The sequence below is a fragment of the Miniopterus natalensis genome, chromosome 8 (assembly GCF_054644295.1).
Source record: "Miniopterus natalensis isolate mMinNat1 chromosome 8, mMinNat1.hap1, whole genome shotgun sequence".
In the NCBI taxonomy this organism is placed as follows: Eukaryota; Metazoa; Chordata; class Mammalia; order Chiroptera; family Miniopteridae; genus Miniopterus; species Miniopterus natalensis.
The window spans coordinates 11,513,157-11,731,602 of record NC_142088.1 but is presented as its reverse complement, the minus strand read 5'-3'; the positions used below and the strand labels follow the sequence as shown (position 1 = coordinate 11,731,602).

General features: G+C 49.3%; 9 protein-coding genes across 14 annotated transcripts; 2 read left to right on the top strand and 7 right to left on the bottom strand.

Moving 5' to 3' along the window:
• The first annotated feature begins 21,857 nt into the window (after positions 1-21,857).
• On the top strand, positions 21,858-22,967 carry CDK5R2 (cyclin dependent kinase 5 regulatory subunit 2). Its single transcript, XM_087819379.1, has one exon. The coding sequence runs from the start codon at positions 21,858-21,860 to the stop codon at positions 22,965-22,967; it is 1,110 nt and encodes a 369-aa protein (XP_087675505.1).
• A 16,365-nt stretch (positions 22,968-39,332) lies between these two features.
• On the bottom strand, positions 39,333-42,914 carry FEV (FEV transcription factor, ETS family member). Of its 2 annotated transcripts, XM_087819377.1 has the most exons (4): positions 42,673-42,724; positions 41,869-41,943; positions 39,615-39,916; positions 39,333-39,575 (listed from the first exon to the last, which is right to left on the bottom strand). In XM_087819377.1, exons 1-4 carry the CDS (start codon positions 42,722-42,724, stop codon positions 39,333-39,335), a joined length of 672 nt encoding a protein of 223 aa, XP_087675503.1. The 2 variants fall into 2 exon arrangements, with proteins under 2 accessions (XP_087675503.1, XP_087675504.1); XM_087819378.1 differs by having other exon boundaries at positions 39,333-39,916; positions 42,673-42,914.
• A 4,354-nt stretch (positions 42,915-47,268) lies between these two features.
• Positions 47,269-50,225, bottom strand: CRYBA2 (crystallin beta A2). The gene is given in 5 exon segments (XM_016196878.2): positions 47,269-47,416; positions 47,901-48,043; positions 49,169-49,298; positions 50,069-50,108; positions 50,111-50,225. Coding segments are annotated over 5 exon segments (576 nt in total).
• Positions 50,226-60,046: 9,821 nt separating this feature from the next.
• Positions 60,047-98,359, bottom strand: CFAP65 (cilia and flagella associated protein 65). The gene is made up of 33 exons (XM_087819972.1): positions 98,245-98,359; positions 88,216-88,379; positions 86,151-86,335; positions 85,642-85,744; positions 84,977-85,143; positions 84,589-84,788; positions 84,155-84,300; positions 83,425-83,647; positions 82,785-83,050; positions 82,169-82,369; positions 81,601-81,960; positions 80,359-80,496; positions 78,799-79,044; positions 77,992-78,216; positions 76,912-77,070; positions 76,551-76,701; positions 75,986-76,114; positions 74,723-74,936; positions 74,294-74,422; positions 69,259-69,435; positions 68,886-68,952; positions 68,630-68,740; positions 66,897-67,088; positions 66,644-66,802; positions 65,300-65,443; positions 64,963-65,076; positions 64,689-64,796; positions 63,152-63,196; positions 62,716-62,918; positions 62,123-62,251; positions 61,105-61,587; positions 60,295-60,432; positions 60,047-60,179 (listed from the first exon to the last, which is right to left on the bottom strand). The coding sequence occupies exons 1-33, from the start codon at positions 98,357-98,359 to the stop codon at positions 60,047-60,049; spliced, it is 5,724 nt and encodes a 1,907-aa protein (XP_087676098.1).
• A 959-nt stretch (positions 98,360-99,318) lies between these two features.
• On the bottom strand, positions 99,319-106,628 carry IHH (Indian hedgehog signaling molecule). Its single transcript, XM_016196906.2, has 3 exons — positions 106,317-106,628; positions 103,731-103,992; positions 99,319-102,072 (listed from the first exon to the last, which is right to left on the bottom strand). Exons 1-3 carry the CDS (start codon positions 106,626-106,628, stop codon positions 101,414-101,416), a joined length of 1,233 nt encoding a protein of 410 aa, XP_016052392.2. The 3' UTR covers positions 99,319-101,413.
• Positions 106,629-113,245: 6,617 nt separating this feature from the next.
• On the bottom strand, positions 113,246-190,809 carry NHEJ1 (non-homologous end joining factor 1). Of its 3 annotated transcripts, none has more exons than XM_016196822.2 (8): positions 190,739-190,809; positions 188,070-188,350; positions 187,470-187,682; positions 181,096-181,234; positions 180,467-180,525; positions 121,058-121,175; positions 120,365-120,483; positions 113,246-119,896 (listed from the first exon to the last, which is right to left on the bottom strand). In XM_016196822.2, the coding sequence occupies exons 2-8, from the start codon at positions 188,244-188,246 to the stop codon at positions 119,822-119,824; spliced, it is 900 nt and encodes a 299-aa protein (XP_016052308.1). In that variant the 5' UTR covers positions 188,247-188,350; positions 190,739-190,809; the 3' UTR covers positions 113,246-119,821. The 3 variants fall into 3 exon arrangements, with proteins under 3 accessions (XP_016052308.1, XP_016052310.1, XP_016052309.1); XM_016196824.2 differs by having other exon boundaries at positions 187,539-187,682; XM_016196823.2 differs by having other exon boundaries at positions 188,070-188,246; positions 190,739-190,803.
• A 1,473-nt stretch (positions 190,810-192,282) lies between these two features.
• SLC23A3 (solute carrier family 23 member 3) lies at positions 192,283-198,543 on the bottom strand. Of its 3 annotated transcripts, none has more exons than XM_087819584.1 (12): positions 198,171-198,543; positions 197,877-198,034; positions 197,632-197,753; positions 197,315-197,388; positions 196,949-197,130; positions 196,503-196,626; positions 196,236-196,344; positions 194,991-195,244; positions 194,420-194,525; positions 193,968-194,135; positions 192,768-192,863; positions 192,283-192,672 (listed from the first exon to the last, which is right to left on the bottom strand). In XM_087819584.1, exons 1-12 carry the CDS (start codon positions 198,333-198,335, stop codon positions 192,380-192,382), a joined length of 1,851 nt encoding a protein of 616 aa, XP_087675710.1. In that variant the 5' UTR covers positions 198,336-198,543; the 3' UTR covers positions 192,283-192,379. The 3 variants fall into 3 exon arrangements, with proteins under 3 accessions (XP_087675710.1, XP_016052393.2, XP_016052394.1); XM_016196907.2 differs by having other exon boundaries at positions 197,656-197,753; XM_016196908.2 differs by lacking the exon at positions 194,991-195,244 and having other exon boundaries at positions 196,236-196,281; positions 196,503-196,595; positions 197,656-197,753.
• Positions 198,544-199,878: 1,335 nt separating this feature from the next.
• On the bottom strand, positions 199,879-204,763 carry CNPPD1 (cyclin Pas1/PHO80 domain containing 1). Its single transcript, XM_016196825.2, has 9 exons — positions 204,676-204,763; positions 204,324-204,411; positions 203,767-203,875; positions 202,916-202,997; positions 202,630-202,750; positions 202,419-202,547; positions 201,789-201,850; positions 201,310-201,427; positions 199,879-201,114 (listed from the first exon to the last, which is right to left on the bottom strand). The coding sequence occupies exons 2-9, from the start codon at positions 204,390-204,392 to the stop codon at positions 200,578-200,580; spliced, it is 1,227 nt and encodes a 408-aa protein (XP_016052311.1). The 5' UTR covers positions 204,393-204,411; positions 204,676-204,763; the 3' UTR covers positions 199,879-200,577.
• Positions 204,764-206,022: 1,259 nt separating this feature from the next.
• On the top strand, positions 206,023-211,142 carry RETREG2 (reticulophagy regulator family member 2). Its single transcript, XM_087819583.1, has 9 exons — positions 206,023-206,303; positions 206,588-206,694; positions 207,409-207,439; positions 207,786-207,921; positions 208,304-208,388; positions 208,691-208,834; positions 208,981-209,075; positions 209,233-209,368; positions 209,624-211,142. The coding sequence occupies exons 1-9, from the start codon at positions 206,023-206,025 to the stop codon at positions 210,259-210,261; spliced, it is 1,653 nt and encodes a 550-aa protein (XP_087675709.1). The 3' UTR covers positions 210,262-211,142.
• The last annotated feature ends 7,304 nt before the right edge of the window (positions 211,143-218,446 follow it).

The window sequence follows — 218,446 nt, the reverse complement described above, 5'->3', positions numbered from 1 at the left end:
TTGTTCAGAAAGGCAGGCAGGCTAGAGACAATTTTACTCCCTCTTGAAGCTTTAGATATAATTCTCAATCCTCCCTATTCAGTAAATAATAACTGCTCTTCTAGCTATTCTTGCTGAAGACTTTGGAGTGACTGCACTCCTTTATATTTCTGATACCTCATATCTAAACCATCAGCAGATCCTGTTGGTTCTCGTTCAGTTTCTATCTAGAATCTGGCACATGTCACCTCCTCCATCATTGCCATCCTGGTCCATGCCTCCAGGTCTCTTGCTTTGAATGACAGAGTTGTCTCCTAGTTAGTCTCTGCTTCTGCCCCCACCCCCATCCCCAGTCTATTCTATACACAGCAGCCAGGGTGATGCTCTTAAAGTGTTAGTCATATAGCATGCCTCCTCTGCTCAAAACTCTCCAAAGCCTTCCTTTCTCACTCAGAACAAGGGCCAAATTATTTGCAATGACTGACAAGGCCCTAAATATCTGGCTCCAATGAGCACATTCATTCCACCTTCTTCTACTCTCGCCCTCATCCATGTTGCTTCAACACATTGGCCTCTTGGCAGCTCTTTGAACAAACCAAATTGTTCTGCCTCAGGGCCTTCACATTCATTTTTCTCTCTGCTTGAAACAGGTTTCTCTCAGATAACCACATGGATGCTGCCTCTCTTCATTCAGGACTTTGCTCAAATATGTCCTTACAAGAGGGGCCTTCATGATCAACCTGTCTAAAATAGCCAGCCACCTCTTACCCTTACCTTGCTTTATTTTTCTTCATAGTACACATCACATATTTGATATATTTGTGTATTTGTTTACCATCTGTCTCCACACTCTATAATGGCAACTCCATAACAGCTGAGACTCTTTTTTGATTTTTTTTGCTGTATTTCTATGGCAAGAAGGGCACTGGGTATATAAGTAAGTACTCAATATATATAAGTGAATGAGTCTTTGGGAATGACTACCAATCTGTCCTTAGGCCTAGCCTTCCTTCCTAGGATCTTTCTTGAAGTTCTGTCTGCCAGCTAGACATGTCTTGCTATGTGTCTGTGACTCCACAAACTAAAGCTTTATTAAGGCAGTTTCCTTATCTCATGTATGTATTTGTCAATGGAAGGACTTAGACTTTGTTTTGTTACTGTTGTTTTCTCACTGTCTAGAACAGTGGCTGGCATAGAGCAGACATTTGATATTTGTTGAACAAATGAATGGATGATTTCCCCCTCCGAACTAGTTCTCCCTGACTTGCTAGTTTCTCTTTGTAACATCATCATTCTAGTTACTAAGGCTCAAAACTTGGACTTTCCCTTCTTTTCTTTGTTCTATATTCAATCAGTGGCCCAAACCTGGCCATTCTCCTACTTCACCTGCACCACCATATTATAGTTTATCACATACCCCAAATGTCACAACGGCCTCCAACTGGCTTCTGTCACTCCCATTTTCCCCTCTTCAATCCATCTTTATCAGATTTTTTTCTACTTTTCTCTCCCATAAAGTGCTCTGATCATGTTATTTCCTCCGGCTGAAGCTTTCAATGGGTCTTTGTACCAATCAAGGTTCTTAATTGCAAACAACATAAATGGACTCTGGTTCACTTAAGTAGAAGAGGAATTTACTGGAATGATATCAGACAGTTGCAGAATTGACAGGAAGCCTCAAGAACCAGGGTCAGGAAGTAAGCAGGAACCAAGAGAAGCTAAGCAGCCAGAACTTCAGCCAGGTCTTGCCCCAGGAGCAGCCTGATTAGGGGGCTGCTGCCCCTGGGCTCTGGGGGCTGTCTCTCACACAGCCATCATCACCCTGAGATCTGGCTGTTGCTGCCTCTAGGATGAATTATAAACAGTCCTTGGTTTCTTTGGGTCACTCACTGAAGATTCATAGTCCTGAGTGGGATCATTGATTGGGCACACTTTTGAAGTCATAGTTCTGTGACCTTCCTGCCAGGGGTCAAGGGAGCAAGTATCTGACTTGCCACTAAGATTTCCATTAAGGAGGGTTCTCCAATACAGGAAGGAGACTCAGATGCCGGGCAGCTGATGACCCTAGTATGTAGCCACATACATATGCATGTCACTGGAGCCCTTCACGACCTGCCACAAATGATCATTTCCAGATTTCTCCCTTGCACACCACACTGCACTAAAACAGGACTACATGCAGTGCCCTTAGTTGATCCTTCCTGCCTCAGCTCCTTGTAGCAGCTTATCTCCAAAGATCATTGAACCAAACTTCCTGATATTCACACCCATGTATTGTCTACTCCCTTTGAATCTGGGCTGGGCCTGTGATTCATTTTCACTCATAGTATGCTGTGGAAGTGATGCTGCATGACACTGCATGAATTCCAAAGTCAGACAGGATGTACAAGGTCTGTCTACCCTGAGACCACCTAAGCATGAGGTCATCTCATGCTATGAGGAAACCTAAGCAAGCCCCATGTGTGGAGAGAGAAATGTCTGGCCAGTCCCCATCTATTTCAGCCAATTCAGATGAGGTGCCAAACATGTGATTTTAGAAAGCCACCTTGGCCCTAACTGGTGTGGCTAAATGGTTAAAGCGTTGGCCCACCCACTGAGGGGTTGCAGGTTCGATTCTCCCCAGCCTCGGTTGGAGGTGATTGCAGGAGGCAACCAATGGATGTATTTCTCTCACATTCATGTTTCTCTCTCTCCCCCTCCCTCCCTTCCACTCTATCTAAGAGCAATGGAAAAACATCCTTGGGTGAGGATTAACAAAACAAACAAAAAAGTCATCTTGGACATTCAGCCCATTGCCCTTCAGATGACTCCAGCCCCACCCTCCATCTAACCCTAAGTGAGAGCTGCCAAGCTGAGTGTAGTCAACCCATAGGACTGTGAGAGATGATAATAAATTGTTATTTTAAGCAACTACACTTTGGAGTGGTTTGTTACACAGTAACAAAACCGAAACAGCGCCTTTGTGGTATGTTTTGCTCTCTCTGAAAAGTTTCCCCCTCTGTCCTATCCTACCCACGGACCCACTCATATCTTGTCAAAATTCTGTTTAGTGCAGCACAGGGTAGAGGAAAAAGGGAGGCTTTGGGGTCAAACTGTGGGATGGAAGGGGTTGAATCCTAGTTTAGCCTCTCGTTATCTTTGTGACCTTGGGCAACACAATTTCCCTGGACCTCAGCTTCTGCATCTGCCATATGGAAATAAAACACCTATCTCCTAGCGTTGTTTTGAGGAGTAGATATAAAATATGTAAAATAGCTATGCATCTGGTCCATTTTAGTCTCTTTAGGAGATACCCAGCCTTCTACACCTGCATTAAATGGCACTCCAAGGTCTAATTCTTATCATTTATGAACTATATGTTTTTGGATAAAGCCCTTAAACATCTGAGCCTTAGCAAGGGTTTGTTGACAGTATCTGTGTAATGGGGCTTCTTGACAGGACTAAGGATTGGGCTGCCTCACGATGTTAGGCAACACTGCCCCCTTGAGGCAGAGTGCCCAGAACCCTTAAACCTGCACGCATGGGGAATCTTTTGGAAGAGGGTGCAAAAACCATGCCCATGATTGGAGTCTGGGCATGAACAGACCCGTCTAGTGGGGCAGGGGACTGTGGTGGATGCTAAACTGCAGGAAGGAACAGTGGAGCGTTCATCACCCTGAGTGAGAAAGAGTTTTTCACGGAAGGGGGAGGGGTACACAGAACAGAGCAGAGGGAAGAGTGTTATCTGGAATGGTGTGAGGCTGGGTATGACCATCTTGTGGCTCAGGATCCCCACCCCCTACTCTGCCAAGGGCCTTATTTCTCTCTTCATTCATTCGCTCACTCACTCATTTATGGTTTATAACAGCACCTCCTACACATTGAACACTGTACAACATGTACAGGGATAAAAAGAGTAGCAGCAGCTTCCATTTATTGGGCGTCTATTTTGGAGTAGGCACTGAACACACATCCAACGCTCACAATGATCCCATGAAGTATTATTAGCCCCATCCGTCAGTTGAAGAGTCTCAGAAAGGTTAAGGAAGTTGCTCAAGGTCACACAACATAGAAAATGTCTGCATTTTCATTTGAACCTGAGTCTCTGAACGCAAAGCTGGAACTCTTTTCACTGAACTACACTGTCCTCTAGGAATCTAGGGATTGGAGGGATCCGTTAACAAACTGATCTACAAAAAAAACAAAAATAAAAATAAAAAAAAAACATTGCTCTACCACAGCAATGAGGCCTTAGAGATGGAGTCAAGGCTGTCTGGGTGTGAATTCTGGTCGCATCCTTTTTGTGGCTCTCATCAGCCTCCTTCATTTTGATCCTCAGTTTCCGTATCTCTATAACAAGGGTTAAAAAACCACACCTTTCTCTCAGGGTTCTTGTGGGGATTAAATGCGACGGACGGGTGTATAGGCCGGTGTGTGGCACCCTGTGAGCGCCTCGAACACGCAGTCATTAGCATCTGAGGCCTTATCACCCACACACCGCAGAGCTCCAGCCGGGCAGGGGTCAGGCGGGAACAGCGGGGTGAAGGCGGTTCCCTGCCCTTCGGCTTCTGACCTGAACCATTAAGGCCGGGTGGGTTGAAAGAGCCGGTGCGCCATCACAGCCCCGTCGGTGCTGCTAGGAAACGGGTCGGGGAAGAGCTCCAGCCCCCTCCCACCGCCGGCGCAACCTGCTCCAGCACCCCCGCGGGCGCGGCCACCCCGGGTCAGCTCAGGCAGACGGGAAGACGCGCTGTCGCGAGACCTGGCGGGACCAATGGGCTCCGGGCCGGAAGTGAGGGGCGGGCGTGAGGGAGCGCGCCCCCTTTGAAACCCGAGACGCGGGCCTGCCGAGGGCAGCGCGGGGTTGGAGGTTGCGGTGCCATCTCGGGTTAGAGCGGGGGTCGTGGCGGGAGAAGCTGGCTCGGCGGAGACTTACGCGTGAGGTTTTGTTGGCAGCGGCCACTCATCGGGCAGCTACCGTGGGCCGGCCACGCTCCGTGAGCCAGATTGGCGGGGTCCTCTTTGCTTCCACGGAGCACAGCCAGGGCCGCTGCGCCGTCCTCCAAACATGAGTAACATTCCCCGCTTTGGCCGAGCATTTTACTGAGCCTTGTGGCCCCAGAGGTGATTTGCTCAACGCCTGTGAAACTTCATTGGCTGGGGCCTCTGTTGCTCAGGCCCCCTCTATGGCATGAAAGAGGCCCTGCAATCACGTTTGCATTAAATTAGCCAAACTAAGATATTTTAACTTCTGTCTTTCCACTGAGACTTCCCTATCTGGGGGCATGGTAGTGGCTGTGGGTATTTTTAGGCACTTTGGAGTAGGGAATACTCTTAATTTGAGTTGTGGGAACTACCTGCCTACCTAACTTATTGCCAGCCTTCTCAGTGAAGGAGTGGCTTCTAGGAATGCCCCTGTGCTGAATGACAAGCATGGGGACCTGAAGGTGCCAGAGGTCCTTTGGTCCTAGGCTGTCCAGCACCAGAAGAATGAGGAGATATAAAATATTAATCACTGCACAAGAAATGTGAAATTCCTTGAAATCTTATAGCTCACAAAGAAAAGCTTGATAGAGATTTGCCCAAATTTGACAACCAGCCTAAAATGATGAATTGGGAAGCTGTAAGAACCTTTCTAAACTAGAAATAATAAAGAGCAAATTTTGATCAACCACAGGACAGGAAAGACTGGTTTATCTTCTTGTTCTCTCCATAGAAAGCATTACAAAACTGTTGCCTTTGAGGAGGTCATTAAAGAATATACAGCCAAGGCGGCTGGGCGTGGCTCAGCAGCTGAGCATGGACCCTAGGATCCAGGAGATCGTGGTTGGATTCCCATCAGGGCACATGCCTGGGTTGTAGGCTCCATCCCCAGTAGATCTCCAGTCAATCCTGGGTGTACAGGAGGCAGCTGATTAATGATGACTCTCTCATCATTGATGTTTCTCTCTCTCCCTCTCCCTTCTCTCTGAAATCAGTAAAGATATATTTTTTAAAAAGGAAAAAAAAGAATACGCAGCCAAAAGTAGTGAAGAAAAAAAATGTATAGGCCAAGGGGTTAATTTGACAAATATATTATTTTAAATTTTTGTGTGATTTTGGGGTATTAACTTAAAAATTTGTAGCTTGATGTAATTTCTCATTATAAATATACATTCACATTCACACCTAATTTTGTATTTATAATTTTATATTTTTCATAAAGGGGTCCCATGAAATGATATAAACTGCAGGAAATCTAGATCTCCTTACATGGTTGTCCTCTCCTAACCACTCTGATCAGGGCAGCACATGTGTTTATTCCCTTAATTTTTGAGTTGAGGTAATGGAAGCCCAGAGGGGTTAAGTTACTTGCCCCAAATTTTGTTATTGTGACTGGCAGGACTAGAACTATAACCTAGCCCTTTTGGTTCTCACTTCAGGTCACACCAGGGTCACCTGCCCTATTCCAAAACCTTTCACTTCAGTCTTTGGAGAGTAGAGCTAGAATGTGTCTATTTGGTCTGCCTCTGGGATCTGGATTGTAAATAGTCCAGATGAGAGGCCCTGTAAAGCTAAAAGGGAACATTATGTTTCTGAACTGCCCCCAAATCTCAGATGATGGCAGCCTTCTCTGTGTCCTCTCACCCCTTCTAGCAATGAAAGAAGGACGGCATCTGGTGGGAGAGAATGGTGGAAGAACTGCAGCCATGGGTCCTCCCTCTGTGTCAGGGTAAGTGTGGAATCCTTGAATAGAAACAAAATCAACTGGTGAACTGGCTATGTGCGAATATGTATGCGAACATGTCTTTTGTTAGTTTTCAAGCCAAGTATATTTTTGGTCGGTTTCCCTGGAGACTTGAGAATATGGAGAGGCCTTACCAAGTGTAGTTTAATTTTGCCAGCTCCAAAATTCCAGTTCCCAAAATTAGTCAACCCATCTCTCTACCTAGACGGATTTTGTCCAAGGTCACTAAACTTCGTTGTTAAATCCAACTTTTCAGTCCTTATCTTAATTGACTCTTCCCTGCTATAGGTATTATTTAAAAATGTAAGTCTGATCTACTTCCATTTAAAATCCCTCAGTAGCTCCCCATTGCTTTTAGGATTAAGATCCAAATCTGACCCTCCTGATCAGACCCAGTCCCCTCCAGGTCATCCCAGTCATACACACTGACCACTCATTTCTCCAGTGAGCCATGTTCTCTGCCTGATTACAAAGCTTTTGCACATGTTCATCCCTTTCACCTATTGCATATAAATATATATGAACTCTAGGTATACTGTTTTATTTATACTAATGTATATATGTTTATATTTTGGCACCAGTATGTGTATATGTATCTATACATACACACACACATATATACTATTTCATTTGTCCTTACACATATGTATACTATTTTACTTATACCTGCTATTTTCCAGACATTGTTTTAGTGCTGGAGCTACAACAGCAAACAAGGCAAGCAAAAATTGCTGCCATTCTGGAGCTCACTTTTTGGTGATTGTTTTTTGCTGGAATGTTCTTACCTTCCCTCTTTTTTTTTTTTTTTTTTTTTTTTTATGGTCAGGAGTTTATTTATTCATATATATATATTTTAAATAACAGCTTTATTGAGATACAATTCACATACCATAAAATTTATCCATTTAAAGCGTACAAGTCAATTTAATATGTGCTGAGTTGTGCAACCATTGCAGCAATTTTAGAACCTTTTCATTACCCCAGAAATAAACTCTATACTCATTAGTAGTCAACCCCCCCCCCCCAAACCTCCCCAGCCATAGACAACCAATCTACTTTCTGTCTCCATAAACTTGCAAATTCTAGACATTTCTTATAAATGGAATCATATATTATGTGGTCTTTTATGATTGGCTTCTTTCACTTAGCAGAACATTTTCAAAGTTCCTCCATGCTGCCATGCTGAGGCAGGTATCAGTATTTATTTCCTTTTTTCTTCCTCTTTTTTAAAATTCAGATATGATTGACATATAACATTGTCATATTGACATATAACATTGTGTAAGTTTAAGTACTTTACTTCTTTTTATTGACAAATAATAATATTCCATGGTATGATATACCACATTTTGTTTATCCATTCATCAGTTGAAGGACATTTGGGTTGCTTCCACCTTTTGACTATTATGAATAATGCTGCTATGAATATCTGTGTCTAATTTTTTTGTATGAACATATGTTTTTATTTTCTTGGGTATATACGTAGGAGTAGAGTTGCTAGATCATATGGCAACTCTATGTTTAACATTTTGAGAAACTGCTGACTGTTTTTTTACCACTTTACATTCCCACCAGCACTGTATGAAGGTCCCAGTTTCTTTACATCCTTGCTGTTATGGGTTGAATTGTGTTCCTCCAAAATTCATGTTGAAGTCCTAACCCCCAAGTGCCTCATACTGTAAACTTATTTGGAAATAAGGTCATTGCAGTTGTGATTAGTTAAGATGAGGCCATATTAGAGTGGGTCGAGCCCTTAATTTAATATGACCGGTGTCCTTTATAAAAAGGTGGCATCCAGACACAGAGACTCACACTCAAGGAGAACACCATATGAAGACTGGAGTTATGCTGCCACAAGCCAAGCAGCTGCCAGAAGCTGGGAGAGAGCCTGGAACAGATCCTTCCCAACACCTTTGGAGAGAGCATGGTCCTGCTGACATTTTGATCTCAAACTTCTAGCCTCTGTTAAAAACAAGACAACAGGCTCAAAATGGAATCACTTATGCTAAGCCTCATGTCACCAAACCAAGGCTTAATCAGTTTCTGCTCTCCCAGAAATGGAATCTTAAACCAGTCCACTGATCAGCACTGGTTAGGTTATCTACCTGATAGACCCCTGCCGTCCATCCCTTAAAGCAGGGGTGGGGAACCTTTTTTATCAACTTAAAAATTAGCTATGAAAAAAGCTCCTAGATTTATTGAATTTAGATTCCCTCCTGCAGTTGCCTTGGCAGGGCCATGCCAAATGATTTCGCAGGCCATGTACGGCCCTCACCCTGGCCTGATGTTCCTCACCCCTGCCTCCCAAGGCTTTAATTACCATTTTAAAGCTAATGACTTTCAAGTCCGTTTCCTACATAGGTGGCTCTCCAAAGCTGCAGTCCTGCATTTCCAGCTGAAAAGAATGTATATGTTGGTGGTGTTGAGAGGAGAGTTCTATAAATGTCAATTAGGTCAAGTTGGTTAATATTGTTACTCATCTTCACAGCATACAGGCAAAAAAAAAAATCCCAGCTGTACTGTAGATGTTCCTTCTGATCAGAGGTATCCATTCATTCAAAATTTATTTATGAAATGGTTGTTGTCTCCCAGGTACTGTTCTAGGCACTAGGACATAGCAGAGAACAGAACAGATTCCAGGAGAAGGAGGAATTCTAGAAACATAAAAAAGAAATGAAGTATTCGAAAGTGTCTGCAGTTTGAACCTCTGATCAACATCACCAGAAAAGGAGAAAGAGAAGCACTGTTACATTTGCCACCGGGCACTATGAAACTGTGCCCTTGCCTAATTCCATTTCAGCAAGTCTTTACTGTGAACCCCTTATGTGCCAGGTGCCACATGTGGAGGTGCTGACCCAACAGCGATGAAGACAAGGTTTCTATCCTTGAGGAGCACAGTGTGAGAGACAGGTAAGAGGATGATTATTTTACAGGTGGTTTGTGCTGTGATGAAGGTGTGAACAAAATTTTATAGAGCAGAGAGACGAGTGACTAATTCTGCCTGGGGATATCAGATAATATTTGATGGAGGAGGAGACATTTCAGGTGGTTCTGAGGTAGGACTAGGAGGTGGCCAGGTTTGGGGGGGTATGGTGGAAAAGATATTTAGTTGTTTGTGGGTAGAATGACCAAGTTACAGATGCTGTCTAAGTTCTGAAATATGGCATGCTGCCATCTCTTTTATTACTACATGAAAACAAGAAAAAATGGAACTCTGTGAAGTCAGACGAGCTCCCCTGACCCACACTTCCCTCTAAAAGTTCAGGAAAATTAATTTCATGTGTAAATAAGCAAAAGAAAAGTATTGAGGCCAAATCAATTACAGAATTATAAGAAAATAAAAAGCAGAACCACAATAATACCTACAGGCAAAGAAAGCATGTCAGAAAGAGGTGCCCACAAAGCAGATAAAAACTGTAACCATCACCACTAAGAAAGAAGGTAAGAGACATTAAAAATAATACAAGACATAAAAGAAAAACATAAAGTTGAGAAAATCTGAAATGAAGTGACAACTCAGAAAAGAATTAAAAATGAAGGAAAAATTTCAGGAGGGAAGGCTAAATTGGAAAAACACTAGAGTGAATTAATACAATACATAATGCCTTAAGAGAAATAGAAGGTGAAAAAGAAAAATATATATTAAAAATGAAATGAAATTTTTTAAATAGATGAAAAGGATTCAAAGAGAGAAAATTATAAATATGAAAGATAGGCAAGTAAGACTCAACACACAGTTAATAGATATCTCTGAGAAAAAAATCCAGGCAAGGGAACAGAATTAATACAGTGGGAAGGTCCATACAGTGAGGAACTGAATCCTCAGACCAGACTTCGGCAAGGAACTGAGGCCTCCTGCCAACATCCATGTGTGTGAGCTTGGGTGTGGGTCTTCCAGCCCCAGCTAAGTCTCCAAATGACTGCAGTCCTCTCTTTGTAACCTTCATTATGACCTCATGAGAGACCCTAAACCAGAACCATCCAGCCAAGCTACTCTCAAATTCCTGATTTCAGAGGCTGTGAGATAATAAATGTTTATTATTTTAAGCCAGTAAGTTTTAGAATCATTTTTTTATGCAGCAATAGGGAACTAATATAATGGTCACTAAGGTAGCTTCCAGTATGGGACTATTTTAAATATCCCTGCTGTGCACATCCTAACCTGTGTCTTATGGTGAATATATGTGCAATTCTGTGGTGTATAAACCTCGAAGTGCAAAAGCTGGGTCACAATACATGTATGTCCAGTGTTAGTAGGTATTACAAAAGTGTTTTCCACAGTGCATATATCCATTTACACTCTCAGCAGCAATGTATAAGAGTTCTTGTTATCATCTTACCAACACTTGATATTTCTGTCTTTTTAATTTTAGGTATGTTGATTGTTTGTAGTAGAATCTCACTATAGTTTTAATTTACATTTATGTGCTATCTAATGAAGTATAGTATTTTCAAAAGCTTAATGTTCATTTAGACATTTCTATTTATAAAAAACTTGCTCAAGTCTTTTACCTATTTTAAAAATTGAGTTGTCTATCTTTTTTTTTTTGATTGATTTATTCTTTTTATAATTCTTGCCTGGGCCCAGAACATCAACAAGTAAGTTTAAGTTAATATAGTTTTACTTATATAAGTTAAAATATGAACAACTGTCTTTCAATAGAGAGATAGACACATAGAAAGATAGAATTCTAAGATGGCCTCCTTGGTCCCTCTTTGCCATGTTACTCCCATGATTATGTAATGGTTATGTAGCAAAGGGGATTTTTGCAGGTGCAAGGAAAGGAAAACCTAAGTCTTATAACCACAAGGAACTGCTGACAACCTAAATGAGCCTGGAAGCAGACCCTTCCCCAGAGCTTCCAAATAAGAGTCCTGCCCTTGTAAAATTCTAAGCAGAGAACCAAACCAAGCATGTCTGGACCTCTAACTTAGAGAAGTGAGCTAATAAATGGATGCTGTTTAAACCTCTAAATGTGTAAGTTTGTGGTAATGGTTATGATAGCAATAAAACACATACATATATATGCTTAATCAGTATCTACATATGTAATAAGAGAATAAAAGAATATATAGAAAGGAGTAGCACCAAATTTAGGATATTGGTTATTCTGTTTAGGGGTTGGTGATAGGAAGAAGAAGAGACTATTGGGGAGGAGAAGATAAGAGGATTAAAGTGTGTAAGGCAGTATTTTATTATTTAAACTAGGTGGTGGATATATTGTTTTATTTTTTTTATACCTTTTTGTATGCCTGACATATTGTATAACAATTTAAAAGGTTCTTGACCTGCAATCACAGACTAGAAACAGTAGATGCCAGACTCTGAGGGGCCCTTCAGACTTGGACAATGAGTTCCCCCAAAGGACTGTGCTAGAGACTTTCTGTTTCCTGGAAATATCATGTAACCTTTGGAAGGAGGATGTAGTCCCCATAAAAGCTAAGACTGAATTTTCTTCCACTCCAATAGGATTGTGCTAGAAGTTGGATTTAATTAACCAAAAAAGAAAGAAGGAAAGAAAGGAAGGAAGGAAGGAATGAGGGAAGGAAGGAAGGAAGGAAGGAAGGAAGGAAGGAAGGAAGGAAGGAAGGGAGGGAGGGAGGGAGGGAGGGAGGGAGGGAGGGAGGGAGGGAGGGAGGGAGGAAGAATTTCTTACACACTCAAATTTGTGGAGTGAATGAATGACTGAACAAATAGAAAGGTGAATTATGAGTGGGTGCCCAGGTACCCATAGAATCATCATCAAGATTGTGTATCCAGACAGCAGAGTGGAGTAGGAAAATATTGCTCCATTGCTGAACAACCCACAAACTATTTGCAAGTAAACAGTCTTGGAGTTAAAAAAAAAAAAAAAAAGTGAACCATGTTATAACTGAAAATTTTGGTTTGATTGGAGCTCCAACCTCTCCACTGAGAGAGCTCCCCAAAGGCAGGCTAGTTTAGGAGTTCTGGAGTCCTGGATTAGAACCCCGGAGCAGCTTAAAGCTCAAACCCACCTCCACCCGTCCCCCAGAGACACTGTGCTAATGGCCCTGATAATAACAAATGGTTCTGTGTGGCCACAGCTGCCTCTTACACTGGTTGGGGGAAAACTTGATTCAGAAACATAATGGAGGGTGAAGCATCAAATTTCTTATTTGAGCAGGAAGCTGAGACCTAAGGAATGCAACCTGGCAGTAGCCCAGAAAGATTTGACAATTGTGCAGGCTGTAGAGAAATGGCTTTCCTTTCCTAACACCTTTACTTTGAGGAAGGGTCATGGGACCTGAAAAAGAACTCCATCAGAAGCTATGGTTTGGACACACAGGTTTGAGGAATCCAACAGGAAATAGGCCTTGGGTTCAGAACCCAGGTTGTTGATCAATAGTGTCTCTTCCAGAATCAGACCTTCACTGACAATCGGATGTGAGAGACCACTCTTCTTAGTCACTAAGACCAAACATGTACTTCTCTAAAGTTAGGGACATGTTTTCAGAAGAAAAATTTCCAGGCATGAAATTCTATTAGTCATAATTGTTTTGCTTGCAACATTTGATTTGCACCTCAAATTACCTTATGATTAGAAAAAAGTGGGGAGGAGGGGCATTTATTGGCTCATGGACCTTCATCAGCCTACCTGGATCCAGGAGCTAAAATTACATTGGGAATCTCTCCTTCCATCTGTTGACTCTGTTTTCCTGTGTATTGGTTCAGATGATCTTTGTCCATGTCGGGGCAAGAGAGTCACCAGGATCTTAAGGCTTTCATACTACCAGCTTAGCAACCTCAGCGAAAGGAAAACATCTCTTTCCCAGTAGTTCTAGTAAAACTCCAAGACTTGAGTGTCATTGGACTGGTTTTGGTCACCAGCCCAGCCCCGAAACATTGTGACTAGGATGGTAGCTGGTCAGGTTTGTGTCTTGAACCCACCCTTGGGGTCTAGGGAGGGGCTGGCGCCATGTAGACCACATGGATTTGGAGTGTGGGAGAAGTGGTTTCTCAAAGGCACATTAGGTTATTCTTATCACAGGGAGGCTGGATGCTTGGCTGCAGCAACAATGGTGCACAACAGAAAGGACAGGTGGAATCTAGCCATCTCCCAGATTTTTCTTCTCCCTCTTAACATTTTCTGATATTGATCCCAGCTGAAGAAATTATAATTCTGTAGATCTGAGATAGAGCCCAGAAATGGCATTTTTACTAAGTTCCCCCAGTGGTTCTGCTGGGCAAAGTAGTTTAGGAACTACTAATTAATGTTGGGGCAACCTTATTTTTCTCTGCTCTCTACTCAGAATCAAAAGTGAGTACATGTGGGCTCTAGCTGATAAAAGTAGAATCGCCTTTTTTACCCAAAGGAGGTAAAAATAAAGAATTGTCTTTATATTTTGAGGTTAGGGAGAGGAAAGTGTAAATTAATGAACCTGTTTTGAAGCCCATCCCCCACCTGCTTCTAATCCTGAACAAATAGCAGATAAACAGAAGTGGCTCCTGTCCAACTAAGATGTTGGGCCAGTAAGCAGGCCCACCAGGGCTCTTCACACAAGCAGTTACTCATTAACCCTCACGCTCAGAGGGCGGGAATCTGTCACTGTGAGCAGGGAGTTGCCGAGGCCTGGCTCTGCCAGGGGAAAGGTAATTATCATCATCACAGCTTTGAGTTAGGCAGGGAAGGCCATAGACTAGAGAGGACATAATACCAGGTAGAGGAACTAGACCTCAGTTAAAAATTGATTTTAACTTCCTGCCAGTGTTTGCTTATCAGTAAGAACTCAGGACAAGCTAGAGATGGATTAGCTGCAAAGGTGGAGGGTGGAGGGGGGTGGGTAGGATTAGCCAAATTATCCAGTTCCACCCTCTATACCTGATCATAGGACATGATCCATTTACTACTGTTTATTGTTATTTTTCGTATCTCTATCATGTCTGCTGGACATCCTTTGTACAGGGAGCCCTACTTCACACCTTTTTGTGGTCCCAGAATCTAGCCCAGTACCTTGTAGGCTAGTTTCTCAAATAGTATTTGCTAACATTAAAAAAAATTTTTTGCAGAACAATTTGTCAAAGCCCTTGAAAAGCAGAAATAACCCTACATGGAGTCTCTGGAGCAGTGGAGAGATAGCAGATATGCGATGAATAGCCAGGGTATGGCCTCTGAAAAGCACAGTCAGAAGGGGTGGGGGTGGGGGTTGGGGTGGCCATTATGGTACCTGGCATGTAGCAGGTACACAGAGGTTCACAAAATTAATGAGGCCTGTGGTGGATCAGAGAAGGGGAACAGTGCCTGACATGCTATTAGGTCTTCACGACCTCAGGAATCATATCAAACAATCCCCCAGGAACAATCTGAGTAGCAATTGCTGCCAGCACAATAGCCAAGAAGAAAGGACAGCTATAAATTTGGGACTCAAAAACCAAACAAAAAGAAAATTTAATTGTACCCTGGCCCATTAATGAAGAATGTTCTAGTAAGAAGAAAAAAATGCTAATAGTATAAATCAAGCAAAATTTTCCTGCTCTGTAAAAGTAATGATGACAATATAATTTGTAATAGCTCACATTTTAAAAACACAAGCACCATGTACATAGAATATACAAGCATTGTGAGATTAAATAAAATCTTAGCCCAGCCGGGTGTGGCTCAGCGGTTGAGCATCGACCTAGGATCCAGGCGATCAGGGTTCAATTCCCGGTCAGGGCATATGCCCAAGTTGTGGGCTGCAGCCAATCAATGACTCTTTCTCATCATTGATGTTTCTCTCTCTCTCTCCCTCTCCTTCCCTCTCTGTGAAATCAATAAAAATATATTTAAAAATAAAATAAAATAAAATCTTAAAACAGCCCTGTGATGGTACACTTTGATAGACTTCAGAAAAATTAAGAAACTTGCCTCAAGTCTCCCAGCTCATAAGTGGAGGAGCTGGATTTGAACTCAGGCCTGCATGACTCCAGAATCCACATAGGAACCCCCACACTGTCTTTCTCTTTTAAAAAGACAAACATTCTCGCCTGGCCAGCATGGCTCAGCGGTTGAGCATCCACCTATGATCCAGGAGATGGCAGTTTGATTCCCTGTCAGGGCACATGCCCGGGTTGTGGGCTCGATCCCCAGTCGGGGGCGTGCAGGACGCAGCTGATCAATGACTCTCATCACTGATGTTTCTATCTCTCTCTCCCCCTCTCCCTTCCTCTCTTGGAAATCCATGAAGATATATATATATTTAAAAATACAAATGTTCTCTGTGCTATAGTGGTACCTTGGTTTTCGAACGTCTCCGTTGATAAACATTCCGGTTTACCAACGCCATAAACCTGGAAGTAAATGCTTCAGTTTTCCAATGCACCTCGGAAGTTGAACATGCCACGTGGCTCGGCTGAGTGCAAGATCCTGAGGCCTAGCTGTCAGCTGTGGATCCCTCTGTTTTTGAATGTTTCAGAACTTGAACGGTCTTCTGGCACGGATTACATTCAAAAACCAAGGTACCACTATATTTGTGAATGAGTCAGGTAACTTTCTGGCCTCTCCTTTTGTTAACAAGGAATCTGGGCCAGTGAGTTCCTTGTTCAGTCCCAAAGGAGGACTGGACCCCAGGGCTCAGGCTCTCAGGGGGCAGCTCCTGGAACTCCAGGGACCCTGAGTGATTCCTGTAAGTCAAGATAAGAAAGGCTTTCATGCCCTAGTTGGTTTGGCTCAATGGTTAGAGTGTCGGCCTGTGGACTGAAGGATCCCAGGTTCGATTCTGGCCAAGGGCACATACCTGGGTTGCAGGCTCAATCCCCTGCCCTGATCGGGGCACATGCAGGAGGCAACCAATTGATGTGTGTCTCTCACATCCATCTCTCTCTCCCTCCCCCTTCCACTCTGTGAAAAGCAATGGAAAAAATACCCTTTGGTGAGGATTAAAAAAAAAAGAAAAAAAAGAAAGGCTCTCTCTTGGTCATGGCTAGATAGAGTTAGGGATCAGATACCATGCAGGGTTTCTTGGGGCCACATGAAAGTGAGCCTAGAGGCACAGAGGTGAAGGCTGTGTGTGGATCCAGGGAACTTCTGAGCTAGAGTTCTCAAAGGCCCTTCTCTTTCCCCAAGAGTCTCTTAGAGCAGGTTTTTCAGAACTCACTGGGCCTAGGCCATGGCAGAGGGTACCCCCTATTCCTGGGCACAGGGATGGGAAGGCAAGACTCATGGAGGCTCTATGCTCACAGAGTAGAATTGAGACAGAGAACATGGGGACAGGGAGAGGGACAGAGAACTAGAGGAAGACACAGTCACAGCAGCAGCTTCCCTGCAGCCAACTGCCTGGTTGAGATGGAAACGCTGAATCCAGTTCCAGCCTCCAGACAGACTAAGAATATCCCAGAAAAGCAACAGCCACCACCCCCACCCTTCTTGATCTGCTCTTACATCTGGAGTGCTATGCTGCTCACCAGCAGGGGCAGGGAAGAGAGGGCGTGGTGGTGGTGGGGGGGGGGTGATGCTTGGGATGGGGGTGAAAGGGAGGAGGCATAAAAGGGGCTTGGTAGAAGCAGGAGAAGGTAAACTGAGAAAGAAAGCTACTGGAAAGTGCTGGAAGGATTGGGCAGAAAAAACTGTCCTCAGGGGGCAACAAAGGGAGGTGAAGGCAGGAGCCAGGAGGGTGAGAATAGAAGACCCAGGGGTGAGGGTGAGGGAAGGCTGGCATTGGTGACCTGATGGGGAGACCAAGGCTTTATTGAGGAAGGAAGCAGAGCTCATGGCAAGGAAAAGAAGCCCCAGCTCACACATGTCCTCCCCTGACCCCTTATCCTGCAGCATCTCAGTATTGGTTCTTACTCTTCCTGCCCCAGAGCACCTCTTAGTCTGTGCTTATCAACTCTACTCTCTTCTCTTAAAAACCTACATTCAGGCTCCTCAATTAAGTCCTTCTAGCAAGGGGCCTGCTGTGATGGGAAAGATGTTGAGAAGGTGAGGGTCTTCCTCCTGGCAGCTTAGCAGCATCTCCTTGGTGAGGTTCATCTCTTCTCTCTACTCACCCCCTTTCCCCACTTCCCATTATTGCCTGGGAGGGGTTCTGCTCCCTCCATTGTCTTCCCTGGGCCTTACTCCTCCTCACCCCAGCTCTTCTAGGACAAAGTCCTCAGAAGAGGGAGGGAGAGCTGGGCTGGTGCATATGTTCTCCCTCTGCACACGTAAGGAGCAGAGATCCTGTATGGAGGTAGTCAATGGGGGGTGGGGGGGTGGGTGGCATAGCAAGATCCAGGCATTCAGCTGCCCAGGCTGGGTCTCTACCCTTAGTGTTTTAAGAACCTGCACTGTCATCAACCTCTTTTAGGGATCCCTTGGAGAAATGGAGGTGCAGTGACCCTAGGTTCTGGGATCTCTGGCCTTGATGTTTACTGGGGAGACCCTGGAACTCAGCCATCTTGGCATCCTGTCCATTTTCTCACCATCTTTCAGGAGCCCCTCTAAAGCATTGCTGAGAGCCCGAGCACCCTCCCCTTTGTTTCCTGGGCTGAAATGCAGAAGCGCAGGCCTTACATGGATGCTGCGCGCACAGAGACTGAGTCCATCAGTCCAGAAACAGATCAGGGAGAACCAGACAGGGCTGGACCTAGAGAGTGAATCTGACTCACAGGATAGGTTTATTTAGAATCAGTCATGGAACTGGAAGAGACTTTAGGCATCGTTTTTAAGTTCACTCCCTGAGATGTTATCTTATCCTTTAGTGTTCATTCTTTATCTGATAATGAAAGTAAAAGAATAGAGTCTCTACATTTTAATATGAAGAAAGGGAAGTCCAGAGAGCGGAAATGACTTTCTCAAGTCATACAGTTTACAAGCCAAAGGCTAGAACTCCTGCCTCCTAGACTGTGGACTCTCAGAGAGGGAGATGAAAACAGCCAAAGAGTGTGTGAGCAGTATTGCCTGGAGATATTCCCTCAAAGGTGGGACTCGTCTTCCCGGGGAAGGAAGGGGGGTTCAGTGAAGGGCTCATCTCTAAGGTGAAAGTGATTTTCTTGTCAATAAGGCCATGTTTCTACACAGGCTAAAACCTTGATGGAGGCCCTCCAGCTGTTGGTCTAGGCCTACAGCTCTGGCCTTAAAGAGCCTTCAGGAATAACTGCTTATCTGGACAGGGCATCGTTCTGCAGAGTGATGGAGATAGACGAGGAGCCTGGCTTCAGGGGGTCTCTCAACTAAGGGAGTCTAAACCAGCCAGCACTGTCCCAGAGGAGTATATACGTCCATGGGAAATGGACAGACCAGAACCGACACACAGGTACTAATATAGATAAATGTGTCGATTACAGAAGACAGACCCTAAATATAACCCAACCAGAAAAGTACACTTGCAGATGTGGTAGGGATGTCACTGTCCTTCCGTAAAGCCCGCCTCCTCCTCAACCTCTCTGGTTTCACTACGCTTATCCTTCTTGGCCTCCACCCTGTAGAGGCATAACCTCCCTCTCTCCTCCCTTAATGTCTCCAGCTTTTTTAATAACACAAATGTTGTCTTTCTGTGGATTTGTTTTGGTTATTTTTTCTGTTTTTCCTTTAAAATTCCACCCATTTCCATCCTACACATCTTGTACTGGGGACTCAGAGCCCAGCCCTTAACCAAGTTGTTATGTAGCAGCTGCTGCTGGTGGGGGAAGAGGTTAGAAAGACTGATGTCAGAAAGAGCATTAGTTCCCTTCCAATCAATCCAAAAAGGCTTCTTGGGTGGGTGAGCCAGAGAGTGGGTCTGAGGCAGGGTACGGTGAGGAATGAGAATGGAAAGTGCGACCTTTCAAGGTACCTGTTCTGGGGACCCTGAAGCAGAGGACAAAGTTCTTGATTCTGACCAGAGGACAACAGGAGGTCACAGCTGGGCCTGGAGTGAGTGTACCATGGTGGTGACATCTGTGGGTGCTGCATAGAAGATCTTGTCCTAAAGGACACCAGCAGTAGGCCTTCCATCAATGAAGGACTCTGGGGAGCAGAGCCGGGAGGACCCACGTGCCATTCAGGTCCATGTGCCTGGTGTTTCTGCCAGTACAACTCAGTCTCTATAGGGCCTGTCCTTAACTACTGGTGAGCTGGCTGCTCCTTGGATGTCAGATAAAGGCTGACTCAGGAGGCCTTGTAGGAAGAAGTGGGACCAATTCTAGGAGCTGAAAAAAGGGAGAGTGGAGAGGTCGAGCCAGTCAGTTCAGGCTGTGAGAGAGTAAAGATCAGATCTGAGGGAGCAAAAGAGACCCTGCTGAGACAATGTACATGGGCACTGTGTCAGAGGGGTACCAGTCTGCATGTGTACAGGGGCAAACAGGGAATAAAGACAGGCAGCCCACAGGCCTCCAGGAGGGCATGAGGAAGCAAGGATTGTGGGGCAGCTGAGAAAAGCTGATGGCAGGAGCTGCAGCCCAAGGGAATTCTGGAACAGCCTATGTGGAATGAACTGCACGCTCATGTGCACACACACCAACCCTGACAGCAGTGGGTCCTTGGAGTTGTGTTTGTGGTCTGTGAGGAGCACAGAGGTGACTCCAGGGACAAATTCTGAAGATTTTGCTGAAAATCTTCAGCAAAAGATTTGTAGGGGTGCCTGGCTGGGCATAGCTCAGCGGTTGAGCATCCATCGACCTAGGATCCAGGCAATCGGGGTTCGATTCCCGGTCGGGGCACATGCCCGGGCTGTGGGCTTAATCAGTGACTCTCTCATCATTGATGTTTCTATCTCTCTCTCCCTCTCTCCCTCTCCTTTCCTCTCTGAAATCAATAAAGATGTATTAAAAAAAAAAAAAAAAAGATTTGTAGGGGCTTCTCTCATCATCCTACCCCCTTCAAGGCCCAGTTAAGAAGCTGAAGACTCCTGTGTTGGGGAGCCAGAGAGCAGGCCTGGAGAAGGGTGGACTTTGTCCTATAAGGCAGATACAGCCCAGAACAAGCTGGGCGCAGAACCTGCAGATAAACCCTGGAAAGTCTGAAATACAGGACAGAGACTTTGTGAGCACTGAGGAGAGAACGGACAGACAGACAGACAGAAATGTGCAGAACTCAGCCTGATAGCTTGCAGCTGGGAGTGGGGACAGCTGGGACAGGAATGGCAGGAAGCATTTAACAATGAAAACCCACCTCAACCAGGGCCTGGGACTGGGCTGGAGGCTGTGCCAACCCTATTGGGCCTCCCTCCACTCAGGAGGCCCTGTTCACTGCCTGAGCCCAGGAAGACCAACCCATCCAATTTCCAGCATTTCCCCAGGGACCGGCCATCCATCACCCACCCAAGTGTGGGATTAGGGTGTGTTGGTGGGGATGAAGAGCACAAGAGGAGCCACCCAGGGACCAGAACCCCAGGACCTCTCCCCACAGAACTCGACAAGAGAGAATCAGGCCGGAAAACTAGGCCTCAGGGACATATATGAGGGTCTTGTGGTCTCCAGAGCAAGGGCCCCCAAGGAGGTGGATTGTGACCTTCAGGAAGACCCAGGCCCTGCCAGCACCCCACCACAGGCAGAGCAAAAATGCGCCTGCTGCAACCCTCTGGGGCGGCCTCGCGAGGAGGGAAGGTAGGGAATACCTAAGGGAAGAGATCAGACAGCCCAGTTGAAGGAGCCGGGGCAGTACCACCCAGCCGAAGCGACAGCGCCCTGAGGAGGGCGCTCGCTACCTATGCCCCCCCCCCCTTAATCAAAAGGGGAGAGAGGCTGTTCCCATGGCTTCCCTTCTACCTCAACCCAGTGCATCAAAACAAGCTGACCCAGGGCCCTGAGACCTGTATGGGGAGGTAGAAGCAGCCACCCCTCCTCCCCAGCTCAGACCCTTCGGGGGTCCTCCGACCGCAGCCACGTCCACCTCTCGGGTTTCTGGTGAAGGGAAAGGACCAGAGACTGGGGGTGGGGTGGGCGGGACTTGGGCTTGGCATGCGAGGTTCTATTGGTCAGAGGAGCTGCCGGTTAGGAGGGCAGCTCGGGCGAGGATTGGGCACGTGAAGCGGGGCGCGGCGAGGCGAAAGAAGAGGCCCAAGGGGTGGGGCTAACGCTGCAGCTGGCGCAGCTCAGACTCCGAGCAGCAGCCGCCGATCCGCAAAGCAGCCAGCTTTCCCCGCCCGTTCCCGCGCCCCGGCCGGGGCTAGGCCCCCCACCGCCGGGTCCCCGGGGGCTGCAGCAGCAGCGGCGGCGGCAGCGGCGCCGCCCGCGGTTCCCGCTGGGGCCCGGGCGCCGGCCCCTCACTGCAGGATGGGCACGGTGCTGTCTCTTTCCCCCGCCTCCTCGGCCAAGGGCCGGAGGCCCGGCGGACTGCCCGAGGAGAAGAAGAAGGCACCGCCCGCGGGGGACGAGGCGCTGGGGGGCTACGGAGCGCCGCCAGTAGGCAAGGGCGGCAAAGGCGAGAGCCGGCTCAAACGGCCATCCGTGCTCATCTCGGCGCTCACCTGGAAGCGCCTGGTAGCCGCGTCTGCCAAGAAGAAGAAAGGCAGCAAGAAGGTGACGCCCAAGCCAGCGTCCACTGGCCCGGACCCCCTGGTCCAGCAACGCAACCGCGAGAACCTTCTCCGCAAGGGCCGGGATCCACCCGACGGCGGCGGCGCCGCCAAGCCCCTGGCCGTGCCCGTGCCCACGGTGCCCGCGGCCGCCACCACCTGCGAGCCGCCGTCGGGGGTCAGCGCGGCCGCCCCGCCGCCAGGCTCGGGTGGCGGAAAGCCGCCGCCGCCGCCCCCAGCCCCGCAGGCGGCGCCCCCCGTGCCCGGAGGCTCGCCGCGGCGGGTCATCGTGCAGGCGTCCACGGGCGAGCTGCTGCGCTGCCTGGGCGACTTCGTGTGCCGACGCTGCTACCGCCTCAAGGAGCTGAGCCCGGGCGAGCTGGTGGGCTGGTTCCGCGGAGTGGACCGCTCGCTGCTGCTGCAGGGCTGGCAAGACCAGGCCTTCATCACGCCCGCCAACCTAGTGTTCGTGTACCTGCTGTGCCGCGAGTCGCTGCGCGGGGATGAGTTGGCGTCGGCCGCCGAGCTGCAGGCCGCCTTCCTCACCTGCCTCTACCTCGCCTACTCCTACATGGGCAACGAGATCTCCTACCCGCTCAAGCCCTTCCTCGTGGAGCCCGACAAGGAGCGCTTCTGGCAACGCTGCCTGCGCCTCATCCAGCGGCTCAGCCCGCAGATGCTGCGGCTGAACGCCGACCCCCACTTCTTCACGCAGGTCTTTCAAGACCTCAAGAATGAGGGCGAGGCCGCCGCCAATGCTGGGGGTCCGCCCAGTGGGGGCGCGCCCGCGGCCCCCGCCTCCTCCTCGGCCGCCAGGGACAGCTGCGCGGCCGGAGCCAAGCACTGGACTATGAACCTGGACCGCTAGGGAGGCCCGAGGGCCGCGCCTGCCCCCCGCCCCCGCCCCCGACACGCTCGGAGCCCCTGGGACCATCGCGCCGCCGCCGCCGTTGCGGGCGCTCCGAGCCGCGGCCGCAGGGGGAGCCGCCGCCGCTCCCCCCCCCGGGAAGGTGGAGGCCGGGAAGCCAGAGGCCGCAGCGTCTGGATTTGCTGGGCGTGGGTGGGGGTGGGGGATGAGCGCGGGAAGGGGACCCCCTACCTCAGCCTTTCTGTCTGCGCCCCCACCTCTCCAACTCGGCCCGGGCGTCCCCCTTCCCTCCCGCGCGCGTCTGTAAACCCGTCTTCCTCGGTTCTGTCCGTTCCCCCGCTGCCTCCCCGTATCTTCATCTTCCCCGCTCCCCGCCTTTCCACTTCACGTTCCTCGGGTGTGTATTTCCGTCTCCATCCGGCCCCTACCTGTCTCTCTTTGCCCCCCGTTTCTCCTTCTGCACCTGTGTCCCCATGTCCCCTTCTTCCCTTTTTCCTCGCTGTTGGCACGTGTCGCCACCTTCCTTCCTGTCTGCCTCCCCTCACCCCGCCTGTGTCAGCTTGCGTTACCCCCCAGACCGAGCCCCCAGACTTCCCTCCCCAAACCAAAAGGAACGTGAGTTCTTAATTTGGATGGACTGAGGGGCGGCCAGAAACTGCAGCCCCAGGGGCCGGGACCACCCCGGACGGCCCTTCGCCCCGCCCCCACCGCCTCTCCACCTGCCCAACGTGTTGCATGCCGGGAGTCGGGGCGAGGGACGCCGGCTCCCGGAGGCTGACCTTCGGGAGCGGACTCAACCCAGGAGGCCACCCCGGCGGCAGCGGCGCTCCAATGGAAGGAAGGGAAGGGACAGAAACTCTTCTTACTCAGGGGGAGGGGCACCCTCTTCCTTATCCTTAGGTGTTTTTTGTTTTCCCCTCTTTTAATTTATTCGGCTGTTTCCGGAGGGTGGGGGAGGGAGGGTTGGGCCGGGAGCTGTCTGAGGTGCTGATCCGAGGCCGGACCGAATCCTCCCGGGAGCGTACCAGGGACAGGGTTGGGCCTGGTGCCGTGTCCAAGGTGCCAATGATGCGGGCCGACGGCGCGGGCTGCACTGTCTGTCTGTCCGTCTGTCCGGGAGATAACTATAAAGCGCTGGAAGCGCCTGCAGATGGTTTTGCGCCGGCCTTTCTTTGAGCCCCGGGAGGGAGGGAGCGGGAGCGGGAGCGGAACTGCCACCGGCAGCGCAGGAGGCCCCCATGGGCCTAGTGAGGAAGGTCTGGTCCCTGGGAACTGCTACTCCTTCCGCCCCGTTTACCGCCACCCCAGCCCCCGCCTCCATTTTGTCTGGCCCAGCCCCTCATTAATGGCTGGTCCATTTCTGGATTAAGTGACGAGGACATCAGACGTTGCCCCCCTTTTACAGAGTGGCCCACTGATGCAGAACTAGCCAGTTATTACGGCTGCTTTTCCCTTCTTCCTCCGTCTCTCCCCGCCATAGATGCCGTCAAGAGTCCAGTCAGACCCGACTAAGTCTGCGTCCACCACCCCCAGGCGGGGCCTGGCCGCCGCACACAGGCCCACACACTCCCCCTCGCCCACCGGACGGCTTCGAGGCTGCTTGGCCTCACCCTGCCCAAAGCAGACTCGGGAGGACCATCCCTGCTGGAGGTTCCGGCCTGGCCCTTCATCCCCAGGGAGGCTAGGACACAGGCGGCCGGGGGCCTGGGGCCATCCTCTGAGGCTGAAAGAAGAGAAATGGCTTATTTAGCCTGCGGTCCCTGTTTGGTCTCCCTTGCCTTAGACACACGGCGAAGCGCTCCGCTCACTGTTTCATTGGCCCAAGGAGGCCGGTCTCCAGGCAGAGCGCTGGCGTCCCCGACCCCGGCCGCGAGACCGCCAGCCTCCGGACCGAGGCCCGGCGCGGCCGCTGTCCGTGGTGCTGACCGGCGCGCGGGCAGCATGAGCCGGGTGGGGGCCTCCAGGGGCAGGACGAGCGCGGACTGGGCCTCAGCTCGGGCTTCTGGATAATCTGGGAGTGGGAAGTGATCTGTTCTGGTGGCGAGTTACAGGAGTCTGGCCCGAGAGCCCCGGAATGCCGGTTCCCACTTGCCCTCCTGGGAGCACAGACTTCGACTCTCCCCCGCCTCGGGCACGCGGCCTGGGACGCGGCCCGGAGCCGGAAACCCCGGGTCCAGATTTGTGAATCGGGCTCTCGGGAGGGAGGGGGGAGAACTGGCGGCAGGAGGCGGGAGCAGCCGCCCATTGGCTGGGATTTGGCGCAGTCAGCGCGGTGGCGTCACCTCTCTGGGTTTGGACAGAGCGAGGGAGGAGCACTTGGGTCACCCGCGGCTGTCGCTATAGTAACCAGACCGAGCGGGCGGGCGGGGCGGGCGGGGCCCCCTCTCCCTCCCGCGTCCTCCAGCCGGGGACACGACCCTGATCTTCCGTATTTGGAACTAGTTAGCGAGACGACCCGACTGGAGTGACCGCGTCAGAAGAGCCTAAAGCGGGTGGCCAGAGAGCCTACAGAGACCCCCAAACATCCTGCCCTTGGGAGGGGGTGGTCTGTATACACTGCCCCTGAACCCACCGACGGAGCGCCCTCCCTGCACTACACACACACACACGCACACGCACACACACACGCACACACACGCACCCCTCCGGGAAACCTAGAATGAGAAAAAAGTCTGTGTGGAGCCCAATTAAATCTCACTTTCCTTGCCGTGCCCCAAGGCACGAGGCTGCCGGAATCCGATTAGGGGCGAAGAGCGGGAGGATCGGCGTGAATACACGGAGGAATTAGCCTCTGGGTCAACTTGGTCAGGCTCCTGTTCTCTAGGGGAGGCAGTGGTTGCAAGGCGAAGGGCCAGTACCGTCTTCTGAGAAGGCAAGGTGGGAAGCGAGGAAGCTTGGAAACAGCGAAGTGCTCCTTTTCACTGCCCAGCAGTGCTCCCCGGGAAAGTGAGCGCAGGCTCAGGAAGGAGGCGGTGAAGAGAGTCCGGCAGGGGTGATGAGGGGACGGGGGAGGAACGGAGACGGATAATCGGAGAGAAAGCCTGCTGGAGCCATGACTCAGCACTTCCCCCGGTTGTGGGGGGTGTGACTCTCCCAGGACAGGGGCAGCGGAGAGGGGAGGGGAGCAAGATGGGTGGATAAACAAACCATTTGCATGACACATGCTGATACATACCCTTGATATACAACGTTTTAAACCAGAAGTAGGTACCTCATGCATTTATATTGATGAAGATTTGTTCAATCGTAACATATACACAACCCCCCTCCCCCCGCCCCTGCCCCCCTCCTGGAGCAGAGGACATCCTGTCCTGAGAGTGTGCTTGCCTGTCCCTGGAATACCTTGGTGCTTAATGAGAGAGGAGAAACCAAAAATGGCAGAGTTTGGAGGGGGTTGTCATGGTAACTGCTTTGCCTGCCAGGCAGGATGCCCAGCAACCAGAGCATCTGGAAGTATCCAAGGGGACATCCTGTGGCCACTGTCCACCGGGACAGCCTCAGGCATTCAGATGGACATCTCCAGAAGATTTTTACAACAGGGGCTGTTTTGGCAGCTAAGTATGGGGACCTGACCTTCTTCATGTGCCCCACTTTCAGTGGTACTGCTGACCCCTATACACATCATAAACAACATTTGCCGAGAGTGACCTCAAGACAGCAGGGGTTAACACTTTAAAGGCCTTTATTAAGGTCTTTATTATCTTGCTTCTCAGCACCTTGCCAAACACCCTACAAGAAGGCCATCTATACCTACATAGGCGAGACGTGTAAATGAGGGGTAGAAAAATTGTTTTGAGTTCAGTGTGGGGAAAGATTGGCTACAAAATAGACCTCAGGGCACAGAGTCGGGATTCAAGTTCCTTTGAGCTTAGTTTAATACATGGATGAGATTGCCAGAAGCAGTCTCTCCGTTGCACTTGCAGACTAGCTGGCTGACTTTAACTCCAGCACCCCCTTCTACCCCCTTTCTCAACATTCCGGTTTAACCTCTTAGTTTCTGACTTAAAATGCTTCCAATTTGGTTTGGACTTTCAGGATTTTTTTTCCCCTGGATTCTTCCCACTATTTCATCAGCGATTAGCTGCTTCCAAATTTTCTTTCTACTTGAAGATATTGCCCACAGTTGTTACTTCCCTCTCTTAAGACTCCCCGCCCCCCCCTGATTTCTTTATATCTCTTGGTCATAGTCACCTATGATTAATATTTAGTTTTGCACCCATAAATCATAAAATTAGTCTTTTTGGGTACATTCTTACATGTGAAAACCTAGAAGGAAGGCAGGGCGATAATAAACAATATAAATAGGAAAAGAGGTATTTCTCTAAACCTTTCTACATTTTACTCCTTTTAAAAATAATTTATGTTATCCCAGAAAAACACAGAATATCAAGAAAAGCCTAAGAAGAAAGTGTAATGATGGAGAGCTTGTCCTACCAGATATTAAACTGTATTGTAGAGCTAAGTACCTAAAATATATGGCACTGATATGGGAATAGACATGTCCATAGAGCAGAATAGATAACCCAAAGCTAAACTTCAACAGTTATGGAAATTTAATATATGATAAAGACACCACTTCAAATCCATTGGGAAAAGATGGATTAGTTAGTAAATGGTTCTGCTACAACTGGATAGTCATTTATATGAAGAAAAAGGTCAATCCTTCCTTGTCCTTTACCCCCAAATAAATTTCAAATTGATTTTAAAAATTAAATAAAAAGCTTAGAAAAGGAGACAATTTCAAAGTATCTATTAAAAATCAAATGCACATACATTTCTACTCAGGAATTCCAATTTCTAGTATTGACCCTAGAGAAATACTTACACAAGTGCACAAGGAGACCTAACAAATATTCTTTAAATTGTATTATTGTTTGGAGAGAGACAAAGTGGAATCAATCTAAATATCCACCTGTAGGTTAGGGATTAAATAAATTTTGATACATCCAAATTACTAAATACTACAGTCAGTATTCAGTTAAATAGAGTGAATTGGACTTATGTACTGATGTGAAAGATCTCCAAAACATGTTGTATTAGTAATAGTTGAGTAACAATACATACAGTACAATACCATTTATACAAAAGCAAAACAAATCAGACTAAAGTACATAATTTCTGTGTGTGTGTGTGTGTGTGTGTGTGTGTGTGTGTGCATAATAGAAGCTTGAGAAAGATATACATCACTCTTGATAAGTAACTTCTGGGAATGAACTGGGATTAATGTCTAGGGGATTTTCACCTTATCTGTGGAGTTTAATTCTTTTTGCCACCATGTAACCCACTTCAATGCCTGCAACTTACTGGCAGAGGCCAGACAATGGTTTAAAGCCACAGTATGCTCAGACATGGGGCACTATGAGGAGTTTAAGTTTTTAAAACAAAAATGCATGAGTATATTGTTTGCATCATTAGAAAATAGTCATTAATATGTGGCTATATAGTCATATATAGTCAAATATTAAGTAAAGATACTTGGAGAAAATATAAGTTATTTATTAGTATTGTTATTATTGCATATCGGATTGGATAAGAACAGCTTTTTAGAGATAGAGAGCTCTTAAAGGAGAAGATCGATTCATCTGACTCCATTTAAGCTTTTGAATGGAAGAGAAATATAGAGAGAAAACGAACAACCAAAGCAAGATTGAAGGACAAATGACAAGCTGAGAGTATATGTTTACAACACAATGTATTTTCAATATATAGTTAAAACTGTAAAGAGATAATTCACACAAAAAATGTAAATAATCAAGAAACACATAAAAAGATACTTAACTTCATTATTGACCAAAGAAATTCAAATCAAAACAGTAATGGGATATTGAATTTCTTATACTGACAAAGATTATGAAAATGGAAAATTGAAACCATGATAAAAACATAGGGAAATGTGCACTTTCTCACCTTTTCTGTAGACATAGATGTTTGTTCGGTCTTTGTGGAGAGCAACATGGCTACTTGACCCAGCTACCACATTTTCAGACTTGCCCTAAGAAGGTATGTGGGAAATGACCTGATACAAGGATGCTTATTGTAACATTGTTTATAATGATAAGAAATTTGGATACATCAGTGGGAGATTAAGTAAATTGTGATAAATCAATATTCATTGGGATATTATGGACCATTAAAAATTATGCATCAGTCTATGTTTATTGACATGAAAAATGACCGTAACAAAGTGAAAATAGCAGGTTAACAATATAATATCAAAGATCCTTAAATAGCTGTCCTTTATTTGTCATTCAGATCTTGACTTAATAGTCACCTCTTCCTGATTAGTTAATCTCAGCCTGCCCCACAGTCACCCTCCATCACATAATCCTGATTTTGCTTCATAGCATTTGTCCCCACCTGATAAAAGTCTATCTTTGTTCACTGCCAGATTCCTTGTACCTAGCATAGTGCTGGGCACACAGTAGGCAGTCTAAGGATACATATATATAAAATGTTTGTGTGTGTGTATGTGCAGCAGTAGACACTTTTAGAATGTTTATTAAAATGTTAATGGTTGCTTTCTCTAAGTGTGTTCACCACCCGAAGTCAAGTCTGCTTCTGTCACCATATGTTTGACTGCTTTTATTCTCTTCTACTTTTCCCCCACTCCCTACATGCTGGGAGTTTAAATGATCAGTGTTACTCCCTTCTTAGTACTTTCCTGAGTTTTCTAGTTAGTGATGATAATGATAATGATGATGATGATGATGATTGCTTAAAAAAGGAGAAAAATCATAAAGAAAAAAAAAGACAGGAAGGAAGGAAGGGAGGAAGGAAGGAAGGAAGGAAGGAAGGGAGGGAGGGAGGGAGGGAGGGAGGGAGGGAGGGAGGGAGGGAGGGAGGGAGGGAGGGAGGGAGGGAGGGGGAAAAAAGTGAGGCTGGGCAGTGTCTGGAAAAGGAGAAACACCCATCTACAGCCCTGCCCCACTTCTCTCTCACACATTTCCAAAGTCTCTTTACTCCCCTCCCCTTCCCCAAGTTGTTTCCAGATCCTTCAGGTGTAAGAATGTCCCATGCTGGACAAGGGCAGTTAGACACCTATCTGGCCCAGCAAGCATGTTTGCATACACACAGAGCACAGGTATGGTGCATGCACACACACAGAACACGGACACACACGTACACACCCTTACAAGGACACATCCAAGACCATTTAAAGAACACTTCTGTATCTTTTTTTGGTAACTGCCATAGGTGACCCACTGTTTATTACTCATACAATAAATCTTTTTCTCTTTGCATTAACTTATTCACATTCTTTCTTTAAACAATGAGAACTAGCAGAGTGTCTGGCAATGTAGTAGGGCTTCAGTAAATGTGAAATGGATAAGTGATGACAGTTTCCATGTTTATCTTTGGTTGCTCCCAGATAAACCTAATGAAAAACATGGGAAACATCTAAATGAATAAAGCTATAAATCTTAACAGAAAAATGTAAAAGAAGGTTTATCTGGGAGCATAGATACATGGGAGTATATATAAAACAATATATAGCTTTTGGACACAACTGTGATAACTAACTCCTCCCGGATGTTTGCAATTTTTCTTCTCATTTTGAATGCTCTTGTTTTTTGCTGGGTTTGGAGGCTAGGTTTTGAATTTTATTCTGGTACTTTTATAGTGCCTTAATTTCATTCTTTAATCTATTTTGGAATTTATTTTTGTATGCGGCAAGAAATGGAGGTATAACTATTTTTCCCAAATGAAGAGAAAGTTGTTCCAACCTTTGAACAGCTTTCCTGTTCCCCCAGTGAATGCCATCTTTATTTTTTGTGAAATTCCCACATATACATGGTTTTTTTTCCTTGGTCCCTTTGGTCTACTTGACTATTTCTGTGCCAAACCACACCTTTAATAATCGTAGTTTTGCAGCATGTCATTGTTCTTTTGCTAAAATTGTCTCAGCTATTCTTAAACATAGCCCAGAAGAACTTTAGAACCAAGTCTGTCAGTTTCCATAAAATTTCTTTGGGACTTAAATTGATCTTTTTATAGATCAATTTGGACAGATCTGACGTTTTGCAATATTGAGTCATTCCACCCAGGAACATGCTAAGTGTTCCATTTATTCAGGTCTTCTTTTACATTTCTCTGCAAAGATTTATAGCTTTATTCATTTAGATGTTTCCCATGTTTTTCACTAGGTTTATCTAGGAGCATATTTTTAATTGCTGTAAATCTGTTTTTCTCATTTTTTCTCCTTATTTTTACAGAGTTATAGGAGAACCTTAAGTTTAGGAGTATGTTAATCTTATATCCTACTGGATATACAAATTTCATTAGTTCTTAATTGTTTTCCAGTTGAATTTCTTAGATTGTCCAGGTAGGCTGTCATATTGTCTGCAAAAAGGGCATTTTAATATCTTTATTTCCAATAGGTGCATATAGCTTATGTCTTTTCTTGTCTTATTACTCTAGCAGAATGTTCAGTGGAAGCAATAATGACAAGGTTAGAAGGGATAAAAAGGACATCCTTGCTTTGTCCCTGACTTGTAGAAATGTTTCTCATACACTCACCAACTGCTTTTTTATTTGTCTTTTAAAACTGAATATTCTGTTTTGTGTATATTGCTATATATACACAAAACCATTTTTTGAACATCAATACAGCTTTGATCAAAATACTCAAATTGGCCATTCTGTGTGGAACACCAGCTGAGCCATGTTGGCTTACATGGTCCTGGAATGTGTAATTTGGGGATAGAGGACAAGGTGGCTGAATGTCCTCCCAGGATTCCTTTCTCCCTCCAGACATCTAAAAATGTTGTGATGTGATCAATAAAAGACTGTGAATCAGAGGTTTGAGTCTTTACTCTATCATTTACTGACTACTGATCTAGGACAGTTATTCAACCTCTCTGAATTCCATTTTCTCATCTATGAGACAGAAACAAGGATCTCAGAGTTGTTGTGTCCATCAAATGACTATGATAAGAATGACAGTATCAGTGTTGTTGGGTTAACAACCATTGCTATGGTAGTCAGCACTATTAATAAATATTGACGAAGGGATTAAGGGACCACAACAGTCTACAATGGGGCCTGGGGCTACTCTGACCAGCTCTGCTGGCTCCTGAGGCAGCATGGAGCCTTGGAAGCCTGGGTCTCCCATGAGTTATCTGTTACTAGGTGACATGTGTTTACTCCTCACTGCCAAGACTTGGTCCCAGTGGGACCCACGTGCCTCTCTCTGGAATGACAGCCAGAGGACTTGCTTTAGCTGCTGGTGTGTAGATACTTGTGCCAGCCTTGCCTAGCACAGCAGCATTCCTGAGTCTAGGTCTTTGGGTCAACAGGCCAGGCCCTTTTTGCACTCTCCACTTTCATTGTATCAGGTGAAATCATATGTGTGGATGTGTTTTGTCAGCTGTAAAGCACGGTATACATTATAAGGTGGTCCTGAGTCTGGCCTTTAGCTACTTGGTCACATGTGACCATTGCACAGATGTGTGTGCAAGACGGACCCTAGAACTTGTCTCTCTGCCTCTGTGTGTCAAGGGTAGAAAACCAAGGTGAAAGAGTTGGGGTATTGGGAAGGTGATCACAGGAAAAGAGGAAGAGGCCCAAGGGTTACCACCAGAGCCTGGGACCTTTCCCCACTTTCCTCATGCATTTCCTCATTAGCGTGACCCCAGATGTCTCCCTGCTGCAGGATGAAAAGCACAGAACTGCCTGGAGCGTCCCTGAGAAATTCCTGCTGTGCTGCTCAGCAACGCACCCTCTTCTAGAAAAAGGAACCTGATGTTCAGGGTCTGGCTTTCGAGCCTCCATTAGCTACCTTCTCCTCCCCCAACCTCGTAGAAACTCAAGGAACTTTCTACTCCATCATGTCATTTGAAATATATGCAAGGGTCACAGTTGACCACAAGACTTCTAAAATGCATTTCTTGCCTATTATTTGTGTGGAACCCATGGTGAGCGTTGGAATTGGGAACCTGTCTTGGTTTAGGCTGGGGTACAGGCAGACAGTCCCACCACTTCCTGGGCCTCTCAGAGTCTCAGAATCTGCTCATTCCTCCATGAGAGATCATCTATAGGATGGGAATGATGCCAGAACCAACCCCAGAGGGTTGTAAGGGTTAAATGAATGTAAAGTTCTTTAAATTGTGCCTGGCACATATGTGTTCAATAAGTGTTAGACCTTATTATTATTACTTCAAAAGCTCTTTCACATCCTTACTGGTTAAGAGAACTCACTGCCTCTGAAATCAGACTGGATTTAGATTATGCTCTGCCCTTTCTCACTGTGTGACTTTAGACTTAACCCTTCCATGCCTTAGTTTTCTCATCTATAAAATGGGGAAAATCATAATGTCTACTTCAGAGGGTTGTTGTAAAGATTAAATGCGATTTGGGTGTTAGTTATTGCAATGTTAGTTGCTATAACAAGAAAGCCTCCAGCCCAGCCGGGAGTGGCTCAGGGGTTGAGCACTGACCTAGGATCCAGGAGACCCTGGTTCCATTCCTGGTCAGGGCAAATGCCTGGGTTGCGGGCTTGATCCCCAGTCAGGGACGTGCAGGAGGCAGCCAATCAATGACTCTCATCATTGATGTTTCTCTCTCCCTCTCCCTTCCTCTCTCTGAAATCAATAAAGATATATTTTTTAAAAAGCCTCCTAATTTCATGTCATAGTTCAATGCATGTTCTTTCCATAGGATGTCTTAGGGACAAGGACCCTTCTATATTGTAGCTCTGCCATCTCCTAGGAACTAGTCCTCCTCTGAATCCAGGTGGCAGAAAGGGAATAAGAGTCAGGAGAAGGCACACCCACTTCTAAATCTTTGGCTTGAGAGCAACACTTACTATCATTTCATTCATATTTCATTAGCGTAAACAAGGAGGGCTGGGAAGTTAGACTCCGTATGGACAAGCACTTCTCAGTGGCAACTCTACTGCACGAAATGAGGAGCATGCAGCTCAAGGGGAGAGCTAGCTGTGTCTGCCACATTGAAAGAAATAATATTAGCTTATTATTTGGGTATTACTAAGTGTGAGAATTATGTTGAGTGTTATTGCTAATATTATTTTTATTTAATCCACACAATAACCATAAAATGTAAGTGCTACTACTATTCACTTTTTGTAGGAGAAAACTAAGTCCCTGAACGATATAGACATATTCCCAAACTCACACGGCTGGTAACTTGCTGAAATCTTATAATTTTAAATTCAGTACATTTTCTAGTTATTCCACAAAGAAATAGAGGATACTCTGAGTATAGGAAGTTGACCCACGCCACGGTGGTTGTGACCCCATAGCCAGTGAACAGGCTGGTTCTCGGTGAAGCTAGCCAGGTGGGCCCAGGGCAGGTCTGGGTTGGTTAGGAAACATAGGTGTAACCACTCAAGTTCCTTCCCAGGGCACGAGGTGAGTGTCAGATTGGGACTAATGGGGAAGAGACAGGTGCTTGCTTTGTTTGGACTTTTGTTTATTTGTTTATTTGTCTAATAATAGGAACCAAGGCACTTATATAACCATTTAATCTTTCAACCCCATGAGGTAGGTTCTGTTATTATCATGTTCATTTTACAGATGGGGTAATTGTGGCACAAATAAATAACTTCAGGTCACACAACTAGTAAGTGACAGCGAGCACTCCAATCCAGGAAGTCCAGCCCCAGAGCCTTGCTATGTCGCCTTTGTTTACAAAGAAAGGAAAGAAGGAAATAAACAGGATCTAGTAGGAGAGACTTGTCAGAAAAAGTCGCAGTCAATGGGGCATCTAGACAGGAGACCCACCATCCCATGGTAGAGGAGAGTCAGGGAGAAATCCCACTGACCAAACTAGGTAGGAATTACTGCCAAAGTCAAGGTGCGTTCAGGCCCCCAGCCCCACCCCAGAGTACAGTGATCTACTCCAAGCTTGTAGTAACTTAATTAGGAAAGTGAAGGCTTGCAAAAGACAATGGGGCAACACAACAGTCTCTGCTTTGTCCTCAGGACACTCATAAAACAAGCCATCGCTTCGTCCATTATAATCAACCAGTTCTGCTATGATTAGGCAGACAAAGTGCACCTGCAATAGCCAAGCAGCAGGTCACATGAGGAAGAAGCGCTCCAAGAAGGCCCAGGAGGAGTAGATTTGGTGTGATGGCGAGGACTTGAGCTCTGGGGTGAGAGGCTGGGACAGCCACTTAACTTCTCTAAGCCTGTTTCCTTATCTGAAAATGGAGGTAACCACCTCCACCTGGCAATTCTGTGTCAGGTAAAGGAGATGCCACATGGAAAGCAATAACACAGGCAGAGCCTGGCACAGAGTCAGGGTCAATAAATGACAGGGCACATTGTTATCAGCGGCTCTACTTGGTATGAATTATAAACAGGTTGGGAAACAAGCGGAAGTTAACTGCAGTTACAGACATGTTGGAGAGATAAAAGCCAGAGAAGCAGAAGGCCCTGAGAAAAGTGTATCACAGCAGCCATTCTGATGTCTGTCCATGGTCACAGGAGCTAACATATGCGAAAGTGCTCTGCAAGCCTCGGTGCCCTAGGTGGCATCATTGCTCTGTGACTGTGCAGGTCTCAAGCAGTGTGGACATGGATATCCGCACACTGCGTGCTATTTGGGCTTTTGACTCTTTGTGCATGTGGAGGCAAGTGGAGCTTGATTGCATGGAACACGCATTGCTGGGGGAGACTTGGATTTGTGTAGCCCTGGGGGTTGGGGGGGTTGTTGATCCTACAAGCAAGGTTACCGAAGGCCACTCAGGACTGTGGAGAAACCACTCAGAGCACTGGGAAAAGGCCCGGGATGGGGGAACCAGAAGACATAGGTCTTAGAACAAGCACTGGGACTTTGGCCAAGTCTCTTAACATATTGGCCTTGGTTTACTTATCCTTCCAAATGGTTTACTTATCCTGCCTTCTTCCCTGAGCTTGGAGGGGATTAATGAAACAATGAATTAATAAAACAGTGGGTGTTAAAATGTTTTTGTAAAGTCCATAGTGACAGCATATGGGAGAGGTGGCATATTTCCACCAAGGACATAAATGAGGAGATAGAGAAAGTCTCAGAACTTCAGGGAACACAAGAGGGACTGGACCCTAGATTGGGAGAGGGAAGCAATGATGGGATCAGTACCTTGGAGGGCCAAGGACCAATGAGTGAAGGGTCAATGAGGACTGTACCAGAAGTTCAGGAAGCTGAGTGTGGTAGCCATGTGGCTTCTTCAGGGTTTGGGGGGAGTTGAATCCTCCTAAGACCACAGTAAATGAAATCTCAGAGATATGACCATCTGAAAGTCATATAGCAAGTTAGTTGCCAAGTTGGGACTGGAACTCAGGTTTTCTGGTTCCCAGTCCTATCTCTTAGCTTCCTAAACTGGCTCGGTGTACAGGAAAAAACACAGGGACAGAGTGAGATTTAAGGGTGTGATTTCATAGGCAAGAAGACCCCCTAAGCTAACACCTCCCCCAGCTGCCCAGTGATGCCTGAAATCCCTCCTTTACTGACTCACTTGAAGGACTTCAAGAGTCTCAAGGTTGGAGAAGTCACCTAGTTCACCTCCCTTGCAATCTCCCAAGGAAGGGTCTGCTGAACACTTTGGTGACAGAGCATTCTGCATCTGACCTGTTCCATGGAAGAAGGTTTTTTACTAGATCAAGTTGACATATCTGTCTTACTGTAGCTTCTACCACGTGTCCCAGTCACACTGCCTTTAGTCACACACACCCCAGTTCTCTGCCACAGGATAGCTCTTTGAACAACTGAGGACAGCTCTATGCTCCATTCCCCACTTTGATTTTCCAGACTGCATCTCCCATTGTTGGTTCTCCAGCATTCTTCCTCTCCACTTCCTGGGTCCTCTACTCTGTGTGTTCTCCATCTGGTCTTCTCCTGAAGTGTTATCTAACATCATGTAAACTATGCTGAGGACACAACCATCCGAACAAGTGGATCATTTCCTTCATCCCGGGTGCCATAGCTCCATCAATGCATCCTCAGATCACAGTGATTTTTCTGCATTCACCCTGTAGGCTCCCATTTAATATGTTGACTAAGACACCACAAGTTTACACACAACCTGTACTGAGCCCTGCCTTTGCCACGCCTCACACTCTAACTCCTGTCATTTCTTTTAGAGACCTAAGGGCAGGGCCTCAGGCTCCTTGTCAGGAAAGTTCACCTTGTTACATTCAACACATAATTCTTAGCAGCACTCATCTTCCTGGAACTTGGTTCTCTATCTTCAGTGTACTCCTTCTCCCTCCCAGCTCCTGCCCCCTGCCTCTCCAAGTCACTAAGGATTCCTCCCCTGGCTCATTTGCTCCCTGGAATACATGAGCCCACCCTCCCACCCCATGAGGCCTACAGGGCATAATGGAGTGGAACTTATGACACCAAATGTCAGGCGACTAGAGCAGGTTACCATTAAATTCTAAAAGGCATAGAGAAAAGCAGGAGATTATGACAAAGAGTTATGAATAGCCTCTGTGTAATGGGACCGTAGGTGACTTTTTCCCACACTTCATCACACTGTTCATCCAACTAATATTTAATGGGGGCCTCTGTGTGTATTTTTCAGCTTTCCCCTGCTGAGCATGTGCTATTTGGGAAACCAAGAAACTAAAAGGAAAAGCAACCAAGACTCTTTCCCTAAAGGACCTAGATGATTCCACCAGCGCTCTGGGAAGGGGCAGTCAGGTGCTCTCTGCACTAACTGTCCAGTCTTCCACCATGTTTCTCCTTCCTTCCATAAGGCAGAGGGAAACCTGCTTAACTGCCTTAAATGCTGTGGGAGCCCAGGCATTCTCCCACCAACCAGCAAGGAGCCTTTGGTCCAGGAGGAGATGTGCCCCTGGGAAAGGAACACCAGGACCAAGGGGAAGGAGAAGCAACAGGGCTGCCTGGTTGTGCAGCTTGAGGTCCCAGCTCTCACTTCAGGTATGTTCTCGGTGTTGTTTCCATCTATGGAACGTGTTTAAGGTTGTTTTCCTGCCAGTAGGTTTTATAAAAGGCTCAGAGAGAGCATAAGAGCATCCAGAAGGGTCTCTAGGTGGTGAGGGAAAGGGCCCAGCAGAAGAATGAGCCACTTCACCCCCTCCCCAGACTTCCTGAGGCCGGACCTGGGATACAGGGCTGGAGAACCCTCTTCTCGCCCTTCTCTCTGAAGTCAGAAGGTAGCCTGGAAGTGGGGGGGGGGGGGATGTCTGAGGCTCCTGCACGCCAGGTGTAAAGCCTTCCCAGGCCTAGTTGCAAAACCTGGCCCGGGCTTACCCTCCTCCAACCAGTAGAGGGCGCGCGCCACCCGCAAGAAGGCTGGTGCCAAGGAGAGCCACAGCTAGGAGTGGCGGAGGGGGCGGGGGGTTGGAGCGTGGGGGGGGGGAGGGGGCAGGGGGTCCCTCCTTTGGAAAATGAGGAGGTGGATCCGGAAAGAGGGATTGAGGCGGGCGGGGGGGGGGCCTTTGTGAGTGAGGGTGAAAGTCTGAGTGAGGGTTAGAAGGGGAGGAAGCGGGAGCGAAGGAGGAAAGGCTGAGTGTGAAGATGAGACCGGGAAGGACCGAGGTTGGGATGAGGGGCGGGGCAGGTGGGAGCACGAGTGAGGGAGCAGGCGGAATGCCCTGCGTGTTGGGATGAGACTGGGCTAGAGCAGGCTGCAGGCGTGGGGCGGGCTGGAGTCCACCGCGGGGCCAGCGTGTGTGGGGGCGTCTGCAACTGAGCCTCTCTCTGGGGCTGGGCCCGCCGCCGTGGGCGCCTTGCTCCCCTCCGGGAGCGCGCACCCCGGCCTCCTTGCCCCATTCTCTCCAGCTCGTCTTTGGCGGGCCTTTCTGCTCAGGCCTACGCCGGGCATCTCACTTCTTTCCTCCCGGAAAGGAGGTTGTGGTGCAGCAAAGAACGGAGAGAGGAGGCAGCAGGGAACGTGGGAGCTTTAATGGGTCTGGAAGGGGTGGAGACACACGGGCCAGTCCCGCGGGAGAGTAGGGGTGGGACGCGGGGCCCCGAGGCCACCAGGCAAGTCGCGGGAGCAGTGGCCCTTACCAGGCCCGCCGAGGGGCCCAGGAGAGGCCTCCGTCAGGCTGGGACGGGCAGCTCCGTGGAAAAGAGAAAAAAAACGAGAAAAGATTTGGAATTCGAAAGAGGGGGGTCATCACGGAGGGTGTTTGCAGGAGCCGGCCTAAGTACAGGGCGAGGGGAGGAAGAGACAGGGGGATACAGTTGCGCTCCCCTAGGGGTTGGGCGGGGAGGCGGGGGAAATCCGGTTAGAGGAAAGTTGAGGCTTCAGGCCCTTCCTCGGGGCCGCCTGCGGCGCGCGGAGTCGAATCTCAGGTCGGAGGAGCCGTGGGGAGGTGCGCGGGCTCCTCCCCGGGACGTGGAGGGGACCGAGCGAGGCTCTGGGCGTCTGGGAGTGACCGAGCCGCCCGTCTAGTGGTAATGGCCCCCCAAGTGCGAGGCGGCGGCTACCGCGCCGAAGGGCCCGGGTGGGGGCTGCAAGCCGGGGCTGGGGTAGAGCGCGGCGGTGGCGGCGGTGGCGGCGGGGCCCGGGCCCGGCCAGTAGGAGAAGCCGGCGGGCGCGACGCCGGCCGAGGCGGCCATGAGGTTGAGTTTGGAGAGGCCGGGGAAGGGCAGCGGGGCGAGGCCGGCCGGCAGCTTGTAGAGCGCGCCGTCCTGGGCTGCGGCGGCCGCAGCGGCCGCGGCCGCGGCGGCCTGGGCGTGCGTCGGGGGCGGCTGGCAGGCCTGCGCCAGGCCCTGGAAGTCGAAGCGGTAGGCGTAGCGCTTGCCGTGCACCTTGCTCATGATGTTCTTGTCGTAGTAGTAGCGCAGCGCGCGGCTCAGCTTGTCGTAGTTCATGTTGGGCTTGCTCTTGCGCTCGCCCCAGCGCCGCGCCACCTCGTCTGGGTCCGTGAGCTTGAACTCGCCGTGGCCACCCTCCCACGCGATGCAACCGGCGTTGGCGCGATCCGCTAGCAGCTCTAGCAGAAACTGCCACAGCTGGATCTGCCCACTGCCTGTGGGAAGGGGGCTAGTCAGCCATGGGCGAGGTGGGGAGGCTGAAGTGGGGAAAGGGGCGAGACGAGACGGGAGACCAACCCGGCCCGAGGGAACCGGTGCTTGGGAGGGAAAGGACATGTCCAGCTGGGTAGCAGGGCGCAGCTGGAGCGGCTGCCCAGGGGAGGCTGATCAGTAAAGCTGCCCTAGCTGTTCCTGCGATTTTCCACAATGGATACACGGCTCCCGCTTCGGAGGACGCAGCCCCGCGGGCGCGTGGCTTTGTGAGAACTGAGACCAGAGGGCGAAGCATCACCTCCTCTGCATGGAGGCAGCAGCGGGGCAGGACCCTGGGCTCCCTGAGGTGAGCAAGGACAGGATATCAGCCCCTGTGGCCACCTGGGGCCCATCCTAATTCAGGGCAGGGCCTGCACAACTGGGGGTAGCCTGCCAGGCGTTTAGACTGCCACCTCCCAGCTGAACCACATCCAGAGATCCAGAGAGAAGAGGCAGGTGCACAGCAGGACCCCCGGGGCCACTGGACAGGGCCCAGCTCCTAAAGGCTACAGCTGGACTCCGCCCTGGGGGGGGGGGTAGGTGGTGGCTGGCTTCTATGCCATCAGACAGGAATGGGGACAGTGGCTCCCTGTGTGTGAGAGGGGGGCAGCCTCTGAAGGCGCTCCACTCCCCACACCGCCTGGTGGGCAAAGCTGCACTGGGGCTAAATAGGTTCAGGCTCTTTTTCGGAACAGGCGGGATTCCAGCTTGCAAAGTTGTCATCCTTCCCAAGGAGATGCACAGCTTGGAGGAGAGGGGCTGAGACGGTGAAACTGTTGTACTTAGCCCCCTGCCTTCTCCCACCTTTGGCTCATCTCCAGGCTCTTCTGCCCCTTCCCGATTCTGGGGTTGTTGGAAGCAGCAAGGAGGTTTTCCCCGATATCCATGTAATGAGAGTGTGAGATGCCCAGAGCTCCCACTCCCCTGTTTTGGAGTCTCAATCAGACAAGCAGAGAAAAATCTTGATAGAATCCCCCCCCCTTTTAGAATAAAATAAATTTTCCTTGAAGCCTGATTATCGCTTCTCATCGAGCCTGGGGAACCCTCTTTGTTTTTCAATGACTCGCTCAGAGGCCAGATGCTGCTCTCCATAACGTCAACCCCAATCTCTCCGTAAGAGGCCAGCAAGGAGCTGTCTGGCTCCAGGTAGGAAGCCTTGAGTTTTAGGGTCAGAAGCAAAGGAGGGTTTGGGTAAAAATGTGCAGCTGGCACATATGCAGAGCGACATCAGAGGCCTGGAAACGCATTTCTGATGGGAGTCCTGTTCCCTTTGGAATAAAGCTGTTGCCAATCTTGTTTTTATGATTACTGTAACCATGAGATTTAGGGTACCCACTGGGCGGGGGCTGTAGGGAGGCTTTGCCTGGAAGGCCAGTCAGGCTCTGCCAGCAACGAGGCAAAGCAGAGGGTAATGTAGCCACCCGAGGAAAGCTAGTTTCCGACATAGGAATCAACTGCAATGACCCAGTGGACTTGGCAGGAAAAACCTGGCCCTGGGTCAGTGAGACAGGTAGGTGTTGGCCCCAGGGCTAGTGGTGCCAGTGGCCAGGGAGCAAATCTTTGGGTCCCTTTTGCCTAGCGGTGCTGGGGCCTTGTGCTCCCATTGCTAGCAGGGAAAGAACGCCAAGCACCCCAACCCTGTCCGCAAAAGAGTGCGTGGGGGCCAGGGCCCTCTCCCTTGGCCCTGGCTTAGAAGTCCAGCGCAGGAACTCGGAAGATGCAGGAGCCCAAGGCCAAGTGAATGGCACCGCACCCTCCCCACAATTATGCCTGGACCCTCGGCTTCCTAGAGCCCTGCGGCGCGCATGACCCCCATCCTCCTCCTGGAAGGGGCAGCCCCCGTCCTTCCTGGGTGGATGCCCGGCTCCTGTCTGCCGTCCTCACTCCCGCCTACCCAGTCCACCAGCCAGCTCACCTTTTTGTACCGCAGGACTCAGCGGCCCCCAGCCCGGGCTCTTCCCTTCCTTGAAGAGACCTTCTCCAACCGGGTCTGTGGCAGCAGAAGAAAAGAGGTGGACAGTCAGGAGGACGTCGTGGGCTTGACCCAAAGGGCCCTGGGGCCAAGGCTCGAGAAGGGGCGCCGTGATTCCCGGCGTGAGGCGGGGGGCCCGAGCTGCCGGGCTCCTCCTCCGCGAGCCTGGCCCGGGCGCGCGCGGCGCGGAGCCCCTCCATAACGCCCGAGTCAGGAAACGCGTCCAGGAAAAAGGAAATCCGCTTTCCGAACGCGAGCCTTATAAAGCCGAGCCGGGACTGCGCCAGCGGAGCCGGAGCGCGGAGCCCGTGGGAGAGGAGAGGAGCGGAGGGCGCCTGGAAGGCTGGGCGGCGAGAACCCTCGGAGCACGGAGGTGAGGAGCCACGAGGGTGCAGGGGCGGCGCCCGGCGGGCCGCGGCCTCCCAGCACTGCACGCGCACTGAGTCCCCCGCCACCCCGAAGACCCCTGTTCCCCCTCCAGGCTCTTTCAGCCCCTGAGCTGGCGCCTTCGACCTCCCAGTCTCCCGATGTGCTCACTTCGAGTCTTCTAGACCTCCTGCGAAAGCCCCAAAGCTCTCCATCTGCCTTTCGCGTCCTCCAGTGCCCTAGATTGCTCAGTCCTTCCAGCAATCCGAGTCTCTGGACCGCGCCCCTTCCCTTGGACCCCAGCAATCCCTTTCCCGTGGCCCAGACCAGACTTCCAGCCCCGGGTCCCGGTGCCTCCAGCCCCCGGCTGGTCCCTGGTACCTGGCAGGTACATGTTGATCAGCAGGGGCTGGGAGGCGCCGCTCTGTCTCATCGCCGCCAGAGGCTGGGCGGTGGGAGGTGGGGGGGGTTGGAAGGGGGGGACGCGTCAGGCTTTGCGCTCCGGGGTACTGATCCCCGCCCGTCGCGACCGCGGGTAACTGGGAGACGAAGACAGTGCCAAGTCCAGCAGGGCCTGGCGGGAGGGGGCTGGCCGGGTGAGGCGGGGGATGGAGGGGGTCCTGGAGCTGTGCTCCCAGCTACCAGGCAGCTCGGAACCCTCCGGCCCCCCGCGCGGGCAGGGGCCGCAATTTCCGTTTTAATTAAAGCGCCGTCGCCTCGGCCCCCAAGACCCCGCCCCCGCCCCTCTTATCGCCCCATCGCAATAAAGTCTCCACCACGCCGCGCGGCAGCCAAGCTCACCCGGCAGCCCCCCGCGCCCCGCAGCCGGGAGACGCGCGGGGGATGGGCCTGGGCCTCGAGCTCTGACAGGGGTCGGGAGCGCCTTTCTTTCCGCCTCCCTGACTCTCAGCAAACATTGACGGGGCGGAGTACCCGGCCCCACCTCGGACCCTCCGGGCCACCGCGCCTGCTTCGCGACCATTCCGCCCCCTCACCGCCCACTCTTCTCCCCCTTCCTACTCCCACCACCACTCGGGTTCCCGTCTCCAGGCTGCGTTATCTGCATCTTCACTTTTAAATTTCCGCTTCCCTCCCTCTCTCCTGTCGCTGAGCTCCCGGGGCCAGGCAGCCGTGACTCCCTTTATCTCCAACCCCCCTCTCCCCACCCCCCGCCCCCTCTCTGCTTTTCCCTGGAGACCGGATCTCCTTCCACGTCTGTCTTTCCAGGGCTCCCTGCGCTGGGGCATCTCCCCCACAACTTCTGGTGGGTTGCTCCCCCCTTTCTGGGTCTCTTTTCCGTTTAGTCTCTCCTACTCCCACCTCCCCTCCTCCTCTTCTCTCCCTCTCCTCTCCTTTTCTCATTCATTTGTTCCCCAGTAATTTGTGGCATACAGTAAGCTCATGATCCCCCTTCAGCTTCCACCACAACCAATGCTCTCCCAACCTTCCCATCACCTGTCATCCCAGTTTACCATCCACCTGCACAACTATGGCCATCCTGGTTGTCCCTAAATCAGTTGGGATTGGCACCTTGCTGTACAAGAGTAGAGGGGCAGAGTTGTGTACTGTACAAGGCCCCCAACCCAGGGGGAGTGGAGGCTGAAATCCACTCCGAAAAAGCGGCAAAGGTGCTGATTGTGTATTAGCAAAGTTGATGTGGTTCCCAGGTGGCTTGGAGTCTCTGGGTCCCCGTGAGACTTCTTAACTCTGGATAGGATGCCAAGGAGGAATGCTAGAGAAGCCAAAACTCTGGGCCAGGAGCCCACCTGCAGCCATGAAGTACCTGGTGGCCACTGTTGGAATTAGTACTCTTGAGGCCACTACTTGAGCCCAGGGGGTGAGGAGGCCTGGGACTCCAGGTCACATGGATTAGGTTTTCTGCAGGATCCCCGGCCCTGGGGTGCCCGACTGAGAACTGCTGGGAAGTCTAACTTGGTGGGTTCTTTCTATAACTGCTGGAGTGTTTGTCTTTACTGGTGGAGGGTGCAAAGATCCAAAGGAGCCATGGAGGAGTGTGGGAGGCAGAGACTAAAGGGTAATGGGGGATCCCAGGACCCAGAGGATCTTAAAGGGACAAAGATGTGGATGTGAAACCCAGTGGGAGCAAAGATAGGAGGTTGGGGTGCTCCCTGGGTACCAAACTCAAGGCTTCACGGGAGGGGAGGGCCTTAAGGGTGGGACCGAGGTTCCAATCCCTCTTCTTCATGCCTTCTTATCGCTTCTCAAATAGAAAGCAAGGAGCAGGAGGCCAGAGCTGGGAGATGGGGGGCCCCCAAGTTCAGCCACCAGTGCTCTCAGTAGAAGTCTGAGGCAGAAAGGAAAGGCTTCGCAGAGTGAGGGGCCTATCCAGGCACCCCAGCTCTGAACTGGTGATGGATCAACATCTCAGGCTCTGAGCCCCCAACTCACTGAGGACTCTGGTGTTAAAGAGGTAGGTGGGCTCCAGGAGGAGTTTGTGTAGGTGGGGGAGGAGGATGAGGGGGTGGCAGGGGGGTGGGGGGTGACAGATGAGAGCTGTCCTCCAATCCCACCTGGGTCTTGGCTGCACCAGTAAGGAATTGCCCTTCTCTGTCCTCTTTGGCCTTTGGCTGAGTGCAGCCAATGAGCAAGCCCACAGGGTTCTGCAGACCTTCAGCCTGCCTGGAATGGGAAGGTGAAAACATTCAAGCCCAGTTTGGCCTCTGCAAGCCCCCCCCCCCTCCTTAGTTGCCAGAGTGGGGAGCAGAGCTAGACCCTGGGTTTGGGAAAACAAAGGTTGCTACAAATATTAGCTCCCCTAACTCCCTGGTTGTACAGGTGAGGACGCTGATACTTGGAGACAGATAGTGCCTTGTTCAGGGTCACACTGCCAGATCCTGAAGCTATCTTGCTGACTCTTTCCAGCAGCCACAGACACTCATAGAGGGAGGACAGCTCAGCTGATGGTGGAGACCAGCTCTCCCTTTGCCCATTGTCTGTCCCAAAAACAGGGAGTGGGGGGATGGGCTACTGGGTTCTGAGGCAAGTTTGTCTGAGTTCAACTCTGGGTCCCCTATTTCCTAGTTGTGTGACTTTGGGGAAAGTTACATAACCTCTCTACCTTAGTCTCTTCATCTGTAAAATGGGGATTATAGTACCTATCATACAGAATTGTAAGGCTTATACAGCACATGCTCAAACAAGGCTCTATACATTTAACTATTGTTGCTGTTACCATCCCCCAAGGAGACAGTTAGGAGCCTGTGACCAGACAGGAACCCCAGGCTCCTTTGGGGCCCACAAAGGTTTGGAGCTTTGCTGAGGCCCAAGGCCTCAAGCCACAGATCAGGTCAGCCTCCACTTAGCATGGATTTGGGGTCAGGAGCCCTTGTTCAAGTCACCAGTGAAGTGGGTCACCTCACTGAAGCTTCTCCCTCTCAGAGGAGCTCCAGTTTCTTCATTGGTGAAATGGATGCAGCATGGACTGTGTTAGGAGAATCAACTGCGATAGGGACCATAAACTCTAGACACCACCTAGAGCTCTTTCCCCTGGTTTCCAGACCTAACTCTGGGATCCATGGAGGGAGACAGGGAAAGGAAAGGAGGGTCCTAGTTGGTTGCCCCAATGCTTTTCCATAGCACCACAAGCATTTTCAGGGGGTTCTCACTGGATCCTCACAACATCCCTGTGACACAGGCAGGGATCAGTAGCCCCAGTTTACAGGAGGGGGAATGGAGTCTCAGGGGTGGTATGACATTGGGTCTGACTTCTGGTGTTCTGACTTCTGGTTCAGGGCTCTTCCCCAGGGAGCAGATGCCTGACTCTGCACAGCTGGGCCCATGAGGACTGCCGGGTCCAAGTCTGACTGTTCTCCAACATTGCCCTGCCTACCCTGGGCTGAGGTGATGATCTTGGCCCCCCTCCGCATTGATAGAGCCACTAGGGGCTTGAAAACACAAGCATTCCAAGGGATAGGATGAGAGGAATCCCCAGGGCCTTGGAGGCTCTGCCTATGTGGGACTGAGGGTGTTATTAACTGGGCAAAAGAGGAAATTGAGAAGAAACCACATTGGTGACAGGGGTTCTAGTGGCTGTTGCCACACTCAGTCCCACCATGTCTGTGGACCCCTGCCACCTGCCCCAGAACCCGGGCTCACTGTGGCCAGTGGCTAAGGGGTTGCCTCTCCAGCGCACCAGTTCTCTGAAGAGTGGCAAGGAAGAGGAAGAGTGAAGAGGGAGTCATTTGGAACAGTAGAGAGGGTGGGCATGACAGTGCTTTGCAAATGCTGAAGCTCAAGCCTTGTGAGGGATAGTTATTATTCAGACAAAGGGTCTGAAGGCTCTGCTCAGAGAGAGGAAGCCTCCCCCTCAGGAGGCCCTGGTGGACAGTGGAACCTCCCACTAATTCCTCCTCTCATGCCCTTGCTCTTCTATAAGGCAGAGATCCCATAAGGCTGGAAAAGGGGTGCAGGCTTCTCTAGCTGAAGAAGGAGCTAGGTGACAATAAAGACTGGAAATGCCCTAGGGGTTAGAGAGGAACCCAACAAAGCTCCTGAGAGTTAAGGAGGTCCTGCCCTGCATGATGGGGCCTGGCCTGGGGGTGGAGGGTGGGGGTGGGGGGGTGCAGTTTGAAATTCAGCGTTAAGCCCTGCTGTGGGGCCATATGCACCCCAACCAGAGGATGGCAAAGGTGCTATTTGGCTGAAGTACCCTTGTCCCAAGCGGAGGGGCCTTTACCAAGGAGTGATGTGGGACTGGTTGTATTTAACAGGATGCCTAAGGTTCTTACCAGCAGTTTCCTCTCAGCCCCATGAGTCCAGCCATATACATCTTAAGCCAGTTTATGCTCCATAATCAAGGGTCCTGGAGCCTGAAGGGAGGGTCAAGTCAGCAGGGAAGGACCTTCAAAAAGATGGGGATGGAAATCACAAAGCAAGACACCAAAAGAGGCATGAGGGACAGGCAGGTTCAGGTGACTTTATTGAGGGTCCTCAGGGGAGGTGTGGGGGCAATAGGGCTTATTGCTGGACTCTTGGAATGGACTGCAGCCGCCCCGTGTGGGCCTGCATCTGGAATTCGCTGTAGGCATGGAACTCCCCTCCATGCTGGTCCCGCTCCAGTACATACTGGTAACCCCGGTAGCCTGGGTACTAGCAGGCCACCCACCTAGAGCAGTGAGGGTAAAAGGGTGGCAAGTAGGCTCTGCCCCGCCATCAGTGTCCTCCATTAGTAGTCCTCCTTTCACAGTCCCCAACCCCCAGTTCCAGCACCATTGCTTCCATCTTCCTACATGGATCTCTCCCTGCCCTGCTCACTACTCCACACCCTCCTATCACCTTCCTCACCCTCTTTTATTCCCACCCTCCATTGCCTCCTCACCCAAGTTTTCAATCCCTTCTGCTATCCCTATAGTGTTCCCCTGACTCCTGTTCTCCCATGACCTGCCCACTCCCTCCCAGGCAATCTCCAACATCTCACTTTCTTCCCCTTGCCCCCAAGTCTCTCCCTACGTCACTGCCCTTTGTCCTCCAGTCGCCAACATCTCTCTTACTATGTCTTTTCGCACACCCATCGCCTCTCCTCACCTCCCTCCCTGGGCCCATTGCCTCCCTGTTCTTCTCATCTCCCCTGTTCCAGCCCCAGGACTCACGCTCCAGAGCTGACTTTGAGGGAACCCACATCCTTGCTGGCCCAACCCATGGAGGGCAGGGACGGGTAGGCATCGCCGAGTTCAGACTTGCAGCCCTGGAAGTTGTCCCCCTCAAATAGTGTCACACGGCTGTCACTGTGGTTCTGAGGGACAGAAAGGTAGGGGTCAGCCCTCCAAAGGGGTGCTAATGGGTACATTCTCAGCCCATTCCCCCACTCCACCGCCAACACAGGCATACAGACACTTAGGCTCCACAAACACTCCTGGCATTTACTCCATTCGCTTCCTAGCAATCTGGGAAGCTGGGATGCTCAGAGGTCCCCAGTCTGGTCACTTCTATGGCTTTGGGCTGAGGTGGTGAGACTGGAGTGGGGGGTCCCAGAGACCCTTCCAGATCAGGGCTAGAAAGCATCTTGTGATTACCTGTTTTTCATGAGGAAAATCAGAAGTCTTGAAAGAAATTTGGTCTATTAACCAAAACAGTTTCCTTAAGGGCCTCACTGACTACCCAATCCCCTGCCCAGAACCCTGGGTAGCCTCTCACAAGGTGAGGCCCAGCTAAGGGGTGTTGGATGGCAGAGTCAGAACAGATAGACCAGGGCATCAGTGCTGGTTGGGTCTGGGCTTCCACAGTCCCAGGTCCTTCCCCCTGAAGGGCTCCTTGGCCTCCTGGAATGGAGAAGCTTGGCTGAGTCACAACCTGCTCTCTGCCCCCCCCCCCCCGCCCCAGACCTCACCAGTAGGGTACCTAAATCAGTACAAAGGGAGAGCGAGATCTTCCCCTTTAGTGTATTTGATTTATTACCAACCCTTTCTCCCTTTAAGCCTTGATCTCTGGGTTGAGTTCTAGTCTCATCTTCATGTTAACCCTCGTGACCTGGGGCAAGTCACCGTGTCCCTCTGAGCCCCATTTCCACACCAGTGTATGAGGCTAACGGCAGCCACCCAGGCTTCACAGGGCTGTGTAATGACAGAGGCACTGGCTCACTCTTGCCTGCAACTGTGCGTGAGAAGCCCGCGCTCAGTGCGGGCGCGGACTCGGTGCTGTCCGTGGTGCTGACCCCCAGCTCCTGCCTGAGGCCCGCGGCCCACGCTTCCCGAGAGCCCTCGGGCTGTGGGCGGCACTGCCGCTACCACCCGTCTAGGAGTTGTGTTTACACACCCCCACACAGTGAGTGGGTGGCCTCTGGAGGCGCCACGGTGGGATCAGGGCCTGGAGCCAAGAGCTAGGAGGCAGAAGAACAGGGGGAGGGCTGTGCTCACCCAGCAGAGCACTGGCGGAAGGAGAGCAGCTGGTCGCTATGGTGGCCGCCGCTCCAGGCGCTCCAACGAGGATAGTCACCCTTCTCCAGAATAAATTGCTGCCCCTGGAAGTTGGGGTACTCATAGGCCACCTAACTGAGGAAAGATAAGGCAAGCTGGGAAGCATCTGCCTCAGTGGCACTATTTCCTCCCCCTCCCCCTTGCTTGCTGTGATTGAAAAGACTAAGAAACAGATCTTTTCATCTAACCCCAGGCCCTTTCCCTGACACACACACTGCATGGCAAACCAGCCCCTCTAGAGGCTAAAGACCCTAAACAGGCTGCTATCCAGGGTTGGAGGGGTCCAGGCTTCCAGCTCAGTGCCTCTAGAGTGGAATTTTCCAGCTTCCAAAGATCACACGACCAAGTCCTTCTACATCAATAATTTAGATGCCTGCAAAAGTAGGTGTAGGAACGCGACCCCACCCCAACCTTCGGTAGCAACCTGTGATGACAACAATCAGCTTTCCTTAGGGACCCGGGCTCCAGGAGACCAGGGTGGGGCCAGGAGAAGAGATTTCTTAAAGGAAGTTCAGAGCCATCTAACTTTGTACAGAGAAAAACTTCGGAGAGGACATTACACTGGGAACCCCTTCAGGGCCCCACAGCTCCCCGCCTCCTGGAGCAAAAGGTCGCTTTTCACCCTTACCCTTTTAGCACCGGTTCTTTATGTTTTGTCTTGCGCGGGGAAGGGGGGGGCATGGATTTGGGGAGGCCGAGGAGTTTCCTGTGTTGGTGGGTCTCTATCAGGCAGGGCTTACAGACTGGGGAACCGAGGGCTGAGAGACGAGGTCCCAGGCTTCGAGCTTGGGGTGGGGGAGCTCAGAGTTCCGCAGCCCAGACCAGCCGCGGGGGCGGTCACTCACACGCCGCTTTCCACCTCGACGGAGCGCACCCTGCAGGCCTCCGCGCGCAGACGGTGGCGCAGTCGCTCAGCAGCCGGCTGCGGCGGCCCTGGAAGTCCTCCTGGTCCCAGAGCGTGAGGCAGGCGGGCGCCGGGCCCCGCGCGGGGGCGCTGCTCATGCCGCTGCGGCAAAAACGACCGCACCAAATGCTCAGCGTCTCGGGAACCGCTCCCGGGCCATGCCCAGGCCCGCCCGACTCGGGTTGAGGGTGAAGGACCGGGGGCTGGCCCCTGGTTGCTAGGGGCTTCCCCTCACCTCGCCCTCCCCCGCCCTGGAAACACTCTGCTCCAGCACCGAATATTCGCCGGGTGGTTGAGCGAGGTACTGACGGAAAATGGAGAGGATGCGCGCAGACCAGGCGTGCGGGCTTTACACCCGGCCTCGCCTCCCTCCCCGCACCCTCTCCCGCTGGGGTGGGGAGAGCTGAGTCGGCGGGCAGGCTGCGGTCAGCTCCGGTGTCCCCCGAGACCCAAGCCTTTCCCACAGCCGCCGACCTGGCCCCCGCCCTCGGGGATTACAATAGAAAGTGCTGAGGCACACGTCCCGCGCCTGCTGCAGCCAATGCTGACTCCGCTATTTCTTTTTGGGGGGCCAGAGCCAGGCAGGGTGAACCTGCCCTCAGAGCAGAAGGCGCCCTCCCTGGCCCAGAGGTACCAGGCTACCCTGCGGCCCCCGCCGAAATCGCGCCGTCTGGACCCCGGGCGCCGGAAGTTCTTCCGCCCCAGGTCAAGGCCTCTTTCGGGCGATGCTAGGGCGGAGGTAGACAGGCTCACACTCCTCAGTCCTCTCTTCCCCGGAGGATCGGTCCATCGCAGCCCCTTTCCTCCCAGGACTTGAGTTCCCAGGCCGGCGCTGCATTCCCGGAGTTTTCTGGAGCGGAGGGGGCGAGAGGGGCGCAAGGCGCGCTGAGCGCAGGCAACTTGAACCGTCCAAGGAAGCGCCCGGGGAGGGCGCGGATTTACAAAGCGCCCAGGAATAATAGTAACTAAGGGAGTGGCTCGCTGGAGTAGCTGGGGGAGCTGTTCCGCCTTAGCGCGGCCAGAACGGCGACACTGCCAGCCACCAGCCGCCAGGAAGCGCTCAGGGGACTGGGGCTCGGGGCCCCACGTCTACCTGAGAGCTAGCAGCTGATTACTCAGCGCCTAGTCAGGCCAGGCGCCCTGCTCCGAGCTTTTACGTGCGTGATCTCAGCTGATTCTTGCACCGAACCCGGGAGGTGGGTGCTGTTACTGCCCTGCTCGTCACAGACGCGGGCCTTAGGTCCTGCGGAAAGGGGTGAGGAGGGGTCCCAGCTGAAGACTGGCCCAGCCGAGGTGTGAACCCTGCCTTCTGTTTTGACTGTAGGTCCTAGGCCCTTGCCCCCAACCCTCCTGCCGCGCAGGGGGGGTTGGGGAAGGGGAAAGGAGATGAAGGGCCTGGAGCCCCAAGGGAGGCTGAGGGAAGACATTTCCTCACAACTTGCAGCAGAATTTCTAACCACACAGCTGAGTTCACTCCCACCTCCAAGGCCGGGCATTTGCTGTTCCCATTACCTCCAGTGTCTTGGTCACAGGATCTTGGTATGACTGGCTCCTTTGTCACCCCCCCGGGTGACCCTGTTCCTGACATTTACTCTCCATCACATCGCCCTGTTTTCTTTACAGCATTTATCACTCTGTAAATTTCTCTTTTCCATCTTTTGTTTCCGGGTGTTTCTGAGTGTGTGTCTCCTTTTAGACCACATGTAAGCTCCATTTAAATGGACTGTGTCAGCTTTGTTTTCAAGCCTTAGCATTGTGCTGGACACAGGCACTCAGTAAAACTTGAATGAGCCCTGGCCCGTTTGGCTCAGTGGTTAGAGTGTTGGCCTGAGGACTGAAGAGTCCAGATTTGATTCTGAATCCTGGCTAGGGCACATATCTGTGTTGCCGGTTCAATCCCCCCCCTTGGGGTACATGGGGGAGGCAACCAATCTCTCTCTCCCCCTCTCTCTCCCTCCTCCCTCTCTCTGACTCTTTCTGAAAAGTAATGGAAAAAATATCATGGGGTGAGGGTTAAAAAAAAGAATTTGGCTTTATTGGGACTTAATTTTGAAGACTAGAGTAACTTAAAAACAAAACTTGAATGAGTGAGTGGACAAGGTGCTCAGTTGGGTCAAATGTCCATGGGGATGGGTGTAGAGGGAATTCTACAATGAGAGCGCAGGAGTAATGGTTTGCCCATCCTACCAACTTCACCCTGAAGTTCTGGGGTGCCAGGAACAGGTGCTGGGGGCAGCCTTGGGTCTCTCTTTTCACTGGTGAGGAACTGCTCTTGAGGATCACAGTGTGTGTGAAGGTGAATGTTCTAGAACATGGAGAGTAAAGTCCAAGTTAGGAGGATTTAAGTCGGAGCTGGGACAACCACAGCCATGTTTGATTGGGGATGGGTCAGACCATGCCCAGTCCCCTGACTCCCTACCCTAGAGGAGGTTTGGAGAGATGCAAATAGACCATAATTTCCCCAAAACTATAAGGGGGAAATACAAACAGCAAAGGGAGACAAGAGCCAATCCTTGACTCTGTGTCCTGCGCCTTGGCCTCTTGGCGTCCCAAGTCGGGAATATGGCAGCGGTGGGAGGTGAGGAACCCAATTTCTCCTTCCCTCCCCCCTGCTTTCCTCCCGTCTCTGTCGGACAATTCTGGATTCGGCCACCAGGAGGCGCGGGCGGGCCGCTCTGAGTGGAAAGCTGAGGCCGCAGGGCTAGCGGAAGAGGCAGCTGGCAGGAGGCTGAGGCTGCGAGCGGCGGCGGGTGCGGGTGGCGAGTGCGTCAGTCTGTGCGTCTTCGCTCGTCCGTGACGCGGACACCGGGTGTTAGCTCCGCGGCTGAGGGGTGTCTGTCAGATTGGATGCTGTGTTTATAGGAGCTGGGGCCCAGGGTCTGAGCATGCCCTTGAGGTTGGGGCTCCACCTGGGAGGGCTGTTTCCAGTCCAGGTGTTGGTCAGAAAACTATTCCGCAGGAGTGGAGGGTAGGGGGTGGGGGGTAGGGAGTGGGGGGTAGGGAGTGGGGGGCAGGGCGGGGCGAGGCGGGGGGGGGGGGGGAGTAGTAGAGCTGAGATCCAAGTTAGAATCAGGAGGCCGGCTGGGATTTGGGGTGGAGACTGTGTGTGAGCAGGGCCACTGCTCCTCTTCTAGTCCTAAGTTCTGATCTTGGCTTGCACTATAAAACTGTGTGACATTAGCCAGCCTCTCCCCTCCCCGTACCTGAGATTCCTCATCAGGAAAATGGTGTATAGGTACCACCAGCCCCACCCTACAGTCCCTGGCTTTTCCTTCTGTCTGCACACCCACCAAGCACTGCCAATAGCCAGGTGCCCAGTAGCCCTCTAGACTTCTCAGGGTCTCCCCATCCCCCGAGACCCCTCCCTGGCTCTGGTCCTCAAAGTCACCCAAGAAAGAAAAGAATGAACCGCTGAGGTGAAGGAGCAAGGAAGGGGCTGTCAGGGGCCCTGCCTGGTGTGCCAGAATGGGACTCTGGGCTTCTGTCCCTTTCCTGTACTATGGACCCCTTCCCAGCTTCATTTGTCCACCAGGCTGGTCCAGCTCCAGCTCCAGGCCCCAGCCTGCCTTCACCCAACCCCCTCCTAGCCCCCTCCCACCCCCCAGCAGCTGGTCCTGTTTGTTTTCCCAGATCAGTTTCACTTAGAGCTTCCTGAAGGATGGATGCACAGGTGGCTTTGTTTGCCAGCTCAGCACCCTCACCACTACCTCCTCCACATCCACAGCCTTGGCCTTTAGGTGTGGAGAGGGAGAGTGAGGTAGACAAAACAAGCAAACAAAAAAGTGTCCCCAGATCTGTACCTCCAAGAGACATCAAGATCTCAAAGGGATCTCACCACCTTCGGAGAACCCCACTCCCATCCCATCCAGTTCTTCATCTCATATAGGGACCTTTGGTTCCACAGAGAAATCCTCAGGATCACTCCCCATCTTATGATTCTACCCAAACATCCATCTCATAAGGTACCCTAAGATCCCACAGAGAAACCCTCAGACCCAGTTCTGTCTCCTGTAGATCCCACTTATACCCCCATCCCATATGGGGACATGTAGATGCAACAAGGAAACCCTCAAACCCAATCCTGGGCTCTCACCCAGGTCCCCGTGCCAGTTAAAGGCCTGGGAATCCCCAGAGAAGTGATATCTCCCTCTTACAGAGCCCCATCTTATAAAAGGCCCAACTTCTCAGTACTATTGGGCAGCTGAGAGGTGCCCATGTCCTATCAAGTCAGCCTGCTTCCACCCCTCATTTCACTGGGAAATCAGCCAGGGCTTTGGTGACTGAAGATGCAAATTCTGTGAATGGTGCCCTCTTGCACCCTGGTACCATTGCCAGGCCCTTCTTTGCAGCTCTGCTCTGTCACTCCCTGCCCCCACCTCAGGTCTGGAGCCAGGAACAGGCAGATGAGCACTTTCCCTGGGGCTGTGAGGTCTGGTCTCCTGGGAGACAGAGATAACAAGTGAGAGACCAGCTCAGTTCAGGCAGGGTCCAACAGCTGGGCCCCAAAGAGGTGGGTCTGGCAGGGGTGGGGAGGGGCCGGGAGCCCCACCTATGCAGACCCATTGTCTTATCCCCTTATAAACAGAGCCCCTCAGTAGGGATAGGGAGCTGGCCACCATCCAGAGAGATGGGAACCAGCTTTCACCACCACCCACTCGCCCAGACACAAAGCCACTGGGTTGGCACAGAGCAACAGGGAGAGAGCACACGCATATACACATTCACACAGTACAGGCACATGGATGGGCCCCACGTGCATCACATGTGAACAGGGTCCTAGAATTTAATAGATACCTCAAAGTCACACTCATTGACAGGCAGACACTGTTCACTTGTTTCTGAAATATTTAATAAGATGTACTACGTGCCAGGTGCTATGCTGGGTGTTGGAGTCGCTCTCACATGCACACATCCCACTGCATGGTCACCTAGGAAAGATGGTTTCAGCCATCCACCCACCATCATACAGACACTGAAGACTGGGCTCTGGAGTCACACTGCGGCCTGGGTTCAAATCCAAGCTCCAATGCTTGTAAGTTGGATGAACTTGAAGTCTAGTTCTCAGCTTTTCCCTCTGTAAAATGGGAATCATAGTCTTAAAAACTGTTGTGAAGATTTAAATGCATGTAAAACACAGCCTGCTGTACCCACCCAATAAATATTAGCTGTTATTGGTGTGGTTGTGGTTATAGCTGGCTTTGCTGCATGGTTCTGCCCCCCCCCCCAACTGGGGTGGGTGGGGGGAGGAGTCAGGACAGCAGGTACAACTCTGGGATCTGCATTCCCTCCCCACACTCACTTGTGGACGCCAGCCTAGCACTCAGCATGAGGAGCATTCCCACCTCACCCCTTTCCAGCCACTCTGCTCAGGACCTGTTTGGGAGGATTGGGAGGGTCAGAGGGGAGTAGCCCAATCCTTTGTTCTTGTTCAGGCCTCTGCTCTCCTGGAAAAAATGCTTGGGAGTGAAACTGGAGATGTGACTTCTGGTCCCCGCACTTTTTCTGGCTCTGCATGTGGTACTGAGCAAGCCACTCCCCCTCTTGGGGCCTCAGTTTTATACCTATAAACTAAGCTAACTGCTGATCCTGGAGTGGCCTCCCAGCCCTGACTTCTGTGATCCTGTGATGCCTCAGGAAGGTTCCCCCCCTCCAACCTCCCCACCCCCCAGGCCTAGCCAGAGTGAGGGGGTGAGTTGCCTGCTGTCGCCATGGGGACTAATCTCCAAGAAGGTCAGTGAGCCTCTGGCTCTGCCTTGGCTGGATGGGGATTAGCACCTGGGTATGAACCCCCGCCCCATGCCTCCATGCCCAAGTCCCCCCCACTCTCTTATAGACCCTGGGCAGCCTCCACAGCCAGAAGCTCCAAGGCTGGGCCAGAATCAGCAAGTGGACAGTGGAGGCAGGGCAGCTGCCACAGTTGTCTGTCTGTCCAGCTGTGGCCAAGAGAGAAAAGGGGAGAGTCAGATCATGCCCCAGGGTCCACTCATGGCCTGAGCCTTGCCCCTCTTTGCCTTCTGCTTCTTAATGGGGAGAGATTGATCTCCCAAGATGGGGTGTCACTCCCACCGCCAGCCCTGGTTGTCCCATTTGCAGCCCACACAGAAGCCACCTCTGTCTCTTCCGGTGGAGGCGATTTCCTGCTACCAATGTGGGGTGGCGTGGAGGCTGTTTCCACATCACCTTTCCCTTCTACATACACTGTGCCTTCCAAGTCTGGTTACCTGAACCCTGAGCCTCCATCTTTAAATCCCTCCATCTCTGATATGTACGTCTCTGGTTATCTCACATTGTTTCTGTCCCTTTTTAGTTTTCTCTCAGGTGGTCTCTGCCTCCCGGGTCTCTCTCTAGCTCTTGCTTTCATGGGGGGGGGGGGGGTGAGGGGGGGAGGTGTCTGCAGCCCCTCTGGTCTTGAAATTTCCCCTGTGGTTCTCACACCCCTCTGTCCTGTCCTCCTGGTTGTGTTCTTGGCCCTCCTCTCATCCTCCCCAATTCCATTTCCAGCCTGCAGTTTCCCAGTCCCATCACTGCCGGTGTCCAGGCTCAGTCCCTTTTCCTGCTCCCTCCCCCGCCCAAGGTGCTGACAAGGATGACAGGAAGCAGGCTGGGAGCTGGACAGGCGAGGGGGGAGGGGGCCCTCGAACACCAGCTGCTGAGCACCCCCCTCACCCAGCCCCGCACCTGCAGGCCCGCCTGGCGCCTGGAGACTCCACCCCTGGCCAAGTAGGGGAGGAGGGACCTGGATGAGAGGACAGATCCCTGACTAGGGCCAGGAAATGCACCTCTTGGGGATGGGTGGGGGGTGGAGGTCCAGGGAAATTAGGCTCTGGGGAAGAGGCAGTGGCGTTGTCACAAGGGCAGAACCCTGACCACTGGTGGCCTCATTTTCTCAACAACCCCCCAAAGGACTGCTCTGTATGTATGTCTTGGGGGTCATTCCAGGGGAGACCTTTGTTGTGCAGCCCCAGGATCTGGAATCCAAGGAGAGGGAGGGGGAGAATTCTAACCCTCTTCTATGATTGAGGGAGGAGAGAGGAAACCCTCTAAGACACAGGGAGGATGTGCCAGCTCCAGGCCTAGTCCCTGACAAGCACATCATTCAGCACCAGGCAAGGAGCAGAGTGCTAGTCCTCTGTCTCAAACATGGGACAGAAGCCTGGTCAGGGAGGCCAGAATGGGGACTGCACACACCACAGCCTAGGACCCATGCATCCTCCCTTCCCATCTATGGCTGCTGCCCAAAGATCCCACTTGCAGTGTCCCCCTCTCCCCAGACCTGCCTGGGACCTGTCAGAGCCATCTCATCCCCATTCCCTTCCTTTCTCTGCATCAAGGACTCAGCAGAGTCTGTGGGGCCTGAGGGTGATGGGTGAGGGGTAGCAGTGGAGTGGGGGGGGAGGAGGGGACAAGTCAGCAAGCACCTCCAGCATATCCAGATTGGAGCTGGAAGGGACCAGTGACTCTTGACCCTCATTCTCATCTCCCTGGGGGCTGCCTAGGCCTGGGTGTGTGGGGTACAGTCCCTCCCTACGAGGTTTCCTCATCCTAAGGGGGGAACTGGGGTTCCATATTGTTGTCCAAGGAGCCTTACTTCTACTAGCCCCTCTATCTGGGGCTGGCTCAGCATCACCATCAATTTTGGGAGGGGGAATAGAGGACAGCTGGAATCACAGGACACTCAACCAGGGGCTCAGACTGACCTCAGCCTTGTGTGGAGCCCTCAGTTCTAGGGTCTCCTAGCAGGAGGCCAGGGGCCTTGAGCAATCTCTGTCCCCCTCCTCCATGTCAGATCTTAGCACTTTGAGTCCCTGTCCCAGGTTTGGGTTGTAGCTAATGTCCCATGGACTCCCAGCTAAGCTGAGGGCCACATAGACCCTACCCCGCCCCCAAACAAAAAGCCTTGGAATTATGAAGTTTGGGGAAGGTAGTGAGCTGCTGCACCTGGGGACCCCCTCAGGCAAGGGCAACTGAACCCTGTGTTTGTCCTTTCTAATCGTCTGACTCTGTCTCTCTGTCTGTCTCTGTCTCAGACATGGGAGGACTGGAAGAGGGGCCAGGGAGAGGGCAGGGAGTGGACCCTCAGGATAACAGTACTGCAGGGATCTGGAAGAGAGACTTGACCTCCATCATGGTTCTAGCCCACCCCACCCAGATTTTCCACCACCTCACCACTATTGCTCCCTTTGAGGGTCTCCAACTTCCCGGGTCAGAGGACTCCAATGCACTGCTAGAAGCCCAGAAACCAGGATATGGCGACTGGTGAGGCCTTCGTCCGAGGCCAGAGCAACATCCGCATTTTGCAAATGAAAAAACCCAAGGAGAGACCTGAGAAATGACTTGCCCAAGGCCACAGAAGTCGCTGGGACAGAGTCGGACCAGAAACTGGGTTTCCACCTGCGAAAGGCTCCTGTTTTGGGTGACAGCCCCCTGTCCCACCCGGTGGAGGCTGCTCTGTGGCCCGCGTTGCCCCGAACGGGCCCGGCAGCCCAGGAGTTTCGGGCCAGGGCAGGACGAGGCAAAGCGGGTGGGGCCGGATGGGAGCCGGATCTCGCCTGGGAGCGGCGCACGGCCTCTGCGACCGCATGGCGGCGGCGGCGGCGGCAGGTGCCTGCGTGGCGGTCGGGCTGGGCCCCCGGGCGGTGCTGAGAGGCCGCCCCTGCCTCACGCGAGCCGAACGAACAAAACGCTCAGGTCCGGTTTGTGCGAGGGGCTCGTCGCGGGGCGGGAGCGGAGGGCCCGGGGCCTGGCTGTAGCCCTCGGCGATCTCCTGGTCCTGGTCTTCCGAGCGCGCAGCGCCGCCCGCCGCCCGCCGCCGCCTCACCTGCGCGCGTCTGCGGCTGACACGTCGGCGGCCCGGGGCCGGCACAGGTGCGCACCTGGCCCGCCCCTCCCTCCCGGGCCACCCTCCACCCGGTCGGCCCTGCTTGGCTTGGTCCCCAGCGCACGCCCCGGAGCTTGGGCCGAAGCCCGGCGCAGCGCCCTCTTATACGGCCTGTTCAGTCCCCGCCCCTAGACGCACATACACACAAGCGCACTCACACCTGTCCGGGGCCCGTTTGCTCGGGGCAAATATTGACTCAGAGGAGGCGGAGCGCCCCAACCCCCTCCCGCCCCCGCCAGGGCTCTGGGGCCAGAGCTCCTCGAGGCCTTGGCGGCGGCGGGGGTGTGTTGGGGGCGGGGGGACCTGGGCGCCTCTGGAACAACACCAGATGTCACTTTTCCACCCACCTGCCTCTGGCAGGGGTGGGGGAGAGGATGGGAGGAGCCGAAGAGCGGAGCACAGAGGCTGCCTGGCCGAGGTTACGGGGAGCGGGAGGTGGTATTCTAGGGAGGGCGGGACATCCCCTGGTCAGGGAATTCAGAGTCAGGATGGGAGTCGCTTGTAGGGACTGTGGCCCGCTAATGGTGACTTGCACCCGCGTCCCAGCGTCTAGTTCTTGGCCCTCTGCGACGTGCCTCAGTTTCCCTTTCCAATCTATTAGCAGAGTCCCGGGAGCCCTGCAGCTGCTGAAAAAAGACTGAGGGCGGAGTGGCCGGGCCTCGGAGAGGTCACCTCGACCCGCGGCCACCTGCTGCACTAACCAGGCCGGGTCCTCAGTTCCAGTCCACCAGACTACCCTGGGGCAAAGGCCAGCCAGGCCCCAGCCGAAGCGCCGTCCCCTGGCCTGACAGGTGCGGAGCCAGGCAGCCGGCCGCGAGAGCCCTCGCCTGGCTGTGGCGTGGGGCGCAGAGGCGCCACCTCCCAGCCAGCCCCCGAGTCTCCAGTGAGTCGCTGCGGTCCACGATGGCCGCTCCCACCATCTGTTTCGTCAGAGCAGGTGCGCGAGCTGCTTCCCCCGTCGGAGAAATAAAGTAAAGGCAGATACAGAAAAAAAGGCTAGATGCTTTACTGGTGGGCGGTGGAGAGGGGGCCGCGCGGAACCTAGGGAAGCAAGTCTAAGGGGCCGGGCGCTGGCGTCCTGGAAGAGTCAGTAGGGGGCGGTACCACCAGCCTGGACACCACTGTGTGCTGTGACCCTGGGGGCGCCTCCGACAGCAGGTCTCCAATCGAAATCCTAGAAGATAGAAGGCCCCAGGTAGGGTGAGGTTTCGGGCCAAGCCTGCCCCCACCTGCTGCCCCTCAGGCCTCTCCGGCGCCGTCCGCGCGGCCGCCGGCCCGGGGGCCCCCACCTGGGTAAGCCGAGCGGCGGCAGGGCGATGACGCGCGGCCGGGAGGTGAGCACCACTTCCCCTCGGCTCGCCTCCACCAGGATGTTCTGGATCATGTTCTCCAGCAGCGCCTCCTGCAGGTTGGCGAAAGCCGGGAGCCTGCGGGGCACCAGGACGGCGGAGTCAGCGCCCTCACCCACCAGGACTGCTCCTCTGCTGTGCTGTACTGTGTGCCACGTGCTCTACGTGGATTCTCATTTAACTCCCCACCTTCCCAACACTAGGAGGCACCCTCGTTGCAATTTTACAGACACTTAAAGAGCCCAAGTTGCCAAATGTCATGCTGCTGGTGCAGCGGTGGGATTTGAACCCGGGGCAATTTTAGTCCCATCTCAGGGCCAGGTTGGGGAAAGGCATCCAGCAATGAGAAGATGCAGAAGGGGCTGGGCGGGGCCTAGAGAGTCCCAACCCCAACAGAAAGCCACCGCAGGGCAGTCCCTGGGGAAAGCGGTGCAGGGAGAGGTGGTGCTGCTCTCCTGGTTCTAGAAGCCCATTTAGGAGACCTTGAGGACTACAACTGCCCTCCTTGCAGTGGTGTGCTGGTGAAGGTCAATAGCCAGGTCTTGGAGAAAAAATTAAAGCTCAGATCACCATTCTGTAGATATTCCCACCCAGATCTTACCCTTCCAACGTGACGCAAGTGGACACCGAGTTGGCCGGGACGCACAGCAGAGGCCGCCCCGAATGAGTATAACAGTGTGAGTATAACATCGCCTGGTGGGAAGGCCCCTCGGGCGCAGAGACCCCTCCGAGCCCCCCGGGGCTGCTCACCGACTGACTGCCTCCTTCTCATCCTGCTCTTGCTCCTCCTTCGTGATGACCTTGAGCTGCTGCTGCCACCACCATCTCAGTGTGTCCTGGGACGTGGGCTGCTGGGTGGGCTCAACCCTGGTCCAGGTCAACTTCTCTTCCTTCTGGGCCTCCGCCTCCAGCTCCTCCTCGTTCACCACCCCCTCCTCCAGCTCCTCCTCCTCCTCTTCCTCCTCCTCGGGCTCCTCCTCCTCCTCCTCGGGCTCCTCCTCCTCCTCCTCCTCCTCCTGCTTGCCCGGCCTCTGTCTGTCTTCCTCCTGCTCCTTGCCGTCCCCACCCTCCCAGCTGTCAGAGGACAGGAACAGCTGTGGGTCTACGTGCAGGCTGCTGTTCTGGGCCATGAACCTGGCTGACTGCTCGTTCCAGAACTGGCAAAAGTAAGGCACCTGCTCCACCAGGCTTTGGTCTATGGCCTCCTGGAAGGTCTTGTCTTCCAGCAGGCCCCTGGGTGGCAGGGAGGGAGAGAAGTTTCTCACTGAGAGGTGCTGCAGCCCCCTGTGAGGCTTTGGTGTCAGGGTTCCCCAAGGAGCAGTTCTTGCTTGCTGTGTCCACAAACAGGAGCTAAGTGGGGGAGGGGAGCCCGAGGTCCATTGCCCCTCCCACCTTTCTTTAGACTAAGGCATCTCTGAACCCCGTGGAGTCTTAGAGGGGAACATTATATGGTGGAGACAGAGCTAGGAGGCCAGAGTTACACAGATGAGGGACAGGAACCCTGGGGAGAATGTGAACTGGCTCTAGACCGCATCTACCAGCCGTGGACGGGCAGAACTCAGGACCCAGCCTTGATGATCCCTCCAGGCAGCTCCATTAAAGCTGTACCACCCTGGAGGGCCTGAGGCCACCAATGGGAAGATTTTGTGAGGAAGTTTTATTTTTCAGGAAGGGAAGGGCTAGGACTTCAGCAGCTGTGAATGGACCCAGAATTGACTGAATGGGTTGGAGAAATGGGGGGGTTAGGGTCCAGGGGATGGCCAGTCACCTGATGATGGTGGTGAGACAGTCAACCAAAAGTTGCTTCTTCTGCTTGGAGACAGGGGCCCATGTGTCAGGGCATTCTTTCTCAGAAGCCTTCGACTCCTCCCTGGCACACTTCTTCTGTGGCAGCCCCCTGAGGTGGGCCGTGACATTGAGTGGCCTGGGCAAGGCACCATGCTGGGGCTGGGGGCATGAGCAGTGGTGGTGGCCTTACAGTCATGAGGACATAGATGAGTTTGGGGGTGAACCCAGCCTTAACCCAAACACGGTGCTACTGCATTTGGGGAACTAAACCCAACCCTCAGAATCAGCGCAGGACCTGGAGAGGCCCCAAGTTGGAAAGGAAGGAAGGAGGGATGGGAGGCCTAGGGGGGTTCCCCAGGGGCTCTGGCTCTTTGCCCCCTCTTCATAAGGGCCTAAGCAGTAATGGGGGCATCTTGGGCCCAGCAGTGCCCCATTAGACCCAATCCCTCCCATTCCCATCATTGCACCTGTTTTAAGCCCTCGGCAAGGGTTGGGTCTGGGCAGCCCCTGTTCTAGAGTGGGAGAGGGGGCAGAGAACAGAGGAAAGAGACCCCTCACTCCCTGAGAGTTCACCGGTGCAAGAAGTGTCGGGGAAAGTCAGAGAAGAAGTTGGCCAGGAAGTAGTCAATGGCATGGGCGCGGGCAGTGAGACCCAAGAAGAGCATTCCTGGTGAGGACGGCTGGGGACAGGGCCAGAATGTTTCTTCCTTTGGGATCTTAAGATTCCAGCTGGTCGGCCGGTTGAGAGACTGCTGTTTCTTGATGGGGGGCAGCGTCTTTGGGAAGGGGGAGGCATAATAGCAGGCATTTGTGGACTGCATTCTTATCACCGATGGGTCCCTAGCCCACCAACCACGCCTTTTGGGCCAGGCAGGGGCTTGATTCCACCCATTGGCACTTTTGTCTCTCCCTTCTAGGAGGCTGGACCAGGGGTTGGAGGTATCTCTGAGAGTGAGCAAGGACCCTCTCAATTTATCCAAGGAGATGGACCTGGGGCTTACGTCCTTACCTTGTACCTTCTCACAGGTTCACAGGCTGTACAATACACCCTTCTCTGTGGAAGCAAAGAGAACCCTGCTTAGGATACGAGAGCCCTAGAGGGACTCCTCTCTTCCTATCCTTCCTGCTGACCCACCGAAGGCCTGAAGCCAATGCCAGGGGCTGCTGCCCTCTTGGACTTGCCCAAGTCCTAACCACACCCTCTTACGGAACCTTCCCTAGGGAAGTACAACCTACAGACAAGGGAAATCTGGTTATCCAACTGAAGGAAAGTGGAGGTGCCACCAAATATGTGTAGACTGCCCCCAAAAAGCTGGTGCCCTAGAGCTTTGCACTTTGGTGTGATAAGGAAACAGCCTTCCTTATTAAGACTTAATTCAGAAACCCCTTCTTTTGTGGCCCAAGATATGATTTGCATTCACAGTTTGTCCAGAGCTTCAGAGGGGAGCAGTCCCTCCCTAGGAGTTCAGCATTGTGGACATGGAGGTGACTGAGTTAGAAGAACACCATCATGGGAAGGCTATGAGATTGGGAGGGGAGCAAAGACATGTTTGTCTCATGTTTGTTATCGGTCTCCCCTGGCAAATGCTCTGAGCATGTTTAGTGAATGCATACTAGGGGCCAGGCACTGCTGTAGGCATTTCACATGTGTTAACTCAATCTTCCCAACCGTGCTACAAAGCAGAAGATGTTTTACTCGCACTTAAAAATATTTTTAAAACTTTTATTTTTAACCTTCTTAATTTGGGAAATTTCAGACATGCAAAACTTTAGAGAATGCTACAAAGAATCTTCCATTACCCACCACCCAGCTTCAACAATTAGCAACTCAGCCCATCTCATCCCATCTCCACCTCACTTCCGAATTATCTTGAAGCCAATCCCAGATGCCATATTGCCCCCATTTTACAGTTGAGGGAACTGAGAGGTTAAATAACTTAACCAAGATCACAGAGCTAGAAATCATCAAAACCGAGCAACTTGTTCCCAGAGCCTGCACCTGAAACCACCATACTACAGTGTCCTCCATCAGAAGGTGACTTCTGTCTTGTTTTCCCTGATCCCCAGTACCCAGCACTTCAAAGGCACTTTTTAGCCCTCGCCAGCTTGGCTCAGCAGATATAGCATCGGCCCACAGACTGAAGGGTCCCGGGTTCGATTCTGGCCAAGGGCACATACCTTGGTTTCATGTAGGAGGCAACCAATGGGTGTCTCTCTCTCACATCAATGTTTCTCTCTGTCTCTCTCTCTCTCTCCCTTCCACTCTCTCTGAAAAGCAATGGAAAAAGCATCCCTGGGTGAGGATTTAAAAAAACAAGGCACTTGTTAAATACTAGCTACATGAAACAGGGAATGGTCAGTCAGCCTTCTGTGTCCAAAGAGTCTCTTGGGGAGGTGCTATGCTTAGTCTAACAGAAGAAATCTAATCTCTTAGGGTAGGCTGGCCAGTTTTGCATGCAAGAGCCCCTCGGATCACCACCTCTGTCCCTTCTGGGAAGGCCAATCAGAAAGACCTGTGGTGTTCAAGGCCCACTCTCCCCACTCACCTTCACTTTCCTGTCTGTGATAGTGAACTCCGCTTCCTGCCGTGCTTTCTCGTCTTTCCACTCAAGCAGTTCTTTATGGAACTCCTTCAGGAGTTTCTGCTGGTACACCTGTGGCCCAGGACAAGGCGAGAGAAGACCAAGGTCTGGGGGCCTTGTAGCCAGGCCTTGCCCTGGGCCTGTGCTGTGGGCCCCCTCCTTCCAGGGGCTGGCTCTCTCTGGGGACCTGGGGATCTAATAGTGCTCCATCCCAGCCTCTCTCTGGGGCTGGTCCTACCTTGCATACCAGGTCCATGCTGTAGAAACCAGCATGCACTGAGGCCTTCAGAGTCACCACGAAGGGGATTGTCTCTTCCGGAGCCACCATCCCTATCATGGGGCTCACAGACACCTGTTGATTTGGGGAAGGAGTCTCTGGAGCTTCATAGAGGTGGAATAGGACAAGATGAGATGGATGGGATGGGATGAGGTGGTATGACATGGGATGGGAGGAAGTGGGATGGAATGGGAGGGAATAGGGTAGGGTGGGGTGAGATGGGACAAGATGGGATGAGACAGGGTAGGTCTGGAGCTCTGCTGGAGGTTTGGATTCTGTGGACCCAAGGTGCTCTCACCTCCCCAAAGTCTAAAGGCTTCAGCTGCCAGGCAAAGGTAATTGTCTCATTCTTGGAGGTGTTGTTGAGGAACAGCAGGCGGCTACACTTGCTTTGCACAGGAATGTTTCCCAGGGAGATGTGAGACTGGGACAGGAAGACATCCTGCTGGTGGAAACAACACAACAGCAACTTGGGGAGATGAAGAAATAATAACCACAGCAACCACTACCCATCACTGAGTGCTTTCAACAGGCCAGGTACCATGGTAGGCAATTTACATGCATTTGATCCTCACAGTAGCCCTAAGGCACAAGCACTACTATTGTCCCCATTTTACAGATGTGTTGCTAAGGTTCAGATAGCATAAATATTTTCTCCAAAGTTCTCTCACAGGTGCAGCTGGTATAAACCCAGACAGTGTCACTCTGAAGCTTGTGATTTTGAACATTAAAATGGACTTGGAAAGCCTGAGAAATCAGAATTTGCTTAGAGAAGACAGAACTGAAGCCAACATAGTTTGAATCACTGAAGGGTGGTTGTAAATTAATGGGTGATCAGCTGTTGTTATTGTCACTGGGCACAGAACAGGAGCTGTGTTGTAGGGGTGTCTGGAATGACTAAGGCCACGTGAAAGGAGCGTTTTCTCTCTCTCCAGACTGAGTGCTTCCAGGTCTGGGACTTTGCGGGACTCTTCTCTGTGTTCCCAGGGCCTCCATGGTGGTCATCCTGCTGTAAGAGTCCAAAAGGGTAGGGGCAGAAGGGTGGCCAGGCAGATGTAGGAGTGGATAGTGGCTGGATGGGTGCATGGAAGGATGGATGGAGAACTGGGTGGGTGGATGGATGGATGGATGGATGGATGGATGGATGGATGGATACGTGGATGAGTAAACAGGCCTGTGGGTCAGTGGGAGATGGATAGATGGGTAGGTGGATAAATGGGTCAGACCTCTGAACAGTGAGGAGTGTGTGAATTGAAGGAAGTGTTAGTGACCCTAGATATCTTTCAGCAAAATCCATCTAGGTCCAGGGGTGGGCTGTTCTGTTTGAAGATAATACCTTAGAGCCCTAGAAAGGGAGAGCTTCTTTCCACCCCTTCTGATAAACCCATCACAATGCCCAGAGAAGGGGGTGGAGTGGCTTGAGCAGGAACACCTGTGGTCACTAGGTGGCAGAGTAAGCCTCCCATGGAGCTGGTGCTGCCTCCTAAATCTGGAGGGAGCCTGGTTCCAGGCTTCATCTCTGTATCCCTCCATTCTCAACATCATCTCCTTTCCTTCCCAGCTTCTCATCCTTCTGCATGGGCCACCCTGGACCCTCAGGCTCCTCCTACGCCTCAGGCCTTCCCAGCTCCCTTCCCCCTACCTGTCTAGGAACCATCAGTCTTGAGTGTGTGGAGCTGCTGTCCCATGAGGAGATATTGTGGAAAGGGGCTGTATCCCCCATGGCATGGGGGTCATAGCCCACTCCCTGGAATCGGATTATGGCCGAGTTCCATCCCAGGATGTGTATGGGCACGTCCACCTGGAAAGTTAGGGGAGGGGGAAGGGACTGGTTAGAGCAAGAACTACTCAGGAGGCCAACTCCAAGCCCCATGTTAGCCCAGGCTGCTGCTCACCACATAGGTCTTGGCCTCAATAGGTGAGAAGATCCACAAGACCTGAGCAGTGGTGCCTGGCTCAATCTCCCCTTGGGGGTTGAGGCAGCAGAAGATGGGATGGTCAAAATTTTTTTCCTGAACCTGCGACAGGATGTTGGTCTGTATCTCATATGTCACGGGCACCGAGCCACCGTTATACAGCTCATATATCTGCAGGGAGCAGAAATAGGGAAACCTCCATATGGGCTCAGGGCTGCCATGCAGACAGCCTGGGATTCTGTGTCCCCTGCAGGAGGGCAGGTTGATCTCCATAATGTCACACTTACAGTCCCAGAGCTCCCCTAAGTAACTCTGATTTCCCTTCTGGCTTCATCATCCAAGAAGTACGTAGCTATATTCTCAGCCTGTGATATTTTATGATAATCTGTAATCCTTATTTTACTTGCTCTCAGCTTACTTTTGTTAAGGTACAAGGGAACACTAATGCTCGTGTCCTTAGTATTGGAATTTAGGGAAATGTCCAAGCAAGCACTATCCTGACTCTTCATTGTTTTCTAGGCTCTGGTTCTAATCACCTAGGAGGCTGCCACCTTCCACATCTGCTATTAGAGGCAGTCCTGCTTAAAGGCAGACAAGGGAGCAGAAGAAAGGTATGAGGCCCCCCAAGATTAACTCCAAAGTTTGGGAATCACAGAACATCCTGGAAGAAACCAGAGGTGTTCTGACCTAATCCTTCATTTTAGAGTCAAGTAAGTGGAAGCCAGAGAGAATAAAGAGTTCATTTGGGATGGAGGCCTAGCGCCCTCATCTTTTGTGGCACCCACTCCTGAACATGCTGGCTGTATTTCTCCAGCTTGGGCCACCCTCTGAACTTCAGGCCTGGTGCCAACTTCTCCTTGACAACCCCTCTTGGTTGTCTCACAAGCATTTCAAATTTGGCCAGATCCGAACTCTTCACTCTAACACCTGTTCCTCCCTGCAGTGTATTTCCTTTCAGTAAATGGCACTGCATATCCCAGCAGGTCAAACTAGGAGTACAATACATCCTCAATCCCTCCCTTTCTCTTACTTCTCAGATCCAATCCCCAGCAAGTCCCGATGACTCTACCTCCAACATGTAAATTAAATCTGTTCACTTCTCTCTCTTTCCATTGCCCTCTTGCAGGTCCAGGCCCATCATCTATCATCATCTCATGAATGCAAGAGAAAGCTTGGCCACAGTTGTGGAGTTTGGTTGGATGTACAACTGGGTCTGCTGACTCCATGACTGAGGGCATTTTCCATTGTCTGCATTCAGGCCCACAGGAGAGTGGTTCAGTCACTCTGGAAAGCTCTCCTAGAGACACATGAGTCTTTGCTTTCCTTTTTGGGTGCCCAGCTCACCAGCTCCAGGTGGGGCTTCTGGGGAGCCAGTGGGATAGAGGGTGGTGTAGGGAAGTAAATAGAGCTGGGGGTTGGCAACCCCCTCTCAGGTCCAGGAAGCCCATTCCTCTGCCTCTAGGCTGAATGGCCAGAGGCCCCTGCCCAGAAACACAAGGGCTTCTAAATGGTTGGAAATTTCAGAGCTGTGAAATGTTTGGGCAAATAATATGTCCCCCTCTTGGAGATTTCCAGTGTACATTTTCACAGCAAAGGAACCAGGTAAGGGCTTCTGGAAGGCAGTGTCTTTGTCACCCTGTCAAGAACTTTTGTAGATATGCAGAGATCAGCACGTAGGCCTCTGGGTGACCAGGACAATGCAGACCACTGACCTGCCGCGGGGGCAGTGTGTCGCCAATTGGGACAGGAATGAACTGGTGGCTGGTGGAGGTGAAGTGCACATACTTCTGCTCCAGCTTCACTGTCACACCTACGAAGTTTAGCTGAAGACAGAGAGCTCATGAGTAGCACCCTTCCTGGGAAGAAGTGAAGCACCCAGCAGAGAGACCCAGACCCCTGCTCCCTGGGGGTCTAATTCCCTCCTCCTCTCTTGATTGTCCAAGGAGAGGATCAGGGCTAGGGCCTCACCAGGATCTCCCGGCCATGGGACACCTTGAGGAGCACTGGGAGGCGATCAGTGCCGACGAACAGATGGCTGGAAGGGAGGACACAAGTCCAGGTGAGTTAGGGAGCCCTGGTACCAGTGGGAGAACAAATGATCACAGCATACCTGTGGCTTTGAGCTGGCAAGCCCCTGGGAGCATGTGGGGGTCCCTGGGTTGGGAAGGGCCAAGAGGGGAACTAAACCTCCCCTGCAATTGGGAAGGCAGTGTCTTCCCAGGGTGGTGGCCACTCAGGTACCCTGGAATCATTCAGGGTATCCTGGAATCACACAGTGCAAGGCCAGGATCTTGGGGGGGGGGTGGGGAGCAGTCTCCAGGACCGGAAGTGCAGGAAGCACCTGTATTTGAGCTCCACCACCTGCTCTTGCCCAGGACTCAGGCTCCCAGCCTTGGGGCTGATAGAGAATATGCAATTGTCCTGCACGCGCATTTGGTGCAGCTCGGTGCAGTCAAACTCTGCATGCTCTGCCCACAGCTCCAGGTTGATCTGCTGGTCACTTGGAAAGAGGAAGGCCCTGAGAGAGGATACAAAGCAGGAGGGGTGAAGCCTCTTAGTCAGAATACAGAGGCGGTAGCTCTGAGCCCCAGGAGGGATGGTGGGGGTCTCCTCCATGACCTCCACTTCATCCCGCCATCTGGCAAGCTGTCCCAAATGTGGCTGTTGTGGATTCTCACTGACTAAAAAGAAGTGAAGGCCGGGTTCCCACTGTGGGTGCCGGGGGTCGAGGAGGTCACTTATATATGTGGGTCACTGGGAGCTGTCCATTAACCCTGGAGGGCTTTCTGTGACAAAACTCTCAGGAAGGCCCACTTGAGGCACCTAAGAATGCCAACAGTACCAACCAGGGCCCCGGAGAGGGACTGTGTCCAGCTTGGGCACAGGTCAGAGGACAGATGTCCCAGCAGGACTGGCACTCTGGAATCTGAAGCAAAGTTGGGCCTAGACTAATGCCCCTGAAATGCTTGGCACTGTAGTAAACACTGCACTCTAAATAGCTGACAAAACAAGTGACAAAGGGGACCGAAGTTCACAATCTGAGACCTGGCACAGAGATGTCCCCAAACTGGCAGAGGCTAGGAACAGGGAGAGGTCAGAAGGGAAGAGAAAACAGCCAACACATCTAAAAGGCCCAACGGGGGTTGGAAAAAGCAAATCGACACTTCTTCCAGTCAATCTTAAATTTTTTCACATCAGAAATGTGGAGTTCCATCCAATGCTGTTACTTGTAGAAAGAAGAGACACCCTCAAAACTAGGTAGGAAGGGAAGAAACTACTACCACCTTTTTTGTAGAAATTTGGAATAAAAAATGTAAATGCCCTTTGTCTCAGAAATTTTATTTTGGGGAAGTAACCAGTAGGAATAAATGCATGCATGCACATGCACACACATGCACACACATACAAAGATGTTTATTACAATCTTCTTTAGAGTGGCAAAAAAAGTACTAGAACAACTAATGTCATCCAATACATAAGTGGTTTAATAACTTAAAGGACCATTCATATAATGAGATATTAGGCAACTATTAAAAAGAATGAGTTAATATGGATGGCCAAGAGACACATGAGAAAATGCTCAACGTTGCTAATCATCAGAGAGATGCAAATGAAAACCACAATGAGGTATCACTTCACACCTGTCAAAATGGGTCCATCAACAAATCAACAAACAACATGTGCTGGCGAGGGTGTGGAAAAAGGGGAACCTGGGTACCCTGCTGGTGGGAATGCAGACTGGTGCAGCCACTATGGAAAACAGTATGGAGGTTCCTCAAAAAATTAGAAATGGAGCTGCCATTTGACCCAGTGATTCCACTCTTAGGAATGTATCCTAAGAATCCTGAAACATTCATCAGAAAGAATATATGCACCCCGATGTTCATAGCAGCACAGTTTACAATAGCTAAGATCTGGAAACAGCCCAAGTGCCCATCAGTAGATGAGTGGATAGAAAGCTGTGGGACATTTACACCATGGAATACTACGCAGCTGTAAAGAATAAGGATCTCATACCCTTTGGGACAGTATGGAGGGACCTGGAGAATATTATGCTAAGTGAAATAAGCCAGGCAGTGAAAGACAAACATCACATGATCTCGCTTATACGTGGAATCTAAAGAACTTAATAAACTGAAGAGCAGAATAGATTCAATGACATGGAAGCATAGATGAGACTGACGAATGTCAGAGGGATGGAGGAGGGCGGGTGGGTGGAGGGGGGGAGAGTAACCAAAGAATTTATATGCACAACCCAAGGACATGGACAATGGTGGGGGGAGGGACTGGGGAGGGGGAAGGGACGCGGTGGAACGGGTCATTGGGGAGAAAAAGGGACATCTGTAATATTTTAAACAAAAATAAAATTTAAAAAAAAAGAATGAGTTAGATTTATGTATTGATCTGTATTTATCTAAAGGGAATGTTATTGATATAATGCTGAGCAGAAAGTAATATAATATATAAAGTATTGTGCCATTACTGTAAAAAAAAAAAAGAAAGAAAGAAAGAGAAACAAAATAGCCCTGTAATTGTCACTGGGTCTGTATGTTGTACAAGTGCCGAGAGAGGAAGCTCTGGTCACCCCAGCAGGGTGGACTTGGAGGGGAAGCTGGGGAAGTTCTTACTTTTCTTCCATCACCTGGTATTGGTTGACTTGTTACAGGTGAATAAAATGCTTTTGTCATTTTATCTGGGGATATTGATCAGTGGAGATCTTGCTATTTTGGGGTCATTTGGATAGTTTCAACACCTCTGTTTCCCTCACTGTCCTCACCCAGTCTCCCTCTCAGTAATCCCCAGCCCCTTTTCCCTGCCAACCCTCTAGCGTGGGCCCCCCATCTGGGGACTGCAGCCAAGCCCAGGCCCTGCCCTCCAGGTGCTGAGGGCTCTCTGGGCAGACAAGCCTACTGGTGCAGAGTGATGTCCCCTGCCTCAGGCTGCTGATCTGCTTCTCTCTCCACAACCCAGACTGTAGTGACAGGAAAGTATATGGTATCTTTGCCTTTCATCCCAGCCCGTCATCCCATTGATGCCCTCGGGAAGAAGTCCAAACTCTCAGGAGGACAAAGATTCTAAGGCCTAGACCTCGGCCCTGCTGGATCCCCCAGCTGCACCCGAGGCCCGCCCGTCCCTCCCCATCAACACTTCAGTCACGTTGTGCCCTTTCCTCTTACCCACGCACAGGCCAGGTGCTCTGTTGGAGGGTTCTGTATAGCCCCCCTGCCTCTTCTCCCAAGGCTGCAGGCCTAGCTTAGTTGTGGCTTTCTCCAGGAAGCCTTTCTGATGTGCCCCCTCCCCATGTCCAAAACTGAGTGAAGTGGCCTCCACAGATCTCTCACAGCGCACGTCACCCTGCACCAGTAGGCTTGTCTGTCCAGAGAGCCCTCAGCACCTGGAGGGCAGGGCCTGGGCTTGGCTGCATTTCTATTCTGAGGGCCAGCCTGGACCCTGCACCTAGGAAGCCCCAGTGAAGATTTAGTCGATGACTTAATGAGTTCCCATGAGGGAACAATTGCTGTTAACAGGCCCCTGTAAGGAATCTCCCCTTAAATACAAAGCCCCTCATCTCACTGGCCCTGGGCAGAGGCGTCAGAGGGGAAGGCTCGACTCCCCTGTTTTCCCGCGCTCTGCGCATCCTTGGGGTTCTCACTCCATCTGTCCTGCCTGTTGCCGCTGCCTCCAGGCCAAGTCCACACTCCCCGTTCCTTGCTGGTCTTGGCAGGACTAAAACCTTCAGTTTGTTCTTTATAAGCTCAGCAGAGACCAGCTAGAATTTTCAAAAATAGCCTTCTAAGGAAGGGAAAGGAAATACAACACACAAAAAACCTGGGAGAGGCAAGCCATCCAAGGAAGGTTCCCTGTGCTTGGAATCCTGGAAGGAGCACAGCCTGCCTTCCTGAACCTCAAATGCTCTCCTGATGAATGGGCCCCGCTCGGTAGGCACTCTGCCTGGCTTTCCTCTTGCCTCGGTTTCCAGCTACCTGGACCCTCTCCACAGAGACTGTGAGCTGGCTTGCTCCTACACAAACACACATGCACACACAATCCACCAAAATACCCTGCTCCACACCAGGACACAGGCCAGCACCACTTTTCCTGCCCCCACCCCGAGCCCAGTAGAACCTGGCTCCTGGCCACTCAAAGAGCCAGTGAATGGCGGGTCCGGAGCTTAAAGCGGGCCCTGGGCCTTCCCCATCGGCCAGCAGCCTTGCCTGCCAAGCTTCCCCAGTCACTCAGGGCTGGAGGCCTCAGCTACTCATAGCCCCTGCCCTTGTCAGGCAGGAGCCGCCTAAGTAGCCAGCTTCCTCAGCAGCCCCCACCACAGGAAGGGGCAGGATAATCCAGAGTAAGGGGTAGCCATCACCCCCCCCCCATGATGCAGCTCCCACCCCCTAACTCTCTCTGCTCAGGCAGAAAGGTTCCTGAGATCCCAGATGCCCCCGCCTGCATGTTTTCCATCCCATCCACCCACTGCCACACCCAGGCTAGACTCCTGGCTCTCTCTGGCCAGCCTGACCCAGATGGGACACTTCTCTCTCACCTCCATTTAGCCAGGGAAAGCTGGAAGTCATCAAAAGGAAGTTTACTAGGAAACCAAGGCGCGTGGCAGAGACAGGGAGGAAGAACAAGAAAAGCCCTGGCATGGAAACGGGATGTTTACTGGGCGCAAGCTCGGGGCCCGGTGGGAGGAAAGCCAAGCACAGGAAGGGCCAAGCGTGGCGGGCTCAGGTCTCCAGGCCTGGGCCCCAGGTGACTGGAGAAGTGCAGTCTGCCTCGCAGCCAGCCCCACGCGGTTCCACTCAGTCACGCCTTCCTCCCTGACACACCGGGGCAGCAGATCCCTGTCCTTCTCCCCGACCCCACCCCACCGTGAGACCCACGCAGGCCCCGTCCCCACTGGACTAGGGCTCTGTCGGGGGTGCCCCAGTGCCCAGCACAGTGCCTGGTACACAAGAGCAGTTCAAAGCTTTGCTACTAAGCAGTGTAGGCAGGGGCTCTGGAGTTGGACAAATCTGGCTTCAAAACTGGCTTTGCTGAGCCCTCAGCTTCCCACTTGTGAAAGTCAGCAGAAGGGGACTTTCCACACGGTTGGCGAGGTGTGAAGAACAAAGGCCTGTAAAGCACAGAACCTGGCACATAGCAGATGCTCAGTGGACGCTTCTCGTTCATTAAATATTGAGACGATGGTGCCCGTCTCCAGCTGGTGATTCCACCACTTCTGAGCCTATTGACATGTCAGCCAGTGACAGGTCCTGCGTCCTGCTGGGCAACCCCAGTCCCACCCTGGCCTCTGCAGCCCATCACTGGGGTACCCGCTGCAAGTGAAGGGCTCCAGCACCTGCCTCCCAGCCATCCCTCCAAGCCAGCTGTACCAGTCCAGGGGCACCACTCCGGTGTTCTTCAGGGCCAGGAGCACCACAGAAGGTGGGGCCTCTATTGGCGCTGCCCCAAAATTGAAGTCGAGCTTCAGAGGGGTGAAGACAGGGGGGATCTGACTTATGCTGTGTGGAGCAGAGAAATGGGGCTCAGAGGCAGGGGTAGGAACAGGTTGGGGCCCTCCCAGGGGGCTGGCACTCATCTCCCTACAGGTGGGAATTAGGGACCCTGGGACTCAGGCAGGGTGGGTTAGCACTTCAGGTGTCCAGCCAATCCCTGCCTTTTCCAGGTCCCTCCAGGGATGGGTAAGAATTTGGGGGGAGCTAGGGAGCCACTTCTTGCACAGGGCCTGGTGCTGAGGGTGTGGACAGAAAGCTCCAAGAACATCCCCGACAGGCCCTGACCCTCTCCCAGGCTTGGCTCACCTGTGCCGGGTGGGCACCTTGTAGGTGAGCTCCTGGGGGGTGGGGTCGCGCTCCAAGTAACTGTTGAGCAAGTCCAGGGAGAAGAGGTGCCACAGGTGTCTCCGGGTGATGCCCTCAGCGCTGCCCATGGAGCAGATGTTCAGGATGGAGAGTAAGGGGAACACGGCCACCAAGAAGACGCGACACAGCTCCTGCTTCTCCCCAACCTTGTTATCTGGGGGAAAGGGATGTGGGTGGGAGGAGCAGGCTCCCCTCCCGGCTCCCCTGGGGTGGGGCCTGCAGGAGCCCTGGGCAACCAGGCTGTGGGACATTTCCAACAACAGCCAGCCCTTGTGTGACACTCTCACACACCAGGCACAGTCCTAAGTGCTTCACACACACCACTGTATTTAACGTGCACCATATTATTAACACCTTTATTGAACAAAATTTATATGCCATAAAATTAACCCTTTAACGCATACAATTCAGTGTTTTCTCCCACATTCACAGTCGTGCAACCATCGTCGTTATTTAATTTTAGAACATTTTTGTCACCCCCAAAAGAAACCCAGTACCAAGTAGCTGTCACTCCCCATCCTCCTTGCCCCCTGTAGCCCCTAGCCTACTTTCTGTTTCTACCAGTTTGCCCATTCCGGATGTTTCACAGCCATGGGATCGCACACTGTGTGGCTTTCTGTGACTGGATTCTTTCACTCGGCCTAATGTTTTCAAGGTTCTTTATGTGGTAACCCGCATCAGTCCTTCTTTCCTTTTTCTTGCCTGTGCATGGTTATTATCCCCATTCTACAGATGTGGAAACTGAGGCATGGGGAGGTTTAACAACCTGCTAAGATTATATAGCTAATAAGTACAGGGTCAGGATCCAGCCCCAGGCAGCCTGGCTCGGGTCCGCACTCTGAGCCACTCTTCTGTGCTGCCCCGACACCGCCCCGTGGCCCCGGGAAGGCTGTGAACCCCATTCCGCTGGGGAGGAAGCTGAGGCCAGGGCTGCTGAGGGTTTGTCTGAGAGCCCACAGTCACTCAGCACAGCTCCCAACTCTTCCCTTGGCGCCCTCCACAGCTCAGGCATCCCATACACAGACACCCACACAGACAGAGGCGGTTGGTATCAGGCCCACACACCAGCCATCCGAAGGTTCCTCGCACACTCATACTCATCCCGCCAGCTCTGCCTGGACCCTCCGCATCCCCCGCCCAGGCCCTGCTCACACAGCTCTCCCCACTTCTTTCAGGTGGCCCCATGTCAGGTGGCCCAGGTACCTCTGTGTGAGAGGAGAGAGTAGCTGATGGTCCAGGAGTACTGGGACGGGTGGTTGGGACAGGCGGTCAGGCAGATGGTGTCCTGGGACCGGGGTGGCATGCTCCCCTCTGTGCGGTCCAGCTGAAGGGCTGCTCAAAGATGACCCAGTGGGGTCAAGGGCAGAGAAGCCCTCAGTGCTGAAGAGCGAGGCCCTGCATCTCTCGCATCTTTCCAGATGTCCTCCCTGGGGCTGGCAGAGCACTAACTACAGAGTAGGCTCTGAGCCAGAAAGTGGGGAGCAGAGTTCCTCCTCCCAAACCAAGATAGAGGGGACCTGTTTTTGTGTCATTGGTACCAGCTAAACACTTTGCTCCACCTAGCAGCTGTGAGGTAGGTGCTGCCAGCAGCCCCATTTTACAGATGAGGAAGCTGAGGCTCAGAGAGGACCAACCCAATGCCACATATCTAGAAAGTAGAAGCACCATGTTTTAAGCTCTGCTCTGTCTGCCCACAAACCGTGGTCTGATTAACCAGTCTTAGCCAGTGCCCGCTTCCCTGGCCCCAGGCCCAGCCCAGGCCCAGTACCGATGGGGTTGGTGTTGACACCCTCAGGGCTGCACTGCTCCAGGAACAGGCGATAGTCAAGGGTGCAGTTGCCTTCGTTCAGGAGTACCAGCAACCTGGACTGTTGGCTGTTCACCACCACATTCCCAAAGTCCAGCTCCTTCTCCTTTGCCTGAGGGTCATAGTCAGCCAGCCAGGGTGAGGGGCTCCCCCAGGCCCACGGCCCTGGCTTTTTCACCCCTGGCCTTAGAGAATCCCCAAGGAAGGGTAGGTCCAGAGGTGCAGGCCAAAGGGTTCCCATCCCCTGCCCTCTCTAAGTCAGGTCCCCTGGGGTGCCCTGGCCTCCAGCACCCACCCCAACCCATCAGATTCTCCCACTCACAGAGAGGGTGCTGGTGATGCCCACGCCCACCAGCCGGATCATGTAGGGGGTGGTGGTGAAGGGCTTGGTGTTTAGGGGCAGGTTGGCTTCCCAGACCCACACCCCTACTCGGAACAGGTACTTGGTCTCCTCCAGAGGGCTGAAGATCCACGTCAGTGTCTATGGTCACAGAGATTCTCCCTGTGTGGCGTCTATGGGACCCCCCCTTCCCCACCTAGGCTCCTGGCTGTCTGAGGTCCCATTGCAGGATATCAAGCTATGGTAACCCTTTCTGAGTGTTTACCTTGCGCACTTCAGGTTACCTTACACAAATTGTATTTATATTTTTTCCCCAAAGCCTCTCAATCCTTTGTCCCCACCAGGGAAGTGGTATTATTTTAGTGCCTCATTTTCTGATGAGAAGCTGCAGACTCAGGGATGGGGGTAACCTGCCGAAGGTCACACAGCTGGCGAGGGCACATGGTGGGAGCTGGATGTGAACTCTGAAGGCTGACTCCAGAGTCTGTGTGTCTCTAACTTCGCCCATTACTGCCCCTACTAAGTGTTGGTGGTTTGTGGCCTGTTTGGCCCCCCAATCAGTCTATAAGGCCCTAGACCAGGATGGAGATCTGCTAGTTTGGGTCACAGCCTGTGCCTCACTCCAGACAGCCACTGGGAACTCTGGAGTTTCCTTCCTCACTCCTAATGATAGCCACCATTTGGCCCCAAATCCAGCTGCCCCAAACCACCTCCCAGTGATCTGAGAGTTTTGGGAACCATGGATGGAGGGTGGACTCACCCCTGGGCAGTGGCATCAGAAACCTGGTTCAAGCCCCAGCTGGGCACCTCCTAATTTATAACCTTAGTCAATGGATTTCTTTTCTCTAAGTCTTAGTTCTTTCTTTCTTTTTTTTTTAATGGGAAGTGATGATAATGGTAACGATCACACCTACTCATAATACTGGGGGAGGTGACTATGGATTGGGTGGGAGGCACACATAGTAAGCCTGGCCCCTGATAGGCAGAGTAAGAGATGCTGGTGGGAGTGAGGATGGCGGGTACCCTTCCCTCCGGCCCTGAGCAGTGGGGTAGGGAACTCACAAGGCTCTCGTTGGGTTGGATAAGCCCTCTGGCCGGCTGGACAGCCAGCATCATCCTGTACTGCTGGGAGACCCTCCATTCAAACTCCAGGGGTAGACGCGAGGGGTTGCGGAAGGTGAAGAGGCTGGTGGAGGAGGAGCCCACCTGGGTGGGCTTGAAGTAGATGCTTTTGGAGGTGTCCATCTTCAGCTGCAGCGGCTCCTCCCGGCTCTGCATGGTCACCTCCTGGGGCCAGAGGAAGGCGGGCAGTACCCTGACCTCACCCTGCAGCCCTAGATTCCTGAATGTGCAGGAAGCCATGGATGGGCAGCTTTTCCCCCTTGGGGAGGGCAGCAAAGGGCCCTCTGCCAGCCTGGGCATGGGCAGCTTCTATGAAAGGCAGAGTGAGCTGGGAATGACCTAAGAGATGGTTCTTGGAAAGAGCTCAGGGACTGACAGACGATGTACAGACCATTTCGAGGGCCAGACATGGGTCCACCATCCTGGACCCTTTCCCTGGCCTGGTCGCAAACACCTCTCTAACACCTGCAGACATGAGTCCTGTGTTGTCCCCGCTCCTTCCTGTGAGACCTCTGAACCCCTTTTCTTGTCCCAGACCCCATGAGGTGGGCAGGCAGGGCCCTGAGGGTGAGAGACATGGCAGGGAGGTTGTCTCCCAGCCATGCCACTTTCTGGAGGAGTAGCAGCACATTGGCTACTTTAAGTGAGCTTTAGAGGTCAACCCCAAAATGTGGCTTTGAAAAGGGACCCCCCCCCCAGACTAGGGCTCACTACCAAGGACCCAGCCCCACTACCCTTGACTCCTACCTTGAGATACTGGGGGCAGAAATTGAACTGCAAGTAAAAAATGTGCTGCTTCCAGGAGTTGCCCTTGGGGTAGGTGCAGATGAGGAAGATCTGGTGGGCTCCAGGGGCCACGAGGCCCGAGCTGGGCAGCAGGGAGATGTCTGAGCTGCTTTTGGGGGCCAGGTTGAAGGTCAGCAGCATGGAACCTCGGTTGGTCAGGAGCAGGCTTCGGTAGGAGGGTTCGCTGGGAGACACTGCAGGAAATAGCTGGGGTGTGAGAGAAGAGGGACCCACACTCAGATCTCCATGCCTTCTCACCCCTGAAGCACACGCTCAGGGAAGTACATGTGGGCTTGGGTAGGCTGTCTCCAAGAAAATCCAAGATGCCTCCACACATCCCAATCATTGCCCTGGGAGCAGGGAATGGAGGGAGGCCACAGCTTGGCACCAAAAAATTCTGTCCTTCAGAGGCCTCTGGACAGGGAGACAGAGTGACCATGGGAACCGGGCTGAAGAAAGGCAGGCCTCCAAGACCCATCCTCAAGGTTGAGGAGCTCTTTCATTTTAGGGTGCCCTCAATCCATTGTTTGGAGAATCCGCTTTTAGAGATCCTGGTCCAGAAGCTCTGGGGTAAGCAGCTCCTTCTAGATGTAGGTAGCCGAGGGGAACCCACTTTGAGAAAGTGAAATCCCCAGCAATCTCAGCTTCCAAAGACTCCTTAAGCATCTAGGGTGTAGTCAGCACCAGGCTAAGAGCTGAGTAGGCTACAAAAGACAAGGCCCAAGGTTGCTGACCAGGGTGCCCCATCCAGCTGGTCAACAAGTGCTCTGCGTGAGGCAGCACAGGAGCAACACAGGCCCAGAATGTGCTGGGTGGCAGTAAAGGCCACACGCCGCTGGGAGGAGCTGGCCAAGGGAAACCCTAGGCAGTCTGGGAGAGCTCCGGGAAATGTAGTTGGTGGGAGGAGCAGCAGCAGCCCCAGCTCATTCGCCAGCAGCTTGAGGGTGGTGAGGGTGTATGGAAAGACCGGCAACAGCCTTGAAGGAGAAACCAGAATTGGAACTTGGTGACCTGGCTCTCTGGCTCCAGGATTTGTGCTTTCAAGTCCTATGTCATCCTGCTGCTTGGACAGGAAAGGCCTGGGGATTATGACTCCCCGAGGAAGGGGCTAAGCCAAGGGGCTGGCTCTGTGACCCACGCAGGCCTGGGTGGTCCCCAGGAGCAGGGACTCATGGTGTGGTGGACCTACCCCTGACAGATGTTCAGTAAATGGGACACAGACAAATGAAGGAACTGGAGAGTTTTAAACCTGAGTGTGAGAGGACGGGGGAACATTTCAGATGGAACAGGCAGCAACCAGCTGTCCAAGCCCCAGACTCTCCCCAGTTCCAGGGCTATGGCCTAGGAGAGAGTCCTCAAATGGGCCAGAGCCCCAGGGGTTGGTGGTAGGGACTTTGGGGCAGCCAGGGAGAGTGTTGGGATGTGTTTCTCAGACCATCAGAGAGGGGACAGGGATCTCCAGGCCACAGCAGAAGCGAAGCTCCCCTGTTCACCTCCCACTGCTGCTGGAGCCATGCTCACCTTGGGGGCATCCAGGGAATACTGGGGGGTGTGGTGCTCCAGGGCAGCACTGTAGCTATGGCCTCTCACACGGAGCGTCAGACACCAGGAGGGGCACACGGTGCAGTCCTCCTCAATGTTACTGAAGCTCTGCAGGACCTGAGAGGGGGTAGGGGGAGGGGCAGATTCATGGACAAGCTCAGAGTCCTGTGTCCAACCCTGTGCAGCACCCCAGCTGGCCCCCCTGCACTGCAGGATTTCTACATTGTGTACAGAGGGAGGGGCTCCCTGGGAAGACAGTGAAGAGAAGTCATAACAGTCCCTCTCTCTGTGCGCCTGGCTCCCCACACTGAGCACTCCGCAAACGCTCTTCAATCCTCATACCAGCCCTAAGACATCCTGGAGAAATGTGCCTAGGTAAGTGCTGGTCAATAGAAATAGAATGAGGGCCACAAATGCGAGCCACAGAGGTGATTTGAAAGGTTCTAGTAGCCACATTAATAAAGTGAAACACATGAAATTAATTTCAATTATATGTTTTATTTAACTCAAGAAGCCTAAAATCTTATTTCAGCATATAACTAACTGATATATGTGATTTGCGAGATATTTTACATTCATTTCATGCTAAGTCTTTGAAATCCAGAGCGTCTTCTAGCCTTACAGCACATCTCAACTTGGACTGGCCACATTCCAAGTGCTTGGTGGCCACCTGTGGTTGGTGGCTGCCGTGTAGGACAGTGCGGGGCTAGGCAAGGAGCCTAAAACTCTGAAGCACTCAGCCTCAGCCAAGGCAGGTGTCCATAGCCTCCTTCCTACGGACCTCCACATTCCACTGCCAAGATATCAGAATGGAGGCCGTTAAAGACTCAGCTTTAAAAAGCCTTCTCGGAAGTTTGGATATGGCCACAAGTTTATAGATGAAAAGACCAGGGCTCAGGGACATTAAGGGACTTGCCTAAGGTTACATGGTGGCAAGGGACTCTAATCTTAACTGCACTGCTTAACTCTTCTCTCGGCCCCAGCACCCAGGCCACTGGGAAAGCAAGCAGGGGAGGCAGCGCTGAGAGGGAGGGAAAGGGCAGGGCCGACTGGAGCTGGGGAGGGAGTGCTGGGCGCCTGAGACCAAGGCTGGGCTGGGGTCAGCCTGTGTTCTGAGTCTCCTGGCCAAGGAAAGCTGTGCTAAAAGCCCCCCCCCTCCATTCCGCCATTCAGGCTCGGGGCCAGAGAACCCGCCTTCGCGGCCTACCTGCCCGCACACACCTTATAGACAGCGAAGGCTTCCAGCTCCACGGCGTAGAGCCCGTTTGGGTGAGGCGGGTGGAAGTGTAGGCGCAGGGCCGTGGACTTGAGCGGGGGCACATCGCAGGTTTCTGGGGTCACCCAGAAGGGGCAGTTAGACCTGTGTGTCCAGACCACAGTGATCTTGCCCTTGGTGTGGTTCACCAGGCACAGTGGGACAGGGTTGGGATCCTCAGTTCCGGGGCAGGCACCAAAATCCACCTCGAGAGGCTCCATGCTGACGGGTGGGGGGAAGATGGCCAAGTCCCTGGTGCCATCAAAGAAGTACTCAGCCATGGGGGGGACGAAGGGGTACTGCGGGGCTTGCGCGTCGTCCAGGTCCTGGTGGGAGAGGTGGGTGGGTGGAGGCAGCTGCATTCCTCCTGCACGCCCCTCATCTGTATGCTTCTTCCTGCAAAAAGCTACAAGAGCTCTGCACAGGTCACCCCCACCGCACTCTGGGGGCACAGGACTGCCCAAGAATTGCTAGAGAAGGGGGCGTGAACCTGGGAGGATAGCCTGCCCCCGGGCTCCGTGCGGTCCACCACACCTCCGTGGGAATCATGAGGGCCCCGTTCTTATCCCGCTCCAGCTTCTCCTCGCTCAGCATAAGGCCCAGGATGTCAGGGGGGTAGAGCGTCAGGCCCCGCGCCAGGTGTGTGCGGTACCAGGTAAGGTGCTGAGGCCTCAGGATGGCTGGCTTGGTGGTATCCGAGTGGCAGGTCCCGATCAGGTCCAGGAACAATGGGTCCTGTGACATTTGTCCATGTGAGGCTAGATTTCGGCCCCTCTCACTACCTTGGCCAGGCACCAGTTGGTCAGGGCACAGTTTTTGAATGAGCTTGCCCAGGGTATGGATTGGGGTGCTCACTTTAAGGCTCTTGGCCCTGCTGTGTGGGGTGAGGTGCAATCCCCCCTCTCCCTAGCAACAGCAGCAGAAAAGGCCCTGGCCTGGAGCAGTCAGGATAGAGTGGACACGCCCATGTGGTTCAGAGTGAACTTTGTGTGTCTCCGGCCACGCTGGGCTCCAAAAGCCGGGCTGAGGCCCTGAAGGAGATGATCCAAGCAGATAGCCTCAGAAGCTCCAGAATACAGAGGTGAGCAAGCACTGTCTTTATCTTTGGGCCTTAGATCGGTCCCTCCTCAGCCCCTTCCCCACAGCTCACCTGGTGGTGGATGAGACAGGCCACCCGCCGAAAGTAGATGATGGGGTGAGTGGGCTGGAAGGCACAGAGCAGGGTCATGCGGCCCTTGCCCGCCAGGGTTCCAAAGGTCGGCCTGATGCTGAAGACGCTCTCCTGGCAGTCAATGGCAAACTGGAAGTGGGCCGTGCAGTCTGATTTGTTCTCAATCCACAGGAGCTGCTCTGAGTGCTCTCCAAGGTTGATCCAGCTGAAATTGATGCAGTAGTGCTGCAGGGACACATCGGGACCTGGGCAGAGGACATGGGGTCCCTGTGAGTGGGCTCTGCCACCTGGGTGGGGCTGGAGTATCAGCCTCCCCAAGGGTGTCTCAGAAAGGGTCCCGCTGATGGGAGGTGGTGCTGCCTGGAGCTGGAAGGCCAGGCTGGAAATACTGGGAGTCCCAGCAGCTTGAGCAGACCTTCAGGTCACCAGGAGTGAGGGCAGGCACCTGACCTCCAGGTTTCTTCAACTGATTCCTCACTGAGCCCACCAGGGGGCAGCAGACACTGAGGCTGAAGGGCAAGGAGCCACCTGGCTCTTAGCTGGCGAGGAGCATTTCCCAATCCTAAGCAGGGGCTGCTCCTGTCCCTAGAAAAGTGCAGCACCTTAGGGTTGCCAGTACCTCTACAGAAACCAACGACTTTGAGCAGGGTTGGAGACACACAGCCAGAGGGCAAAACAGACAAGTAGTCCATAGTTCTGACGTCCAAGGTCTTGGGGTGGAAAAATACCGACACATCTTTCTTCTCTCCTGGGGGCACGACGCCATAGGCCGTGGGGCATGAGAAGGCCTGGTCTTTGGGCAGCATATCTAGGGACACTTCAATCCTGAAGGGGGCACTCACCTGTGGGGCCATGTGAGGACAGGAGAGGTCAGGTCACAGGGTGGGGCAGTCTGTCATTACCAAGGTGCCTAGCCATGGGGGTAAGGGCAGCTGGCTTCCAGCCTGTGCCTTAGTTGTCAGCTTCAGGCATGGCAACGCTACCTCCACCAGGAGTAAGAAAGGGGCCAGGCCGTGTGCCCTGTACTGGAACTGACCAGAGGTGTACTTCCCCCGCCACAGGTACCATAAAGGCTAGCTGTGGACCTGGGGTCAGGAAAGTGCTGGGGCTGCTCTTGGGATTGAACTGGAGAATCAGGGGATAGCCCAGCCCAGCTCCCAGCTGAGAGGAGAGCGGGATACCTGTTGACACATATGTGTACCAATAGACACAGGTTATGTGAGGCTTGGAGCCAAAGGTGTAGAGAGAAAGGGCGACATTCTGTAGAGGGGATGGGTTTCAGGAGCATCCAGCCCTGTGGTCCCAAGTCCTGCCTCCACCCCCCCTGCCCCCATGCACATGATGCATACCACCAAGGGATTATACAGCCTGATTTGCCTCTCGGCAGTGCAGCCCACAGCTACAGAGCCAAAGTGCAGCACTTTCTGGAAGCCCTCGACATCCTGGTCCTCTGGTTGCTTCTGCTTTATGTTCACCAGCAGCTGGGCACATTTGGCTATGGCAGAGATGGGGTGGCACTTGGGGAAAAATCCACCAGGGCCTCTGTGGCCCCAGCCGAACAACCCCTTGAAGAAGGAAGGTGTTCCCAGGGAAACATTGGCTTATGACAGCGAGGAAGGCAAAGAAAAGGCAAAACCAGGGCTTGGGGGAGGGCAGGAAGCTGGTTGAGGTCCCATGGGGCTAGGCCAGGGCAGAGGGTGGGGTAGGGGGACGCACTGAGGCTGTAAGGCCCAGGGAGGTGCAGCAGGCGGGCTCTGGGGACAGGTGAGAGGCTGAGCCTCACCTGTGGCCTGCAGCTGGATGCTGCTCTTCTGCTTGCTGCCCTCCCCGTACCAGCACGTGGCATGAACTTCATGGATGACAGCCATAAGAGGCTGGAAGGTCACCTTGACCCGGCAAGCCTGACCTGGCTCCAGCAGCCCCACGGTGGGCAGCATCTGGAATGGGCTTGAGAACTCCCAGGTGAAGAAGGTGGGCAGGTCCCTGGAGGGTGGAACAAGTCAGAGCCACTGGGCTCATTCTGCTCACTGCCCTGCTTTAAAAAGGGAGAGACGCTGGGCAGCGCTCTTCACTCCCCCCCCCTTTCCCCACCAGACACCCGGTCTCTTCACCCAGATGCCCTCTTCACAGTTCTTGCTCTCCCCACCTCTGAGCTCAGCCCCTCCCCTCACCCTACATTGTCCAGGCAGAACCAGGCCTCAACCGTGTCCCCCACGGCACACATGGGCAACTGCAGGGATGGTGGGCAGATCAGATTGTGGCAAGGCAGGGTGGCCCTCAGGTTCACACAGAACGTCCCCTCTGCTTTCTCAAACCACAGCTGGTCCGTGTACTCCTTCTGCAGTGTGGGGGTGGGGGGAAGAGGCAGACCCTGACCTGGGTGGTACTCAGGGACCATACATCCCACCCCAGCCCTTGGCCATCCCCCCAACACAACCACCGAGGTGGGGGCTAGGCTGTGGTCCTCCATCTCAGTCTCTGAGGAGAGGGTCAGATACCTGTGCTCTACCACTGTCTTGGTCTCAGAAATATGGGGCCTCTTTTGTGGGGAACAAAGTATTTAGGGGGAACATTTTGAGAGCAGGAAGAGGGCAAGGAATCTAGGGCTTTCTGATGACCTATATAGTAGCACAGCCAACACCTAACTGGAAACCCCCTCTGTCTAATGAGTTTAGGGTCTGAGCTTCCCCAGGGCTTCCTAAGCTGGAGTTTTGCTACAGTTGATAGGATTGTGCTCATGGTGTGTGTGGGGGGGGTGCTCCTTGTTGCTCTGTCAGTTCAAAGGTCACTGTGCATGTGTCCCTCACTGCCCTCTGCTCACCATGGTGGGCCTTACCTCCTCCAGAGGCCTGAAGATGATGGGAAGCGTAAGGGTTATGCCCGGGCTCAGGAGGATGGGCTGAGGAATGACCGTGAAGAAGAACTTGGTCTTGGGGGGCCTGCAGGAGAGAACCAGAAGACAAGCACTTCAGGGTCAGAGCAGAGTGATCATGGAAGACCCTGGAAAGACAAGTGGGCTTGAGTCCTTGAGACCATAAAGGGGGGAACCCGGGGGCTCTGTCTCAGGAGCACCTGCCTCCCTCATCTTACGATTCTTGTTGTAGCCCTTTCTGGGTAGGGAAGGCGTCCAAAAGGGGAGAGACAGAGAGTGGGAGAAGGTGAGCTTTGGACACTATTATTCCATTATTTTATCCGGTCGCATGGGTTCCACTTTTAAGAATTCTTCAAATGGCACATTTTATACTCTTCTGAATTTATATGTCATTAAAAAAATTTTTTTAAAGAGTGCCTGCTTTGGGGGCTTGAGGGCTCAGGGGCTGGGTCTCTGACCCCTCATACTTGTACCTGTACTTCATCTTCTGGGTTTTCAAGGATAGATTTTTCAGAACCAGGTTCTTGGTGACCTCCTTCCCTAGCTCCCAGCCTTTCCACAGCAGCTCCTCAGCCACCTCGATGCCCCAGACAACCCTCTTCTTCACTTTGTCCTGTTTCTTTGAGGAGCACATCCGAATGTCCAGGGAGCTGGTTGGCTGTCCAGTTGGCAGAGACAGAAGGACAAATTATTAGGGTAGGATTCAAAGACCCAGAATATAAGCAAAGATCTCTCCACCTCCAGAAAGTAATTGGTTACACCTCTGCCCTGGGGGATGATCTGGAGAGAGAAGGTAGGGGGCAGGCAGACCTTGGAATCAGATATTACCTCTTCCAAGGTCATTGGAATGGTTTTCCAACTAGGTTCCTGGCGGCCCTGCCCCTAAAGCCCTCCCTGAGCCACCTCGCCTGGCCATTCCATCCAGCACACTTAGCAGTGCTAGCTGGCCTGTTCTATCTCAGTGCACCCTTAGCTACCACCCCTCTCAGATGCTGCCTCCTCATCCTCTTCCTCCCCATCCTACCCGTCACTACACAGGCCTCGCCTAGCTGGAACTGTATTTGCAGGCAATTTTCCAGACCACAGTGATACTCCACCATTCCCTCTCCTCCCTCAACTGGCTAGTGGAGCAGAGGAAGGAGCCAATTTGCCTGTAACCAACTTCCACCCCACGCCCTGCCTTTGGGGGCACTCCAAGAGCTACTCCTGATGATGCTAGAGGTGCCCTGTGCCAACGCTTCCCGTCTGTAATGAGAAATGTTTTCATGGGCTGATCCCTGATCCCTGTTCGAGGAGGGAGGGGGATGGGAAGCCGCCTGGGGGCCAAGGTGGGAGAAAGATGAACCAGGTGCCTCTTCCTGCCACAGCCATTGCTCTGAAGGCTCAACTTGTTGCCATTTTACTTTATCTTTGACCAAGGGTTGCTTTTATAATGTCACATAGCATAAGGATATACTCATCTGTTCAACAAATATTTGTTGACTACCCATTAGAAGCCAGACACTGAGCTAGGTGCCAGGACAGCAACAGTGAACAAGAGTGACAAATCCCTCCCCTCTTGGAGGTGACACTCTCAGTGCCAGTATTTGCAGAAAGTGTCAGCTGGCTAATATAGTATTTTCTTTCCCAATTTGCCCAGGGAGAAAAGGTGACATGGGTGAGCAAGGGTAATTTATTATAAATATCAGTTGGTCCAGTCCAACCAGGAAAACAGAAGCCACTCTGGGTATTTAAAAAAAGGGATTTAATGCACAACGAAGACCTAGGGAAGTAACCCAAGTTAGCAACACCAAGAAGCTGCAAGCACATCTAGGCTAAAGGAGGTGGTGGGATTCTCAGAGACCAGGGGCCTGTCTGGTGCAGATTGGAGTCACGGGAGATACAACTTCTATGGGAGACACTGCCAAAGGCAAAGAGGGAGGAAGATAAACACCCTGGTTTCTCCCCTCCTCCCTCTTTCCAATCTCCTGCCAGCTCAGAGCAGAGCAGGGAAGGGCAAGGAGTGAGTCTTAGGGCAAACAGGCCTGGAACGGCACAGGTGGAGGTGTGAGATCACCCAGGGTCCACAGGGAGACAAGTGCAACCACTATCACATCTAAGGGGACATAAGAATCCACAAACAGACACACGCTGCACCAAATACAAAGCCATACCCCACAGTCACACCCTTAGACAACAGTCCCCACTCCGAGTTGTCACATAGAGAGAACTCTAAGAGCTGCAAAAAGTAATCAACATCCATGTATTGGTCAAACATGGAGTCCTAGGGATCATGACAAGAAGAGCCTTCTGAGGGAAAAAGAGCTCCCGGCTAGGCTAGCGTCTGAGCCTCTAACTCACATCCCCCTAGAGCCCTCCCTGCAAGGCCACCCAGTGCTACCACCACGCCAGCCAGCTTGGTGCTCCACCTATTCAGGGTCTAGCGCTGGGCTTTAGACAGGAGATTCGGGTCCTTCCAAATCCCTACCCCCCTCCCCTGCCTCCCCCCCAGCCCTAGCCCGCTGCCCCCTGCCCCACCTGTCCTTGGTGCGAGCTCACGCGGGCGTTGGTGCTGCTGCTGGTGCAGACGCTCACGGCAGCACTGCTCTCAGCGGTAGCGGGAATGGCCACCAGGCTGGTACTCAGGTATGACGCGGACGTCATGATGCAGTCCCGGCTGTCCCTCGTCCTTGTGATGGGGCTTGGGGCTGCCTGGATGAGCCCTGGGACACAAGTATAAGGGGAGCGCTCTTAAGTATAAGCAAGATGTTCCTGCCAGTTTGGAGCTTGTAAGAGACCAGAGGAGAGACAGGAGGGACATGAAAGAGAGAGGCTGGTGGAGTAGGCTGGCCACAGCCATCATCATGGTGCAGGAGAGCCTGCTCCCAGCCCTGGCAACAGGTGAGGTGGCACCGCAAGGAACGAGCCCGAACGAGATCCAGGAGCTCGTCCGAGAGCCTAGAAACTCACCATTCAGCAAAGGACCCCGCCCTCCATGGCCACACGCGGAGTTGCTGCAGCAGGTGCATTACCTTTCCTGGCTTTTACTCTCCGCTCTTTCCTGGGAGTGTGGCCTGCTTCCTGTGGGAGGAATAAGAAGCGAAGAGGCCCGTGAGGCCCGAGGGCGCTCAGCTGCCTGCGTCTCCTCTATCGGTGCGCAGCCTGCAGCCCAGCTTTAAGCAAGCAAGCACTCCTGAAAGCAATGACTCCTGCTGAAGACAAACGGATCAACCATTAGAGCAGAGGGCTCTGTGGATGGGCTGCAGCTGAAAATCATATGCAAATGTTATAGGCAAATTATATGCAAAGTATTATATGTATGGGCATGTGACCTTTTCCAGGGAGAGCGTCCACAGCTTTCACCAAATGCTCAAAAGGATGCTTGGCCCTGCTCTAGGGGAACACAGAAGTGTCCCAAACTGGCTGTGGCTCCATCTCCTCAAATCCCCTCTTTTTTAGCAGACTTCCTTCAGCACTCACACCCAGGTGTGGCTATCATATTGGACAGCATCGACCTAATACCTTTTATGAACATACGCATATTTTGCAGACAACTCAGTATCCTTCCCCACCTCTTTGAATGGCAATATCAAAATTAATAAAAACTTATATTGACATTTACTGAGAACTTAGCATGTGTCAGGCAGCGTTGTAAGGCCTTCACATGGACTTTAATTCTTTTTTTTAAAAAATATATCTTTATTGATTTCAGAGGGAAGAAAGGAGAGGGAGAGAGAGAAACATCAATAATGAGAGAGTCATTGATCAGCTGCAGCCCGCAATCCGGGCATGTGCCCTGAGAGGGAATCGAACCCTGACTGCTTGGATCCTAGGTCGATGCTCAACCGCTGAGCCACACCCAGCTGGGCTGGACTTTAATTCTTAAAACAGTTTATGATTAGATGTGAATTGCCTTTTATTTGGCCTAAAATTATCTCTCTTCAGGTTTGGGGATCAGTTCCTTATTATAACGTATTATGCTTTCGTAAACAATTTTATGGTCAACCTTTAAAAATTTACACACTTCCATCAGACACTTTCCCATCCCCTCCCAACCATTCATCCAGAGGAAAAAAATCTGTTCATTCAGTTTTTCCTAATTGGCAACTTCTGCAAACCCTCTGGAGGAGATTATCCTAGATCATTCATTCATTCTCTCACAAAGCATTTACTGCATGCCTGTTAGGCACAGGACAAGAAAGGCAAGGCCCCTACCTTCAACTGTGAAGTGTACGTTCAAATGGAATCAAAGAAATGCAAGCTGAGGAGACAGAGAAGAGGTCCCATTACTTTTCTACTACTGGATGGCTTTGTAGTTCTACCCTGACTCTTTTAATCTCTGTGACTTCGGGGGTTTCTACAGACAGCCCCTGCCTCAGGTCTCTGGAGAAGTCTCCAGTCAACACACGAAACATCGCAGCAAGTGTGTAGAAGAGATGAGAGAGGATGGGGTAGAAAGCAGGCCAGGCCAGGGCTTAGGGCTTAGGGGAGTGTGCACTGGTCCTGGAGCAGGGAAAGCCGGGTTCCAGCATCTGCTTAGATTAATTTGAGATGGGCAAGTTTCTCCAAATCCCCGAGCCTCTGTCTCCTCACCTGTAAAGTGAGGGTTGTGCTGACTGTTTCACAAAGTTCATGCAAAACTCAAATGAAACAGGATTTGAAAAAGCCCTAGATAAAACTGTTACTATAATTATCAACCATAACCTCCACACTAGCCTGCACTACTCTTCCAAAAGGCACATCTGCAATCACTGTGAACATGCTGGGCAAGGTGGTGGTGTTTTCTAACCCAGCTTTCTAATCTCAAGTACTTTATTACTATTATTTTTAATATATCTTTATTGATTTTAGAGGGAGGAAAGGAGAGAGATAGGAGAGTCATTGATCAAGCCCGCAACCTGGGCATGTGTTCTGACCGGGAATCGAACCCCCAACGCCTGGATCCTAGGTCGATGCTCAACCGCTGAGCCACGCCCGGCCGGGTGGAAGGACTTTAAAAAATATCTTATCAGTTTGCTTAATTATCTAATTTCCAACCTAAGAATTCCTAAGATGAACAGTGGAAAAAGCGGCAGGTCGTCCTGTAGAGTTGAGGGAGGAAGGAGTAGGTAAAAGAAAGGAACAAAATTTACTTAGGGCTGTTCCTCCCTTCTCTTCGGGACCCCCAGTCTGATAGATCTCACTCAAGTCTCAATCCCACGGGACTCTCTGAAGGACAAGCAGGGGACCCCTGGCCACTTCCCGGGGGAGGCAGTCTCCCGGGGCAGGTACCTTCCTCGGTCACTCGCGTCGCTCCTGGTCCCTGGGTGCCTGGGTCCCTGGGATCAACGCTCAAAACTCACACCGCCGCCCGGCGTCGTATCCATAGATACAGGACGCACAGGGCGAGGCGTCTCCTGGTATCCCAGGGCAACGACGGTGGCCCGAATGAGTCATGCCTCAGAGAAGGCGAACGCGCCGCCCAACTTTCATCTCCACCCTCCTTTTGAATTGTCTGACTTTCCTTGCTAATATAAATGGGCTTCTACCAGTTGCAACGTGGTATGTACAGTCCCTTGGTTGCTACGTCCTCGCAACTGCGACTTTAGTTGACCAAATTCATGGGAAACTATTCCATGGACTCGTCACCTGAATGGGAGTCAATCCTGTTCTTTCCCCGACATGGGTTGATGACAAAGGATGAGAATCTCAAGCGGATCTTTGTTCCGTGATTGCAGTTGCTAATTTAAAAGCGGCCCGTAGTATTTCTTATTTGCACATTGCTTCGCAAATGGCTCCCTTCTGCTGGCTGGAGAGAATGTGTCCTTACCTCCTGACTAACACAAAGCTAACTCTGTAAGGCACTGAAGAAGGCATTGTTATACATACTATGAATTTTTGGACCCTTCGTTCATTAGTCCAGATGTGTGTTGTGAGGCAAGGTCTCATTTGGTGAAGACTCTTTTGGTGAGTGATGCCAAAAGCCTCAAAGTTCATTCATGGTCAATTAAAGATGCTTCACTCCCCAGGACAGTGGTGGGGGCGGGTGTTAAGGGGAGAAACCTTAGTGAGTCTAGGGGTAAACCCAGAAAGTAAATTCTCATTTTGGGAAAGTTGGGGTTTACTTGTGAAAGGTAGAAGATAGACTTTGATGACAAACTGGCCTGAGTTGGTGTGGGAGATCACACGGCCAGAGGCTGGTTGGACTGGAAGGAAGGGACAGGCTGGGGGCCCGGTAGTTATGCAAGGCATGGAGTTTACTTGGGATCAAGGAATGTGGAACTTGGTGAGCTTCTCACTGGTTTTAATGTTATTCTCAGAACCTGAGACCTGAAATTTGGACTTAATGACTGTTATGCTGTTTGTAGTTTCTATAATGATTTCCTTTTTGTTTTTCCCTAAGATCTTTTGAAATGGTCAGCCTGACTCAGCTGGACCTATGCGACCTGTTTGTCCATTTTTAGGTAAAAAAGAAATAGGGAGCAGTGGCTCTGGGGGCAAGGCTTGGTGGTAGCCTCAGGAATCCCAGGATAAAACCACAGTGAGGAAGAAGAGCTCATGCTAGAGCCACACATCGTTGTGCCTCTTCACTGGGGGACTGTCTCTCCAGAGATCTGCCCAAACCTTGGTGGATTCTGGACTTGGGACAATGAAAGAGATTCTTAGTAGTGTCAACATAAGGAATGTCCAAACCTGTAGAGAATTTTTATGAGTCTAGCTGAGCCAAACTGACAGGAAGCAAAATCTCAACAGATTGAGAAAAAACTCTGCAGAGTGGCAGTTTTGCATCTTATTTTATACATAAGAATAAAAAGAGGAGACATAAAGAGGGTTGCATAAGATCCATTGATGGTAAATTAAGGGGGCAGGAGAAAGCAAAGCAGGGACATCTCTGGGACTGAAAAAAAATAAATCAGAGAGACACACACTTCTTTTACATTGGTGGGCACAGCGTAGTTAATAACACAGCACATAGATGGTATTGGAGGAACAAGATACATAGGGGTTCTGTGGCCTTATGTTCTGCTGTGGGGACTGTGCCGGGGGGTCTGGAAAAGATTATTCTGACATTTCAAAGGTATAACTTAAATGCAAAAAGAGGCCCGAACTGGACTTTGCCTCATGAGGTGAACAGCATGGAAAGGATCGTGGTAAGGGTTTGAGCCTGAAGAAAGGAGAGGAAGCCAGGTGTGCCTCAGAAGTCCCCTTTTCCAGAAGCCCAGAACCCATGGGAGATAACAGGTGCTGGGTCCTAGTGACTATATCCTTCATGGATCCAAGGAAGACAATGGGGGTGGGTGCTGTTTGGTTCAAGGTTATGAACAAGGGTGAGTGATGATTCAGGAAATTGATGAGGACCAGAATGTGGAGAAAAGAGAGGAAGGAGGATGGGTAGAAGACGGACTCCAGTTCTCCCGGTAGGAAGCTGGTGTGGGGGTAATAAAGATAAAGCACACTCAGTGGTTTGGGCTTCAGCACACACAAAAGTATCTTTTCTAAACTTTTACCCCCACACATCCACATCACCCACCACTCCCTTCCACCAGCTCCACAACCATGGAATAGAGAAGACTCTGGGCTGGAAAATCAGGCAGATCTAAATTAATCCTGACTCTGCCTCTTACTGACCATGTGATCTTGGGCAAGTCACATGACCCCTCTAAGCCTCCTCTATTACCTGAGGCTGGTATAGGTACTGAGTAATCAGGAAAGTGCATTAAGAGGTTGATGGTACCTCCAGCCTGAAACAGCTGCCACAGCACAAAAGTATCAGGGATTTGGGGGTAGGCTGCCATATGGCAAGAAAATATAAAGAAAAGGGTTTTATTTTGCCTGGGACCCCCATAAGGTTTTCTGACTCTCCTGTGCCAATCTAATCCCCCAAATAACTTTCTCCCACTACTCATTGTCCCCACAAAAGGTAGATAGACAAACAGGCCAATAGTAGGGAGATGGAGGGAAAAGTACCTGAGGTTTGGTCCCAGAAGAATTGATTGAGTTCAGGTCCTGATTCCAGCATTTAATAGCTGAGCAATTTCAAGCAAATTGTTAAACATTCCAGAACCTCACTTTCCTCATCTGTAAAATGGGAACAAACAGGGGTAATATTCAAAATACTTAACAATTGCTAAGGTATGGGCACGACCTATGTGAATGGGCCTTGGAATCAGAGCAGGGTTCTGGGAGCCCACATTGTGCCAGACCGTAACCCATTAGTTGTTGGGTCATGGGGGAGCCTGGAAGTGCGGGGGGGGGGGGGGGGGCCTGGGAGAGCAGACACAGCAGTGGAAGAATCAGTCAGTGACTACTTAGCAACTAGTACCAAAGTATTTCCAGATTTCAATAATCAGTATAGCTTTACTGAATAGTACTAGTTGCAGGTCAGACCTAAGGACAAATCCTACCTCACCGGCTACTGTAGGCTTGGTTATTTATTTCAAGCCAAAACTTGAAGTCTTTCCCCCTCTAATTCCTCCTCATTGGGAAAAGACTTGTTACCACATCTAACTGCTCTTTCCTTCTACTCTGAGCAGTGCTCCTCTGTGTGAACTCTCCCAGCTGTCTTCTCTACACCATCCCCGCTGGCCTTCTAGCTCAAAGACTCTCTGGCCAGAACCATGGACAGCTCCTGCTGACCAGCCAATCCTAGGCCACCCACTTCCTCCTGCCTTCTATCTCCTCTTTTCCCACCCACCCCAGTGCAGAAACCTTGAGGTATGAACTAAAAGAGGACATCCCTGAGAAGACAGTACAGTGGAGTGATTAAGAACAAGCTCTGGAGTAAAGCAGGCTGGATTTGAATCCCAACTGCACCAGCTCTTAGCTATGATCTTGTTTCTTCCACAAACAGGGAAAACTTTAACAGCTCAAAGTTTGTGAAATTTAAGTGGGGTAAAATATTTAAAGAACTTAGCACAGTGCCCGGCTCATTATAGGCTCTGAATGAATGAAGAACACTATTATTCTGTGACTTTCCATTCTATCTAATTCCTCAAACCCTTTTTCAATTCACTTCTGACCAGGGTCCTTTCTCAAGTAAAGGAGTCATGACATGACCACTGGCTCAGTGCATCTGGCTTCCTTTGACTGTGGATGTTGGCCTGAACTTCAGGTATGGTGGAGACAACCTTTGACTGGTCTATGAGATTCTATCTTTTAGATTTTTTTTAAAAAATGTGAGTTAAATTTAGATATAAAGAAGAATCACAAAAACAGTGCAAGGAGTCTCATAAACCCTTCACCCAACTTTCTTCTGGTTAACATCTTACATGATCATAGATCATTTATCAAAACTAAGAAATTAACCTTGGTCCAACAAATACTGTTAATGAAAGTATAGAATTTATTTAGATTTCACAAAATTTTCCACTAATGTCATTTTCCTGTTTCAGTATCTAATTCAGGATCCCACCTGGGGCACTTCCTGAGTTTTCCTTGTCTTTCATGACCTTGACCCTTTGAAGAATACTGTACATTTTTGGTAAAATTTCTCTCAACCTGGGTTTATTTCTCGTAATAGAGTAAGGTGTGCATTATTGAGAAGCATAGCAGCGAGGTGATATGCCCTTCTCAGTGCATCATATCAGAGGGTACATGAGGTCAATGTTTTATTGGTGATGTTAACTTTGATCACTTAGCTAAAGCAGTGTCTGCCCGGATTCTCCACTGTAAACTTGCTACTTCCCTCTCTTTATTAGATTTTAGCCATGCCCATTTTATGCTTCTTCAGGATTATGTGTTCAAAACCAGGAAACCTGTCCTCGAGCTAACCATTCCACCCCTACACTCCCAACCACTCCCCAAAGCCACACCCATTTCCTATTACCTGCCTTGTCACTTTCCTCTGGGTTTTCTTAAGTTGGGCATTTGCACGTGTGTGCAGAAGCCAGGTGCAGACACACCTGGAGTATATCGGGGCAACAGAGCGCTTCTAAGTTCGTTTTCATGGACCTTTTTGTAGCGGTTCTGCAAGTTTCTGCTTACAGGGGCACTGTGGGAAAATGTGGCCAGCAACAGTACACAGGAATGTCCAGCTCTTTTCCAGTCTGTCCCTGACCTTTGAGCACTTTCTTCAATATCTAACATTGGGTTTTTAAAAATCTCTAAGAGCACTTTCTTCCACTTGGCCGTGTACAACTTCTTGCTAGCCACTAGCCCGAATCCATGAGCTTCCTTCCTCCCAGGAGGCTCTTCATTCCTGTAAGAGTTGCTTTATCAGAGATCCTGATGCTAGAGCAGATACATAACATTTTTTCAGTCAGTTGAGTGTAAAGAGATATGCTTATTCAACTCTTCCCTTTATCTCCATCTCTCTCTGCCCCAAGTTTACTCCAAGTCAGTGTCCTCTCCCACTGCCCCTTTAGAAGATGAAGAGGCATCACACCTCCTCCAATTTCATGCAGGCTCCTTTTAAAAAAGTTTTTGTGTAAAAGTGTGTTAAAGGCCCCTGGAAAGCCTCAGAAGATGCCTTCACCCGTTCCCATTCCCTCTTTGCCTTTGTTCTGTTTGCTATTGCTGTGCAAGACATTATTCCAAGCCTCAAGATTCCAAACAATCATTTTATTTTTGCTTATGCATTTGTGGGTCAGGAATTCAGGAAGGGCATGGCCAGGCAGCTCTCGCTTGGAGTCTCTCATGCAGTTACATTCAGATGTTGGCGAGGGTTGAATCCAGCCAAAGGCTCCATTGGGCTGGATTCCAAGGCGGTGCCCTCACGTGGCTGAAAGTTTGTGCTGGCTGTGGACTGGAACACCAATCTATAGATGCTTCAGCTTGGCAATCTCAGGGTAGAACCAGGAAGAAGCTACACACCTTTTTCTAACCTCAGGCTAGATTCAAGGGGGGAGGAGTGTCAAATAATTGTGGGCATATTTTAACCATTGCCACTCCTACCTAAATGGGATTCTCTCATAGTGTCTAGAACATTATTCCTCCAAAACCACTTTCCCAGACAGGTTCCTGGCCACTCCAGCTCCATCAGATCTTTTCGGCTGATGCTGGAAGTGACTTCCTCCCATTCCACTGGGATGGTGACTCATCAGTTCTCACCTCCCTCAGTTGCTGCTGCAGGGCACTTGGGTTCCAGTCTGGACTCTGCTACTGTGTCACCATGGGAAAGTGACTTCACCTCTCTGGGCCTCTGGACTTCACCTTTCTGCAAAGTAGGAATTAAGAACAATCTCACTTCATGGGCTGTTAGGATTTTAAAAGATACTGTAAATAGCAGACCTAGAACAATTGATGCTCCTGATTGTGGGATAAATAACTGTGGGTGAGTCATTTTTCCTCTTGGAGACTTAATCACTTATCTCTAAAATGGGGATAATTTCCTTATCCTGCTTCCCCATTCAGATGAGAGGAGGTCTTAAGTGGACAAAGGGAGGGTCAGCCTAGAGGTTAAGGCTTCTAGACCCCAACCTGGGCAGGAAGCATCTTGAATCTATGCCCATCTGAGGGGGATTCAATGTGCGTGCAAGGCAATCTGGGTGTGGTTTGGGCGCGAGGGGCAGGGCTGCTATCAGCCTGACCCAGCCTTATCGGGTCTGGGCTGGCCACAGCTTGTCCCAGTAGAACAAAGAGGCTTTGAGAACCAAGCTGGGGTGTGGGGCATGGGGCAAGCTCCTGGAGGTGTGTCCCACCCAGGGGACAGAGGGCATGGGGTCGGAGGAGCTGCCACAACCACCCTTGCCAGGAAACCCAGACATGCTGCATGCCCCACACGCAAGGGTCTCCCTGGCACCAGGTCAGAAGGGTTGCCTTCTCTAGTTGGATCTCCTAGGGGACATTTTGCTAAGTTTTTTAATGGAGAGGTGCCTGTTTCTGGTTCCCACACCCAGGCTACAGCATTAGCAGCAGGCCTGGTTGCCTAAAGGATTGTTGCATTCAGCTCAGCCCTTCCCAACACAGCACCTCTCACTGTTAGAAGCCATCTGCAGGCAGGCAAGCCTGAGGTTGTGTTGGGGGACCTGAGGAGAGGCTTTCACACAGATAAGTCAAGAAGCCAGGGTGCAGTGGCCCTTATGCTGAGGGCAATCTGCCCAGGCTGCTCCAAAGTCCTCACAACCAAGGTCAAGGGTGCTGGGCATGGGGGAGCTGGATCTCAGGCTTAAATACCTGAAGTTGACTTGGGCCCTTTTCTCACTGTTACTGCTTATCCTAACCGGCTTCAAGTCCTGGCCATTTTCCTGCCCAAATGTCTACAGTCCGTTACCATTTTTCTGACTCCTATAGCCACTTCTTCAGGCCAGAAGTCGCTGAATGTTTTTACTTAGTAAATGGACTCCCTGTCTCTGTAGCTGCCTCCTCCTGTCTGCCCTCCACACAGCAGTGGAGTGAGCTTTCGGAAACAATCTAGTCGCAAGTTTCACCAACTTCAGACCCTCGAGGAGTTCACCAAGCCCCCAGGATAAAGTCCAAATGCGTGGAACACAAGTTCTGTGTACTCTAACTCCTGCCCACCTGTCTGCCTCACCTTTGCCAAACCACACGCACTGACCGGCTTTGTGATGCTGACCTGCTGGGCGCTCCTCCGGCCCAGCCCAGCCTCGCTGGAGCCTCCAAGCCTTTGCATGTGGCCTTCACCCTGGATCCCTTCCTTCCTTTACTCACCTCCTTGCCCTCCCTGCAGGGCCCGCATCTCCAGGAAGTTGTCCTGGTTCCAGCCTCTCTGTGGCTCTCCAGTAGCCCCGTGAGGACAGCAGGCACAGCCCTCAGCGCAGGGCATGGCTACCCCTCTCCCGGGGCTGCTCCCTGCCGTCCCGTTCACTGGGGGCGGGGCCTGACACAGGGTGTCCAGGAAGCAATGACTGAACAGGTGAATGAAGGTTACAAGTGTGGATACAGCAGCCTTGGCCAAGGGCTGAGCATGAGCCAGGCTTTGGGTCAGTGGCTGCCTGGGCCTAGGCTCTGTGGTTGACCTTCTACTGGGCCTTGGCATCGGGTTCGGGAGGGATTAGGGCATCACACTCCAGAGGCAGAGGGCAACTTTTCAGGTTGTTTCTCCTGTCTCCCTGCCCACACAGTCTCCTCGGACCTGAGTCCAGGATCCCCAGAAAATCTGCAGGGCCCCACCTTCATCCCAAAGTTGGTCTTTTGAGGGACTAAATTCAGACAAAGTTTTTTTCTGAAGCCTAGCAGCCTTCCCTGTCAGAGAATGAATGTTTTTCCTGGGTAGGCCCATCTAAAACAGAAATGCCTGGGGGCACCAAATGGCTGTGTCTACAGGACAGAGTGTACCCAGGGCCAGAAGGAGAGATGGGTAATGCTCCCTCCCCAACTCCACAGGAGAGAGCCTCCCTCCCTCCCTCTCTCTTTCTCTCTCTCTCTCTCTCTTTCTCACACGTAGAATGCCTACAAGGGAGAGAATGTGAAAATGAGTGACAAGAGTATCTTGACCTTGACCTTTTATGTTTGTCGTCTTAAATGAATTCATGGACATTCTGATTCCTGTGAGCCTGGTTCATGAGCATCTGCCACAGAGTGATGAGTCCATTCTAGAACTTCTAACAAAGCAGCTTTGCAGGTCTGGCATGCCAGGACCTTCCAGATAAGACCCAAGTTCACCAAGGGAAAAGCCTGTGGTGAAAACAGGGGGCCTTAGGGGATGGGGGAGGGAGAAATGGGTAAGGGGGAGTCAAAAGTATGGTGATGATGGAAACTAGACTTATGGTGGTGAGCACACTATAGTGTATACAGATTTTTAATTATAATGTTATGAAAGTTATATAATGTTATTAACCAATGTTACCTCAAAAACAAAAACAAAAACAAAAAAGCAGTGAGTCCGAGAGCTAGATGCATAGGTTCAAATCCTGCTTCTGTCACTTGTTGCATAATCTTGGGCAAGTTACTAAACCTCCCTGTGCTTCTGTGTTCTCATTTGGAAAATGACAATATTATAGTATATACCACATGGGGCTGTTATAAAAATTAAATGGGTTCTACATGTGAAGCACTTATAACCATGCTTGGCAATGGGGACTCTTCATTAAATGATAGCAGTTTTTATTCATTAAAGCCTATTTCCCCCCAGATGACACAGTTCCCAAGGATTGAAGTTTTCTCTGGAGTTTTCCTCCATGGAGGTGGGTGATGGGCAAGGTCACCCCCAACAGTAATCTCTGTAGGAGGGTAGAATTTGGGCAGTGGTGCGCTATATCAGTTGGCTCTCCACAGTGTGGGAAACCCTAATTTGTAGCATACACCAATTTCCATGGTGTAAATAGCCCCATAATGGTCTATATCAACTGGCTCATGAAATTTCTGTAAATTCAACAATTGTACCACTGAGCCTGGGAATCAGCTAACCTGTAATGAGCACAGAAAAACCTGCCTTGGGATAAAAAGACCAAGACAAAATGAAGAAGAGGATCATCTTGTTTTGGCAGTAAAATGGGCCTTCTCTAGACTAAGCAATGTTTCTCAAAGTGTGGTCCATGGACCATCTGCCATGTTTGGGGTGTTTGTAAAAGTAAGTTCCTGGGTCTTTCTCTGGATCTATTAAAGCAAAATCTTGGGAGTGGGGCCAAGAATAACTTTCAAACAAGCTTCCCAGGTGATTCTGAGGTTTAAGAACTGCCAGGTTAGGGACTCTGATTTATCCAAGTCAGAAGGCAGATGTGACGTCTCCAGAATCGTTTCCTGCCATGATCCATTACCACAGTGAAGAGTCAGAAACCCAGGCCCCAAGAAAGGCTGGAGTCATCAGGGAAAGCACCTTGACTGGAGCATAAGAGGTTGTTCTAGATGAGCGAAGTGACGGTCGACTAGCTACCTCACCTCTCTCTGGTCCAACCATGGGGTCAGCAAGCTAAGGCCTGGCCCAGCATGCGCCCAGCTCTCTTTTGGGACTTCTCAGAAATACTGATGAGAAAGGGCCTGCAGAGGGGGCAGAGCACTAGAGGTTTTGTCACCGAAAGTGAGCACACCCCTGGACAGGCCCACCCCTGGCTCCAGACTACCCATGACAGAACCCACTCAGCATTCTGGACTCTATGGCTCTAACAACTTAAATAATTTTTATTACAAAAGGAAGAAAAGACCAAAATATCCCCAACATTCTCCCATGGGCTTCTCCCTTGGCGCCAATAAATAAGGTGGGGGAGACTGACCAGAGGAGGGGGTGGGGGTCATGGTTCAGCAGAAGAGGGAGCTTAGCCTGGACAGAGATGGGAAGGACATCCAGCCCACTCCGCTGGTTCCGGGCACTGTGATCACATTGGCTGGAACACAGAACTCTGCCCACTGACAGCAACAGTCTCTGGATGTGTCCCAAGGAGTGTGGCTAGGGAGGAAGGACATGTCTCAGGATGACCAGAATAGCTGCCCCACCCTGCAGACTTCTCAGTTCTGGGCAGCATTGAATCCAGCCAGCTCCCTGCTGGCTCCCAGGGAATCTAGCAGCATCAACTGAGGTGCAAGCCCACCGAAGGGGGCCTAAGACAGATGGAATGGGCTCTCCCCATTGGGGGAGGCAAGAATGAAAAACCGTCGTGAGAGCTGGCTGGGTAGGGAGCCACTGTGCCAGCCTGTAGTTCTATAGGTTAGAAGGACAGACCACCCCCCTTGCCAGCTCAGCTTGCAGCTCTGTCACTACACCAAGATGGTGGTGGAGGACACTGGCATTGCCCAGTCAAGTCTCAATGGTATAGCTCTGCAGTAGAGGAAATGGTGGGATCCATCACCCCTGCTCAGGTCCCTTCCAGGGCCAGTGCCCTCCAGGCAGGGAGGCCTTTGGATCCATTCAGGCAGTTCCAGGGAGGACAGCGGAGGGATCTTTTCAGCTCCCTGGCCCAGCCATGCCCAGTGAGTGAAAGCTGCTCTCTTCCAACAAGAGCCGTCCCAGGCGGTAGAGCAGCTGGGGGTACCAGTGTACACCCTCCCCTGGGGTCCAGCTGCCCCACGTCAAGCTGTGAAAGAGTCGAAGGGGCCAGAAGGCCAAGTGAGCCAGGTGGTGGTCAGCCACGGCCGCGAAGCAGGAGGCCACCACGTCCTCTACCACCAGCGTCCCGTGCCTTGTGAGTGGGGCATAGGCCCCAAGGGCAATATGTGTGGAGACAGCTGCCACTCGGGCAGGCTGCAGGCCTGGCACCCCAGCCACCAGCACATACTGGCCAGGCTGCACTTGACTGGCAAATGTAGCCCGGAAGCGGGCCGCTGGTTCTGTGTGATTGTTGGCGGTGAAGAGCAGATGGGCGGGTGTGAGTGCCAGGCGTCTTGGGGGGTCCTGGGTCTCGATGACCTGGAAGGCCCTCAGCCTATCTGGCTCTCGATCCAGGAAAATGAGCACGTCACTGAAGGTGGGGTTCCCATCCTCCCCCATGGCCAGCACCCGGTCTCCTGGCCTCACGGCTGACAAAGCCACACGTGCCCCATTCTCCAGGCGCACCTGGGCTCCAGCAGGAAAGCAGCCACCTGTCTTGGCTGCCGCCGAGTGCTCTGTGGGGAGAAGGGACATGACGGTGTTACTGCTGCGGAGATCAGAGCCCAGCCACAGCACCCTTCCCAAGCCCAGCCAGAGCTCCTCATGCTCCCAGAGAGCCCCCATCACCGTATCTTGTCCCCGCATCCCATGCAGCCCTTGAACCCACTCCAACCCACAATGTGATCTCTGCCTCCTCCCCAGTCTAATCCTTTGCCAATGAGAGGAGCATATTGTGGTTCCAGTGAGTGAGAAGGAAAAGGCCATCCTGAAGCTCAGATGAAGCTCCCCATCTGTTTTCAATCCTGACAATGTTGTGAAGCAGTCAGAGAGGTCAGAGGTCAGCTGAGCCAGGCGGTGGTCAGCTGTGACTTGACACCCACAAAACTGCATCCTCGTGGAGAAGGTGCATAACTTCACTTCTCTGGGGTCTAAATGTGCCATTATTTCTCACCCCTTGATCAGATACTCCCCCAAAGTTGCCCTCTCAGACTGACACCCCAAGTTCTGTGCCAGGGCTGGCCCTCGGAGTCTGTATGGAAGTGGGAGGAGGACCAGCCGTGGGGTGAACACAGACCCCAGGGAAGCCTGGCTCAGTGGCCAGGGTAAAGTCACTGTCACAGTTCATGTGCTGGGTCCTTGTGCAGGAACAGGACACAGTGGCATCAGTGGGTGGGGTGGAGAACTGTGTTTGGGGATCAGGAATAATGAATGGAAGTGGCCACTGGGAGCTGGTACCCGGCCAGTGTTTGCAGGTGAGGGTGGATGTGACTTGAAGTAGATACTGTTGGGAGGAAAGTGCTGAGGGAAAGGGGGTGGGGTGGGGTCACCACTGTGGGCCCAGGTTTGATCAGGAATAGTAAAAAGCAGCCTGGTCTCAGTGTGCAGGGTCTGCAGGTGTAATTATTGCCTGGTGCCAGCGTGGGGGGCTGAGCCTGCAGCCCCCAGGGGCCAGGCTGACAGTCACACAGGAATCATTTGACGCATGCATGACTGGGTCCAGTGTGGTGACAGGGAGGCTGACAAGGTCTGAGAGAGGGGCAAGGCCCCAGTGCCTGCCAATTCGGATCAACAAGGCGGCAAATCTGGGAAAATCCACTTTATTGAGTCCACTCTGTTTATTCTGGCCCTCCTGGCTGGCTTTGCCCCAAAATGCCCAGCTTCGGGGCCCTGAGGGAGAGGTTGGGGACGCCTGCGCCCCCTGGGAGGAGCCCTAAAGGGCCTGACCTGCAGCCCGGTTGTCGGTTCTGAACCTCTGGGCCTCTGGCTCCTGGGGGGACGTGCTGGCGTCGGGCACACCCTGGGCCCGCCCCACCGCCCGCCTCTGTTCTGCACCACGCTGGGTGGGGAGGCCGTCTCTCTCACAGCCTGGCTTCCACATCTGTTCAGCTCGCTCTGTCTCCAACCTCCTGCAGCAGGCTCTGGGCTGTGGCCCTCAAGGTCGGCACCCAGCTGCGCTGGGACAGGGCCCTGTCTCCCTAGGCTCCCACCAGGCTGGGGGCGGAGCAGGCGGTCACAAGCAGCAGCGGGGAGCGCCGCCGACGTCCTCTCTCCCGGGGTTCCCGCCTCCATCCCCGGGCGGGTCTCTTCACCTTCTGGGCCCCAGCGGGCCCCGCGCCGCCTGCCCACGCCCTGCGGCCCCGGCCCCGGGCCCAGTCCCCCGGCAGCGGCTCACCGGACTTGACGGAGCAGTGCACGTGGGCCTTGGACTCGTAATACACCCAGTCGAAGCCGGCCTCCACGGCCAGGCGCGCCAGCAGGCCGTACTTATTTCGGTCGCGGTCGGACGTGGTGATGTCCACGGCGCGGCCCTCATAGTGCAGGGACTCCTCTGAGTGGTGACCGTCCTCGTCCCAGCCCTCGGTCACCCGCAGCTTCACGCCGGGCCACTGGTTCATCACCGAGATGGCCAGGGAGTTCAGGCGGTCCTTGCAGCGCTGCAGGAGCAAAGCACCGGGTTGGAGGGAGGAGCCGGCCCGCGCGGAGGCGCAGCCTCGCTCTCGGTGCGCACCCGCGGGAGCGGGAAACCCGCGGGGCTGCTCTTCTCTCTCTTAGGAACACAGAGCCCCAACTTGCGTATACGGCTGCGCCATGGACCTGGATAGCACGGTGACGCCAAAACCCGGAGGGCTCATCAAGCCCCGCAACCTCAGGGCTCCTTTCTCTGATAAGTGGCCCCTCCCTTCTGTGCTCGTTCCGCCCTGCTGGGGGTGCCGATTCCTCCACAGACCCGCCTACACCTTTCCGGCGCCCAGCCCCTCTGTCTCTTCGAAGCACCGGAGACCAAGGGCCGCCTGCTACCTGGAGGGGTGGGAGCGCAGCCGACCGCCGGCGGCTGGCCTGCTAGGCGTGCAAGGCCCGAGATGCCCAGTAGGTGTCACCGTAGCCTCAGGGCTGAGGCCGGGGGACGCCAGCTGCGGAGGCGCGGCAGGTGCGGAGCCCCAGCAGCATGGGGGTGTGTTGGAAGGGAATCTCGGGCTTATCTGGATGCCACAAAGCATTTTTTTGCTGGGACCCTCTTATGTCCAAAACCTGCCCACACCCCTGCCCGAAATAGGACAGTCCTGGAACCAGAAGTTGGTGGAAAGACTAGCGCCAGGTCTGGCCGGATTAAGGGCGACGCGGAGCGTCTCGCGCGCTACAAGGGTCCCCGCAGGGTTGATAATCTCAGGCAACGTCCACCCGGCCCAGAGTCCTCCGCACCTCTGCGCTGCCTGCATCTGGGAAGGGACTCCAGAAACCGAACCTCTAATCTCAGGGAGCCGGCTCCACGCTCCGCCTCACTTGGGTGGGAGTAGAGCCGGGCCCCGGGGAAAGGACGGAAGAGATCACCTGTCTGTGCTGACTCCCCGCGTGCCTTCAGCCCAAGGGATCCTGCAGTTGACTGGGGGGAGGGGCCAGCCAGAGAAGGGGCCCTTCCACAGTCCTTGACTCTGAAGTTCGAGGTGCCGCCAGGCGTGGGCAGCCCATGTCTCAACCTACTCCCACCCCGCAGAGCCCGGCCCCACAGACCCTTGGACTCGGTCTCCCAGGAGCCAATAGCGGTTACAACCCAAGGCCTCCCTGGTGAGACTAGATGGGGCACTCACCGCCCCGGGATGGAGCTCCGTGTGCTCTTGCCTCCAGGCGTCTAGCCCCTCACCTATGTTCGCTGGCGGGCCTCTGCTCTCCGCCCCATTCTCCCCCGCCACCGCCCCCCCCCCTCGGGTCCAGAGCCAGGGCACGCGCTGTCAATGATTGCCCAGCCCGTGGCCCGGATCCTTATCTGCATTCCTCTGCGCCCAGCCCGGCCCGGCCACCAGCCAACCTTCGCCCCGACACTGGCTGGCCAGCCCCGGCGCCAGGGCGCATGCTGAGGGCCGTGGTCTAGCTGCTTTTCCTAAAGCACTTAGAACGTGGGCTGTCTGCCTGCGGGGAAGCCTCTGGAGACCGCTGAGGAAGGGAGCGTAGGACTCTTCCCCTGCGGACCTGGTTGCAGGAAAGAAAGTTTGCGTGCCCCCCCCCCCCCCCAGCGCTTAAGCTGAGTGCTGGTCCCAGCGCGCAGAGACGACTTTAGCTCCTGCTCCCTGCCTCCCCGGCACCCGAGCCCCTCCCTTACAATCCAACCCATCCCAGCCATCAAGTCCAGGGATTCCCCAAGTTCGTCCGGCGCCCGAAGACCCCTGTCCCCACCCTTCAACCGCAGGGGCGCCTCTCAGCTCTCTGGACAGACACGTGGGCTAGCCCGGCAAGTCCTCTTTCCCACCTCCACCTTCCTCGCTGTTCCTTAGCCCCCGACCCCACCGTGGCGCTACTCCAGGAGGGGGCAGCGCACCAAGCGCGCGCGTGGAGGAAAGGCCGTGGGGCCCTCCGCACCCGGCGCTTCTTCGCCTCTGGGTGCCGAATGGCTTCTAAACAGGCGAAGCCGAGCGGCGGCTTAGGCCGGGAAGGACCGCGGAGGCAGCCGGGTCGGGGTGCCTCTGAGTGCCGCGTCTGGCCCGAGCAGCCGGCGCTCCGGGGCAGAGGGGCCTCGGCCAGCTGGCTGGGCGGTGGCGCTCGGCAGCGGGGAGCTCTTCTCACAGCCATCAGCGGGCTCGGGGATGCCGGCACTCCCGCCCGGACCCCTGGCTGTGCCATCTTGGGCAAGAGGCAGCTGGGCTTGGCGAGAGGGGCAGGTGCCAGGGGGCGTGCCAGCCAGTGAAGCAAAGGTGCCAGGGGGGCGGGTAGGGCCGGGCAGGTGGCGGGGCGGCGGCGGCGCCCTGGGAGGGCGGGTCGCGCTCACCTGGGTCATGAGGCGGTCGGCGCCCGTGTTCTCCTCGTCCTTGAAGATGATGTCGGGATTGTAATTGGGGGTGAGCTCCTTGAAGCGCTCCGAGCTGCGCGCGATCTTGCCTTCATAGCGCCCGCTGGCGCCCAGGGTCTTCTCGGGCACATTGGGGCTGAATTGCTTATAGGCGAGTGGCACGAGCTTGCGCGGCGGCCGCCTGCGGCTGCCCACCACCCTGCCCGGCCCGCAGCCCCGCGCCGCCGGCACCAGCAGCAGCAGCAGGAGCAGGCAGAACCGCAGCCGGGGCCGGAGCCGGGCGGGAGACATGGCCGGGAGCCCGGGAGAGCGGCGGGCGAGGGCGCCTGGTGGGCTGATGGGTGGGCAAGTCGACCCGGGCCCTACGGGGACTCAGGCGTCGGGGTGGCTCCGGGGGGCTCCAGGTGGGGGCGCCATGGGCTGCGCGGCGCGGCGCAGGGCCGGCGGGACTCAGGTGCGGGGCGGGGGCCCGGGGCCCTGGCTGGTGGCGGCGCGCTGTCCCCCTCGGCGCCTCGACTCTGAGCTGCCCGGCTCGCCCGCCGCCAATAAATAGGCCGGCCCGTTTGTTTTGGCAACGCGGCGGCGGCGGGGGGCGGCGGACGGCGGGGCTGCGGGCCGCCGGGCTGGGCTGGGCTGGCCGGGCCGGCGGGTTGGCGGGCCCCGCGGTTAGCACCCCGGCCCGGCGGTCAGGCGGCTCGGGCGGAGCGGGAGCTGCTGCCGTCTGCGGCGCAGCCCGGGGCCGAGTGAGAGGGGAAATGGAAGAGATCCGGGCTCGGGCCCCGCGCAGACCGCACCCTACCCATGTCCCTGCCTCCTGTGTGCTCGACAGCGAACCTGCAGCAAGGGCAGCCCTGCCTCCTCCCCCTCGGGCGGGCGGCCCCCGGCACTAGCCAGCCCTCATCCCGCTCGCTCCTCCGCCACGAGCCCGCCCGCCCGCTGCCCTCGGCGCCCCCTGCGCCGCCTGAGCTCGCCCTCCCCGCCCGGACGCGCCCCACCCCGCCTTGGCCGCGCCTCTGGGCTCCCCGCGGCTCCGGGGTGCCCCGCCAGGCGCAAACCTCCGGGACAGGAGCTGCCACCCCCACAGCGACCGCAACCCACGGCGCGGCCGGACGCGAGGGGCGGGGGGCAGTGGCCGGACCGCACGGCCGCCTACGGTGTCCCCTGCGGGGAAGGAAACCAAAAAGGCAGGAGGCCGCTAGTAACCTGGGGCCCCACCCTCGCCCCGGAGACGCGCCCTCCAGCCTGGCGGAGCTGCATTCTGTATCAACTCGGTGTACATCCACGGCCGCCGTGTGGGAACCTGGGAACGCCGTTCAAAGGGGCGAGATGGAATTGCTAAGCCATAGGCCAAGGTGCAGAGAAGTGCAGCCAAGATGGTGACATCAACAGGACACCAGAGAAACCACGACCTTAAAGAGGGCAACACAGGGGGCTTGCTGAGAACGCAAAGAGGAGTCCAAGCCAGCGGCACACAGTACAGGAGCTGCTACGTAATTACTCTTCGGTCTGCTTTACAAATGAACAAGGATAGAGAATATGTAGAGGCGGCTGGAGAAGCAAACATGGGTTGTGTGTTTTTAATATGCCATTCAGGAAAGCTGAATGAATTAGGTTTCATTCTGCCAAAACAAGACAAGGCAAGTGTGTTAAAAAAACCAAACCAAACCACCACAACCACCAAAAAACCCCACCACGAACTACATACATGATTTGATTGCAATACATTCTACAAAGTCAATAGCAATAGAAATAAAAGGCTGAGAAATTAAAAGGTTTATAAATTCTCATTCCAAGAATATTGATACAATAGATACCAGTTTTATTGGTGCTTATGTGCCCAATACATGGAAACTATTAGACTTTATTATAGCAAGTATTCTACTTGCATTGTTAATTTAAACTCACAGCCCCGGATGAGCTATTACTATCCCCATGTTACAAGGGAAGATTTTGAATTTCAGAGAGGATACTCAACTTGCCCCTGGCTGAGGAAAAGGGCGGGATTGAACTGGGGGGAGGGGTCTGACCCCAAAGCGGACATATAGGCCCTCTCTCTGTGCTGCACCCACTCATTCAGCACAGCCTGGGTTTGGGACTGAGGTGGCTTTCCACAGGTGTACTCACAGTTTCTCTAGGTCAATTTTGTGAACACAAATTCAGAATTGGAAGGGACTTAGTCAAGAGAGTGCTTAACCCAAGCACTTCATATTACAGACAAGGAGACGGGGGCCCACAGCAGAGAATTTAGGACAGCTCCCCCAGGAATGGAGTGGATTGTTTCTTTCCTCCCCTTTTGCCCATATTCCTCCCTACACCCCATTCATTTTCACATGAGCATCGGATTCTAGGTCTCCAAGTCACAGATCACTCTAATGTTGCTTCTTTTCTTTGAAAGCTTTCAGAGTGTGCTAACTTATATTTTCCAGGGTTGAAGAATTATCCCTACAATATCTGTCGCCCTCAGATCTCTGGGGCAGACCTCGCAGCCAGGCCAGTACCTCTTCCAACCCAGACAGACAGGAGCTCCCTGCTTTTACGGGGTTCTGAGAGAGAAAACCCTGTAGGGTTCCATGGTCTTTTATAATCACTTTCTATACAAGTTTTGCCTCAAGTTCAGTCTTTCCTTCTTCCTACCTCTCGAATGTAAATTCACCTCCTGTCCTCTTTTCCTGGCCCTGGTGACTAGGGCCGTTAGCCTGGCCTCGAAGGGTTGTTAGAGTCGCTTTCAATCTTCTTCTCTCCAAGTGAAAGACTATTTCTTCAAGATCCTCTCAGAGGTTCTCATTTATAATGATTTATTAACACTGCCTTTCTTCCTCTTTATTTTTCCTCTTAAACTGGTGTCCTGTTTAATACAAACCTCTGGTGAAGATGGGGTCAGTGTCAAATAAGGGTTGCTTGGGCAGCGCTGACGCAGCTCGGGTGAGGGCGCCTCCACGGCTGCGCCGCCTCCTCGGTTCAAGCTGTACCCCCTAAACCAAACCTCCTCGGCCCCACGGACTTAGGAGCAGTGGTCAGGGTGTGTCCTGGGGCTAACATGGACCACACCTTTTCTCTATGGCAGGTGCTTTAGACACTTAGTAAATCTTCACAATAACCCTCCGTTACACGGTAATTATTTTTCCCATTTTTACAAACCCACAACTCTAGAGCTTTAGAAGTAAAGTAACTTGCCTGTGATCTCACAGTCAAGATTTGAACCTGGAGATTTTTTTACTCCAAAGCTATAGGTCTCTTCTCAGGACACAATGGTGGTTCAAGAGCTGAAGCTCAAATTTAGAGCAGCATCAGCACAACCTCCTTCAGCAGAGGAAGGGGGAGAGGAGGAGAGAATTTAGAAGCATCATGATTTCTACAGCAGCGACCCTGGAGCACTTTCTATCCAAGTTGGGCCTAAGGACCCTGATCATTTCTTGGCTGCCTATCCTCTTAGCTGTTCAGTAGATACAAGGGAGCTTTTGAATTGGGCCAACCCATTAGACCTATCAAATAGTGTCTGGCTCTATTTCTGGTCACTGCCAGGCTCTTGCCAGCAGGGAAACTGGAGAACTGAGGTGTCCACTCTGGAAGCACCAAAGGCCTGGGGTGTGAGCAGCAGTGACAGAGCCTGATCAGGGCACCTCACATCTCAGTCCTGGGCCAGTTGGTAAAACCACTTTTCTTCTCTTGCTTTTAGAGCTCTGTACCCCTCAATCATCTCTATTTTTAAGAGAACTGAGTAAAATCTATTTCTTTGGATAATATGATTATTTTGTTCACAAGAGTAAAAGTTGGAAAAGTAGGTTGGAGGGAAAGGAAGGGAGCAACATATACCATAGACCCTGATAATTTAACATCTGTTTCGTACACTACCAGGTTAGTATTTTCAGTGGCAATCCAATTAGAGCTGCTCCAGACTCACAGTGCTTTGCAGTCTTGAAAGCAATGTGCTAGTGCAAATATAGTGTACTTACAGTGATATATTCATATATGCATATATATATTTACACACAAAGTCCATACTTCTATATTCAATTAGTCTTTTTTCTCCTTTTTTCTTGACCAGATCAACCCTGCTCTAAACTCATGGGTGCCGAGCCACAACCAAACAAGTTTCGGGAATGAGGTCAGTTGAATAACCTCTAGTGGCTCAGTGAGCAGTAGCTCTGGCGAGTAGAAAGAGCACTGGGCCTGGAGTTGGCAGGTCTGTGCCTGAACACGTCTTTGATACCTTCAGCCTGTGTGGCCTTGGGCAAGACTTCTTTGAATTTTAGTTTTCTCATCTATAAAGTGAACATTAATATCGCCTACCTCATAGGGCTGTTGAGAGGGTTAAAATACAAGCTGTAAAGTACAAATCTTATGTATAATTCATTTCTGTTGTCTGCTGGGTCCACTAGCGGCAGCCTCAGTTCTCTGATTCCTATTACCCGTCTAGGGGGGAATACGCCAGGATGCTCATAGATGTGAGCCCAAGACAGCAGTGGGGGTTAGGAGGCCCTACTTCTTTCTATCAGGGAGCATCTACCTTGTGCACACTAGCATAATAGGTACATGAGGATAGAAAATGCAAAGAGATAAGTAGAAGACAGTTGTCATCCTCCAAGAATTTACTATTTAAACCTAAAGATGCATCATGAAAGTAAAAGGCAGCTATGAAGCCATGAATGCCACTCATTAGTGAGTACAGAATAATGTATTATAAACCAGACAGGTTAATAGATAAGATGAACTTGGTCTAGAAGAATATGAAATTAAGAAATGATGATGTATGCCTGAAACTAATATAATGTTGAATATTGACTGTAATTTAAAATATTTTTAAATTAAAAAGGAAAAAAATGATGAACTTGAGGTGAGGTCTCTTGGAAAAGTCAGTTTTGAAGGAGGGAAAGGAATGACTGACAAGAATGAAGGACACCCTTAGAAAGGGGCAGCCGTACAAGCAAAGATGATGGCCCTCGTAGTGATGAAGAGCCAAGCTGAACGACCTAGTAAAGGGGAGAAATCCTAACATCATCTGATGTAGCCTTCACCAAAACCTTAAGGAGTTGACACTATTCTCTTCAAACTGAGGTTCAGAGCTTGTCAGTGAGAAAGCTGGAGTTGGAATCCAAGCTTGTTTGGCTCCATAATAATCAGTTTCTCGGTGAGTGACTCCTAGGACAGGCATGCTGGGTTGTTGACCTTCATTCAAGTCACTCATTCTCTCTCTAAATCCAGGGGACTCTTCTGTTATCTTCATCTTGGCCTTTTAAGACTTCAAACTCTGTTTGACTTGACCACTTCCCCAGCTGGTTTGGAGCACTCTAACTTCTACTGAGGATTTTTAAGAGGTTAGCAACTCCGCCAAATCTGGCCCGCATGCAGAAATGGGAGCATGCCTGTCTTTCAAGCCTTAGATCAGTCCAGAATGCATTTGGAGATCCAATTAGAGCCACTCCAAACTAACAACGCTTTGAAAGCCAGCTATTGATCAGAAATGGGAATGTCAAGTTACCTTTGCCCAAACAATAAGCTCATTACAAGGCACTTCAGAGAGATCCCAGCATTAAAGACCTTGCTTTGATGACTTTGAAAGGGGAGGAAAAGGCAGAATTAGTTACAAAGAGAATGGTGTTTTCCCCTCAGGTCGAGACTAAAGATTGTGGGAAAATCTTATAGACAGGAAGACATACATATAAATATATTTCTGTATTTCTGTATATGGATAATAACATGTTTACTAAATAATGGGCTTTATTTCCACCCCAGTGTCTCTATTTGGGAAGAAATTGTTGCTTAAAGAGAATCTTGGCAAATACCAGTCTAGTGAATGTTCAGTAAAGGGGGACAGGAGTACTACCCTCTTAATGCTCACGTGACGCTCCGGACTTGCCTGTTGTCGCTCTGTATCTGGGTTTGTACTGGTCACCCGCCTCACAAGTCTCTCTTGGTAGAAATAGCACCCTAAGGGTGCTGGGGCTCTGTGGCCAAATAAAGTAAACATTCCCTTGCTTTTTAATAACTTGTATTCTCCATTTCTGCAAAATGATAAATTCATTCCCTATGGCTATAGCTAACAAAATTATGTTTAAGCCCCACTCTCACCTTACAACTGGTTGCTGCAAACAACAAAGATTACATCCACTTATCTGCACACATTTCTAGAACCACTTGAAGATACTGCTGGTGTGAGCGAAGCTGTGTATTTGTGAGCCTGTGTGAGAGAGATAATCTCTCTTCATTTATTCAATCAACAATTTTTGAGCACCTACTAAGTGCCAGACACTGTTCAAGGTGCTTGGGATGTGAGAGAACAACAAAAATAAAAGCCAAGATTCCTGCTCTTCTGGAGCTATATTCAAGAGGGACGCAGACAATTAAATGTAAATAAGAAATAAGTAAAATATATAATGTCTTAGAAGGGAATAGGAACAGACTATGAGCACGAAACATAAACGGGACAAAAGGGTTGGGAGCACAGCCAGCTAGTGGGAAGGGGGCCCACAGTTAGGAGGCAGGTGTTCTGCCAGGTGGGGTGGTCAGTGGAGGCCCCGCAAGAAGGTGCAACTTAAGCAAAGACCTGAAAGAGGCGAGGGCTTCAGCTAAGTGGGTAACCAGGGGCAGAGAAACTGCATCGAGCAAAGGCCCTAATGTGCTTGCATATTAGAGAAATAGCAAGGAGACCAGTGTGGTCGAAGATGAAGCCATGGGGGGAAATGGAATGAGCTTGACTTTCTACTTTCTGATTATGAGGGTGTTTTTCAAACTTTTTATAAAGCCCAGAGTGAAGATAATGTGCTCTTTAAAGAAACTTATGCATTGACATAGTTAAGCAAAGGTAAAAGCAGGTAACAAATAGCATTTATACATGCAATTCTTTTAAACTTTTTAAAAAAGAGATACATAGTCATGGCTCTCACTTTGTAGTTCATACACTTGAAAAGTTTTTAGGAAAAAATCTCCTTTTAATATCATCTTTGGATTGTAGTTTTCTTGAAAGCAAGAGTTATGTCTTTGTGACCATACATAATGCATGCATTACACATGTATGTAGCATAATGCCTGTTGGTGGGATGCTGGTAAGTCATACATTATGATGACTAAGTGCATTTTTAATTATTCCTATTTCTTGTTGGATATGGATTTTTCTATCTCATTCCCAGCACATTTCCTACAAAGCTGTGCCATTCCATTGGGTTCCTTTGAGGTGACATGGGGTTTTCCTGTTGGGCCTTCCCATCTGCAGTTCAAGCCTATGTACAGCATAAGGTTTAATCGACCAGCAAGGCTTCTCCATCCCCCCTTGGTCAGGAATATGGCCCGTTCCCCGAAGCTTCCACTGGGGATCGTTCTCCTCACTGAATTCTCCGCAGCAGTTACTCAAGTTGTTTAGTGGCTGAAACGGTTTCCATCATCATTACATCGTTTTGACGTCAGCTGCGTACCTGCTGCGATGCCATCTGACGACTGCCGTGAAGTCAGTGTTGAGATTCCTCCCCAGAGGCACATGTGCCGCCTGGGGTGTCGCCCCAGGAGCTGTGTTCCAGATGTCTTTGTGGTGGGAGGCCCAGCTCCCACCAAGCAGTCCCTGCTTCACAATGGCTTTGGTGAATGACCCACAGGAACCACGTCATCTCTGAATTATCACATCACACCCTAGGTGAGAAACACCAAGTGCTCTTTGTTGTTCCTCCATCCCCACCCTGTATGAACAGATTAAGTAAATATAGTTTCGTTTGGCACAGTTCTGCTATTTCATTCTTCAAATTCTAAAAATGCACACACACTTTGACCGTTCAGTCCTCCATGGTGCCGGAGCTGGGCCTCACTGTACTTCACCTCGTTGACTGGTGACACTCCAAACACAGTGTGGCTGCAACTTGTGCCCAGTGCATCCTGGGTGTATGAGAGCCCAGTACAATCTCAAAGTTGGCCAGTTCACAAGCCGGGTGACCTACTGTCTGCAAGAGGAATGCCCTCTGCCTTTTGATGAACACATTGCCATGTTCATTTCCCCCTTTAACACCATCCAGACACTGCATCTTTTTGATTCACAATGTCATGGTACAGCTTATCTATTCCCCCTGTGCTGCTATTCTAATCACGTAATTATCCTGCCACATTTTTAAATGCTCATCCAAGGACATGCTTAGACAGAGGGAGAGAGAAAAAAACACACACATCGATGTGAGAGAGAAATCGATCCTTTGGTACATGCCCTGACCTAACCAGGGATCAAACCCACAACCCAGGTATGTGCCCTGACTGGGAATCGAATTGGCAACCTTTCGGTGCACAGGACGACACTCAACCAACTGAGCCACTCTGGCCACGTTGTACTCACTACAGAGAGCAACATAATGGACTTGACCACTACCAGAAAACCACTCCACTGAGGGTTTCAGTATCACCTCCATACATCAGAGTATTATTATTTATATTGCTGTTATATCAGATTATTAATCAAACACAAATATTTTTTGCCAACCCCCCTTCCCCCAACCAATGCCTTCCTTTTTCTCCCATATGTGACATAAGACAAACTTATATTGCTTTGTGCCCTGGAAATGCCAGGCAGCCATAATAAACAAAACTAGCAGTCTCTCCTGATCTGGCAGCAGTCTTTCTGTCTTGAATAAGGGAACTCTTTACCATCCAGGATTCCCAGGAGTACTGCTCTTGACCCCTGAACACAGATCCAGACCCCTCGGGGCTTCCCCACCAACCCCAACTCCTTTCACCACCCCCTGCTCACCCTTCAGGGCCTAGGGTGGGAGGGGAAAGGTAGGATAGAGAGCCAGTCAAGAGGATTACCCTTCCCCTACTGCATTCTCCCTTCTCCTGTCACCGATTTCTGACTGCTGTCGATCCTATCAGGGGTCCATAAAGCAAGGAGGACTCTGGCCCTGGAGAGGGGGGTAGAGGTTAGGCAAACAGGCCAGGGAGGCAGCTGGTTGAAATTTAACCACAATATTCTTGGTCTCTATTGTTTTGAGTGAGGCCCAATATTTCCACAGCAGGATTATAGGATCTGATTAACCATGTTAGACAACAATGCCGAGCTGGGATGGGCTTCCCCTTCCAGCTGCCAATATGAAAAAGTAAATACAACACCCAGATTTCAGAAGGGACTCCAAGCAGCCCCGGAGTCCTAGCCCCCAATTCTAACCCTGCTACTGTTTTTGGCCCAGAGGGAGAGTAGGAAGAGTGTGGTACTGCATGCTCCTTTAACTCCTGGCCCTCGGCCCAGCAGGACGAGTAATCTGGGCACAATCTTCCCAGGTGAGCCAATGGCTGTGTGCTCCCCACACCCTGGAGTCCTTCCAGGGCCTCTTCCGGGTTCCCTAGGCTGGCCCAGAGCCTCAGGAACCCATGAGAGTTAGGTGAGGAACGGCGAGCAATCGAAGGGTCCAGCAGTGTGGAAGGCACAGCAAAACCCGTTGGACTCCTGGACAGACACTGAGTGCAGGTATGACATAACAGGTTGGAAGGGCAATTGAGCCTTTGCTAGAATGCTTTGGAAGTCATGTTGCCTAATGACTTCCCATGTGCAGGGCAGAGACATGAGGCCCCAGAATCGAGGGGAAACAGAAAGGGCAGCCAAGGCAGTCTTAGGAGATGAACAAGTATTCCTCGAAGGGTCTGGAATGAAATCTCCCTCACACACAGGTACCACATACCCTCCTACTTAGGGTGGGACCTTCGGAGGCCCTACCCAAGAGAACATGGAAGAAAGAGAGAGCAACAGGAGCCTTCAACAAGAATCCCCAGTAGCAGCTCCCAGGAGGTCTCAGGAAAAAACCCTGCTCCAAATCATGCTTCCCTTCTCCTCTGGCATTTCTCTTGGTATCTAAGTGCCTGGCACGATCCATTACCATTTTGTGAGCCCACTTGCTGATGTCAGTAATGGGGACCAGGAACCAAGGGCCTTGAGCTCTGAGCATGGTGGCTTCCTTGTGGTGTCACTTACTCCTATTGAACAGTTACTTCTTCAGGAAAATTCAAAGCTTAGAAAAATGTGAGAGCAGCTTAGAAAGGCATTTCCCGATTGTATCAAACCCAGTTAACAAAACTAGGAGAAAACAAGGGACATAATAATTGGAGAAGAAAATGCCCTGTGATAATGTCAAGAATGAGGTCATATCAGGACCAGGAGAAGGGGCGCGACCTTTTATTCCCACTCCTTCCACCACCTCTGTATGGACAATAACACATGGGTGCTCCTGCTTATCTCCAGAGAACCAAGGCAACCGAGGACATAAAGACTTCGGAAAATGGGAGGTTTCAATGAATAGGAAGGCAAGGAAAGGGCGCTCAGAGGTACCACAGGGTAAAATTAAGAAGCAGGAGGGCTGAGTATACAGGAGACTCAAGTGCCTCGCTGTGGGGGACCTGCATCAAGGCTCTTGATCTGACTGGGAGAGATTCTTTCCAAGGCCAGAGCCAAGGAGCATGGATTTCACTCTGCCACCTTACACCCTAAGAATTCCAGGGCGAGCTCCTCGGGGTTCAGTGAAGGAGACTAGAAGCTCCTTCCTCCTTTCTCAATAACTTGCTAGCCTTTGGAAACACTCCTTGATCTGGAGACTGGCTGGCTGTCACAGAAGACAGAATGATCCTCGTGGGATTTTCCAGGGCCCATCTTGGGCTCTGCCTTCAAGGGCTTCTGGGAAAGCCCTCTGCAAGGCCTGAGTACAGGGGGTGCTGCCCAGCCGGAGTGCTAGGGGATGAAGGTTTCTCTTCCAGCCAAGAGCTGGGCAGTCCTAGCTGACTGTGGGGGAGGGGTGCGCGGCCGCCGGGCCAAGTAGGCCTTGCAGCCTAGGTGGCGCTATTTCTCTACTTTTTAGGTCAAGCTCCTGCAGGAACTTCCTCGAGGTCTCTAGTCCTGCTCCTGGTTTGCTGGCTTGCTCGTGTAAACCACCTTATATTATTTTTTTTTCTAAAAATACTCCAAAGCAATTGAAAGAGTCCCTTCTCCCACCAGCCAGCCCTGGCCCCAGCCCCGGCCCCGGGGAGCGGGCGGGTAGGCGGGGAGGTGGGCCACTGCTTTATTAAACACAGGGAAAACTAATATTTACGGAATAAAATTTATGGAGCAGCCACGAGAATTCGACCCTTTTATGTGCATGTGGAGTGGGGGTTGGGTCAGGCTGGGGGCCTCGGGGAGGGGCCCAAGCCAGGGGGCAGGGCTGGAATACAGCCTGGTTAGGCCAATTTGTCAAGGCAGGGATTTCCCTGGAGTTGCCCTGGGACGAAAGATTCTCAGCCCCCACCCCTAGGTTTGGGGGGTAAGAGCTTCAGGGCAAGAATGCCTGAGGCAGGGCCTCTGGAAGCAATGTTTACAGAAGGGTGTGTTTGGGCAATATCCCCATGGAGACAGCAACCTTTGGGGATAGAGTGGGCAGTGGATGGGGAGGTCATTAGGCACATTCTTAGTTAACCTTTTTAAAAAGTACACATTCTTTTGAGAACATGAAAAAAAATTATGCTCTTAGGATTTTACTTATAATTTGGGGGGATTCACAAACCCCTGGCCCCCCATGATTAAAAAGGTCTGCTCTGGAGACTGTGCTCTAAAGGTAGAGGGATTGTCCAGGTAAAGAGCCCACATTTTTTCCCAGCTTGCTGGGGAAGTCTTTCCATTTCCCAGTGGCCTCATTTCTCGTGGATCCTGAAATCTGGCTATCTAAATTATGCGGAAAAGAAACTAAAGAACAAAATGAGCCATCTATAGATTGTTTTCCCAACTCATTCAATGACAGTCACGACTGTGGGGTGCACCCTGGTACACTGTGGTCTAGAGGGAAAGGCAGTTATCAGCAGCAACTTGGATGAGCCCTAGTGGAGCTCTCAGACTCTGCCAGCAGGCAGGGGCATGGGGGTAAGTCCCGGAGCCCTTAAAGTTTCCTGCCTTGAAGAGCAATGACGAGTAGAACATCCCATTGAAGGTAGGCAGGGTCACAGGAAAAGGATGTCACAGTGGAAGATAGGAAAGGACCCGACAGCCTCCTTGGAAAATGTTTTCAGTGTGTATAGAATGATGAACTCAGCTGTCTGGGTTCAAACTCTGGCTGTTACTTACTAGCTGTGTGATCTTTGAGAAGCCACTCAATCTCTTCAAGACTCGATTTCCCAGTGGGTTACAGTATCTTCCTTATGCGATGCTGTGAAGTTCAATGTCAGGAGCTTATTGACCTGGTATACATTAACTGCTCAGTAAATGTTGTTATTGTTGTTCTCATTATAATCATTATTGTTTCATTATTGCTTGGATTGTCTGCTCTCCCATGACCTGACATGAGGCAGAAACACCAGTCCCAGCTAGAGAGGATATGAGGGCGAGGAGGTATTTGACCACCACATGTAAGTAAACCAGAAAAGGCCTCTGTGGGTTCTGTCCCTGACCCCTTCCTCTACCTAACAGCTCCCAGTTAACATCTGAGTCCTACTTTCCTCCTTGTATCTCCAAGGTTTACCTAGGTAGAAAAACCTAGCAGAGGAGGCCAAGGGACTTTGCCAATTCTGTTCTGCTACCCTTGCCAGATCTGTCCAAAGAGTTGACTTTCTAACTAAGACTCTGCCTGTCTCACATAGCCTTCACGTTGTTTCTTGAAAGCACTATTCATTCTATAGGTCAATTATGCTGCCATGGTGAACTCCTGTGTCCATTTCCTGTTCCCTGTCACCCCATCTTTCCTAGTTCTAGTCACTATGGGAAGGTAAAATTCCTTTTACTGCCACTCCAGTGGAAACCTATCTTGGCCCTACTGTTTGAAGCTCTTTGTAATTTCAGTCCCATATTGTAGTTTAACCTGTTGTCTATGCCTTGGAAACAGACCCCCCCATCCCCCCAAAACCCCACATCAATTGAGCAAAGGAGAGCATAAACCATCTGCTCTGCCTTGTGCCCACCATGGAGACAGTTCTCAAGATCAAAGTTCCTACATGGAGGCTTACGGCAGGCCAAAGCAAAGAAGCATAAGAACCAAAGGACTGGACTGAGTGCCTGTCTTTATCCAGAGACAATAGTGGGGTGCGATCCAGTAGAGTGAAGTAGGTAATGTGTTCTACAAAATAAGTACTCTCAAAAGAGGGGAGTGTGAGGGGTTTTTGTTCCATGCTAAAGAGAGAAGTGGGTCTCTGAGGAGCACCTGGAATTGGGTAGGGACTCCTGAGAAAGATAGACGAGGTTTCCTAAGCATGTTGTGCCTTTTTGCTAACTTGTCCTATATACCTAAGGCCCATGGTAGGGTACTGGGTCTAGAGAACCTCCACCAAAAAAGAGGGGGGTGTGGGGTTTCCAGAGACTAGCTTCCACTCAGATAGGGAAGACCAACGCCCAATGGGTTGAAGCCAAGACTCCCTCAGTTGATAGCACCCATTCAGAGAACATGAACTTCAGTGATCCTGCCTCTGACTATGTGACTGTGTCAGAGATCCTGCTGTCCCTGGGGCTCCTTTCAAGGTGGTACCAGGAACTGTTCTCCAGGTCCATCCTCAGCAGTTGAGATAGTGACAATTTAACTGAAGAGTCCCCTTAGCTTCTTCCTCTTGACCTTGGACAGCTGAGGTCTCTTCGCAGGGACTGAAGTACCCTAGAGAAAAAAGGAACAGAAATTAATAAGGGTTTCGGGCAGTCCTACTTCAGTTAGGAAAGGACCTTTCTTCCTCCATGGCTCTGGGTTAGGGTGAGGCCTCCTTGAGGTGGCTGACACAGTGTTTTGGACTCTATGTCAGGCAATGAACATGATATAAGACCCTAGGGAGGAGGTGCATATATCTCTTCTCCCCCAGGGAACATCCTCACAGACCACCACTGGAAGCAGAAAAGGTAGAAAGAAGTCAAGGTCCTTCATTCAGTACAAGAACTACAGAGAGGAGATGTGAGAAACAATGACTCTCCACCTAGAAAGGCACAGTTTGGAAGCCTGGTGACAAACATCCTCCAATATTATTATGGTAGATCAACTAGGTGGCAATTCCAGGGACCACTGACTCGAGGGCTATAGGTATGGACTCCTCCAATGCTCAGAACGCCAAACAGGAAGCTGCTCGTGACTCACTGTGGGCTCTGTGTCAGGCCCTGGGAGGGATGGTGCTGAGGAAACCGGCTCTTCAGGCTGGCTCAGAAATTGGCTATCAGTTCCTTGTGGGGAGGCACTATTTGAGGTCTGAGGATCTCCTGAAAGCAGAAAGATCAAGGGCAGACAGTCATAAATGCCTTCTTCTTACCAGGAAGACATCAGAATTCACCAAGCATTCTGACAAAAGCCTGGATTGGTACTAATAATATATAAACAGACAGAAGTAGCCACAAATCCAACTTCCAGCTGACTTTTGAAAAGCTCTGTTTCTACTCTGAAGATTCCCCAGGCCCACTTTCACCAGGTAGGAAAAGACCTTCCTGGACTCAAAATAGCCAACTGTTCTTCTACACATTTCCTGACATGCCTAGGGAGATTCATCTTTCTCCTGGTTCTCTAATTCTCCTAAGTGCCCAGATCAGTTTTATAGAACTTTCTGCAAAGATGGAAATGGTCTATATTTCCACTGTCCAACTTGGTAGCCACCAGCAGCTGTTGAGCACTTGAAATGTGGCTAGAGCAAATGAGGAAATAAAATTTTCATTTTACTTAACTTTTATTAATTTAAACTTAAATAGTCACAAGTAGCTAGAGCTACCACAAACCTAGACAGCACAAACCTAGACCCTAACTCTAACCCCAGGGAGACCAAGTTCCCCTGGAGCTACTCACCGGCATTTTGATGCTTCTGCCTCACTTGGACCTCTTGTTTGGTGACTGCCATATACAGATTCTGTAGACTCCTGACAAAGGGCTTCCCATCACCAACACTGCATGCCTCTGGAAGTTTCTATTGGGGAGAGAAGATGCTGTCATTTGTTACACTGTATTGCCAGAGAAAAGGGATTTTATATTCCACTGATAGAACTGGTATCAACCCCAAAAGAATTTATATAAAGAAGTCAGATCCCATGCCTGGCCAGGCATGGTTCAGCAGTTGAGCATGGACCTAGGATCCAGGAGATCACGGCTCAATTCCCAGTCAGGCCACATGCCGGGGTTGCAGGCTCGATCCCCAGTCGGGGGCGTGCAGGAGGCAGCTGATCAGTGATGACTCATTATTGCTGTTTCTATCTCTCTCTCTCCCTCTCCCTTTTTCTCTCTGAAATCAATGAAGATATATTAAAAAAAAAAAAAAAGAACTCAGATACCATAGAGGGCACCCATATCCAAGCCTGTTGGGACCAATACTAAGACCTCTTGAGAGATCTTCTCTGAAAGGCAATTTCCAAACATGTGTCTTTATTTCCCCCAACATTTAGGTCTATTACGATTTCCCATGAATGCCCCACAGGTCTCTAGGCTCTTTCTCCTAAAGTGATGATCTCTTAGAGGCCTGTTTTAGGAAATCACTGTACCTAAACTGTCTCTGAGCTGTACAGGTTACTATTTTAATTTTATATTCCCTACTGCGATCCCACTGTGCTTAGTTACAATCCATGAACTCTCAATGGCGAGATCCCCTCAAGGGGATGAAAATTGGTTCTTGGGGGTAAAAAAAAAAAATTGCTCTTTTAAAGCATAAAGCACAGATATATATAAACATAAACAGAATTTTGGTATATTTTGATACTAAAATAGTGGGTGGTGGTGGTGATTAAGAAAAAAGGTCTCAAAAGGTTCCTTAGGGAGGTGTTAATGAAAAAAAAGTTGAGAAACACTGTTATAATCACATTATATTTATGTTTCCTTCAATATAGAATGAACCATGTGGATTTATACTCACAGCAAAATGCTTTGCCTAGTTTGACTTTCATATATTGGCTGAACTGAGGTGAAATAATGCTGAAGACTGAAGAAAGGGCAATAAAAACAAGATGAAAGAGTATGGTATCCGGTGTTCCCAAACCTGGCTGCACTTAAGCATCTTGGAAAGGGCCCAGAACTACTTCATCTGTCCCTATGCATGCAAATTGTTATGGTTCCCAGCCAAGGTAGCAGGTCTCCAAGGAAGTCATGCCAGCCGCTCATATGGGAACCAACCCAAAAATCCTGGATTGGCCCGTATCTCTTGTCAAGGGCACTTTCTCTGGACTAGAAGGGCATTCATTTCTGAAAGCCTCCTGTGGGAGAAAGACGGAAGAGAGAATGCAGGAGACGCAGTGAGGTAGTTGCTGAGCAGTAGTCAAGGCTTTCCAGTTATCTTTCCCTGAGCATGGTGGGAGCTGACAAACTTGTTGGCCCCAGGAAATGTAACATACATTTCTACTCTAACCCAATTCCCACCCTTAAGATTATACCAGTCTTGGACTTTTACTGGAAACCACAGACAATGAATCAGAAACCATTAGTGCAAACTATTTCTAGCCAGTAATCGCACTAGGAGTTAAACAGTTCTCTTCGGCAGCATTACCTGAGGAATGAACTGAAAAGGGAAGGCCAACTATCAGGCCACACATCCACCTCACCTCACTCTCCTTCCAGGTTCAGCTCTCCAATCTCCAAGCCACCTCCTGCCCCACAAAGTCCTCTACTCCACAGCCAGAGGGCCCTGACAGGGGAGAGCCAACGGCTGTTCTCCTCCCTTCTGTCTCATGTCTCTAGGATCTCCCTTCACTGTGCTCAAGAGATGTGGCCTCTCTGCGTCATCCACACACAGCTTGGCTGGCACTGCACTGTTTGTACAAATGGGCTAGGCAGAATCTAGGCATCCAGGGTCATCTCCTCCTGCCCTTCCTATGGAACTTAACAGACTCATCAATTTTCCAGGGTGATCATTAGCCAGGCCATGTATTTAGTCTCAAAATGAAGTGCCAGAACTGAAAGGCTACTAGAGCCAGGGCCATCCTGGACCTGAATCCAAACCTAGAACCTATATATTACCTCCCTCTATCCTTCCCCTTCTTAGGGGATCTGGTCCTACGGTTGCTGCCAAAGTATGAGGACAGAAGTATCAGTCCGCTTGCTGGTACTTACTACATGCTAGACACTGCTCTAAGTATTTACCGCATTAGCCCATTCTGTCTAATTCACTGCTATTTCCTTGGCACCTAGAACAACCTGGCCCATAGTAGGGGAGCAATAACTATTTGTGAATGAATGAACATGGTAGGCTACTGTCCCATTTCCCTGAGAAGGCCACAGCTAGTAGGTGATGGAACAGGATTAGAATCTAAACAGTCTGGCTTCAGGGCCCACAAATATAATGACTACAGTACTTACTTCTCTGAACAGCAGAATTTCAGTTAAAAGGGAAATACAGCCTTTCCCAGGATCACAACCCTCAATCCCTCACATCACAGATGATCTGCCTATATTCCATTCGGCCCAGGAACAAGCTCCCTCAGGCGACAATAAAAAAGTGAACAGATAAAAAAGAGGCAGCTGGCCCTACTTGGAAGCCTCAGGGGCTGAATGGCCATAGCCTTAATCTTATTCTAGCCCTTCCCTGTCATCACTGATTCCCTGGGCATCGTCTGCAGAATATGCTAGGGAAGAGAGGTGGAGAGGCCAGAGTATGGCAAGGAGGAACTTTAGCTCCCTGCCCAGGACAATGGCAGGGGCGAGCTGGGCGGGTGGCAGAGATCAAAGGGAGAATGCCGGAGTCAGGACTAAGAAAAGCAAATAGCAGTGCCCCCGCTAGAAGTACGACTGAGCCAGGTGCAAGGTGTACCAGCCACAAAGCGGGTCACTGCCCACAGTGGGGAGGGGAAGAGTACTGTGTAATGTGTTCTACTGTTTAATGTGTTCATCTGATTAACCAGAATCAATTCTACTCAGCAAAAAAGGGGAGGCTCTACGGTGCCAAGCCCTGCAGGACTGAGGGCAGGGAAATGGATGCGTCAGTCCCTCCCTCCTCAAACAGGAATAAGGCAGAGTTCCTGCTCAAAGGGAGATAGGGAGATACATAAAAATATTTTTTTTTCAAGTGTTATGCTCTAACAGAATTACAAACAAAGGGTAATAGGAACTCAGAGAAGAAGAAAGGGACGAATTTTTTTTTTCCCCCTGTTAATCCTCACCTGAGGATATTTTGATCAAACTCTCAACCTTTCAGTGCGCAAGGCCAATGCACTGACCACTGAGCCATGCTGGCCAGGGCAGAAAGGGACAAATCTTGGCCTCAAAAAGCTTTGGAGGTGGGGGCACCAAGTCAAACCTTGCAAGGTTAGACTGTGAATGTGTTGGAAGTTTCTGAGGTGCAAAGGTGTGAAAAGACATATCTCGTGAGAAATGAGACCAGAAGGCTAAATTCATATCCAGGGGATTGCAAAGGACTCACATTCTGAATTAAGGATATGCCTGTGGGAATTTCCCTTTGTTTTATAAAGTGGTTTCTCTAGATACAGCAGCCTGCCAAAGCTTCCTTGGCTCCAAACTAATATCAATACAACAGTGAGGAATCAGAAGCTTCCTCTAGGTTTCCCTTTTTAGTCTTTCTGCTACATCCACGAAAACCCGCCTAGTACTTCTTCACTGCTCACTGCCAGTTCTGTGACGTTTCAGTAGTTACAAGAGCTATATTCCTCCCCTGTCTCCAAGGGCAATTTTACTCTCCCATCTCCAGTCCACTGAGACTTTAGCCCTTGCTATACAGTATATCAGAAGCTTTCAGAACACTAAAGGTATAGAAATCCTACAGGGCATTTTATTTCCCTCTCGTCTCTACTGCAACTCATCTTGGTACCGAGGGCCCACACTCCCCTCTCAGCGATAACTCCCATCTCCATCGAATCTAAAATTCACTCCCCATGGTTCAGGATCCTAAGACTCCCTCCTACTCTCTGACCCCAACAGGATCTGTTGGCGAGATCCCAACTGCCACTTTCAACTAGAAATTGAAGGTCTGATCCCGCCCCACCCACCCCCATCTCATCTCTCCTTTTCTCTGGGGCTGTTTCAGAAAAGAAACCTTTAGGATCCTGGGTAAGGAAAGGCTGGGCCCTGACACACTGCTCACCCTACTCAATGTGGGCCCAGGCTAAGAATGGAGATTTAAAAGAAGAGAAAGGGGAAATGAGCAACTGGCGCTCCCCAGCACCAGCGTTGAGCAGGTCTTTGGTGCTGGTACCAGCCCCAGAAGCTGGCACAGTCCCGAGGCCCTGACACTGACTGTGACAAAGTCACAACCACAGGACAGGTTCCCAACAAGTGGCTTCTCACTCAAAGGGGAAGAAGCAAGACTATCCAGGAATTAGTGTAAAAAAAAAAAATTTCTTAGGAAAAAAGAGAAGTAAAAAAAGCTGTAAGTTCTGTCTTTAGAGTCTCAAAGCCTTTGATTTGTACCTAAGGTCTTCTGTCTTCTATTTGCTAGCTGTGACATTTTGGGTAAGTTATTACACTTAATCAGCATCTTATTTTGAGGGGGGAGGGAGAAGGGGGAGGAAGGCAGGGAGGAGAGGGGGAGGGGAGGGAGGGAAGGTGGAGACAGATATGATGGGGGAGAGATTAACAACATCTACATCATAGAGTTTGTGAAAGAATTAAATGAGAACAGAGTAAGTATTTAAGAAATGTGTCCCTCCCCTTTGCCAGGCACACAGGGACTTTTCTTGCCTGGCCCCAGTCCAGTGCCAAGGCGACTCAAGAAATGCCCTAATGCTGTAGTGTACAGAGAAGCCAGGGTCTCACTCAATTGTTAACCCTTCCCCACTGCACCCCCAAGCATACTGCCTTCTAACAATCCAGGGACTAGTCAAAGCCCAGAGCAGGGAGACAATCGGTGGGTGGTTTACTGACCACCATCGCCACTCTAGTCCACTCCTGTCTCTGTAAAGGACCCAGGCGCACGGCTTTTGTATCAGAAGGTCCTGGTTTTCAGTCCTGGCTTTGCCAGTTGGCAGCTATGTTACTAACCTCTTCTAGCTTCTGTCCCTCACCAGAAAAATGAGACCAACACCGACTCGTATGAGACTGGCAGGAGTACACAAGTTAATATTTGCAAAGGTTGCCTGCTCAGTTCCACTGTACATTATGCCTCCTTACCTCCCCCACTGCTCTTGCTGCCTCTCAGAGATCTCCTTCACTGTCCCCATATTCAGGACCTACCTAAGAGGCCAAAGGTTCACTTTCATTCTCCTGACCCTCTTTTTTTTGGGGGGGGGGGGGGGGTATTAATACAGGAGAGTAAAGCTACTCTCTCTAGAGCACACAAAGCACAAACAGCCTGCTCGTCAGAAAGTGTTAGCAAAAGTATTCCACATAGTCTAACTTGTCCATCAACGCTTCAGCCAGGAACCCGTTCTCACCACCATTCCCTGCTCCCTAAAGTGGCTTGTGCAAGAGGCTCTGCCATGGCATTTCCATCTTAAAGTAATACACTCGCCCGGCCCCGCGTGGCTCAGCGATTGAGCATCGACCTGGGACCCAGGAGATCCCGGTTTGATTCCCGGTCAGGGCACATGCCTGGGTTGTGGGCTCGATCCCCAGTCAGGGGCCTGCAGGAGGCAGCCGATCAATGACTCTCTCATCATTGATGTTTGTCTCTCTCTCTCTCCCTCTCCTTCCTCTCTTTGAAATTAATGAAGATATATATTTTTTAAAAAGTAATAAACCCAACAAAGACTATTTTGAAAGTAGTACACAAACAGGACCTGCAGATATGTCATCCAAATGGTTTATTTTTTTATTATTCCTCACCTGAGGATATGTTTTATCGATTTTAGAGAGAGGAAGGGAGAGAGAGAGAGAAACATCCATGTGAGAGAAACATCAATTGGTTGCCTCCTGTACCTGCCCCCACTGGGGATCGAGCCTATGACCTAGATATGTGCCCTGGCTGGGAATCGAACCGGCAACCTTTCAGTGCACAGGATGATGCTCCACCCAACTGAGCCACACTGGCCAGGGCACAGCCAGATGGTTTTTGATAGGATGAATCTCACAGTTTCTTCAGAGTCTGTGAGTCCTAGGTCAATAATAGGACAAAAAAAGAAGAGAGATGATGGTGATGTCCAGATTTTTAAAAGACAACCATCTCGCTCTCCCTTCTCGCTTCAAATTTTTCCACAGCATCTCACTTGGATGAGCCACTTCTGAGTTTCAGGCAAGATCCAACCCCAGGGGTCCCTCTGCTTTATCCCTCATAGAACACCCCTCTGTTCTCAGTTCACTGAGCGCAAACCTTGGTGATTTGGGAGAGAACACAGTACCCTAAGTATACAAGGCATGCTGCCCTTGAAGATCGTGTGTGAAGTCGACGAGACAGCTGACACTGCTCCTGTGTTTGGTCTGGTTCAGCTTTATTTGGGTCTGTGCTGCACAAGGCCCACCCTGACCATTCCGCCCTGCCGTCGCTGACCTCCCCACGCTCTCCCATCCGCCTCCGACTCCTGAGCACCACCCACTCAACGCTGGGCTCGGCTAAGAAAAAACAGCGAGACCTGAACTTAATCTTGTGTTTGGAACTTGCAAATTAATTATAGTCCACTTCACCCCTCCACCCTTTTTAAACAAGGTGGGAGGATGGATGAATGCACATATACATACATTCAAGCACGCATGTATGCAATCTAGTCAAATCAGTGATTCACTTTCTTTGTGGCCGCCTACCAAAATGGGATAATTTTGCTGCCTCACTCTCTCATGGTGCTGGAAAAGAATGGAGATGAGATAGGTGCAGAGTTCAAAACAGTTTGAGATAAAGTGCAGTCTTACTTATATTATTCATATTTTTGTCGTTTCACTTGTGGCCTACCTAGCTCCCTGAGCTACGCAGTCAGAAGAGAAGGGAGGTGGGAAGAAAAACAATACAGAGAGGTCCAAACAGAAAGTTTGAATAATATTGATAAAGTTAACATTCTGGAATGCATTCGAAGTAGTAGGTACTAGGCTAAGCATTTAATGCATTATCTTAATTAATCTCCACAGTAATCCTATCAGCTTGACACTAAAATCATTCTCGTTTTGCCTGTGAGGAAACAAAGGCTCAGAGAGGTTAAGTAACTTGACCAGGGCCACAGCTAGAAAGTAGTTGAACAGGGAGGCAGAAGACCCGGGAAGCTGAACTCCAGCACATACACTGAACACGACACTCTGATGCCTTTTAGAATCACCCAATGAGACACCCATTTTTCCCTTGCACCCACCCCAGAGGAAGGCTGGTCCCGGTTCTGAGGTCTAGTCGTACTAGATGCTAGCTCTCACCTCCTTTTTAAATCTCCAAATAGCTCAAGAGGCTGAGAGAGGGAAAAGGCAAAATGCCCTCCAGAGAGGGAAAGCTGACTGAACCCCTTGATGTCCTCCAATGGTACTAGAAAATCAGAAAAATGAATCTCTGGTATGGGGAGGCTCTAGACTCTAAATTGCCTTTTAAAATAAGTACAGCCCCTCAAAGTCATAGCAGGAAGGCCCCTCAGCTCTGCCCCAGAAGAAAAATAATGGCAAAGGGAGTGGAAGTGAAGGTGGGGGCAGGGGCCGCCGCTCTCATAAGAGCCCTTTGTGGTGGCTGCCTCTGAAAGGAGGTTTTGCTAGACAAGGTGGAACTTCTCAAGGTGACAAGCAAATGGTACAGCCTAAGCTGTGACCCTTTGCTCACTCCTTAACCGCCCCCTCCCCTTCGGAGGGCCAGAGCTGAAACTGTCCCGAAGCCCCACCCAGGCACAGCACAAACCAGGGCTTTCTAGTCTGCAGGGCGACTGACAGAGGCAAAGGGGCTGGGGGGACAAAAGTGGTTTCCTGGGGGGACAAATCCTCAGAGGCCCTCAGAAAGTGCAGCAGCAACTCTCATTCCTTCGTTTCTCTACTCCCACTCCTCCAAGAACAGGCAGTTCCTGTCAGTTCTGGCTCAGGGAGGGGGCTCCGACCAGCAGATCAGGGGTAATTCTGAACGAGGGTTTTGCACCTCTCTCAAATTTAGCCTCCCGCCATCCCTTTCCCAAATGGGAATGAGGCAGTGTGGCAGAAAGCAGAAAGGAAAACGCATCAGGTTTAGTAACAAAAAGAATCACAGCTACAAGGCAGGCATCTGGCTCTCAAAGCTCGGATCCCTGCCCTGTGCCATGAGCACAGCAAGTAAGTGCATATTTCTTTTTTTTCTGTTTTAGTGGAGAAGAGAGGACAGTCAGCTGGGCCTGTAGGGCACAGAGGTGATTTAGAGGGCCCGGTAGTATTCTCTGTAGAACATCTACCACCAGAGGGATTCTCTTTCACTCCAGATTACACGCTTGACAGCTGGGAACACAGCCCACTGTGGCTGTGACCTCACGGGCTCCCTGCCCCCACCCTGCCTGCTCCCTGTAGGGTGACACAGTGTCCTCTGCACCCTGCAAAATCTTACTCTGTAGGGTGAAGCACCACATCACACACACACACACACACACACACACACATACACACACTCGTGATCAAGGTCTGATCTTCATGACCTTAGGTAGTTAAAGGTTTCTTAACAGGACACAGATCATAAAGGAAAAAACTGATAAATTGGACTACATTAAAATTAAGAACCTCTCCCTGAATAGACACTTTTCCAAATACAGATGGTCAATAGACATATGCAAAGATGTTCAATGTCACTAATCATTCGAGAGATGCAATGAAAACCGCAATGAGCTATTACATCACACTTGTCAGAATGGCTGCCATCAATAAATTGACAAAAACAACAAGTGTCGGCAAGGATGTGGAGAAAAGGGAACCTTTGTGCACTGGTGCTGCGAATGCAGATTGGTGCAGCCACTATGAAAAACACTAAAAATGGGACTGCCTTATGACCCACTTCTGGGTATATATCCAAAGAAACCCAACACACTAATTTCAAAGAATATATGCACAGCTATGCTCATTGCAGCATTATTTACAATAGCCAAGATATGGAAGCAACCCAAGTGCCCATCAGTAGATGAGTCAATAAAAATGTTATGGTACATATATACAGTGGAGTATTACTCAGCCATAAAAAATGAAAATTTACCATTTGTGACAGCATGGATGGACCTAGAGGGTATTATGCTAGGTGAAATAAGTCAGAGAAAGACAAATACATGATTTCACTTATATGTGGAATCTAAAGAACAAAACAAACAAAACTGAAATAGATTCACAGACACAGAGAACAGACTGATGTTGCCAGAGGGAAGTGGTGTTGGGAGACTGAGTGAAAAAGGTGAAGGGATTGAGAAGTACAAACTGGTACTCACAGGACAGTCACGGGGATGTAAAGTGAAAACAACCCGACTACCCATCACCTGACAAATGGATACACAAAATGTGATATAGCCATATAATGGTATATTATTCTGTGATAAAAAGAAATGAAGTCCTGGTACTCGCTTTAATGGATAAACCTGAAAACACAATGCTAAGAGAAAGAATTAAGACACAAAAGACCATATATTGTATGATTCCATTTTTATGAAATATCCAGAATAGGCAAATTCAGAGAGACAGAAAGTAGGTGAGTGATTTCCAATAGCTGGGGGAGGGGATGGAGAATGACTGCATATGGTACAAGGTTTCTTTCTGGGGTGCAAAAAGGTTCCAGAAATAGACAGTAGTTACAGTTGAACAATCTGAATATTGTAAAACCACAGAACTGTATGCTTTTGGTGTGTACTTTTTGGTAAATGTTATGGTATGTGAATAAAAAGATAAAGTCACTACTCTTCCCCTCTCCTCTGCCTGTTCTCCACTCTGTTCCTTCTTTCAGGAATCGATTCCCAGGCTCCCAACAGGCCTGGGCAACTTTTAAATGACTTTAACACAGTCAGTGGAGCAGGTTACTGTCCAGTGACTACACGTGACTGGAGTTAGCATAGAGTGGGGACAGAGCATGGGATCTAGAGTCACACGGGACTAGTTCTGAAAAAAGTCCACCACTTACACATTTGTTTTTATGACCTTGGCCAAGTAACTTAATCTGTTTGAGCCTCACTTTCCTTTCTGCAAATGAGTAAAATAATTCCCTTCAATGAGGGTTGTTGTGAGCATAAATGAGATAAAGTATGTAACATATTAATTCCTTCTTTCCCTTGAAAGTTCCAAGCAATCTCAGCTACTTGAAGGCAACCAGAAAACACGCTTTATTTCAGCAAAGCTGAATAGGCTCTGGAACTGAACTGCTCAAATCCCAAGTCCATTCCTTTACCTTTCTAAGCCTCAGTCTCTCTAACTGTGTAATGGGAATACCACCACCTGCGTGATAGAGTTAGGATAAAGATTAAATGAGATAATGAATGTAAAGTGTTACTAGACAGCCTGGCACATAGAAAGCACTCCATAAATATTAACTGTTATTATTAATTCAATCATTAAACAAAATTGTTGGCTATGCCAGATAGCGTGCTGTGTCCTAAGGAGAAGATGGAGTTCACTGCCTTCAAGGAGCTCATAGTCTGGCTAGGGAGTCAGACACATAAACAAAGAATTGTTCTTCGTGGCCAGGCATACACTGCAGCCTTTGATTCCCAGTCAATAACACCAGGTCTCAGGCATTATAAAACAAAGCTGGATATGTAAGGAACGGTGTGGGGTGGGGGCAGCGGCGAACAGACTAACCATGAATCAACAGTAGACCCTTCTTTTTTTTCTATAAATAGCCTACAAGAATCTAGATAAATAGGCACGCAGACTGCCTCCTTAGCATTACCATGAACTGGCCAGGGGCTTAAGGGCATCTCCTATAATTCCATCTCCCTTGCTCTTCAAGGGCTTGGTTCTCATCTTTCAGATCGCAATTTAAATGTCACTTCTTCTGGCCCCCACACCACATCATCGAAAGTATTTGCTCTTATAGCACTCTCTTCTCTGCCCTCAAAATGACTGTATTTTCAGTTACTTACCTGTTTTCTTGTTTCCTGTCTCCATGACTAGGCTGTGAGCTCCTAGAGTTCAGGTTCATTCAGCAAATGTTTACCAAGTATCTACTATGTGCCAGGTTCTAAAGTAGGTGCTGAAAATTCCATTTGGGGGTGCAGACATGGCCACTACCCTCATAGAGGTTATAGTATATATTTGCTGCAGAGCTTTGGGATGGAAGTTTATCCCAGTCCTGGCTGAGGCCTCTCTTCTGACTAGCCTAGGTGGACATGAGGCCTTGGTTGCCAATCTCTCACTGAGTCCAAAAAACAAAAGGCCGAAACTCTGGCTACTTCTCAGCTCTTCCTTTTGCAGTCCTAGACTCCCATGCTCACAGCCCAGTGAAGTTTAAACTAGGGCCAGCAGCACAACCTCAGAGCCTTTTCTGCAAGTTCTTTCCTTATAAAGCTCTTCACATCAGCACTCTAAGAGCAAGAACAGTCTATACCAGGCAAGGGATGTCCTGGCTGGGGTGGCGGTGGGGGCAGGAAGATGAGTCTCCCTAAGACCCACAGAGAAGAATAGCTGCAGCTGGAAGTGCTGAGCCCGCATCACCTCTCGAAGTCAGTGCCCCGAGATTCCCAGACAGTCTGAGCTTCTCTACCGTTCAGCCTGACTTTACCCCTTGCTACCTGCTGAAGCCAGCCTGAGGTCTAGGGATGCTGAATTTGTCTCCAGTGAGGATATTCTACTGCGGACTCTTGGCATAGGCCAAAGGGACACTGTTTTCCAGGACTGGGAGATAATAAAATTAAAAGGATTACTGGAAAAGCTGCTTTAAATTCTGTATTAAATGAACAAAATCTGTATATATGTGTCTATGTCTCTCTCTCTCTCTCTCTCTCTCTCTCTCTCTCTCACACACACACACACACACACGCAGAGCACAAATTTTTGCTTAATAGCAGCAGATAATGTTCTGAAAGCAGAATCAGGGAAAAAGTCTCAAGCTACAGAAACAAATACATTTATTCATTCAAGAATCACTCACTAGACACCTTCCCTGAGCCAGACTGTTCTAGGTCCAAAGAAATAAACGAATGATTGTGCATTCGGCAAAATATGTTCAGTTCTGTGATACAGGTCTGTGCACAGTCTACTATAAGAGAGCAGCAGAAAGCAGGCAGGATTTTCATCTGGTCAGGGATTTCCTAGCTCCATCCCCAAACTCTCTGCTTTTAACCTGCATTGGAGGCAAACAGAAGCAAGACCATGGGGTAGATCTGGAGGGTGGGACTGGGGTCAAGGTATGTCCATTAAATCAGAACAGCATGTTGAGTTGAAAACAGGAGGCAAATCCACAGGAACCAGCCAACTAATAGCTCTAGCCCAAATCACTGCTGCCAGATCTAGCAGAAGTAATGATGGGACTGTAGAAAACCTGGCAAGGAGAAACAGTGTAATGTGGGAAATGATGTTTCACAGCAAAATCTGTGTGAGATTGTCATTGTCTCAGGAAAATGAGATTCTCTGGAAATCTCCACTCAGATTCCTAACTCAGCCCCAGATTAATCTTGGCTTAATCCCCCTTGCCCCTCTTTGAGCAGGTAGTAAGTATCATGTGGTTCTCCTGGTGTAAGGACTTTGCAAATCTTAGATGAATACACTGAGCCCTTCCATAGTCAACGTGGAAAAAACTATAATCTGGAGAAAATGAGCACAGAAGAGTGGCTCTCCCAGGATCCAGGATCCTGAGTGAGGGGAAGGGTAAATATATCTTTTTCATTTGACATCAAACTTTACTATCATTCCAATCACTATGTTTTCTTACCACATTAACATAACGCTACTTAGTGCCCTCAGTGTGGCTCTTTCTGAATTCATATTCGCATATCTACACTCTACTTCCTGGTTCCTTTGATGAGCAAAAGCACATATTTTCTAGATGGATGGTACAATATGACTATGAAAGAAAACTGTTCTGTATATCAAGTACAGATGACTACAGAGTAAACTAAGGTGCCCAGCTCAGTGAAGCTACCCTCTTTGGAAGTATGTCCTATCCGCCCACAGCCCTCCAAGGTAAGGCAAGATGAGGGAGGGGGGCAGATTCGTACTCTGTGACCCTAATCCCCTGGCCCCAGCTAATTAGATGAAGGGTGGACACCTGACCTAGGAGAACTCAATCCCTGACCAGATTCTCTCCATCAGTTATATGACCTGAAAGTCCCAGAGCATGGATCCTTAGGTGGTTTGTTTGTTTGTTTGCTTTCTTTTTAATGCTATGCACTCCCCTGGCAATCTGGTGAAGGCTGTGCACCATTTTTAAATGCACAAAATAAAATATATAGAATTACCAAAAAGACCAATTAATTAAAATGCCATTATCCAAATATTAAAAAAAAACACAAATTTACAATATAATAACATGTGCTTCTTTATCAACACATTAAATTACAAGATCTAGCAGTGGGTCTATCAACTACCATAATTTCAAGTAGTGATGAGCATAAACTGTATTTCATGATATCTGCAGCAACTATAAAAAGATAGGAAAATATGTGATTTCTTTGGCGACAAAATCACAGATAGTGCTAGTACCACAGTGGTTTTTGCTTACATTTATAATAAAAGGAAATGCTAAATTTCAGTTACAGATTAATGAAAATAAAGATACAATTTGTTCCCCCATCCAATTCATGAAAACTTGAATTCCAAGCATGGATTCTCAAGGGATCCATGGACCCCAGGATAACAACCCCTGCTGTAAAGACTCTTATTGGATGACCGTGGATGCTTAACTAAAAGGCCATGTAGAGCCAGTCAGAGACAGCAATAAGACAAGCCAGAGACACATGTCAGTCAGTTTGTAGGAGCAGAAATAAACTGGCAATGGGTGGGCTGTGAGGGGCAGAGATGAGTGCTCCTGAGATCCCAAGAAGCTGCCTTTCCATCCAGTGGAAAAGGCTAACTGCCTGAAATTTGGCACTGAGAGATTTCCCTCTGCCTTCGCAGTCCATTTCATTTTGCCTTTTTACCTTAGCTAATTAAGGGAATCTTCTTCCTTACAGTTAATTACTAAGATAATACCTCAAACAGATGATTTCACTGAAATATGTTAACAATATACTATGTTACTTGTGTACATTCACATCCTACGAGATTGTCAGTTCCTGTGTCTCAGGGTAAGTACACTCTCAGTCCAGTAAAGCCCACAGCTGCTGATGGCCACTACCTGCTGCAGCAGATGCTAATGATATCAAATGTCTCCGGGCAGGAGGGAAAGCTGCCTTTGCCCTGCCTGTGGCGAGACCTGGCAGGCAAACCTGGCCAGTTTATCGCTAGATAGGAGCTCAGAGGAGCCAGACAAAATGGAGCAGGATGAAAAATCAATGAAGCAGCCCAGGGCTATCTGAATCACCGCAGATCTTCAGGCTTACAGAGGGCAAGGGCAAAAGGGAACACAGATGTCCAGAAGAAGAAACCAAAACTGTCAGAGGTCCTCTTGGAAGATTCATGGTGAAGAGATATTCTGTGCTATTGGAAGAGAGAAACTGAGGAAGATACACTGTCCCGAACAGCTTTCCTGTTACAGGAGTAACACCACCAATGGTCAATGCCAAGCCCCCCAACTAGACACATGTAGGCCTGGGGACACCTTCTTAGAGAGGGGAGGGTGACCCTCAACTCTTCTCCTCTGCTCTTCCCACTGTTTGTAACCCCACTGAGGGCAAATGGGAAAGGAGAAGCCAGGGGACAAGGGATTGAATATTACTGTTAATTAAGCATTTAAAAATGGCTCAGGGGTTGAGCATCGACCTAGGATCCAGGAGATTGCGGTTTGATTCCCGGTCAGCGGGTTGCAGGCTCGATCCCCAGTAGAGGGCGTGCAGGAAGCAGCCGATCAATGACTACACTCTCATCATTGCTGTTTCTATCTCTCTCTCTCCCTCTCCCTTCCTCTCTCTGAAATCAATAAAGATGTATTTTTTAAAAAAAGAAAGACCAGATTGATTTAAGAAAAAAAAAATGTAGTGAGAAGTACATAGTGTTTATTTTATTATGCTTCATACCTTATATATCATAGATATTTATATGTATTAAATATTTTATAATAAAAATATTTTTTAAAAACCAGCAAAATCCAAATCAAACATCTAATGAAAAAGTGAAAATTATTTAACACAGTATCCGCAGTGACTACCAAAGTCCAAGCACCACAGTCCATTGAGGGACACACCTCCAGACCTGCCCCAGTGCCTGCCCCAGGGACCCCGAGTTTAAAGAAGGGCAAGGATCCAAGGAGTCAAAGGTTCGGGGGGGGGGGCATTCTGGGTTCCAAGACTTTCCAGAAAGTCAAGAGAATTAGCACGTTTGGGGGTTAGGAAGCTAAATGCTAGAAAGTCAATTGCTAGTTATCTGCCACCAGTTTAACTCAAAATACTCACTCGTAGCAGGTCACCTGCCTAACCCAAGGCTGAGGTAGCAATAGAGGGATGGAACCTAAAACTGTTCAAAGATGACTCTACAATCTATAGGGGAAATTAAGTAGGTCCAACAAGGCATTAAAGAGATACCAGGAAAAAAAAAAAAGATGAAATAGAGGGAGAAAAAGTGGAGGTTAAAAGATATACTTCAAGCCCTGGCGGGTGTAGCTCAGTTGGTTGAGCGTCTTCCTGAGCTCCAAAAGGTAGCTGGTTTGATTTCCGTTTGGGGTGCAGGAAGCAACTGATCAATGTTTCTCTTTCACATCAATATTTCTCTCTCTCTCTCTCTCTAAAAAAATCAATAAAAATGAATTAAAAAAAAAAAGATATACTTCAAATCAGACCTCAGCTCAGAACAGGAGTGTGGGGACAATGGGGGTGGGTGGTGGGAGAAGGGGGCTGGAGAAGGAGAGAAGTGTGAATCGGCAGAGAGGTCAAGACAGGACTGCTTAGGAGGAAATTCTCCTTTGTGATATGTACAAGCTTGAGGCTAAAAGCTGCTTCCTGAGACTTCTGGTCCCTCAGGCCAGGACATGCATTCCTTGTCCTCTCTCCTGGCTGTAGTCCTGGTACTCCACAATGTCCAGGTCATCTGTAGGTATAGTACATCACACACTCTTTTGGATCTAGGTTGCGCTGAGGAGGAGAGAATGGCTTGATTACCTAATTTAGCATTTCCTAACTGATACAGGAAGCCATAATTTCGTGGGTTTAAGATTCCCAATGAGTTTGCTAAACCCCTACCCTCAGGCTCACTTAGAAGGCGAGCACAGGCAGCCCTGACACCAGGCTGACCCTAGGGAACAGAGCAGCTACTCCAGGGTTCATCTCCAGGTGAGGGGATGAAGGAAGGACCAAATCTAGGCTCTGGTTACAGGACATCTTGAACACCTGTTGATAATAAAACATTCTCTGTCAAGGCTCCAGCCCTCCAACCCACCAAAACAGAAGAAGAGAGTGGGAGAGGAATTTTATTCCTTCCGATTCCCATCCCAGGGAATAATACCGTCCCCTCCACCCCCCAAAGACCACTAGTCAGAGTAGAAGGGCACCTAAGGGAGGATCTGGAGAAAGGGCTGACCAGGGATGTGAAAGACTGTATCGGTCCCTTCCTAGAAAGGGTGGATGCGCAGTGGATATGAGAAAAAGGCTAAGGAAACACTTGGCCGAGTCAGTTTTCTTCCTTTCTCACTTCCATTGAGTCTAACTACCGAGGTGGCTTTTGTAAGAATGGTAAAGGACCACTCCAGCTTCCAAGTTAAGAAAAGACTGTAGGAGAGCAAAGGAGGAAGCACAGAGACACGTTAGGAGGCTACTGCAGTTGTTTAAGCAAGAAATGATGGTGGCTCAGATCAAGGTTATAGAGGCAGTGGCAGAGCATGTATTTTTTTTTTTAAAGAAGAACCAATAGAATTTCCTGACAGACTGGATGTGGGGTATGAGAGAAAGACAGAGTTAAACATGACTCTAAAATGTTTAACCCAAGCAAGTGGAAGGATGGAGTTGCCATCAATTGAGGAGGAGAAGGTTATAGGGGAAGCATGCTTGGTGCATGTGTGGTGGAGAGAGAGAAAAATCAGGAGTTCAAGTTGAATATGTTGAGTTTGAAATATCTCTTAGACTTTCAAGTGGAAATGTTGAATGAGCAGCCGGAAACACAAGCATGGGGTCTGGGAGGATCTGGGATAGAGATATTGGTATAAAGGTGGTATTTAAAGCATGAGATTGAATGTAATCACCAGGAAAGTAAATGTATGTATAGCAGAGGAGCAAGGACTGAGCCCTGGAGGTGGTGCAGGAAAGGAGTCAGTGGAGGAGACTGGAAGGAGTAACCAAGAAGTAGAAAATAAAGCCAGGAAGGTGCACAGCTCTGGGCGCCAAATGAAGAAAGTGTGTCAGGGTGATTAGTAACACCGAATGTGCACAACCCAAACTCTGCTAACATCATTATTTGCAGTATTCCAAGATCCAGGAGTCCAAACAAAAGAAAGTTCTACTCCTGTGCAAAATTTCTACAGAAATTAAAGAAGCAAGAGTTCTGCATTTCAAAGGTCGGCTTGTTGAACCAGCAAAGACATTTGGCTATATGCTTCCATGATTGGAAATCTTTTTCTTGATTGTGCTCTCAATTGTGTTTTCTTTAATAAATCTCTTGCAGAAGTCTCTACCTCAGGCATTAAGTGTTAGCTACGGTTAGCATATTGATACTGACAAACTAAGATAGGACTTCCAACTTTTTAAGATAATTTAAATGCAAAATTCAACTGTTAACCAGCAATCTGATGTCATGTGGTGTGCACTTTGGATATTGTTTGAACAGCTAAGGAATTACCCATTCTAGTGCCAAAGATCACTTGTTGCTAATTTTGTTCTGTACAGTTGATGTAAAACTTTATGGTTGGGGACAGACTCTGTGTTCAGGGCCTTGTCTCTAGGAAGATTTTTTCAGTTCCAAATGTTTTGTCAATATAGTATAGAGGACTCAAAAAGAGAAGGAGAAGAAGGGGGGGAGGGGAGGGGGAAGGAAGGACTGTGTGAACACTACATCAAAGGCTGCTTACAGACCAAATAAGATGAGTGCAAGAACTACTGGATTTTGTAATGAGAAAGTCAGTAGTGACTTTTTAAAAAACAACTTTAGTAGAGTGATGGGAGTCAAAACCCCACTGACATGATTTTAAGAGAGAACTGGAAGAGAGGAACACAATAAAAAAAACCAACTCTTGTAAGAAGTTTTGCAGCCAAGGGGGCAAAGAAGCAGGGTAGTAACTGGTGGGCAAATCAGGGTATCAAGAGGAGGATTTTTTAAATGGGAAAAAAATAACACATTGTATATTAATAAGATAAGTCTATAGAAAGAAAAAAGTTAGAGAGAGGATTACCTGACAAGTTGCTTTGACAGGTGACGTGGAATCTAATGCACAAATGGAGGGGCTGCCTTTAGACAGGAGACAGCTCATTCATCTGTGCAAACAGGTAGAAAGGCAGTGTATGGGGGTATAGATGTTAGCAGTAAATACAAGTGCGAGAGTAAGTCTGTTAAAGTTCACTTCTGATTGATTCCCCCCCCCCCCCAGCAAAATAGTAAGGTTAAGGTGATAGGGGCTTGAGGAAACAGGAGAAGGTGTGAAAGTCATCTAGAATAATGGGGGAGTGACTGGATCAGGGAAATATGATTGCATGGCAGTATTAAGGGTGCTTCTGAGGTCATGGTCAGAATTTAAATTGAAACTAGTAGGCATGGTGGTTGTGTTTCTTTTTCTGACTACACTTGGCTGTATATGCAGGTATAGAAGAGGTGGAAAATTTGGATTTAACTGTACACAACATAGGAGATGGGCAATAGAAGCAAGAGTACATGCAAGAAAGTGATTATAATGATTGACCATAGGAGCTGGGCAAGGAATGGAAGCAGAACATCAAAGGAGTCAGGACAATGAAAGGCGGGTAAGATCAATGCACTGGAGGGCTCTGTGGGATTAAAGGGATGTTGAGAAGAGGTAGAGAAGGAGAGGAGGAACAATAAGAGGAGGAAGTGGTTGGAAAGTAGGAAATATAAAATTGAGCTTCTGGGGGACTGCAGTTATTGGTGATGACAAGGTCTAGAGTAGACTCTAGAGCACAGTTTCTAAACAGCAGCACTACTGACACTTTGGGCTGGACAATCTTTTGTCATGGGGGAGCAATCCTGTGTTCTATAAGATGTTGAGCAATGTCCCTGGACGCTACCTACTTATGATGCCAGTAGTACCTCTTATGGCAACCAAAAATATCTCCGGACATTGCCAAATGTTCCCTAAGGGCAAAATCTCCTCTGGGTGAAAACCACTGCACTAGAGCATGTCCATAGAAATCAGTGAATAAGATAGAGCGGAAGTCAAGGTAATCAGAAAAACCAGAGAAAGTGGCAGTGAGTCAGGAGCTAAAGTCCTCGAGAAATGAGTGGGAGTGACCCAGGGCCAGTGCCTTACAACAACAATGAAGAGGACTGGGTGATAGGAGATTCAAAACTAAGCTTTTTAGGGAAGAGGAAGGAGAATGGTGAGAAAGCAGCAATTAGTAGCAAGGAAGACCCCCCTCCCCCTCCAGTACTCAGAGGTTAGAGGGCTATGGGAGAAAAAATAGCCATGTGAGAAGGCTGCAGAGGAAGAAGTATCCTCAGGGCAAAGCCAGGTTTCTGAGCCAGAAGGAGAAAGGAGACTGGAGATAGGATTTTGCTGATGGTGCACTATTACTCCCACAGGCACAGTGGAAGGGTTCAGGGATTGGGAAGGGTGGGAAAAGAGGGCGTACAGAATGTGCCCCTCAAACTAAAAGGTGGAGTCCAGTGGGAGGTCCACTAAGGGGAGCGGTGGTATAGAGGACACAGATCTTCAAAACAAGAGGAGGAGGAAGCCTTCTGTTATTTTGGCAAGAAGTCGGACATAGGTAAGAATCTGCCAGGAATGTGGCGATGCCACTAGAAGTCACACTGCAGTTACCAACCCTAGGCTAGAACTAGTCCAGAGCAACAGGATAATTTTCTAAGCTTCACCAAAGAGCAGCACCAGCTTTAATGTCAGGAAGTCAACCAAACAGACACACCTCTAGCAAGAGTCGAGAACAAGGTTTTCAAGGGTCTAGGAGCTAAGGAAATCTTCAAGAAAGGAGAAGCTGGTGCACGGTTAGTACAGATTGGCCTAAAGCCCTAAGAAGAATTCTTGGGGCTAACTAGGAAAGTACATTCCTCATTAGAGGATTAGAAATTAGGGAGCTCTAAAAAGGGCAGAGTGGCACAGAGACAATGTAATACGGCCAAGAATCCAGAGGACCTCATCTAGCGCCTACACTCTGGAAGAGAATTACAATGTAAATTCCCAGAGGGACTGAGCGTCCCCCCCATCCCTAGCCCAGAGAGGATTGAGGAAAGGAACCTACACTAGTGAGCCCAGGAAGCTAAACCAGTGGAGCTAAGAAGTGGCAAAGAACTCTACCAGGATAAGGAATTGTGCTGGGGAAACTCATCCATTTATCTTCTTCCTTTTAAAAATTGTTGCCCAAAAAAACCCACGCTGACTTAACACTTAAGTTTCCATTGAACATTAAGTTTAATCACTATAGAAGTATATAAGCAAAAGACTCCCTGTCCTTACCTCTAACCCACCGCTCAGGGGTAACCACTGCGCACAACTTGGTGTGCACGTTCCCAGACTTTTTTCTGTTCTTATATAAACATACATACGCTGAGGTGTTTTGCTCCCCCAAATGGGATCACATTACATACATTCTTATGCATTTTGCTTTTTTCACTCCATAGTATACCATAGTCATCTTTTCAAGGTATATCCAGGTCTACCTCATTCTTTTTAATGGCTTCACTGTACTACAGTGTATGGATGAACCATAATTTTTCAGAGTAACATAACAATGGGCACTTTAAATGTTGTCAATTTTCCCTATTATAAACAATGCTATTTTGGAAATACTTGTGCACATGTCTTTGAATGTTAATAATTCTGCAGATCACATTCCTACCTTCTAAATGAAAGGATATATCTGACATTGCCAAAAAAAATTGCCCTCCAAAAATAATGTATCCATTTACCTTCCCACCAGAATTGTATAAAGAATGCCCAATTCACCATACTCTTGCCAAAACTATAACAGTCAACCTTAATTTCTGCTGCCTGATAGGAGGAGAGAATCTCATTCCTCTTTTAATGTGAATGTCTTTTTGTTTTGTTTGTTTTGGTGGGAGAGTATATATCAGTTTAAGAATAATAAAACTGTTTTCAAATTTGTTTGTACACATAAATATTGAATCAAGAGGATACCATCTTCACGAGATACACTGATTGCTATAGGAAAGAAACATGAGAATAATAAAAAATTACATAGCCGATACTTTTGAATGTTTATTATGTCAGACACTATGGAAAGTACCTAACTATATTATCTTATTGAGCTCTCACAACTCTGTAGAGGGCATTAATATGCCCATTTCAACAAAAAGAAATTGAAGCTAGATAGGTTAAGTAACTTTCTCGAAATCATACAGCTAATAACTGAATAGAGCCAGGTTTTGAACCCAGACCACCTGCCTCTGGATTCCCCACTTAGACAAGTTAAGTAATTTGCTCAAACAAAGCCACATAGCCAGTAAATGTTATAGTCAGGATTCAAACCTAGGTGTGCCTAACTCCAGGGCACACATATGTAAAGTGTTTGCTTGCTTGTTTGTTTAATAGAACTTGCATTATTTATATGAATAATGTAATGACAGTGTGGGGAAGAATTTATTCCTATCTAAATTTTTTTGGGGGTAGGGGAGGTCTTGTTTTGGTATTTTGGGTTCTGTTTTGCCTAAGGTTTGAAAAACAAAATACTGACATTGCCTTGGTTGAGCTAAAGGCAGGTTAAGGTAAATTGCATTCACATACTTATGTGAATGAAATTCACTGGAGTTGTGCACTACACAACCTACGGGGCTGAATGTGGTGGCCCCAGGACCAGGTATAGATTAATGAAAAAGGGAGATTTCTCCCACAATTAGCCAACAGAGTGTCCCCTAGTGGTTGAGAAGAGTGTTGACAAGTGCAAAGGTCTATAGAGAGCTCCAGAGCTGACAGAACTAAGGTAGTTGCTGAAGTGAAATTAGGAGACACGAAAATGAATTGCTATTCCCGCTACCTAGAGTGTTCCCTCACGAGAGAATGCAAGATACGTCAAGATTCCTCTTTGGAAAACCAATGGTCTCTGAGGAAACAAAGGGGAACACAGGGTAAGTATCACCGACAACTCGGGTCTCAAGAAAAAGATGCCCACAGAGCAAATGAAGAGAGAAAAGGAAAACGACTTGACTATATGAGAGAAGGTGGTAGACAAGGGGGCGCATATCCATAAATAGACTCAAGACTAGATAATCGGTCCTGGAAATGTCTTCGTAATCTTCCAAAAGGCACTCCTCCACCACCACCACCAAAAAAAAAAAAGCCACTAGAAAATTAGGAGAACCTTGAAAATATTCTCAAGGGGAAAAATGATGCTAAAAGAAACCCAGATGTGGTGAATATAAAATGAATGGAATTTTGGATTCATTCCTACTGTCAGCCTCTCTTAGAATTGAGGCAAAGGCAATTGCAGACTTGGGAAGAAAGGCTTAACTTGACCAAATTAAAATGGCCTAAAGCCATAAAGAGACCATGGGTAAAACAGAAACACACATCAGCTGGGCAAAAGATGGGCCCTGAGGGCACAGTAACTGGAAGAACTGGAGAAGATTCAGCCAAGGTAAACATGACAATAGTGAGTGCCAATCACTTGCTTGATCGAGAAGGGGAATTCTAGTTAATCACATTTTCTAGTTTAATATTTACCATTTGTTACTCATACCGATTACCAATTCTCAAAGAATCTGAAAGTATGTTGTAAAATAAAAATAACACTAACGTATAAGACACCTCATAATCTTCCAAGAACATGGGGTGTTTATCAAAAGTATCAATTGTCACTATTGTCTAAGGAAGTGACGGAATCTGGTCTCAGTTACTGGCCTGTCAAAAACCCAGCTAAAAGGAAACAATCCAGAATGATGGAGATGGCACCACGTAAGGAGGTGACAATGCCCACAGGGTTATGAGACATTATGTTTTTTATAGTTCAAAGGACTTAGTACTACGGTAAGAAGGGTGGTGAGTGATAACAGCAATGGGACAGAGCCAAATGCCACATTTATCTTGACAACTCATTAGACTGCAAGTTCCAAGAGAGTAAAAACTTGTTTGGTCACTGCTCTATCACTGCATCTAGAACAGTATCTGGCACAGAGGAGACACTCAAAAATATTTAAGGAAGAAATAGTGCCATTCGTTGAATATGCCCTTTTCCCATTCTCTCAAGTTGTATCTGGAAAGAAGGAACGATCGCTGTTCACTCTACACTTGATCTTAGCCAAAAGGCCGAGAAGCGATGCTGTTCACTCTAATATCCGTGTTCACATTCTCTGCTTAAAGAAATTCTTACCCTGCAAGCTCCAGCTCAGGTTTCTTCTCTTTCTCAAAGCCCTCCCGCATCACTTCCTGCTGCCCACAAACCTGCCTCCTTCAAAAAGCCAAAGGTAAACCATCTTTATTCTTTTCTTCCAAAGCACATTACTTGGACCTGTACCTGCTCTCACTCCATTCTGCCCTGCACTGTAGTTCAGTATTCGCATGTCCGACCCTTCTCTTGGGTTACAAGCTCCTTGACAGTAAATTCTGGACTCGGTTTTTCTTGAATCTCCATCTTCTAACATAATGCCTTACAAATAGCAGTGACTTGAATGTCTGCTATGTTTAATAAAACAGAATCCTATTCTTGGTGTCTAATAAGAAGCCAGTATATTACAGGTGCTCAATAAATGTTTACTACATGAACTGACTGAAAGAGAGATGATACCAACCAAACCAAGTTCTTTGCCTCAAAACCTAGGGCTGAAAGGCATCATGCCTTGAAGATAGATAAGTGGTCTCTTTCCCTGGGCTTAAGGTCACCTTGCCTGGTTCAGGTGCCCAGGATCGGGCACTCTGGCACCAAAACTGCTCTAGAGATAAGTTTAAGGGAGTTCCAGCAAGAGGAACATAACTGACCTGGGGTGGGGGCGGGAAGGAGAAAGGAGCGATTAGGGGCTTAAGCGGGGCAGATGGCCTGAGTGACGTCTGAGACTAGACATGATGACCTCCGCTCACGTCGGGAGAGTGTAAACACCGGGCGGAGAGGCACTGCTTAGCCTGACCCAGACAGCGAGAAGGGAGGAAGGAGGAGGCAAGGGATGGGAGATCAAAGCCCTGCGGCCGAGAGCCAACCAGGAGGGACACTGCTCTCCTTGGACTCAGGGAAAACAGCGTCACGGACATTTTCACAGATATCAACAAGCGTTATTATCCCTATCTTCTGACATAATAAACAGATGGGTTATTGAAACTAGAAGAACTGAAACCTACTACAAGGAGCCTACGCTTGGAACAGAAAGTCCTTTTACCATCATGCAAAACAGAGCCCCCCGCGCGGTGTTACTGAAGCGGTGTCCCCAAACCCGCGATGCGCACTGCGCCCCTGCATGAGAGCACGAGGGGGTCAAAGAAGAAGGAAGACGGCCGGCGAGCAGTGGGGCTGGAGTCCGCGGCCCGGCAACGCCCAGGGGACCTCCCAGCTGTGTTCTCATCTGCCGGTTCCCGTTTTCCTCGAACAAAGGCACCTCTCAAAGTGGAGTCTGCTGAAAACACAGTCACTTCTCCCTATTTCCCGCGGTGCCCGCCTGCCTCGGGGCATTTCAGTGGGCTCCGATGGTGCCCACATCAGCGGTAAGTGCTGCGAGCGGTAGGGCCGGAGAAGATACGGTTTCCTGCTTCAAAGAACTTGTAATCTACTTGAACAGACAAAATATAAATATGTGAAACAGCAGGACAATAGTTGCAAAGAAAGATGATAAACACAAGGGAAAACAGGATAAACTATTTCTGTAACTGCTAATGGTCTGTGAAGTGAGGGGAAGGTAAGAGTAAACTGATAACTCGGAAGGCTTCCAGGCAGAGGCGAATTTTCTCCTTGGAGAAAACAGAAATGGGCTGACTGCAATCAATGTACGGGCTGATAAAGCTAGAAGGGACCTTAGGGCGTGCTTTATGAAAACTGCTCATTGACAGATGAACTGAACAGAAGCCCAGGGAGCTTAAATAATATGTCCAAGTGACAAATAGATAAGTGAAAGAACTGGAATTCAATACTAAGTATTTGGACTTCAAATCCAGGGCCAATGACAGGAACAAAGGCAGAGAAGCGAGAAAGAGTAATGCCTGTAAAGAAGAAGGAAGCAGACTGGCTTGGCTGGGACAGAGGTACAGGGGTACTAAGCACTGAGGTACTGTGGTACTGAGTTCCACAGGGTACTGAGAAATAAGAAGCCCGGTCTACTCTCAAATAATCTGAGCGGCTCCACCCGAGACCCACTTCTCTCCCTCTTCAGGAACATCCACCACACCTTAGTGACAGGGGCCCTGCAGGACTTCTGTATTTCCTGCACCACATGCCCTGCTCTGAGGCCTTATCTTGTAGCAGCCACCATTCTCACTCCCAGATGCCTACTAAGGACCCTAGAAGCTCCAAGATACACATATAACAAAACTGATCAAGGAGCTACTCCGCATACAAACTTCTGGTTCTGTTCACAACCCCACCCTCCTCCTTTGCCCCCACCAACACTGAGGAAACCAGATGTACAAATGGTTAACAGAGGGGAAAAAAATCCCACCCAGACCACTTGAAATGCGGCTAGTCTGGCTGGGCTTGAGTCCGCTCAGAGACTGCTCCCTGCCTGCTATTTATAGCCTCTGGGTGCCCAGCCCAGCTTCCAGGTCACTAATTGTGGCCCAGCCCCGAGCCAACCCCTACACCTCCTCCCCCGCCCAGCAACACAGGGAACCAGAAGCAAATCCAGCTTTGCCCAGCCCAGGAAGAACGGCCAGGAGTGAGATCTGAATCCAAGACCCTGTATTATGTCAGGAAGGCCCTGCCCCAATATTGCATATCCTGGAGATCTGAGCTATCCCTTCCTTCCTTCTACAGCAGGTTCCTCTTGGCAAAAAGATTCAGTGATGTTTTCTCTGCAAGTTCTGTATCCATGCTACGCTGGGCAATAACCAACGGCCACGTTCCAGACTGTCGATTCTATATCTGAAGACTTGTCCATCCCAATTAATTGTGTCCATCATTATCACAATGTTCATGTTCAGAGCAAAGGACTGGGACTCGGGTGAAGGAAGAGTTAAGAGGCTTAGAATAAGAAAGGTTCCTTTCTTCCCCGGTGCCTCAGTGTTATGGTTACCATTCTTCTCAGGCAGCCCAACAAGCTCCCAGCCTTCTATATCCTTGACCCATCCTGCCCAAGACTATACATCCCAATGTTAGTCTTCCCCTCCTCATCTGGGGGTTCGTTTGGGCCATGGCTAACATGCCCGGGATCCTGGTTATTGGAGCCAGGGCCAGAATGCTGCTGTGCTATCTCATCACCACCCACAAATGCCAATTCCCAGCCCCAAATGGCCCCAAATCTTTCCTCCCAAGACCACAAGGGGAAAAAAAGTTTCCAAATTAAAAAACTAAAACTGGCAACAAAGGTGCCCCATGGCAGTAACCTTTAAAACTGGCCATTAAAGTTTATAAGTCAGACGGCACCAACGTGAACGATCAAGAAGAGAAAAACAGCCCCCTCCCTTGGGGACCCGGAGCCACAGCCTTCCCCCTAAAGCCACAGAGCTGATGTCACAAGAAGCTCTTGCTGCCATCAAGGGCTCTCTGTGTCCCAACTACAACCATTCACAATGCAGGCAGCCTCTGTGTGCTGAGGTGGGTGGGTGTCTGGCTGAGAAAAAGGAAAGAGAGGGGTACGGAGGCATGGGATGGGGGTATATAGAAGGTAGGGGAAGGTGGGAAGGGGGAGAAAACAACGATTCTCCTCCTAGCCATGATGGCTGCCTGCAGTTCACTGGCCAGGAGGGGACAGGCCCGTCAGGCTACCTAGGACAGTGGTTCCCAACTTTTTTCCACCCAGCACACATGAGGCATAGCACCTATGTTCATCAGTAACTATAAGTCATTATGTGATGCTTCCTAACCATCCTGGGGTAGAGGGGACATGTAGCAGAATTTTTTGGCAAGAATATGAATAGTTCAAAAAAGCCTCCAAATGATTCTGACCACCTCCCCTATGGGTTACATACCTACTACGAAGGATCATCCGTTTATGGAGCCTACTTCTTCCCTCCCTTCCTTCCTTCCATGTATTCAACAGGCACATTTGAAAAGTTTCGATATGCCAGGCATTGTTCTAAGGACACTGGGGTGACAGCAGTGAACACACAGACAAAAATCCCTGCCCTCATTGAGAATCCATGCCTTCAGAGGGGAGAAAAGCAAAAATATAAAAAAGCAAAATCTGTGGTGTGTTGGGTAATGATAAGTGCTAAGGTGAAAAACAGAGCAGGGAAAGGGAACAGAGAGTGCTGGGGAGGGGAGGGATGAAGGTAGCGATGATGTTTTATCTCGGGTGGCCAGGAAGTCCTCAACTAGAAGGAAGCTTGTGAACAAAGAGCCAAAGGAAGAGAAGGAATGGGTCACACACGTGTCTGGGGAAAGAGCATTGTCAGCAGAGGGCAAGTGAGGCACATATCTAGTATGTTCAAAGAAAAGTCATAAGGTGGCCCCACTGTGCCTGGAGCCCACACACCGTTGTTTGGGACAGCTCCTCCCCCATTTTACATCCTATGGCTCTGAAGAGTTAGGCTGATCGCCTGTAGAACTAAATTGTCTAAGCCAGGGACATGTTCACAAGCAGAAGAAACTTAAGTAGCTTGGTGAAAAGGGATACTAGCTTGAGCTTAGTATTAAAGTATTTCTCCTTATTTAAACAGCTCATAGTTCTTTTAAATAAAATCTCATCCATTCACGCAAAATCCTTGTCGGAACAAAGGTCATATCCCCGGAAAAATCATCTTTTAAATGATGTTAAAGCTAGGAATTGGAATAGAACTGACTCCTGATACCCAGTCGAGGGCCCTAATATTCAAAATCATAGGTTATTAAAAGCTGGAAGAGGCCTTAAGAGATGATCTTATGCATTCCCCTAACCTTACTCAAGAAGGAGCTGCTGAAATCAGAGCCCAGGGTTCTTGGATAAGGGGTTAACACTCCTTAGAAAGCAATGTAGAGGGACAGTGCGGATTTTAAGAGGGGACCATCTCTCTCAGATCCTGCATTCTAGAGTCTCTCCTGCAATGGAAGAGATGGTGATGACATTAGAATTACCGAAGACTAAATAGTGTTCCCTGTCCCCTGACCCCTAGATAAAGAGCAGTGAGCCACATGCTAGGCCCACTGATCTTTATCTAACTCCCTTTAGCCCAAATGTCCTTGATGATACAGAGCCTGGCCAAGCCCATGGCTGCGGATTCTGAAGACTAGAACTAAGTCTACAGTGTGAACACAGATACACACACACAGTCACATACAGTCAGTGGGAAGGAGGGGAAGGGAAAGCACACACAACACAACACACTAGGGCAGCTGCAGAAAACAACTGCTTGTTAAGTTAAAATTAAACTCTGCACAAATATTGACCTTTGGAGGGGACAGAAACCGGTCCCATATTTACCAGTTTTATAAATGGGACTGACCACAGCTGCCCCACGCGCTTGGCCAGCACGATGGCAGGATGGGGCGAGGCCATGCTTTGGGGGTGGGGGATGAATGAGAGGGGCAGGAGAGATTTTAAACACTCTCTTAAACGTAGTTACTACTGGTAGGTCAAAGTTCCCGAAAGCCTTAAAAGAGGAATTTCTAGGAAAGCAAATAAGGCAGTCTCTGAAAGTGGGGGGTCAGAAAAGTAGGACTAGAGAGGAAAAAGAAAGTGTCAGAAAGAAAAAGTGTGCTGAAAATAGTGAAAAATACTACAGAGATTGAAGCTGAATGGAGAAACACTGGGAGTTTATCCTTTTGAACCCTGGCCCTTGGTCAAACCAAGAGTCAGAAGGTAGCAGACCAGGTGACCAACTTAACCTAATGGAACAATCGAAACTAACCTGGTCTGAGTCTTGGCTCGGCTGCTTAGTTGCTATGTAACCTTGGGAAACTGAAGGATCCCAGTTTCCCCATCCAAACAATAGGGGTAATAATACAAAAACTCTGTCCTAATTCACAGCGACAGAACCAAAAGAAGACAGTGTAAGTGAAGGCACTTTGCCAACCGTAAACACCACATAGACATAAATCATTACTTTAATTAATTCTATCCCAGCTAACTGTGCACCTTTATACTCCAAACCGGCCAATAAACTGCAGTCTTTCTAAGAGCAAAGCCAGGTCAGAAGGGAGAAGTTGAGCTTCCCCTGAACGTGTTAGGAGCTTCCTAAAGGCATACACCTAAACCCTTCCCTTGCTGCAGGGTAACAGGGAGCACAGCTTGCCAAAATATGTCCCAAAGGCCATACTCCCAGCTGCAAAAGGTCCCAACACAAAGGGGGAAAAAGGACTCATCAATACTATTTTCCTGAAAGCTGATGTCTGGCAACGCACAGTTTTTCAGGAACAATATCACAGCTGCTGGGCTACCTAGTTCTGTTCTGAACCTCTGCTGCCTTCACCCTCTTTTATATCTTCCTTACATTCATGACTTTCACGGCTAATAATAAACACAAACGTCTGATCTGATCACCACACAGTAGGGCATGACAACGCGTGCCCAACACTTGTGCCACCAAGAATCACAATCTGAAAGTATTTCAAGTAAATATACTTTGAAAAATACATGAAAAGGCTTTGCTCAAATTAGTTGCCCGGTTTCACAGAAAGCCCCTGTGCCTTTATGTGGTACACTGTTTACACTCCACACCTTCAAAACACGGGGCAGACAAGCGTCTATCGCTTTATGGCACAGGGACACTGCAGAGTTGAAGTTAAAGTCCTTTACCTCCTCCAGGCTAACCAAACACGTCACTGGTATCTCTTGACTCGGCTTTACTTGTTCAATGTTTGACCTTAATATATTACAGTTTATATTGTTAAACGTGTGTCATAAAACATAAACAATGTACAGCACAACCATGTCAGCAGTTCAGGAAGAATTTCCAACGCTGCAGTCTCCGTGGTCACAGGGTAGGAAGATGTTTTGCATTTGGCACAGCGCACGGAGCACGTGCTCAAGCAGAGACTCCAAACAAACTGGGGAGGGGGAGACAGACAGGAAAGAAAAGGGGACGCGAAAGGGGAAATCATACTCCATGCAGGGAGCCAGCTTCCTTGAGCTGGGATCCAAGAACTTTTTTAAAAATGTAATCATTGTGAATTTCCATAACCCTCTTCCGTGGCTTCGCCTTCTTCAGGGGCTCCAGAGAAGTGACATGCCACCAGGTTCAGCTGCTCAGGGCCTCTAAGGCTTCTGTTTCTCTAACATAGAACAGAGTCCTCTCAGCACTCCATGCCCATCTTTTCCATGAGCAATGACCTCCATGGGTCTTAGATCCATCTTCTATAAACTATGGAGAGGCTGAGCCAGCTGACCTTCCCTGTATGGCCTAAGATTCCCTGTCAAACCTATTAAGCTACAGCCGGAACCGATATTATTTTCAAGTATCCCATGCTTGAGAGTTAGCATATGTAACTCTTATATATAACATGAGAGTTAGCAAAACTAAGACTGTCATCCATGTAATACTCCAAAAAAGTTCATCTTTCTCATTCTAAGCACCAGAGCTCCCAGAAGAAGCCCTGAACAGAACCCATCAGTCTATCACTCTTCAAGGTCCCCCTCCCACAATGTTCTAATCCAAATAAAATCAACCCCTCAGACAGGGAGGTTCTAGGCTAGAAAAACGGTGCAGGAGCTGAAAATAAACATCTTCAAAAGCAAAATATTCCAAAGGAGAAATTCACAGCTAAGTAAATCTCTGAAAACACACACACACATACACACACAAAACAATAAATCCCACAATGGGAGAAGCAATTATCACCCAGCAATTTAGGAGTGATGTGCCCAAGGACACTTTGCCTGTAGGGGTCTCTTGGCCCTCCACCCATAGCTCCATCTGTGAGACCCTGCTGATCACCTCCCAGGCTAAATTCAGGCTGCCTACATTCAAAATCCAGCCAAATGCAGCCCCACATAGGATTTCTAGTTCAGTGTTGTTTGTTTCAGTGATCGCCTGCTCTCTCCTAGCCAAACCAGTAGCCTGACCTCTCAGAGAAGCCCCTAAACAGATCATGTGTCAGGGCTGATTCCTATTTAGAACGCCTTAGCCTAAGCAAGCAAAAGGTCATTCTTGGGGGCTTCAAGACAGAAGGGCATTTTCATATCAAAGATAGCTGCAGGGGAGCAAACGGGGGGGGGGGGGGGGGGGGGAGGGCATCAGTAATACTCTCAACAATAAATTTAAAAAAAAAGATAACAGCAACATAAGTTTTCCAAAGGCCTACAAGAGGTAATGCAAATAAGCCTAAGGAATATAAAATGGCTCTGGTCAGTGTGGTTCAGTAGGTCAAGCGTGGTCCCGTGCACCAAAAAGTTGTAGGTTCCATTCATGGTCAGGGCACATACCCAGATTGCAGGCTCGATGCCCGATAGGGGGCATGCAGGAGGCAGCTCATCGATGTTTCTCTTTCACATCAATGTTTCTCCCTCTCCCTCTCCCTTCCTCTCTCTCTCTAAAATCAATAAAATCTTATTTTAAAAAAAGGAACAGAAAATGGAAACCAGGGCCCCCAGAAAGGCTCTGATATAACCCAGCAAAAAGGACAACAAAACTAGAAGGGACTCTTTCAGGGACTGGATAAGGCTGGGGGCAGATTGAAAACAGAGAGAAGAGACCCAGAGACCTGGAGAATACCTCCACACACAAGGGCACGACTAGTTTCTCTCCGAGGTCCCGACACTGCAGAAGCTTTTGACTGTGTGAGTGCTATGTTTGCAATCCAGAAATAACTACATTTCAGGCACACTGGGAAGCATCCCTCCACTGTAATCTCTGAAGCCCCTAGAGAAGCAAATAAGGAAACACTGCTACCGGGTACCAGTGTGTGCTGCCGACTCACCAGCGCTAGGAAATGTCTGAACAGAGTCTCATTCAAGCCAAGGGAAAACGCTGTTAAAACATACAAAACTCCTTTGACTAATGTGAGAGGGGGAAAGAGCCTCTATAATTAACAGAAACTGTCACAGGCATTGGGGGCCTCCGACGTGTTCAACGCAAACCACTTGAAAAGGCCCGGTCTTCTAGGAGAAGGCTGGGGTTTGTGAGCGGGGCTCCAACAGGCTGGGGACAGCTTTTCCAAAAGAATCCCACCATATTCAAAAAAAAGGAGAAGAAGGGAAAAAAGAGGTGGGGGAAAGAAAGGAAAAACCCAAACCTCAGCTGAATGTTTTTCCACCACTGGAACTAAAAAGCAGAACAGAAGAAGAAAAGTCCAAATGCAACCAGTTTTCAATTAGGGCCTAATTAGAAAGAAAAGTGGCAGTGCCATTATTACAGATCTGGGGAGGAAGAATTGCAGTCAATGACTTGAGATTGGGCTGAGCCATCCACTTGAAAGCTGTGATGATTAGAGGGGCAATTTATGGTGAGAGATGTTGGAGGGGAAGGGAGGAATGGAAGAAGAGGGCTGAGAGGCTGGCTGATGGTGTCAATCAAGAGCCAAAAAAAGAGAGCCCAAAACATTTATTGATCACCCACAACTTGCAAAGCATTACACAAAGGGCTGTGAGGAGAAATAAAGATCATAAGAGGCATAACTCTGCCCTGAAGAGGCTTATAAACACTGTCCCTGCAGTCAGTACCCACCTCCTAACACTCAGCCACTATATGCACATGCACAGTCTGCAGGGAACTTAACCTCGACTTCTTTTTATACACAAAGTCCACCCTGGCCACTCATGTGGCGTCTCTCTGCACTTCTCCCAGCTCCCTCTTCATTTCCATACATGACACATAAAGACACACACCCCCCACCACCCCAGAAAAAGATGCCATCATCAAATATAATTCCTGAATGAAGTTATCAGGATTCGCCTTAGCTCTCAAGAGAAGCCCAAGTCTGCACCCTGGCTCAGGCAGGCTGAGACCCTACCCCAAGATGGGAAATCTCAGAACAGCCGGGAGGGCATTTTCTGCTTTTCTGCATGATCCCGAAGGATTCAGGTCCATTTTCTAGGTAAAGGCCATCATATCTGAGAACAAGCAGAAAGGAACTAAGGATGGGCACCCATGTCTATGGCTGTAGGAAGAAAGTTCCATTCCCTATTTGCAATAAAACAAAGCAATTTGACTGGTAGAAGCATGAAGTACTTTCTTCCCTTGCTCTGGGGTACCCTCTGCCTTGTTGATTTAGTTCAGGCAACTTGGAGGAGGGACAGGAAGGGCCAGGGCAAACATGTCACAGCCTGCAGTGAACAGGGCCAACAGAAAGGAGAGGCAAAGAAGAGAGCTGAGAGGAGAGGAAAAGAGGAGAGGCCTCTCTTCCCATCCCGCAACCTGGGCTCCATCCAACACAAAGTTAATTCCTAACCTCGGCTCACCACCCTGCCCACTGATTGCATGATTTATCCCCCTATCTGCCTGCATTGCCTTTACAAGCCTCCTAGCCTGCACACCATTATAAAAGCTGTCTGTAATGCTGGCTCGACCTGGCCTGGCCCGGGCTCCTGCCACGGTAACCCTTCCCCACCCCTGCATTTTACAAGCCTTCCGCCATCATGGAAATCTGAAATCCCACGAAAGAACAGTAAACATAGCAGGGAAAAGAAAACACCTAGCCAAGCCACTCTGGACGCAGCAAAGTCACAAATGGACTGATGTCTCTAAGCCAGGGATGAAGGCCTTTAGGCAACAACGGTGAGCTGCCTTCTGGCCTGAGCTCAGCCAGATAATAATAAAGAGATGCACGCAGATAGGCCAATCCTTTATGGGGCACAGCCAAGCGTCCTGGGAATTCCCAGGCTCAAGGAATCGGCCAGAATGTCAGGGAAACTCACATGTAAACACAGGTGTCAGGTTCAGAGAACCATGTGGAAATGTGAAGTTTTAAATAACGGAAAGAGATTAAACATTATTCAGACCACAAACTAAGTCAGCATCAGCTCTGTCACCTTCTTATGGGCTCCTTAGGGAGGCAGCATGGTGTAGTGGAAAGAGCATGGGCTTTGGATTTAGCGGCTGGCTTTGAAAGCTGGCTTCATCACTTATTTATGAGCTTTGTGACTTTGGTCAACTTATATTCTCTGAATCTGTTTCACTTTCTGTACCATGGGAAAATACCAACTCATAAAAAGGTTGTGAAGAGTAACAAGATATACACCCAGAGGGCCTGGCACTCAACAGGTACAAAAAATGGTAGCTATTATGATTATTTGGGATGTTAGACATCCTAAAATGTATGTGTGTGTGTGTGTGGGGGGGGGGTTCTATTGCTTCCCCTTGCCTGATTAACAGATTTCTTAGCCTGATTAACAGATTTCCCCTTTATTCTACGCAGAATTTCCCTTAATAACCCAGACTCTGTCAGCCCATCTCCTGGCCAGAGAATGATCTAAAAGGGAGTCCCTTGGGAGAATATTCCTTCCTACCCACTGTCTTGAGTCCCCTGTCCCCTCATCTCTTTGAACTCATATGACCCAGTTCCGCTCCTGACCCTCCTCACTGGGCTCCCATTGGCTCCTCCGGCCTCCATGGGGAAAGGCTCTTCTCTTCCCCTTCCTGTGCCTCCAGAGAACCTGCCATCACCCCCTGGGCTCCATTCTTTTCAAGAAATGCCCGATTGCCCTGTTCCAACAGACTCTAAGCCAGAAGGCAGGGCTCATATCTTCCCCGGCTCACTCAGCGGAGGAACGGACACTAAAGCATTCTCCACGAGTCTCTGGAGTTCCAAAGTGCCCTGCCAATGAGGCTGAGTGCTCCCCAGAGCTCTGTTATTCACTTGGGGGTAGGCAGTGGGGAGCTGCAGGGGGAGGGCCGGCGGAGGGCAGGAAGAGAAGAGAGCCTTGATTCAGGGGCCAGACTGAGTCCGCCACAGGCCAGGCTCCGCTGAGGTTTCTCGGGTGAAACACGTCTCTGTGATGGCTGTGCCTGTGAAGCGGATGGAAATGCCCATAAAGCCCTATCAAACCCTGTTCACAGAAGGACAGGGATATATATAGAACCAGGAACCAAAGGGGCCACAAGGGATTCGGGCGGACAGCTCCGCCCAGCCCTTAAACCCGCCCAGGGAAGGGGGGCGGCCCAAGGAACAAGCTCAAGGAATGAAGGATGGAGACAGCCCGGCGGGTTTGCGCAGGGAGTGGGGAAATGAGGGGCGTCAGGGACAATGCTGGAAGAAAGCTAATGACCAGGCTGTGGGGATCAATCAGAGCTCAGGGAGCTGTGCCTGCTCCAGCGCGTGGCTGCTAAAGAGCCTGACCCTGAGTTTTGGCAGATCCGGAGGTGGCTTTTAATACTTTGCTTTAGCGTCCCACCGTCTTGATAGTGCTCTGCTTCCTTCTCAGAACCAAAGAACCAGCTTTCCCTGTCCTCCTCTGCTCTCCCAGCCAGCACCTCCACTTGCCATTGACCTAGGAGCCATGCTCTCCATCCCCATGCCCTTACCCCTACTCCCAGCCTCCCAAAGAAACTGGGGTGGGAGGCAGGTGGATACAAGAGATCTATCCATAAGGAAAGTGTCCTGAAACAAGAAAACTACTCTAAGATGAACATCTGTCATAAGACAGAAACAAATTCACGGAAAGAAAAAAGAGTCTTACGGAATAAGACAAGAGCCTTATATGAAACCATGGATGGCATCTGACAGAATCAGGCCCTAAAGGAGACACTGTCACGCCAGGGTCAAAAAATGAGCAGGTTCTTCTTCCACTCTCTGATTTGCTGGATGCCCCTCTCCCCACCAATCCTCTCCCAAAGTAGAATGTTGGAGGTACAGATACCGGGTGATGGAAGCTAGCAGACACTGAGCCACAAGGATTTCCTACCCGAGCAATAGCCAGGGTCCCCCTCTGTCCCCAATTCAAAAGAGAATCCCTCCCTCTCCCCACCTTGTCTTTCCCAAAGCCAGCATAGGTATGACAATGTTTTGGCGCCACCTGCTGTCCTTTTCTGACAGTGGAGTAGAATAGATCCTAAAATTGGATGGACCTCAAATTCACCTTTTTTAATTCATCATAAGCCCAAAAGACATGGACTCCAAGAGAAAAGAAACCAAACTCCTACCAAAGGGAATATTCACACGGCACACAATGGCCAAACCAGTGCTCCACCCTCCTGTTTCCTGGGACAGATGCCTTAGTTAGGAAGGCCAACCAGCCAGAACCTCCTCAGTGAGGGTTTCAGGTCCAGTCTTAACAGCCATTAGTCTGTGAAGTTCCTTCTCCAATAGTCTTTCTGATTTGAGAACTGTGAACACTCAACAAGCCCTTTCTCTATTTAATAGATTCCACATATGTTAAAATTATTTCTATATCACAGTTTTGGTTTTCTTGGTTTTAGGTAGAAATTCTAGTTTTGCACTGAGATGACATAAACCTTTGTCATCAAACAGTAGAATGAAAGCAGTGTCACCCAATGAGCAATGACTTAGATATTTTACACTGCCCTCCCATTCCTGTGGTCCTCAGAATGGTCTGGGCAAACATTTAATAAGCAATAAGCTCACTGAGAAGTCATCTCACAAATATAAATATTTGTTCATTTAACAAACATTTCTGTAGCACCTAATATGAACCAGGCACAAGCTGAAGGTACAGTGGAAGTAACACATATGAGGTTCCTGCTCTCATGGAGTCTCCACACTAGCATCATTTATCTGATATATTAAGGTAGTCTAGCAATTTCTCACTCATCTTAAAGAATACCTGTATGAACAGCAAAGAGCAAGACAAAAATATAAACAGACTGTAAAGAGAAAGAATAAAGAAATATAAGAGGCTATAAAAGGAAGGATATACAGAATGGGACAATGAATGTGTACAGAAAAAGAAATGTTAATATTCTTTTCTCATATTCCTTATGGGTAAGTTTTTCCCCCTAAAACCCACTCCTGGACCTAACCCTAGGAACTGCATGCAGCTTCCAAGGTCAGCTTCCTCAGATCTCAAGATTTATAAGTCTTTAGTAGAAATTATGGAGAGATGCCTGGGATTGACAGTTTAAATTATATGCAAATATTTTCCCAAGTGTCACCACAGGAAATATGTGGGGCACCATAAAAAGCATTGTAATCTGGTAGAAGAGGGAGAAGCTTCTGATAGGCCCTAGCATGGCCCAGTGAGTCAAGGGGAATGGCGTTGATCACAGACTCTCAGGGCTAGACATGACCTCTTCTACTCTTGCTCTCAGATTGTTTCCAAGCAGCACTACACTGCACCTGTCGTTAGGGAAAGAATCTTAAAGAATTCTAGGAAGGGAGTTTCCAAAGCTTCCCTGGTGACATTCTAGTCAGGTAAAAAATTCTTCTCTATTTCAGCTTTATCTTTATTGTTACACTTCAAGTTCATCTTTTCTTGTATTATCTTGAATGAAATGCAAAAAAGCTATCATCCTGCACATGCTAAATTTTCATACTTAAAAGAATGAGCTCCTCCTCCTACTCAATCTACTCTATCAATTAAATAGTCCCACTTTCTTTGGATACTTTCTTTAAAATTTTGTTTTCATCTCTTCTATTATTGTCCTAATTTTCCTATGGACACTCAGGCCCCGTGCATCTTTCAAACATGACACCAAAACCCTAAGAGGCCAACTAGTGCTAAAGACAATGGGAAAGGTGGCCCCACCCCAGGATCTCATGCATTTCTTTCATTTACACAATCTGGAATGACACTCATCTTTTCACTCACCCAAACTATACCAAAGACTGGGTCACAGTTGGGAGCGCTTACTAGTTAAATCTTTCAGGAAAAAAGGGGAAATTTTCCCACCTAGGAAGTAGAAGGTACTTTAGAGGAAAGACATTCTATTAGATAAGACACTGATAAAAGGAGTAGCAGGCAAGATCAGGGTGCAGGGAGCCCAGGAGGGGCATTTAGAGGGCTCTGTGCCTTGTGGAGGGTTATTAAAGGAATCAGAAGATTCTGCTTTACTTTACTTAGATCCACCCTCCTGTGAGGAGCTCCCTGGGAACCTTCACTAATTTCCCCACAGAGAATGACTTCCTCATCTGCCCCACACAGCACTTTGTATATACACAGCACTCTCACCTTGGATTATAGGTTTGTGTACACCTACCAGTCTCTCCTTCCCCTCCATATGCTTCGGGGCAGGAATTGTGGCAGTTATTGCTGTATCCTTGGCACTCACTGAGTACTTAACAATGCTAGTTTCCTAGCCCCCACAGCACCTCATGCAAAAACCTAAACCCCGAGGTAGTCAATAAACACTGGCTAATGATGGTAATACTAACAGCAGCCATCCAGTACAACTCCACCAAGCTGTCAGACCAGTTTAGGATATTGGCACATAAACTCCTTTTTCTCTTGGCCCAGACATTTACTCTTAAGGTTTGCCTCTTCCTCAAGAGACTCCAGGAAATAAGGTTAGTTTTAAATCCTAGAAACTCTAATCATTCCTGTTTTCTCCAAGCTAAGAGCCTAAAGGAAGACTGCAGATACCTCATGAATATTGATGACCCTCTGTGGTCACATGAATATTAACAACACCCTGTGGCTTTCGGGAACAGCAGCCCAGCGAGAAGGTCTAATATTAACCTTGGCTAGGCCCAAAAGGTAGGAAGAGCATATGCCCATATGTCTCCATGGGGAGTAAAGAGTGCATGGCGGAGTCTAGTCTGGGGGTGGGCTCCTCTGCAAACACTGGACACAAGGGCAATTAAGAAGGGACTCAACATTGTGCCCCACGTCCCTGGCACTGTGGGTTCTGTTAGCTGCTACCCAGGCAGAAGTCCCCAATCCTCAAGTTCTGCAGCAGTAAAGATGCAGAAACCAAGTCCTACTCAATCCAGACGAGGACGGGCACAGACACACTGACCCAGTTCAACCACTACAGCAGAGGGGTAGGGAAGGTTCAAAGTCAGATATCTTTGGACAAAAACCTGAATCAAATAATAAGGTTCAATTAGGCAACAAAATACACAGTTAGCAGGTCACACATTAACAGTAATGAAAGACCTATAGACTGCGGAGCTTCTAGCTCCACACCGTTCATGAAACCTGGAGACACAGAGAACAATGACTCAGGTTTAAGAGAAAAGATGCTCCAGGGCTGATGCAGCACAAGCTGGGAGGGATCAGGTTCTTTTAGTACCCACAGCTTCTGAACCAGGGGACACCAGAAAGAATGGAGCCTGTTACTAAAAATAAATAAAGGAGAAGTGCTGTAAATCAGAGTCAACCGAAGAAACCCATGCACCCCTGGACCTGGGTCTAAGCACAAAAACCTGTTCGATGGCACATGACAACACTATTAAAACGAGAGGCAGGTTAAGTGGCCTTATGCAGTGATTCTAATTAATGCTAATAATAAGATTCCTGCTGTACTCATACACCAGGACAGACTGTGTACTGGAAAAGGTACCTCTTTACTCCTCTGCCTAATCCTCCTCAAAGGCCTTGACCCCTTAGCTCTTTCTGAAAAGCTGACCCAGCCCCCTACACACACACTTAAGAGGAATAGAGAGGCCTGTGGGCCTAGCCCAAGCTGAGGTGGTGAGAGGCCACACCTAGGAAGAGGGTGGGGGCTGCTCACGGGAGCTGTGTTCTGTCACACAATTACCATATTATGTAGCTCTAATAAAAAGAAATACTTGAAGTTTTACTAGTGCCATATAATAAAGTATTTATAGAATCCGGGGGGTGGGGGTGGGCAAAGGTAAAGGGGAGGAGGGAAAAAGCAGAAATCAGAATTGTTAGCAAGAGCCCAGGCAGCGACAACTCCCAGTATTCATCATATAGGTAAACTTCAAAGCCTCAGCCTGGGACATCAGGCTCACTCTCATTAACCTAGATCAAGGTGGCTTACTGTTCACCTCCTCTCCTTAACAGGCCGCCTCTGACTTCTTCCTGCTTTACAAAGAAGAGATGAGGGACTGGAAGGAACAGGAGGGAGAAGAAGGGATGTCCACGGAACTGTGTGGAGCCTGGGCCTGCAAAGTCTGGGGACCAGAGTAAAGGGGTTGTCAGTTGAAAGAATGAATGGAATGTGAGTTTTAAAAGGGTCCATCCTGAGGCTAAACTTCTAGGTCTCACCATCCAACATACCTGACAGTAGTGAAATTTGCCAAAATAGGGTTTTCCATCATTGCCCTGGCCCGTTTGCACACCTCACGCTCCCCATCCCAACCACACTCTCCACTTGCCACCACCACGAGAGCAGTGTGCTCCACACCTACTACAACCACACGACATGCACCCACAGGTTCTCCCAAACCTCCCTTCCTCACTCATGGTCCCTACAGCCACAGTGTCACACACACAACAAGCTCACCACAACACACCCCTCCCCAAGAGCACTGGCTGCCTGGATTTCCTAGGCATCTTCCCAACTTAAGACACCCTAGATGAAAACATTCTGAGCCTACAATCCTCTTTAACATTTCAAAATTTTCTATTACCCAGAAAATCTCCCCAAAGAGAGAGAACAGTGAGGGCTGTGGCATTATTACAGAGGAGACTATAAACAGAACAAATATAGAGCTGCTTTATTACAAGGCAGTGTGGGGTTGGTGGCTGGCTGATTACAGGGACACTCCCCAGAGCTCTCTGCAATCCCAGACCTCAATAAAGGCCAGACTAGAGCTGCTTTCAACCAAAGGGCAATTGAATCCAGGGGGCCCCTAGGATCCCTTCAGATTCCAGTCCAGGATATGATACCTGCCTTGGTTGAAGATAAAGAGGAAAGCAAACACAATCTAAGAACAACCCAGCTTGGCAAAGAGCCACCGGGCCATCTTCTCAAAGGCAAACACAATTAGTATGGTTTGGGTCTCTTGCAATCAACAGATACCAAACTAGGTTTTTTTTTTAAAAAAAAACCACCTATAGAAATCAAGAGCAAACTGATAGACTGAAAACCCATACACACCAGGGACAGTACAGAGGGAGGCGCAAGAAGAGATCGGAAGACAGAGGAGCAGCACAGCTTGAGTGACTAAAGCAACCATATTACGCAAAACATCATAGAAGGAAAGAGTGGGAAATCCACAAGTCCTCTCTTCTGGGCTCTGGGCACACAGCGTCCCTTCCTGGGTGACTCACAGTGGGATCACCTTCGCCCCCTGCTTCATGTGGTAAGGACCTCTTTATAAGGAGACACACCGCGAGCCTCTCCTCCTCCATCCCTGCGAGCCAGGAGAATTGCGTCACTGACCTCCACACATACTCACTCCCTCCTCTTTCCAGCCGGCCACCACACAAGGGATCTTGTCTTGTGGTCCCTGCGATCCTTTCATCTGGGCTCCAAACCCACTGTCACCTTGGCCCTGAATCACTCCCCAGGAGACACTGGGAAAACATTGCTGGACAAAGAGCGTCTGGGTCCTGTATGGCTAGAATTTACTGATCCCTGCTGGTGAGAGAACCCGGGCCCTGCTCTCCCCTGCCCAAGGCCAAGGCGCAGGAATAATTTTAAACCTGGCCTGCGGCCAGCTCTGCTACAGAACTGGGTTCCCGCTGATTTGGGTGACACCAATTCCCTCCAGCTCCCAAGAGCGGGAAGGACAAACAGGGCTGAGAGGCAGCCTTAAAGGTTCTAGCTCATCTACCTTACTTGTTCAATGGCCGAGAAATCGCTGGATTTGGAAGAGGGCCGGCAAGTATCCCCCCCCGCAGTTCTGCTCTCATCCTACTTGGCTATCCTGTTCTCAGGGCGGCCCCAAGGAAAACATTTTGGCAGCTGAAAATGTCAGTGTTTCTCAGATCCTTCTCCAAGATAGAGGATTCCCCTCCAACTGTGTCTCAGCTCATTCCATGTCTCATGGTCCTAACATTTTTTCTTGACCTTCTATGTGATGATACCCCAGTTTGGTGCTAAGCCATTTTTCTATAATTTCAGGCCTGTGTTTCAATGGGCAGAGTTAAGAAGAGTTACAGGAACATGTTTTAGTCTCTGAGCATCCTCCCTTCTCAAATATAGTTCATTAGAACAGAGCCTCTGAGACAGTATGAGATAGTGGAAAAAAGCTCTGTACTAGAAAGTCAAAGGGTGAGGTTCTGGTTTCAACAGCAATTACTTGTGGGTTTCAGGATCACTTAATTTCTCTTAACCAATCCATCATATCTCCTCATCCTGCAGTGGCCCTATGGGGTCCAAAATGTAAGTACATTTATTCTTTTTAGTCTTCTTATTTTTTTAATATATCTTTATTGATGTCAGAGAGAAGAAAGGAGCCGGAAAGAAAGAGATAGAAACATCAATGATGACAGTCATTGATCAGCTGCCTCCTGCACGCCCCCGACTGGGGATCGAGCCCACAATCAGAGCACGTGCCCTGACTGGGAATCGAAACTCAATCTCCTGGATCCTAAGTCGATGCTCAACCACTGAGCCACGCCCGGCCGGGCTTTAGTCTTCTTTCTATCTGAGTAGGTGATCAGTATATTTGTGTTGAATTTCACTCAGTGAAGCCTGCTCATTTCACTAGGGATCAAATTAAATTTTAAAGACAAAACTTCTCTGCAGAATACACAGCCCGCAAAATTTACTGAGTTCTTACAATAGATCAGACAAGTTAAACAAGGCAGGTAATATCCCTGCCCTCGGGGAACTTATCATCCAGTGGGGGGAGGGGGGCAGAAAAACCAGTGATTACAATGCAGTGTTGACAGGGCTTATGACAGAGCAAATAAAGGAGCAGGTTAAGAAGGGCAACTACACCGAACTCAGAGAGCCAGGGAGAATTCCCTGGAGGGAGTGACATCTTCACTGAAATCTAAGCAACAAATAGGAGCTAGCTAGGTGAGAAGGTCTGCTGTGGTGCCAGGGGGTTTCCAGAGGGAACAGCATGTGCCACGGACCAGAGATAAGAGAGAGGCCAATGGGCTCCAGGAACTGACACCAAAGCGTAGATTTGAGAAGGAAGATCGGGAATATGGACAGGGGGGTGAGTGTAGCCTAGCAAAAGAGTGGGAGATGAAGCTGGAGAGGCAAAGAGAGGCCAGGTCATAAAGGACCTTCATGGTTTCATTAAGGAGTCTGGACTTTATCCTAAGGTCAATAGCAAGTCATCGATCAGTTTTCAGAGGGACACGTGGCCAGAATTACTTTAATCAGGAGCTTGCATCTGGTTTCTTTTCCTGATTGCAGATCCCTGATGTTAGTGAGTGAAACAGAAGCGGGACGGGGCCTACTTCTTTTCCTTCTGTCCTTTAGCAAGAGTGGAACCCAGAAGGTTCACACTACCTTCTTCATGGAACTCTCTTTAAAATCATGTCTTACTTTCCAGTCTTCCCTCTCAGTCCCCTTATTCCTCTCTCTCTAGGAAAGAAAAACCTTTGACCGCGTGGCAAGTCCTTTCCAACTAGCTGTCCTATGGACCTGGGCTATTAGCCTCCTTTCTTAAGTATCCCCCCCCCTCCCCCCCGCCAACTAGGGCTGTCAGGAAACCCTGCCAATAATCCACATTTCTAATCAAAGCCCCATTTCTTATCTCTTACTTGAATTCCACCAACTCTGCCAATATTTACTTTCCCCCTCAATCCTAGATCTCTCAACTTCTAGAAACAATTTGGTGGCCTTCTAACAGAAGATTAAGATAATGCTGACCAAACACATGATCCATCTGTAGGAGAAAGAGCTCATATCCAGACAGTAAGGACACACTAGTAGATAAACTCTATGAAAAACATCCACTCCTTTTCTTTCTCAACTTCATTACGTCACCTAGAGCTGCAGTTTGTTAGAAACAATACCCTAAACTAAGGCAGTGATTTTCAGCCTTTTTCATCTCATGGCACATAAACTAAAATTCTGCAGCACACCAAAAAATATATTATTTTTTTTCCTGATCTGACAGATAAATAGGTATAATTGTGATTCATTCACACTGGATGGCTACTGTTGTGATGGCTGTTGTCATTTTTTATTTGACAATCTAAGGGGAAGATGGTCAGTTCCCCTGATTAAATATTCAGGTATTGCATGTTTTAAAAATTCTTGCAGCACATGGTTGAAAATTCTGCCCTAAGGGAAAATCAACATGGTCCTTAACTTTATCTCTTGGCCTCACCATACCTTACCACTGGGAAAGGAATCTTGAACCCTCTAGTCTAACCTCCCACCTCAGTGTCAGAGTCTTTTGGCATGGCATGGCGACTGAGGTCAGATTATTTCTTACTGCCTAAAATGTTTTTAATGACTCCTTTTTCTATTCACCCACTACTAAACAGGTTTAGGGTAGGAGCTCTATGTCCAATAGAAAATACAGCTCAGACTCACTAGGTCTTAACAATGCTGTTCAGTGTGATCAGCAAACTGGTGCTGATCCGTGAACTCTTTGTTACTAGCCCATAATGAGGTAAGCAGAGAAACTGAGTGAAAGTATTTTAGAACTTTCATAGCAATCCAACATTGCCATGACATCCAAACACATGTTCGGAGGATTCATCTCAATGAACAGGGTGTAAAATGGTCTGAGTGTCATTCAACTTGTCACATGCGGCATGTGCTGCACCTTAGTTATGCACAGTGAAGCCATGTGTCAGGTTACTTCGAAAAGCACTGTTCTAGAAGGTTCCATGGGAAGCAAAGAGCATAGGTATGGGGGTAGGAGGGCTAGCTCTCCTCTCCTTCCCCTTTGGGTACAATAGAGAGTGAATTTGCTGTGTAGGAGGAGGAAGGGGAAGCTGCTCCCACTGAGCCACTGGCTGTGAGGGGTGAAGAGGAGGGCAGGAGTTGTTGGCCAGGTTATCAGGCAATAACAAATTCAGCATCCAAGCACGCGACTTCCAGCAATGCAAGGAGTTTCCTTTGTTTTGGGAAAACAAGAGCTGCAAGAAGCCTCTCCATAACACATCCTTGCCTGGCTTCGGGAGAAGCCCAACCACCCCTGACACAAACAGGACAGTCCTGGCCAGCGATAGACAAACCCTTACCCTGACCACAACCCCTGTTTGCTTTTCCTTTTCCACCACTTCCTCAGCTGGAGGGCCACTGTGGGGTCACAGGTAGCCGCCAGCCTAGGTCACCATTCGAGAACTTCACCCCCAGTGACCCAGTACCTACTCCACACAACCCTTCTATGCCCTTAATAGAGCCTACTTTCTCTCCCCAATATAGTACTTTTGGTCTGAGACCAGGGGCTTCTGGCTTCTTCCATAGAGTGGTAGGTAAAGCTAAGCCTCCAAGCACCACTCTGACAAAAGCCATGGGATGCTCTAGCAAACCATGTCATTTCAACTCTAAAACCAAGAAGATCTGTATCATCCAAGTGCCCAAGAAGACCAATATTTGAGGTTTCAAAAAAAATATTTTGAACAAGTGTTTTTATGTTACCTGAACAGGGTCACTTGATTACATTAGATCCTCAGCTTCGAGAACCCAGTTATCAACAAGACTAACATATAAAACAATATACCTCTTTGTGATGCAGATTGGCAAATCTAAACTTCTAAGTAGGTAGCTAAGAAGTATAGGACCAAAGACCAAAAAAACCCCAACAAACCTGGGAGACTAGCTCTTGGGGTACAAACAGGGTAAGACCATCAACCTCTAGAGACTCACATAAAAGTGCCTTCTAAGACAAAAGACTTCAGGACATTTTCTCCAAGAGTTCTGAGAAGTAGGGCTAGCAAGTCCCACTTAGGACTTTGCTATGATAAATCAAGAGCCTTGGGGAACAGCAAACCTTCCTCTCTGATTAATCAAGGGAGTTTACTCTTTCCCCTGACGGCCCAAGAGCCTAAGTTTCTATGAAGACTCATTTGTCCAGTAAGGGAGGGGTGTGGGGGCGGGACTCCCCCCACTCCAGGCCTCCTTCATGCCAAAGGAGGAGGAAACAGAATAAGCAAAATAAAATTCATAAAGCGAAGCAGTAATTATGGTGTGGTCAACAAGAGGCTGTCCTCAGGCCCATCATTATGTGGCTAAATTTAACGCCCTGCGCGGCCAGGGGAGCCGTGCGCCCCGGGCACCGTGTGTCCACACAGACGCCAGCTCCGCCACCTTCACCCGCTCGACAGCCGCCAGGGCTGCCAGAAAGCAGGTCACAATTTTTTTTATAGTCTGTTTACCAAGATGCTGTTTTTACTGCCGAGGTTTCTCTCATTTTATCTCTTTTTCCCTTTTCCCCAAACAGACTGGCCTGTATTTTCTGTCCCGTTTTTTTTCTTCTTCTTTCTTTCTCCCTCTCTCAGTACTATTTTCAGAACTCTAATTTTATATGGTATGTCCCTTTTTTTTTTTTTTTTTTTTTTTTGGTAAATATTTGCCATGACTAAGCCAGGCACATCCAGTTTAAAAGGCTCCGTCCCACAAAACATCAGGTCTTTAATGATATGCATCTCATTAGCTTGTCCCATGAAAGGGGGTATAGAAAAAAAAAGCAACTTACAGACTCTCTCACTTTTTATATCTAGAGAGACCTATATTTATATATAAGGACAAGCTGAAAACTGACATTCTAAGCCCCAATACAAGGTTAGTACAATGGCTACTTGATTCAGGCTTTAAGGTCCCAGACGCAGTTTCAGGAGAGAGGGGCTACTGGTCTGCATACCATCGCTAGTTGATCCAGGCAGTTCTGGCCAGATCAGTACAGCTAGAACCAATCTTTGGACTCTGGGGTATTAGGGCTCTCTAGATCTGGGAAGGCCTCTCACACTAAATTTCCTAAAATGGGTGTGAGAAAAGAAGAGGCAAAGGGGTGCCTCCTTCACTGGTGGATAAAGTTAAATAAAGGGAAGCTAGGAGTTAAGAGAGTGCTGAGAGAGACCCCTCCAAGGTAGAACCTCCACACCTCCTGCTCACCATCCAAAGGGCTCTCCCGAAATTGATGGGAGGATTTCTCGCTGTAGATGGTAGGTTTAATGAAAGGAGTTGTATAGTCAAGTCCACTTATTGCACTGAACAAAAGGCACAGCATCCAATAAATACTCTCTGGTACTTACCTGTGATGCTTTTAAACCCAGCTTGATATTCCAAAATGGAGCTGGAGGAGCCCCCAGTATTCAGTATTTTCAGTAAGGAATGCTGGAGGATGGGCAATAGATTCACGGACTGAGAGACCCTGAGTAGCTGCTCAAGCAGCATCTCGTGGGGAGCCTATAGGGGTCTGCAGGGGTCACCAAAGGTTCAGAGTCTCTAACTTTGTTCATTAGTTAATTTAGGGATAATCAGACTCTAGAGGATTGATGCTAACTAAAATCATAAGAGACTAATTTAGAAATCAAAATGCCAATATATTAGTTTACAAGGTGGGAGCTATAATATTCCAGTGACTGATATATCTTCAGCTGATTTTTCCTGGGAAGCTGAATAAACAGTGAGATTACCACTTGTTAAACACAGAAAAAGGCAGAAAAACAGCAAGTTACTTTATTGGATGGTTCATATATACTGTGGAAAGAGCATGGCACTCATCTGCATTCTACTATTTTACTGCTTTGGCACTGTGCTAGATAAATTAATAAAGTGCTACTCCTCGGTTTTTCTGTTTTTCTTTTTAATTCTATACAACTCTGCCCCTCTGTTAGTACATCTCCTCAGACCTCATGAATTAATTGTTTAACAGTTTTTCTCAAATTGCATGTAAGAGCCTAGAGATGTGCAAGACCAAGAGTTGGAAGAAAGGAGTGTGGAGTAAGAAACGAGGCAGCCCGGCCGGTGTGGCTCAGTGGTTTGAGCATCGTCCCCGACACCAAGAGGTCACTGGTTAAATTCCCAGTCAGGGCACATGCCCAGGTGGCAGGCTCAATCCCCAGCAGGGGGCATGCAGGAGGTAGCCGATCGATGTTTCTCTCTCGTCGATGTTTCTATCTCTCTCCCTCTCCCTCTCTCTCTAAAATCAATAAAAACATATTTAAAAAAGAAGGAAAGAAAGAAACAAGGCAGTCCTTGGGGCAGAGTTCTCTAAACATGCACCATTTTCCTATCTTGCAATTAAGTTAGGTCTCTATACTGCTCATAAGTGGGTCTTGGTCTTGCCTACTGTCCACATAAAATCCATGCATAGCTGTGTAACGAGTGGCAAGGCAATGGGACATGAAGGAAAAATGCTGGACTGGATTCCATTCAGAGCCCTCTGTTCTGGTGCTAAATTCTGAGTGCCGGTGCCAAAAATCTACCACTGTTTGTCTACCCAAGACTCCTTTTATCTTTGTGGGCTCTAATTTCCTCATAAGTAAAACAAAGAAGCTTGATAAATTCTTAGATTGATAAACTCCCTTAAAGCTCATAAAATTCGATTGCTCTGTCTGTACAAGGTCTCAGAGATGTGATGGTTTCCTTTGTTAAGGTACTCTCCCAGGCCCTTGATGAAATTTCTAACCTAGTCTCAAAAGCAATATTATACTGACAAACAATTGGGTGAGTTACTTCTGTAGATAGCGAACCTTATCCGTTTTATATTGATTCTTATTTATCTCATCAGAAGTTATCCCAAATTTGGGGGATACTCTGCCTGAGACTTGCATCTCCTTAGGTACCCACTAAATTCAGCACTTTCACTCTGCTCATCCCCTAGCTTCTGGGGGCTTCAAAAAACTAAATGCCAAGATCTTTGACTATTCTTTCTTCAAGCCAAGAAGTATTGTCCTCCCACTGTCTCAAGGCTCCTCCTTATTCCTAGCTTTACTCACATCAAATCAGAAGGGGTTCTGTAGAGTAAAAGATTCTAAGCAACAATATACAGCATCAGAGCTGCTCAGGCTTCCAGCCTAAGAGTAACAGATGCCAAAGAGCTTTTGAAGGGTTCCCTCAAACCACCACACCTCGGGAGCCTCTCAGATTGTGTAACCGAATGAAACAGCCAGTGTGTCTTCCCTTAGGCAGCCGCTTATTATACAAAATCCCTCTGAAGTCTTAGCTCAAGATTCATCTCTTCCAGAAATACCTTGCCCAAACTAGCCTGGTATGAACCCTAGATCCCATCCAAATGAATCTATTTCTTCCTCCTCTCGGATAACACACATTTTATGTATTGAGAATATTCTTTGCATATGTGTAAGTTCCAGTGGTCTAATCTCTCTTAAAAGTCCATCTTTCAAGGGCAGAAACCATGTTTTTAATTTTTCAGTATCACAAAACATTAAATATCAAGATGTTTAATATTTTCACTGGTGCTTAATAAGTACTATCCACATAGAGTTGAAACTTCCAAATAGAAAAACTAATAGACCAAAGATCTCCCACGCAGAATGAAAACAATGCTTCCTGAGGCTTTGTGACAATGTTTGCCTTGACAGTTCCCTATGGGAGATAACAAGGATGCCCACAATCTATAAATATTGGACAGCTAAGCCACTAACCTGTAGGACTCACTCTGCGAAAACACAATACCCATAAATAAGTGAAGGATATAAGAGGATACTTTAGGTTATAAGGCTAAGGTTATGAAACCAATAGATCAGGTAAAGCTTAAAGGCAAATCATTTGATACTTTTGTTTTCTCTCTTCATTTCTATAACCAGAGAAACATTTATCAATGTGGGAGACTCCTCGAAGGCTGAGCACCTCCTATCTACAAGGCACTGCAGCAAGTTCAGAAGGGGAAACAAAATGCGCAGGACAGTGCTACAGTTAAGAGTGTATAATCTACCAGAGGAGATAGTATAGAAATTCCTATACCATGAGGCCAAAGTGAAAAGTGACCCAAGGAAGGTGCAAAGTGCTGCTGGAGCTCAGAAGAAGAAAAGAACAGAGCTTATACTTTTACTTCTGTCCCTTTCATTATTTCTGTCATAGCAGAAGTCATGTGACCACCTGATCTTCTTTTGATGTGCGGCAGATTGAATGCCTTTGGAAAGGACTTTATAATTCTGGGATAAAAAGGCTACATCTCCTGGGGAAAGAGGGTGGAAATAGGCAGCAATTAAGTCATCTATCTTAGATCAAAATATCTCCCATGCCTCCATGCCATCCACGAACCCTAGAGGAAGCACTAATCCTTCCACTTCGCTCAGCTCCGTGGGTATCTGCTTTCACACTCTTTTTCTAGTGGCTTCTCCCGTGCTTTCAAAATATGTGTCTTCCCGTCTTAAGAAAGGGTTTTGCTTAAGCCCCTTCTAGCTGTCCAGCTAGCTCTCATTTCCTTTTCATCGTGAGACTTCTCTGATGAGGGTTCTACATTCGCTGTCTCCATTGCCTGATCGATTGATCCTTCTTAAGCTGCCACAATCTGCTGATATTGCCAAGATCACAAATCGCCTAAGGATTTTTCCCGGGCCGTCAGGCAGTCACGCTCTCTTTTCGGTCTCTCTCCCGAATGTGGCACTGTGAATCATCCTACTTGGTGACAGGAAGAACATGGGATTTGAGTAAAGACAAATATGGGTAAACCAGCTGAGTGACTTGAAGCGCATTACTTGAGCCTCTGCTTCTTTGTCTTTAAAGTGAAGATAATACTGCCGACCCCACAGGTTAGTTGTAAGGATTAAAAGCTCTAATTTAGATAAAGCACCTAGCACCACGTCTGGCACAAGCACAGGATGCACTTGATAAGGTGAGTTCCCCTTTCCTGGCTATCTCGCTCCTCTCTCCAGGTTCTCGCCCTGTCTCACTCACATTTCTTTCATGGCTCCCACGACTCCTTCCAATTGTGACTGTTCCCCAAGTCTCATCGTTGGACTTTTGTTCCTTTCTCCATGCTCCTCCCAGCAAAAGATGTGTCCATTCTCCAATATTGCTCCCTAGCAGATGATTCCCAAATCTATTTCTATAGGTCCTTTTCCAAACTAAGCTTCAACCCTATTTTTTTAACTCTTTCCTGAGCATTCCCACTCGTATGTCCTATAATCCATTTAAATCCAGCATGTATTGAAAAAGATCTTCATCTTATGTTTTCAAATTAACGCTAATTATATATAAACCATCGATTTTTTTTTTTTTAATAAAAGAAGGCATTGTTAAATGGGCATACTGTAACCAATGGAGTTTAGTGAAACCCTTCCTCTACAAGGGGGGAAAGAGGGAGATTCAAATGTGAATCACAGCAAAATGCCTCAGAGGCATGTGAAGCTTATAGGTTAGGCCTAAAGGGGCTATATATTTGCCAGAAATAAGGCATCAATCAACACTGCCTCAAACTCAATTCTGAACTAAGTAGACTTCTCAGACTGGAGATTAAAACCACATGAGAGACTAACAGTAGATTTGGTGAAGCTAAACAACAACAAAAAAGCATTTTTATTTTAGAAGAGTTGGTAACTTCCTTTGAACAAAGTGAGATGCACAACTCCCTGGAGCAGTGTCTGTTAAATTGTGCTAGCCTATCTGGGTCTAGATACGGGGGAGGGGGTGCACGACTTAGTTTTCCACAGGCTCCCACAAATCTCTAGTCATTTATGCAGCTGGATACACATATTTAGTTATATGCCTATCTTCTGTAGGCATCTGAGTTTATAATATTTGGTTTTGAGCTTTTTCAGATAAGAGAATTTAGAACATGATAAAGTCCTTCCTTCACTATTGGGATTCCCAGAATTAGAAACCTATCTTTTGGAAATAAGTAATTTTATCCCATTTGCATTTTCTATATTGGTTTCCTTTTAGTTTTCCCTCTGATTTTTAATAAATTTTCTTTTGAAAGTATAAGCCCTTATAAAGCTTTGTAAAAGGGAAATAAAGAGGCCTTTTTATACATTCTTGGGCCAAAAGAAAAGAAATGGTGACCCCTGGTAGCAGGGCTCAATGGTGACTATAGGAGTCACAGTGAGAAAACTCCAAAGAGAAAGCAAAATTCAGAAGAAATATAGCTGAGAAACATGTGCAGCCATCCCTTCCTCCCCGGAGATTTTCATTCCAGAGCTCAAATACTGGTGGATTTGTGTTTTAAATAAGGAAAACCATTCCTTTATATGCCCAAGATTAGATTTAATTGAGCCCCACCCATGATTTTTCCCAGTCTGTCAATGGCACCACTATTCTTCAGATCACACAGGCATACCACTGACAGCCTAATCTTCCTGAAAGATTATTTTCATATGTCAATTCTCCAGTGAAGACTTTCATTGGTTTCCCACTATCTACAGCAGTAATTAATAACTGTGAGAAGGAAGTGCCACATCTCTTTCCTAGGAGACGGGCCTCTGTTTGAGAACCACTGCATGTTACGATAGATGTTAACAACCGGACTGAAATGGGCAAATAAATGGATTACAGGCAGAAAAAAAGCTAAAAAACACTTACCTTCAGAATAAAACACCCATCTTCCAGACCAGCACCTAAGACCCTCCACAACCTGGCCTCAGGTTATTATCTTGCTAACCTTATTTCCCACTAACCCTCACCCACTCTTACTCTTATTGCATGTCCTTTGCCCATGCGCTTTCCACCTAAATTGCCTTCCAAATATTTCCCTAGCAAAACTGAAAACAAATCATTATAGTCCAGTTCAAGACCTGCCTTTTACAAGAAGCTTTTTTCAATCACTCCACTACTGTGGCCTCTATTATCACTCATTAAGCACAGTGAGCTCTTTGATGACAATATTACCCTACCTTATATGCTCACAGAACCCAGCATAGTGCACTATACTGAATTCCAGAAGCATGAATTAACTGCAAGTTTCTCTGGATCAGAGAAGTCAGAGCAGTGACACACACAGTGGTAGAGAGGACATTCTGATGCATCCTTCTGTATCATGCCCAAGAGGATACTGACAAACATCCCCTGAATCCTGTGTCTTCCTCTACATGGTGAGCGACAGGTGCATGGCAGAGGAGCAGCCCTTCCAGTCGTGGAAGTAGAGCCCAGAGAGAGGAAAAGCTGAGGAAAGAAGAAACTAAATAACTTACTTTTGGCTCTATGACTAATGTTCTTTCCAGGATTTCGTTAAGTTCTCATTCCTCTGGTTTTTCAGATATTTAATTTAACTGGGTCTATAAAAGAGGTTCTAGGGTCTCTCTATGATAAGAGATTCAAGGTTTATGCTTCACCCCAAAGCTGGGGACTATCTCCCAGTAAACGAAGTGTCAATGAAACAAGACGAGTCACAGAATGGCAATCTAACAGTGGTCTCCTCCTTAGGCTACTCATCTATTTACCACAGGGCTGCCTGAGTCTCAGGCTACCAACAAGTGGTAAGTTGATGGCCAACCCATAAGACAGAGAAGCTAGAAAAGGAATGAGAAGATATGATTCCTTCATCCACTCAACAAATATTTATTGGCTGCCCACTATGTATAGAGACACTGTTCTAGGCACTTTGGATAAATCAGTACACAAAACATATATCCTTGTGCAGGAGGAGACAGACCATAAATAATAAGCGAATAAGTGAATGCTATGGTTATATGCTAGAAAATAGTGGCTATGGGAAAAATAAAAAGTAGAACACGGTGAAGTAAAATCAGAGTGCCAGGTGCAGAGGGGCAGGAACGTGGGTTACAATTTAAATAGGAGAGTCAAGGTAAACTCCATCGAGAAGGGACATTTGAACAATGACATTGTTGTAGTCCATGTAGATATATCCACAAATTTTTTAGCACACCTCCCCTTAAGAGTGAAGCTTAAGTTTAATTACCCTCCCCTTGAGTATAGCCTGGACTGAGTGACTCACTTCTAATAAAGAGAGCACAGCAAGGCAGTGATGGGATGTCACTTCTGAGGTTAGGTTATAAAAAGACAACAGCTTCCATTCTGGTCTTGATCTTGGTCTTAGTGCTGGTCTCTCAGGGATTACTGGCTCTGGAGCAACCCAGGGATGTTCATGCGAGCAGCCCTATGGAGACGCCACGTGGCAAGGAAATGGCACCTCTTGCCAACAGCCACGTGAGAGAGCTTGGGATTGAATCTCCAGCCTCTTACGATGACTGCATTCCCATCCAAAATCTTGACTGCAACTTCAGGAGAGGCCCTGAACTAGAATCACCCAGCTAAGCTGCTTCCAGATTCCTGACCCTCAAAAACCATGAGATATTAAATATTTGTTGCTTTAAGTCACTAGTTTTGTAGTGATTTGTCACAGAGCAATAGATAACTAATATATACATAAAGGAAACGAGGGAACTGACCACACAAATATCTGAAGAAAGGGCATTCCAGGCAGAGGGAACAGGCAGCATAAAGGCCTACAGGCTTTGAGCAGCAGAGTTGCAATGATGTGACTTACGTTTTAATCAGGTCGCTTTGTTGGCCAGGAGCTGGGCAGGGGTCGCAGCAGGGATACCAGTAAGGAGGCTGCTGCCAAAGTGCAGGAAAAAGATGACAGTGGCTCCGTGGCAGAGGTAGGTACAGGGGGCTGAGGAACAGCAGGATAGCGCGTCGGTGCTTGGAAGAAGGAGAGAGGGCTGAGGAAGGGAAGAAATGTCCTGGAAAACTCACGAAAGAGATGATGCCTGAGCAAAGCTGGGAAAGCTGAACAGGGGTTTGTCGTGAGGACAGGAGCAAAGAGAATGCAAAGTAAATGGGTCCAGAGATGTGGGCAGGAAGCTGTCAGCACTTCAGTGTGAGGCAACTGGGTGCTGTGGGCAAGCGACAGAGGGTCAGGCTGAGGGGTCAGCGGGGCCGAGTCATGAATAATCTTGTGCGACACGCAAGAAGTTTTGAACTTTATCCTGCAGGCTACTGAGGATCACTCAAGGACTAGAAGCAAGAGAGCGACACAATCAGACTTTGGCCCCCAAGGGAACACTCCAACACACCTCACGGAGGGGAACAAGTACTGACCGGGAGAAAAGGCGGAGGCTGTTGCGTGGTCAAACCAAAAATGAGTGCGGTGCGGTGTGGTGAACCTACGGTAATGGAAGCTGGAGGAGAGAAAAACAGCAGGTTCAGGACAGGTGACAAGTTAGGCTTTGAAAGTGAGGACCAAGAGAAAAGTGGGGGACTCCCACTTTTTCTAAGTTTCTAGCTAGAAAACGGAACGGATAATGGTGCAGCTCCCCAAGGTAAGGTATATAAGAAGAGAAATGGGTTTGGCGGGCAGATTCTGGGCATGTTGCATGTGGGACATCCAGGTGGAAATGTCAAACGTGCAGGAAGAAATATGGGCCTAAAACAGTGGAGATAGAGACTTGGTAGTCAGTGGTATGCTATGAGAGCTGAAACTGGGGCCTGGGTGAGATAACTCCGAAAGAGAGTGAAGGGTGAGAGGGTCAAGGACATGATTCTAGGTAACGCTAACATTTAAGGGGCAGGTAAAAAAGGGAAAGCCAGCCCTCCACAAAAAAAACAACAACAGTAGAAGCTGTCTGTGAACAACTCTAACAGGATAACAATCTTCAGGTTAAAGGACTCCCCATCTTCAGCGGGTGTCTTTGGTACAACCTTCCTAAGAGCGGCAATGAATAACTTCATCGCTTGAAAGATATACTCTAGAAGCAGGCTGCAACCAGACAGTGGATGAAGACCGTAACTAAAACTAGACAGGACACAAAGGCCATGGCTACATTTAGGACGCTGAGTCAAATCAATGTTAACTGTAGTTACAGAACTAAAACTATACCATAGGAATCGGTTAAAGTATTAAACCGAACAGATTAAGCCTCACGAGGCATTCAGAATGCAGCAACAGAAGTGACTGTTCTGCTGAATGCTCTCCTCTGAAGCGAGAGGAGAGGAGAGCTGCAAAATGTCTATCTCTGTTAAGGCTCCCCTCCCTAAGAAAGCCGACTTCATGCAACTGCCCAGGTTTTGGTGTCAAGGGCTGATTCCTAGCCAGGGGTTGCCAGCTGCAGAGGGCGGGGCTCTATTTTGGGCTGCCTGTCCCAGAGCCTGGCCAAGTCTGGTTTGAGCAGCATGCAGCCCCAGTGACTCACACACCCATGCAAACCGCCTGTGGCTCCGTGGCCTGGCCTCGGAATGCCAGCCTTAGGCCAGCTCCCTCCTCACCCCATTACACTGGGATAAATAAATAAAGAGCCCCGCCAGCAGCCGCACAGCCTGATGGCAACCAGATGGAGAGAGAAAGGCATGGACAGGGCCAGGGAAGGAACTCCCTCCAGTGAACTAGACTGACAGTGGGCTGTGCCAGCCCAGTCACTCTAAAGTTCCCCTTTAACACAGTTCCTACTGCCTTGCCATCCTAGTCCCTAATTCCTTGGCTCATCTCCTGAAGGTGACTTCCAGCCCCTACTCCTAGGAAACGCTCTATACGGGGCTCTTGCCCTCTATGAGGATCATGCCAGCAGCCGCCCCACCCAGCTGACTTGTACCAACATTACCAGTATCCCCCTCTAGTTAGGCCACCATCAATTGGCCCCCTTGGGCTCCCTGGAAATGAGAAATCAGAGGCTCTTGGGGGTGAGGGTGGGGGCAAAGGACTGAACACGGAAAAGTAACCGCTGTTCAATCCTTAAATATTTTTCCTGGTCTTAGTATCCTAGAAACCTCCCTGTCCTACTTCCCCCCTGCCCTATCTCTATGGCCTCTTGCCCAGCAAGAGTCCCAATGAGAGCTAGGACAAACAGACCCCAGGCACTGACCGCATGGCCCTCTGACATCAGTCCTGGCCCCCCTACACCTTCATCCCTAGCTCTCTGTCCCTGGTTTGTTTATTTTCCTGTGTTGCTTATTTTGATGGCACATCCTTTCAGCTCGGTCTTGGATGACCTCATGACCCTTCTGTGTCCTGTTTGTAGGACCCTGGGCAAGCAGAGTAACTGAAAAGATGCAGTGGCCATAAGAGGTTCTGAAGCCCTGTTAGGAAGCCTTTCAGTTCTAGCAGCGATGCAGGACATTCAGTGATCCCAGAGGTCACAAGAATTCCACATTATCCTAGCCCTTAACTCTCCTCTAATGGTGTGTACAACCAAAGTAGCAAAACAAAACAGGGATAATCCTAGACAAGAAATGTAGGAGGTACCAAACATACCACTATAGCTTTATGACCTTAGGCAAGTCACTTAACCTCTCAGAGGCCCAATTTCTTAGTCTGTGAAATGGAAAGCTACAGCTACCTAGCTCTCAGATCCTTTGCAGATATAATAAAATTCTACAAGTCTATGTGGTTTGGATGTGATCCACCCAAAGCCTAAAGGACCAGTATTCTTGAAGTAGTTGGTTCCAAAACACCAATATCCTTCCTAGATTAGCAACTCGATTCTATATGCTTTCTTTTTATTTTTTAAATCCTCACCCGAGGATATGGGGTTTGTCTGTTTGTTTATTTGTTTAGAGAGATAGGAAGGGAGGGAGGGGAGAAGAAGAGAGGAAGAGAGAGAGAGATCGGTTGCCTCCCTTATGTGCCCCAACTGGGGATCAAATCCAAAACCTAGGTATGCGCCCTGACAGGCAATCGAACTAGCAACCTTTTGGTGTATGGGACGACGCTCTAACCCACTGAACTACCCGGCCAGGGCCCTATATGCTTCACATTCAGTTCTGTAGGGTTCTCCCCACCCCAATGGCATGGAAGAGATGAACCTGCAATCTTACAAATGAGAAAACAGAGGCCCTGAGAGAAGTGGTTTATCCAAAGCTGCGAAGTGAATCAGGATACGAAAACCCCAAATGTACTCTAAATCCCCTGGCATACATTTAGCAACATTTCACCCACACACTTACTGAGAACCTACTAGTTCTAGGCACTATGCTCAGTGCTGGGGATACAGAAATGCATTCAACAGGGTCCTTGCCTCAAGCAGTCTATAGCTCAGTGAAGGAGAAAGACAGTCTTACCAACATACAAACAGTAATATTACAAAGTTATAAGTAGTAAAATAAAGGTACGAATCAAGGTACAGTAGCAGGGATGAAGTGTTATGTTTACAACGGGCGTCCTGAAAGGTCTCCTAAAGCTGAAGCTGACACTTAAGAGATGAATAGAAGCTTACAAGGTAGGTAAGTCCAGGACACTGGGCATCCCAGATAAAGGGAACTCTGTGTACAAGACATAAAGTTACAGAAAAAGCTTTTTTGGTGATTAAAAGTCATTCTATATGGCAGAAGCATAACATGCATAAAGAAAAAAATGTCAGAAACCAAGCTGGATAGCTTAGTAGGCACTAGGTCAGGAAGGGCCCCCTCTACTGAGCTAAGAGAGAGCCTTGCACTGTTTCACTAAGGGGCTAAGGCTTGAACTAGTATGTCACCTCCAGCCTATGTTAATCTTATCCCCAAACTTAGACAGGGGAAGCTGGCAGGCAGAAAAAGGGCTAGGAAATCTCTCTTTTGTAAGTCTGGGCTTAATGGTTTCTCTTTCCCCATAAAGACTTGAAACCTATTCTACTTCAGAACTTAAGAATACACGCTTTCCTTCTGCAGTTACAATTGCTTCAATAGACGGACTTAGCACTCAACTCGCATTTCTTTGTTGTTAGTGTTAAGACCCAAAGCATTAGGGGTCATTGCTCAGCCAACACACAGGGGCAGAACAGAAAGATCCCCCTCAAGAACACCTGCTGTATGCTTAGCTCTGTGAAAAGTGCTAATTTCAGGTTCAAAAGAAGTATGAGTGACAGCCCCTATCCACAAGGAGTTTACAAATTAGCCTAGAAGACAAGATAGAAATACAAACAATTTATACATAACATAGTATTATAATAGCATTATTTATTTACATAATAAAGTACCAACTTGGGTAACATGCACAGTTAGAAAATAGGGCAATAATACGAAGGTACTAACTGTACAACCAACAAGTCCCAGAAGAGTTAGAGAAGGAGAAGATCAATATTGACTGGTATTATCAAAGGTCACTATTAATAATACTCCCCCTGTTTGGCATTTAACAGATGTTTCTTTTGGCCAAGCTCAATCCTTAGAAGGGAAACCTAGGCAGGAGCTTCTGACAGGCCACAATTATCTACTCCCCATTCATTCCTTTGCCAGTCCCCTTGTATAAACACTGTGATTTTCCACAGCCTACTGTGCCCACAAGACAGTCCCCAAATGGTAGCCCTGTGCTTTCCACCTTCCTCTACTGCGGGATGTTGAAGCAGCCTCGACAAGTAATAATAACTAGCCCCCCCACTCCACAATCCAGACCTGCGATCAGATCTCAACAAGCAAAAATTTAGCAACTGGGCAACCAAGCTTTCCAAGGGTAGAAAATTCCAAATGAAATACCTAGGTACTTTAACAGAGATGTTTTACGAATGTTAATCAGCCCGTTTTTGCCTTTTACGTTCTTTTCCCTAATTTCCCCCCATCTTCTCCACGTACATCTCAAGCTTTATCAGACTCTCTATAGGCAACTTTTTCAGAGAAAGGGCTTCCCGACCATGAGAGCAATCTAACGCCCAAACACAAGTCACCACTCGGGCACCTGGGAATGGGAAGTAAAGCCAAGTTGCACAGGAGAAAGGAAATAACAAATGCTCTACCTCTACCATAAACTGTTCCAAGAAGGAATTTTCTTCAAATGGCTCTGTCTTCAACCGATCTATAATAAAGGGAAACAGAAAAGAAATGTGAGTCTTAGGACAAGCTTCCTACCTATGAGATAGAAAGGAAACAGAGTCCAACACTTCTTGGGGACAAGCACAAAGGTGCAATACCCAAAGGTGCCTAGTCCGGGGGGAGAAGGGACGAGAGTGTGCTGGCAAACAGGAGGAGGAGAGGGCGATGAGCATCAAGCGGCAGCACGTGCTCCAGGAGTCCTGACACAAAGACAAAGGTCAAGCTGAATTCTTATTCTGAAGTTGCAACGAGCTATGCAGCTTCCTAAAGTCCCAAGTTCACGTTGTCCTCCTACGATTTTGTATAGCTGTTGGCCCCTTTCCAAAGTCTTTCCTTGCCATTGCCTAGGGCATGTCTGGACTCGGTTACGGCTTCTATTGGTCAGCTGGGTGCCGGCCAGGTACTCGAGGCAGAGAGAAGCGTCACCAAGCATCAAGTCTCCAGTTTTGGTCAGTACCCAGCACCCACCCTCGGGGACGTCTCCCCCTTTTCTGAGGCACCTCTGGTTATCTGTACCATTCCCCATTCAACATCTCAAAGAATGTCCTCTCACCTCGGCTCAGTGTAGCCCCACTCTCCTGGTAGTCCTGGATCTCTAGATCCTTCATACAAAGCAATGTTGCCAGCTCCCTCACTTGGCACTGCAATGCCAGACTCATGCCCATCAGAGGACGAATCAAATGCTGGGAGACCTTTCATGGAAGAGATAGCAATTAGCCAATAAATACTGTAAAATACTCTATGACACTGTATTAGGGACTAGAAAAAATACTGAATAAATATTTTCATAGGAACTTATAGTGTCATAGGCAAGCAGTCCATTTACATGAATGCAAACATAAACATAATAATTAAATAAGTGTATAAAAGAAGTTCAAGGATTTTCTTTGAGTCATAGATTTAAAAAAATGGGAAGAATAAAGAATACTCATGAATGCCCAGACAGTGTGGCTCAGTGGTTGAGCATCTACCTAGGACCCAGGAGATTGGGGTTCGATTCCCGCTCAGGGCACATGCCCGGGTTGTGGGCTCGATCCCCAGTAGGGCGCATGCAGGAGGCAGCCGGTCAATGACTCTCATCATTGATGTTTCTATCTCTCTCTCTCCCTCTCCCTTCCTCTCTCTGAAATCAATAAAGACATATTAAAAAAAAAAAAAAGGTTCCTCATGAATAGATACCTGGAGCAATAATTTCAGGAGAAGGGTGTCGTGCAGCTGATAAGAGGAAAGTGCTAACTCAACTCTCAGCAGAGACTGAGATAGACGCAGAAGGTCCAAGTGACCTTCAAGAAATTAGATGTGGCTGCAACACAGGATGCTAGCTGGAATATAATAGGAGACAAAAATCCACAGAAAGTAGAGAGATTTCAAAGTCGAATCTGACCCAGACGCTAATGAAGAGCCATTTCAGGGCTGATGATGGCCCAGAATGAGCCCAGAGTTTCCATCTGTTCCCACCCATGCAGCAGAGACTAAGGCCATTTTTGTAACAGAAGCAAGCCAGTCATCAAGAGACCAGCCTACTGGTGGGAAATAAACCACCCACACACACACCTTGCTCTTAACAAGAGGTAAGCGGTCACAAGCATAGCCATCCTGCAGTGCAGCTAGGATGATGTTCTCATACGATACTGTACAGCTATACAAAATTACCATTTAATTCACCTGTGCAAAGTGTCCATTAGTCTTTGAAAGATGAAAGCCTTAGCCAAAGAAAATAACTAAAATCAATAATCTATTTGTAGCTCGGGGATGTTATCAGAGTTTCTTTCCCTTCCCGCCAGAGATGAACTGAAGGAGGCACTAAGAAGAAATGCCCTAGACCAGAGGTCAGCAAACATTTTCTGTAAGGGCCAGAGAGTCAATATTTTCCGTTCTGCGGCCCATACAGTCCCTGTCGCAATACTCAACTCTGCTTTTGTAGCATGAAAGCAGCCACAGACAACATGTAATAAATGAGGGTGGCTGAGTTCCAATAAAACTTTACACAAATAGGCAGCAAGCCAGAGTTGGCCTGCTGGCCATAGTACACCAACCCTGGCCCTCGATCTAAAACAGGACTTTTAGACAAGGTACCCCACACAGGCTTGAGGTAAGGAAACGGTCCTAGAGTGCCCTAGATGTGCAAGCCAGACTCACCTTGATCAGAATCAGAAGTCTGAACTCTTCAGACTTTTGTTTTTGTTTGCCTTTAATTTTCTAGTAAAACTTACTACTAAAAACTCCAATTGTATTTGGCTCAAACTGAGAGGAAAGAACTTTTTTCCACATTTCTCTGATGGGAGAGGGGAGGTTAGGGATTAGTGGCAGCACCAGGGCCCAATAAATGCAGGGCTACTGGCACAAAGTGGAAGGGCGAGAAATCAAGTTCACCTATAGATACCAGTCACCTCTTTCCACCACACAGCATACCCCAACTGGTACTGTCTGCCAGCTCAGATCCTTAGGATAAACTTAAGCTTCTAGGAACTACTGTCCAGAATGCAGCAGAAGTTCTGCTTTGGGAAAATGTATCTGCTCTAGACCCAACCCTCTTTCCTAGGAATTGTTTTTGGTAACTTTGGTCATGTTCAAGGTAGATCAGGAAGAAAATCAGGTGACTAGTTGTATGAAAGCCGGTCAATGTTTGGTAGGTTGAATTAAAAGTAATTGCACTTGCTAACTAAGCAACATCACCATCCATTTGGTGACAGTCCTCAAATAACAGAAACTCTTAAAGTTAATTAACCAGCCTCTCTCTAGGAGGCTACCTTAATAGCAATTTCTTTGAGTGGCACTAAAAATTACAACATGAGACATGATAAGAAACAGTTGTTAATCAATGCCATTTCTAATTAAACACAGTGACGCTATACCAGGCACCTGAAATTATCTATCAGACTCCAGTGTCTATATAGCAAACAACAAAAAAAACATTTTATCAGTAAATATTTTAACTTCTAAAATATTTCATAGGCTTGGGTTACATCACTGTGAATCATTGGGGTATAACTTACTTCAAAGTTAGATGAACACTAACTTAGATCAGTTAATTAGAACAAGGCATTGCGGCTGAAGGAAAGGATTTCAAAGCAAATCCACAGACACTACGAGGAAAAATCTTGAAATGCTTTTGGAGGGCAGGGGCACACCCACCCACCCCCTTCACTTACAGACAGCAATACAGGAAGAAATGCAGTTCAACAAGTCATTCAATAAATACCTACTGTGTGCCTAATACATGCTCTAATCCCATGAGGCCTATGCCCTCAAAGAGTTAAGGTCAGGAAGTGTGGTGGATACAGAAGCAGGAGTTGACAGTCTCCAAAGGAAAAGCTACTTCTAGTTTCCTGCAATGTCTTCAGATCCATCACAGAGATGTTCACTAGTCATAGGCAGGAGAGCAGAATGGCGGTTATCGATCGCAACACGAATCGTACCAGGTTTGGATATAGTGAAAAGGGTAGCAGACTGGGAATTAGGAAACCTCAATTCCAGTTCTGGCTCTGAGAGTACCTAGATGTAAAAATGGCTTAATCCCAAGTACTTTCATGGTCCCAATTCTTTCTAAAAATAAAAATTATGAAGTTGGAGTATTTGCTCTCACAGGTCCACTATAATGCTAAGGGTAAGTAATATTCCATGTCTTCTTACTTAATCCTCATAACTCCATAGTAAGGCTGTGATTGGTATCTCTACTTTACAGATAAAGAAACTGAGACTCATAAAAATTCAGTAACTTATCCTAGGTAATGTAAGCAGTCAAAGTGGAGAAGCTGAGTTACAAATTCAGGTCTGCTGGTTCTGAAGCCTGTGGTCTTTGCTCTTTCTACTACCAAAAAAACCTTTGCATGTGAGTCCTAGGAATTATAAAATGGCCAAAGAGGTGACAAAGTTGAAAGTCAAAATATGGAATATCAAGAATTACATTAGAAAAAAATATATAAACAACAACAAAAAGAATTACATTAGATACTAGAAAGAATACACAGTGGAAAGAAGGAGAAGATAAGAGAAGTTGGCCAGAAGTGGAAATTGACTCAGTGTTGGAAAGCAGAGACCCAAAGCTTTATATATCCCATAATATCCTGCAGAGACTTAAGAACTATTGAATTATTAATGTGAATACAGTATCTTGTAAAGGGTGTGGGAAAACAGGTACTCTCCTGTATAACTAGGAGTCATGCTGCATAATCTCTCTACAAGACAATTTGGCATTATGTTAGCAAAATTGGAGATGCAAATGTTCCTTGACTCCGCTATTCCACTTTAGGAATTTACCCACACATTTACACACAGAAAATGTAAATACAAGGATATTCACTAAATATAACAACAAAAGAATGGGAACAACTTAAGTGTCTACTAGTAGCGTAACAATTAAACATATGTTGATATCTTATTTAAATAAAACACTATGTTGTCATTAAAATATTAAGGCAGGTCTTCTAAAGGTTTTGTGATGAATAATTTCTAAGTTCTATGCAAGTTACTGAACAGTGTGAATAGCATGCTGCCATTTGTGAAAACACATACATATAACCAGATATTTGATTTTGTGAATATATACATACATACGTCTATAAGAGCTTTCTTTAAGAATTCACAAGAAGCTGGTATCAGTAGTTGCTTTAGAGAACGAAAATGAGGGACTGGGAAAGGGGGTTGAAAGAAGACCTATTTTTTTCAATGTATACCCTTAAATGTCTGAAATGTTTGTCTTTTCTTTCATGAATTACTCATTCAAAAAAATTAAAAACTATCACCAGAGTGAGTAACAAACAAAAATATGACTGTGTGACCTCACAGACACACACATGAGCTTGAAATAGTATCCACCTACATCCTTGCCAGTGTCCATTGGCTCTAACTTTTTCCCTATAAAGCCTCCTCAGGTTCCGGGATTTCCCTGGGATAACATTCTTCTTCTTGTAAAAATAATCACTTTATCTTACATTAAAGCATAACCATTAATCAATTGTTCAACACTCACTTCTCCACACAGCCAACCAGGACTCATTCCACTCTGTCTCTTTTCTTACTGCAGCTCCCCAATTAGAGGAGCTTGCCTAGAATAGTTTTTTCTTCACATACTATTTTCAATTATAATATCATTATTGTTTTGAAAGAAAAAAACTATTAGAGCTCATCAGTGTCCAAGGAGAACTGCCTTCCCAATCTCACTATTCTGAGTTTCTAAGGGCTGTGTGAGGCAAAATGAGACTGGCTATTATTCTGCTTCCTAAAGGCAGCCCAAATATTGTCGGCTCAGAGCAAGCATTATTAAGGAAACAGTGCCCCCTGGTGTTACTAAGGAAAAGTTACAGGGGTTTTGAACAAAATAGGTCAGTGCTATATATGCAAGCAGGATGGAAAATTTCATAAGAATTTCAATTAAAATCAATAAATATGAGTGACTATTATCTGTTAAGCACTGTTGATGGGCCTTAGAAATTCAGAGTTGAATTATATATAGTTCTCCAAACACTCAAGTCTAGCTTTACTGGGTTCCAGATCAAAATAAAAAACAGAGAACAGTTTCTCAAAAGGCACTTTGTTGTATTCACTCTATTGATGCCAAAGTACCTCTGGGAAACTAAAGAAGGGAGATAGGAAATGATGCCCACTTGTCAGATCCTTTTACTGATAAACCTACACCCTTAGTCTTACATAGAAGACCCCCCCTCCTCTAAGGCTACTGGCTGAAACATGTTCTGTTTACATGGAAGTGAAGGAGAGATCAGCAGCATCAATGTCTGCAAACTAATTCTTTTTTTTTTTTTTTAATATATCTATTGATTTCAGAGAGAGGAAAGGAGAGAGACAGACAGACAGAAACGTCAATGATGAGAGTGTCATTGGGGATTAAGCCCGCAAACCCAGGCATGTGCCCTGACCGGGAATCGAACCCTGATCACCTGGATCCTAGGTTGACACTCAACCGCTGAGCCACACCCGGCTGGGCGCAAACTAATTCTTAATGTCCACTCTCAAATAACCAATTTCTAATAAAAGCTCTTGGGGTGTAGCTACAAGTGAGCAGAGGACATGATCCCCCTAGTCCCTGAAAATGGGCTCTCAAGTCAGACCTATCTGCAAGTCAAATTCCAGTTCATTCATTTATAAGCTGGAAACCTTTGAACAAATTACCATCAATGTCAGTTTGCTACTCTGAAACACAGGGAAAATAATAGCCATCTTACAGGACAACTGTAAGGATTAAATGATGAGGTAATGTTCAGAAAGGTACCTAACACAGGTACATACTCTACCCTGTTGCCAGAGTGATCTGGATAAATTACAAATTGGATCACACTTAAAGTTTTTCAATGAATCCATGTTTCCTTTGGGATAAAATCCAAACTCACTAGAACCCTTCAATCTAGCCACTGCCTACCTTATTTCTCAACTCCCTGTAGTCACGACGTTCCCCCAATTGCCCCCCACTAAAACTTTTCCAGGCCTCTCAAAATGCACTCTTGCCTAGAATGACCTCTTTATTTTCTCCCAGTTAGTTCCTACTCATCTTCAAAATTCAGCTCAGAAACTATCTCTTCAAGAAGGTTTGTCAGATCTTCTATCACCCTGGGCTTACCTCGATCAAAGAATTTACCATACTTTATCCTGTTACCTGTCTGTCTTCTCACTAGATTATGAACTCCAGGAATAGGCTACGTTGCCTTAGATCTGGACACCCAACAATTGGCCATAGTAGATGCTTAATAAATGTTGAATAAAGATACACAATGAAGTGTGTAGACCCAAACTCTGCTCCCTTTGCAAGGAAAGGATGTACCAGTCAAGAATCCCTTTACCCTCTGTCTAGACAAGGAAAGTTTTCAAATTGGAGAATTTCAAATGGAGTTTCAAAAACGTACGAGCACCTAAAGTTTCACCTCAAAGCAGCTAGCAGTCCCCTTCCCTACCCCATACTTGAATTTCACTTACCAGGGAAGGGCTAGCTAGAATGCAGTGAAAATTCCAATAGAAGGGGAGACCAGAGAGCTCACTCCGTACCCGTAGTATCAGTGCCTCCGCCACACGATCACAGGAGAAGGTAGCTTTTCCAGGGCAAACAATGTCCTTCAACAGAGGGCGAAGCAGATCATCCAAATGACAGAGAAAAGCCTCAGGGGGAGCAGTCAGGCGCTTGTTCAGCTCCTAAAAAGACAGCAAGGATTGTACAGAGTGGGGGTGCTCAAAGGAAACTGACTCCTTCATAAGTAACAGCAAAAGAAAACTGTGGTTAACATGAAGACAGTGGGCATGAAAAGAGAGATCAACCGGCCTACTTCACAATTCTGCCTTGTACTGTATGCACTACAGAAACTAACAAACAGGCACACACAGACACACACAGCCATATGGAAAGATCCCAGGGCTATAGGTAGAAGTGCAGGACATTGATTAGAACTGTCTCAATCTGACTCAACCTTCCTTGACAACTGGCAGGCTAGCAAGCTGGTTGGTATTAATGCCCCCTGACCTTCACTAGGAAAGAAATTATATCCATTACCACAACACAGCAATAATGCCCTTCACACTTACCTTGCCTCGCTGGCTGACCACACTAGCATCCACCTGTTCATGCCACACCTCATGAAGATCTGAAACCAGCAAGGCATAGCCTTGCTTGGTGACATAAGCCTTAACCAAGAGGGAGTTTTCGGCAAGCTGTAGCCATGCCCACGGCTGCATCAACAGGCCTTGCTCCAGTTCCTCCATCTGCAGGAAAGTCTTAATTTAGCAGTGTCCCAGGGTACCATAGGCCTCGGGGTGGGGGGACCACCACACAGTTCAATATCAAATAAGTCTCATGAAACTCCTCCCTAATAAAACAGAAAGCATGGATTTACATTCTACCCCTCATCCCCCCACTTTCCCACCCCCAGTATATAACCAACTAAGCACAAACCTTAGTAACTCTTGGCCACTAAAAATCTATTTAGAATTTTGAGGGATCTTTCCCCCATATTAAGTTCCTAGAGGGCATGAAATATCTTTCTTCTATAGTGTTTAAGCCTCAGCATATTGGTATTAGTATTTCTGCTTTCTAATAATATAACTTGATGTGGAAACCTAAACCATTCTTGTTGCATATTTATCAAATTCCTAAGAAATATGTCAGTGTTATCCTTTCCCAGAACTTCTAGAAGAGAAGGAATAGTTCTTGTCTCATAAAACATCATAAATCATAAGTGTCATCAGAGGAAATTCAAATTAGCCGATCCTTATCTAAAAACAAAACTCTGGAAGCTCTCAGAATTTCAAAAATATCTCTCTCTATATATATCTATATATATATCTATATATTCTCTAAACAGCTATATATATTCCATAAATATATATATGACAAATACAATATATAATAATATAATAAACAATAAATATATAATAACATAAATATATATTCCCTAAAACAGATTCTTAATCTAGAATCTATGTATGTGAATCCTCTGGAATTGCACGCAAAATTTGTGTACATGCACATACTCATTTGGGGAGAAGCAATCTGCAGCTGTTGACAGATTCTCAAAGGAATCAATGACACACAAATAAAGAGCTAATAAACACTGTCCAGAGCAAACAGGAAAGCCCAAATCCCATTTCAAGAAGAACCTGAAAGTCTAAGAAGTCATGAATACAAGACAGAGTACATCGCAGAGGCAGAGATGATGAATTAACATCCACTTCGCTTGCCCCCCAAATCCCCACCCAAGGCACTGCCATTAATGAGACCACGCCCTGCTGCACATCCTGGAACTACTGGAAACCAGCTTTTCTACTTCAACAGTTCAACTTGTAGCCTTAACCTAGTAGATATTCAGAAACTATGGCTACCTGACAAGAAGTCTGATTTTTCCTGTGGTTTAAAAAAAGGGGGGAGTGTTATAATTTCCTTCTCTATTTCAGTATATAAATACGAAGTGCAGAGGGCAGAGGCATCACAGAATATAAAAAAAATTCCTTGGATTTCATTAACAAAGTTATCCTTGTTTGTTCCAGTCATTTCCATCTCAGTCTAAGCCATTCTTCCAACCATAACTTGTTTTTGAAGCACAGCCTTGTAACATAATTTGTAGAGTCAGTAGACAGGTGAAATATAAATATACATTGTGATTTTTATTAGCAGCAGTCTCAAAACCTTGTTTGTCGAATGGTCAGTCATTCGGTCACATTTCCAACCTTGCGTTTCCTACTGGGAAGAGCAGCCCTTGGAACGATTAAGCTAATCCTCCGCCAAAGGTCACAGAGTTCACCGCCAAAGGTCACAGTCCCAAGTGAAGTCGCCAAGCCTTTCTCCCCCTTATAGGCACCACCAAGCGTGTACTCTGATTCACTAAAATTGGGTTGATTATCCAGGCCCATCACATCAGAAAGCCCGGAAGCTCAAGACCATCAAGTTGTATGGATGCGGGGGTTTTGTTGTTTTGTTTTGGGGGTGGAGGCGCAGTTTAAGGTGTGGCCGGGGTCAACAGGCCCCATCGAAAGGTCTGACACTCAGAACCAGACATGGGGTGAGCTGCAGCCTGAGGCCTCTCTACCCCAACCTTTTTCTTTTGTTCTTCAAGGCAGCCTTTAACCTTCACGTTTACCAGAGTCACCCGTTTATTATTCTTGAATGAAGTAGGGGTGCGCCGAGCGCCAAGAACGAGGTGGGGTCACCGGAGAACCCGGTCCGCACCAAGCCCCGCCCCTAAGCCGTGAGGCCCTTTCCGCGCAGTTCCTCCGCCACCCTGCAGAGGGCAGCAAGGCCCTAGGGACCCTCCGGGCGGGACCGCGCCCGGTCCCTCGAGGAGGGGACAAACCCTCGCTCCCGTGACCACAGCCCCACCCCGGGAGCCCCGCCTGGCGTCGTTCCCATCAGCCCTCGCTAGAAGGGCCTTAGCCCTCAGCCGTCGCATTTCTACAGCCCTGGCCGCACCGCGGCGCAGCTCGGGACCCCTCAGGGGGTAACAGAGCCGACCACCCGCAGCTTTGTGCACCGAGCAGCCTACGGAGCAGCAGCCCACAGGCCCCGCCTCGCAGCCGGGAGGCGGTCTGCGCACGCGCGGCCCCGAGGGCCCGCCCACCCCCAGCGGTCGGCCCCGGAACGTGGGCCGCCCGCGGGTCCCTCCAGGGAGGGAGCGCCTGTGCCCGCGCCAGCACTCAGGGTCCGAGCAGCCCTAGCCACCCGGCCCCGGCTCCGGCCCCAACTCGAGCCCGACCCCACCTACCGTGAGCGGCTGCGACAGCTCCCACCCTCCCTGCAGCAGGCCCGCGGGCCCGCGCAAACCGAAAGGCCTAAAGTAGAGGCATTCCCCACCCCCCACGGGAGGCGGGGCCTTGGGGCACGGGGGCGGGGCCCGGGCCTGGCGTGGGCGGGACATCTGGGCCCAGGAGCTGACTGAAGGCCACCCGGCCGCGACAGCTCGCGAGGCAGGGCAACCGGCGGTTAGCTGCAGGCGTATCGTGCTGGCCCAGTGCAAGGAATGCCGGGTGAGGTACAGGAGAGGGATCCCTATATTTGGACTTGTCAATAAATATCGCTTCCCTCCCCCACCTGTCCAAGCTCTTTGATATACATAGGGAGAGGGTTGAACTTCACTAGATAATCTCTTGGGTCTTCACCAGCACTTGAGCTATTTGAGGGCTGTGTCTCCCAGCCCAGCCAGCGTGGCTCAGTGGTTGATCCTCGATCCAGGAGGTCAGGGTTTGAGTTCGATTCCTGGTCAGGACACATGCCTGAGTTGTGGGCTTGATCCCCATTAGCGGGTGTAGGAGGCATCCGATCAATGACTCTCTCTCATAGATGTTTCTATCTCTTTCTTCCTCTCTCTAAACTCGATAAAAAACATTTTTAAAATTTTTTTAAAAAAAGAAATGTGTCTCCCAAGCAAAAACCCCATGGTCTGACCTCTTCCTTTACCTCCTTCTTGTCTCATTTCTCCCTCCCTCCATTCCCATAATTATGCTTCATCACCACTGAGAAGCTTGAAATCCCTCAACTCATCTTGTACTTCGTATAACTTACAATTTTTGAGCTGGATACTTGAGCCTGAAAAATTCTCCCCTTGCATTTTCCCCAAGCCCAAATCTTCCTCTTGCTAAGGGCAGCCTCAGTGCTGCTTCTTACATAAAGCCCTTCTCACCATCCCCAGTCAGAATTATTTCTTCCTTTTTGCTCCCATAGCATTGTTTTAATCTTTATTACAGACTACCTTCTGCTTTGGATTTTAGTAATTACATAAGTTTTTATTTATTTATTTTTAAAATATATATCTTTATTGATTTCAGAGAGAAGAGAGAGGGGGAGAGAGATAGAAACATCAATGATGAGAGTCATTGATCTACTGCCTCCTGCACTCCCCACACTGGGGATAGAGCCAAAGCCCAGGCACATGCCCTGACCGGGAATCAAACTGCAATCTCCTGGATCATAGGTCTATGCTCAACCACTGAGTCACACTGGCCAGTCTACATATGTCTTTTTAAACCATGAGTGTCTTGAGAGCGCAGGGACCCTGTCTTATCCATACCTGTAGTTCCAGGATCTTGTGCATGGGAAGCGCTCTATAAATATTTAAGTGAATGCTGGAGTTCAAGTATAGATAGTTCACAGACAAAATCTCATTTATTCATTCATGACCCCTGCTCTGGAACAGTTAGGCCTAATTAAGAGAAGGAAAGGCAACACACCTATTGGGAAACAAGACATCATGTGGGTCCATTTTACACACACACACACACACACACACACACACACACACACACACACACACACACACTCCCTAGGAGAAAGTAGAGCCTGGGAGTTGACTCTCCAGCAAGCTGGGAGATAGGGCAATCTAACCAGGGCAGAAGTATGAGTCCTGCAATTAATGGGATCTAAGTTCTTCTCTGTAAGACCTGGGGCACTGCTCCCCCAAACCAGGCAGCAAGTCAACTGTCTCTTCTGGCTCAGTGGGCCCTCCTTCCTCATTCCCAGGGTCTTCAGGCAGTGGGCAGAGGCAACGGAAGGGCTGGGGGATGCAGGGACACAGGTTTTGGAGGGGGAAAGGAAGCTCATACTCTTGAGCAGCCTTCCCCCTGGACTTCTGAGACATCCAGGCCTTTTGGGCAATGAAAGGGGGCGGTAGCCCTTGACCCAGGCCTCGCTCAAGCCGTGTGCCTACAAAATAGAGAGGTTGGTCAGGCCATTGCCCAGACCAGGGAGTGATGACTTCCTGGCCACTCCCAGTCTGCTAGGGCCTGGCCTCAACTTACCAGGAATGGTATTCTCTAGGAGAAAGCCCAAGAGTCCTGCCAGGAAGATGGGCTCTGCGAGCAGTGAGCGAAGTAACACATCCAAGGGACTCCAGCCTACAGGATGTTGAGACCAGGCAGGAGGGGAACCCTGAACCTATGCAAGGCCAAGGTGTCTTGTACTACCAGACCTAAATCTAAGTCTTGGACTAAGGACAGATCTTTCTGAATTGCTGTTCCATCCCCTTTGTCCCTCTACCCTTCATTTCCCATACCCAGGCCCTTCCCACAGCCACATGCCCTCCAGATATGCTTTGATAGTTCCAGGCTCCCTGTCTCTGGAAAGTTTTGTATTAAAATTCCCAACCTTATTTCCCATCTACCTTCTGTGCTCTAGCCTGGGTTTTTCAACTTCAGTACTACCAATAATTTAGACCAGGTAATTCTTTGAGGGGGGCTGTCCTGTGCATTGTAGGATATTTAGCAGCATCTCTCTACTCACTGCATGCCAGTAACAATCCCCTTTTTGTAACAGCCAAAAATGTCTCCAGACATTGCCAAAATCATCCTCAGTTGAGAACCACTGCCGCTTGCTAAGCTGACCTAACTAAGCTATTGCTGCTCTCAAGACATCCCCTATGACTTCCTACTTCTATGTCCTTGTTTATGATGGTTCCTCCAACATATGTGTTTAAACCTTACTATCCTTCAAGGCCTGCTCAATGTTACTTTCTCCATAAAACTTACCTGGATCATCTCAAACAACAAGCCATCTCTCTCTTCACCACTGAGCAGAACAGCTCTTTATCTGAGCCTTTCCTGTTATGTGCCTACACATCTAATTTCTTCAACTAGACTGTAACATCTGGAGGCACCAAGGAACTTGCATGGTGCTCAATAAATATTTGCTAAACAAATGGATGAATTGCCTGGCCAGGTGTGGCTCAGTGGTCAAGCATCAACCTAGGATCCAGGAGAATGTGGTTCAATCCCCAGTCGGGCGTGCAGGAGGCAGCCGATCAATGAGGACTCTCATCACTGATATTTCTGTCTTTATCTCTCCCTCTCCCTTCCTCTCTCTGAAATCAATAAAGATATATATATATTTTTTAATGGATGAACTATTTATATGAAAACCCAGAGAAGGGTGTGGGGCCTGCACCTCGAGCCTTAAGCCCTTGCTTTCCTGATACTGAGCAACTCCTCCCCCCTCCCTCCCACCTGTGCTCAGCAGGACTGGAGCTTCACGAAGCCACCTTGGCAGCAGAAGGGCCATGAAGATGGAGAAGCCAACAATGAAAACATTCCGCCCAGAGTCAATGTCAGCCAGGTGGAAGCTGGAGAGTCCAGTAGACAGAACCACGGCCTGGGTCACGCCCAACACTCCACCTGTCTCATAGGAAAGCAACCAGAGGGGTTGAGCCCAGGCTGGCACAGCAGGGAGTATTGCAGGGTGGGGCAGATTGTGATGGAGAGAGATGACCAAAAGGCTCATTTCTGCTTCTGCTAGAAACCCAATCAAGGACTTCTGTTGGGCTGAGAAAATGGAAGGTGGCTGACATACATATCCCTGTATCAGAAAAAGAGTGCCAGCCACAGCAACCAGTTGGGCTACGGGGGGGGGGGGGGGGGGGTACTAGGTCAATACCAGTCCTGCTGATACATCCACTCACCAAGAACAGGCAGCGGAACGGTGGTGAGGAGCTGGGCCAGCCTTGGGGAGAGACCAAGCCCCATGCAGAGCAGCCCCACCAAGCAGGCCACTCGCCGAGATCCCGCCTACACGAAGAAGAGACGTTAGAAAACACAGCCCCCTCCTTGACTATTCCAAGTGTTTTCCTGGTGGCCTCTTCTTATCATTTGAATCCCAACTCAACTGCTACCCTTCCAAGAAGCATCCCCAAGCACTCTACCTAAAGGGGCCTCCTTTACTCAACTTTACCTTGTTTATGCTTTTTTCTTACATTGTCTGCCTCTCCCTCTCTGAAGTCCCCAAGAAAGCAGGGACTTTATCTGATTCATTTTTTACTGGAACCCCAGCCCTGGTACAGTGCCTGAGGCATAAAAGGAGTTTAATATTGATTTGGTGTCTTTCTTACACTCCTAGCCCCTTACCATTTCTAGGCACCTCCCTAAATGAGAGCACTGATGCGAAGTGCCTAACAGGAGCACAGCACGCAGCTGTCAGTCAGCGTGAGTCCCCTTCTTTCTGTACTTCCAGCACCTCCCATCCTGTCCACATACCTGGAAAAGACTCACTGTGCCCATGTTGGGGAAGCTGGATGCAGTGCCCATGGGGCTCCCCAACAGCCCAGCCAGCACACTTCCCAGGCCCTCCAGGCTCAGACCCCGACTGCAGGCTTGTGGAGGTGGAGAAGGCAGATGCAGCAGCCGGCCACACAGGGCGTAGCAGCCCAGGGAGCTGATGGAGGTGGCCAAGGCCATGGAGAGGCCTGCAGCCAGAGCCCGCGGTGTCAGCAAGGGCCAGACCCACTCAGCTGAAGAGGGAGAAAGTGTCACTTTGGGGCCAGACTCAAGTCCGGAGCATCTCCGCCTCCAAAGGACTGTGCTACAAGAATCCTAGAGGCCCCATTGTCTTTGAAGATGTCTTAGGACATCAAACTATTGGGATAAAGACCATCTCTTTACCCTGGTCTAAAAGGCCCTCTTTGTTCTGACCCTTACCTCTCTCCCTTTAGCCTCATCTCCCACCACACTCTGCCTGGCTCCCTTCACTCCAGATATACTGGCCTTGTTTAAGGCCCTTGTATTTGCTGTGTTGCTGGCCACCACAGGGCTTTGGCATATGCTGTTCTCTCCACCTAGAATGCTCTTCTCTCTTCCTTCACCCAGTTAGCTCCTACTCATCCCTCACATCTCAGCTCAATGATCACTTCCTCAAGAAGACCTTTCCTGACCTCTCTGATAAAGTCAGACTCCCCAGTATGCTCTCATCACACAATATACCTCCCCTTTGTTACACTTACCACATGCAATTCTGCATTTACTTGGATGCCTATTTAATTAGTATCTGTATTGCCCAACAGATGATAAGCTTCATGAAAACGGGTACTATGTCTGTCATATTTATCTTTATGTCCTGTATCAAGTACCTAGCACTTAATTGGCACTCAACAGATGTTCGTCAAATTGATGAATGAGCAAATTTCAGATACAACACCTCAAAAGCAACCTTTACACACAGGTCACTGACTCAAATGCCTGTGGGGTAGGTAACATGAATGTGTAAAGGGTAGGGGGTACCAGCAGGGAGCAGTGGGATTTGCAGATACCTCTTAACACTAAATAAAACATCTGTGGTGAGGGACGGGCATTGCCTCAAGAATGACAATTTCCCTTCCCTGTGTGTTTTGAGAAAACACAAAATTTAACTCAGATATGAAATTCATTAAGTCTTGAGTTAAAAACAAAACAAAACACAGACACTTTTATTTCAGTAAGAGAATGGAGAACTAGGAGAAAACGTACTTGGGCGAGGCAGCCAAAACCACGGTGACTCAGTGGGGGCAGACAGCTCCAGGGGGCTGAGACCCAGAAGGGCAGAGATGATCCACACACAAGCCACTGGGACCAGTACCTGAGGGGCGAGACTGAGATGGAAAAGAGCCCCTCCCCCAGATCCTTCTGGGCCAGCTTTAGAGGAGTAACAAAGGCCAAAGGGTAGGGGGTGGGTCGAGGACATGTTCCATGCCAGCCCTTCTAATCTTGACTGCCCCTGCCCAGAGCCCCACGTACCGAGAGGAGCCGGAAGGCAGGGATGTGAGTGCAAGTTGAAGAGGTTGAAGCTGGTCTCCAGGGGCATAGGGGTAACTGGCAGGAGCCCAGGTGCTGAGAACAGACCACCATGAGCAGAATAAGCCTAGGAGAGAGATGGAGTTTGAGAGGCAGGAGGAAGCAGGCATCCTGAGGCAGGTAATGGAGGTAGGAGTGGCAGAATACCATAAAAGAGGGTTCCAGAGAAAAAAGCCCCCATGGACGGGGAAGGAGGGCAGCTTAGGGGTCAGCAGGAGACAGTGTGAAAGTTAGGGAGACTAAATGGATCCAGCAAAAGCCCTGGATTCCAAATCCACAAAGTTGTTCCTGCTCAGATGGCTGTTCAGTCTGGTAGGGCCAGCAGCTATGCCCTCCCCCATCCTGCACACCCCACTGGTCACCACCCCAGTCTCTCAGGACTTACGTACAGCAAGGCCAGCCCCCAGTGACCAGAGCAGAACAGGGCCACCTCCCTGTGAGCAGAGAGTCCTGCCACAACCAGGCTGGGGGCCAGCACCAGGGGTCCACAGTGGAGGAACAAGTAGCCAGGAGCTCCCAACAGTCCCAGCGTGCCCTGCAGCAGCCCAGACACCACCACTGCCCCAGACACCTAGTGGAGTGGATGAGAAGAACAGAGAATAGAAAAACAGAGTCCATCTGAGTTGACCTCAGCTGGACTTCCTAACTAATTCCAGGGGCAGGTGCCTCCCCAGAGCCACCCCCACCTCCTTCTCCCAGAGCAGCTCAGTCCCTGCATGATGGAAACCAGAGCCTCCCAATCCCCAAACACTTACCTCTCGGAGAGAAGTGTTCCAGAGTTCCAGGCTACGGCAGCCAGGCCCCTCACACAGGTGCAGTATGTGGGAGGCTGGAAAGTTGGGGACATGAGGAGAGGGAGAGGGAGAGGGAGAGGGAGAGGGAGAGGGAGAGGGAGAGGGAGAGGGAGAGGGAGAGGGGTAAATGAGATGGAGATCCATTGCCATGCAGTCCTAGCTGATGCCTGGCACAGCTCCAAGGCCCCAGAGTGCCTCACAGTCCCACCACTGCCTATTCTCAATCCTGCACCTACCTACACCTGTATGCTCAGATTAGCACCCAACCCTACCCTCGCCCCATGCCCTTGTTCTGTGCTCACAGTTTCCAGGTGTCTGGATGGCCAAAGGCAGCTTTTGGTTGGTCAGCACCAGAGCAGGGACAAGGAACTCAAAGGATGGAGCCTGGACAAGAGGCAACCTATAGGAACAGCGGCCCCAGCAGGTCTGGAAACAGGTGGCAGCCAAAAGGACTTCCCAAGCCTCTCCTACCTGCCCCCTCCCCCCTGGGATCTGCCCTCTCCCTCTAGGAAGTCCCTCTTACCTGCTGCCCATCCAAGTTTGCAGGATGGTAGACACACCACATGAAAAGAGGCTGGAGGCCAGGAGGTGGGCAGGGGAGTAAGAGAGTCCTCCTGGGGGTAGGCTTCGAAGCAGAAGCAGGTGGGAGGCACAGAGCAGAGAAGCCAGGACCAAAATATGCTGCAGGTGGAGATATGGGAAGGAGGGTCTTCAGAAACAGGCAGAAATACCTATTTCCAGAGAATTTCTCATGCCATATCTACTCCCCAAATACCCCCTTTCAGCCAGCACCAACTTCTGCACATCTGCCTCCTACCTGCAAAGCCAGAAGACAGCCAAGGCCCCAGGGAGGAGGCCCACATAGAGAGGCCCAAGAGTGGGAAGAGGGATTTTGGACAGCAGGCCGTGGTGGCAGGGGAGCCCTGGCATCCTGGGAGCCCACCAATTGGAGTTGAATGGGATGTGGGTGTGATCGGCTCATGGGGTCCTGCCTTTCGTCTTGTGTTGACTGCCCTGGGCCAGAATTAAGTAAAGTAAGAGGTCAGAGTTTGGGTGAAGTTAGCTGCCTGGAGTGGGGAGGTGGTTGGGGTGTCAATGAAGCAGAACGAAGGAATGAGATTTGGGACAGGACGCGGCTCTTTCACCTTTGCCCAGTTCTTGTGCAAATTCTATCATCTATTAACTGGGAACCATGTTCTGGAACCCTCCTTCAAGAATCTCCATCTAGATCCCCTGTTCTGGTCTCTGTAAAGCAGGATAGGAGGAGTCAGGAGACCTAGAAAATAGATAGATTTCGGACTGTGTCCCCTCCTCGCCACCACAATCTGGAACCATCATTACACTGTAGTCCTCAACCCTGTCAGGGTCAAACCCCTTGGACTCCCTCAAATGGAAATGCATGGGTAATGAATGACACATATGACAACTGACCACACTCTATATATAACGTCCTCGCTGTAATATAAAGGACAAATAAAGTAATTTATGATAAAAGGTATTTCATTATGTGGAAGTGTGGGCCCAACTAAACCAGAACACAATGAAGTGATCCAGCCCCACTCCACACATAGAATCACCATGGATGCAGTGGTTACAATGCCAAGTGATGCTGGTGCTTTCTGGTTGATTCATGACCACAGGCAGTGCTGCCATTGGTGACCTGATGCTCCAAAGTAGTGAATGAGTTCATGGAAAGTAAGTTTTAATTTGCATGGAGGTGCATTCCTGGAAAACTAAGTCTTTTTGAAAATGTACCAAAAGGAGTTTGTGAAGTTAGATAGTTCTAGGGTAAAATATTAACAGGGTTTTCTTATGCAGGATGTGCAGCCAGTCATTCCAAAGTCATCTTGGGAATTCTTCCTAATAAGAGGGGTCCTGAGCATATCAGGATGTCTAGCATTCTGCCCAGGCCTACTAAATGCCAGTAGCATACCTTCAAATTTTTGCATCAAAAAATGTCCCATAAATTTCCAAAATGCCCCCTCAGGGGCAGACAGTACACCCTACTATGGATCATCTTAAGCAGTCCCAAATATCCTCAGCCCAGCTGCCCAGAGAGGTTTTCCTTCTTCCAATAATAACCCAGCCTTGGACTGCTCTTATCACTGACCACCACCACGTGCCCGACTGGATTGGGAGTCAGGATTCACAGGTGTCCTCAGGGCTTGCCCTCAAGCTGTTGGGACCCTGCTGGATACGTGGCTTGGCCTCTCCACAAGATGTGCTTAAGAATCCACAAGGATTCAGAACTTTTGACAGTCAGGATCAACCCCAGGCATGGTACAGTCGCCATCTGTGCCCCATGGCACCCAAGTTCGGCAGCGCTAGTGACCCCGGGGTACTGGGAACAGGGATGAAGGGAAGTTTGAAATGGGAGCCTATGATTATCAAACAATAGACAAGTTCTAAAATGGGCTCAGAAAGAATAAGTGCAAGATGACGGGATCAGGAAGTGGGGAGGCTTAGAAGGCAAATATGGGAAGAAAGTTCTTCCAAGGCTGCCAGAGAAGGAAGAGTCCAGGCCATGCAACTGAAACTGTTTATTGAAACCTCAGTTCTACAAAAGCGTGAAAAACCCAGATACAAAGCAGCGGCCAGAGAGGCCTGTGAAGATAACACCCAGGAGGGGAACTGGAAGAGAGGGAAGCCCAGGAGCAGGGTACTAAAAAGAAAAGGTCGGAAGACAACAGGGCAAGGTTGAAGGTCCCAGCAGTCCCTGGCTCCTTTAGACTACATCCAAGGGGCAGGTGTGGATTGGGCTCCCCAGCTTTCCCCTTGGCCCTATCAATCCCTGGCTCCCTTGCTTCAGAGACATCACACAGACCTGATCAACATTTCCTCCCTCCCTCCCCCACATTTCCCATTTCCCATCTCCCACCTTTACCCTTACATCGCAGGGAACTAAACAGCTAAAGTCTAAAAGAGCCTAAAGGTGAAGAGACAAAGGCTTCTCCTCTGCCCATCTGTGACATGCCCCGGTCACTGAGCTGAAGCTTTCCTTGGCACCACCACTGCCCTGGCTAAGCAGCCAGCCACTGAGGTCTAGGAGAGCGAGAGACCTTTAGTCCTTCTGCCCCTAACCCTCCCCCCCTTAAGCTCCCTCACCCAGAATAACAGGGGACCAGCCAAGGACCCAGAGAGGTAGAAAGGATCTAAATCAAGCATTGCTTCTCCAGGTTATCAAGGACTCCCAAGTCCTCTTCATGCATTCCTTGGGACCCTACCTAGCCTGGGAAAATGAAAGACTTGAGGCGGGCCAGCTCCATGATGCTGAAAAGGGAACATTGCTGGGGCTGTGGGAGCAGAGAAGGCATTGGGCTCCAGGGCCAGGGTGGAGCCAGGCCATGGGAGTGGTACCAGGGGCTTAGGGGCCCCGTATGGTTGGGACGGTGGCAGGCACGACAGGTTGGTGAGTCTTTCTGGAGCTTCTGGCAAAGGGGACAGTTATGGAGAAGAGTGGGAGGGGCAGGAGGGTCTGGGGGAGGCAATGGCGGGGGGGTCAGTGAGGCCAGAAGACTGCCCCAGAGTGAACGCAGCCCTTTGTCATCTTCCAGGAAGCTGGAGACATTAGCAGGAGAAGGCAGGCACTGTGGCACAGGAGAAGGTATGCAGGGTTCCAAGAGGCACCTGGAGGCCAGTCCAAGGTCGGGAGGGCCAGGTTTGAGGCTGCAGGACAGCCCTAAGGACTGGTGTATTACAGCCATCGACGCCATAGCCAGGGCCACACTGCTCACATATGCCATAGCTAATAGGCAAGACAGCTGCAGGAGAAAAGAAGGGTCAGTGCCAAATACCATTCCCCTAAAACCTGCTCCTGACTCTCTTTAACATACCCACCCCTTGCCTCTATAAGTTCAAGTCAGAGCTGTCTCCTGAGCCTTTTAGCATTTGCTTTACATCATCCCACCCACAAACCAATCCCCTCAAGCCTCCTATCTTTCCTGACCCCTCCTCACCTTTGCCAGCCGATGACAGAGGGAGCCCAAGGCCAGCTGCCAGGCCGGCTGCTCCAGCAGCACACACATGTCTGTGTAGGTGTACCAGCCCCGTCGCCGTCCCTGATGCTCAGCCACACTGTTGGGATGGGAGAAAAGACAGAGCATCTGCAACTCTCCTGCAGCTGGTCCAATGGCACCCTCATTCTCCCCGGGACCCACCAGGGAACACTGGGGAACTTGTTAACAGTATAGATTCCTAGGCTGCCTGTTGATCCAGAAACAGGGTGACACCAAGATCTGTATTTTAGATAAGCTTCTCCCATCCTCCCAAAGATGAGCAATTACAAAGAGGGCAGGCAGGTTTGGGAACTACTGTCCTGGGCAATTCTCTTTCCTGTCTCCTCCCTCCCCCCAGTTACATAGACCCTCATCTCTGTCTACCTCCTATGGCTTAGGCCCCAGCCCTTATATCCCTCTTCCCAACTCCCAGAACATACCAGCTCTCTAACCAGCTCAGCACCTCAAAGATCTCCCGAGGGTCAGTGTAGAGACGCCAATCCTGTGGGTATGAGAAGGGCACCAAACCAGGCTCAGACATGAGCCATGGTCATTCAATAACCAAAGCTGCAACAGCTCTATAACCACCACTACGGGTAATACTTACTTGGCACTTACTATGTGCCAAATATTGTTCCAAGAGCTTTTATGTATTAACTCATTTAACCATCACATATCTAGATTCACATTACACCCTCCATTAATGGAACAGGGAGAAAATAATCCTGCAAGTGGTCCATGCCCATAGAGAGCTCAGAGTCTAGGAGTAGAGAAAGTCTGGAAGCAAATAATCAGAATCCAGTAAGATAAGCTCTGACTCAAGAGTGTACCCTGCTGAGCCTGGAGGAACAGGGAAGTGAGGATGCTCCACTTCTGTCCTCACCACACCAGGAACCTCCAAAGGCTATAGTTAGTCCAGAGGGCTAGAAAGGGAAGATATTAACAAGGAAAGACACAAGGAGGACAGGCAGAAAGATAAATGAAGAAACAGAAGGCTGGGAGAGAAAAGACAAAGGATGAAAGGAACATAAGATGGGCCAGGGAAACAGCGAGAGAGAATAGCTACTCACCATAGCACTCAGGAAGCCCCTCTCCAGGGCATTGAGAGTGGGCACAGCCACACCTCCTGCAGCTCCCCATTCATCATTGAAGACCTCCTCCTCCTCCCCTTCATCATAGAGGTACTTACTGGCCACCATCTGCACAGGAACCAGAGGTGGTATCAACAAAGCTCATATTGGGCTCCTAGCTCGCCAGGAAAATGAAGGGGAGGAGTCTTACCATGGAGATCAGGAACAAGTCAGAAGAGGACACATGCTGTAGGTAGTCCGGGTTTCGGTGCCGGAGCCGCTCAATGTACACCAGAGCTAGCATCATAGCACATGGGGAGATGCAAGCCTCCCTGGGTGGTGGAAAGGATCAGTAATTAAACCCAAGGGCCTTTCAGCTCTTGTAACTCTTATGATGCTCATCCCTGTAGTCTTTACATCTTCTCTTTAGAGATAATCATTCCCTTCTTTCTAAGGTCCAAACACTGTCATCCTGTCCCCCTCAATTCCAGGCTCACCGGGACACATGGGCTACATATTTCTTCTGGAGTCGGCGAATAGGGCTGGGGGCTGCCTTCTGGAGCAATTCCACAGCAATGTCTGCAGGGGCAGAAGGAAGACAGAGTAAGCAAACAACCCCCGCCTCCCAAACATACAATACTTCCCACTGCTTTCAGCAGGAGACCCAGATAGATCTATATTATCTGAGGCCTTGGAGATAGAACCATATAAGATGGAGATTAAATTCTCCCACACTGAGACAAAAAGCCCATCCCAAGTTTGAACGTCAGTCCCTTCCAGTAGGAAGGCTTATTTTCCAGTCACTTGAAGTCTTTCACTCTTGTTCATTTGAGAAATAAACATGCCTTGTTTACTTGGGAAACGGATAGTTGATGTTCTTGGAAAATTACGAGTTTCTGGTATACAAAATAAAAATGATACCAATTTTTAAGATAGCAATGCTTTTTACTCATTTGGGCTAAAAAAAAAAAAAAAAAGTTACATATAAACCCAATCCTGGCCCTGGCCAGTGTGGCTCAGTTGGTTGGGCATCATCCGGTGCACCTAAGAAGTGGCTGGTTCAATTCCTGGTCAGGGCACATGCCCAGGGTTGCCAGCTCGATCCCCAGGAGGCAGGCAATAAATGTTTCTCTTTCGTTGATGTTTCTCTCTGTCCCTCTCCCTTCCTCTCTCTCTCTCTCTAAAATCAATATAAAACATATTTTAAAAAAAATAAAAGTACATAAACCAGTCCTTATACGAAGTACCAATGAGCTAGCTATGAAGTGTATACACCTAGAGTCATTTTGGTGCCTGCTGACACCATTTTCATGCTTCTCACTTGCCCAGTCACACAACATTGTCTAACCTGCCATGGGGCTGGAGAGCTCCTCCAGGCTACACTCAGCTTCCCAGTCCCAGCCATAGTAGAGTCTTCTCCGGATCCTGGCACTCAGCTTCTGGTGTCCTGGAAGGAACTGAAACAGGGCAGGAGGGTGGTGGAGGGTAAAGGGCAGGGAAGAGTGTCACTAAAATCCTGGCTTGGGGCTAGAAGGGGGTGCGGGGCAGCAGGCCCGCCTCACTGCTAGTAGGTCGGGTGCCCCACCCAGCCCCGTGTTCTCTGGATTATTTGCCAATGGCAGCCAGTCCACAGGGGGAGGTCTCCTCCTCCCTGAGGGCTCCCCGAGTGCGGTTATCCGAGACAGAGCACCGGCTGGCCACCTCTATCCCCAGTCCTGTACCTCGCAGCTGTTCCCCAGGGCCCAAGCAGCCCGGGCCTCCAGGAGGCACGGCTCGAGCGGCTGCCTCCCAACTCCCGGGCTGACTGTCAGGCGAACTAGTGGCCCCGCTCGGCCCCGAGGGGAGCGCCCGGGGTCCCGGCTCCAAGTGCGGGGAGGCCGGGGAGGGACCGGGCAGCGCCCTCACCGAGAAGTCCTGGAAGCCGGTGAGGGAGAAGGTGCCTTCTTCGTCCAGCAGGAGCCCGGCGAGGTCCATCGCGCCTCCAGCCCCCGCCCTGCGAAGGGGGGTGGGAAGGGGACGAGTAAGTAGTAAGGGGGCTCAGGCTCCGTCCCGGCCGGCCAGTCCACCTGCCCTCCGGCTCCCTCCGCCGGCCGCCGCCCTCCCCAGCGCCGCCCCTCCCCTCTCGCCGGCGGCGGCAGGCGGGGCCCGGGCGCGAGGGCGCCTCTTCCTGTTCCGCCCCGGGCGGGGCGCGGGGCGCGGGGCGCGGGGCTCCGCGGCCGGGGCTCCCGGCCTTGGGCTCGCAGGCCCGAGCGCTTACCTCACGCAGTCGAAGGGAAACCTGGCGGCGAGGCAGCGCGTACCGAGCCAAAGTCGCGCCGCGCCACGCGTCTGTCCCGCGTTTACGAGCCGCGGGGGTGTCGCCGGCGAGTCAGCGATCGGCACTTCCTGCCGCGCGCTGGGCCGAGCCGCCCGCCGCCCCTAAGGCCGGGAAGCAGCTGGGCTCCACGTCCCGGCCACTCGGCGTCCGGCAAGTTCAGAGCTGAGCCCCGCCGTGCTCTCCCGGCATCTGAGAAACGGGGACATTTCCTAGGGAACCACGCCGCACTGAAGAGGCACCAACCCGGCTGACTTTTCGTACTAATGTAGATTCTAATGTCAATAAAACAAAGATGCAGGATCGCGAGTTGCTTCCAATTGTTTTTTAAAAAGGGGAGACATACACACACATAGCGATATACATAAAGAGTTGGAAAGGATACACAAGACACTTAACAGAGGGTGAACTGTGAACAAGGAAGCGGGGAAACTTTTGCTGCATACCTCTTAGTATAGTTTGGAATTTTAAACCTAATTATGTATTTTGCAGGGTTATTGCGGACAGTAAGTGATTCAAGGGACTATAATGCACCTGGTACTTGTAAGCCTTAATAAATGGCGTTAACATGCCCCCAAAGAGTTAAAAGCATTTAAACGAGGTTTTATTTTTAAATTCACCTCCTCACCACAATCTCGTGCTTTGAGCAAGGGGATTGGCAGGAGCTCGGATACGTGGGGGCGGGAAAGTTTAGAGAGACGGGGAGTAAACAACTTGTTTGAGTAGATGCTGTTTTTGAGTCTGTTGGGTCACGCTCTAGGGTTTGTTTACCCGCCGCGAGGAGGAAACTGGGTGGACCAGTACGTCGAGGGCTGAGTAATGAGACGGCGCCGCCCTGCCAGAGCAGAAGCAGATCCCACCGGGGATACTGGGCGTCTGGAAGCCCCCTCCCCTGCCCCTAACGCCCGCCTCGCACCGCACTCCCTAGCTGCCCTGCCTGCACAGGAAGAGGAAAACGGGCTGGGGCGGGGGAACACGCAGACACAGTCCCTCAGACAGGAGGAGACCGACACCACCCAGCACCCGACCCCGGGTCACGGCTCCAGCAGCTAAAACACCTGCGTAGGAGCCAGCCACCGGTGGCCCCTGCGCGCAGGCGCGGGCCACCCCATCTGGGCGGTTAGGGCGCGTCACGTGACAGGCCCGTCGTTCCGCCATCACGTGTTGGACGGCTGCTGCCCCGGCGGCGCTCTCGGCGGCGTGCGCCCCCTTCCGCCTGACGCGCCCCCGGCGGCGGCGGCCGCGCAGCCCTGGCTCCTCGCGGGCTCGGGCGGCGGCTGCGGCGGGGCTATGGCGAGCGGCGGTGGCGGGGGTAACACCGGCGCGGGCGGGGGCCCTGGCCTGAGCCTCGGCCTGGGCCCGGGCGCGGGCCTGAGCCTAAGCATGGGTGAGGCCACCAGCGAGGCGGAGGAGGAGGCGGCCACGGCCGAGGCGGTGGGACGCCTGGCCACGACGCTGTGGCTGCGGCTCCGTGGCTGGGAGGCGGTGCTGGCGGCCGCGCAGCGGCTGCTGGTGTGGGAGAAGCCCCTGCACAGCCTGGTCACGGCGGCCGCGCTCAACGGCCTCTTCTGGTAACGGCCGCGGAGGAAGGGGGCGGGGCCGCGCGGCGCCGGGGAGCGGGGGCGGGCGGGCCGGTACCTTCCCCTTTCCGGGCTTGACACTTGCCCTGGGAATGACCCATCCCCCGGTTTTTAAAGATTGTTTGCGCCTAGGTTCCCCCATGCCTCTGTCTTCGGGTCTCGAGTTAGGCCTGGAGGTTCCCATCTCCGCATCAGTGGGCACTTTTCCGCCTTTTGCGATGGTTGCGGGAGCCACTGTCACCCATTCACCGCTGAAGTGCCTGTCTCTCCCGAAGGTTGCTGTCTTCGTCGTCCCTCCGGCCCATCTTCCTACTCAGCATCTCACTTTTGGCCTATTTTCTGCTGGATCTCTGGCAGCCTCGCTTCCTCCCTGACATCTCAGGTGCGTGTCACTTCTTTCATTTAGCAAGCCCCATTGTGCACTTGCTTTGTGGCTGACCCCGCTGGGTGGGCTGAGTGGTGGGTCATGTACAGCAGGCCGCCTGCCTCCCAGCCAGCACCACCGCTCCCCCAGGTAGGAAATCGAGAATTGCTCCCTTCTCCAAACTGGTGTCACTGTGAATGTAGAAGTTAAGATTGTGGACCCTGCAGCCAGATTGCCTGGGTTCCATTGTCTGCTCAGCCTTTTACCACGTGTGTGACCTTGGAAAAGCCACTCAGTCTCTGTTTGGGTCAAGTTTCCTCATCTATTAAATGGGGCTGATAGAACTTCATCAGGAGGTGTCGAGTAAGTGAGTTAATACATGTCATGTGCTTGTGATAGGACTTTACATGTGGTGGGAATTATATAACTGTTAGCTCTTACTGTTTTGTTTTTAATTTGTGTATTTACTTAGTAGACTTTTTGGAGAAGCTAGGTGCCAGGCTGTGTGCAAGTTGCTTGGGATGTAAACGTGAAAGGATGTAGTTCCTGTGCTTGAAAAGGGTAAAGCCTAAAGAAGGAGACACATACAAACAACACAACATAATGCTCCCTGCAGTTGGCATCTGAAGAAAGTTCTCTGGGACTGCAGAAGAGGGGCACCTATGTCTGCCTTGGGGAATGGCTCCCAAAGCCCCTACCACTCAGTAACTTGTCCCCCTCCTCTCTCTATAGCATCATCCCCAGAGGAGCCACACTCTGACAGGTGAGTGCAGGCCACCTCTTGAAGACAAATGCCCAAATCCTGTCTTGCTTTGGTGCCAGTGTCACCATAGTGCAGGGCAACACTGCAGCTTCTTAGGCACAGACCCCAGCATAGTGAATGGATTGATAATTAGCTTGGTCCTAGGTTCCTGTGTAGGTGTTTGAGTGCCTGCTCCTTCGGGAGCACAGGGTTGGGAGCTCTGGGCTTTGCTTCCCTGGACCAGGACAGCCTCCCTTTGGGAGGTAGGGCTATCCATTTCCTTAGACTCATTGGCATTCTCAGAGGGATTTGAGTGCCTAGGAAGCTGGTATCTGAGGCCTCCAGGGGTCATGTCATGTCTCCCCAGTGAGGGTGCGGGGTCAGGCGCCCGGCCGCACCTGCTGAGTGTGCCCGAGTTGTGCAGATACCTGGCTGAGAGCTGGCTCACCTTCCAGATTCACCTGCAGGAGCTGCTGCAGTACAAGAGGCAGAACCCAGCTCAGGTAACCTCGCCCATGTCATACAACAGTTCCCTGCACTGTTGGGGGGGGAAAGTGGGGGATGGGGAGGAATGTTTGGACACTGAAGGAAGAGACCTGGTGCCTACTTAAGGCAACATTCACAGCTAGTAGCCTGGTCCAGGAGACAGTCTCACCTCAGGGAATAAGCTGATGTTCTGACACTATTTCCTGCCGAGGCAGACCAGTTTGAATTTTAGGTGTTCGGCGGTGTCTATTGCAAATTTCCTGAACTGGTGGTCTTGAGCCTCCTCTTCACTAGACTGGATCCCTGCATACTTAGAGGGCACACCTCCCCTTTTCTTACCCAAATGAGTGGGGCGCATACCTCAGCCCAAGTTCTTAGACTCTGTGCTCTCCTCTGCAGTTCTGTGCTCGAGTCTGCTCTGGCTGTGCTGTGTTGGCTGTGCTGGGACACTATGTTCCAGGGATTATGATTTCCTACATTGTCTGTGAGTAGGGTCTACTTTGCCCTTCCCAAAGCCCTCCTTGTCATCTTTCCCTGGACTGACCTAAAGGGAGGACTGTGCCCTTTCTTTGCTCAGTTACCCACTTAGAACGATTCCCAAGGGATGCTATAGTATTAGCAACAGTAGAAGAATCATCAGGGGAGGAGGGCAGGGGATATGGAGGGAAGAGGTTGGTACAGCCTCAGGAAGGGACCTTGTCTTCAGCCCTTTGTTTAGCATCCAGTTGGCTAAGGGCCCTTAGGAAGTAAGCATAGGGAGCCCTGAGTGGATGCTTTATCCCCTAGTGCTGAGTATCCTGCTGTGGCCCCTGGTGGTTTATCATGAGCTGATCCAGAGGATGTACACTCGCCTAGAGCCCCTGCTCATGCAGCTGGACTACAGTATGAAAGCAGAAGCTGACACCCTGCATCACAAACACGACAAAAGGAGTAAGGGGCTCCTTACTCCTAACCCAGGGGGGAGGGAGTTGGCTTATGGCTCATGAAACACCGTGGAATGTAGATATTCTCCAGTCCCTTGGCCATCCATGTTTGTCCCCTTGCTTGGTGAGTACCTGCTGCTCTTGCTTCTCTAGAGCGGCAAGGGAAGAACGCACCCCCTGGAAGTGATGAGCCACTGGAAGACACAGAGAGCGAAAGCGAGGCAGAACTGGCTGGCTTCTCCCCAGTGGTGAGGTCCAAGGGAGATGGGGTGTCAAGTAGAAGGCTGGGGGGAGTCTCTGCTTTAGAGCAGACACCTCGAGGGGTGGAAGTTGGTGATGGGCTGCTCCTAGAAAATTGGTTCTCTTATCCCCTCATCTATTGTGTTCATCCTGGTTCTCCTGCAGGTGGATGTGAAGAAAACAGCACTGGCTTTGGCCATTACAGACTCAGAACTGTCAGATGAGGAGGCATCTATCTTGGAGAGTGGCGGCTTCTCAGTATCCCGAGCCACAACTCCACAACTGACTGATGTCTCGGAAGGTATGGGAAACCCTTTGCCCTTCCTGGTCTTCCTGTTCCCTGTTCTGAGATACTGACCATACTCTCTGATTGTTGCCCCATAACTGTTTTCTTTGGGGAACTGACCCTCTAATTCTGCTGCAAGATCCCAAGAGACTTTAACACCTAAGGCCTAGCCCAGCATTCCATGTCCTGACTTCGCATTCTTGAACATATTAGCCTATTGTGGCCACTCAGAACAGCAGACCCATTCCTGATCCTTTGTTTTCTGCACAGATTTGGACCAGCAGAGCCTGCCAAGTGAGCCAGAGGAAGCCCTGAGCCGGGAGCTGGGGGAGGGAGAGGAGACAGAGCTGGCCCCTCCCGAAGACCTGCTGGCCCCCCCTGAGGTCCTCTCAAGGCAAGACCTGGACTTGGAGGAGGAGGAGGAGGAGGAGGAGGAAGCTGTGGCGGCCAAGGAAACCTTGCTTCGGCTCTCATCCCCCCTCCATTTTGTGAACACGCACTTCAATGGGGCAGGCTCTCCCACAGATGAAGTGAAGCTCTCCCCTGGAGGACCAGTGGAGACACTGAGCCCAGAGGCAGTGAGTGGTGACCCCACCACTCCCTCGAGCACCCTGTCACCCCTACTTTGCCTTGCCGAAAGTGACCCGGTCCCTTCCGTCTCAGTGCTCCCACCCCTTCCCCACGACTCTCCCCAGCCCCTGCCTGCCCCTGAGGAAGAAGAGGCACTCACCTCTGAGGACTTTGAGTTGCTGGATCAGGGGGAGCTGGAACAGCTGAATGCAGAGCTGGGGTTGGGGCCGGAGACATCCCCAGAGCCCCCTGATGCTCCACCTCCTCCACCCCTAGGGCCCAACACCCTCTCTCTGCTACAGTCTGACCAAGAGGCTAAGGCCATGGCAGAGCCGTGAGCCATGGAAGGAATTGCAGGCACAGTAAGGCTTCCTGGCTATGGGTGTCACTGTTTCCTCCTTTCCCTACTACTCTAGGAGGGGCAGTACTCTAGGAGGGAAGCTGGCTGTTAGATGGTAGCTAGTCCACCCTCTGCCTACCTGCCTGCCTGCTGTCCTGGGCCTGCTACAGTGCCTGGGATTGGTTTTAAGTTTGTAAATAATTTTACATTTGGGTTAGTGGATGTGAATAGGGCTAGGGAAGTTCTTCCCATAGCCTGCACTTGCCTCCCTGCCTCATCTCTATTCTCATTCCACTCTGCCCTAAACCCTGGTGGTCTGTGCTTTTCTTTTTCCTCCTATCCTCAGGGACCTGTGCCGGTCTGTCCTCATGTCCCACTTGGTTGTTTAGTTTAGGCACTTTATCATTTTTCTCTCCTGTCCTGTGCTCCTCTCTGCTTTATTTCCTTGCTGTGTCCTGTCCTTAGCAGCTCAGTCCCCACTCTGCCAGCTCCTCCTTCCCTGGCTAAACTTTAAGGAGGCTCCTGTCTGGGAGGTACAGACTAAACCCGGGGTGGTAGGTCAGGCCAGTAGTTGAGCACTTAGGTCACTGTAGCCCGTGGAACCTCCACTGCACCCTTGGCCTAGTTCATCCCAGCTTTTCATGATACAGCAGAGCAGGGATCCAACAACACGTGTACCAGCACTGTGTTTGTGAGCAGGAGTTCTTGTCTTGTTGGATGGGAGGAGGGACTTTCTTACTGTCCCAGGGAAGATAAAGGGACCTGCTCGGCTGGGCCATGGGTACTTCAAGTGTGGTGGGACCCCCTACTAGGTCAGGAAGTGAACAGAAACATCTGTGCAGGTGTTGAGTGGAAAAATAAAATGTTAATTGGCTAGAACTGCTGTTGGCCTGCCTTACTGTGAACTGCTTGCCACACTGCTCTGTCCCATCCTAACCCCTTACTTCCTTGTCCCCAATCTTGTTCCTGGTAATTTACCTGGAGCAAAACAAGGCCAGAAGCCCTAGCCATCTTCCCTGGCAGTGTCATGTGTTCAGTGAGATTTAGCATGATTGAATAAAGTGTATTCAGGAGGAAATTGCCTCGTCTTCCCAATCAATAGAACTTGGGGACCATAACTTGTTTTCCACTGTTTCCTACAGCCTTAACACTGTCTTCTTAAAAAGTTTTTACCCATCTACATGCTAATAACTAACTGGCTCAACCCTGATTTATCTTTACTGGGGGGACCAAACAAGCAGGACCTGTATCTGTATCAAAATTGATTTCAGGCCAAAGAACACTAAGGAAATAATATCTACCACTAATTGAATGGGTAATATGTGCTTCACACTCCTAAAAATGATTGTTACTTATTAACTCATTTTTTCCCCTCAGTCCTGAGATAGATACTGTTACTTGCTGCATTTTACAGACAGGCTAACATTCCAGAATGTTATAGTCCTAGTAAATAGTGGATCCAGGAGCCAAACCCAGGCAATCTCGCTCCAGCAATCACACTGGAACAGGAAGCCCCCTATTCATTAATAGGGCACAAATGGAGAGATGCTCAAGGACATGGAAACTGGAGAGCCAATCTAATACCTCAGCTTCACAAAGAATGGATGTAGCTATCCTTGCTCTTCGGGGAAGAACATTAGAGAAAGCCCAGAACTAAGCAGATGGCCTCCTTTGTGAGCACATCCCCAGCCTTCAGCTGGAGGTACCATGTGGCAATCCTACCTGACTCTGAGGTTCATTTATATGCCACACATCCCCTAAGCTTTGAAAATGTTTTTCTTTCCATTTTACATTTGTCTGAGAGAAATCAGGGATGATTGAGGCCCTGTCCACTTCCACTGAAGGAACATAAGCTTTTCATCATCTAGAAATTTCAGAAGAAAATGGAAAAACATTTCTAATCAACAAACAGGCAAAGAATTAACTGATCAGAAAGACACTGGCTTCCATGTACCCCACCTTTAGTCCATTTTATTATTAAACTTGAAATTTGAAGACAGTATCAGAAGCCTGTAGTTGGATCAAAACTGACCATAGGTTTGGAGTTCCATGAGGGTCAATTCCTGACATTCACCCTCGTCTGATGGTTGCTACGTGTTTGTCTACAATTTTTTTTTTGTTATCAGTTGTCCGGGCCATTTCCTGCCCTTAGATGAAAGGGACAAGAAGAAAGCTTGTCACATGAGTGAAAGAAAAATGAGCAAAAATGTGAAACCTACAATTAGGCTAAACAAAAACCAGTTGAAGTACAGGCTGGGGGAAGGAGAGTTGGTTATATGTTTACATTGTGAGCAGTGCACTTAACTATACATTCAAACAGCCAACAGTGTAATATGGCTGCTCAGAAAACAATTTTCAGCTACATTACTGGAAATATACTTTCCCAAGCAAAGAGGATAATACCCATGGTGCACTGTGCACAAATTAGAATGCTGCCAGAGGATGGCTTGCTACGCTTGTGGACAAGTTGACAAATTGCAGTGTTCCCAAGAGGAGATTCCAGAGGCGAAGGCTGAAAATTGTCATGAGGGAACTATGTTGAAAGAACTGAAAATGTTTAAGCCAAGAAGAGACCTGAGTTGAGTCACATTAGCTGCCTTCAAACTTTGAAGGGTTATCTGTAGGACTTAAGAGGGCAGAAATTAAATCTTTGAGAAGAGATTGATTAATAATAGTGCTAGGCATAATTTATTTTTCTGGTCAAGAAATATTGCTAAACAGTAGATTTAAATGACCTTTGTAAGTATATAAGATCAAGACAGAGATCCTAAGAATTGTTTATTCCATCATGGGAGGACGGCATATCACCATGTTGTTTTGCTTTTAGTGTCCCAACTAGTCCAACTAAAATCTTGGACTTGCTCCACCTATTCCCTTAAATGTTTTTTTCATTGGGTCTGTCGCTGGCTCCCTTTTCTTTGCATTCTGCCTTGGCAATTTCACCTGTTCACCCGCTTAGTTTCCACTCATATGCTAATGACTATCTTAGCTCCTTTCCCAGAGCTTCCTATTAGGCATCTCCGCTTGAAGGTTTAACGGGTACCTTCTACTCGGCATACCCCAAACTGGACATAACCTTTTTCCACTGTGCACTTCGCCACCGCCACCACCAGCGCCTCTCCTAAACACATAGGCTTTTTCTGTATTTGCCATCTTGCCTCCAGCACCACCAGCTGTAAAGGCCAACTTCTTCCTCATTCCACACCAAGTTCATCGCCAGTTGCTAGTTTGATGTCCAAGTTATTTCTTGATTCTGTCACCTCCATGACAGCCCTGATGTACACCCTCTTCCTCTCTCAGCTGGCTCACTGCAACAGTTTCCCAGCCCACACTCCTGTCTTCCACCAAAATTCACGCCCGGCGACATTATTTTAACATACTGATTTAATGACCTTTCTGCTACTTCATATTAATCAAAGGCTTTCCTCCTACGAGATGTCATCCAAGCTCCCTGACATGCTTAAGAAGCCTGAGGTGTGCCCCTGCCCTGTCTTGTTCTTTACACTACAGCATTCAACCCCAAACAGCTTGTCTTTCTCTCTGTTCAGCTGTGCTGCCCTCCCTGACCCTGCTCTACACACGCACATACCCTAACCCTCTGCTTGGAAACAAACACTTCACTTGTCTTTTAAGTGCTTTACATGTATCCTTTTATGTAATCTTTACCACCATTCTTTGATGTAGGAGCTTATTCCCCCACCCCATTTTACAGATGAGGAAATTGAGACTTAGTGAAGCAAAATGTCTTGTCCAAAGTTACACAGCTGGCTGTGATTACAGTACTGCTTTATTGTATTTTTTTAAAATGTTTTTATTGATTTCAGAGAGAGGAAGGGAGAAGGAGAAAAAAAATCAATGATGAGAGAGAGTCATTGATCAGCTGCCTCCTGCATGCCCCCTACAGGGGATGGAGCCCGAAACCCCGGCATGTGCCCTGACCCGAAATCGAACTGTGACCTCCTGGTTCATAGATCGACACTCAACCACTGAACCACACCAGCCAGGGCTGTTTTACTGTATTTTAATATTCCCACATATCCTCATATTTTAAAGTACCAAAGTAGAATTTTAGTTGAGTTAAAACTGTTCTTTCAACATTAGAAAAAGAAATCTGAATTCTGAACCATTTATAAATGGAGTATAACTGCATTAAAATTTTCAACACACAAAGGTTTATTTGTCTAAAAAGCATCACTGCATTCCACAGACTTCAAAAAAGGGGAAAACGTCAATGGACAAAACAAACTTTTATTACAGGAATAATTTTTCCAGTTCAAAGATACTTCAAACAAGTAGAATTGGGAACAGGACAACATTAAAATTAATATAGGTTCCCTGAATAAAAACCTCAATCTATTTCATGAAATTAAGATAAATATAAATCAGAAATTTTCCATTTGAAACCAAAACTAGAGCTTACTAGAAATTAAAAGAAAAAAATCACATCCACCTAAAGAAACAAAAACATTTGCTCAAAAAGATCTCCTCAAAGTTATCAAATAAGAGATGATGGTTTCTCCTCTCCATCTTCAGTTGTGTCTGGTGATTGGTTTCACTCTCTCTAGAGAGTGCACCTCCTGCCTTGTGTTGGGGCGGGAGAGGGCCAGTCACCTGGCTGCCTAGATTAGAGGGGGGCATCTGGGAATGTAACTGGTCCTCATACAGATTTTAAATTCACCCTTCTGTTTTCAGAGGTCCTTGTTGCTTCCCAGCCTGAGCCTTTCCAAGGCTCTGCAGTCCAAACTGGCTTGTTCCTCGGTTAGCACTTAGGCTCCCGCTTTCTCAGATCCCCTCCTAGCCTCTTGTGCACTGTCTCCTCTGTGCCCTGCTTGCGAGGGGCTCTGTAACATTTGCACTGGCCTTCCCAGGCCCTTTCCGGGGCTGGAATACCTTTGGCATCTTGTCTTCCTGGAGAACCCTTGCTGTCCTCCCAACCTCACTCCTCAGCGTTACTGCCTTCTGCTTCTGTGTTCCCATAGCCTTACATCTATTAGAGTGTGGTTTTCAAACTGGGGGTCATGAATTAGTGGGCCATGAGATCAATTTAGTAGACCTTAAATAGCATTTATTTTATATGTTTATTGGGATGAAATGTAAGATATATTTCTTACTATGGGTCAGGTTAGATAAGTGTGAAAGCCTCTGTATTAGGGCACTTTTCAATCTGAAGTATTTGTTTATGTGCTTTTACTACTAGACCTTGAATACTTAGGGGTAGAGAACAGGAATTATTCCCCTTCTCTATGCCCAGGGCCCGTGAAAGATCTGACAAAATACTTAGTGGATTCTATCAAGCATATATGAAATCACTGTGTACCCTGTAAAGTCATCTGAAGTAGAATTCACAGGAGAGGGCACTTGAGGACAAGTAACTGAGTATTGTCACAAATATTGTATATCACATACCTGAGACTGAGGCTGACCTCAGGGTGGTCAGGGCCACGCGGATCTACAAGTCTCCTGGGTTCTAAAGCCAGTTATAATCCAAGAGCTTCCCCAACCTGTTCATCTTACTTAGATATTTAAATACCTTGCACTAATAGGGTGTTTGATTGCAGGCACACCTCGTTTAATTGCTCTGTGCTTTATTGTGCTTCATAGATGTTTTTGTTTTTGTTTTGTTTTGTTTTAAAAATTGAAGGCAAGTCCCTCCACCAACGAAAAGAGTACAACTCGATTTATTGCATGATATCTCTGAGGTATGCCTGTATTGATAACCTGTGGAGAGATTTGGAATTTTCCACAAACACTCTAAGAAACCACCACTTAATAATCCTCTTTTCAGTTGTTTAAAGAGTTACAGATTTGGGGAGGCGATACTGTATAATGAAAGAACATGGGACTTAAAGCAACACAAAAATCTGGGTCCAGATCCCATCTCCATAAGCAAGGGGTTATCCCATCTCAATCTCAGGGGTTTTTTGTGTTTTTTAAAAATATATTTTTATTGATTTCAGAGAGGAAGGGAGAGAGAGAGATAAACATCAGTGATGAAAGACAATCATTGATCGGCTGCCTCCTGCATACCCCTGGCTGGGGATCGAGCCTGCAATGGGGACGTGTGCCCTGACCAGGAATCAAACCATGACCTCCTGGTTCATAGGTCAATGCTCAACCATTGAGCCACACCAGCCAGGCTCAATCTCAGTTTTTTTCTCTGCAAAATGGGAATACACAATAGCTACTTCAAAAGGTTTTCATGGGGGATTAAATAAGCTAACACAGGAGTAAAAGCAAGACGGGACAGTTAACAAAAACCATTTTTCTTTCTGTTTCTGTCTGTGCTGATTATCTGAGAGCCTAGTGAGGATGCAAACCATTAACCAATTCCATTAAACCAATGAGACGAACTGGGCGGGAGACATCCCTGCTGACATCCTCACTTTGACTTACTCTGCTTTAAACCTGTTGGTGCTGAAAAAGAGGTGCTGGCTCTGACTATGCCTGCTACAGTAGTGTCCCTTTATCCACGGTTTCATTTTCTTCAGCTTCCGTTAACCACGGTCAACAGCAGTTCAAGAACATTACATGGAAACTCCAGAAATAAACAGTTTATAATTGCGTGCTGTTCGGAGTAGCGTGATGAAACCTCATGCCATCCCCTTCCACCCCACCCAGAGCATAAATCCTGCCTTTGTCCAGCGTGTCCATCCTGAATACACTCCCAACCGCTAATCACTTAGTAACCCCCTCGGCCATCACGGGATTATGTATTACAGCGATTGTGGACTCACCCTTATTTTACTTAATAATGCCACATGTGCATAACTTTGATTACAGTTTATTGTTATAATTGTTCTATTTTATTATTAGTTATTGTTAATCTCTTACTGTGCCAAATTTATAAATTGAACTTTATCATAGGTATGTATAGGAAAAAAACAGTATATATAGGGTTTGGTACTATCCACAGTTTCAGGCATCCACTGGGGGTCTTGAAACGTATCCCCCATGAATAAGGGGGTCTACTGTAATTTGTATAGCAGCCAGTTTCCCCTTTTCCAGTGGGAGGCTGCAGCTGTTAGCCACAGCTGAAGCAGAAAGATGCTGAGAAGATCTGCGTATGCTGTGTTGGTCTACAAGGAAAGAGACTAAGCAATGCTCCATTGTTAATTGATATCTTCTGACACAGCTTGTGGAAAATGTGATTGGATTTCTCTCAGTGTTCTCCTCTACTCCTCTACACAGCAAGCAAGGAACCCACATCCAAACTATGTATTGGAGGCTGTACTTGGTCAATTTATCAATTTATCACCCATTTTAAATCTTTAAAGCCCCTTGGCTGTTGATCAGCACAAACAGCTTAATCTAGACTCTAACCTATAAGTCAGGAAAAGTCTGCCTGAGAAAACAGAGACTGTGAGGGCTTTACTTTCTCTTGTGGTCTCTGGGGTCTCTGAGTTAAGTCGGTTATAGCAGTTAAAACATTCTGGCTCATGCTCAAGAAAGAGCTCCAAAGACCTTCTTTTTAGGATTCTCTAAGACTTTAGTTATCTGAGCATTTGTGATGTGGGAGTGTGGGGAGAGAGATAGTGTTTATCTTTGGTAGTTTGCTTCAAGCAAGGTTCCCCAAATGGGAAGCCTACAATTCTAAAGCCACTGGTGAATGTAGAGAGAAAATAAATAAATAAATAAATAAATAAATAAATAAATAAATAAAATTCTTGAAACCAAATGATTATAGTTTAACATGAAAAGAATTATTTAAAATCAAACAGTTATATATTAAAACAAAACAAAAGCATTTATAAAGCCCAGGAATTTAAAATTAAAAACAAGTAAACAAAACAGTGCACAGAATATAATATTATACGAGGAGTCTTTCCAGAGCTGTGAGGGAAGGGTCTTTAAAGTTGACTGGGGAGCCCAGCCAGGCATGGCTCAGCGGTTGAGCATCGGCCTAGGATCCAAGCGATTGGGGTTCGATTCCCGGTCAGGGCACATGCCCCAGTTGGGGCTGCAGCAGATCAATGACTCTCTCATCATTGATGTTTCTATCTCTCTCTCTCCCTCTCCCTTCCTCTCTCTGAAATCAATAAAGATATATTAAAAAAATAAATAAAATAAATAAAGTTGACTGGGATGCTCAGCGATCACTTCATTGCTTCCATGACAGCCACCACCACATGTGGAAAACACACCAGCAAAAAGTTCCAGCTGGGTGGGTCAAATGCTCATTTTTA

Bases quoted from the DNA above. Each gene is read 5' to 3' on its own strand.
- IHH (XM_016196906.2), bottom strand. From the start codon at position 106,628: ATGTCTCCCGCCCGGCTCCGGCCCCGGCTGCGGTTCTGCCTGCTCCTG. The intron at 103,993-106,316 runs GTGAGCGCGACC...TTGCTCCTGCAG, and splicing joins CCGACCGCCTCATGACCCAG to CGCTGCAAGGACCGCCTGAA. The intron at 102,073-103,730 runs GTGAGCCGCTGC...TTCTCCCCACAG, and splicing joins GCACTGCTCCGTCAAGTCCG to AGCACTCGGCGGCAGCCAAG.
- NHEJ1 (XM_016196822.2), bottom strand. From the start codon at position 188,246: ATGGAGGAACTGGAGCAAGGCCTGTTGATGCAGCCGTGGGCATGGCTA. The intron at 181,235-187,469 runs GTAAGTGAAATT...CTTCCATGAAAG, and splicing joins TTCTAGCTAGCCCTTCCCTG to GTCTCCCAGCATTTGATTCG. The intron at 180,526-181,095 runs GTGAGAGGACAT...CCTTTATTATAG, and splicing joins TGGGGCTACACTGAGCCGAG to ATCGGTTGAAGACAGAGCCA.
- CFAP65 (XM_087819972.1), bottom strand. From the start codon at position 98,359: ATGCCCTGCGCTGAGGGCTGTGCCTGCTGTCCTCACGGGGCTACTGGA. The intron at 65,444-66,643 runs GTAGGGGGAAGG...TTCCACCAGCAG, and splicing joins GACTGATGGTTCCTAGACAG to GATGTCTTCCTGTCCCAGTC. The intron at 62,919-63,151 runs GTAAGGACGTAA...CCCTTCCCAAAG, and splicing joins AACCTGTGAGAAGGTACAAG to ACGCTGCCCCCCATCAAGAA.
- CDK5R2 (XM_087819379.1), top strand. From the start codon at position 21,858: ATGGGCACGGTGCTGTCTCTTTCCCCCGCCTCCTCGGCCAAGGGCCGG.
- RETREG2 (XM_087819583.1), top strand. From the start codon at position 206,023: ATGGCGAGCGGCGGTGGCGGGGGTAACACCGGCGCGGGCGGGGGCCCT. The intron at 208,835-208,980 runs GTAAGGGGCTCC...TTGCTTCTCTAG, and splicing joins TCACAAACACGACAAAAGGA to AGCGGCAAGGGAAGAACGCA. The intron at 209,369-209,623 runs GTATGGGAAACC...TTTTCTGCACAG, and splicing joins ACTGACTGATGTCTCGGAAG to ATTTGGACCAGCAGAGCCTG.
- CNPPD1 (XM_016196825.2), bottom strand. From the start codon at position 204,392: ATGGACCTCGCCGGGCTCCTGCTGGACGAAGAAGGCACCTTCTCCCTC. The intron at 202,998-203,766 runs GTTAGACAATGT...CTGCCCCTGCAG, and splicing joins GCTCTCCAGCCCCATGGCAG to ACATTGCTGTGGAATTGCTC. The intron at 201,851-202,418 runs GTGAGTAGCTAT...TCATACCCACAG, and splicing joins GGGGCTTCCTGAGTGCTATG to GATTGGCGTCTCTACACTGA.
- SLC23A3 (XM_087819584.1), bottom strand. From the start codon at position 198,335: ATGAGCCGATCACACCCACATCCCATTCAACTCCAATTGGTGGGCTCC. The intron at 196,627-196,948 runs GTACGTAAGTCC...TCTCTCTCCTAG, and splicing joins CACTGGGGGCTGGCCTTGCT to GCTTATTCTGCTCATGGTGG. The intron at 196,345-196,502 runs GTACGTGGGGCT...CTCGCCCCTCAG, and splicing joins CTGCCTTCCGGCTCCTCTCG to GTACTGGTCCCAGTGGCTTG.
- FEV (XM_087819378.1), bottom strand. From the start codon at position 42,724: ATGAGACAGAGCGGCGCCTCCCAGCCCCTGCTGATCAACATGTACCTG. The intron at 41,944-42,672 runs GTACCAGGGACC...CTGCTGCCACAG, and splicing joins GATCAACATGTACCTGCCAG to ACCCGGTTGGAGAAGGTCTC. The intron at 39,917-41,868 runs GTGAGCTGGCTG...CCCTTCCCACAG, and splicing joins GAGTCCTGCGGTACAAAAAG to GCAGTGGGCAGATCCAGCTG.